The 288,358-nt window shown below is 38.5% G+C and overlaps 1 protein-coding gene across 1 annotated transcript; it reads left to right on the forward strand.

Annotated features, from left to right (window-relative positions):
- Positions 1-5,076: 5,076 nt before the first annotated feature.
- On the forward strand, positions 5,077-223,922 carry ST6GALNAC3 (ST6 N-acetylgalactosaminide alpha-2,6-sialyltransferase 3; the record flags this gene model as incomplete). The annotated part of the gene is made up of 3 exons (XM_079728490.1): positions 5,077-5,435; positions 222,565-222,672; positions 223,736-223,922. 3 exons carry the CDS (start codon positions 5,077-5,079, stop codon positions 223,920-223,922), a joined length of 654 nt encoding a protein of 217 aa, XP_079584616.1.
- Between the last annotated feature and the right edge of the window lie 64,436 nt (positions 223,923-288,358).

The raw sequence follows: 288,358 nt of genomic DNA on the forward strand, positions 1-288,358 counted from the left end.
AAAAACATTAATTTATAATTTAATATAAATAATTTTAATATGATACTGGGTGAGATTTGAGGTGTTTGCCTATATGTATATTAGGAATAGTGCAAATTAATAGTAAATATTTCTTTAATATCCCCCACTTCTTAATAGTGCTGTGAGTGCGTTTCATGAAAGATAATATGTGCTCTCTTTTTAACCTGAAGGACATCTAGTACCCACTGGACATCATGTTTGTCTCAATTTCCTCAACTCAATCATGGGAAATAAAAACTAACTTTTGAAGAATTTATTATGAGAACTGAATGGAATAATGTAATAAAGTGCTGGGCAGGATGACTGGCCCATAGTATGTATTCAATCATGTTAATATCAATAAATATAATACACCATACTTATATATCTCCCTCACACTGCTTCTTCCCTCTCTCATCCTCTCCCTGCATCCCAGACAGGAATCAAGTCCTTTTTCTTATAAGGAGGCAAATGTCAAGATTTGTTTTAGCAGAGAAAGGACTTGTTTTTCAAGGCAATCCCTTAGACCTTTAAAATAGTATATGAATTGACCCTAGTTGATCATAAAACTTCCCCACCTACTTCAAGGCTGTGTACTGAGGTTAAAGCTCACACTGATTAGAATTCTAAAATTATTTCACCCTTAACAGAGCCTTGCACAGAATAGGTACTAGGTAAAAATTACTTGATTGTTTACTAGATGTCACCAAATACTTAACTTTCCCCAAGCTGACTGTTCCCCAAGCTGATTTCCAGATATGCAGGTATAGAGCCAGTATTATTTTGCAGAGGGAGAAAATACCCAAATCAAATAAGGCAAACCTTGGAGATATTGCAGGTTCAGTACCAGACCACTGCAATAAAGTGAATATTGCAGTAAAGTCACACAAATTTTTTGGTTTCCCAGGGCATGTAAAAGTTATGTTTACACTATACTATAGTCTATTAAGTGTGCAATAGCCTTATGTCTAAACAAGTACATGCCTTAATTTAAAAAATACTTTATTGCTAAAATACTCTAACCATCATATGGCAGCGTGGGTTGCTGCACACCTTCAATTTGTAAAACAATGCAATATCTATGAAGCGCAATAAAACGAAGCACAGTAAAACAAGGTATGCCTATATAATGATGTTACCACTAAAAAAAAAATCAGTGTCTTAGATATCAAATAAAAGAAAGCATTTGACATTTGTGAGCTTTCTCTTAACAGTGACACAGTTGCCTAGACAGGGTCGGCTGTATATTTGTGGTGATCTCAGTTTATAGACACAGCCCAAGCCCAAGCAAAGCGTTTGGCTTGATGTTTTGAGTGTACAAGAAGAAAAGACAAAGAGGTCAAGTTTGTTTTTAATAAAGAAAAACAAAAAATAGGGACAAGTCAACTGAAAAGGAGAATTGAAAGTTAAGATGAGACTTGATAAAGTGGAGCCAGATAAATCTTTCCAAAGGTCTCGGAAAATCCAGGGCCTCAATCTACAAAGAAACTGCTTACTGAGGCAGAACTGAGCGAGTGGACACATATGGAATAAATTTTCAAGCAAGGGCCTCAAATCAAATAACATAAATGAGCTCAAGAAACAGCAGGATGTTTTAACAAAGAAAGTTGAGATCACAAGATACAGGGATAAAGCTAATAAAAGGAACTGAGATAACCAGATAAGAGCAGCTCTTGGGTCAAACCATCCATTCATGCCCAGGTGCGTCTTTCTTTTTATCATGGCTTACTGTAGTTTGAAGATGCCTTCAAACATATAAATGAGTCCCTTGCGCTTTAACAAGCTCTTGCTGTTACCTGAAGCTTCTGATTATGATTAGGATTGTTTCATTCATCTAGCCCTGCACTCCTATCATACTGTAAAGATGGTTCCTGCAACCAAGTGGTAAATAGAACAGTCACTCCATGCAGCCATGTCTCCTGGCACCTCATTCAGGAAATCAGACAGCTAGGCAGGTCTGAGAACAAGAAGTATATGTCATGCAGAAGTTTCTTACCACTCTGGCCGTGGTGACAATATGGCCAAGCGAATAGTATAAAAGAAAGGGACACTTTAAAGATCACCACCTATCCCCAAAGTCATTACATTCGTAGCACCCTGCCCAATTACATGTTTGTCACATAGACAAGAGGCTGTTATTCCCAGTGTTTGCCCTCAAGTTGTTAGTCAGCTGCTGACCTCATAAACTGCACAGCTGCAGCATCCTGATATGTTGTCATGAAACAGATTGTGATGTCTTAATTGATCACTCTCAGAGGTCACAACTGTCAAGTGAAACCAGTACACTGATTTTTATTAGTTAAATTAAGCTTTGTTACAGCAGAACCAGCTGATTCACTTTAACGACTTGGAAATCCAATGCAGATTGCTACATGTTGTAGATTAGAACACATCCAAGGCTTTTTCTTTATATCTTTCTTTTTTCTTTTTGATTCTTTTTTAATGTGTGGAGGCCCTATCCTCAAAATGTTTTTATTATATAGTGAAGCAACTTCTTGGAACAATAAATGGAACCTAACCCCCCTGCACCATATGCATCTTGGTGATAAGTTGGAATGTGCCATGTGACCCACACAATTTAAATCAGGCATTGATTTGTGTGACTCTAAGTGAGTTTGGAGGACTCAGCTAAGTGTAATGGATGTCAGGCCCCGCTGCAAATCGCCTGGCAGGAAGAACATCATGTTCTTCCTTATCATCCCCAAAGACTGTGGGCTCCTAGGTGCATGAGGAAGGGGCTTAGATCAATGCCTGATTCTCAGAGGCATCCCCTTGTGCCTCCATTTGCCCACTGGTGAAGTTTTCACTATGGCACCAACCTAGAGAACCCCATTTCCAAGTGCTCTAATATACTCACCCACTTTGAGCAGACCTATTCTAACCTGGTGCCTGGATCACCTGCTGCCCACCTTAGTTCAGAAATCTTACTGTAGCAGGAGTGATGGACAGTCCCTTTCATAGCAGAGTTTTAAGGCACTTCACAAATGGACCTTTGTGGGCTGCATAAGTAAAGTTATTTTGAAATTCTTAATTTGACATCTCAAATAAATGCCCTTGATTCTAGTGTATTTTACAGTGTACCATAAAAACGAAATCAAAGAAGTAAAGTTAAATTAATGTAATAACTGTTGGCATCCAGAACACAATGGGAAGCATAAGGATGCTCATGAAAGCAATTTTTTGTGATTAAAAAAATCAGATAATAGCTAATGCCCAGAAAGAGGCAGATAGGTACATTATGGTACATCCATACAATGGAATATTATGCAGGCATTAAAAATATCTCTAAGGACTATTTACTAACATGGGAAAGTTTAATGATGTGAAATTAATTGAAAAATCAAGGCAGCCAAATTGTATAAATGGTATTGTAGCAGCTGTTGAGTGGTGGAAATATGGAGAGTTTTAATTCTTTTTATATTTTTCAAGTTTTCCACAACAAGCCCATATTACTTTAATAATCAGGAAGATAAATAAAAGCTGCTTGAGTAGGTTTGTTATAACATTTGCTGCAGGAGTTTGTGTTCAAGTCACCTTAAATCTAACAGGTCTGGAAATGAGCTCCTGCTTCCTCCCTCGGTCTGTTTCTCCTGAAGCCTTCTCCTTCTCAGTTAAAGGCAGCTCCAGGCTTCCAATTTCTTAGGCTAAAATTCTGAAGTTATCCTCGACTCCTTTCTCTCTCTCAGATCTCACCTTCCATCTACTGGTCAACCCAGCAAGCTCTACCTTCAGAAAATAATCCAGCATGTGACCAGCTTCTTACCACCTCCTCTGCTGCCCAACCTGGTCCAAGCCATCATCCTCTCTTGCTGGGATTATGGCAGCATCCTGTTCTCACAGTTTCTACCCCTGCCTTCCTTGTGTCAGTTTTCCACACAGCAGCCAAAGCTGTTACAATGTGAGTTGGATCAGTCATTCCCCTGCCCAGAGCCCTCAGTGGCTCTTAAGTAAAAGGCCCTAAGTGATGGCTCCCCTGCCACCTCTCTTGCCCCAGTGTTCACTTGCTATTCTCAATGCTCTGCCAGACCACATTGCCCTCCCTATTGTTCCTCTCCTACCCTGGGGTATTTGCAGTGACTTTTGCTTTTGCTTTGCAGGAATGCATTTTTTTTTTTTTTTTTTGCAAAATCCCATGGTCAGCCCTTTTACTTCATTCAAGTCTTTCCTCAAATATAATTTTTTCCTGAGGCCTTTTCTGGTCACTCCACCAACACACACACATACATTCTCATAGATACATCGTTACCTCCTTCCTTGCTTTAATTTTCCCTATTTAACACTTACCTCCATCTAACATATACTGTGCAGATTTGTCTGTTGCCTTTCTTCCCTCACTTGAGTGTAAGCTCTGTGAGGGCAGGGATATTTGTTTAAAGTTTTCACTGCTGAATCCCCAACCCCTAGAACATAGTACATAGTAGTTAATAGTTAGTCAAATAACTACTTTGAGTCCCTACCATTGACAGTTGTGTCATAATTATCCTGGTGACTTTTCTGAGTCTCTTTGCTACTCAATTTGCCCACCTAGATTGAACCTGTTGGTATGTTGATATGTTTCTTCTGGATTGCTTTTCTCTTTTCAACTAAATCAGTAATTCTAGATGAATCAGAAAAGTCCATTTCTTCCCTAATATTAAGTTCAGGGTCCTAATAAATTATCTTTATTAATAAAATTATCTTAATTATCTAAATTAAATTGCTTTCATTTCCTGACTTAACCGCTATATATTGAGCTACTATAGTATTCCAGGGACTTCTGGGGAGTGGGGTTAAAATGAAGAAGACAGACATTGATTCTGCTGTTACTGAGTTTACCGTCTAGTAGACAGGCATAATTAAATAATAAATTAAAGTGCAACACAGCTACTGTTGGTTTGGTATAAATATATTTCAGAGGTATTCCCACACTCAGCAGTTATGACAATATCTGGATTTTCTGTTTTCCCAGAGGAATTTGTTTGGATAGATGGAACTTACTAATTTATACATTTCTTCCCCCACCCTGTTTCTCTTTTTGTTTTTCAGCCTTTGCAACTGGACTGTAACCTTTGTGCCATAGTGTCAAACTCAGGTCAGATGGTTGGCCAGAAGGTGGGGAACGAGATAGATCAGTCTTCCTGCATTTGGAGAATGAACAATGCCCCCACCAAGGGCTATGAAGAAGATGTTGGCCGCATGACAATGATTCGAGTTGTATCCCATACCAGCGTTCCTCTTTTGCTGAAAAACCCTGATTATTTTTTCAAGGAAGCAAATGCTACTATTTATGTTATTTGGGGCCCCTTCCGCAATATGAGGAAAGACGGCAATGGCATTGTTTACAACATGTTGAAAAAGACTGTTGACATCTATCCCAATGCCCAGATTTACGTGACCACAGAGAAGCGCATGAGTTACTGTGATGGAGTGTTTAAGAAGGAAACTGGGAAAGACAGGTGAGTCCTCTGAGAAGCAGCCTTATTGTCTTTTATGCTAAATCTTTGCTGAGTTCTTTTGCCAGCTATCAAATGAACAGAGTAACTTTTCAAACTGATTGTTATATGTTTTTGACTATTATGATTACTTGATGAGCCAGCAGCTAGGCCCCATTTATTCCACCTACCCCACCTTCTGTTCTCTCCCTTTTGATTGGCTTGAGGCTCCAAAAAAACGCTGGCTGCTTCCCCAAGATATCTTTAGATTTCTTCTTATTTAGCTCAATTTGCTATTGAATAAATTGGATTTTAGCCGAAAGAAGTCTACACATTTCTGTTTTAAAATAGAAATGTGAGAGAACTTTAGGACCTAAACTCCTTTGGAAGCTGTGGCAAAAATTTACTGAGAGCACAAAACAGAACAAGCTATTGATTCTCTAATAAGGTTGCATAGCTTCTTGCCTGCAAATAGGTCCTATGATCGTGAACACCATAACTTAGCATTTAACATGTTAAGCAGAATACCATGTTGAAATTATGCATTCCTTAAAATCATTAACAGTGGATTCTTGAAGAGAAATGAGATATACATACCGTTCACTCAATGATCTAAAAACCAATTTGCATTTTTTTCATTACATCCCGTTTTCTGCAGCATTCTGTAAACCACCTTTCCCTAGGCCTTCCTGTCTTATTCTTCTCCTACTCCTTACTTTTCCTGCTTCCTCCCCCGCTTCCTCTTCCTCCTCCTCTTCTCCCGTGTAACTATTGCTCACCACTTTTTCTTCCTCTTTAGAAAGGTAACCAGTATGTGAGAGAGAAGTAGAATTATAAATCAGTTTACCTTAGTTCATATATCTAGTTCTAATCAAGAACTGCTGAAGGAAAATATTGAAACTGATTGCTGAAAGTTTGAATTACTGTGAATTTTGCTTTTTTGTGTAATACTATGGATAAATTGAGCATTGACTATAATTCCAATATTAACATTCTGATTTCCTCAAAATATCTGTCTTTTATTCTTCCTTATTATCAAATTTAAACTTTCAACTATATTGCAGTGTGTGCTTGAGAAGGGGAGTTTCTGATGTCTCTGGTTATAATTTAAATGCTGATAACTATTTCAAAATCTTATCTGGCTCAACTCTCCTACTGATAATGTAGGTGGAATTTAGTGTTTTCTACTTCTGAGAACCAAAAATGCATAGCTTCTAATGAAATGCAAGACAAATAGCCATGATAGTGACCCCTTCCACTTTAGTGTTAGCAAGAAGAATCCCAGTGTTAAGATTTGAATCAGTATAGCATAAACAGTCCAAAGAGACAGGCACTAGGGGTTAAAGGAGTAGGTATGTGCTTCAAAGAAATACTCTCACATGTAGCACCATTCTATATAAATACGACCATTCTCAAGTGGCTTTGGAAATTTCTGGTCTCTCACTAGCCCAGAGCAGTGCAGTTAATTAGGTATATTTGGTTTCTCATTAGTAACACTTAGCCCTCGGGGTATGCCCTAGTCATAACTATAAGCCCTAGAATAATTCTGTGGTATCAGAGAAGAGCTCAGCATGCTGTCTGTCCCCATGTGTTTATATCATGCTGGCTTTGCTGTGAGCTTTCAGTGAGACAGCACTGTCACAGATGTGTGGATTGTACAACAAGCACCGGAAGAGAATAGCTTTGGGAGATTCATTTTCCTACTGGCTGTGATGAGTAAAGCTGTTTGTATAGTGGGAAAAAGCACACTTGGTAAAATTAATTTGCAGGTATCATTCAATTGGTAGAGTTACCAAAATAAAAGTAGAAAAAACAAGTCAAGATGATTTTATGATGCTTTCTTGCTGTTTTCTTCCCCAAGTCTAATCCCGTCTGGTGCTTCACTGAATACTACAACCAGACCAAAGAAGACAACTATGCTAGAAATGAAGAGAACAGATGGTTTTGGTAAAATCTGGTTGGTTGACAAAAGATCAACCAAAACGACCTCAAGGGTAGCAATCTCCACAATGATTTAAATATGTACCCTAAATTTAGCTGTGTGGATTTTATTGTTAAAGATTTCCCATAGTGACCTGATGTTCATTGCCAGATTTCAAAGAAGGATATTTTTTAGCTTTTTATGAAGGAAAATGTCAGACTTATAGGGAGACTAATGCTGTAATGAACTGTTGTATACCACAGCTCAGATTGAATAATTATTAACTCATAGGCAATCTTGTTCTATCTATACCCCTGTACACTTTCTCCCTCCCCAAGGATTATTTTGAAGCAAATGCCAGACATCATATTATTTTATTCATAAATATTTCAGCATGTATCTCTAAAAGATAAAGATTCTTAAAAATAAACACAATGCCATTGTCCTACAGAAAAATCAGCATACTTTGTTAATAACAATATATATTTAGTTTGTTTTCAAATTTCTCCAATGATCTCATTAAAATTTTTAACAGTTAATTGAATCGGGATTAGTGTTAAGGTCTGTGCATGTTCAAATCAAGATTAGCATAAGGGCTTTACAAATAATTGATATGTCTCCTATATTTCTCTTAACACATGGCTTCTTCGTTCCCACTCTCTCCCTTTATATTGAAAAAAACCTAGTCATTTGTCCACAATCCAGATTGTGCTGATTACACCCCCATGATACTTCTACTTTGGTATCTCTATATTGAGGATTTATTGGATTTGGGTCTAATTTTTAAAAAAAAAAATTATCAAGACTATTAGGTGATACTTCTATCAGCATGAAGACCATCTAGTTTTCTGTCTCTTTATGTTAGCATTCATTAATGATCATTGTCTAGATCGAATAGTTCATTAGAGATTACAGAATGGTGATATTTCATCATTTCTTTTTCATTTATTAACTGATATACCTTATAAAGAGAAACTTGGTCTCATTAACCGTTTGGTGACCATGAGGTAGAAGATAGTACCAATTCTTTCTCTTTATTAGTTTTTTTTTCTTGAAATTTATTTAATTTATTTTTTTATACAGCAGGTTCTTATTAGTCATCCATTTTATACACTTCAGTGTATATATGTCAATCCCAACCTCCCAATTCATCACACCACCCCCACCCCCTGCCGCTTTCCCCCCTTTGTGTCCATATGTTTGTCCTCTACATCTGTGTCTCAATTTCTGCTCTGCAAACCGGTTCGTCTTTACCATTTTTCTAGATTCTACATACATGCGTTAATATACGACATTTGCTTTTCTCTTTCCGACTTACTTTACTCTGTATGACAGTCTCTAGATGCATCCACGTCTCTACAAATGACCCAACTTCATTCTTTTTTATGGCTGAGTAATATTCCATTGTATATATGTACCACATCTTCTTTATTCATTTATCTGTCGATGGGCATGTAGGTTGCTTCCATGACCTGGCTATTGTAAATACTGCTGCAATGAATATTGGGGTGCATGTGTCTTTTCGAATTATTGTTTACTCTGGGTATATGCCCAGTAGTGGGATTGCTGGGTCATAGGGTAGTTCTATTTTTAGTTTTTTAAGGAGCCTCCATACTGTTCTGCATAGTGGCTGTATCAATTTACATTCCCACCAATAGTGCAAGAGGGTTCCCTTTTCTCCACACCCTCTCCAGCATTTGTTGTTTGTAGATTTTCTGATGATGCCCATTCTGACTAGTGTGAGGTGATACCTCATGGTAGTTTTGATTTGCATTTCTCTAATAATTAGTGATGTTGAGAAGCTTTCAATGTGCTGCCTTCTTTGGAGAAATGTCTATTTAGGGCTTCTGCCCATTTTTGGATTGGGTTGTTTGTTTTTTTAATACTGAGCTGCATGAGCTGTTTATATATTTTGGAGATTAATCCTTTGTCCATTGATTTGTGTGCAAATATTTTCTCCCATTTTGAGGGTTCTCTTTTCATCTTGTTTATGGTTTCCTTTGCTGTGCAAAAGCTTTTCAGTTTCATTAGGTCCCATTTGTTTATTTTTGTTTTTATTTCCATTACTCTAGGAGGTGGATCAAAAAAGACCTTGCTGTGATTTATGTCAAAGAGTGTTCTTCCTATGGTTTCCTCTAAGAGATTTATAGTGTCTGGTCTTACATTTAGGTCTCTAATCCATTTTGAGTTTATTTTTGTGTCTGGTGTTAGGGAGTGTTCTAATTTCATTCTTTTACGTGTAGCTGTCCAGTTTTCCCAGCACCACTTATTGAAGAGACTGTCTTTTTTGCATTGTATATCCTTGCCTCCTTAGTCATAGATTAGTTGACCATAGGCGCATGGGTTTATCTCTGGGCTTTCTATCTTGTTTCATTGATCTATATTTCTGTTTTTGTGCCAGTACCATACTGTCTTGATTACTGTAGCTTTGTAGTATAGTCTGAAGTCAGGGAGTCTGATTCCTCCAGGTCCGTTTTTTCCCCTCCAGACTGCTTTGGCTACTTGGGGTCTTTTGTGTCTCCATACAAATTTTAAGATTTTTTGTTCTAGTTCTGTAGAAAATGCCAGTGGTAGTTTGATAGTGATTGCATTGAATCTGTAGATTGCTTTGGGTAGTATAGTCATTTTCACAATGTTGATTCTTCCAATCCAAGAACATGGTATATCTCTCCATCTGTTGGTATCATCTTTAATTTCTTTCATCAGTGTCTTATAGTTTTCTTCATACAGGTCTTTTGTCTCCCCAGGTAGGTTTATTCCTAGGTATTTTCTTCTTTTTGTTGCCGTGGTAAATGGGTGTGTTTCCTTAATTTCACTTTCAGAGTTTTCATCATTAGTGTATAGGAATGCAAGAGATTTCTGTGCATTAATTTTGTATCCTGCAACTTTACCAAATTCATTGATTAGTTCTAGTAGTTTTCTGGTGGCATCTTTAGGATTCAATATGTATAGTATCATGTCATCTGCAAACAGTGACAGTTTTACTTCTTCTTTTCCAATTTATATTACTTTTATTTCTTTTTCTTCTGTTGCTGTGGCTAGGACTTCCAAACTACATTGAATAATAGTGGTGAGAGTGGACATCCTTGTCTTTTTCCTGATCTTAGAGGAAATGCTTTCAGTTTTTCACCATTGAGAATGATGTTTGCTGTGGGTTTGTTTTATATAGCCTTTATTATGTTGAGGTAGGTTCCCTCTATGCCCATTTTCTGGAGAGTTTTTATCATAAATGCGTGTTGAATTTTGTCAAAAGCTTTTTCTGCATCTATTGATATAATCATATGGTTTTTCTTCTTCAATTTGTTAATATGGTGTATCACATTGATTGATTTGCATATATTGAAGAATCCTTGCATCCTTGGGATAAATCCCACTTGATCACGGTGTATGATCCTTTTAATGTGCTGTTGGATTCTGTTTGCTAGTATTTTGTTGAGGATTTTTGCATCTATAATCCTCAGTGATATTAGTCTGTAATTTTCTTTTCTTTATAGTATCTTTGTCTGGTTTTGTTATCAGGGTGATGGTGGCCTCATAGAATGAGTTTGGGGTGTTAGCTCTTCTCTAAATGTTTGATAGAATTCACCTGTGAAGCCATCTGGGCCTGGACTTTTGTTTGTTGGAAGACTTTTAATCACAGTTCCAATTTTGTTACTTGTGATTGGTCTGTTCATATTTTCTATTTCTATTTACTGAGCCTTAATTTGTGACCCTTGATTTGTGACCCTAGTGTTGGAGGAGACCCTCCAACACTAGCAGGTATATTTGGTTCAGTCTCTATGGGGTCACTGCTCCTTCCCCTGGGTCCCGATGTGCACACTGCTTTGTGTGTGCCCTCCAAGAGTGGAGTCTGTTTCCCCCAGTTCTGTCAAAGCCCTACAATCAAATCCCACTAGCCTTCAAAGTCTGATTCGCTAGGAATTCCTTCTCCTATTGCTGGACCCACATGTTCAGAGACCTGACATGGGGCTCAGAACCTTCACTCCAGTAGGTGGACTTCTGTGGTATAAGTGTTCTCCAGTTTGTGAGTCACCCACCCAGCAGTTATGGGATTTGATTTTATTGTGATTGTGTGCCTTCTACCTTCTCATTGTGGCCTCTCCTTTGTCTTTGGATGTGGGGTATCTTTTTTGGTGAGTTCCAGTGTCTTCCTGTTGATGATTGTTCAGCAGTTAGTTGTGATTTCAGTGTTCTCGCAAGAGGGAGTGAGAGCATGTCCTTCTACTCTGCCATCTTGAACCAATCCCCTCTTTTTTAGTTTTAAGGCATTCATGCCCTATCATTCTCCAAAAGTCACAAGTAGATTTATTATTTTCAGTATTTACATATTGACTTATGTACTTAAACATATTTGAAATATTTTAATTCATTCCAGTTATGTTCTTATGCTTAACTGTCCTATTTTGAGCTGTGGGAACCTCGTCAGACTGGATTTTGAGTCCTTTTGACATGTCTTTAGTAGTCTTGTAAAACAAAGTCTTTTAAATCTCCTTTGCTTCCTGGTATTATAGGATGTTTCAGGCTCTTCTTGTGCATATCCTGATGCAAACGTGGATTCAGACTTTTTTTTCCAAAGAACTTTCGTCTTTTTTAGTATTGAAGAGAGCATAATCTTGGCACTACACATGCTCATTACTACCGGATTGGTCTTTGTTTCGTGGTCTTTTCATTGGACAGAGCTAGTATATAAACAACATATGCTGTATATATTGTTTAAAGATAAAATTGTTTTGAGTTCAAACTGAAACTTCCAATACAAACTCAGGTCTACCAGGTTTTTGTCTTACCTCATCTATCTTACATCTGTTCTTCTTTCTGCCATGCTGACAATCACAGGTCCTAGAGACACCAATGTAAATACTCATCTGCTTTATCCCACAGCATACACACAATGCTTTTAGAATAAAAATAACAGCACAACCAAAATATGATTACTGTAAACATTTTAAGATTATTTTGCATCAAAGAAAATGTTTTATGCAAGCATTCGTGTAGGTACATGCTCACAAAGTGTGTGTTGGTTATATCCTAATAAATGTTTTAAATATTTTTCTCCTAAGTAAATAGGAGGAAGTTAAGTGGTATACATCACTGCAGGCATGAAGGGGTGAGGAAAAAGCGTTGTCCATATAATTTGACTTTTGTGTAAACTATTTTGGTTGATTTGCCTGCAGTTCCTGGATGCAAGTGCTAATTTTCGTCATCAGGTTTTTTTTTTTTTTAACATCTTTATTGGAGTATAATTGCTTTACAATGGTGTGCTAGTTTCTGCTTTATAACAAAGTGAATCAGATATACATATACATATGTCCCCATATCTCTTCTCTCTTGTGTCTCCCTCCCTCCCACCCTCCCTATCCCACACCTCTAGGTGGTGACAAAGCACCAAGCTGATCTCCCTGTGCTATGCGGCTGCTTCCCACTAGCTATCTACTGTATGTTTGGTAGTGTATATATGTCCATGCCACTCTCTCACTTTGTCCCAGCTTCCCCTTCCCCCTCCCTGTATCCTCAAGTCCATTCTCTAGTAGGTCTGCATCTTTATTCCCATCTTGCCCCTAGGTTCTTCATGACCTTTTTTTTTTTTTTTAGATTCCATATATATGTGTTAGCATACAGTATTTGTTTTTCTCTTTCTGACTTGTTCACTCTGTATGACAGACTCTAGGTCCATCCACCTCACTATGAATAACTCAGTTTCTTTCCTTTTTATGGCTGGGTAATATTCCATTGTATATATGTGCCACATCTTCTTTATCCATTCATCTGTTGACGTCATCAGGTTTTTAATGGAGAAGTTATGTCACCATTATGATGTATAATTTATAAAATTAAAAAAATATTTTTCCAGGCTTCCCTGGTGGCGCAGTGGTTGAGAGTCTGCCTGCCGATGTAGGGGACGTAGGTTCGTGCCCCAGTCCGGGAGGATCCCACGTGCCGCAGAGTGGCTGGGCCCGTGGGCCGTGGCCGCTGGGCCTGCACGTGCGGAGCCTGTGCTCTGCAGCGGGAGAAGCCACAATAATGAGGCCCGCGTACTGAAAAAAAAAAATATATATATATATATATTGTTCCTAGTAGTTAGAGTGATTCATGATAGGAAAGTAATTAAATTAAGTTCTTCAAAGAAAAATTTGCTTCTCAACTTGATTCTTCAAATTGTCAAAATCATTTTTAAAAAATACTAGCCCCTCCTCCATTCAAGGCGGGCATCTTTTCATTTTTCCAGTGGTTTTATTTTTATCGTAAGGGATTCCTTATTGAGAAAACATGAAGTAATAAAAGAACATGTACCCTGTTAAATTTCTTAGAATGAGTTTAGATCAACTCATATGCATATTGGAATACTTTTTCAAACCAAATGAAATTTAATTTGCTTTCTTATTAGTTACTGACTAAAATTATTTGGCATGTCAGTTAGAAACGGTGACCTTCTGGGAAAGGCTGAGAGAACAGAGAGAGAGACTGCTTGCCCTTTCTCTGTTCATCTTCTGGGCCTTAGTTTTCTTTGGAATTCTAGGTCATTTGGGGAGTGGTCCCCTTTATATTTTTACTTACCAAATATTTTTCTGGGAAACAGCTAGCTTCAACAAACCAGAAACCTTTGTAATTAAAGGTCTTGTAGTCAAAATAATCTGGACCAAAATGGATCTCTTTTCCCCCTTTGAATGATTGGTGTGCATACATAATACTAGCTTGCTGACATTTCCACATTTGCATTAATACATTTTAAGACTGAAATACCCTAGAGGTGCTGTAGGGCTGACAGTGGCACATGGTACTGCATTCAACATTTGCAGAATGTGATTATGTGCCTGGCCATGTACAGATGTAAAACGGATGTTACTCTCTTGGAGAAGCAACAAAGCCTGTGTGAGGTGTTCTGCTTACCTATGGGTGTGTAGGCAGTTGCAGCTTGCATCCCACTTTAGAAATACATTGGCAAATGCAGGCACATTATTTAATTAAGTGATAATCCCATTAAAACTGCAAAGCTAATTCAGGGCTGATAAAGGGCCCTGAGCTCCCCTAAATAGGTCTTCATTAGCGGGCACAAATGTGGCTCTGCCTTCAGGGATGGATGAAATTAATGAAAGCTAGCAGCAAATTGATCAATATTTCAAGTTACTGCTTCAGGTGCAGAGGATGTGAAGGGAAAGAGTTACTTTTAAGGATCATTTAGGAAACAGGGTACACAAAAGTCAGTTTCAGAAGACACTGTCAAAATGGGAAACTGATTGGTAAATATCAAGATGGCTACATAGCTAATCATTGCCTGCATGCTCCATCCATTCCCACTCAGTCCTACGGAGAGAAAAAGAAATCAGTGATGTGTTGTTTCTCACAGCCTTGTGTTGGAGTCGGTTTTGTCATCTGGTGTGGGTTTTAAGTGCAGCCCAGATTTCGCTGTTTTAGCTTTGGCCATTTTGAAAGTTTCTTGTGCTGCTGTGTGATCGATTTTAGGGATTAAATTGTCTCACATCCCTTAGGTTTACAAACCCTTAGTATTTCCTAGAGTGGAAAGAGGAAAGCCTCCCCCCTGAGAATTTAGAAACTCTCTGAGAGTCCCCTCTGTTGGGACACAAGGCAGGCAAACTGCCTCAACAAATGCAGTGCGGCGAGAGGGAGGGGCAAAAGCAAAAACTGGAAGATGTGCTAGCCTGAGTGCCAGCCGAGAGGCACAAACACGTGCCTAGTTCACCCAAAGAAATCCTGTTACTCTACCTGGACTCTGAAAACAAAGATGTCTAGTTATTTCTAACTTGGAATAAATAGGTACTAACCTTAGGAAAACCTGGACCAAGGGAAAATAGGCAAAGTAGAAAAATTCTTGGATTGAGAGACAGAACCCAGTATTAAAAACAGTATTTTCTTTTTTTTTCTTTTTGAAGACAGTCTTTGCAAATATAGCATCTCAGCACTTTTTTCAGGAGCAACGTTGACTCATCTCTGTTAAAATGAATTAATGTTCCCACCCCAGCTGATGTATTTGGCAGAAACAATGAGTTCACACAGCAGTCACGGGCAGACCCATAGGACTTCGGAGTCAAAAGCATAATAAGGCATCCAGGGCTGTGTTTTCATGCTAACAAGCATTGGGAAATAGTTGACTTCCTTTTTCCCATTATTCATGATGGCATGTAGTGACCTACATTAGGCCTCCTCTGTAATACACACAGGCTGGAAACTAAAAATTCACTAAAAAAAGGGAAGAACCTATTTTAATAATGGGAACTTGGAAAGGATGTTTTTAATTTATCAATATATCAGTACTAACCTCTCTTTTGTTTAAAATTACACACATTCGTGCAAGGGCATGTGCACGCACGCACTGGGTAAAACTAATTTGACAAAACAGCTTAGTTTAGGAGTAAAACGAGAAACATCTTTAATTCAGTGACTATATTTTTAAAAGGAAGACTGATATTCAGACTACTGGTAGTTGTAGAAATCAAGACTTGCAACCAGTCTACTTCAGAAAATGATGTTCTCCTGAGCCTTAGGATATGACTTGACAGAATGGCTAGATACATAGCCAGATTATGCTGTTTAGAAAGAAGTCCCAATAGACATTTATGCTAAACAGTCCCTCAATATAAAGGCTTTTGAACACTACAAAGGGTGTGAACCTCAAAGACAAATAGACCTTAAATCGAAAGCTTCGTTAGAGTGTATCTACACTTTAAACTTTATAAGGGCTTTAAGGGTCTTTTTTTCTTTTCTTTTCCTTTCCTCTTTGTTTGTTTATTTATTTATTTATTTATTTATTTATTTAACGTCATGGGATTTTTATTTATTTAAGTCATGAGGTTTATCTCTTCGGTTGATTTGCTTCCCTACTATAATTTGGATTTCTCCTCTCCTTTGATTTTTTTTTTCATCTCCCAAGTTTAGATCAAAATCAAGGAAATTAAGAATGGTTATATACTGTTCATGAAAAATATGAAGCAGGGGCAATCTCTTTCTTTTTTCCTCAATTCTTGTATTCCTTGACTCTTAAGACAGAGTTGGTTTCTTTGAGACTTTTCAACCTATACAGTATCCATCTATACTACTAGATTTTTACTTGCTTGGACAACATTTCAAAATATCTTGCTGAGATGCTGTAGGAGCTCTACAAATGTTTGTTGAATTGAATTTTTGCTTCTTTGAAAACAAAAATAAGAGACTATTTATTAGATATAGTAATGTTGACCTTCTAAATGGACTTCCCTCCTTAGCTTTTTTTTTTTTTTACTAAAGAATGAGTCCTCTAGATCAGCACAGTATTTTCTTTCTTTCCTTCTCCCTTCCTTGCTTCCTTCCTCCCTCTGTCTCCCTCCCTCTCTCTCTTTCTGTTTAATACAGTACTTTTCAAACTTGAATGTGCATGCAGTCACCTGCTGATTCAGGTGATTTGGAGTGGAGCCTGAGAATTTGCATTTTGAACAAGCTCCCAAGCCAGGCCAGTACTTTTAATCTGCTGATGACACTTAGAACTGCGCTATGTTAAATTGCTTTGAATGAAGAGACAGGACAACATTTCATTTTTCCTTGAGTCAGAGAAATACATAAGGGAAGAATAACTGTGTCTCAAATAGCCTTGGTAATCTACTTGTAGTTGGATGCCAGTTTTGTAACTATGACCTGTTCCTGGCCATTTAAGCATGATGGCACCCTGAAGTCCTTAAGAATTCAATGAAGGTCTTATTTATCTCATCTTACTATGTTTATTTGTCCACTTCTCTCATTAGACAACACACTTCTTAAGAACAGGGACTTTGCTTATCTCCATTTTATTTTCAGACCTAGCACAGTGGTGGTTTACCATCAAAAGAGCAAACAAATATGTTGTTTTCACTCTACTTCTCTCAGCTAAATGGCCCACAGATATTTCAGGTTTCCTTGAAATGACCTCAGCAGTAGCTCATTTTCTTTCTTCTATCGTTACCACTACTGCTGCTCTAGTTGAGGCCTTCTTTTCCTCTCATATGGGTGACTATGAATATAGCCTTGCCTCTATGCCTTTGCAGAGATTGCTCCCTCCCATTACCATGCACACAATGCATCATTTATGACCAAATTAAATGTTACCTCTTCCATGAAGACTTTGGTAATATCTCTAATTAGAACTCATATTTCCTCCTCTGAAAATCCATAGCATTTGGACTTTTTTTTAAAATAAAAATCATCACTCTCTACCATGCATTATTATTTATGTCTAATCCTCCAGGTAGTCCATAAACTCTTTAAGGGAATATCAGCTCTTATATATTTGTTTCCCCACCACCTGATACAGTGTTTGACTCTAATAGGTATTTGGTAAACATTTGATAGATGAATGAATAAATGAGTTAAGGAGTGAAAGAAATAATACCCAATAGTTTTTTTTTTTTAAGTTTCCAAGTCCCTTTGCCACTTGTTGAAATACTTGTGAATTTCCAAACACTTTTCTTCAGTATATAGGGGTCACAGTAATACCAAATGAGGCAAGTTATAGGATTGGATTTTGATAGAAAAGTTTCCACAGTTCTACTCAGACAGACCACCCCTTGCTCTATCTTACCCAAAGGCTGGCAAGTCTATTACCTTTGCCAGATATTTTGTGACTGGGCACTAGGTTTTTAATAAGTCACTGACAGAGCCACTCCTCAAATACAGGTTTGCATTTTACTTTCTCTTCAGTGGCAAAGCAGGTTCCAAGACTTCACTCACAATTCTGTTAGCTGTCAGTTGCCTGGTGAAAAAACAATTCCTAGCACCTAAGGTTGTACTCTTGGACCTTAGGCAGAAAGGCCACAGAAGGCAGGAAACCAAAGACCCAAGTAAAGGAGAACTGATCACTATCCAACTTTATCTTCTAATTGTCTTCTAGACAATATTTTCTTCACTGATAACAAAGAAAGTGAATTGCCTTAGTGAAAATAGTTTTAAATAACTTTATGAAGAACATAAAGAAAAGGAAAAAAATAGTAGCAGTGTCTTTTAACCTGCTACATAAATGGTTGATGAAACTGTACACAGACTTAGAGGAAAATTAGTGAGTATTTTGGCATAATTCAGATCATGTCACTCTTCTGCTCAGAACCCTGAGGTAGTCCCCTATTTCCCTTAGAGTAAAAGCACAAGTTTTTTTGTTTTTTGTTTTTAAACATCGTTATTGGAGTATAATTGCTTTACAGTGGTGTGTTAGTTTCTGCTGTATAACAAAGTGAATCAGCTATACATATACATATATCCCCATATCTCCTCCCTCTTGCGTCTCCCTCCCACCCTCCCTATCCCACCCCTCTAGGTGGTAAAGCACAAGTTTTTACAATGACTTACAATGCCTTCCAGGGTGACCTGGACCCTTGTTTCCTCTCTGGCCTCTATTTATTAAACTTCCTTCATGCTCATTCTGCTCTAGCCATACAGTCTTCCAAGCTGCATCTCAAACACACCAGGCATGCTCCCTCCTGCAGGCCTTTATTTCAGCCCTTTGCTGGATCACCCTTTCTCTTCATGTATTACATGATCAACTCCATCATCTTCAAGCTTTTGCTCACGTCTCCCACTCAGTGAATCTACCATGATACTACTTAACATTGAAATCCCCACTCCCAATAAGCAGCATTCCCAATTCTCCTTACTTGGTTTAACTTTTCCTTTCTTTCCCCAATAGCATTGTTTACCTTCTAATATTTTATGTACTTATGAATTTTATCATTTATTGTTTTTGTCGTTCTCCCCTACTAGGATGTAAGTTCCTTAAGGACAAGGATCATTGTCTGTTTTTGTTACTTATATATCTCAGCACCTAGAATAGTGCATGGCATATAGTAGATACTTAATACTTGCTGAATGAATGACCAAGGGATGGAAAACCAATTAAGTAAATAAAGGATTCAGTCAAACTTGCAAAACTTATCTCATGGGGTCTACCAAAGCAACTTAAAAGGAAGAAAATACATGTGTTCAGAAACTATACAGTTAAGGTGCAGGTTTTTTTTAAATTAATTTTTTTATTGGAGTATAGTTGATTTACAATGTTGTGTTAGTTTCTGCTGTACAGCAAAGTGAGTCAGTTATACATATACATATATCCACTCTTTTTTAGATTCTATTCCTGTATAGGTCATTACAGAGTATTGAATAGAGTTCCCTGTGCTTTACTGTATGTAGGTTCTTACTAGTTATCTATTTTATGTATAGTGGTGTGTATTTCTCAATCCCAATCTCCCAGTTTATCCCCCCCACATTCCCCCTTGGTAACCGTAAGTTTGTTTTCTACATCAAGGTACAGATTTAAGGTAATTTGTTCTGCTGTTATTCTATAAAATAATACTAGGATGACAGTTCTCTTATTTGAAGAGATCATCATGTCACTCAAGGAACTGGTCTGACTGATTTTTATTCTTCAGCACATGGACCAGTTGTTTAAACAGAATAGACCAAATTAGCTAATTTCTTTGGTATCTACAAAAACAGCAAAAATCTCTGACTCTTATTTGGGTTGGTAGAGAAGTAGTTCCCAAGCATGAGCCTATATCTGAATCGCCTGGAGGACTGGTTAACACACAGATTGCTAGGGCTACCCTGAGAGTTTCTGAGTTGGTGGTTCTGGTACAAGGACCTAGAGTTTGCAGTTCTCACAACTTCCCAGGTAATTCTGTCATTGCTGGTCCTGGGACCACACTTTGAGAACCTTTGTGGTACAGAAAGATTCTAAGATATCAGGAGTTATATTCAATTGTTTTGAATACATTTGGTCCTATAATCTTTATACTGTTGGCGTAGTGTTCTGTGACCATCTAAAGTTACTTTTATTATGATTATTTTTATGGTGAGGAATTTTTTAACTTCCTGTGAAAATCCTACTGCAGCTTTGTCATTCTATTCTTCACTTTCTTACGATCTTGCTCCTCTGTAATCATGCCAGATGGTGCTGCTCATTAGCTTATGAAGAAGTGATGCTTTATCATTCTAGACAGACAAATCATTCTGTTCTCTGACTCTGAGTCAAGAATCAACATTTGGGTGTATGTTCAACCTACTGTTTGCTTTACAATTTTGCTCATTAGGTATTTATTACCCTGAAAATATATGAGCTAGTCATTATCCCTCTGTCATGTATTTCTCTCAAATTATATTCATTTAAAGTTCATATTGGCACCGTTTGACAACTGCCATCATCACAGCATTACCTCCACTAACATGTAATTTCTCTTTTGCCTGAATATCCATAAAATTAAGATGCTGGATAATATTCCATTCTCTGACTCACCATGTTCCAAAGGGATAACTGGGGCAATTGGTATTGCTGATTTGTGAAAAACAATAAAACTTAAGGACAATAAGTAGTATTATGATCAATGTCATCACATTCTTTTTAATTCATTGTATGTTTTCCTTATGAAGAAATCAGAATGAAGAGCCTATATGATTTAATGAGAAGTATAAAGAAACAAAACAAAACTAGAAACACTTAGTAAGACACTGGAAAGGTGGATGAGGAAACTTTTCCCATGTGAAGTGGAGAACTAGTTAAAACTCAAGACCTGGAAAAAAAATAACATACTTGTGCTATTCAGTTATTGGAGCAAAACCATATTTTTAAAAGTTCATAATTTTCTCTAAAAGGGTAATTAAAGTTAGTGCTAGATAATTCATGCCCAGGCACCATTACAGGCATACATGTAGCAGTCTCTTGATGTGAATAGGTCATTTATTCTCCCCAAGTATGCTTCTCTACACAGTTGCAATATTGAAAATGTCAAGTTTTCTTGAACTTTTGCTGATTGGAGTGTAGGATAAAGAGAAGGGTGTATAGTTGGAGGCTTCTGGGAGAGGTTGTCAGTTTGTCTTAATTCTTCTAGTTGAGAGTAGATCTTTGACTATTAAATCTTTACCAACTAAGATGTTCATATTACACAGCATAGTTGTATCATTGTGGAGGTGCAGAAGCACTGAAGGTAAATGCAAACAAAGAATGGTTGCTTTTTCAAGGTAACTTTTCTACTATGCATTCTGTATTTCTAATATGTTATGCAGTCCTAATCTGTCAGTCCATAACAAACACAGTTGGGTTTACTTAATTGTGTATTAAATTTTCTTCCATCAGTGGAGCAAAGTTCACTTATTCTTCATGGCGACCATAGTTAATTTGTTCTTTATCATCTACTTCACTCATAACTTATAGCTAACCATCCCACCTTAATGAGGAGACAGGACCCTTCCAAAGAGTGAATCATTGGCAACTCTGCCACCTGGATAGTGTTACATAAAATATGTTAAAAACAGAAATGACTGCATAACTGGTTCATCATATTTTCCTTAGCAGGTGGATTCTTAGTGGGCCGAGAGTGTGTTTCTGGTGTTTTGGCTGCCAAGCACATTGTGGGTGTTCAATAAATATTAAATAATAAGAAGAATTTCCTAATTAAGATGAACATTTTTCTATATTAAGCAGATGGTGCTCAGTAGGAGTAGCCCATTATTTACAAGTATGACGCAAGGTGCTGGCAATTGTCTAGGAAATATGGCTCCCACTTTGTATGCTGGTATATGTTAAAGCAAACTTTTGTGGCAAACAGCTTGATCAATATTAGTTAATGTTTGTGATAAAAACTGTGATTAGGGATGGACTTTGTGTATATATGCCTGTAATTCTGCTGTTTTGATTGTTAATATTGGCTTCGACTATAAAAATGTTTCTTGCTGTTTGCTGCAAAGCAAGTTTTGGCAAATCAGTGTCTGATTTTATCCCATAGGTTCACCATTTGATTTGAATCCTCATTATTGTCTGATTTCTAAAGAGATTTTTCTTTCAAGTCCTTTGAGTATCTCTTTGGGTTACTAAAACTAGATGTGAACACCTCCGTGATATTTGCAATGCTTATATTAGTAGCTAAAACCTCAGTGGAACTAACTAGAGTTAATTAGGCATTCCCAAAATACACATCATTCTATGATTTTGCAGATCACCGCAATGAAAATAACAGTCTAATTTCGTCAAGTCATGTATATTATAGGGAGAGGGATGATGAGACAAGGCAATTCTCAATTCTTTGGAGGAGTTAATTTTGTTGTCAGCACATCCACATTTCCAGAAATCACAAACCACAGGCAGAACTTTCTAGCAAAAGTGATCACATACTGTTTCCATTTCTAACTTCTGCCTTCTATATAGTGCCTATGCAAATAGGGGCTTTCAAGGATGTAAAACTAGCATCTTCGTCTATTAGGAGCTCAGCGAGCAGCTGCCATGCTTTCTCATAAAGGATAGAAAACATCCTGTTTACTAACATACTCCCACATACACTCACACCAAGCTATTCTATTTAAGCAGAGCTTTTATTTTGGCTTGAGATAGGTAGCATGGAAGTAGAGCGTTATTCAAGTCTCTTGCAAACATTTCATTCATTCTTTAAGCACATATTCCCTGGGTGCTAACTAGGTACCAGACATTGTCCTAGATGTGGAGAATCCACTGGTGTTTGAAACATGTTCTCTAGTTTTACCGGGAACTCATCAGAGGTTCTGGCATGTGTTGACAGGTTCTTTGCACCGGGTCTCACCCCCTTATTTTTAATATTTATAAATCATGCTCATCAGGCTGTCAGTAGGTAGGAAATGAAAGCAGCTGAGAAACCCTGCCAAGACAGAACAAATCCCAGAGTGAACTAAAAAATATGTTGACCACCGGGATGTGTGGCAAACCAAGATGTGTTCTTGAAGTGGAAAAAAATAAGTATGGTACAAAAGTCCAGGCTTACCTCACTGTCAGATAATCAGTGGGCTAGAGATTTCACCTGTGCCCTCTACAATCCCTGTTAAGGAGTCATGATCATGTGCTTTTCTGTAAGCCTGGAGTCTGTCCAAAACATGAGCTTATAAATATGTTAGCTTAAATCAGGCTTATGATAATATAAAAGATGAATTATCTTCCTGTTTTGAAAAGTATGTATTCTATAACTCAATATGTCTGGAGTCCTCCCAGAGACCTGTATGATTTTTTACCTTCAATTCCTTTAGATCTTTTTTTTTTAATTTATTTATTTTATTTTATTTATTTTTGGTTGCGTTGGATCTTTGTTGCTCTGCCTGGGCTTTCTCTATCTGCGGCGAGCAGGGGCTGCTCTTCATTGCAGTGCGCGGGCTTCTCCTTGCAGTGGCTTCTCTTGTTGCGGAGCACGGGCTCTAGGTGCGGGGGCTTCAGTAGATGTGGTACGTGGGCTCAGTAGTTGTGGCTCACGGGCCCTACAGCGCTGGCTCAGTAGTTGTGGCGCACAGGCTTAGATGCCCCGTGGCATGTGGTATCTTCCCGGACCAGGGCTTGAACCCGTGTCCCCTGCATTGGCAGGCAGATTCTCAACCACTGTGCCACCAGGGAAGCCCCAACTCCTTTAGGTCTTGATTCAAATGTTGCCTTATCAGAGAGCCCTTCTTTGACGACACCCTCCATCTGACGCCCCACTACAACCTGCCTACCAGACTCTATTGTCCTTTATGTCACACTTATCATGGCCTGAGACATTTTCTTTTGGCTCTTGTTCTTCTACCCCCGCCCCACACTAGACCTGTAAGCACCATGAGAGTAGGACTGTGTTTTACTCAGTGCTGTACCTCTGCCCCCTCGAATAGCACCTGGCACATAGGAGATGCTCATGACACAGTTATTGAGTGGATAAAGTGAGTCTGTTTGGAATTGTTAGGTCCTTAATTTAAGAAGCAACATTAGTCAAGAACTCCTAGTGTTGGACTGGAACTTAGAAATGTCTATCCCACTGCATCCCAACATTTATGCAATTTTACCCCTGTGGGCTTTATGCTTTGAAAGATGTGATCTACAAAAAGGACACAGATCAGTAGTATTTATTTCTCCATTTTTATAAATCTGAGACAAATACCACTGCCATTAAAAATTCTGATAAGCAGAGGTGATATAGTTTCAGCTGAAAAGCAAAAAAGTGGATGTGTCAATAAGACTTTGTGTTGGACAAATAAATGACTCCTACATGACCTTTTGAAATTTTATACATAACTCAAGAATTTCTATTGCCAACTTCATGGTACCCTTGTCCAGAGATTTCAGTAAGGAAACTCCAAAATGAGCCCAACACACACATCTCATGGGTGAGGAAACCTGAGACCAGGATAGTTTTAGTGACTTTCTCAAGGTTGCACCTTTTACTGTAGTGAAGCTTTGATCACAGGGTCTTCTGAATCTTAGACCAGTGCCATGTTTACTGGTTCACATATATACTCTATGGAGCACCTGTTTCAGAATCTTCTGGAGAGGGTTGACAAAAACATAGCCTGTTAGCCCTGTAGATTCATAATCTCTGGGAATAGAACCTGGGGCTCTGCATTTTAATCAGTTCCCCAGGTGTGTCTTATGCATAGAAATGTTTAAGAACCAGGGACCTATTATGTGCCAGGATTCTTGATTCTCCTCCATTTGAATGGAAAAAATAAACCAATCAAATCTTATCACCAAACTATACGGATACATGTTTATTGAACACTTTAACCAACAGCTTTACTCAGGGAGGGACACAGGGCCATGTTAAAATCTGTTTAGTTTTACCATCAAGTAGATTATATAAGCTATGAGGTACTTTGAAATGTGGGGCTTAAGCCTAACTAGTTCATTAATTTCTTCCACAAACCTTGTAGAGTCCAAGATACCAGGGAGTCACAGATAATTGGGACAGCCCCAGTGTAGTTGGGGGAGACATATGGTTTCACAGGGCTACAGGGAAGCCCTGAAGAGCTTGATGCTTCCATACAAGGCCTCAAGAACAAGTCACACACCAGCTAAGGCCAGGTGGTTAGCAGACTACATTTTTAAATCTCTTTGCAAACTGCTAGGTATCTCTCCAAGTCCCCCAGATAGTCTCAATCTTCACAAAAAGAATAATGAGTGAGTTCTCAAGAGGTAGGGGTTAGAAGCAAAAAGTTTATTAGATGCTCTTATTATTGTTGTTATTATTACTAGTTTTCAGGACCCACAATTACTGTTGCCATAATCACTGCCCAATCACATTGCCCTTGGCCTTTGTTCTAGTAAATGTCCCCCACTCTTCATCATCTTTGGGGGTGGATCAAACAGTGCATCAGCATTTTACTTCTTGACGTACAACCCCGAGATTGAACAATTCAAAAAATTTCTCAAAATGGCTTTGTGGGCTATTAATTTAATTCGCTGAATGGTGAAAACTGTTTAAGACATTTTTCAGAGATTAGGCTATTGAATATTTCATACCATGGAAACTGTCTTAGGAGAGAGTTGGAGAATTAAGGCACCAATAATTGAAGGAAATATACTTGAGAACACCTTATGAACTAGAACTTCTTATAAGAATATTTATATATTATTTTTCTCCATCTTGAAATTTCCTCAGGTGTGTATTGAATGAGCTGACTTCATGGCTGTAGTTTTGTTGTTCTTTCTATGTTACTTTGCAGTCCACCCTGTGGCCATCATATTGATTTCAACACTGTGGTCTTCACTATAGGAAAATGAAGGCATTAATAACTTGGTCTCTATGGACAGATTGTAATAGAAAACCTTATAAATAATTGCCCACTAATGGGAAAATTGAAAATATGCACTGTACTATAGTTGTCATAATGTAATCATTAAAATTATAATTATGTGACAATGAAATAACTCATTATGCATTAGTTTATCTTTACATAATGTTAATAGCTAATGAAAGTGTGACAATTACATCTAATTTAGTTTAACAACATTTATGTACTTCTTGTAAATGGACTACATTTTGCTTGAAACCGTGTATGTGGAGGCATTAGTGAAACCAAGGTCCATCTCTATTATGAGTTTTGAAATGCAACCATCAGTCCAAGCAGAAACTGTAACTTAATGCTTTTTTGTTAAATGAACTGCAAATGTGAGCTCTTACTAAGGGTAGCTTTATAAAAAAAGTTTCTTGGATTATGTCATTGATATAGTTAAAATACCCATTAGCCCTTCCCCTCCCACAAATGTGTGTGTGTGTCTGTATGTGTTTGACTCATCTGTTTTGTCTATAACTATAGACTAATTTTACTAGATTTTCACGTTAGAAGAGGTTCGCCCAGATTTGGGTTATAATGATGAATGGGGGTAGATGTTCGTTCTTTGCTATAGATTATAGCACACGACTGTCCCCAACATCCTACCCACGTGACTTAGGCCACGAGTAAACTCTCTGTGCTTCAGTTTTCCCACGTGTAAAGCAAGGTTGGAATAATAATATCTGCTCTCTGTACTTTTGTTAGAATCAAACTAAATAATATTTATAAATGTCATAGCTAGAGCCTGGTACATGGTAAGCATTAGTAAATATTTGTTATTATTATGAAATATTTTACATCCATGTTATAAAATCAAGAGAATAATTCCAAGCTAATATCACATTTCCTTCACTGACATTTTATTACATATAAAGGAATCTTTCAGACTTTGATTTTTCCCTCCTTTAAAAAAAGTTCTTACATGTATCATATTGAAAACAGCATAGGGGCCCTCGATATGTAATCAGCATGTTCTCCAGAATGGAGTTTTGAGACCCTTGAGCTCTGGAAGGCATTGGCCAAGTCACCAGGGTTTTCAGCTACTCAGGTTTCACTTTCAGAGTGATGGACTGTGGGATTCTTTCCAGACCCCTGGCCACTGTCATCATTCTTGGGTCATCAGGAAGCATCAGGAAGCAGAGGCTGTTCAAGGGAATCCAGGTGGAAGTTGGCAGACTTGGTCAGTTGCTACTGTACTTCCAAGAAGCTGTGACACTGGTCTTTTTCTTCTGTTCCCTTGATACGTTAAGCATAAATGAAACATTCCCTCCCCGAGAGAACTCATTCAGTCCCATAGCGTCAACCATCACGGTTACATGTTATCTCCACCTCTGACATCACTTCTAAACATTAGTCTCTTAAACTAGGTATGCAATTTCCACAGGCAAATTAATCTGTCTAAAACTTGGCTCATCTTTCCAACCAAACTCTGATTGCATTACCAAGTCCACCATCTCTTACTTTGTAATATTGATTACATGCTTTATTTCTATTTCAAGGTTCCCATCATCTCATGTTGAAACTACTAAAATTTTCTCCATCTATTTTCTCCTTCCCATCTTTTGCCCTTCAATCCACATTTTATACTTCTAACACGTTAGTCATCTTAAATCACCTTTGCATTTCATTCACCTACCTACAAATTTTTTTTTTTTTTTTTTTTTTTTTTTTTTTTTTTTTTTTTGCGGCACGTGAGCCTCTCACTGTGTGGCCTCTCCCGTTGCGGAGCACAGGCTCCAGACGCGCAGGCTCAGCGGCCATGGCTCACGGGCCCAGCCGCTCCGCGGCATGTGGGATCTTCCCTGACCGGGGCATGAACCCGTGTCCCCTTCATCGGCAGGTGGACTCTCAACCACTGCGCCACCAAGGAAGCCCTACCCACAAATTTTTGATGATTCCTCATGCCAATAGTATCTTTCATCTGGATTCTTGTCCTAAGAATTTTGCCCTACCTTCTCTCCAAGTTTGTCACCAGCTAGTCCTTACAAATATTCTCTAGCCCAAGCAAATGAATCTGGTCATTATCCTCCAACATTCTCTGAGCTTTGTATCTTTGCTGGTACTGTTCCCCCAACTGAAATGCCCTTCCTTCTGTATCCTTGTCATATAAATCCATTCAGGCACACCCAAAGAGTCAACTCTTTCATGCAGCTGTTTCTAACAGCCCTATTTGTCTCTCCCTCCTCTGAATTTCTCAGCCATTTATTTTTCCTGTCCTGAATCTTACTTTGTTCAGACTGTTTTGGCTTTTCCTTATCCTTTACATATGATTCTGGCTGGCCAATGAGATTGGCAAGATTGGAAGCCCCTCAAGACTGTCTTACGTCTCTCTGTGCAGAGTACTAGGTATATATTAGGTCTTCAACAAATATTTGTTGATGCGAATGTCAATTTTGTAAACACTTGAAGACAATACTCAAAAGCCTTCTTGCAACTACTGGAATCTGCCTGGAGCTGATTTCACACTTAGAAGGATTGTTTTCTGAGCCTCCTTCTCATAGGAGTCTTGTGAAACCTCTTGGCAGAATTAAGCACAATCCCCTCTGCCCTGGATTCAAAGACCTGTTCCTTATGGAAGTATCCTTTTAGCTAAGAGTTTATGGGAAAGGACAGACACACACAGATCAGCATCACAGCCCTGGTAGCCCCTCTCCTGCTAAGGGCAGCTTTCTCAATCTCCCATCTTAGTAGGGCCCTTAACTTACCTCATTTCTGAAAGAACAGGTGCTGGATCACCTGTAGCTGATGCCACTTAGCGAACCTCAGAAACAAAAGCAGGTGAACGCTGAGTATGCTTGCCTCAACTCACTAGCTAACTGGGTAAACTTGGACAAGTCACTTCCCATAGTCTCCAGGCTTTATTTCCTCCACTCTAAAATGGATGAAGAGCTCAAACATCAAAATTTGCTGACTTTTGTTTTTTTAATCAGAAGCTAGATGGATCCAAATAAAATGAAAATCACATTTTGGTAAAAAAAATAAAATTCAAGGCAAATCCACCTGATTTTTTGTAGCTCTTCATTTCATAGAGGGAAATCTATCTCAAATTCTGTCTTCTCTCTGTCTCTTTGTCTCTCTCTCTGTCTTTGTCTCTCTCTCTCTCACACACACACACCCACAATTCTCTACCAAGTCAGTTTTTTCTCAGGTATCTCTTGCACACTTAGTTCTCCTCTATGTGGAAAGAGCTGCCAATGAAATAAGATATGGAAACGTGATAAGAAGGTGACCTTCTTTTAGAATGTCTTATTTCTTACACTGAAAAAGTTCCAGCTAAAATGTGTAGCTAAGTTACCTTCATTAGTTTTCTTTTTTTCTCTCTTTTGTAGTACTGAGTGATTTTTTTTGAGTTAGAAATAGTGAATATAACTGGAAGTCTTTTTCTTTCATTTGTACCATCTAAAAATATTTCTATTGTTTAACAAAAATAAAACAAAAGAATCGGGCAGATCACAAACTTACACAGGTGGTCTTCGAGGGTGAGATGTGGCAGGTGGGCATCTTTAGTCTTATGTTGCTTTTCTTCTTGTGGTGACGCCCTTTTGCCATCCCTGCTGCCTTCTGACTCTTGTGCTCATCTGTCCTCTCTCCTTCCGGTACCTGCTCACACTGTTCCCTCTGTGTCTCTCTTTGTTCTTCCTCAGAGCTCTTGACTCTGCTACTTAATGCTTTTCAGTGCCATGGTTCTTTGGCACAAGCTGATTTGATCACTGTCTTTTTTTTTCCCCTCCCTTTGAAAACTTTGTCTTGTGTATCTTCTAGATTTCTGGTAATGCTTGTCATTCTTGTTAGGTTTTGTTCTTGTTTTGCTTTGATTTTTCGTTAAGTTTTTTTTTAACTCTATGAGAGAAAAAGAAAGAGATTTTATCCCCCCTCTTATTCTAGGTTTTCCCTTCTGCTGCATTTTGTACTTTGGGTATGCATTATGCCTTAAAGTCCGAAGAAATAGTCAGCAGAGCCGGTGGTGGGGTTATGGATGATTTCTACTTTCTTCATTATAGTATTCTATATTTTCTGAAATTGTTTCATGGTACCTGTGTACAAATATTTCTAGTTAGAAAGAAAAAGCAATGAAATGAGTTGCATTTTGGCAAGGAAAAATATCTTAACGAGTGCCTGACTTTGGATCTTGCTTCTAGCCCTCCATCAAACCTCCTTTTCCCTGTCTGTCTTCACCACCAGCTGTGACTACAATGGCTGGCTGAGCTGGAGACAGACAGCAGTCCACGGGATTGTGGAAGTGAAACTATGGTTAGCAGGCGCCTACAAAGCTGCAAGTCATGGGTCACTTCTGTTGAATTCCCTAAGGCTAGGCGCTTGCTGCAAATTGTTCCTGATGGGAGGAAATGCAGAGAAATAGCACTGACTACCTTATGAAATCCAGCACCCTTGGTTTAACATGACAATTATTTTTGAAAACTGCTGGTGATAGCAGATAGAGGTGAGATGTGATGAGACTTATTTATTATGATAGTATCACATTGTGATTACAGAGGTTTTTTAAAAAAATCTTTTATCTATTTATTCATTCATTTATTTATTTTAGTCTTCTTATTGATTGCTCTTATTGATTACTGGGTACTCATTTAAGTTGCATGACCAATGCTGCTGCTTGCTCACTCCTCACAGATGACAACCTCAAAAAGCAAACCATGGGGCTTCCCTGGTGGCGCAGTGGTTGAGAGTCTGCCTGCCGATGCAGGGGACACAGGTTCGTGCCCCGGTCTGGGAAGATCCCACATGCCACGGAGCGGCTGGGCCCGTGAGCCATGGCCGCTGAGCCTGCGCGTCCGGAGCCTGTGCTCCGCAACGGGAGAGGCCACAGCAGTGAGAGGCCCGCGTACCGCAAGAAAAAAAAGAAAAAGCAAACCATGGCAGGCCCCCCCAGGAACTAAGGTGGCAGGGCTCTGAGTAAAGCCCAGGCTCCCAGATTTCCTTCCAAATGATGTGATCATTAACATGGGTTAAAACCTGTCTTAGGTGGCAAGAATCAGAGACAGAGATAAGAATCTTTGGCCAGAGAGCAAGCCCATTTTTACATGCCGCTAAAATTGCCACCTCTCATTGTATACATGTGAACATAAACATGGTATTTCATGACTAGAAACTGTCATGGTCTAAGCGCTTTGGTCTATCAGGTTGTTAACCGAACATATAAGCTTCTATCCTAAGAAATCAGCTCACATAGTAGACAAATCAGCATTTCATCTATTTACATCACAAGATTTATTAAACATCTCCTACGGACTAAAAACCCCGCAACAATGAAGAACATTGGCATTTCCTTAAAGCACTTCTTCCAGTGAGGGATGCAGACATTTTAACAAATAAATGCAAAGAAAGATTATAAAAAAGTATTTTAGAAGAGGTAGCTATTTACAGGATACACTAGTGAGAGAAGTTAACGTTCTGGTAAACATTTTTTATTGTCATGTAAACAAATATGTCTTTGTATGGAATTCACTGCAATTCGCTGATGTATGTGTACAACTGCACACTATGAACTGTCACTGGAAGGTGACTTTTTATTGCCATTTTATATTTTGGTAATTCATATTTAGTACTCATAGTCACTTAGCTTCTCAGTATCTCATTTTCCTTATGAGTAAAGTTGAGGTAATATTTCATGTATTTGATATTTAATAGGTTAAGGATATTAAAAATATATATCAAAGGTTGATTGAAAATATCAAGCAAGACTCTGAATCTAAAAGCATATATATATAAGATGAAAGATACTGTAACTGTTATTAGTATTAGCTTATATATGGGGAAAATAAATGATTAAATAAACATATACATATTTATGGAAGACAAATTTATGAAAAATGTGACTGTAGCAAATGGTGAGAAAAATCTAGTATCTCCTTTTTCAGAAATAACAAACATTCTTATTCAGTTGCTAAAGGTTAAAGGAATTCTAAGAGGTTTGACATTCCCATGTTTGAATGTTAGATCATAGATAATGATTGTCCTGGATGCTGGGTAAATAATTGACTAAATCTAAAAATGTGAAAAGCACTGCACTGAGGTCCTGGTAATACTTTCCCTGAATAATGTTATTTAACCAAAGCTAAAAAGACTTAACTATAAATCTCCTAAAATTAATGTTTTTTCCTTCCTGAAAAAGTAGTTTCCATAGGACTCTGGTCAGTATTTCAGTATAACTTCAAAATAATATCAGTTTTGTTGTGTTCATGGTTGTACTGGCAAATTATTTTCCATTGATGATTAAACATCGATGAATCATCATAGAGAATATCAAATGACAACAGACCTATTGCCTTATGCTTCAACCTTTTCTAAAATTCCTCAAATTGGAGTGAAAACCCAAATCTCTTTCTTTGTTTTTAAAACTCCTTTGAATGAAATTTGTAATCCAATCTCTTTTGCATTAAAGCATTTGACTGCAAAAAGTATAAATTTTCTCTGGGTCAATATGCAATTTTCTAAACTCACTTAAGCTCAGACTGCTAATAATCAAATGAAACTGAGTTCTAAGCTAGATTAAAGGACAGATGATTGAGGATGGCAGTAATTCCCCAAGGACCTGGAAGTCCATCAGCATATCACATTTGGGAAACTGTTGGTCATTAAGGCTATGGGTGGTAAATTTAAGCCTAAAGGGAAGTTGCTTTCTTTTAAAATTGAATCGATCAGTGTTACTATTGAGCTATCCTGAGTCACAGTTTTTTTCATTTAATGAGGACTGTGTAACTCTTAAGAAATCAGGGTCAACATTTCTGTTTTACCTGTTTGTGGTGCTTCAGCCATTATTTAATACATTAAATATTGGAAATAATCTCTTAACCAAACATACAGTGGGTATATAAATGTTAGGGCTTTATTCTTAATTTATTTAACAAATCCTTAGCTTTGTATTGGGCACTGTGCCAATTATTACATTACCTCATTTAATCCTTACAATAATTTTATGAGGAAAAATATTCCTCCCCCTCCATACACACACACAAACACATACACAGATAAGGGAATTGAAACATAAAGACCTTACGTATAATCCAAATTTATTTTCATCTAAGATGATTTACAACATATCTGAGGATTTTTTAATTTTAAAAATTGTCCGTATTTTGAAAACTGACACAACTATTGATTATGGATCACCAATTTTAGGAATTGAACCATTGCATAGTCTAGGGATTTTATCTCCAATCCCCAATCCAGGTGGCATGATGTTAAAGTGGTCTCTTGCTCTGACCAGAGGTTCAGTGTGAGTGAGCTTTGCTGTGCATTCAACTGACCTATTCTTTCTATTGTCAACACAGGGTTTTGAAAGCTACTTTTTGCCAGTAATCCCTTGCAACCTTGTGTACCCATACCAATAGAAAATGCAATACTACAAAAACGAGGAAGACATTTCCTAATCTTGTGTTAGGTTTCATATCATTGTCTCTCGGCAACCCTGTTCAATAAGATTTGCTATTGCCTGATTATTTTCACAGGTGTGCTTTCTTGATTTCCAAGGTGAATTTGTTCTCTGATAAATATATCATTTGTTTACTCTCAGTGTTCAGTGAAGTCTTTTTCTTTTTTTTAACTTGCTGAATTCCTTATTATAGAGAGGCTACATATAATTTTACATTAATAATAAGGTTAATTATTTCATTTCATTTGGAACTTTTTTCATTTTTGTATTTTCTTAATTTCTTAAAATCAGTTCTAAGAATGTCCTTGGTTAATAATAGGTTCTCAAGCAGCATTATTTTTTAAATTAATGTCCAAATATAAAGAACTGAATATTCTAAGTGTGATCTAGGCTTAATATAAACTTATTTTTGCCTAAGATAATTCATCTTCTAAAGTTTTGAACCAAACCTGGATACTAATTTTTCAAATACTGATGACTTGTGGACCATTTAGGAAGGCCTTATGGTTTTCCTTAAAAAAATGAATCATCATTGTATGATATGCTATCAAACAACATATTCTGACTTTGTAATAAATCATTTAATTGTATTTAATTCCTACAGACCTCTGACATCTTCCTTCTTAATATTCACACATAAGATTCATAGCTATAGCCTCTGCCTTCCTTATATGAAGTAGGAAAATCTTATTATTATTCTCTCTCTTCCCCTCTCTCTCCTCCTTTTATGTCATTAAACACCCCATGCTCCAACAAAACAATATTTTAAGCTTCTCTTCTTGCCTTTATGTTTGTAAATGCCTTTCATTCCACCTGTAATTGTGGTCCCCACTTTGCCTCCTCCAAACCAACTCACCAGGCCAAATCTGGTGCTTCTTTGAGGCTCAGAAGTGGCACCTCTTCCATGAACCCTCCCTGCTCTGCCCACATGTAGGCAGAGTGATTCCTTCTTTCCTCGGGCTCTCATATTTCTTGAGTATGGGCCAGATTGTAGAACGGAGTAGCTATTTGAGTAGATGTCTTCCTGACCAGCTAGAAGTGAGCTTTCTTGAGAGCAAAGGGCAGTTTTATGCTTTTTTGTATCTGTGACACTGTGCTCGGTAAACATTAACTTGGAAATCAGAAACGCAGTGATATCATGAGCTAAATGTCCCATGATTTAGTTTTTCTTCTTTGAAATAAGGACACAGTTGCTCATTGCCACACACCTTTCTTAAAGGCTGAATGGATACTGAGATGTCTTTGGAAATGTCTGAAGGATTTCTATAATAGTATAGTAACTTTTTCATAGTAATTCTCCCGTAGTAACACTTCACCTAAACTTTGGTCAACATATATTCAATGGAATATTACTCAGCCATAAAAAGGAACAAAATTGGGCCATTTGTGGAGACATGGGCAGACCTAGAGACTGTCATACAGAGTGAAGTAAGTCAGAAAGAGAAAAACAAATAACGTATATTAACGCATATATGTGGAATCTAAAAAAAATGATATAGATGATCTTATTTCCAAAGCAGAAATAGAGACACTGACATAGACAACAAATGTATGGATACCAAGGGGGAAAGGGGAGGTGGGATGAATTGGGAGATGGGGATTGACATATATACACTGCTGATACTATGTATAAAATAGATAACTAATGAGAACCCACTGTATAGCACAGGGAATGCTACTACTTAGTGCTCTGTGGTGACCTAAACAGGAAGAAAATTTTAAAAAGTGGGATATATGTATACGTATAGCTGATTCACTTTGCTGTACAGCAGAAACTAACACAACATTGTAAAGCAACTATACTCCAATAAAAATTAAAAAGAAAAAACTTTGGTCAAGATAAATGATGTCCATGGAGGGCATGAAATATACATTATCTGTTTTCTTGTGACACCTAACGGGAGAAGTGAGTCCTGGAGAAATGGGGTAGTACAAAGTTTTTGCAAAATAGTTACTGTCAAAACTAAACGAAGCTGTTTTAAGAGGCTCTTAACTCTCCCTAATATGTATAGCTTAAAATAAAACCTAATGTATAGAAATGAAAAAAGGACTTTTTTAAAAAAAGGTTTGGGCTTTAAAAAGCTATGCTTTATGTTTTCAATTTCTCCTTGTATGCTTCAGAAACTCTTAAGGATTTAGGAGTGTGTAAGGCATTGGGTTATTGCTTAGGTTGAAGCATCTATTTTTACAAAAGTATACCATCTCTGAAACTTTTTATTTCCTCTCATCTACCCACGCTTATTTCTATCAGTTGCCACTATATCCATTTTTGCAACCAATTAAAGATGTAATAGCATACATGATGTTAGGGAAATCTGTTGAGAGCATAACTACACTTTTCTTTCTTGGATTCATGTAGTTGGTAACCCCTAGATAAGCACTAGTGACTACATGTAAGGTACAGTGCTAGACACTGAGAATCCAAAGGTAAACAAGAAAAGGAGCTTATAACACATCAGACTGTAACCAACACCAAAATGGCAGTATAAACAAGATCCTATACTAGAAAAGAGGACAGAATTAAATCTAACTGATCAGAAATAGCTCCTACTTACCATTAGTGTGACTGTGGACGTATTACTTAACCTCTATGTTCCTCGCTTTTCTCTTCTGTAAATAGAGATGATAATAGTACCACCTCATCGGATTTAGTGGAGATTGAATTAATGTTTATGTTGTAAGTGCTTAGAACAGTCCCTAACACCCAGTATGTACTCAATAGAATATAAATATGAATGGTTTCATGAAGGTTATTCTGAATTTTTTAGGAGGGAAGATGAGAAAGGACTTCCCAGGCAGAGGTAATAGCTTGAGGAAAAACACAGTGTCAGGAAGGTATGAAGTGTGCTGGAGAGAAGTTCGGTGTTGGTAGAACTTTCTTTTAATGGAAAATATTGAGGAGATATCCTGGGAGTGAAGTTAGGCACTAGTTGAGAAAGAGCCTTGTATGCCAGATCAAGAATTTCTGACCCTGATGTTTATATTTTCAAAAAGTGAGCCTTGGGCTTCCCTGGTGGCGCAGTGGTTGGGAGTCCGCCTGCCGATGCAGGGAACACGGGTTCGTGCCCCAGTCCGGAAAGATCCCACATGCCGCGGAGCGGCTGGGCCCGTAAGCCATGGCCGCTGGGCCTGCGCGTCCGGGGCCTGTGCTCCGCAAACGGGAGGGGCCGCAGCGGTGAGAGGCCCGTGTACTGAAAAAAAGAAAAAAAAAAGTGAGCTTTGTGGCAGAAAATGATGTTTTATGAAAGGGTACCAAGGAGCCCAGTTAGGGTCATAGGTGGTTATTACAACAGCCCATATTAGAGATGATGGGGCCAGGATGGGGCCAGGCTGTCCCTGGAAGGGCAGCAAGAACACGGATTAGAAAGCAGAGACTATACCAAGGGCAAAATACCCACTACAGGTATATCCTTTCACGTTCCCAGAAAGTAGAACTGTATTTGATAAAATCTTATTGTTCCTCATCAAATTATGTTTCCGATTTTTACCTTCAGACCACCCAGGAACATTATAGCCTCATGTACTATAATTGATTAATTTTATGACTCACTGTTTAAAGTAAATGGAAATTTTAAACTTGTTTTTTATCGTGAGAGTCCTTGTCTGGCAGTAACTAGGCAGAGAAAACAAGATAAAAGACGTACTTTTTTTTCACGAGCTACTGAGTAGAAAGAGAAGCAAAAAGCAACGTGGACACCAAATCTTAAGGAAATATGAGAGAATGTGGGTTTGCTCAATCCTGAAGGTTGAACAAAGGTGTGTGGACCTATGATTATTATTTTAATGATAATAAATATTTGTTGAACACTTAACTATATTGCAGGCCCTGGGCTGTGTATTTCGTACATCATCTCATTTGATAGTCTCAATAACCCTATGAGGCGGGTACAATTATTAGCTTTATTTTACAGGTAAGGAAAGTGAGCCTCGGGAAGATTATGTTACTTGTCTAAGCCAGCAGGGGGAGGAACCATAGAGAAGAAAATGTGTTCAAGGTGGGATTCCAACACAGATTTAATCCTAGAGCTTGCACATGTAGCTGTCCTATTTACTAAGAGCACCCAAAAAACATTGCAGGAAACACCATGTGAAGAGCTAAACAATTTTAAATTGAGACAAATGCCAGTATCCTTCATCAAATAGGTTCTTTCTCTGGCCATGATCTCTGAGGACACACTTTGGCAGGGTAAGCTTCCCTTTGATGCCCATCTCAGTCTTCAAGCATTTTAATTTCACTAAACAGCCCTTTGATGGTGTCTCACTCATCAGTTTATTAGAACTTTTTGTCATCTCATTTATGTTCTTCCAGTGCACTCTAAGTACTAATGTGCAGATGCATGGAGCAGGTAAGTGGTACTGAGTGGAAAGGACCTCAGGGTCAGAGGTAAGGGACTTCTAATGGAGTGACCTGGGTCAGGTGAAGAAACATCAGCTGCAGTTTCCCCTTGCAGATGAGTTGATGTCCATTCCCCTTTATAATGGAATGATTAGTCAGCTCTAAATTTGCCACCTGGAATTTATCTACAGAAAAGTTCCATTCTAAACTGATTTATTCCTCCTACCTCAGTTGTCTCCTCTGCCAGTTGATGTGTACTTAGAGGCTACACATTAATATTCACATTTCTGCAAGTAAAACACAAGCACAAAGGTAAACCCGATGCCTGTCAAATAATACAGTATATTTTATAAACCCAAATAAGGGACTTTCTGATTTTGCACTCTTTTGGATTATCCACATCACTGTCTGCTTTCATTAGCATGACATAGTTCAAAGTTGACTAGATTGGTTTTACTCCATACATGTCCAAGAGGCAATCTATCTGTGTTGTGAAATAACTCACCTCAGTATTTATTGAGCAATGATGTAGACTAGGGAAAAAAGTATGAGGTGCTTTTTTTTTTTTTTTCTAAATAAACCAAGAACAATTCCTATCTTTTTTTTTCATCTGTTTCCAGAAGCAGATCTGTTATCTGATGGGAACCTCCAATTTGTACTCAGCTTGGCATTATTCTAATACCACCCAACAAGGGACCCGACTCTGGGCTTTTTGACACTACCCCTTTTAGGATCCCTCTTTTGACTTTCACCAACAGAATGTGACTGCCAATCCAAAAATGTACTTCTTTCATGGAATTTAAGACTCAAAAATTTGAGTGGAAACAACTTGGCTCTTCCTCTTTCATCAGCCTCCTGGGGAATGCAACCCTCATTTTTTCACACATAGGACTGATAAGGAAAGTCAAAATGGTCTCCTACTGTGTTTTAGATTGTTCCTTTTTCTTCTTTTCTCTTTAAATAACTGGCTTTCTATAGCTTCCTTCTGTGATTTCTGACATCGATAGTATCACAGTTATGATTACTCAAGATTTCTCTTCCTTGAAGTCTCAATTTCTGAAGTCTTTAGAGCACCAACTTGGTTTTATTCCAGCACACTTACTGGTATACTTTTGAATTATAAGATCCAAGTGTCTTGGCCAGACCAAGATAAAGCCAAGCAAAGCCAAAAACAGAGCTATCATTGTTAATTCAAACAGTTTCTGGGACAGGTTAAGGCAATGTTATCCAACTTGGCCTTAAAGAGTGATGGCTCTATCAGTTCATTCAGCCTGGAATTGGGAGGGCTCTGCCTTCTGTCTGCAAGAACGTGTTGCAGAGTACAAGGCAGGACTTCTTAGAAGTCCTGACCATGGCCAGAAACCCAGGGCCCTCTGTAGTTCCTAAGCATCTCTCCCCTTCCCTAACCTACCCCCATCAAGAAGCCCTAAACCAAAAAGGATCTTACTTTCTGTTTTCAATAGCTTTGGCTGAAGTGTGAAGGGGACTGTGGTTTAGATTTCTTGGCCTTGTCAAGTTTTTAAAGCACAGCCTGATGCTCCATAAAAATTATTTTATGAAGATTGAAGGAAAATGATTTGAGTTAGATAAAGGGATATTAGAAGATGTTTTTTCAATCTATACATTTTTATGAGTCTGGATGCTCTAAATGTATTCTTCAGTTCTCTCATACAGCTTCTACAACATTGCTTACCCACTTATTTAACAATTTTTACTCAGTACCAATTCAAGGCCATGCTCTGTGCTAGGCACACAGTCCAGTGAGAAGCAGGCAAGTTCATGAAACACTGTGGTGAAACTGGAGAAGTTTTCAGAAATCAGCTCATGAAGAGCTTCATATGCCATTCTAATCTTGAAAATAATGTTGAAAATTCCTGGCAGATAAAATTGGCAATAATGTCATAATACATTTGCATAGGACCTTTATTTTCTAAACTATTTTCTTGTTTTTGAAGTCATTGGATTTCGATGCCTACCCTGTGAAGCAAGGAAAGGGGATCTTTCTGTCTCCTGATTACAGATAAGGAAAAGGAGGCTTATCCAAGATCACTCAGCTAGTGAGAGACAGGGCAGCCATGAGGAACCAGGCTGTGGATTCTTAAATCAAAGACATTTCATCAGTCAGCCTCTGCTTATGCACTTTGAGTTCAGGGAGTGGTATTTCCACTAATGACATGTTTGCTCATGGACATGTGCTATGTTATCTGGAAGATGACTCGGTCATCTCTCTATCCTTGGCAATGCTCACCACAGTGCCTTCAACCTAGTCTGTGCTCAGTAAATGACTTTCTGTGTGATGTATTATATACTGTGAATTTCAAATCATATGTCTCCTTTATTTTCGTCCTTAGGAAAAAAAAATAAAACGTGAAAAAATCAGTGAGGAGAAACTAGCTGACCAACATGTGAGCAGAGGTTGCTTTTTTTGATGCATTCTTCCCATTCTAAACACCTAGGGATGTCCTTACCATTGCAGGGACTATCAAGGGCATAAGATAGTGTCTGGGCTCTGGTAGGAAGTCACTAATGTTGGTCCTTCTCCACTTTCCACTGTTCCCTCTGCTCTGGAGAAATGAACAGAGGAACAACATCTGACAGGGAGCAGAGTCACAGCAAGGAGTAGTCCTGACTCTCTCTTAACCAGCTGGCGAGTCTTGTGTCCTCTGTTTATTAGACTGAAACAGGACCCAAACACACTTGGGTCCCTCCCAGTCATCCCTAGCTCAGAAGATTTTGGTTATCAAACTACAATTCTTAAGTAATAATTCTTTCGTTTCTCCATTTTGGTAATTAAAGACATAGAAAAATGCCAAGCAGAGCTGCTGATTTGTCTGAAATAACCAGTATTGACTAGAGAATTGTGTTCCAAAGCAGGGAAACATGATGCTGGTAGTTAGTATGTACAGTCTTGTCATTGGTAAATCTGGAATTTCTGGTAAGCTTTGTGAGCAGTTGAAAATGGTTTTCCAACTTGGTGAGAACTTCGGAGACCATTTAAGAACCATTTAAGATGCAACTTGGGAGCATCTTCTCCAGGAAGCCTTTGACACCTTTGCTGGTCCAAGCATGTCAGAGAACCCTACACATAAAAGTATCAGTGGTGTTAGAAGTGTGGTCCCAGGCCAGTAGCATCAGCATCTCCTGGGACTGTGTTAGAAAAACAAATTCTTAGGCCCTGCCCCAGACATGTTAATCAGACTCTGGGTGGAACCCTGAAATCTTTGTTGAAACAAGCCCTCCAGGTAATTCTGATGCATGCTCAAGTTTGAGAATCCCTGCATGCTATTGACAAACATATCATATCAAAACTGTCAGCTTATATGTGTGCCTCCATTACTGGACTAGAAGTTGAGGGTAGAGACTATTCATTTTTGTATCTACAGCATATACCCACTGTGTGTGTGTCTATATGTGTCCGTGTTTTACAAAAATGGGACTATACAAAATCTACTGCTCTAGCCTACTTTTATTTTCCCCTCAACAATATATCATGAACATTCTTTCTTTTGGATACAGATGTTTTGTGATATGGATGGCTGATAACAAATCTTATATTGGTTATATCAAAATTTTTAATCCTTTGTTATTATAGGACAACATGGAGTTATTTTTTATGAAAAGAATACATGTGTATACTTAAAAGTCTGTTTAAAAATAGCAGCTCATCCACCACTCCTCATTCTTACCTCTAGTGGCAATCACTTCTCATCTTCTGATGACACTCTCTACATCCATGTTTTTAAATAACATACATATATTTCTCTGGTGTCTCAACTTTAGACATCTCCTATGAAATTCCTGGGATGGCAGTTGAGAATTTTTCTCTCTCATGTCCCCACACACATTCTTCCCCCATTCTCCCAGTATAGCTTTGTCATAATTTTTAGTTAAAGCAAAAGTTCAGCGTTTAAAACTGTATAAATAATGTTTATTGCAAAGGCAAGAAATAGGCTATGCTTATGTTTCTTTTCTTGAAAAACTTTTTCCGATTCCGGTATTTTTACTTGCATCGTTTTCTAAACAGTCCATCAGCACTGCCACGTGCACATCAGTATCTTTCCCTGAGTATTCAAACATATGTTCTCCAGGCCTCTCGCATATTTGACATTATAGGATCCCCACATCACATTTGTTGTTGCACCTCTGGTTCTCAGATCCTTGTCTTCCTCTTTCTTGGTAAATCCCTCATTTTGCTCTAGGACATCTTCCAGGAGCTCCCTAAGAAAGGGTGAATAAGAAAGATGAGTTGTTTTGCATTTTTTTCTGAACAAGTCTTTATTCTACCCTCCTGCTGGACCAATAGTTTGTTAAGAATGGAATTTAGCTGAGAAATCCTTTCCCTAAGAATTTTGGAGGAATTATGCCATCATTTTCTAGTTGGGAGGTCTGATACTATCTTGATTAGTTTCAGACCTTTTGCTCCTTTGTGCCTGGCCTGATTTTTTATCATTAGAAATTTTAAGCAGTTTTCATCATCTCTGGAGTCATGATATTTCAATGTAATATGCTTAAGTGTGGGTCCTTTTAAATGAATTATGCTAGGCTTCAGTAAGCAGTTTGAATATGCAGATTCTGGTTTGTTCTTACACTCTGGGAAATTTTCTTCAATTATTTCTTTGATAATTTCATCTATCTATTTTTTTCAGTTCTCTTTCTGAAACTTCTGTTAATCTTATATTAGATATGGCTTTGTTCTCTGGTTTTCTCTCCTTTTCTTTTCTCTTTGCTTTTTTATTCTGCTTTTGAGCAGATTTACTTAAATGTATACTCTAATGATTAGGTTTTTGATATTCAGCTATTAAATTTTTCCTTTTCAAGAGTTCTTTTGCATTCTCAGTTTATTTCTGTTCCATAACAACCTGTTCTTTTTTTATGGATACAGTATCTTTTTTATTTATATCATGTCATTACATTTTTTATGTTTTCTGCACATATTATATGTGCATATTATTTTTTACCATTTCCTCTTTTTCTGTTTGTTTTGATTTTTGGCTTTCATTTTGGAAGTTTTCCTCAATTTATGGCAATCTTCTGCTGCTGATTTATATTTAAGAATAAAGCAGAGAATGAAAGCTGACTGAAAGTTGTGTGTTGGGTGGAGGGTTTTGTGTTCACTGTAGCTTGGTCTGGCTGATCCAGCTTTTTTGAGGACTCTTAATTTTGTATATGTAGGTTTTACTCTAGGGAGACATACAATTTCTTTAGGAAACACCCCACTCTCCTGGAGATATAACCTTGGTTGCTAGGATGCTGAGGATCTTGCCATTCTGTGTGCATATTTGTGAGTTTTAGCTACCAGGTTTTACCCCCACTTTCCATGGTGCCACTGCTCTCTTTATTTCAGTTGCTCTAGATGAGAACTCTGCCTCCCCTCTGAGGGATGAGTAGTTCTCTAACTACTGACTTTGGAGAAATACTCCATCTCTCTTTCAGCCCAGCATTTTGCTTCGCCTTTTAGGGTATTTTGGATTCTTAGTCTAACTGTTACTATCCCTACAAATGAAAGTTGCTTAAATTTTCAGAGCTTCCTTACCACTCTCCATGAAATGCCAACCTCGCAAGGGCATTGTAAGGATTGAATGAATTATATATGTACAAACACTTTGTGAACTAACTGCAATACATTTCTTTCTTTTTTTTAACATCTTTATTGGAGTATAATTGCTTTACAATGGTGTGTTAGTTTCTGCTTTATAATAAAGTGAATCAGGTATACATATACATATATCCCCATATCTCCTCCCTCTTGCGTCTCCCTCCCTCTCACCCTCCCTATCCCACAAAGCACCGAGCTGATCTCCCTGTGCTATGCAGCTGCTTCCCACTAGCTATCGGTTTTACATTAGGTAGTGTATATATGTCCATGCCACTCTCTCACTTTGTCCCAGCTTCCCCTTCCCTCTCCCCATGTCCTCAAGTCCATTCTCTATGTCTGAGTCTTTATTCCTGTCCTGTCCCTATGTTCTTCAGAACCTTTTTTTTTTTTTTAGATTCCATATATATGTGTTAGCATACGGTATTTGTTTTTCTCTTTCTGACTTACTTCACTCTGTATGACAGTCTCTAGGTCCATCCACCTCATTACAAATAACTCAATTTCATTTCCTTTTATGGCTGAGTAATATTCCATTGTATATATATGCCACATCTTCTTTATCCATTCATCTGTCGATGGACACTTAGGTTGCTTCCATGTCCTGGCTATTGTAAATAGAACTGCAGTGAACATTGTGGTACATGACTCTTTTTGAATTATGGTTTTCTCAAGGTATATGCCCAGTAGTGGGATTGCTGGGTTGTATGGTAGTTCTATTTTTAGTTTTTTAAGGAGCCTCCATACTGTTCTCCATAGAGGCTGTATCAATTTACATTCCCACCAACAGTGCAAGAGGGTTCCCTTTTCTCCACACCCTTCCCAGCATTTATTATTTGTAGACTTTTGGATGATGGCCATTCTGACCAGTGTGAGTTCATACCTCATTGTGGTTTTGATTTGTATTTCTCTATTAATTAGTGGTGTTGAGCATCTTTTTGTGTGCCTATTGGCCATCTGTATTTCTTCTTTGGAGAAATGTCTATTTAGGTCTTCTGCCCATTTTTTTGATTGGGTTGGGTTTTTGTTTTTGTTTTTCCTTTGATATTGAGTTGTATGAGCTGTTCGTGTATTTTGGAAATTAAGCCCTTGTTGGTTGCATCGTTTGCAGATATTTTTTCCTGTTTTGTAGGTTGTCTTTTCATTTTGTTGATGGTTTCCTTTGCCTTGCAAAAGCTTTTAAGTTTGGTTAGGTCCCGTTTGTTTATTTTTAGCAAACACAGATTTGATGCAGAGCCTCTAGATCTTTTCAAACGTGTTGATGCCCTTAAGCACTTCCCTCAATTCTATATAGAACTTCTGGAGCTGCCATTGTGTGCTTGTGTGTCTATTAAAATACACATAATATAAAAGTTACCATTTTAACCATTTAAAGTGTATAATTCAGTGATGTTTAGTACATTTACAATGTGCAGCCATCACTACTATCTAGTGTCAGATCGTTTGCATCCCACAAAAGGAAAAGCTATACCAATTAAGCAGTTACTCCCTATTAGCCCCTGACATTCACTCATTAATCTGCTTTCTGTCTCTATGAATTTGCTTATTCTGGATATTTTCTATAAATGGAATCATACAATATGTGGTCTTCTGTATTTGACTTCTTTCACTTAGCATGGTATGTTCAAGGTTTGTCCATGTTTTAGCATGTGTCAGTACTTTATTCCTTTATATGGTGGAATAATATTCCATTGTCTGGATATACCACATTTTATTAATCCATTCATCAGTTGATGAACATTTGAATTGTTTCTACCTTTTGGTTATTGTGAATAGTGATGCTGTGAATATTCTTGTACAAGTCTTTGTTTGAACAATAGTTTTCAGTTCTTTTAAGTATATACCTTAGAGTGGAATTGTTGCATCTTATGATGATTCTATGTTTAACTTATTGAGGAATTGCCAAATGGTTTTATACCATAACTGCACTATTTTACATTTCTTCTAGCAGTATATGAGGGTTTCAATTTCTCTATATCCATGCCAATACTTGTTATTTTTTTCTTTCTTTTTTTTAATAGCTATCATAATCCATGTGAGTTGGCATCTTGTTGTGGTTTTGGTTTGCATTCCCATAATGACTAGTGAGATTGAGCATATTTTCATGTGCTTCTTGGCCATTTACATATCTTCTTTGGAGACATGTCAAATCTTTTGCCCATTTTAAAAATTAGGTTGCCTTTGTGCCGTGAAGTTGGAAGCATAAAACTTGAGACAAAATGGAAGCTACTTGTGGTTATTTTATTAGAAATTATACCACTTGGAAAAGTCTCAAGGATAAATTTTGCTAAGTTCTTTGTCCACTATTCAGTAAGAAGTCCCTTTCTTATTTCTTTCCCTTTGATCATTGGTCCCCTGGCTCCATCTGTCAAAAAATAAGGCAATCTTTGATTCCAGCAAATAAATGACGCACTGCAAAACCAAGTCCCACTATTGCACCTGAAGTTTCATCCCTGTGGGTTTCCAGGAGTCGGCATTGCCTTCAAAGACAATTGTTAAATGGCCCTGGCTTCATTCTTCTTCATTTGCATTAGCAACTGCTATAAGCAGTAACAAGATAATAACCCAAACCAGCATCCTGTTATCGTTCATTTATTTGATTTAATACATAGAGATGTAGTCTTTTAAAGAGCATTTACTTTTCTTCTTCACATCATCAAAATCATTCTCAATGGAAACATTTAGCCTGATAATGGGGATGAATTCCTTTTTAGATCCAGTGAATAGGCTGGGGACTCAGAATTTCTAATTTTGTTTAAGCATTTTGGGTAAATGGATAGGAGAAGGAATGGTAGTAGATTCTACCATGGTTTTGTTAGGCTTCTGTAGTCAGGTGAGGAGGAGTAATGTTTGTGACCATTTTATTTGAATATCTTATTTATTAAAGTAAGATCAGAACATAAAAAAATATAACTTAGGAAAGATGGAAGTGGAAATTGAATCTTTGCCATCAAGATTGGTCATTGTCTTATTTAATCTGTCTCTGTTTTTTTCTTCTTGTCTATAAAATTGTTCTTCACCCCATATCTGCTGGTAGTTCATATTCTCCATAGACGCCTCTAACTATGCAAGACACGTAGTGATCAACGATCAGTTATCATTTGAATCTTAGTTCAATTTAATGAGCTGTGCTTTATACTTAAGTTGTCTCTCCCCTGGTGGTTGCCCATGGCAGACTTTGGAGTTTGATAGCTCTTCACTCCTTACTTTACATTTCATCTCTAAGTAATTATACCCTGTGCTCTTAAGCCTCAAAAGCATCAAAATGTTTAAAATTACCAATTAAACTCTTCAGATAACAGTATTAAAACTTTAGGTAAAGATACTCGGGACCAATGATGCTTCATGCTGGAGCCTTTATTCTACATCTTTCTTCTCTAAAGACTTCAGGCCATGGTCTCCCTCTCAGCATGAACAACTGCCATGCTTGTACAAGTTCAGGGGACCCAGCCTCAAAAAGTACAGTCATTCAGGATATCATTTTGCAAGGGAGCTCTTGCCACCAGTTTTGAGGGAGAAAGCAGAATGATGATCTTGATGTTGACAGTGGTAGTGATAGTAGCAGCGAGCATGCGTTGGCCTTCTGGTACAGTGCTAAGCTCCCTATTCTACATCATCCTACTTAATCCTTATCACAACTTCACTAGGTGGGTATCATTACCTTTTCATTTTACAGATGGAAAGACTGAGTCTCAGAAGGCTGTTCAAGGTCACTCAAGTAGTAAAAGGCAGAATAAGTATTGAGACGTTGGTTATTTTCATTTTACAGGTGGAAAGACTGAGGCTCAGAAGGCTGTTCAAGGTCACTCAAGTAGTAAAAGGCAGAATAAGTATTGAGACGTTGGTTACCCTGACTGAAGCCCTGAAAAGGCAAGCTGGGGAGGTTCTTGAAGGTACCTAGCATGTCTTTAGCATGGCCTCCTGTGGGCAGTGTACCTGACTCTCCCAGTCCAGCTGATCACAGGGCCTCCTGTTTCCTCAGCATCCTGTACAACTAAAGCAGCTGATGTCATCCGTGTAATAATTATTCCCACACTTGTCTCCATCTTCCCAGATTGTGAACTGCTGGAGAGCATAGGTGCTGTGTTTTTTTATCTCTCTATATTTAGGACACAACACAGAGAAGGAACTCAAAATCTGTGGAATGAGTGGTTGAATTAATGGAAAAAAAATGTGTGTGTGAGTGAACTAATAAGTTATAGGTTATTTCCTGGTCTTTCTCCCAACTCTGCATATAAAATGGGCCCAGCCATCGCCATAGGTCCCTGGATAAATGATCCTGTTGTTTTTCTCTTTAGTTTCTCCAGTCCCCGTTATTTCTTTTTTAGGCTGCACAATTGGCAGTTATGTATAAGCTAAGCCAAATCAAACCTTTTAGAATTGTTAATCTCTATCCATTAGTGGGTCTTGAAATTAATTTAGTGGGTAGTAGTCAGCATTTTTTAAAGAAATAAACAGACCAGAAAGGAATACAACTTATCAGCATGCATGGCACATAGAAAGACACAGTATTTGTTTCAGATGGATGGATAAATAGAAGAGTCACGTGTATCAATAGCACTTTTTAAATATCATACATTAAGGCATGTTTTAAGTAGAGTAAATGCCACACTGGCATTTAGGAAAGTATATTTCAAAATGTTTGACCACTATCTACACTAAGAAAAACATTTTATGTTGTTATTTAGTATATATCTGAGTGTGTGCTAGATTGCTATGTGAAGTATATTGCTTACTGTTTGAAATACACCATCCTAAATGACATCCCAATGTGTGACCTGTGACCCAACGTCCCTTGTCCTGCTTAAACAGTTCCTAAAGTTTTACATTTAGTCAGCTTTTGTAAAAATTATGGCCAAGATTTAGGAATTTTTCTCCTAGTACAATTATTTTAACATTTTCTGATCAAAAATAAAAATACCACAGAGAATTTTCATAGGAAAAACATAGAAAGTTTTTAAAAATTTAATAGCGGAAGCTTAACTTTAAAATTCACAGGATTATTTCATTTTTGTACTCTTCTTTAAACTTGCTCCTCCAAATGTTAACCTAAAAGCACTGCTACTTTAGGTAAATTGTGGGGCTCCATTTGTATCAGTCAGTAGCATTAATATAGGATTTAAACTTCAACTTGCTGTGAGGGAGCCAAACTTTGCTGTGGAATGCATTCATGTACAGAGCTGCCTTGCACAGCTCGTTGGAGATAAGACAGTTTTGACTTCACATGCCAAACTTTTGTCACTTTGTCTTTTCATATTTCTCTATGACTCTGCAGAGACAAGCTTTTGATCAGTTTAGTAGAAAACTGAAAATGTTCTTTAAAAAATCCAATACTGAAGAATACCCAAGCAATACTGCTCTTTCTAAAACAAACATTTGTTGGGTGCTTACTCTGAGTGAGGTAATTATTGGACAATAGGATTATAAAGTGAGCAAGATACCATTCCTGCTCTAAAGGATCACCTGGTCTATGAGCTTTCCCACTTTAAGATTTGGTTCCATCTTGCCTGGGTCTATGGGTAGACGGAAGGTCCTCCCTCTGCCCTCCAGGCCCACTCTATGATCTTCACCTAGTTCTCTGCCCTGGGAGGTCGGCCCATATGGATTGCAGCCAAGGACTCTTTTGCTCTCTGCCCTCTGGTTGGGTTTAGCCAGTGGGTGGCCTGGCAGGAGATCAGAAGGAGGGAGGAGAGTGAGGTAGGAGTATTTATTCTCCCAGTTCCCTCCTTGCAAAGTCATGCCAGGCAGGCTCTGTTGCTATACCGAAAATCAGAGCTCCTTTCAGGCACTCTCTCCACAGAGTTGTTTCTCTCTCTGTGTTCCAGTGACCACTGCCCCTCCTCTTGTTTCTCCAGTGCCCCACTGTTGCCAGGCCTGGGGTACAGCATATCACCATGGTTTGTCTACCCTGCCCGCTTCTTTCTAGATCATCCCTTCAGCATTGTGTGCCTTGACGGAGCACCACTTTCACTCTAATGTCTTCCTTTAAAATCTTCCAGTTCTCCTGACTTATGCCTTAGCTAATTTTCTGACAGACACAGTTGAAACAATTTCAGAAGACTTATTTATTTTTATATATGTTTCCAGGAAGCCATCTGATTAATCAATATGGAAAGGTATTTAAAACCACAACCGCTGGTTCCTACAAATATATTTTATCTCTAACACATACTTGAAATGCTCAATAAATATTTGTCATTGTGGGTGATGTTGATCACAACCCATGAAGTGGTCACAGCCTTAGTCGTTAATTACCCAGTTCACTAGGCTTTGTGGCAGGTATCCTGGGAGGAAGACTCCTGTGGAAGAATGAGGGAACTGTCTTGCTAACAAATTTGCCACCAGCCCCCAATTTGCGAGTCCTAGTTGGGTGTTGTCATCTGTTCTCAGGGAAGAATGAAAGAGTATGGGGTGATAACCTAAACCCTGGCAACAGCAATAACAGAGCCAGTGGCCGTTTATTCATTGCCTGTTGTATGCCACACTTTGTACTGGACAGGCATCATACTAAGATCTTTACATTATCATCTTATTTAGTCATTGCAATTGCTCTACAAGGTAGCTCTTTTTTTTAAAACAATATTATTATTTTTTAATAAATTTATTTATTTATTTATGGCTGTGTTGGGTCTTCATTGCTGCACGCGGGCTTTCTTTAGTTGCGGTGAATGGGGGCTGTTCTTCGCTGTGGTGCGCCGGCTTCTCGTTGTGGTGGCTTCTCTTGTTGCAGAGCACGGGCTCTAGGTGTGCGGACTTCAGTAGTTGTGGCATACGGGCTCAGGAGTTGTGACTTGCGGGCTCTAGAGCACAGGCTCAGTAGTTGTGGCGCACGAGCTTAGTTGCTCCGCAGCATGTGGGATCTTCCCGGACCAGGGATCGAACCCGTGTCCTCTGCATTGGCAGGTTGATTCTTAACCACTATGCCACCAGGGAAGTCCCTACAAGGTAGCTCTTAATTCCATTTTATAGATGGAGAAGCTGAGAGTTGAAGAGGATAAGTGACTTGTGCAGGATTACACAGCTAGCTTCAGAACTAAGATTTGAACTTAGCCTCATCTAAGTCAGAAACATTCTTCCCACTATTCCATCTCCCAAAAGCCTCTTTGTTTTTGCCATCAACTTTGCCAAAAGTCTCATTTGCCATCATGTTTGATCTTATCAAAGCTTCAAACATGTTTTAAAAAGCAGGCATTCTATAAATTGCGGGGAAAAAAATCTGATTGGAATCCATTTCTTCCCTTCGAGTGGTAAAAGATTAAAGAGAATGGAATTTGAAGGAGAAGGAGGAGGAATAAATGAACTATATATTAGCAAAGGACTTTGGAAACCCTCAAGTAAATAACAATCAAGCATTGAATTTCCTGCATTTTAGATATTGAGTCATTTGCCCTACACCCAGTGAGGCTTTCTCCTGAACTTGTGTCCTTGGAGAATAAAAGGCTTTACCACTGACCAACTGATTTACTTCTATGTGCTTTTACAAGAACCCTACCTACCCTTTATTCCCTTGGAAGCAAGAATTTCCCAGAGTATCTATGCTAAGATGAGGGAATGGGGCTAAAAGAAAAGAGAAAGCCAAGAAGTCTATCTGAAACCTGTCAGCATCATCTCAATGGGAGTTGATGTTTTGACTTCAATGAAAGAGCAAAAGCAAGCAAGCCAGCTGGTTATAAATTTAATTTATGAAAATACTACCTGAGGCCTAAAACATTCAACAGTACAGCCGTTGATTTCTTCTTTCTAGTTAGTTCACTGGGGAGTCGTTTCTGTATTTGATATGGTGAACTTCAAATTGTCTTACTTTATCATTTAAATGTTGTATCAGCGGTACCCTGAAAGCAGCTGAGGAGTTGTATACTTACTGGGAAAAGACAAGAGAGTGTTTTTCACTTCTTTTAGGAACAAATATTCCTTGGTTGACAGGTTTTCCCTGTTAGTGAGGATTGCTATTGTTTCCTATTCTTTTCCAATCCTCCTTTATTTTCACCCAGTGTTGCATATCCTCAGTTCTGTGTGAGGCACTGGGAGAGGGTAAATCATGATGTTCCAGGTCTATGTTCTTTCTGGTCTTTCTTAACCTCTGGGATTATTCTCTTTAATGTAGTTGTTGGAAAGTCAGCTGTTACCTGCCAGGAAATAAAACAACCAATTTTTCATTCCAAGTTAAATAAACATTGAAAAATCAGCATTCTACAGGGACCATTAGCTTATGTATCACTGTAATATGTTTTATGACTCTTGGTATAAAGAAAGCTCATATAGAAATAAATTGTGTCATAACAAACATTTCTCCCTGTGGTGGTTTGTAATAACCTTAATATCAAATAAATCTAGATTGAATATTGTTAGTCTCCAGAAAAACTGACCTTCAATTTCAGATAGTTGTTTTAAATCATCGTGATGATGACACTGACTCAGATATAAGGAGATACAAACTTGTATCAACTCCCTAGATCATCTTTTATTTAGACGAGGAGAGATGTCTCAATGAGGTGAAATTGCTCTGGAGTGACCCATTTTATTTACATATCTGCTTGTTCTGACTACCACTTCACCAAATGAGAATCCAACACATAGCTCCCCGGGGTTCTTGAGAGAGCAAGTCATAGAAAGACACAGATTAAAACCCATGAGCAGTTATCATTTTACATCTGTAGATTAGAAATTCTCTTAAAAGTATAATAGTCACTGCTGGTACAATATTGGTGAAGCTGCTGAACTCATATCCTATTGGTAGCAATACAGTTGCTTTAAAAAGCATTTTGGCAATACATAGAAGTGTCTATATCCTTTAATCCTATATTTACACTTCTGGGAATTTAGCCTAAGGAAATCACTTAGAAGAATAAAAAAAGCTAAGATGTTCATTGCAGAATTTTTTATATTAGTGAACAGTTAGAGACAACTCAGCAAACTGAGAGTCAGTCAATTTTTTTAATCTATGTGGATTTAGATACATGAAGTCTAATTGGTGACATATAAAATTTTATGATATAGGGCTCAGTGAAAAAATATGATTATGAGGATATGAAGTTATTGTGAGTATATGAAGAAACAGAATTTGGTAAAATGTGTTCAGATTTAGCTTTTAAATTTAATTTTAGTTTTACAATGTTGTTTTGTGTTCAGCAATAATTAGGATCTAAAAACTACCTAACTCTAAAGATTAATATCAATGAGAAAGATTTTATATTTTTTATTGGAACTTTGCTAAGATATTGTAGCTGTTCAAATGTAAACCTTTGGGCCTGAGAGTGTCAAGGATTTGGAAAATTGACATTTAACTGATCAAATTTAAGCAAAAGAGAAACCAAATAGGTAATCAGAAGAGTTAGACATCTTTCCATAATAATGAAATCTTCCATTCTTGTTCTTTTCGGGTTTTTTTAATTATGCGCGTGCCTCGAGTGAGAATCTCTCATCAGATAATTTAGACAGACGTCATTTTCCTTAACATGTTGCATCAGTGTAGTTTGTGGGGCATGAACTGAAAAATCCTTATATGAGTGGGGTAAATAGACTTTGTGGGAAGGCTCTATCCCAAAGAACCACAGGACAGAAAGGGAATATGAAAATATCCCTGCCAGGCTTGAATCAGACCTAAAAGTATCCATGGAAAAAGACCTGTTGGAAATAACCTAAATACCCAACAATAAAGATTGGTTAAATAAAGCATGTTCTAGTCATACTATGGACAATTAAATGAGCATTGAAAGTAAAGCAGAAAAATATGTTAATCAAGTAAATGTCTATAGTAAAGTTATGTGAAAAAAAGTGAGATAGAAAATTATGAATAGGACATGACTCCAATTTTTACACTCTCATTCATAAGAAAAAGAAATTAAAGAGATGTAAACTTGTCAATAGTGGTCACCTGACTAGTGGGATAGCAGGCAATTAATTCTATATTCATCCCATATTCTCCAATTTTTTTATCCCTTAATTAAGAGAAAGTTGTTTGTAAAAATTGTTTCTTGAATTTAATACAGGTACTTAAATACATAGTGATTGAACTGATTGATGCCTGAAACAATTTTAGAAAGAGGTAATATATAAATTAAAATAAAATGAAATAAAATAAAATGCAATTTTGATTGCATCAATTGACTGAAAATCCACAGCAGTGTTCAGATAAGGTTATTTGCTTTTTATGTAATTCCACCAGTGAATAACTTGCGTTGAAATGCCAAATATTGGTATTTATGCAAGCTCTTGCTGACACTCTCATGTTTTCTTTTTTTTTGAAAATCTTTTTTGCTAAAATTATGGTATTATATATACCAGAATCAATCATTCTTCCTCCCTGCCTTCCTCCCTTGCCTCCTTCCACCCTCCTTCCTTTCAGTTCTACAACAGTAAGCAGAGTGAGTGAGGATGGGTTTAGTTCCATTTGCCCATTTCTGAAAAGTCTTGGGTTCATAAAATCTTGAGAAAATGAAAGTAACAGAGAGCAAAGACCCTCACCTAAGTACTGGCTAGCAACTAGATAAAGCCTTTACTTCCAACTTGTTTAGTGCCTATGACTTAAATGGCTATTCGGGTCACATTGATGAAGAGCCTGATGTTAGCCTTCTAGATTCATACAGTAAGAAGCAAAAAATCCTTTAGCCTTGAATTGTACTAAATAGAACACCCTGCAAAAAGACAATGTTGTATGTATTTCTTGGTTGTAAGTATATTGAGGGAGATCTGCCCCCAAATTTGTCAGCTTCTCATCACTCAATATACCAGCCCTGCAGTAAATGAAATGATGTAAACTCTCAACGCTACTACCTTCACCCACACCACTAAAAGGACTGATAAATGGGGAGTTTAGTCATAGTTTTGTTCCTGTTCTTTACTCATTTTTTACCAAAATATTATGTCTTTTCTTGTTATACTTGAGAATCTAGACACCTATCATTTGAGATTGAGGGACTATGGAATTCCAGGTTCAGAATATGAAGGGCCAGTGCAGTTAATTAGAAGGGGTTTCTAATCAATAGCAAAAACTATGGAAATTTCTCCTAAACCTTTTAGTGGTTTTGAGTAAATATTTATGAAGTAAAGAAACGAAGGAGGCAAGAAAAGAAGGACGGAATCAAGAGAGGCAAGGAGGAAGGAAGGGAGATACTCTGGCATCACCCACGAAAAAATAATAGTCTTTCTCACTGTATTTGCAGATGGGGAATCATTGCTTTTTCTGCCTCAGTAGTATAAAAGAAAAAGTGACACGAAGGATAACTTATTGATTATTACAATATTATTAGCTAAGTAGTAAAATAATATTATTTATGCAGGAGACAATTATTGTATCTATTTCTTTTAAATTCCTCTGGTTATGTGTTGCAATGATTTAGCCTGGGAGTTAGCCAAAATTGTTGGGAGTTTTTTCCCTAACAAAAGACTATTGTTGAAAGACTTCTTTTTCCCTGTTTATTGCTACCCTAACACAACACACCTCCTCCTGTTTCTTCCTTCATGTCCTTCTCATTTACATTTTTGCTACTTTATTATGGATTTGAAGGATATCTAATAGCACAAAACATCAGATTGCCCCAGGATCCAGCACATTGTCTTGCATAGTGTAGGCGCTCAGTAAATATTGAATAAATTCAATTCAGAACATTGAGGGGGAAAAGTCACAAATTTATCAAATAATTCACAAAGAGACAGATACCTGGCAGCTATTCCAGTTAACTGTATTAAGGAAAGCTGAATCCAGAACATGTTTCAAATCATTTCTCTTCTTACAAAAGTTTTGTTTAGTGGCTAGAACACTTGTATCTCAGTATGTTGATCAAATGTGACTTGAGCCAGGGAGATTCACGATAAATAACACCAGGAGGCTTATGAATGATGTATAAAGCCCACCGATTTAATGACAGGTGAGGCAGAGGAGAGCAGTTACTTCATTTCAGAACAGTCAAAGCCTTGGCAGTGGAATATCACCATGGGAATACTGAGTGGCTGTGACTGGTGTGTAGTAAGCTCCTAGAATGAAAAAAGTTTGAAATGTTCTGATGGGTATTTGATTTTATTATTTTTTTTTTCTGTATTAATGGAGCCATTGCTTCTGATAAGCACAAACGAAAATGGCCCCTTTTGCTTCTCTAGCATTTGCGCAGTGGAGATTATTTGGTCCAGCTGAGCGGCATTTCCGGTATTAACCTCTTTTCACTTGCAGCGAAAGTATAGTTTTTTTTTGGAAACAGGATCCTTCATGACTTGTTTTCTCTCTAAAGCTTAGGTTCTGCCACACATCAATCAAAGGATTGATTGCATTGCTACTGTGTGCCTAGTACTGTGATTCTCTGTGATTGACTTAATAGAAACATATCATAATACTTTTGGGTGGAAATGAATCATAGCTCATGGTGAAAGAGATTCTAAGTCAAACTAATTGACTGCCAGCATCTAGGAATGGGGCATGATATGGTAGATAGTCTAACAAAAGACTGGCCTCCTCTCCCACTAGGTCTATCCTATTTCTGCATATAAAACCAATCACCCATTTTTATGTTTATTCCTCAAATAAAGCTCTTATTGTATCAGCCAGGATCCTTTTTGTTTCCAAGTTAGATGAAAGCTCCAGCTAAAAATGGCTTAAGCAACTTAGGAAGTTATTATATCACAAGCATAAAATACATTTTCTCCTGTGTTGTCTCTATTTTCAAACAGGTTTTTCCCTCATATGTACCCAAATCCAAGAGGAAGAAAAATCAAGGGCTTTCTTCCCCAAGAATTTGGACAAAAACTAAAGTTCTGATTACTTTAGTCCACGTTAGGCCACATCTCAAGAACCCATCACTGAGGCCAAGGTTTTGCCTGGGTGAACTGTTCTCCCCTGGAGCTAGGATCAGCTCCAACTAGGCTGAGCATGGGACAAGGATGATTTTGCTCAGGTGCTTTTACCAGAAGCAGGAACTGGATGCTGTAAGCAGATGGCAGATGTCTATTCTACTGACTGATAGCCAGGCCTTGTGCTGGTTGTTGACAGAAAGACAAGCATGACTTGGTTTCTTCTTTCCCTCTCAGTCTCACCCCTCCTGTCTATGTTAACACCCCGTTGCCAATTCACCTTCTTAAGTCAAAGTTCTAATCCTTTCCTACTACTCCTCAATAATGTTGCTGGTTCCTTATTATCTATTGATTAAAATACTAACTTCTTGGTTAACCTCCCAATCCAGGCAAAAGTAACTGGTCACATATCCTTTGGGTTTTCCTGCCTCTGTGGCTTTGCCCTGGAACATTTTTCTCCATGCTTATCAATGGTAGTCTGAATCTCTTTCAGGTCCAGTTCAAATATATCTTCACTGATACACTGAAACACCCACTGAGTTCCTTATTCTAGTGTTTGTAGCACTTAACATGAACTTATGTTATAGCACTGACTGTTTATTTAACAAATATTTATCGAATGCTTACTATATGCTTATAGCTGTTCCAAGTGTTTAAAAGTATTTTTCCTACTTTGTATTATTGTTCATGGTATTCTTGTCTTTTTTATCCAGTGATTTATAAGCTCCTCAAAAGTAGGATCCTTAAAGGCAGTGACACACCTACTCATTGTGGGCAATCAGCATATGCCTCATGGATGAACAAATGTTCACCAGTTTGCACATATAGTGAGCACTAGCATTTAAAGCTGAAAAGTGTAGGGCCTGTTTTTTTCTCAAATCTCTCTCTGCACAGAGTATGGCAACATGCATATACTTAGCATTCAATAAATATTTGTTGACTAAATGAGATAGAAATGAAAAATATTCAAATATCTAAGAATGAACTATTTGCCCTTTGTTTTACATTCTTCAGTCTTTTGGCATAATTTGTGAAACTTCTTGTTGTCATTGTATTTTTCCAAACAGCTTTCACAAGAATGTCTAAGTTCTGTTTTCGAACTTGAAACAGGATGAAGGTTATTTTTTTAACAATGGGGACTTTTTTCAATAGTTGCACATTTCGACACAATTGACCAATTTTTATAAGACTGAGTTTTATGAAGTTCTTCTAACAGCCATAGCGCTTTGCAGGCCCATGTTCTGTGCAGGTGTTAGTGAGTAAGGGTATTCAACAGCCCTTGCAAAATTGGTGTATAAGGAGGTAAACACTCGATTTGTGTAGTGACTCACAAGCACAATGAACACTTACCTTTATTTGTGAGTTTGTGATTTGAATTAACTAACATTTCAGATGTTTCCATGCAGAAATTTGTTCTAAAATACATAAGCCATGAATGGGCGGGAGAAAAGATCCATTTTCTTGATCTCAGCCATGCTGGACAAGGACCAAATTTCCCATACTTTGCCTTCCCAACCTGAACAGGAGATGGAAAGGCTCTGCCCTCTTTCTTCTCTTTTCAGTTTCATTGTTCCTCATCCCTCTTCACAAATAATTTGTCAGCCACCTTAGATGAGGACCAACAGGTGTCAAATGAAATTGGCAACTAGCATAGCCTTGGTGATTTTGTGAGAGCAGGTTCAGGGAAGCAGTAAAGGCAGAAGCCAGACTGCAGTGGACTGAACAGCATGAATAGTTGAGTCGCTGAAGTCTGATGAATGAGTCCACAGACTCTGGAGGTGGCCATCCAAGTTCAAACCCAAACTCTGTCAATCACTAGCTGTTGACTGTGGGCAGGTTACTAAATATCTGTCTGCCTCAGTCTCCTCTTCTACCAGCTGAGAATAAAAATAGAACCATCCCAAGGCTGTTATGAGGAGTAAATGAGATCAAGTGGGTAAAATGCTTAGAACAGTTCTGGTTTCCTTACAAGTCCTCAGTAAATATTAGCTGTGGTTTTTGATGAGATTGCAAAGACAAGCTGAGATTACTTTTGAAGCTTGGCTGTGAGAACTTGAAAGAAAATGAGGTCATAGTTTGCTAGGGGGTAGAGATTAGGAAGTTTATTCCATATAAGTGAAATATGAATATTTTATAAGCTGGAGGAAAAGAAATGGTTCTCAGAGAGTGATGGGTTGAAGATGTAGAAAAGTTAGGGCTTAATTGATGGAATAGTATTACTGAGAAGATGAGGGAGGGTGGAACTTAGAGAAGGGATGGATGGATGGATAACCCTTGGATAGAAGGGGTTTCTTGTTTCCTAAGTCTGGGGCTAGAGTGGGGCCAGTAAAGAGGGGCAAAGCTAAGGACACATATGGAGCAGAAAGTTGAAAGCATTCAAGACTAATAGCTGGCTGCCTTTGTGAAACAGGAACAAGCTCATCTGGTGGGAGAAAAGAAGTGTCAGGAGCGAGAAATGGAGTAGGACTGATAAACAAAGTAGTTATGCAGCAGTAACTTCCGGAGACAAGATGACACTAGCCAAAATGTATAGTCTGACAAAGGAGTGAGAATTCTGGTTTGATGAGAAACTGTGCTCACAAAGTGAGACACTGGTGTTTGCTTCCACAGGTGATAAGTCTAAGGTAAACATCTGAAAATCATTGTGGTCTACAATGTGAAGTTAGAATTTACAAGCATTCTCCACCAAAAAAAAAAAAAAAAAAAAATTCTTCACCACAAATAAATGATTGACATATGTCCATACTTTTCTTGATTTATTGAGTCATCTTTCTCCTTGCAAATTTGCAATGCTATTGGAAAGGTAGATTGTAGAGTTGGATTTGATGCTGCCCCTATACCACCCAATCAGTCCTTGAATATACTTATAGATGGGAAATTAACTTTTTATAGGGCTGACCATTCTATTTTTGAGTAGACTGGAATCCATTAAGGTAGGAACATAAGTGCTAGAATATGGATTTTATTTTATTGTGGATGGTCACACAAAAAGCCTTCCCATCCTACGTGCCCTTGTGCAATGTTATTTTGTCACTTTTCCCATCAAGAGGTGGAGTTTATCCCCTCCCCTTGAATCTGGGCTAGACTTGTGAATTGAATGAAATAAAAGTGACACAGTGCAACTTCTGTGCCTAGGCCCTAGGAGACATTGCCATTTCCATGTTGGCCCTCCAGGAATCCTGAGCTACCATGTAAAGAAGTCCAACTTCTCTGGCCTGCTGGAGAGAGAAGCCAGGTAGATAGAGGCCCTGGGGATGAAAGATCATGGGAAGAGATAGTCCCAGGCAGCCCCAGCTGGCTCAGCCACCCAACAGTGTCACCAGATGTGTCAGTATTGCCAGCTTGATTCCTGCAGCCTCAAGTCAAGTTGCTCCCACCAACACATGTGGAGCAGAGACAAGCCATTGCCACTGAACTCTGCCGACATTGCAGAAACGTGAGCAGATAAGTGGCGGTTACTACTTTAAGCCTCCGAATTTTGAGAGCTTTATTATGCTGCAGTGGGGTGTGAAGGGGAAGAGTCTCAAGACAGGGGGTCAAATTAAAAGCCCTCAGACATAGTGCAGGTGTCAGGTGATGAGCTGGCAAGTACAGAAAGAGAAGTAGGTGAAAATGTGGGAGAGCAGTAGGCGGCCAGGTTCAGTATGACCTGGTGATTGGATGGGGGGCAAAGGAGAATGAAACTCTAAGTCTGGGAAATAATGTTGTTGTGGACAGCAATATATCTAGATAAGGAACTGGATTCTTAAGGAAGGTAAGTCCAGTTTACAGTTGTTACTTTTGATGTGACAGCACAACTTCCCTGTAAAACTACTCCCAGAACAGCTAGAGACACAGGCCGGTAACTGAGGGCCTAGTCAGGGCTGGAGCTGTTAGACGTTTCAAACAAAAAGATGCAACCAGCTCTCTTTCCCTTTTGTTCCAGCCTGAAGGGTATTTTCTAATTCCTTTCTCCTGTATTTAGTAGCAAAAGCGGAGACATCAAGCAGAAGGGAGAAAGAAAGGAGAGGGAGAGACACATGTGAGAGAACACAAGCAACGTAGTGCCCTGTGGGATTGCACCTTATTTTAGTAACACCTCTTGGAAGGCTGCACTGCTTAAGTAAAAATAAGAAACACAACACTCAACTAAAATGATTGTCATTTACAGCTTCTCCCTTTAAATAGCCTCAAATGAAGATAAGAAACCCTAACCTCAGCTTTTTAAATCACAATGAAAAGGAAAAGAGATGCTTTCCTTTTATGGATTCTTAAACTTTCAGAAAGGGTGCATTTGTGTCTTGAGCAGGATGGCTGTGTGTGTGCGCGTGTATGCGCGTGCCTGTGTGTGCACATGTGCATGCATTGCACGCGTAGGGAGGAGGCTGAGATCCCAAGGTGTGAGGCTTCACCTAGCAGGCAATGTCAGGACTTCCCATTGGCCAGGTTGTGCTGTATTTGTGAAAAAAGTGAAAAATAAAGTATACTGCATCTCTTCTAAGGGAGACATTATTGTGTTGAGATTGTATAGTGCAAAGATTACTTCCCCGTGCTCTGCGATCAGCTAGAACGGAGTCCAGATCCTTGTCCCATTGCTTACTAACCACGAGGCTTGGACATGCTGTTAACCCCTCTGAGCCTCAGTCACTTCAGCTGTAAAATGAGGAGAAGGCTGTCTACCTCATGGGTTTGTTTTGAACAGCCAATGAAATATTGTATGTGAAGCACTTAATCTGGTAAGGGCACAATAAGTGGTACCTATAGTCATAAGAATTTGTGCTAATTTGGGGCTTTGTCATTTTTGGCCTATCACTGAGATGATTTTTCAGAAATGTTTACAGAATAAGGAAATGAGGTCTGAGTGATTTTAGTCAATGATTTAAATGTAACAATTGTTTAATATAATACTATTTCATAACAGGTCACTTTATAATTTATGTGTCTTTATGATTTCTCTCTTAGGGGACGGATTCCGTTGTTTCACAGAATCTTTGTAAATCTTTAGGCAAACCAAAACTGACATGTTGGTTCCTCCTTATTTCATTGTCCATAATTCTGGATGTAAGAAAATAAACAATGTTCTAATGCAGGATTCAGCAAACTTTTTCTGTGAAAGACCAGATAGTAAATATTTTTGTCTTGCAGGTCACTGATGATCTCTGTCTCATATTCCTCTTTGTTATTTTTTACAACCCTTTAAAAATGTACAAACGATTCTTAGCTCATATGAAAACCGGTTACTCGTTGAATTTAACCTATGGGCTATAGTTCACAGACTCCTGCTCTAGTGTAAATTTGTATTGTTTATTACGAGGATACTAGTAGTTAACTAGTACCCTAGTTATAATAAATAAATACTGAAAAGCGAGTGAGAAAATACATTAAGTAAATAACATGTAAGCGATTCTGATTCTGATTCACACACAGGCCAGCTTCAAAAAGACCGTTGATTGCTTTCCTTAATGGAAGAGGGCCATTTTCATGGAGAAGCAATGAGCTTAGGTACGATTTTCAGGACTGGAGACCATTCAGCACATTAGTTCTGAACAATATCCTTGTGCTTTGCACAAATTTCTTTCCCCTCCTCAGAGGAGCAGTTTGGATACAGGGTTTTATGGCATCAGGCACAAGCTGCCATTAAAACCCTAAACTGAAAGTCGTGTTGCCCTTTACGAAAATGAACAGCTGGTTAGCCCGGACCATTGGCTGCCGTCACATCTATTTGTGTTGTTTACAAGTAGCTTGAATATCCCTTCACGTTGAGGGGCTTTTAAGACATGTTTCAATCACCCAGTGGGAGGGAAATCCTCGTCAGTGATTAGTGTGTCTTTCAGCCCCTGCACCTGCCTTGGCTCCTGCCTCTCTGGACCCAGGAGAAAAATATTCTCATGGATGCCATGATCTAGGATTGTCTTGATCTTTTCTTTTCTGACTTTTGTTCCAACATGCTTCCTTGGAAATACCAGTAATGTCTTCTTCCCCGGCTCTTTGCCCTATTGTCGTGCCTATCTTTCTACTTTCCATTGACTACAAAGAGAAAAAGGAGAAATATTTTTAAAACCTATAAAGTACCCCAAAATATTTATCCCTGGATATGCTGAGAGCAGACCATATTCCTGTGTTTTAATCAAGCATGTTTTTGGTGAGTCCTATATTTTATGTTAAAAGAGGCAAATGGAATCATGACCCACTATCTGAGTAGCACCTTAGCTGAGGTCCTGGTACTCTGTGAGCCAAGCTGGACCATCAGAGATCCTTTTGGGTGGCTTGGTCTTAGTATAACATAGAGTCTGGAGCAAATTAGGGCAAGGAGCTTCCTGTCTTCCTTTTACCCTAAGCCTACACTGGAGCCTGGCCTTTGGCATCTCACCCATCTAATAAGGAATGAAGGCTGGCTCTGGAAGAGCACATTTGTCAGAGAAGAGAAGCAGCTCAAGATAGAGAGAGCCTGAGCATGTTTGTCCTAGTTGTCCAGGACAGAGCTGGCCTGTGCTTCCTCTCCCAGCTTTCTTGGGGCCCTTTGCTCCAGACGTTCTCGGGGCAAGGGTTGCACCAAGAGAAAGAGCGCCCTCCAGCCTCCACTCACTGCTTCATTCAGTCATTCATCCACCCAGCACAGATTTATTGAGTAGTTATCACGTGCCAGACACTCTTCTAAGTCCTGGTGACAAAGCAGTGAACATGAAAGGCAAGGTATCTCATCATTTTACTCCATACCTTGTTCCAAAGATACCACTTTTCCTCAGGCTCTGTCTTTGATCACTTACCTTCAGCATTGTTACACCTGTGGGCCAGTGACCAAGGAAAATATCTTTGAACCAGACCAATCCATAGCATAGTACTTCTTGGAAGGGTTGATAGGAGGGATGAAAAGGGAGCTGTGAGTTTCTTCTGCCTACTGGCCCCGTTTCTTACTGTGGATGACAATCTCTCACTCTAACCCCCCTCTAGTTTGCGAGAATAGAGGCAGTCCTGTTTGTTTTCATCTCCTAACCTCATCTGATCCTATTCTGTTTGCCTGGTCTGGGCTAATTTCCCTTTAACTGCTTTATGGTCTTTAAATGAAGTCTCAGCCTATTGTAGGCCCACCTTGCAGGTGCCATCTCTATCATGTCACTCACCTTGCAGGTGCCATCTCTATCATGTCATGCGGTCAAAGGTTGTTTTGTTTGGGGTAGGGAAGTTTCTTCTTCACCGGATGTAGACCACCTATCCTGAGCTTTTGCAAACATGTCCTTTTCTGTTTTGTGGAGGCCCTGTTGGTTTACTTTCTGAGGAAATTTTGTTGAATCCCAGATTGAACCAATGCTTGTCCTATGTTTGATGTATCCAGGCTTTTCTGTTCTGGTTGATCTACTATAGGTAATTTTAGAGAGACTTCAGTTCCTCAGTGAAGTCAGATTCCTTGCCATCAGGCCCAGTATCTCTAACTCCCATTCAGATGGGAACGGGCTTTTAATACCCATAAGACAAAATAATGTTTTTTTTCTGTTCTAAAATCAAAATATTCCCAGTACTATTATTTTTTACAGTCATGTGGCTGTAGATTTTTTTTCTCTGGTTGACCTTCTTCTTCTCATGTTCAGATTTGTGGCTGTAGCTCTTCCTCTTGTTCAATAATTCATAATACCTTCCTCAGCACAGTATCAACATGCTTAAAGTGGTATTCTGGAGACATACAGCAGAACTGAAATACTATCCACTCCACAAACATCTTCACATCATTAGAAGAGGCTACTCCAGGAAGTGATTTGGGAGGGGCTGGTCACTGGAATGTATAGAAAAACAAAGTCAACATTCTTCTTTTTTCCCCAAACCTCACATAACATCATACAATCAAACAAGATCCTGATGTATGGCCTGTAAGGACTCCCCTGAGTATGTGAGTGTCAAACCCTTATTATCCAAATTTTTTAGCCCTTTACTGGTCAATCCACCTGTTAAAAAAAAAGTCACATTTTTTTATATAACATACTGACCTGAAAGTAGTGAAGTTGTCTATAGTTTTTGGTTAATAAATGCAACAAAATTGACAACTCCCACGTCTATAATTAAATGTGTGAAACTAACAAATGGAAGTAATAGAGGAAGATTTTTTTATTTCTTTACTGGTCATGTTGTGACATCAATTTGTATTTAATAATGAGAGTGAGAACTTAGAGGATTTGCTTTTCATTATGGTGCAAATTAACATTCAACTACTGATCCGAAATAGATTTGCATAAGAGTTACCACTATCAATAATCATTTAGACTTCATTTTACCCCGATAAGTTAGAATCTCCAGTGATAACAAGCAAGACTTTTCCTCTGTATTGCTGAAAAAAGATTAAAATAATAGCTTTTCCCTATAACTGGATCTTGCGATTGGACACAAGCCTTGTATATGTGGCTTTCTATATCTGTTCTTAAGTTTAAGTGTAAACATGAATTAATGCTTCATGAAACTAAGAAAATAAGATGGAGTTCAAAGATGATGTTGGATAGACAAAGGTCAGGAAATCATAGCTAGAAAGATACCAAAATATCACCTAGTCCATTCCCCTGCATGGGATGCATAGTACCTCCAGCTGCTATCGTACGTAATTGATCTCTGAGGAACAAAGAGGAAAAAGATCCTGCTGTAATCTGTTTAAGAATCCCTTCACTCCTGCCCCAAATACTAGTCCTTCAAACCCTCTTTATAGCAGTAAATTCTTATGTATGTATATAGCTTAAAGTAACATTTGTTAGAGATGATAGAGGTAATGACAAGAGGTAATCACTATCCTTTATTACCCTGCAAATATGGTATATAACCGTAATATCAACCACAGTCAAAACACCATAGAGTGGGTGTTTCAATAGGCTAGACACTTTTCTGAGTCTTTTTTAAAGCATCATTCCAATACTATCCATTGCTATTCTCTACAAAGAAATAGAGACCGAGAGAAGATAAGTAATTTGCCCATTTCCACCGTTTGTAAGGGACAGAGCTCGAACTTAGATCATCTACTCCAAACCCTCCCTTTTAACCATTCGGGTCCTGCATCATTATAGGGCAAATGTGAATCTATTGAAAAACTCTGATTGGGTCCCCTCTGGTGAGTTTTCTCCTCTCTGAATTAACTGTATCCAGTTTCTAACAGTTTGTCAGAGTGTCATGTTCTACCATTAGTCGCTAACAGAAATGTATGGTGTATTGTTATTTTAAATCCATACACATCAAGAAAATAGGCCTAATTGGAGGAAATTAAGGTAGTTGAAGCTTCCTGATGATTAAGCACAAAAATCTGTTGCTTGAGGAAGTTGTAGAATTTTCTCTTCTGAAAATCTGAAAGCAAAACACAGATAAGGTTTTAACAAACTCTGATTTCGGCAAATGGACGGTTCAGAGTAGGTGATCTCCCTTGGGTCTCCCCAGTCCTAACATCCCACAAGTCTGTAACTTCTGATAGGGACTGGATGTTTTAACCTTGCAAGGTCCCTATTAGACTTCTGTTTTTATGCTTGAGTGATTCTTGGCTCTCTTTGGTTCAGCTCCACATTCTAGCGTCTCTTTCAAATGGAGATCTCATAAGAGTTATTATTTAACAGGTTCCCAATGCACAATGTACAGAATTATATACAACTGTGCATTTAGGACTTCAGCAGTCATAGTTCATCAGCACTCTCTGTTCATTCTCCTATTTGATTAAGGTTAAACTACAAGACAATATTTCCTCACTGGGTAACATTTTAAAGTGCACTGTGTATGTGACAGATGGGATCTTATAAATGCATTAAGCATGCTTATTTTAATATCTAATCATATGCAAAAATTCTAGAAATATTTTACATGCAAATGTCTGGGGCTCTGCAAAGGCCTGTAATAGAAATCCATACTCTGACTTCAAAGCCTTAGTCTCAACAACTAACCACTTGGCTATTTCCAAATCAAATTTCTTCAAACAAATCAAAGGCATTTGTCCTTCCCAAGAACCAAGTTCTGTGGCAAATTTGACATTTTAAAATCAAGCTGCTTATTGAGATATTAATGCACTGAAAAAAGCACCCAGAATTTCTTTCAAGGGATGAGAAACACCTTTTTTCATGCTCCAATGACTCAGAAATTTGTCAAAGAGAATTTTATCAAATTTTCTTCACACACACACACACACACACACACACACCTCGCCTTTGCAGTAAGAGCCAGCATTTGGAATTTCAGCCCAAGAGAGCTTCCATTTTCTGAAAGGTTATGAGCCCCTGAGATTTCAATCCTTTTGGAGTCATGATCACTGTGTTGCTTCTGAGTTGTTAACAATAACACTGATTAAGAGGAAAAAAGAGAAAAGATCCCACATACCAATATTAAGTGCTTCACAAAGTAGGAATATTTTAAACACCGCAGCATTTGTAGTGAGTAGAATAAAGTGCCCAATTTCCCAGGGAACAGAGCAGAAAAGAAACAAAGAGAACGATCATGGTAAATAACTAACCTTTATCCAGGGCTTCCTGTGTGGAAGGAAGTGTGCCAATGCCTTCATGTGCATTGTTTCATTTAATCCACCCAACAACTCTCCAAGGAGGTACTTCTACTGTAGCATTTTTAACTCATGAGGAAACTGAGGTTCAGTGAAATTAAATGACTTGACTGGAGGCACCTAGACAAAATTCAGATAGGGTTTATTCCAAGCCCCTGTTCTTAATTGCTTGACTATGTACTGTCTTCTCTAAGAAAGGAATGGAACAAGAAGCCCTGGCAAGAAGAGGTATCAGGAAGGAACAGGAACAGGAAGATCAGGTGGGCTTCCAATGGACAGTTCTCCAGCGCCCACATCCCAGAGCATACAGGCTGCCTCAGAACCAACACTTAATAAATATTTATTGAATGAAAGACTACATGAATGAATGCAAAACAACGTAAGACAATTTCCAGGCATTCTGGCCTTCAACCCCCATTACTTCCCCAGCCATCCATTCTAGCTCATTCTAACATCTGTCATTTGTCCATGATTGTGTAACAACCTGGCTTCCACTTCCAGAACCAGTGCTGCACGAATTTGTGAAGAGAGCAAAATGCTTCTGGTTCTTTGCTGGTACCATTATATCCCCAGCCCATGCTGTCCTTTATGCTGGCTGCTGGCTGTTCAGAACTCAGCAAGCCCAGGGCAAATACCACTCATGGACTTTTTGTGATCATCTTTCTTCTCCTTTCTCTTCCTCCCTGGTCAAAATTTCAAGATTTCTGGAACCAACTGTTTGTTTGCTTATCCGTCTTCCCCCTTTGAACAGTGAGATCTGTAAAGACAGGAGCGGCATCATCATTATATTGCACTGCCCATCATGGTACTTGGAATAGAGAAGTTGTTTAGTCAACATTAGTCATCTCAATTAGTGAATGAATAGATGAATGCTTTCCACTACAAACCTTATTTATCAAGATCGCAGGGAATTGGGTACTACCACCATTAATAATTGTCAGAACAATGTACTTATTTAGAGGTATTACTGTAGGAAGCTTTATAGTTTCCAGAGTTACAGGTGTATGTGTGTGTTCACGCATATATATGTAAATACAATATTTATTGAATACGTACTATGTGCCAGGGCTGTTCTAGCATTGGGGTATACTGTCAACTACTATACAATCAAAATGCAACTTTTGTTTTCTACCGTCCCTTTACATTTGTTTTTTTGGAGAGGGATTCTCTTTCCCTGCTCCTGGACGAAAATTCTAGTAGGCTCCATTATTCCTCTGCTCACTCAAGGGTAAAATGGTCCTAAAATGCCTTGAAGGCACAAATACAGTCTCAATTCAGTAACTGTGATTTCCAGTTCTAAGGAATAATCAAAACTCTGAACCTGAGTTAGCATTCAGTCTTCTCCCCTTCCCCAGGTGGAGCTCTGCAGTCTGAGAGGGGACCATGGGCTGAGGCCCTTTCTCTACTCTCCTTTGCTCATCTCTTTTCTCATCTTATAGCTGCTCTTTAAGGTCACTTCAGCTCTGGGTTGAACAAGAGGTGGGAGGAAGGTTAAAGGGGATAGTACCACACTATCCTTACTTGGATAGTTTTTACGTGGCTGATAGTTCTCTGAGCCTGACAGATGGTTCAAGGTGATCTGCCTGGTTGAGGAAGGTTTCATGGCTCCTTCAGAGGTTCCCCGCTGGGCCCCTTCTTCTGAGGACCCTCATCCTAAGCATGTTCCTAAGCATAGTCTAGTCTAGATGGTCTCCTGCGGCTCTTTTCTCAGCCCTTAGGAGCTAGAGGGTACATATGCTGGGTGTGAGCCTTCTAGGCAGACATCATCTAGGGATGATGCAAGAAAATCCTACACTTGCTCTCTCTCCTATATGACCCACCTCTGCTCCATGGGAAACATTCATATCCCTCCCCAGAATGACTCTGGGAGGGGAGGCCTGTTAATCAGCAGTTAGTGAGGCATCAGTCTTTTCTAGCTCCTGACCAGGAAACACAGCCCATAGATCTCCCAGTGATCTTCTTCCTTTCCCCTCATCAGACTTGGGGTAGAAGTGGGGAGGTGGAGATTTAGGAAAGCAAGAGCCTTCTGATGAAATCCCTTCATTCTTTCTCTTCCTTACACCAGACTCTAGACCCTCTTGGATTCTCAAAGTGGGGATTAAGTTCTAGGATCCAGGAACAGTTTTTTGAAAATCTGCACATGATGGGTTGACCTTGGAAATTCCCATCTATTTTACATTGCAGTCTCTGTAGACACTTCAATTTTTAGCATAATATTTTATATAACATTTTATACTGTTATATATATATATATATATAGATATAGATATATATATAGTGTGTGTGTGTGTGTGTGTGTGTGTGTATATATATATCTCTCTCAAATACTTTGAAAGCTAACAACTTGTGGAATGTAATGATAAAATTATTTTTTCACCTCTCTCTTTATTTTCAGTTTTTCCTCTGCTGCCAGATGAAACCTCAACTTGGATATATACCCATGGGTTTTCTGATACCTTTTAAGAACTAAAAATATTCTGGTCACTTTAAGCAACAAAATACTGTCACAATTTGGTACTTGAGATGTCCAGTCCCCTGTAACAGTCAAACCTAATTTCATTCAAAATTATAGCTATTCTTTCTCTTCCCAGTGGGCCCACAGCCTGGAAATGTGATGCATTTGGTTCCTTTTTCCTCTCTTGCTTCTCTCTGCACTAGCTAGCTGCTACTTATAGACCATTTGGAAATGGAGCAAGAGGTAACGAGGAGAGGCAAGCTCTTGCATGGCCAGTTCTGCTGTTGGCTGGCCTCATGCTCTCTGGGCCTGGCCTATATTAAGACACTTTTTCTCATTGAACACTTTCATGGCTTCTTTGGAATCCCACTTCTACCCTCAGTGCCGGGAATTTCCCAACTGCATAGTTCTCTTGATATAGGCGATGATTCATTTTCCTCTGACTAGTTCCTTACTCCTTCCATAGTCCCAAGGAATTGGAGGGTGTTGGATAAGAGGCCCACCCCCAGCTTCTATTTGATGAGTTTTCCCATCTCAAAGGGACGGAATGGAGCTAACACAACCTCAATCTGGTTCCGTTGCTTACATGGCCTATGTTTAATCTAAGGCACACACTCACACAACTTTTGTCCCAAGAAACTCTGGGAGACACTTTTCAACTCATTATTCCCACTGAATGTTAGATGCCAGTTCCACTACATCTCCTCTGCTGCAGAGGACAGATACCAAATTTCCAAGAGGTCCTGTGAAAGTCCCTTTCACTTGATTGGCTGTGAAGGGGTGAACACCCGTTTGGGGAAGGGACCTCACAGCATAGCTCATGCTGAAGTTCCCACTCATTCTTTCCTGTCTTAAGCCTCTTATATTCTGTGTAGTTGACCTGCTTAAGATCATGTAATTGGTTTTAGTTGTCTCCTTTTCAAATCCTGCAGACTGGTCTGTCTCATAAATCACTTTGACATCTATTATCTATGAAAGCAGAGTGTTCAGCCAAAACTTCCAATTTTACTTCCTGATATGAATATACAATTTAATATACACTATCCCATGGCGTTTGCAGCATATATTATTATTCCTGTTTGACAGATGAGTAAACTAAGGTTCACAGAAGTTAGTAACCTACACGGTGGCTAGTTAGGTTTTCTCACTTCATGATCTTTGCTCTTTCCCTGACAATGAGTTAACCTGTTGCCCTTCTAAGAATGGACTGGAGGCCCAGTGAGTTAATGAACAGGAATAATTTTATTGGTGTTCTTTAGGGCAACAAAATTACCAAGAGAACCTTACACTGGATAAATAAAACACATAATGAGAAGTAAAATAAAGTAGTAGATTTAATGATGCTTTAGAATAAGTAGGCTTGAGTGAGAAAAATAGGCTTACATCAAAAAGAAACAAAAAAGGGGCTTCCCTGGTGGCACAGTGGTTGAGAGTCCGCCTGCCGATGCAGGGGACACGGGTTCATGCCCCGGTCCGGGAAGATCCCACATGCTGCGGAGTGGCTGGGCCCGTGAGCCATGGCCACTGAGCCTGTGCATCCGGAGCCTGTGCTCTGCAACGGGAGAGGCCACAGCAGTGAGAGGCCCGCGAACCACAAAAAAAAAAAAAACAGACCAAAAAATACGAGCTTAGTAAAAATTAAAAAGAAAAAACATTATCTTTATTGCAAATCAGGCATCTGGTTATTTGATGATAAAAACTTAATGTGGTTTGAAAGAAAACTCATCAGCAGTAGTTTATCACCAACACTGAACCCCACCCATGCCATACAAAATGTCTTAGGAAACCAAGCTACCCTTCATGTTAGAACACCACGGTAACACAAGGAAGTAGTATGCAAACCTAACTTGGGCATGGAAGTAGGCTATGATATAGCACTACTTAGCGTACAGTATAAGCCACCCTGAGGGAAGTACTGAGCAGGAATCTAGATGGACTCAAAATAAGAGAATGAATAAAGGGGAAATGTGAAGGTTAAATAAATACGTAAGACTAATAAGCACATGGGTTTGGAAGTTTGGGGTACTGCAGATCTGTTGCAGGGTAATGTCATTCATAAGTCATGTTTCATCACCTGTTCTATCAACTAGCTGATTCTCCTGCAAGGAGAGGTCATCTCCTGGGGCCCTGAGATTGTCTGAATTGCCTCTAACCCTACCCTCTTACTTCACTCTAAGTTCTGGGCCTGCAAAGGGATGAGTGAGGGATACAGAACAGAGACTTGACATCTTACGTTTGCTGACTTATTTTTAAAGTACCACTAGACCTACCTTTATATATCATTTTACTCCCTGTTAAGTTCAATTTTAGATTCTTTTTTTTTACAGTTGCTTATACCATTCAGTAACCTTTCAAAACTGAATGCTGTCTTTGGAAGTAAAGAATAAACGATTTGTACTGGAAGTATTTCAAGTGCCTGGAGAGGTAGATGCTGCCATGTAGAGTGGGCAAAGTCCAAAAGACGTGGCCTCGGGGCACACCTAGAGAAACCTAGAAAAACTGATGAGGGGACAACACTAAAAATAGCCTTTGGAGTGGGACTTGTATGACAAGGGAATTTAGGGGATACCAGAAGTAGAAAGGTGATCTTGGCTTGAAAGAAAGACACAAAAACTACCACTGTCATCTCTTCAGCTCTGGTGTCTCTGCTCAAGCGTATCCTTTGCTCCTGATTTTATGTTAAGATCTCAATGTACTGATTCCTGATTTTGATTATTTCTCAAATGTGCCCTGTTAGTTTGACAGCTTCTAGTTTTCTAAAATGTAAGCCTTCTTGGACTGTCTGAAAGGAATGCCTGTCTTCCTGCGTTAAATGAGATAACATATATAGGTGTGTTTTCAGCTCTTCAGAATAAAAGACAGTGAAGACATTGGTATGATTTCTGTCTTTTTATTATACAGTTTATTCTGATTTCAAAACATGTTTAACATGTATTGATTTATTTATTTGGTCCACATTGTCCTTTCAACATATGCATTAAAGAAGAAAAGGTATTGAATTTGGTCATTCAGAACTTTTTCAAATTGATATCAACAAACTTATCAAGAATCTCCACAATCTGAAAATGTTACATATGTGCAGGGCCATTTCCTCGGAGGATATGAGCAATTTCATGTATATGTCGCACACCTCCAGATTTGTTCCCCTTTCTCATCAGAGCTCCTTTTTCATCTCTGCTCAGGCTCTTAGTAGGGTCTATGCTCATATCTCTGTAAATCTCTGCAACTCTATGACATTTTTCAAATAGTAGAATATCTGTCAAAATGTCTTGGTGTTTATCACAACCTTGACTCAATCTTGGTAGTAGGATTTCTGAATGTGTTTCTTCTTCCATTTTCCTAATACATTTCCTATCCATTTTGAGACCTAAATGATATCTTAACCACATCCTATGCTTTCTAGAATCCATACCACCTTAAATATCTAGAAATCTCATTTCTGACATTCTAATGGAGAATCCTATTTTTAAGTAAAGTTGCTTTTTTTCTTGGAAGAAATTTTGGTATTATCAAGTCTCTTGAATTAAGTTTTCTAATCCATTTGTTCATTTACAAACATTCATTGTGTGTGTATTAGAGTTCTTCAGAGAAACAGAACCAAAAGGATAGAATAGGTATATACATATATAAATATATACATATATGATTTATTTTAAGGAATTGGCTTTTCTGGCATGGAGGCTAAGTTCCAAGATCTGCAGTTGGAAACTGGAGACCCAGGGGAACTAATGATGTAGTTCCAGTCCAAGGGCCTACAGGCCCAAGGCCCAAGAAGAGCCAATGTTGAGTCCACAGGCAGGAAAAAAAACCAATGTCCCAGCTCAAAGCAGTCAGGCAGGGAGAGTTTCTTCTTACTCAGGGGAAGATCAGTCTTTTATTTCTATCCTGGCCTCCAACTGATAGGGTAGGGCCCACCCACATTACAGTGGGCAATCTGCTTTACCCAGTCTATCGATTCATGTGCAACCAAATGTTTGGGCACCCTGTGACCCAGTCAAGGTGACATTTAAGATTAACCTTCACAGAGTGCACACTGTGTACGTGTGCCAGGTACTTACTTAATACACATTTTTACTGGTATTAGAAAAGGGAGAGAATAATAGAAAGGCTGAATTTTACTATTATTAGAGAAGAGTGATAAAAATTACAGTATCCTTGTCATAATTTTGTTGCATATGAATTAGGTGCTTAAGGGGGGAATTTCTTGCTCTTGCTGGAATGTATACTATGGCTGCCAATGGTGTGAAAAATTTCATTTATTTGTCAGGATAAGTAATGCTATGTCCTATAACAATCAACCCTTGTATTATGGTAGCTTAAGAAAAGAAGTTATTTCTCACTTTTGTCACAGTCTGATAAAGGTCAGGAGGCTATCCTAGGTAACTCACATCCAAGTTGTAATATCTAGTTGTAGAACCCTTCCATATGTTTAAATATGGATTTTTAAATCAACATGTGTCTCACTGGACTTTGAAAAGGAAAGAGATATAAAATCAACTCCAAGCATATATATTTAATTGATTGCTGGCTTAGAAGCTGCATAATCTTAGACAAATGATTTTTCTCCATTGATGATCTCTGTGGAACCCAGTGGGAAAATACTACAAGTTGAGATAGTAAGTTAAACTTTCAACAGGTTTTGTTATTTGAGAGTCTTCCTTTGCAGGGAATTTTGGAAATAGGGACTTGCTGTTAGGATGTAGCAGAGGGAGCCCTCCAATTGAGCTTTAGATTCAAGTACTAAACTCTTCACATCAAGCTGGGTAACCTAGGCAAATAAGTTAACTACTCTGTGCCTTAGTTTCCTATTTTGAAACTTTGGATGTTGGCCACACTGGTATGTCTAAGATCACTTCCAAATCAAAATTTCAACTCTTCTAATTGGACAGTCCTCCCTTTAGGTTTAAGAATGAATTCTACTTGGAAGTGAGGGGAGGAAGTGGAAAGATGTGAAACAGTTCCTCTATCCATATGCAACAATCCATCTGAGATGTAGACAGGTGCTATTCAACTCTTTAAGTCAATGGAGCATCAACTGTGGTCCAAAGAGTGCTTTGTACCAGCAACACTGAGTCCGCAAGTCTCACTTACACACAGTATTAGCTGCTTGTTAGTCACAATGTGCCAGAGACTTAGCTGGAAAAGCTGAAGCAGAAGGCAGCTCTGTAACGCTGTCACTATCACAGAGGGACATGGAGAACCCACACCAGGCATTCTGGCTTCTGGTTTGATTTCATTTCTGGATTAGACATCCTTATTTTAATCTTTATGCATTGTTTCAATTTGTTAGCATTGTTATATCTGAGCTTCACACAGAATGCAGATTTGCTCAAATGAATTCCCAAAACTTGTAGCAGGAGCACTTAGAACAACCCTGGGCAGACCCCAGCTGTGCCTTACACAGGCACACCACTCTCAAGGAGTCATAAAGACACTGCCACTGAGCCACCCCACTCCCGACCACATTGCTACAACCCCAAGAGAAACCACCTGTTTCGAGAGCTTTCCTTTCCTGTGAAGCAAGAGGTATAATTAAATTGTGTCCCAACAGTGAAGGTTCCTTAATGATGATGAGCCAAAACTAATTGTATTGATTTGTTTATTACTGGCTTAGGAGGCCCATCAAACAAATGGACTGAGACTATTTCCATATTCTTATCTGTTGGGTAAATGAGAAACAAATGACCTCTCCATATGTCTGCATCCTGAAGTCACTGCCCTTGAAAGCTGACTGCTCTGTGGCCTCAGGTGGGAGCTTTCTCCAATGCTGGGCCCATTCTGCCATCTGCCTTCTTCACGTGTGTGAAGAAACAGAAAAGTTTGGTACTAGTTCTTTATTTTTAATTTAGTTGGGGGATTCGTTTTTAACAATTACAATTTGGAACCTTACCAAAGGTGCCAGATGGTCTGCTTTCTTCAGGGGACCTAGTCAGGAGTATTAATAACCCTAATTCAGGATTCTCTGAGGAAGGGGGAGATATAATATTGGAATGGCAGGAAATGAGCAGTCATTGACACCACAGAAATTCAAAGAAAGGGACTCTCCAGTTCCTGGAGGTGAATGAGGTATAACTGTGGGCAGCTTTTGAGGGGGAGGGTGGACAGAGGAAGAAAGTCTGTTGAACCTGAGTCTGTTGGATCTTCTTGGTCTTTGGGAGCAGAGCCATCGTCCAGTCTGTTGCTCCATAAATTAAGAGAAATGAAGCAGAATAGAGGAGAGTTCTGAAGAAGGCCATGGTAATGTACAAGACTGGAAAATTTGGGCCCAGGTGGAAAAAGATAAAAGAAATGGCATAGTTTAGCCTCAAAAGCATGAAGCCAAACCATGGATGGGAGGTTAATCAGTGACTGTTTGCCTTCACTGAGGTGAAGCAACAAAACTAAGCCTGATCCTTGTAAAAGATTTAGGTGATACAAAAAGAAAACTAACATTTATTGAGTTCACATTCTGCTCCAGTTACTCTGCTAATAGCCTTACATGTGTTGTCTCTTGAATTCTACCCCCTACCCCAGCAGGTAGGCATTCATGTCCCATTTTAGAGAGGAGGCAGCTAGGGGTCAGAGAATTTAAGTAACTTGCCTAATGGTACCCAGCTAGGGTCAGTAGATTCAAAGCCAAGATCGTCCACATCAAAGTCCATAATCTTAGGGGATGAATACTGATCTCTGTCTCTCCTTCTTCATGTTTCCAATAGAAGACAAGGGAGTTCCTATCAGCACCTCTTCAACGTGGGCAATATTTTAAAAAAATAACCCGTCTTTCCTCTCTCTGTGTCCTCACTCTCCCCAAGGGAGGGCCTTATCTGAAAGGGGAGAATGCAGAAAGCCTGAGTGTCTTTGACCAGGCTGGTCAAGGGCAAGATGACAACACAGACCCTTTGGCTGAGCTATCTCATGCCCTGTGCACCAGTCTGTCCCCCTCTGAGGGCTTTGCCCCTGTGATTCCATGCAGCAAACAGGCCACACAAGAGCTGCTTCTGGCATCCCAACCAGGGTGCTGCCCTCGTGTTCTCTGCATTTCTGCTTGTACCTGGTGTCCAAGTCAGAGCAGTGAGGTCCCAAGAGAAGGTGGTAAGAAGTCCTTCCACATTCTCCAATGCTTTTTATCACCCATAAAGCTGATGCTCTACTGTAATCACCAAATGGCTTGTTCTTTCTGTTCTCAATTGGTTAGAACCCCTATGATATGAAGAGTAAGTGGTTAGTGGGTTAGTGTCTTAAGTGTCCATCAACAGATGAATGGGTAAAGAAGATGTGGCGTGTACACACACACACACACACACACACACAATGGAATACTCTCAGCCATAAAAATGAATGGAATAATGCCATTTGCAGCAACATGGATGGACTTGGAGAGCATTAGGCTAATTGAAATGTCAGAGAAAGACAAATACTGTATGATATCACTTATGTGTGGAATCTAAAAAATAGAACAAACTAGTGAATATAACAAAAAAGAAGCAAACTCACAGATACAGAGAACAAACTAGTGGTTACCAGTGGAGGGGGTTGGTTACAATATAGGGGTGGGAGAGTGGGAGGCACAAATTGTTGGATGTAAGATAGGTCCAAGGATATATTGTACAAAATGGGGAAGATAGCCAGTATTTTGTAATAACTGTAAATGGAAAGTAACCTTTAAAATTATATTAAAAATTTAAATTTTTAAAAATAAATTTAAAAAAAAGAGTAAGTGGTTAGGTTTTTTCCTAACCACCAGTCTCCATGACTGACAAGACACTTGAAGGAACTTTCTGAATATGAGGGTCATTAAGATGATCTGATAGCTTACAGTATCTGGGATGGTTTGGTGGAGCTTTGATCAACAAGAGAAAGAAGCTTTCATAAAATCCTCTCTTTGCCTTGCTTGAAATTTATATAGTTGATCCCACAAATTTGAATTACTTTTTCCTAGTTCAAGTGTTTATTTTTGAGGAATTCAGTTTCTAAAACTCCGTCACATTTCGTCCTTCATTTGCAGATCTAAACTACTTTACCGTTCATGGACACTGTGTATGGTGGAGGGCCTTTGATAAACTTTGCCTCATTCACTTCTCAGGACAGCAGAGAAAAACAGAGGGAGACAGATGATAAAGTTTCCTCTCTGTAGAGGTAGAAAATTACTGAAGTTTATGTGACTTGTCCAAAATTGCTTTGCTGGTAAGTGTCTAGAATGGGATTCTGACTGCTTTTCTGTGTTCTGATACATTAACCAGCTGGCATTAAAATATAACAGCACTTCACAACAGAATCTGTAAGAAAAACAATTGATAAATTTGATTACTTAAGAATATAAATCTTCTGGATAGCAATATTAATTAATTAAACAACATAAAACTCTAAGTAACAGATGGAGTAATTTGCCCCACTTAACAGATAAAGGATTAATTTCCTTAATATGCAACAAGCTCTTTACATATCAATAAGAAAAATATAAACAACAGGAGTCAAAAAAAATAGGCAAAGAAGAAGACATAGAATTGGTCAATGATCAAGAAAAGATGGTTAAACATATATAAAGAAGTACCACTGAGATATGTTTCACTAATTCACAATAATTTAAAAGTTTGATGATAGAAAACACTGATGAGGGTATAGGGAAAAACTTTAAGTGGGGGAGGAATTTGAAACAGCTTTTCTGGAGGGCATTTTGGCAATATTTATGATCACCTCTTAGTAATGTTCATAATATCTGGTAGAGTGTGATGGTAGAGTCCCATTACTGGAAATAAAATGTACATAAAACCCAGAGAATATGTTTTCTAGCTTCTCAGCTCCCTTATCAGACTACACAGAGTTCAGCTCAGATGAAAACCAGGGAGCCTCTGCTCTAATCTCCTTTTCTATGTCCTCTCTTACCTCCTCTTTCCATGGTTTTTCCCTCATCAGATGGTCTTTTTATCTTTTGAGTCATTCTCCAGATTTGCAGCTCCCAGAGTCTCAGTTCTGTTAGGTCCTCCCCTAGTGAGATCCTGCTGTGTGCTGGGCTTAATGGAGGGGAAGGGGCCCTATGGACTTCAGAGTGAAAAAATATAAGATAATAAAACATTTCCCTTGCTGATTTTGACCGCCACATACAGTGTAACACAAATGCACTATACTAATAGAACTCGTCCTTGTGAGGAAGAAAGAAAATAAAGGAGGAATAGAAAATTCTATTCAACTATAATATAAATTGACCCAGAAAATACACTTGGAGGAATTTATTCCATAGACATATTTGCAAGAGTGCATGAAGACGCATTTGAGGAAACTGATTGCAATCTTGTTTGTAATTGCAGAACATAAAATATAAATGGCCATCATAGACAACTGGCAAAATAAACCATGGGGTACCTCTGTTATAGAATACCAGGCAGCCCTCAAGAATGGAGTAGATCTTCCATTATGCTCTCATAGAAAGTTGCCTAGAATAGAAAGCAGTCTCATATTCTTCAATGTGAGGATTCTTTTTTAAAGGCTTTGGTTACTTAAAATGTATATGCTTTTAGTGTTATAAATGGAATAGTCAAATGTCTACTTATATTTAATTTATTAATCTAATTACACATTCACATTTAAGATCACATAATTGCTTTGGAAATGTTTCCACTTTCTGCATTTCTTGTATCAGTATTATTTAAATTATTTAAATATCAAACAAACTGGATTTCCTTTCTGTGCTATCTAACATATAATTTTCAGAGTACGTTTCACTTATTTCCATCTGTTACTTGAGATGCAACATTTGTTGGACCACATATGATGCTCTCACTAGAAATTTTATCCTAAACCACAAGTCCCCGTTCACATAACATCAGGAAAATTGTTTTGCTATCACTCATTCTGTAAGGGTATATGTGGGGTTTCACAGCGCAACTACTTATTCTGTTGTTTATTAAGAGATCTTTGAAAGGCTTGTTTACACAATATCAAGCTTGAAATTTTGAGTTCTTACACTCAGGAATAAAAACTAATCTGATCAATTGATCAATTTCTTTACCTCCCTTTTAAGCAATTCCGTCAGGAAACCTCAATAAGCATTCAGAATTACGGTTGAATGAGGTTGTTGCAGGCTGATGCATCTTTCCCAAAAAACAATCTTTTGTTCAAAATTAAGTAATGAGAAAACAAACTTATGGTTACCAAAGGGGAAATGTGGGGGGGGAGGGATAAACGAGGAGCTTGGGATTAACATATACACACTACTATATATAAAATTGATAATAAACATGGATCTACTGTATAACACAGGAAAGTCTACTCAATATTCTGCAATAACCTGTATGGGAAAAAAATCTGAAAAAGAATGATTATATGTATATGTATAACTGAATCACTTTGCTGTACACCTGAAAGTAACACAACATTGTAAATCAGCTCTACTCCAATATAAAATAAAAATTAAATTAAAAAATTAAGTAATGAGGAAAGCTCTCCGTGATCTGAGAGGCATTGTAAGAACTCCAAAATAATTATCGTTCTTTCCTGAAGGATAATTTTGGGAAAGTAATTTCATCTTTTACCCAGGCATCTTTTACTCATCTTTTATGGAATGTATATAGATGTGGGAAAATATCCAAGAAATATTTTGAAGTAAAGGAACAGGTTGCAGAATAGTATTTACAGTGAACCCATTTATACAAAATAAAAAGGCAATACTAGTAAACATTATCTCTAATTATACATGGCACGCATTCATAAACCTTTCCTGGAATAATACTCAGTGATTACTACTAGGGTAGCGGGGGGAGGACCCCAGGAGGAGGAGGAAGACACATATTTTTCTCTTTTTCCCTTGTTCTAGTGTTGGCAGTAATGTATTAAATGGAAATTAGTTTAAAATGCACTCCTTTTCTTTGCCTCCCTGCCTCCTCATCCAAGCCATTTCTCATTTGGATTTCTGCTTGCTATTACCTTGGGCCAAATTAAACTACTGACCTCCTGGTAGAAAAGGCCAGAGCCTGTTCGATGATTCCAGCCACTTTCCTATCCATTCTCTACTGCAGGCAGTCCCAAAGCCCTGGGCATGCTCCATCTAAAATTTGTAAATCCCCAGATGTATACATGATGCTTTATAAGGCAAATCTTTCAAAAGGCAAAGTCCTTATCCCAAGAGATTATGCTCTAAGTCACACAAACACCAGGGAGACTAAATCATTTTGTTGAGCTGAAACAGAAGGAGAATCAGTTTAGGGAAAATTGACTGAAGGAAGCAAATTTTATGAGGTGAGTAAAGGAAAAGAAAAGATCAAAATATGCTTATTAACAAGCTAAATACAATTTTTCCAAATTAATGAAACCAAAGATTGAGAAGCAGGATATCCAGGTACCCTAAATGAGTAAACCTCAAGATGCAGAACGGGGAACAAAGCTACGGAGGCTTTGACAGGAGAACAAAGGGGAAAGGCAGCCCACATTTAATGAGTGCATACTATGAAATAGCAGCCCTGTTGCTTCAGTTTGAGAATCCCTGGCTCAGATGCCCAAACAGTAGAAGTTTCTTTTCCTCATATAACAAGCAGACTGAATATAGGGAGCTGCTGAAGTTGATTCAGCCAATCAATGAAATCAGAGCTCCTGATCATTTCAGCATCTCTCTGATACTTTTGCCCTCCCCAGCATTCCTACATTCTGAAATGTCAGTGTTAAGCATCACATCCTCCCACGATCCACTTCCAAGCCTTGAGACAAGGGTGACAAAGGGCAGTGTTTCTCCACCCGTGACTCTCTTATCCAGGAACAGTATCGTTCTCAGAACCCCTCCCCCAGCAGTTTCCCCTCACATCTCCTTAACTATAGCTGCGTCACATGCTCACCCTATTCCAAGGATTGCATCCACATTTCTGAGATCAAAGGATCTCTTCCTGATACCTAAAGAAAAATCAGAGTTCTGTTAGCAAGTAAGAAAAGATGATGGTCTTTGGGGAAGTGACCAGCAATGTCTGACACATTAATCTTCTCAAATAACCTTTTGAGGTAAGTATTATTATTGCCATTAGTATTAGTTTTCTAGGGCTATCATACCAAATTACCACAAAGTGGGTGGCTTAAACAACAGAAATTTCTTGTTTCATAGTTCTGGAGGCTACAAGTCCAAAATTAGGGTGTTGGAGGACTTCGAAGGAAGGATCTCTTCCAGCTCTTTCTCTTTGGCTTGTAGATGGCTTTTTTTTTTTCCCTATGTGTCTTCACATCGTCTACCTTCTATGCTTACCTCTGTGTCCACATTTCCCCTTTTTATAAGGGTACCAGTTACATTGTACTAGGGCCCACCTAAATGGGCCCTAGTAAATCATTTTAACTTGATTACCCCTGTAAAGATTTTATTTCCAAATAAGTTCACATTCTGAGGTAGTGGAGGTTAGGACTTCAACATATGAATTTTAGGAGGGCACAATTCAATCTATAACACCATTTTACAGAAGAAACTGAGGCCAGTAAAGATTAGATAACTTGCCCAACACCACAATAGCTCCAAACCTAGCTCTTTTTTTTTTTTAACAATAAACTTGTGTTCTTCCCACCATAACACAAGCAAGCAAAAGTTAATGAATGAAAAATGGTGAGTGAATAATATTGTGATATTTCTAATGTATAGGACAGAATGTAGGAATATTATATGGTTATGTTAAAAAAAGTACACATTCTCAGCTAAAACATTTGAATGTGTATCTGAGCATAGACAAAATTTAAATTACACTTACAGGCCTGATAACATGAAACAGACATGAAGTTAAGTATGCTTTAAGCTCTATACACTAAAATAAAGGAAGCCAGCAGAAGAATTCAAGGAAGTGGGGCAGAAAGAATAACTGGCCCATCAAAGACTATCGGCAAGCAGGAGTTGCCAGTGGAGAAGCCATTCAATGGTGCCTTAATTACATTTGCAAAGATCCTTATTTTATATAAGGTCACACTCTTAGGTTCCAGGTGGACATAATTTTGTAGGGTCACAATTCAACCCACTACAGTATTGACTGAATGTCTGGGGGAATAAATGAATTAATATTCAGTGTGGCTTCACTATTTAGTGTGAGCATTTATACATTTATACTACAAGAAAGTAACCTGTTTATTGAATTATACAGAAATGTAAATGCAGATCAAACATGCAGGTAGCATAGGAAACCCAGAAATGGATGTTTAAGGAACATTTAGATGTTTGTGTTCGAGGGTAACACCATGATATCTTGGGCCTTCATTTTGTGGAGTCTTAGAGTTGACAGAACCTAACATAACTGTGGTCAGTGGCATAATAGATCATATTACAGTGAGCTTTTACTGTTGCTGGAGTTATATTCACAACTTGAGTGTCTCTAAACTATTAAGTAGTACTATTAATATTGATATTTTTAAAAGATTTAGACTGTAGAAATGTATTCTGATGTAGAAAGCCTTTTTTATTTTAATGTTTATTTTTTTTCTTATTAGTCATCTTTTTTTTTTTTAAAGATACTTTTTTTTTTTTTTTTTTTTGCGGTATGCGGGCCTCTCACTGTTGTGGCCTCTCCCATTGCAGAGCACAGGCTCTGGACGTGCAGGCTCAGCGGCCATGGCTCATGGACCCAGCCGCTCCGCAGCATGTGGGATCTTCCCGGACCGGGGTACGAACCCGTGTCCCCTTCATCAGCAGGGGGGCTCTCAACCACTACGCCACCAAGGAAGCCCTGGAAAGCCTTTTAATAGGATCATGCCATGATCATTTTTTTCTAGCATATTTCAGGTGTGGCCTGTTCAGTGATAGATCAGAAGCTTCTAGTACTTCTCTCTTATCTTGTAATTTCACATTTGAGACCCAACATGACCAGCAAGGAGGTGGTATCATTACACCATAGTCCTACTAAACAGAAAACAATTCTCTATCAGTTAATGGGGCTAAATATTTTCTGGTACCTAGTAGAAGCATTATTATTTTAGGTAGTGATGTGCTAATTAGCATACTTAGGCAAAAAAATGGACAGCCAAAACTATTATTGCAAAACTCAGGATAATATTTAGACATGTAATCAAACTAGAGCTGTCTTATATCATCAATTATTGACACCACAGGGTGGTCATTCTTCAATTTATAAATAGATCCACATACAACCTAAACTGGCAAGACTCAGTCAGCCTAATTTGAGAATTTCATTTCCAAAGAGGCAAAGACTTCAAGAAGTTTAGATGTAGAATCACCTCTACATCCCCCGAGAAGCAGAGCTAGTCCCTCTGTCTGTACATTGCTTGAAATGCAGCACCGTATATTAAAAACACTGAAAATAGAGCTCGGAATGGAGGGCTTTAGACTGCACAATCATGAATATTTCACCTTTGATGATCTTAACAATCAGAAATAATTAAAAAATGGACATATGGAGCAGCTTGTGCATGGGGAGAAGAGGTGCCACTTAATTTCAGAGCCAGGCACCGTGTTGATTTTGACTGTTTGTTCTTGTCAATAACCGCTGAGGGCAACCCTCTTTATTTAACATCAGAGGAAAAAATGAAACGCGTTCAGCTCCTACTTTGAGACGTAATCATTATTTAATAATGTGCTGTATATGAGACGTGAGTTTTATTTGACACCTTATATGCCAATAAACTTCAGAATGTTGCTGAGGCCCTTGGAAATGGAGCCCTTGAGATGAGAATGGTCTTCTGCTTTCATTAGGTAGTCTCCTGCACCCTATTGAATCTTGGGGCTCTTGCAAATCTTTATTAGCCAATGTATACCCAAGGGGAGAGGGAGGCTAATTTTACTATCACTGAAATATGACAGAAGTTCAATAGTAGTAGAGTAATATTGCATTAAGATGGAATAAAGAAAGAAGACTCTTGTCCCAGGGAAAAAAGGAGTCTGGGCCCATCCCAGGCAAAAGTGTAAATTAAGTGAAAGATCTCTTACACTAAAACTTCCTCTTTCCATTAATGGTCCTTTTCTCTCTTTCAGTGACCCACATAAACAGATGTTCATTGCCCTGAGGCTTTCCCTGGCTCTGTGCATCTTCCCACTGCTGAGGTTATCGACATAGCAAACCCTTCCTAGACTGTGCTGCTTGCCCCAGACCTTCCCAGCCCATTCTTGAAAAACATTATTGAGCAACTGTTGTGTTTGACTCTGTATTGGGAAAAATATACGCAGGTATATAATTATGCTTTCCTTTCCAAGGCACATTTATAGTTCAAGCAGGACTTCTGTGCCTTATCCCAAAGGAGAGGCTAATAATGGGGGTTTCAGGTCCAAGACAGGAGGATTAGCTAGTGAAAAGGGGAGGCTGGAGACAATTTGACTAAGGAGGCTTAGCTCAGACAACACTCAGATAATGTCATAAAAGCAATCAGCTGTCACCTCTCTGTGCAGGGCAGGCCCTGGAGAAATGAGTAGAAATCAATAGAAGTAAATATGCATGAATGTTGAGGTAGTGGAGTGAAGCCTTAGAGCATACGTGGAAGGTAACAGAAATAAATATTTAAGGTGAACATCTCCTTGGAAATAATGAAAAATGATATGCAGCTGGGCTCTGGCAGGACTTCTCAGGAAGAAGCCAGCAGGATTAAGCAAATGCCCCCTGCCATTCATTATTTCACAAACAAAACATACAAAATTCTGGCCAGCTCGGTACTGTGTCTCTTAGGAGCTGCTGCTGGTTTTGATTCTGTTGGTCCTAAGTAAAGAGGAGGTGGAGCCAGAGGGGGAGCTGGTGGAGGAGGTGGTATGGGTTATGCAACCAGTGATGCAACTCAGGATGTAATATGGTGGGAAATATTCATTTGTTCCACTTCTTTTTTATAAAACAGGTTTGTTAAGATATAATTGACGTGCTGTATAATTCACTCATTTAAAGTGTACAATGCAGTGGCTTTTAGTACATTGGGAGCTGTACAGCCATCACCATAATTAATTTTAGCGTATTTTCATCACCCCAAAATGAAACCCCATACCCCTTAAGTGTCATCCCTCAGGTCCTCAGCCCCTTCTAGCCCTAGGAAACCACTAATCCACTTTCTGTCTCTATGAATTTGCTTATTTTGGATATTCCACATAAATGGAATCATACAATATGTGGTCCCTTGTGACTGGCTTCTTTTAGCATGTTTTCTAGATTCATCCATGCTGTCACATGTATCAGTACTTCATTCCTTTTCATGGCTGAATAATATTCCATTATATGGATATACCACATTGTATTTATTCATTCATCAGTGAATAGACATTTGGGTTGTTTTGACTTTGGGGCTATTATGAATAATGCTGCTATGAACATTCATACAGAAGTTTTTGCATGGACATAAGTTTTCATTTCTCTTGGCCATGTACCTAGGAGGGGAACTGCTGGGTCATGTGACAACTCTATGTGTAAACTTTTGAGGAAGTGCCAGACTGTTGTTAAAGCAGTTGCATCATTTTACTTTCTAGCCAGCAGCTTATGGAGGTCCAATTTCTTCACGTCCTTGCCAATTACTTGTTACCCTCTATTTTTTAAATTATAGCTCTCCTAGTGGGTGGAAAATGGTATGTCATTGTGGTTTTGATTTGGATTTTCCTAATGATGTTGATCACCTTTTCATGTCCTTATTAACTCCTTTCACTTTGTTTTGACTAGTAAACTTGCCTTAGATGGATTTGTTATGCAGAAGAGTTTCACCTCTGATGTCTGTGGACAAAACAGTCCCTAGAGTGTCTGCAGAAAGACTCAGGAAGGCTGCATCCTGTTTGAAGTCTGTCACTTGAGCCCCAATATTGCTGAAGCATGATATCCAGAAGTCAGCCACTAGAGCACATGTTGCTGAGAAAGGCATATAAGGGAGGCTCTAGAAAGGGAGGAAGGGAGGAAGGGAGGGAGGGAAGGAGGAGGGCCTCATGGAAGGCACCAGACAGGGGCTGAGCTGGACCCCAGGCTCCTAGGTGAACATCAGGTAGCACATATCCCATGGCCTCCTTTCATTCTCATTTTATACTCTAAAATTTTACAGGTTTTGGAGCACAGTGTCACTTTTAAGTTAATGAGAAGTTGACAATTGATGATGATGTCTGAGACACTGAGCGTATTTCTCACCTAAGAACCAATAAGAAAGATTTTTATTGGCATATAAAGATATACCGAAACTGCCAGGAAAAAACAGATCATGAGTGTAGAGCGTCAATTTAGTGAGGACAATTTACATTTAGAATAAATATCTTACCAAGTAAGACAGAATTTTCTAGATCTGAGAAGCTTCTAATATAAAAGTCTATGAGTTGAACAGCTTGTCACTTTTAAGCTCATCAAGAAATGGGAATGGCATTATTTAGAAAGACCAACAGAGTTATTCTTCAACTGTTGATACAAAAAGTGTGAAATGATTTGAATGCTGGTGGTCTAAGGAAGTATCTTTTATCACTCAGTGCAGTCTAAGGAGAAAAAAAAAACAGGTAAACAAATAAGTGAACAGAAAATGGAAGCTAAAGAAAAGGGGGAGGGGTGAGGATTATAGCTGCTATCGAATTTGCATTCAAAGAATTGTTCCAAGAATATTGGCAAAAATTCAGAGTACTGGCTTGGGTCAAATTGACTTAACGTATTAAGAATAGATGGAAATTTATAATATTGGGTTTGTTTGGGCTGATGCTACAGCAATATCTTGGTTAGAATCATAAAAAGAATGAAGAGGCATGCTTACTCTGACACTATGAAATGTAAGAGCAGTTCTTGAGATATTGGAACTACATCAAAGGGAACAAATAAACTGGATATTTTTTGTACCAATGAGATTTGAGTTAGGGGAGTGTATTAGCTTCCCACTGTTGCTGCTGTAACAAATTACCACAGACTTACTGGTTTAAAACAACACAAATTACTTTTCTTACAGTTCAGGAATGAGAAGTTGAAAATGGGCTGGCAAGGTCCTTTGTGACTGGTCCTTCTGGAAGCTTTAAGAGAGAATCTTGTTTTCTTGCCTTTTCCAGCAAGATGTGTGCAAGGCTGTCCACATTCCTTGGCTCATGACCCCACATCACTCTGAACTCTGCTTCTATTCTCACATCTCCTTTCTTCCTCTCCTGCCTCCTTTTTTTCTTTTCTTTTTTTTTTAAGGTGTTTTTTTTTTTTTAATTAATTTATTTATTTATTTATTTATTTATGGCTGTGTTGGGTCTTCGTTTCTGTATGAGGGCTTTCTCTAGTTGCGGCGAGCTGGGGCCGCTCTTCATCGCGGTGCGCGGGCCTCTCACTGTCGTTGCCTCTCTTGTTGCGGAGCACAGGCTCCAGACACGCAGGCTCAGTAGTTGTGGCGCACGGGCCTAGTCACTCCGCGGCATGTGGGATCTTCCCAGACCAGGGCTCAAACCCGTGTCCCCTGCATTGGCAGGCAGATTCTCAACCACTGCGCCACCAGGGAAGCCCTTTTTTCTTTTTATAAAACCCCTTGTAATTACATTGGGACTGAATAATCCATGATAATCTCTCCATCGCAAGATCCTCAATTACAATTTCAAAGTCTCTTTGCCCTGTAAAGTAATACATTCACAGGTTTCAGGGATTAGGATGTAGACATCTTTAGGGGGCCATTCTAACTACCTCAGGGAAAATGGAATTTCTCAGCTCTTTGAATAGTAGCCTGAAAGTGGTGGAGAGTGTGTTTGTTTTGTGAGGGCTGAGCCACACTCTCCAGGGCACAAGTTAAAACATGGTGGGCTGTTCTGAAGTGTCACCTGCTGATGATGAAATCAAAGGCTTGGATGACATAGATTTTCCACCTTAGAATAAGAGATCACAGCACCAACACATAGGACATGATTTAACCCACAACATACTAAGAGCTGTGGACAGGAACTTGAAAATGGGTGTCCACACTAAATTTATTACCTAAAAAGCATGTTTTTGAGCTAAAAATAGTACTGTAAGATATTATGGGCTTTGGTTCCTACCCTTCACCAAAAATGTCTTGAATACCCTGAGTAAGGTAGTATGCTGGGTGCTGGGGAAGACAATACAGGTGAGACACAGACATGTAGTCTAGCAGCTCACAGCCAGAGAGAGTATATACACCATCCAAATGTGTCATGATAGAAACAGTAGAGTGAGGGAGGGACACCAGAGGAAAGATGGTCCAAGAAGTCAGAGCAGAAAGTACTAAGGAGCAGAGAGAACGTAGTGGATCCAAGAATAATAATACCAAATAGTTCACCATATGCCATTCACTGGTCTCAGACCCTTATTTTTATTTTTTTTTTTTTTGCGGTACACGGGCCTCTCACTGTTGTGGCCTCTCCCGTTGCGGAGCACAGGCTCCGGATGCGCAGGCTCAGCGGCCATGGCTCACAGGCCCAGCCACTCCGTGGCATGTGGGATCTTCCCGGACCGGGGCACAAACCCGTGTCCCCTGCATCGGCAGGCGGACTCTCAACCAGTGCACCACCAGGGAAGCCCTCAGACCCTTTACTATATAAATTCATTTAATCCTCACAAGTCAAGTCTAGTAAATTTACTATCTAGGCAGAGTTTCTCAGACCCATGTCTACTTCCCCTACCTGCTGTTACCACTTTAGTTCGGGACATCAGGATCTTTTGCCAGTGTTTCCTAACTGGTGTCTCTGCTCCCTTCTCTTATCCTACACCAGAGAGATCCATTTATAAGATAAATCTAACTCTGCGATTTAAAACCCTTCAAATCCCGCCAAGTATAAAATGTAAATTCTCTAACTCTCCATTCAAAGCCCTGGGGAGTCTGACCTCTTTGACCTCACCTCCACCCATCTCTTTCCCCATTCGCTCTTACTATTTACAATCCAGACACAGTGGATTCCGTCTCTCCATAGGCAGCTGCGTGTCTCACACCCGTGGACCTGCCCTCCACACCTCCTTCCCCCAAGTAAATCCTGCTGTTGTTCTCCCCTTAAATGGCTGCTCCTCCTCAGAATTCTTTGCCAGTCCCCTCCTTCCCCCGCTGAGTGAGTGCAGTGCTGCTCGCTCCCCTTCCTCCCACAAGGCCCTGAACACAGGCCCAGCATGTTCCTCTGCCCTCCCTATAGATCTCAAGTGTCTTCACATCAAGACATGGAATTTTCGTCTTCCCCTCTCCAGCCCTTGCACAGTACTTGGCACACAAATGTTACAGTCAACTAAACTGAGCAAAAACACCCTCTCCCTGTACTCTGACTATGCTTTATTACATTCAGAGAGTGGTAGTAGAATCGTGGGTGATTCGAGGAAAGTTCAAACCGCAAAGGGCTCCACACTGAAGGCCTCTTGAATGTAGTGAAAATGAATATCAAAATCAATATGCTGCTCAGTTTAGGGATATGAATAAATGATTTCAAATGAATTGAATTTTCCTCTCAACATTAAGTGGTGGAAAAACGTGAATTATTAGGTAACGTATTTGAAGTAATAGCTCTCTCCTGAATTCTCCTACAATTTGGTTTCACTTCTCTTACAGACCTCTATACTTGTGTCATGGCCACCTGAGAAATATTTATCCCCCTTAACGTCCCAAAGGGCAGGGACTGTATCTTAGGCTCCAGATTCGGAATTATTTCCTGGTGTTAGTTTCTTCTTCTTCTGTGCTACCATAACATCATTTCTTCCTTAAATGATTCTTCTTACATGAAAAAAACCTCATATTTGAATATTATGATTTTTGTAGGGGAAGAATTTAATAATATGTAAACTACAATTTAAAAATGTGAAAGACTGCCTCCATTTTTCCTTCAAAGTAACCTCTAGTAAGAGTCTAGCCCTTTTTCTATGCATAGACACACACCCGCACACACCCTGCACTTACATGGTGTTTGTTCTTTCTGCTGCTTCCTATTAGTAGATGCAGTTATACTAGCATTATTCTGCCACTTGAGTTGTTTTTCATTTTTTAATTTTTTTGAATTTTTGCATTTTATTTAATTAATTTTTTTATACAGCAGGTTCTTATTAGTTATCCATTTTATACATATTAGTGTATACATGTCAATCCCAATCTCCCAATTCATCACACCCCACCCCCCCATCCCCACCGCTTTCCCCCCTTGGTGTCCATACGTTTGTTTTCTACATCTGTGTCTCAATTTCTGCCCTGCAAACCAGCGCATCTGTAGCATTTTTTCTAGGTTCCACATATATGCGTTAATATACGATATTTGTTTTTCTGTTTCTGACTTACTTCACTCTGTATGACAGTCGCTAGATTCATCCACGTCTCTACAAATGACCCAATTTTGTTCCTTTTCATGGCTGAGTAATATTCCATTGTATATGTGTACCACATCTTCTTTATCCATTTGTCTGTCGATGGGCATTTAGTTTGCTTCCATGACCGGGCTATTGTAAATAGTGCTACAATGAACATTGGAATGCGTGTTTCTTTTTGAATTATGGTTTTCTCTGGGCATATGTGCAGTAGTGGGATTGCTGGATAATATGGTAAGTCTATTTTTAGTTTTTTAAGGAACCTCCATACTGCTCTGCATACTGGCTGTATCAATTTACATTCCCACCAACAGTACAAGAGGGTGCCCTTTTCTCCACACCCTCTCCAGCATTTGTTGTTTGTAGATTTTCTGATGATGACCATTCTAACTGGTGTGAGGTGATACCTCATTGTAGTTTTGATTTGCATTTCTCTAATAATTAGTGATGTTGAGCAGCTTTTCATGTGCTTCTTGGCCATCTGTATGTCTTTTTGGGAAAATTTCTATTTAGGTCTTCTGCCCGTTTTTGGATTGGGTTGTTTGTTTTTTTAATATTGAGCTGCATGAGCTGTTTATATATTTTGGAGATTAATCCTTTGTCCGTTGGTTCATTTGCAAATATTTTCTCCCATTCTGAGGGTTGTCTTTTCATCTTGTTTATGGTTTCCCCTGCTATGCAAAAGCTTTTAAGTTTCGTTAGGTCCCATTTGTTTATTTTTGTTTTTATTTCCATCTCACTAGGAGGTGGGTCAAAAAGGATTTTGCTGTGATTTATGTCATACAGTGTTCTGCCTATGTTTTTCTCTAAGAGTTTGATGGTGTCTAGCCTTACATTTAGGTCTTTAATCCATTTTGAGTTTATTTTTGTGTATGGTGTTAGGGAGTGTTCTAATTTCATTGTTTTACATGTAGCTGTCCAGTTTTCCCAGCACCACTTATTGAAGAGACTGTCTTTTCTACATTGTATATCCTTGCCTCCTTTGTCATAGACTAGTTGACCATAGGTACGTGGCTTTATCTGTGGGCTTTCTATCCTGTTCCATTGATCCATATTTCTGTTTTTGTGCCAGTACCATATTACCTTTTTTTTTAACATCTTTATTAGAGTATAATTGCTTTACAATGGTGTGTCAGTTTCTGCTTTATAACAAAGTGAATCAGTTATACATATACATATGTCCCCATATCTCTTCCCTCTTGTGTCTCCCTCCCTCCCACCCTCCCTATCCCACCCCTCTAGGTGGTCACAAAGCACCGAGCTGATCTCCCTGTGATATGTGGCTGCTTCCCACTAGCTGTCTATTTTATGTTTGGTAGTGTATATGTCCATGCCTCTCTCTCACTTTGTCCCAGCTTACCCTTCCCTTCCCGCTCCCCGTATCCTCAAGTCCATTCCCTAGTAGGTCTGCATCTTTACTCCCGTCTTGCCCCTATGTTCTTCTGACCATTTTCTCTTCTTTTTTTTTTTTTAGATTCCATATATATGTGTAAGCATACTGTATTTGTTTTTCTCTTTCTGACTTACTTCATTCTGTATTACAGTCTCTAGGTCCATCCACCTCACTACAAATAATTCAGTTTCATTCCTTTTTATGCCTGAGTTATATTCCATTGTATATATACGCCACATCTTCTTTATCCATTCATCTGTCGATGGACACTTAGGTTGTTTCCACGTCCTGACTATTGTAAATAGAGCTGCAATGAACATTTTGGTACATGACTCTTTTTGAATTATGGTTTTCTGAGGGTATATGCCCAGTAGTGGGATTGCTGGGTTGTATCGTAGTTCTATTTTTAGTTTTCTAAGGAACCTCCATACTGTTCTCCGTAGTGGCTGTATCAATTTACATTCCCACCAACAGTGCAAGAGGGTACCCTTTTCTCCACACCCTCTACAGCATTTATTGTTTGTAGATTTTTTGGTGATGGCCATTCTGACCGGTGTGAGATGATACCTCATTGTAGTTTTGATTTGCATTTCTCTAATGATTAGTGATGTTGAGCATCTTTTCTTTTGTTCGTTGGCAATCTGTATATCTTCTTTGGAGAAATGTCTATTTAGGTCTTCTGCCCATTTTTGGATTGGGTTGTTTGTTTTTTTGATATTGAGCTGCATGAGTTGCTTGTATGTTTTGGAGATTAATCCTTAGTCAGTTGCTTCATTTGCAAATATTTTATCCCATTCTGAGGGTTATCTTTTGGTCTTGTTTATGGTTTCCTTGGCTGTGCAAAAGCTTTGAAGTTTCATTAGGTCCCATTTGTTTATTTTTGTTTTTATTTCCATTTCTGTAGGAGATGTGTCAAAAAGGATCTTGCTGTTATTTATGTCATAGAGTGTTCTGCCTACATTTTCCTCTAAGAGTTTGATGGTGTCTAGCCTAACATTTAGGTCTTTAATCCATTTTGAGTTTATTTTTGTGGATGGTGTTAGGAAGTGTTCTAATTTCATTGTTTTACATGTAGCTGTCCAGTTTTCCTAGCACCACTTATTGAAGAGGCTGTCTTTTCTCCACTGTATATTCTTGCCTCCTTTATCAAAGATAAGGTGACCATATGTGCGTGGGTTTATCTCTGGGCTGTCGATCCTGTTCCATTGATCTATATTTCTGTTTTTGTGCCAGTACCATATTGTCTTGATTACGGTAGCTTTGTAGTATAGTCTGAAGTCAGGGAGTCTGATTCCTCCAGCTCCGTTTTTTTCCCTCAAGACTGCTTTGGCTATTGGGGTCTTTTGTGTCTCCATACAAATTTTAATATTTTTTGTTCTAGTTCTGTAAAAAATGTCATTGGTAATTTGGTAGGGATTGCATTAAATCTGTAGATTGCTTTGGGTAATATAGTATATCATTTTCACAATATTGATTCTTCCAATCCAAGAACATTGTATATCTCTCCATCTGTTTGTATCATCTTTAATTTCTTTCATCAGTGTCATAGTTTTCTGCATAGGTAGGTTTATTCCTATGTATTTTATTCTTTTTACTGCAATGGTAAATGGGAGTGTTTCCTTAATTTCTCTTTCAGATTTTTCACCATTCGTGTATAGGAATGCAAGAGATTTCTGTGCATTTTGTATCCTGCAACTTTACGAAGCTCATAGACTAGCTCTAGTAGTTTTCTGGTGGCATCTTTAGCATTCTCTATATATAGTATCATGTCATCTGTAAACAGTGACAGATTTACTTTTTCTTTTCAGATTTGGATTCCTTTTATTTCTTTTTCTTCTCTGATTGCCGTGGCTAGGACTTCCAAAACTATGTTGAATGATAGTGGTGAGAGTGGACATCCTTTTCTTGTTCCTGATCTTAGAGGAAATGGTTTCAGTTTTTCACCATTAAGAATGATGTTTGCTGTGGGTTTGTCATATATGGCCTTTATTGTGTTGAGGTAGGTTCCCTCTATACCCATTTTCTGGAGAGTTTTTATCATAAATCGGTGTTGAATTTTGTCAAAAGCTTTTTCTGCATCTATTGAGATGATCTTATGGTTTTTCTTCTTCAATTTGTTAATATGGTTTATCACATTGATTGATTTGCAGATATTGAAGAATCCTTGCATCCCTGGGATAAATCCCACTTGATGATAGTGTATGATCCTTTTAATGTGTTGTTGGATTCTGTTTGCTAGTATTTTGTTGAGGATTTCTGCATCTATATTCACCAGTGGTATTGGTCTGTAATTTCATTTCTTCGTAGTATCCTTGGTTTTGTTATCAGGGTGATGGTAGCCTCATAGAATGAGTTTGGGAGTGTTCTTTCATCTGCTATGTTTTGGAAGAGTTTGACAAAGATAGGTGTTAGCTCTTCTCTAAATGTTTGATAGAATTTGCCTGTGAAGCCATCTGGTCCTTGGCTTTTGTTTGTTGGAAGAGTTTTAATCACAGTCTCAATTTCAGTGCTTGTGATTGGTCTGTTCATATTTTCTATTTCTTCCTGGTTCAGTCTTGGAACGTTACCTTTCTAAGAATTTGTCCATTTCTTCCAGGTTGTCCATTTTATTGGCATAGAGTTGCTTGTAGTAGTCTCTTAGGATGCTTTGTATTTTTGCGGTGTCGTAACTTCTCCTTTTTCATTTCTAATTTTATTGATTTGAGTCCTCTCTCTCTTTTTCTTGATGAGTCTGGCTAATGGTTTATCAATTTTGTTTATTTTCTCAAAAAAACAGCTTTTAGATTTAGTGATCTTTGCTATTGTTTTCTTTGTTTCTATTTCATTGATTTCTTCTCTGATATTTATGATTTCTTTCCTTTTGCTAACTTTGGGTTATGTTTGTTCTTCTTTCTCTAGTTCCTTTAGGTGTAATGTTAGATTGTTTATTTGAGATCTTTCTTGTTTCTTGTCGTAGGCTTGTATTGCTATAAACTTCCTGCTTAGAACTGCTTTTGCTGCATCCCATAGGTTTTGGATCATTGTGTTTTCATTGTCATTTGTCTCTAGGTATTTTTTGATTTCTTCTATGGTTTCTTCAGTGATCTCTTGGTTATTTAGTAACGTATTGTTTAGCCTCCATGTCTTTGTGTTTTTTAAGGTTTTTTTCCCTCTAATTGATTTCTAATCTCATAACATTGTAGTCCAAAAAGATGTGTGATATGATTTCAGTTTTCTTCAATTTACTGAGGCTTGATTTGTGACCCAAGATGTGATCTATCCTGGAGGATATTCCGTGGGCACTTGAGAAGAAAGTGTATTCTGCTGTTTTTGGATGGAATGTCCTATAAATATCAATTAAATCTATGTGGTCTATTGTGTCATTTAAAGCTTGTGTCGCCTTATTAATTTTCTGTTTGGATGATCTGTCCATTGGTGTAAGGGAGGTGTTAAAGTCCCCCACTATTATTGGGTTACTGTCAATTTCCTCTTTTATAGCTGTTAGCAGTTGCCTTATGTATTGAGGTGCTCATATGTTGGGTGCATATATATTTATACTTTTTATATCTTCTACTTGGATTGTTCCCTTGATCATTCTGTAGTGTCCTTCCTTGTCTCTTGTAACATTCTTTATTTTAAAATCTATGTTATATTATATGAGTATTGTTACTCCAGGTTTCTTTCGATTTCCATTTACAATGAATATCTTTTTCTATCCCCTCACTTTCAGTCTGTATGTGTCCCTAGGTCTGACGTGGGTCTCTTGTAGACAACATATATATGGGTCTTGTTTTTGTTTCCATTCAACCAGCCTGTGTCTTTTGGTTGAAGAATTTAATCCATTCATGTATAAGGTGATTATCGATATGTATGTTCCTATGACCATTTTCTGAATTGCTTTGGGATTGTTTTTGTAGGTCCTTTTCTTCTCTTGTATTTCCCACTTCGACAAGTTCCTTTAGCATTTGTTGTAGAGCTGGTTTGGTGGTGCTGAATTCTCTTAGCTTCTGCTTGTCTGTGAAGCTTTTGATTTCTTGATCAAATCTGAATGAGATCCTTGACGGGTAGAGTAATGATGGTTGTAGTTTCTTCCCTTTCATCACTTTAAATATGTCAGGCCACTCCCTCTGGCTTGTAGAGTTTCTGCTGAGAAATCAGCTGTTAACCTTATGGGAGTTCCCTTGTATGTTATTGGTCCTTTTTCCCTTGCTGCTTTCAATAATTTTTCTTTGTCTTTAATTTTTGCCAATTTGATTACTATGTGTCTTAGTGTGTTTCTCCTTGGGTTTATCCTGTATGGGACTCACTGCGCTTCCTGGACTTGGGTGGCTATTTCCTTTCCCATGCTAGAGAAGTTTTTGACGATAATCTCTTCAAATATTTTCTCGGTTCCTTTCTTTCTCTCTTCTCCTTCTGGGACCCCGATAATGTGAATGTTGTTGCGTTTAATATTGTCCCAGAGGTCTCTTAGGCTGTCTTCATTTCTTTTCATTCTTTTTTCTTTATTCTGTTCCGCAGCAGTGAATTCCACCATTTTGTCTTCCAGGTCACTTGTCCGTTCTTCTGCCTCAGTTATTTTGCTATTGATTCTTTCTAGTGTATTTTTCATTTCAGTTATTGTATTGTTCATCTCTGTTTGTTTATTCTTTAATTCTTCTAGGTCTTTGTTAAACATTTCTTGCATCTTCTCGATCTTTGCCTCCATTCTTTTTTCAAGGTCCTGGATCATCTTCACTATCATTATTCTGAATTCTTTTTCTAGAAGGTTGCCTCTCTCTACTTCATTTAGTTGTTTTTCTGGGGCTTTATTTTGTTCCTTCATTTGGTACATAGCCCTCTGCTTTTTCATCTTGTCTATTCTTTCTGTGAATGTGGTTTTTGTTCCACAGGCTGCAGGATTGTAGTTCTTCTTGCTTCTGTTGTCTGCTCTGTGGTGGATGAGGCTATCTAAGAGGCTTGTGCAAGCTTCCTTATCGGAGGGACTGGTGGTGGGTAGAGCTGGTTGCTGCTCTGGTGGGCAGAGCTCAGTAAAACTTTAATCTGCTTGTCTGCTGATGGGTGGAGCTGGGTTCCCTCCCTGTTGGTTGTTTGGCCTGAGGCGACTCAACACTGGACCTTACCTGGACTCTTTGGTGGGGCTAATGGCGGACTCTGGGAGGTTTCACGCCAAGGAATACTTCCCAGAACTTCTGCTGCCAGTGTTCTTGTCCTCACAGTGAGATGCAGCCACACCCCATCTCTGCAGGAGACCCTCCAACACTACCAGGTGGCTCTGGTTCAGTCTCCTGTGCGGTCACTGCTCCTTCCCCTAGTTCCCAATGTGCACACTACTTTGTGTGTGCTCTCCAAGAGTGGAGTCTTTGTTTCCCCCAGTCCTGTCGTAGTCCTGTAATCAAATCCCGTTAGCCTTCAAAGTCTGATTCTCTAGGAATTCCTCTTCCTGTTGTCAGACTCCCAAGTTGGGAAGCCTGACGTGTGGCTCAGAACCTTCACTCCAGTGGGTGGACTTCTGTGGTATAAGTGTTCTCCAGTTTGTGAGTCACCCACCCAGCAGTTATGGGATTTGATTTTATTGTGATTGCACCCTTCCTACAGTCTCATTGTGGCTTCTTCTTTGTCTTTGCATGTGGCTTATCTTTTTTGGTGAGTTCCAGTGTCTTCCTGTAGATGATTGTTCAGCAGTTAGTTTTGATTCCAGTGCTCTTGCAAGAGGGAGTGAGAGCACATCCTTCTACTCTGCCATCTTGAGTTGTTTTTTACATGTTCTCTAACAATATGTCTTGAGAATATCTATATATAGATATATGTACATATACATATAAATAGATGTATACATATATGTATCTATAAATAATCATATACATACATATATGTATGTGTGTATGTATTTATATACATATATATAAATTTTCTTCTTTTTCCTGTTGTTTTCTTTTAATGGATATATGGTTTTTCCTTTTTTTGTTGTTAATGTTTTGCTTAAACTAATTGAGTTGGGCTTCTATAAATGGCAACTGAAAAAATCCTCTCTGCTCTTTTTTTTTTGCTATTACTCAGTATATATTACTTTTGTATAAGTGCAAGATTTTTGATAGGAGAGATTCCCAGAAGTGAGGTTTCTAGGTCCGGGAGTATATGCATTTTATATTTTGAGAGCTACACACTGACAGATTGCTTCAAAAAGAGTATATGTCTGGATAGTATATGAACTTGCTGTTTTCACCACATTTTCAAAAATACTATCAATATTTTCAACATTCTAAATCTAATATATAATATCTTCTTATTTTAATACTTATTCTCCTATACTAGTGAGATTGATGAATTGTGCCTAAATTTCTTAACCACATGTATTTCTTTTCTTGTGAATGATCCTTTTTGATATTTCTAATATCTTGTCTTCATAATTTTTTCAAAGAACTCTGTATAAAATTAATAATAAACCATTGTATATTATGCATGTTATTGGTATTTTCTCCTAGTTACCTTATAACTCTGCTTACTGTAACTTTTTCAATATAGAAGTTTAAAATACATTTTTAATAAAAGCTTTCAGCCATTTCCTTTATTTTTCTAAGTCCATTTATCATTTTATTTATAAATTTGATAACTGGTCAGACAGATCCCAATGAATTATGCTTTAATTTCAAAAGTTTTCTTTGATATCCTTGAACATTTTATTATTCTGTATAAACTAAATAATTCTCTGTTTAAATCTATAAGTAACCATGGATTGTGATTGAAATTTTATTAACTTTGTAGATTTATATTGAGAGAATCAACTTTTAAAATATGAACTCTTCTCACCCTGAAATATGATATATTGCTTCATTTATTCAAGGCTCCTTTTATGTCTTATAGTAAAATTTCATCATTTTCTTCATATAGGTCTTGCACATTTTGCAGAGATTTATGTCCTTGTGCTTTATACTTTTATTGTTCTAGTGAGTATGACTTTTTAAGTATGCTCTTAATGTTTTATTTTTAACATATAAAAAAGTTAATTATTTTTACCTAACTTATCTCATATAGTTTTTCATTAGACTTGTCAATTTTTTGTAGATCTTCTTTACTTTTGCAAAGAATCAGCTTTTGCTGTGATTAATCAATCTTATCTTTTTAAAGTTTACCTTTAATTATTGCTATGGTGTCTACTTTCTACTTTTATTAATTCCTTCCTTTAACATTCTTTTGTTTGCTTTGTTGTTTATAACATTATTAAGTTGATTTTTTATTTTCTATATGTTTTTGTTTTGAACTGGTACGTTTAAGGCCCCCCCCCTTTTTTTAACATCTTTATTGGAGTATAACTGCTTTACAATGGTGTGTTACTTTCTGCTTTATAACAAAGTGAATCAGCTATACATATACATATATCCCTTTATCTGCTCCCTCTTGTGTCTCCCTTCCACCCTCCCCATCCCACCCCTTTAGGTGGTCACAACACACCGAGCTGATCTCCCTGTGCTCCACAGCTGCTTCCCACTAGCTATCTAGTTTGCATTTGGTAGTGTATATATGTCCATGCCACTCTCTCACTTCATCCCAGCTTACCGTTCACCCTCTCTGTGTCCTCAAGTCCATTCTCTACGTCTGCATCTTTATTCCTGTCCTGCCCCTAGGTTCTTCAGAAGCTTTTTTTTTTTTTAAGATTCCATATATATGTGTAAGAATACAGTATTATTTTTCTCTTTCTGACTTACTTCACTCTGTATGACAGACTCTAGGTCCATCCACCTCACTACAAATAACTCAATTTCATTTCTTTTTATGGCTGAGTAATATTCCATTGTATACGTGCCACATCTTCTTTATCCATTCATCTGTCGATGGACACTTAGGTTGCTTCCATGTCCTGGTTATTGTAAATAGAGCTGCAGTGAATATTGTGGTAACTGACTCTTTTTGAATTATGGTTTTCTCAGGGTATATGCCCAGTAGTGGCTGGGTCATATGGTAGTTCTATTTTTAGTTTTTAAGGAACCTCTACACTATTCTCCATAGTGGATGTATCAATCTACATTCCTACCAACAGTGCAACAGGGTTCCCTTTTCTCCACACCCTCTCCAGCATTTATTGTTTGTAGATTTTTTGATGATGGACATTCTAACTGGTGTGAGGTGATAGCTCATTGCAGTTTTGATTTGCATTTCTCTAATAATTGTGATGTTGAGCATCCTTTCATGTGTTTGTTGGCAATCTGTATATCTTCTTTGGAGAAATGTCTATTTAGGTCTTCTGCCCATTTTTGCATTGGGTTCTTTCTTTTTTGATATTGAGCTGCATGAGCTGCTTGTAAATTTTGGAGATTAATCCTTGGTCAGTTGCTTCATTTGCAAACATTTTCTCCCATTCTGAGGGTTGTCTTTTCAACTTGTTTATGTTTTAAAAGGATCATACACCATGATCAAGTGGGGTTTATCCCAGGAATGCAAGGATTCTTCAATATACGCAAATCAATCAGTGTGATAAACCATATTAATGAACTGAAGGAAAAAAACCATAGGATCATCTAAATAGATGCAGAAAACGCTTTTGACAAATTTCAACACCCATTTATGATAAAAACCCTCCAGAAAGTAGGCATAGAGGGAACTTACCTCAACATAATAAAGGCTATGTATGACAAACCCACAGCCAACATCGTTCTCAATGGTGAAAAACTCAACCATTTCCTCTAAGATCAGGAACAAGACAAGGTTGTCCACTCTCACCACTATTATTCAACATAGTTTTGGAAGTTTTATCCACAGCAATCAGAAAAGAAAAAGAAATAAAAGGAATCCAAATCTGAAAAGAAAAAGTAAATCTGTCACTGTTTGCAGATGACATGATACTATACATAGAGAATCCTAATGATGCTACCAGATAACTACTAGAGCTAATCAATGAATTTGGTAAAGTAGCAGGATACAAAATTAATGCACAGAAATCTCTTGCATTCCTATACAAGAATGATGAAAAATCTGAAAGAGAAATTAAGGAAACACTCCCATTTACCATTGCAACAAAAAGAATAAAATACCTAGGAATAAACCTACCCTAGGAGGCAAAAGAACTGTATGCAGAAAACTATAAGACACTGATGAAAGAAATTAAAGATGATACAAACAGATGGAGAGATATACCATGTTCTTGGATTGGAAGAATCAACATTGTGAAAATGACTCTATTACCCAAAGCAATCTACAGATTCAGTGCAATCCTTATCCATCTACCAATGGCATTTTCCACAGAATTAGAACAAAAGTTTTTAGAATTTGTATGGAGACACAAAAGACCCTGAATAGCCAAAGCAATCTTGAGAAAGAAAAACGGAGCTGGAGGAATCAGGCTCCCAGACTTCAGACTCTACTACAAAGTTACAGTCACCAAGACAGTATGGTACTGGCACAAAAACAGAAAAATATATCAATGGAACAGGATCGAAAGCCCAGAGATAAACCCACGCACCTATGGTCAACTAATCTGTTACAAAGGAGGCAAGGATATACAATGGAGAAAAGACAGTCTCTTCAATACATGCTGCTGGGAAAACTGGACAGCTACATGTAAAAGAATGAAATTAGAACAGTCCCTAATACCATACACAAAAATGAACTCAAAATGGATTAAATACCTAAATGTAAGGCCAGACACTGTAAAACTCTTAGAGGAAAATGTAGGCAGAACACTCTATGACATTCATCCATTTTTAGATTCTTTTGTTTTTTTCTGGAGCATATCCTCAAGTGCTCCCTTCAAAAAGAACTATGGGATAGTACATCCTGAGAACTTGTGTCTAAAAATATCAAATTCATTTTTACAGTTGTAAAATAATTTAAGTGTGAAATTCTAGGTTGAAAATAATGTTTACTAGAACTTTGAAGACTTGGTTGGTTCTACAAGCTCTGTGCATCCAAATTTTCTGAAGAAGAGGCTGACATCAGTCATTTCCTTGTTTCTTTGTAAATAATCTTTATTCACTGTATTGTCCAAAATAGTAGCCGCCCACATCACAGGTGGTATTGAGCCTTTGAAATATGGCTAGTAGATTTTTTAAATGAATTTATAATTTTATCACAGTTTAATTAATTTAAATGTAAATTTAAATAGCCATGTGTAGCTAGTGACTATTGTACTAATGCAGCTTTATGATCATGCAGATATAGCTAGTTGTTTCATTAACCTTTATTAATACTCAGGATGGGCTTCCATTCTGCATGAGTCATTCTTTCTTTCATACTCTTCAACTCTTTCATTTGTACTTTTTGTAGGAGAATCCCTCAATTTGACTTCTAGTTCATTGTTCATTTTTCAACCATTCTGCTGATTTATGTTTATCGTAATTCTGTTTTTAATTTCAAGAACTCTGCTCCTTTATTTTTCATAGCAGCCAGTTGCTTTTATCATAGATAATATATTTTTAAAATATGTATGAGATTAAAAAATATGTGTGTCTTTTTTTTTCTTGTTTTCTCTGTTAACATACTTTTTCCCCCTTGTTTCCTCTGTTAACTTCTGTCTTCTTGGTGGTTACTTCCTCTGTTTGTTGAGTCAGCGACTCTTTTCATGCTGTAGCTTCCCTCAAATGCTTAGTGATTCATGCATGTTTGCTCATATTTGTATCTAAGGATCTTGATTGAAAAGTATTGATAGTGACATTTATTTACTCAGTACAAATGAGAATCTCTATTGACCTAGCAGCAAATACAGGCTCTGATAACAGGAGCCTTTGTTCCCGGGACTAAAGAAGGGAAGAGAGACATATAACTAGACAGGCCACTCTTTAGAGATAGTTCATAGCCTCTTATCTTGGTACAGAAGACCATAAATTACCAGAGGTACTTCTCAGAATTCTCACTTTATATAGCTATACTTAGAGCTTAATCCTAGAGGCAAACATAGGAGTTGGCTGCTGTAAGAACCAGGGGTTGGTATAGTAAACACACACACACACACACACACACACACTCACACATACACACACAAAATTATCTGACCAATCACCCACATTCTATTATTTCTAGCCTTCATTACTACTTCTGATCTTGTGGTTAGTTAGGGTTCTCCTGGAAATTTTCACTTATTCTGGGGGCTCTCACTTTTATCTGTATGGCTTAGAGATTCCAGAGATGTGCTAAGTTTGTTTTTTTAATATCGGATACATAAATGATTTAGAATTATTATATCTCCCTGGGGGACTGGCACCTTATTATAATATGACCTTGTTCAGCCCTAGTGATCCTTTTAGACTTTTAGTTTTTTGAGCTGGTATTAGTATAGCTATACCAGTTTTCTTTGGTTAGTATTTACCTGGTACATAGTACCTCCTTATTGTTGTAAACACATGTAAGTTTTTAAAACCTAGCCTGAAAATATTAATCTTTTACTTGAACTACTTTGTCCATTTATAGCTAATGTACTTATATATTTGGGTTTACAACAACCCTCTTATTATTTGTTTATTATTTGGCCCATCTGAGGGTTTTGTTAAAAGTGATTTTTAGTATTTTGCCTTCCTTGGGATTAATCAAGAGGTTTTTGTCATTCAATTTTTTCTATCTGATATTTTCTCAGCTTTACATTTTAAATAATTCTCTTAATGGTTAAGAGATCAAAATATTCATCCGTGACTTATTACAGACTAATACAAATGTTTAGTTTTACCTCTTCCATAATAAAAATAGAACTTATCCCTTTTGTGTTATTGTCATCACACATTTTAATTCTGCATATATTTAAAATTCCTTAAACGTAACCATTGTTTTTGTGCCATCTATATTCAGTTATATTTATCCACATATTTATCTTTGTGTTGCTCCTAATTTCTTCCTCGATTTCCATATTTTCCTCTATGATCATAACCCTTTGGCCTGAAAACTTTGTTTGATATTTCCCTTAGTACAATCCTACTGACAATGAATTGTTTTAATTTTTCTTTTTCTAGTAATGTTTTTTCTTTTCTTTATTTTTGAGGTACATTTTCACTGGGTGTAGAATGCCACATTAACAGTTATTTTTTAGCACCTCTAAGGTATTATTCCATTGCCTTCTGGCTTACCTCATTTCTATTGAGAAGGCAGCTGTTTTCTTATTGATGTTCCTTTGAAGATAGTGTCTTTTTCTTCCACTGGCTGCATTTAAGATTTATTTTATTTATCTCTCTTTTTTTTTTTTTTTTTTTTTTTTTTTTTGCGGTACACGGGCCTCTCACTGCTGTGGCCGCTCCCGTTGCGGAGCACAGGCTCCGGACACGCAGGCTCAGCGGCCATGGCTCACGGACCTAGCTGCTCCACGGCATATGGGATCTTCCCGGACTGGGGCATGAACCCATGTCCCCTGCATTGGCAGGCGAACTCTCAACCACTGCATCACCAAGGAAGCCCCTATTTATCTCTTTTTTTAACTCAGTTTTTTATTGATGTACCTTAATTCTTTTTAACAGTATTTATTTTGCTTTTAGTTTGCTGAGAATTTTGAATTTGTGAATTGATGTTTTTCTTCAGTTTGGAAAATTTTGTGCCATTATCTCTTCAAATACTATTTCTTTTCAATTCTCTCTTCTCCTTGTGCTAAACCAATTACATATATGTCATAATATTTCTCTTTTGCTCTGTTCTCTCCCCCTACTGGTTCTTTGGTCTCTCTCTCTGTGCTTCCATTTGGATCTTTCCCACTGTCTTCAAATTCATTATTTTTTTCTCTCAACTCTGTCCAATTTGGTGTTCTATGCATTAATTTAGTTCTTATTGTAAGATAGGACACTTTTTACTTCTGCAACTCCCATCTAATTATTTTTATAGATTCTTTGGTGGCTTTTTGTATGTGTCAATTAAGCTAGGCTGAACTACATTTCCAAGAATTCTCTTGCTTACATGTTTTGAGTTCAGGTGGGCCACAGTGGGATTTGGAAGGTAGAATTGATGTAGTAGCCATATAGATTTTACACTTAGAAGGTCATGCAGTGACATCAAATGCCATTGCATCTCACACATGTTGTCACTGATCTGTTTGTTCACCTCATTGGGGTTGGGCAGCAGTCAAGTGTTCAGCTACTACTCCTCTTTCAGCTTCTCTGAACCCTCAGCCAAATGTGTGTTCAAGTGGGTGATGAAGGGTAAGAGCTTCTTGTGCATGACAATTGCCATTAAAGTTAGAGGCAGTGAGAGACTGGTATGGGTGTTAGTCCATCCCTATCCAGCTCATTCTTTTGGATTCCAGTTTATTCTCACTGTCTGGAACTTTATGTCCGTCTTTATTTCCCAAATACCTAAACGTTAGATGCAAAGCTCCAGTATAAGACACAAAGACATCCACTGTATAGTGATTTTAACTAACTGTCACAGTTGTGTAGGGTTAAATCCCTATAAAAAATTAGAAAATCACATGTGAGTATATATATATATATATATATATATATATATGTATGTGTGTATATATATATACACACACACACATATATAATGTATGTGAATAAAAATAAATAATGTAACATGACTGATTCAGATTCTTATTACCTGGGAAAATTCTCCAACATTTATCTTTTTTCTCTATCATTTTTCTTTTTTCTTCATATTAATCAGTTATTTTATATCCCTTATAGCACCGATGTCTGTATCACCTATGAATCTGTTTCTGTTGCCTGTTTTTTTCTCCCTTGGTTTTTGGACATATGGTCCTGTCTCTTGCCCTATCTAGGATGATTTTAATAAATGAAGAACACTGGGTATAAATATTGAAGAAGTCCCAGATTTGTCATCTAGCATCAGAAAAGGATTATTTTTTCTCCTGCTAGGTAGAGTGAGGGGCTATCTTAAATCATTCAAGAATGAGCCAGTTTGGGGGCTCTATTGAAGTTTTTATTAAACTAAACTAAAACTCAGGCTATTGCTGGTTTTTCCTGCCTCTCCTCCAGAGACCTCATTGCTTTCAATTAAGAGCCTGCTGTATTCACTAGGCCCACTACACACCTATCTTCTCAGCATCAGGAGACTACACATTTTTCCACTTTACTTCTCAGAGTTTGTGGTTTATCTCTTTAGTCTTCTGTCTTGTATACTTTCACAGTTTGGTGTATATTTTGAGGGAAGAATCACTTCTGGCTTGAAGCTCCTCAAGTATCCAATTTTGTGAGTCCATCTCATTTAAATGCCAAAGTATCTGCTGGTTTCTCTGTCTTTAGCAGTGGTCCTCTACCCAGTGAAAGCCCCGGTTCCCAGCCTCACCTTGCAAGAATCAGCATGTTTCCAGGTAAAATGCCACTGAAGATTATTATTACACCCTTTCAAGTGTCTCCTCTTTCCATGATTTTAGCCTCTCTAGTCCTTATTATTTCTGTAGCTGTATATATCTTTAAACAGAGAATTTTTGTGTTTATTTTGCGTTAAAAAAAAATTCTTAGCAGGTGAATTGGTCTACCAAAAACTACCTTAATCTACAAGGGACAGAAAAACCTGTCAATCTGTTCTTATTTATGTCATCCCAAATTCCTGTCAGTATACTGCTCTACTGTTAGGATGCCCAGTTTTCCAGTCTTACCATGCTTTTATAATGGTTTGCTATAAGGTCACATCAGAAGTAATTTAAGAAGAAAGGCAGTACCTGCAGTAAGCCATTTGAACTAGAAATCTCATAACATTTTGAACCTTCTGCATATTATTGTTCTATGATTATATCTGTCTCTACTACTATATTATACATTTCTTAAAGGTAAGAACTATACTGTATTCATGTTCTTGCTTGCTATAATACTTGCCATATGTAATCACATGTAGGAGGTGCTTACCATTTACTTGTTAACTAAATTATGAAATAAATGAATAAATGACCTCAAGATGTTCATGGTCAATGACTTTATTGTTATCTTCCCCATTTTGAATAGTATTGCTTTTAAAAATCTAACATTTTATATGAAATATTAGAGAAATAGAGACAAATATTTTGTTTCTTTAAAGAATGTAGTATAGTCTATGCCCTTAAACAAAACTTAAACAATTTGTCTCTAGCTTCTAGGATTTCTCAAAGAAAATTCTTTAAAAATGAAAGACTTTAATCATCTGGTCCCTTTAGATTTTATAGTAGTTCAAAATATATAGGAAAAAATCCTGATATATATTTCACTTCTCTCCTAACACTTATATTTCCCTTTAGAAAAGAAAAAAAAATCACATGAAAAAGAAAATTGAAAAGAAATGTTACCTAACACATAAAAAGTCATACTTTTCAAAGATTATATTTCCATTTCTACATAATATACTCTCATTATGAAATCATCAGTGCATTTTTTTAGTCATAAACAAGGCACTGAAAAGAAAATGAATAGCAATGTAAATGACTTTCTGGAAAGTGACATCAATTCCAATCTCAGAAAAAATTAACTTTCTGAAATATTAATTGATCATAGTGAGGAGGCCAAACTAGATAAACAGAGGAGCCAGGGAGTACTTCCCATGGGCTTGCAGCTTGTTGTGAAGACACCTATGAACACTGGCTTTGAATTTAAATTTAAAGTAAATAAAAACAGATCAATGTATCAGACTGTCAACTTGAAGACTTCAACTGTGAATGCCATGCTTCTGTTCCTTTGCTATTCAAACACAGAGTAGGAAGAAACATAATTGTACTAGAAAAGAAAATTTCCAGGATTCCTGGCCATTAGATAGGAATTCCAAAAAGATCAGCCTCTGTTCCTTTCTTCCCTAACTTAGAAATAAGCTACGGCTGTAGGTCATCCCATGAGCCAGTGAACAAACGTCCAGTTGTTTTGGCAATATTCAAACCCAATAGAGAGAACATTAACATCTTTCTCATAACTGGTACAGGAGGCAGCACCACTAGCTACGAACTTCCCAACCCCTTGTACTCATCACATTCTGGACTTCCCCTTTTACTTTACACTTGCATATTTCATTTTCCATGAGACTGCTATTTATACAACTTGTTTGCAAGGAATAAGACAACTCATTCAACACAGTTCCTTCAAATGCCAAACTTTTATTACCAGAGGCTTCAAATGAACACCTCTCTGCAGTGGGCCTAATGTGTGATGGAGTTAAAGATGAAAGCAAACTGTCCAGATTCAAGCTCAAGGACAAATGCCAAAAACAATGACAAATGCAGAAGCTGTGCAGTACTGCAAAGCATTCAGAAAGTGATGCCTGACCTTTCTTCATCTTTCCATTTTGTTCTGAATTTGCTACCACTGTATTTTGGAATAGCATAAACTTAGAGGAATGAAGGCTCATCTTCCCTCCTCTTTTGCGTGTCTTTCCATGAAGCTAGAGCTTTGCTTTCTCTCCAGCATTCACCCTGTCCCTGTAGTTTACAATATTCCAGCTCTTCTCAATAGCTTAGTGGGCACACAACTTCTGTTTCCAGCCCTGTTTATCAAGCAGTGAACTACAGAACCAAAAGGAGGCAATTTTTTTTTTAGAATCTGGTCTCAGAAACCTAAAACCCTGTGATTACAACTTCAGATAGTTTTATGCCCAGAGATCGAGCTGTAGCCCTTTCCAAATATTCATGCATGAAGCTCATTAATTTTCTTCTCTCAGTAACTGAAGATGAATCCTTTAATTTGAAGTGGCCATAACACTAAAGAGTCATGTCATTACTCTGGAATCCTTTAAGTTGATTTTTTTTTCCTCATTGACTCAGTGAGGTAAAAATTAAGGATAGCTCCTATTAGCTCTATATATGTCCTGAAGCATCTGCTCATGGTTGCAAATTGATCCATCCTAAATATTTATTTGTCTGTAAATGCCATGGAGTCAACGCTTCACTTTAGATTTCTTTCTTTTTTTTCCCCAACACAAAATTTCATGTAAAAGTTCTGTCAATAACACCATTTGCAATTTAAATGCTTTAAAAATATGATCCTTCCTGCTGTGTTTTTTAATACTTCCTTCATATTTAATTGCTGTAGACACTTTAGTTCCTAATTAAACTTTATGTTTATAATGTTGCAGTCATTAATAGACATGATAGGGGGAGAAAAAACCTGGTTCTAGCCCTTTTTCTGACTGCTAATTCTAGTCTTAATACTTTTCATAGCCATGATGAATTCATGGAGCGCAAAGAAGGATGGGTAGAAAGTGAGACAAAAGCAAGTGTACAGTTCATGGTTTTGAGGATTTACTAGACATTCTGGAAAACAAACTTGAATTGGACTTGAATTGAATTGGACTTCTTGATTTGTAGGGGAAATTACCTTAGAAATAGCATCTCAAACTCTTGCAAGATGAACATCCTCATTTCTCAAGGCTCCTTTCTCTATCATATCCCCAGGTTTTGTGCTGGTGACAGAGAGGAGGATATATTGCACACACAAAACTTACCTCATCGTCGGAGTCTTAAAAGACTTTTATTGTGAGAGAATGGAGACACTTGATGAATCTAATGGGTTTTGGTCATAGAAAGATTTGCTATGAACCACTGCACCAAGGGTGAAATGCCCAAGAGGCTGACAAGCTTATTGCCCTTTTCAGAGATTAAATAGTTTCGGAAAAATTTTCTCTCCTGGCAGTTGTAATTGTGTCTGTGAAATAAGTGTTCACTCTGCTTGAGCACCGTGGTTTAAATGCTTCCTTCTATATATTCCCCCAGTGGATTGATTCTAAAAAGATCTGCTCAGATTTTCCTGTACCAATGCAAATTAAACCATGAACTTGATAACACCTCCCCTCAACCTTCAACATCCTTGCCATGTCCCATGCTAATGGGTAATCAGAGGTACCATCAAGTGCCTTTATTATGGATTATCTTTGTAGCTGTTTGAAGGAAGGGAAAGGAGCTGAAAAATCTTCCAGGTTAATAATGTGGTGACAGGGAATCGACAAAGGCTACCATCAGTAACCTTGAGAGTCTTAAGCTGCCAGAGTAGCACTCATGAGTAGGTAAAGATGTCATTTAGTTGTTGGAACTTCCAAGGCATCTGGGAGGGCCTCAAGTGCTCCAAATAAAATAGGGTGAGGGTAACATCTCAAGAAGAGGGAAGAGGGTGCAAGCAGGAAAACACAAGCTCATCACAGACATATCATCTATTCCCTGACTTTGCCCACTGTCAACATCACATGTTAGTCTGCTAACAGCTGGCAAGTATCTGACCTTTTGGGTGATTTAGAGCATTTCTGTTTCTAGCCTGTATATTCCTCTTCCACGGCAGTCATTATCTGGAATTCCTGGGTTTATCATTTTAAAGCAGCCTCAATATCATACCTCAAAATTGAATGTGAGAATATCAAAGAATTCTGGAGACAGTTAATAATCTTTATTTCTGAGTATTCAGTATATCCTTGGCACTGAGCTGAGCTGTGAGTGAATTATCTTACTTAATCCCTTAACAGTTCTACCAGGTAGGTTCTGGTATTATCCTGTGGTAACTGATACTCCGAGAGATTGAGCAACTTGCCTAAGATCACACGGTTAGTAATTAGTTTAATCAATTTGAAGCCAGGTCTTCCTGATCCTAGAACTTGAGCTCATAACTATTTTCTTGTACTGCCTTCCCTTTAATCCTCAGTACCTTGAGAAAGCAGAATGACCTGATGTTAGAAATAAGATGATTGTTTATAACCAGGATTGTATGCTCACCTGCATTCGGTCTGATTTTTATGCCATTCTATTAATGGGATTGCCTTCACAATAATTTTTAAAGTATTGTTTGTGGCTCCAAAGCCTCCTAGGATGGTGTTTAGCCCTATTACCTTGTTCAGGTACCTTTCTCTATCCACCTTTTTGGGTTGTCAGTGGTGATTAACGTCCATGCCTGAGGAGAAACAGGGGCAGTCACAGTATATGAATGAAAAAGCAGTGGCCAAGAATATCTTTGTTCAGGTGACTGGTGGGACCACCTCAGCATCTCCTGCTATCTAGAAGCAACTGTTAGCCAGATGACAAGAGAACATGAAGGAATTGATACTGAACATAGCCAAAACCATACCAGATGTTAACATCAGTCAGATCCTTTTTGAGAAAAGTAGAATTGGGGTGGGAAACAGAATGTGGAATATACATATAAAAATACTATGAAAATTTAAGGAGAAAGTCTTAATCAATGGAAATGACCACCGATAAGGTTAAGTGATTGGTGTACGGGCATTTGAAGTGGATTGATTGCTGTTTTCTTACATTTATAACCAATCAGAAGTGAATAATAATTATTCTATGGATATTGTATGTTTAAAGTTTACATGTCAAGGGCAAACCTCTAAGTCAGAGGATATTCCTTTTGCATTCACTGCCCGCGTGTCTCTGTCACTCTTGGTGGCATGCGTTTTTTTCCTTACTTGGTTTATCTGATTTTTTTCTTCCTTCCTTCATCCACCAAGTATTTAGATACCAGCTTGTTGGGAGATGGGAGGCAGGTTCAGGAACCTTCCCTGAAGGTTCCATCCTTACATGGATGTTGTAAGGATTAATGAACTAACATATTCTAGAATAATTTTAAAAGGTGAAGTGCTATGTAAGTGTCAAGCATGATTAACTAGCAGCCAAGTTATTAGGCACCTGAATATTCTGCATCTTTTCTGAATTTCAGAAAAATGAATGTGCATATTCATTTTCAAAAGCAATATTATTTGAATGATAGTCAGGCACTCAAATAAAAGTCTAACCCAATCCTAATTATCTCTACTCTTCTCATACCAGTCATACAGACCTTAAGAGTGACATATTTATGCAACTGTGAGTAGAATAGACATAATTACCAACCTCATGGAGTTTTCAGTGCATCAGGAAAAGGCACAGTGCAAAATACTAGTTGCTTTTCAACCTACATCCCATTATCCTAGTACAAGAAATATTGAGGCCTGGTGGTTGGGAGTCTGAACTCTGGCCCAGACTTCCTGGGGCCAAACCCTCACCCCACTGCTGGTTAAGTATTGATAACTTTGGGCAAGTTGCTTTATCTCTCCTTGCATTAGTTTATTTATATAAAAACTGGGGACAGTGTTAGTATCTATCTCATACCTGATATATATAAGTTGCTCAGAAAAGCAATTCCTAACTTGCAGTAATTGCTCCTTAAATATTAACTATTATCATTATAATCGTCGTTAATACTGGCCTCTACAGCTTCCACCCTCAAAGAAAGAAATAATAAATAGAATTGGTAGTTAATTTGCTAGGACTCAGGTATGACGTCTGGCAGCTTACAAAGCCCATTTAAGTATAATATTAACCTATGGTTGCTCAGCACTTGCCATGTGCCTGGGTGCTAACAACAACCTGGTGAGATGGGTTAGGACAGGGGCAGTTTTAGTTTTGCTTTATTTGCTCAGTAAGGTTTTGATCCCCCTTCTTCTGGTAATTCACTCTGGCCACATCCTTTCACCGTAGGTGCAGGGGCGGGCACAATGCCATGCCCGTCAATCAGACTTCTCACCCTAAGGTTAACATGTGAACCTGTGGGGCCAATCTCAGGCCTCCCCTGACATACTAGAGAAGGATTCGATTTGAAAGTGAAAAATAAACAGTTTTGCCACTGTGTTCATTATGCTAAACGACTGTGAAATTAGTGTTAAAAGTGACCAAGTTCATTCCAAGTTGAAGAGGTATGGCTGCAGAAGGAAAGTGAAGCCAAGCAGAGCTGAGCTGAGCTGAGAGATGGAGGAGGGAGTGCGTTCTGGTGGCTTTGAGTCCTGATCCTAGCATTTGAGGCCCAGGCTCCCATCCGTTGATTGGGTCAGATAGCCCAATATCCCTCCCAGCCCTGTGAGCCACTAGACTTATTCTTTGTGTTTCTCTTAAAGTAGTTTGAATTAAGTTTCTGTCTCTTGCAACTTAAAGAATGCTTACAAGACAAATGCTGTAATTCACCCATTTTATGGATAAGGGAATTGAGGCTCTGAGAAGTTAAGTGATTTGTTCATGAAGATCACATTACCAGTGATTTTCAGAACTTCATGCCCTATTTAATAAACCCAAATGTTATATTCCAGGGAAGAGAGCAAAGCTGAGGAATTGGAGATGGAGCTGATTATTAATGAAAGGGGCAGGGAAGCTTTGGGTCACCCCGGGTCACAGCTATTCACATAGCTAATTCATTCACTGGTTCATTAAATATTTGTTCAGTCACTAAGAAACAATCTAAAGCGAGTTGTTTGGCAAGAGGAAGTGAGTGGTCAACAGGTGCCCTCAGCTCTGCTGGCTGGCTGGCTGCTCTCAGCTGCTGTTGGCATAGGAAAGGGTGAGAAGCCACAGAGCCAGGCCTCCTGTGTTTTTCGAGCTGCTATTCCAGTGAATGCCATGTATGCAGAAGGTGTCAAACCTTGGGGTCTCTCAGAAAATTGATTATGGAGCTTGCCTCTTCCTTAAGAAGCAAGCTTTTGTTTTTATTAGCATGCGTAAATACGGAATAATTTCTGAATGTAAATATGGATGATATTTTATTTTCCTGACATGTTTGGAAGCAGCCTGGGGCAGGGTGGCAGTGAATCAGTAAATATCATGGGTACTACGCTGGGAATTCATCAACTGTGCACACAGTTCATGGACTTACGCCGTATGTTCCGTAATAGCATGTTTGTTAACGTGGGATTGGGCTGCCTAGTTGTATGACAAAGCTGCCACGTCAGTTTCTTGATGTATAGAAACAGGCTCTGCTAGCCAGATGTAGAAATCTAGCAAGGTCATTTTAGGAGTAATTTCCATTTTGTGTGCTTTTTTTCCCCCTCATTGACTGTAGGAGAATGTGGTTTGCCTCATTACAATGTGATGCCAGGTGCACAACACAATAATGACCTTTATGCCAAAGTCTGAAGTTCACATAATTGATTAGATAGACTCCCATTCAGCAATGTTGGAAACCATTAGCTAGAGGCAGGGACCGTGATAACTTCTTGACATAGGAGGTCACAGGGTCAAGGTGAAAGCCCAAGTCTGGACTCAGATGAAAGGAAAACAGTGCTGCCTGGCAGCACTGGGGTTTGAAGCCTTCCCTCTGAGAGTCAGAGATGTCCTGGAGCATGTGGAAAGCTAAGGGAAGGCCTGGGGAACCAAGGTGGGAACTGATAAAAGGGCAGCAGATCCCAACTCCACAGCGATGGGCTTGAGTGATGGGCCTCTCCAAGCAGGGGTGCTGTGGTAACCATCACTTCTGTTCTCTTTTCAGGTCCTTACTGCTAACATTTCCTTTGCCTCTGACCCTAAAGTATGCCATCTATACAAAAGCGTTACATCTTTTTTTTTAACTGATATATAGTTGACTTACAATATTGTGTTAGTTTCTGGTGTACAGCAAAGTGACTCAGTTATACATACATATATATATACCTATTCTTTTTCATATTCTTTTCCATTATAGTTTATCACAGGATATTGAATATAGTTCCCTGTGCTATACAGTAGGATCTTGTTGTTGATCTAGTCTATATATAATAGTTTGCATCTGCTAACCCCAAACTCCCCCTCTATCCCTCCCCCACCCTTGGCAATCACAAATCAGTTCTTTATGTCTGTGAGTCTGTTTCTGTCTCATAAATAATTTCTTTTGTGTCATATTTTAGATTCCGCATATAAGTGATATCATATGATATTTGTCTTTCACTGTCTGGCTTACTTCACTTAGTATGATAATCTCTAGGTCCATTCATGTTGCTGCACATGGCATTATCTCATTCATTTTTATGGCTGAGTAGTATTCCATTGGGTATATATACCACATCTTCTTTATCCATTTATCTACCGATGGACATTTAGGTTGCTTCCATCTTTTTATTCTCTTGGATTCTGGATTGTTGGTGTTTACATGGGAAATCAAGGATTTCTTATGGAGTCTTTACAATAACTTGGGAAATTTGAGGATTCTGTTTTCACCCACCCAGGGATGGGTTTCCTGCCAAAACCATGCCTGACTTCTGTCTTTTATTGAAAATGGCCAAACAAATTAAGTCCTTTCCTTGGTGATTATGGCAGTGTTGACTGCCATTTTATTAAACACACATTTACAAATGGCACCTGAATATCCAACAATGCTCCAGACCTCAGGACCCTTCCTAGTGCAGCTGTGTAGGAGTTACTGACAGCCAGCTCTTGCCCTTCTTTCTCTTTCTTCCATTTTCACTCTGACTGAGAATGCAGTGTTTCATATCTCCTACAAACTACAAGAACCCGAATGTAAAAAATAGACAATGAAAAGGGAAAGTAAAAAGTCACATGTTATCTGCAACCTGAAGCTTGTAAATAAAGAAAGAAGTAATAACCAGATGAGAATGCATTTGGTCAGAAGGAAAAAGAATGGGAGCTTGAGGATGTTAAGCAGAGGAGACACAATGCTTAAAATGATAAATCAAATGGCTTGTTTGTTTATTTGTTTACATCCTTGGAGTTATAAGTATCTTTGTCTGACCATGGGTTAATAGTTTTTCAGTAGGAGCCTATTGTGTGTTTTTATCAGTGTTTGATTTCCAGAGCTTCTGGCTCAGCCTGGGACAAAGGCTGTCTTTCACTAATGCTCATAGACGAATAATGTCTTTTTAAAATATTGCCAATTCTGCTGTCATTTCAGGACCCCAGAGACTCTGCTTATTAGGATGGCAGGCAAGCAAAGAAATGAGTTGGACATAGAGGTGGCAGGGGTTAATTTCATATTTGTCACGAGATCTTGCATGATTTCCCTAAAAGATATTTAATTTCCACTGGGCATAATAACTTGCAGCTGCTGGAATATGCTGTATACTAGTGGTGAGTTCTTGTCTTCAGAGATTTATGCAAGTCGTTATTTAAAAATAGAGATCCGGGAGTTACAGCTGGCTAATTAATCTACCACTAGGGAAAGCTAAGCAAGTGACCCACTTAACTGTTTTCAGGAACCACGGCTACATTGAAGCAAACTTTCAAAAACTGTCCTGCACAAAGAACCAAACTAATACATCCCTGTGGCATTTTTGTGGTCTTCTCACAGTGTACATGTCCCTTCTTCATCTCCCTTTCTTCCCCATGGACACCACTAATTCAGCCCTCATCCACGCACATCTGAATGTTCCACAATTTGAATTCCTAGATGCTTCACCATCTGGATCCTTCTTCCCAAGGACGCTGGCAGGCTCCCCTTCCTTAGTCTCCTCTTTCACTGCATCACTCCCCTGCTCATGTTTTCTATCACCTCTGAGGCCTCTGCCTGACTTCTGAGGGTTCCCCTAAGAGACCCAAGCCATATAGCTGCCCATATTTCCTCTACTCCCTCCACATGCACCTTCCCCTCTGGGCATAATGGTCTCTCCCCTCTCATACTGTCCCCTCACCTAGATCACTTTTTCCATTCCTCTCTCAGCCTGAACATGGTCTGTACAGCTTACAAAGCTCCACTGTGTCTATTCCAGTCCACCTTGATTTTTTTTCCCTGGACTTGATGTCAGAGAGTTGACTTAATCAGGTCATGACACAATTTCATCAACATTGGTCTGTGAGGGCCCTGATCTTATCTTTAAATTAATCTATCAATTAATGTTTTTATTATATTTATTCCTATCTCCTTACTTCTCTGCATAGGCAGGCATTCTATTATGTTTTATGTGCATTATTTTTTATTGTATACACCTTTACCAAATAATTATTACTATTGTATGTACAATTATTTTGCTTAACACACATATTAAATTTCATGTGTCTCCTACTATTTTCACTCAGGCTTATACCGTTAAAGTCCATCCATGTCTCTAAATCTGGCTGCTGCATACTGCATCGTAGGCAACCATCACCTTCAACTCTCAGCTTTCTCCATGATGTACACGCCCACATCCCTCCCACTCTCTGGATCTCCCCTGCTCTGAAATCGCTCGGTATTCATTTACCCTACACTGGGCTCTTAATTGTACTGTATTTTCCTATGGTGTTTCATGTTTTTCCCTTGTCTTTTGTGTAACTCCTTGGAAATCAGGGACTATTTCTCATAGTACTCCCTCTCCCACTCCACCTCTTCCCATCCCCACCTCTGCAGACCGTCTCTGGAGCTCGGTGCATAATCAGGGGTCAGTAAATCCTTGTTTACTTAGTGAATTGAATAGCGTGAGGGTAGGCATTTTCTCTATTCTTAACCATATTTACAATGTCTGGCAAATGGTGCCTGGTATGTTGTAGGTGATCAGGAAATATGACACAAACGAGTGTCTCACTTTTCACAGAAGAAAAAGGATATGGAATAGTAGAATATACAGGGGTCAGAATACTATGTTCTAGTTTCTAATCTGCCACCAACTAGGTGTTCAACACTTAGCACATCATTTAGGTCTTGGTTAAACTGAATGATTTCTTGAGTCCTTGTTCACTCTAACTTGCAAAGGTTCTATAACTTCACTAAAGTTTTTCAACAGGAGGAGAGTCTTTAATATGAAATCATCTCTGTGGAATACAGCAATCATATGGAAGGCTCTATTGGGTTGAGGTGTTGGGTATAGGTGAGAGTCTGTCCTATGGCTTCTGATCTTAGGCTCCCAGAATGATAGGAAGGACAAAATGATTACTACCTGTAAAGTGCTTAGAAGCGTGTCTGACACATAATAAGTGAAGTATAAGTATTTACTCTTATTTTTATAAATTTAAGAAAATCTACTAACATTTGCAGCAATCTCTTGTCTGGCATATGGAAGTCTGGTCTTCAAGCTTATGTGTCCCAAAAAAGGCCCCAGGAATTCTAGTATCACTGCTGAAATTAACAGCTCTCTTTTATAGGACAATAATCATCAGACAACAGTCTGATTTCTTTTAGGCCCAATCTGTTGTCTTTCTGATAATGGACAGGTTCTTTTTTGAAGTAAAGCAAAAGAATATTGTCCTTCAGGCTCATGCAGCAGCTAATAAAGATGTTGAGACAAGAATCTTGAGTTCTATATTTGTTATCTATCAGAAACAAGTGTTTCCTCTATAGAGTAGTCAGTTAGAAATGGAACAGAATATGAATATATTAATATTTTATGCAGATGATATTTTTCCCTTTAGTAGGGAAGCAGTAACTAAATAATCTAATTGGCTTTCTCTTATCTTTAAAGAAGTGAATTCAAGTATTGAACAAACCATTCTTAAAATTCTGAACAGCATTTAAATCATGAGCTTCTTTGTTGCTAGATGGCTTCTTTTTCTCTAGGTCAGAGGTAAAGCTATTTGTCTTAAAGAAAAAAACACTAAATGGTGTTGGTAATGGGCTACAGGTATTATAAGCTAACTATATTTGCTTCATGAGCAAAAGTAGCATTTGATAACTCTTTTATTCTACTGTTCTATTGGGCAAATGAAGTCTTAAACAGCATTTCAGTTTAATGCTTTTACATACAAAATCCAATCTGTGAATTTTAAAAGTTAAAAAAAAATCAGGTAAAAATACAAAATGAGAACTGGGGACTACATAAGGGCTAGAAATTTTTGGACCAAAAAAGAAGTACAACCTCTAATTAAAAGGTTGGAGAAATAAGTAGGTAAAATGTTCAATTACCAACAACAGCACAGGAAAATGACTTTGAATCATTTGTTTTAGAGATCAGAAACACTGGAGTACACTGTAAGATTTACATGGGAATGGGGAATGGGGATTTTAAAAAAACACCTTGTGGTTTTGCGTCTGTTTCTGTTTTTCTTTTCTTTTACTCATGAACTTTATTTGGAGGAGTACCATAGCTTCCTAGTAAAATAAAGATGGACTGTGTTCTAATAACATTGTTCTGTGTTGTGTTTCTCAGGTAGTTCTCAGCTACAGCTGCCATTTATTTCCATATGGAATAAACTGAAGTAAAATATACACTTTGAATAGCCAAGAAGGATTGCCATGTAAATTCAGTGAGATATAATATGTTGGAAGATGCTCTGAAAAATCTAAAGTCCTATACACATATTTGTTTCTGTTATTGCTGCATTAAGTGAAAATCAGAAGAGTGCGTACCATGTACCAGGAACTGCTTTAGGCACTGAGGATTCAGAGAAATAATAACACTGATTTTGCCTTAAGGATTTATAATTAGGTTGGAGAAACAGAGAATGTCAGTGTATTGTGGAAATGATGGATATGTGCCAGGTGCTTGGGAGCATAGAAAGGGATAGTAAGGGATCCCTGACTAAGCTTTTAGAGTCAGAAAGACAGAGGAAGTTAGGGAGAGGAGAGGAAGGGAGTCCCAGGAGGAGGAGAGGACATGAATATAGCCTTGGGGTAAAAATTAGTGCAGTATATTCTGAGTCAGTAAGGGGATCAATATGACTAGAGCTTAAAATATCAAGCAGAGAATAGCAAAACGTGTCTTTGAAAGGTCAGATTACAGCAGGCCTGTATGCTGTGTTAGAGGTTCAGATTTTACCCCATTGTTGACAGAAACCCAATGAAGCCACAGCACAACATGGTCACTCTGGGAGAGGATGGCAGGCGGATTTGAGGGTCAGGGAGAGCAGTGAGGAGGATATTACTGTAGTTCAGGTGAAAGACGGTGAGAGCAGGAACTTAAGCTCTCCGATAGAACAAGGAGGGCAAATCTGAAAAATAGTGAAGAAAGGCAACATATGGTGATTAATTTTGTGAGAGTTGGTGAGGATGACCCTCAAGCTTATAGTCTGACAGACTGGGTGATTTGTAGTACGGTTTACATACGGAATACTGAAGGAGAGTCAGGTATAGGGCATAAGATATATGTTCATTTTTTGTCACGTTTATCTCAAGGTTGCTATAAGACATTTGAGTGAAGGTGTCCAGGAGGCAATTGGATATATGGCCCTGAATTGTGAACTGCAGATCTGAGTAGGCAATTCAGGTTTGTAAGTTATGAGCATTTAAGTGGTGATTAAAACCCTCAGAGAAGAGAAGCGAGGGCAGAAACCTGGGAAGGCCAGTGTTTAAAGAGTGGGCCAAAGTGAAAGCCAAGAAACCCTAGAGGGGACAGTGAGATGGTGCGAAGGCACCTCATACAGTGTCATAGCACAGAAACCAGAGGGACAGAGGATCAGGAACGTGGTGCGATCCAAAGGGAAACCAAAGCAATAAAAGCCAGTATAAAGCCTTAAAAAGAATCCTTTAAATTTAGGAAACTGTGACTTTAGGTGACTGTATCAAAGCAGTCTCACTGCAGGGGTGGCAATCAACTACAGTCAATTGCGGAATAAATGTGGGGAGAGTGAGCACAGGTCTTTCTCTGCAGAGAATTTTGGGTGGGAGGGTGGAGAGGGCTAGGATGGCTGTGAGAGGAAATGCAGGGGCAGGAGCAGGTTATTTTAGGAGCGTAGAAGTTTAAGTTAAGGTCGGAGGCTGAAGAGAAGGAACCGATAACGGGAAAGGTAGAAATATATAAGAAAACAGGAAAAAATGGTGTAGCATGTTCCCAAAGGAAGTGGGAGGTGTGGAGGGGATGGGATCCACAGGAAAGGTTGTCTCTATGCCAGAAGGACTTAAACTCTTAAACCTCCAAGGCTGGAAGGATGGGTAGAAGGAAGAGAGTGGGCGATGGGGGAGTGGAGGAGGGAGGTCAGTCGTGCTTCCTGGCTTCAGGACAAGGTCATTAGTATTTACTCATTCTCCTAAGGCCCAAACACTGATTTAGCAAGTGAAATCATCTTTGGAAGTCCTTCATCATCCTTTTCAGGGTTGCTCTCCCAGCAGCCATTAAAGCTTTCCCCCTGAGCAGCTTCAGTTCTCTTGTGGCTCCTCTCCCACCTCCATGCACAAGTTCTCCAGCAGTGCTGGATTATCCCCCAGCCACTCCCCGCCACCCCACACTGGCTTCCCCTTAAAATATCCATTGAGAGCTTCCCTGGTGGCGCAGTGATTGAGAGTCCGCCTGCCGATGCAGGGGACACGGGTTCGTGCCCCGGTCCGGGAAGAACCCACATGCCGCGGAGTGGCTGGGCCTGTGAGCCATGGCCGCTGAGCCTGCGCGTCCAGAGGCTGTGCTCCACAACGGGAGAGGCCACAACAGTGAGAGGCCCGCGTACCGCAAAAAAAAAAAAAAAAAAAAAAAATCCATTGATTATCAGCATTTAAGTATATTACAAACTACCTCCTTCAAGGAAGTAAATATCTGATACCCAGTCAACTGTACCAGCTTTCCCAGAAGCATCTGCCCTATAGATGGGCACTCGGGCTTTCAGGGGCCCTGCCCTATTAGACCCACCCTCTCAACCTTTCTTCTCACACTCCATCAATATGCGCCCTCTGTTCTAGTCACACATAAGTCTTCACTTTTTCAGAAAGTGAAGCACGTGGTATGAAGTTCACGTGGTTGGAATGATAGTTAGGACAGTGAAGATTTCTTGAGGTGTCCCCATTGTCAGGTATGCCACAGGCAGCTCTGTAAGGAAAGGTTGCTGCTACTTCTGATATGGCATATTCCAATATAAGTTACCTCCATTCATTAGTTTTTTTTTTGTTTTGTTTTGTTTTTTGTTTTTTGTGGTACGTGGGCCTCTCACTGTTGTGGCCTCTCCCGTTGCGGAGCACAGGCTCCGGACGCACAGGCTCAGCGGCCATGGCTCATGGGCCTAGCCGCTCCGCGGCATGTGGGATCCTCCTGGACCGGGGCACGAACCCATGTCCCCTGCATCGGCAGGCGGACTCTCAACCACTGCGCCACCAGGGAAGCCCCATTCATTAGTTTTAAGCTACAGATTAGGAGTACTGCTTACCCCTTCTGTCTTAATAAAAAGTTAGGAAATTTTGAATCGGTGCTACTGTGTGTGTGTGTGTGTGTGTGTGTGTGTGTGTGTGGTATGCGGGCCTCTCACTGTTGTGGCCTCTCCCATTGCGCAGCACAGGCTCCGGACACGCAGGCTCAGCGGCCATGGCTCACGGGCCCAGCCGCTCCGTGGCATGTGGGATCTTCCCGGACCGGGGCACGAACCTGTTCCCCTGCATCAGCAGGCAGACTCTCAACCACTGCGCCACCAGGGAAGCCCCAGTGCTACTTTTTAAAAATCAGGCTTTACTGCTGTTTGCTGGTTAGTGTTACAATCACAAAAGCAAAAGCTAAGCCTTTTTCTTCTTTAAAAAAAATAGTGTTTTCCATTATGTCCAAATGACTAGAAGGAAAAAATACCCACAGCAGCTCCTTGGGCTCAGAGTCATACCTAGATACCTTAATCCCAGATGTACTGGCTAAGCCCAGGCTGATAGGATGGCTGGGCTAATAATAAAAACACCCCAGAGGCTCTGATCTCTGTGGAGCCTATATCTAAAATGTACAACTTTATGGCTAGGGGTACTGGTTTTAGAGTCAAACTGCTTTGCTTCCTGATTACCACTTACAACCTACGACACACCTCTCATAGAGTTGTGGAGACTAAGTATGATCATGAACTTAAAGGGCTTCGCCTCATTGCCAGTACACAGTAAGTTCTCAATAAGTGGAGACTGCTATTGAATTATTACCATTAATAATTCATGCTTTGATTTAAGAAACTGCCTGGTCTAACTATCTCCAGGCAAAGGCTGCTTTCTCATCCAAGTCTCTACTATATGGCTATAAAATGGTGAGTTTCCTTTTCAGATGTGCACACATACTTGCTTTGCTCTCATCACTGATGCCTACTCTCTGTAGTCAATTAACATGATCGACCACTTTGGGTAATCATTTCCTAAGAACCAGATGTGCTTACATTCAGTGGCACCCACTGTAATGCAATTAATTTTTCCAATAATATTCATCTAGTAGATAGGCACAGTAGAAATGAGAGCTGTGATGATAAGCTACCTCCTGTTTGCTCATTTTAAAGAGAGATTCATTAGGGACAGTGGTCCTCAATGCTAATGAAATGACACAATCTAATTAGAGAATTGCAGTTATATACACTAGTGCTAGAAAGAGAGGAATTGCTACCTGACAGGTAATGTCACTGTCTGCATCTTGCTTCTGCCCTCCTTTAGGATGCTTCCACCTTGGTCCAGATCTCATCCTTTCCTTGGGCCTATTCAGCCATCTTATGAATGCTGGGAAAAGCCTAAGCTATAAATAGCTTGCTTTTTGATAAGATGATTCATGCCTGAAAAAGTTGATAATGATTTCGGAATTTCTTGTAATTGAGTTTTTAATTACAACACAGATAGCCAATATCTCACTCATATGTAATTTTAACAGAGATGACAAGCAATTTTATATTCTTTGGAGATCATTTGACAAGTGTGGGGAGCCTATAGTTAAGTACCAATGGCCTTGTTTTTGGACAGGAGTACCTGACAACCACTCACTCAGGGAAGATTGGAAACTGGAACATCTGGATCTCAATAAATTATTTGATAGAACAAGCCAAGTGCTATAACACGAGCTGCCACTGGGAATATAAACCTGATCGGTTGGCTTAGAATCTTGCTTTTCTAATTTATAGTCCACATATTATGATTTGAGATACTGTAGAGCCAATTGGTATATGGACAAGGTTCTACCGTAAATAAATTTTTCTATCTTTAGACTTTATCAGCACATCAGATAAAATTGGCAAATAATTTTTTCTAATATATGCAGAGCTTATCCTTGGGATGGGTACCATATTTTCTTTACTCCTTTACTCCTTTAGCATTTACTTAAGTGTTCTAGAGGCCATGCCCAGAGTTCTAGAGCTAGAATTAGACCAAAGAAATTGCTCCATCCAAAAGAGCAGAGAACCAGCCCAGCACTGGCTGGTCCCTACTAGTACCTCCCACAAGCTTTCAAAACCCATTCGCATAGACTGTTACATCGAGAGGCGCAAACTGATTTATCTTTTTCAACCACAGAGCAGTATTTCTCAGATCTTTGAATTTCAGAGACCAGGAAAAAAAATTATTCTTAATTAGAGTCCTATGAAGGGTGGTAACTTTTTAATTTTACCAAGTAAAGATGTTTACATTTTTTCTTCCTTTCCACTCATTCGTGAGCATTTATTGAGCACATACTATCTGCAGCTACTAGAGTATGTCCTGGGAATGCAACAAAAAGCAAAGCTAGACATAATCTATGCCCTCAAGTATCATATAGTCTGGTGGGAGAGATAGTTTTTAATCACTTACACTAATGTATATAAAATTCACAGTGATAAAGATGCTCTTAAGGAAATAAACGTGGTTTTCTGACAGCATGTAACACATTAATTTTATATGGACAGTGAGGGTCAGGGAACTCTTCCTCTTTAAAACTGATGCTTGGACTTAACAGGTCTCAGACTATGTAGGCCATGATACGAAATTTGAACTTTATGCTAAGAGTAATAGAAAACAATTAAAGATTTTGAAGCAGGATTTATGTTCTTAAAAGATGCCTCTGGATGCTATTGGAGAATGGATTGGAGGGGAACACGAGTGGAAGGAGTGAGATCAGTTGGGACGAAATTTCAGTGGCACAGATGTAACTAGTGTGATGGCTGTGGTGATGGTGAGTAGTTGGATTTGAAGAATATTTTGAAACTAGAATTGCTGAGACATACTGATAGATGAGGGGGTGGTGGGAGGAGGAGAGAGGTATCAAGGATTTCTCTTATATTCTTGTTTGAGCAACTTGCCATTTAACGTACTGTTTACTGAGGTAGAAAGACCAAGAGAGGAAGAGGTTGAGGCAGGAAGGGAGACTTGAGCATCCCTTTTTGGGCTCGTCAGTTTAGGGTGCCTGTGAGATATCCAGTGCAGGCAGATACATGAGTCAGAAGCTTGGAGGAGTATTCTGCTACTAGATATACATTTAGGAGATATCAGCTTATCGATGGTATTAAAGTCATGGGACTAGATAAGGTTTCACAGAAATAAGTGTTATGGAACGTTGAGCATTTCGAGGCCCAATACAGGAGGGGAAGTCTTCAGAGCATCTTTCCTCCTATGAAAGGGATGACTTTTTAACACCCACAAAACAGAAAGAACACAATATCAGTCCTTTAAATTATGGACATTTAGTTGCATGAACTCCTCTCACCATTGTTGCTATTCTCATTTTGCTGCAGATCAGTGAGAACTTCGTCATGAAGCAGCAGTTGCAAATCACTGCCCTAGAGTTTCTGCAACTGCCTTAGCAGGAATGACCTCATTTTGGTAGCAGAAGGTCTTATCCACAGCCAGCTTCACCTGACCTCTTAGTCTCTCCACCCTTAGAAACACATCTGGGGTTTCTGGTTCAGAGTAATACAGGATTGCAAGTCACAGGATGACACAAGATCCTATGATATGATGTCAATTTCTCCCTACCCTGAAATGCAAAGTCAGTTCCCTCCTATGCACTTTGTGGCATTCCTAAGTCCGAGGACTACATTGCAAACGTAGTATAGTTATTTGTGTGCATCAGCATCATTTAACACTTGCATGGCTTTCTCCCGCTTCTGCACATCATAGTATTGGCATCCATCACAGTATTCTTTTCTAGTGGACCTAGTAAATGTTTCTGAATGATCCTATCACAATGTTCCAGACAGCTTGATCAATCAGATTGAATGTGGGATAATAGTAGTACTACTACTAACAATAATACCCACTTTATTATTATACTTGCAACTGATATTATCAATACTAACATTCTAAAGACTTTGTGTAATGCATCATACTAAGGGTTGTCCCTACTTCATATTATGCAAACCCTAACTACAACTTAGAAGAATGGTGCCATTGCATAGATGAAGAAACCAAGGCTGAGAGAATGACATCCCAGGAGTACATTTCATTATCGTTTTTGCATTGGATTATAATTATATGCCATTATCTGTTACAATGGAAACTCACTGAGACTCTATACTTTTCCTGTTTGAAACCTCAGCACGTAATAATGCTTGGCACGCTTAAGGGGCTTATTAAAATCTGATGAATGTATATAAAAGCATACTCATTGTGCTTCCCTTTATTACATTTTTTTTATAAATTGAAGTTTTGTGGCAACCCGGCATCAAGCAAATCTATCAGCACCATTTTTCCAAAAGCCCTATGCTCACTTCCTGTCTCTGTGTCACATTTTGGTAATTCTCACAATATTTCAAACTTTCGTTATTATATTTGTTACGGTGATCTGTGATCAGTGATCTTTGATGTTACTACTGTAACTGTTTGAGGGACACACCCATAATAGAAGGCGAACTTAATCAACGCTGAAATGACAACAAAGGATTTAGACTATTACATAAGCTTAGTTGATAAAGTAGAGTTTGAGAGGATTGACTCCAATTTTGAAAGTTCTCCTGTGGGTAAAGTGCTATCAAATAGCATCGCATGCTACAAAGAAATCGTTTGTGAAAGGAAGAGTCAGGGGCTTCCCCGGTGGCGCAGTGGTTGAGAGTCCACCTGCCGATGCGGAAGACGGGTTCATGCCCGAGTCTGGGAGGATCCCACATGCCGCGGAGCGGCTGGGCCCGTGAGCCATGGCTGCTGAGTCTGCGTGTCCGGAGCCTGTGCTCCGCAACAGCAGAGGCCATAACAGTGAGAGGCCCGCGTACCGCAAATTAAAAAAAAAAAAAAAAAAAGGAAGAGTCAGGCGACGCAGCAAACTTCTTTGTTGTCTTATCTTAAGAAACTGCCACGGCCACCCCACCCTCAGCAATTACCACCCTGATCAGTCAGCCGCCATCACCATGGAGGCAAGACCCTCCAGTAGCACAAAGATTACAGCTCACTGAACGCTCAGATGATGGTTAGTGTTTTTTTAGCAATAAAGTATGTTTTAACCAAAGTATTATGTACATTGTTTTTTAGACATCATGCTATTGCACACTTAATTAATTACAGCATGGTATAAACATAACTTTTATATGCACTGAGATACTAAAATAATCTGTGTGACTCGCTATGTTGTGCTATTCACTTTGTTGCAGGGGTCTGGAAGTAAACCCGCAACATCTCCAAGGTATACCAGTACTCTGTGAATCTAGAAGCCTCTTGAAGAGCAATAATTGTGTCTTAACATGATTGGAATCTCTCACAGCACCTAGCATAATTCCCAATAAATGTTTGGAAGTTTGAGTGTGTGGGTTTAAAACTGGCTGAACAACTACTGTAAACCGAGAAGGCTCTGAGTGCTGCTGGCGGAGGTGGGGTCCCTACTGAAGGAGGATGAAGAAGATGTGCCGCCAGCTCTGCTATTGGCACAACTGTGGGTCCGAGTCTTATTTAAGCGTTCTTATTCATTACCTGGATGGAAAGAGGGAAGAAGCTGCTTGCTTTTGGAATTCACTAATGGTTCCAATTTGGAAAGTATAGCGAGCAGCTCAGGCCACAGAAATAAAATGCAAACGACCTTTGAGACTTGAGGTATGTAGGCTGGGGATAATAACTTTGTGAGCATTTGAAAAAGGCAAAGCAGTGAATACACCTGGGGGAGGAGAATCCAAACACAGAGCTGTTCTCCGGAAGCAGCCGCCGGAACGCAGTAATGCCAAAGTAGGCCCAGGGGGTACAGTGGTCTGCAAATTAAATTCAGGTCAACCAGGCCGTCCGGCAGGATAAAAGGGAAGTCCAGGTTGAGGCTGCCTGTGCAGAAGGGCGTGGAGTAACAGTTCCTCTGTGGCCAGTTCTAGCTGAGCAGTACCTGGCCCCTCGTGCTGTGTTCCCACTGCCTCGTTCCTAGGGAAGCTCAGGCAATTTGGAAGAAGTGCAGAGAATAGCAACCAGGTGAATGAATTCAGGAGCCTGAGGAGAGGACGCAGATGAAAGAGTAAAAGGATGAGAGAGCTAGAGTTTAGCTGCAGAAAGCTGAGGGAGAGACCCAGAAACTAATAATAAATATCCAGGTCTATTCGAAAATAGCCGAGTGGAAATTCGCAGAATACCCATCAGATTAAGGCTTTTCAGATGAAAATAGACATTTTTCTTCCAAGCCATGGGCTTCTTGCCTGGACTGGCACTCTGCCTACTCAGGTGATCAGTGAATACTATCTTATAAAATAACCTTCATTTGCCATAAAATTATACGATCCAGGAAATAGGCCCATAGGAAGCACATTAGAAAATAAGCCAGCCCTTTCCATAATGCCCAGTGAGGACAGGATTAAAGCAACTAGGTTTTTATTGTGCTGTTCAAATCAGACTGTCTTCAACAATGAAGTTGCCTCTTCCCATTCAGATAAATACAGAACAAAACAGAAACCTTTGTAGCATGGGGAATGCCTAAGACACTGTTGGCTAGACTCTGGTTAAGTCCTATCATTGCAATTTACTTCATGTCAAGGGGGCTGGTGAGGTGCTGATTTTTTTTTTTCCCTCCTAGGCAGTGGAGGGGCGGGTAGAGGAAGCTGAATCTCTGGATTTAGGTGGACTAGGTGGACTTCATTTTTAAAAATTCAAACACAAAAACCCAAGTAGATTGATTAGGGATTAATTCTTTTTTTTATAGAGAGGAGTCTCTAAAAATAGCAACTACCTGAGTACTATTGAATTCACCTTTGTTTACAGATCGACTATACTGTTCTCAGCTTGGAGCCTGAGAGAGTCAAGTATTCAGATTCCCAGCCAGTTGCAAACTGGTTCCTTTATCAAGCTCCAGCGTCGGAGGGCTTCCCTGAGTTTGTCAAACGAGCTGTCCCCTCCTCTGCTGGCCTTGTCTACCCTCCCCTTCGCCTGCCCCATCCTGCTTTCTGCAGGGTTCGCTTCCCCCCACTCCCCTCCTCTCAGCTTCAATGTCACATCTTCTCGAAGGTAGCTGTTTAGAATGATTTGGGCTGCAAAAGGAAATCTTATTAAAAGCGGCCCAAGCCAACAGATCTTTATAACCTGCTAAAAAGAAGTTCGGAGTAAACAGTCCACGGCTGGTACCATGGCTCAGCCCTGTCATCAAGGGCCCAGGAGCCTGTCCCTCTTGCTCTATCCCCAGAATATATGACTTCCATATTCATTCATCTCAAGATGTCTGTTCCACGCCCGACATCACATCCTGCTGCAGGCATGGAGGAGCTAAGGGGTCAGAAAGGCTTTCTTCCTGTGAGGCTTAGCTTTTTTATTCAGGAAAGGCCCCTGTCCCCAGAAGCTCCTAACTATATCTAATTGGTTAGAACTGTGCCAGATGCAAGGGAGTCTGGAAAATCATGATTAGCTTCCCAACCTCTATCGCAGAGGAAGGCAAGGGAGGCGGGGGGATGTGAATAGCTTCTAGGCAGCCAAACCTGCCACAGTATGTGCCTGCCCCAGTTATTCAGTCATAGTTCCCTGCTCTTCTCTTCATGGCATTGATCATGGTTTGCAGTTGTACATTTGTAATCCCACTGGAATATATATATATACATATATACATATATATATGTATATATATACACACATATATACATATATATGTGTATATATATATATACACACATATATACATATATATATATGTGTGTATATATATATATATATATATTTTTTTTTTTCCCTAGCTGGGTCTCTCACCACTGCATTGCCAGAACCTTGCTCTGTGCCTCATGAATGGCAGGTACTTAATAAATATTGCTTCAGTCGCAGGCTGCTTGGCTTCTAAAAGAAGAGAGAAGAGAAGCTACCTCTGAAATTATCATGGAATCACAACCTCCTGGGAAAATATGATGCTGGTTATAAAATTTGATTTCCACATAGCTCCTTTTTATTTATTAAAAATATTTCAATTATAAAGAGAGGTAAAATATAAATGAAATAGAATACTGAACATTCAAATACCCACTACCCAGCTCTATCTGATTTGCAGATTTTGCCATAGGCCTTTGTGGTCAGTGGAGACTATTGTGGTTTTTTTTGTTTTGTTTTTGCGGTATGCGGGCTTCTCACTGTTGTGGCCTCCCCCCTTGCGGAGCACAGGCTCCGGACGCACAGGCTCAGCGGCCATGGCTCACGGGGCCCAGCCACTCCATGGCATGTGGGATCTTCCCGGCCCGGGGCATGAACCCACATCCCCTGCATCGGCAGGCAGACTCTCAGCCACTGCGCCACCAGGGAAGCCCTGAGGCTATTGTGTTTTGACAAACAAAACCTTTCCAATACAGCTGAAGTCCCTATGTCCCTTCCCCTGGCTCCAAGCTCCTGCTGCTACTCCTGCCTTTCTCTCACTGGAGGTAAGCAGTATCCTGAATTTGGGTTTACCAGGCTATGCTCTTATACTATGACTGTATACATATCCATAAGCAATATAAAACTATAGGGTATTATTGTACATGTTTCCCAGCTGTATATAAATATTCTACTTTGTATAAACACTATAATGAATTACATGAGTATTAAAACTATTATTCTCCAATATTTTTGAACTATCAAGTTATTGATATTTAACCCTATTTTTGTAGGTAGCTCAGTACTGTTTCATTGTCTAAATATACCACAACTTAATTGTCCTTTTTTCTCTCGGTATTTTGATTGACTGTTTACAGTCCTTTCCTATTACAAATAATGCTACCCATGATTAACTTTCTTCTACATATTTCTTTGTCACACGTGTGAAAGTTTCTTGTTCTAAGGTACTTATCCAGAAATAAAGTTACAGGGTGAAGGAGGTATATTTCTTCAATTTTCTTTGATTTTGCCAAAAGTCTGTAGTGGATGAGAGAAACTGCTTCTGTACTCAACATTTGGTATCAGATTCTGATTTTTGATGTGAAATGGTATCTCATTGTTTTATTGTGTATTTCCCTGACAATGGGGAAGGTTGAGGACCTTTTAATAGGTGTGTCAGCCAATCAAGTTTCCTTTTATGAAAATTGCCTATTCACATCCATTGCCCTTTTTAGGGGAACAGGGAGTTGTTTTTTTTCTTACCGATCTGTAAAGTTCTTTATATATTCTGGATAGCAATCCTTTGTGTTAACACACAGTACAAATATCTTTTCCAGACTGTTGCTTGACTACTCATGTTGTTTACAGTGTTGCTTTGTGAATAGAAGTATTAAACTTTACTACAGTAAAATATACCAACTTATGAGTTTGTGGTTTGGGCTTTTTATGTCTTATGCAAAAAATCCTTTTCTTTACCTCCAAAATCTTAAAGATATCATCCCATATTCTCTTTTAAAAAAGTTCAAGTTTTTGCTTCCCACAGTTAGTCCAGGTGGAATTAATTTTTTGTAACATAAAGGGATCTAGTTTTCTTTTATTTTTTCCACATGGATAACTAGCAATCTCAGCAGCATTATTGAATGCTTCCTTTTTGATCATTGATTGATATCAAGTTTCCATTTTTGCCTGGGTCACTTTCTGGGTTCAGTATTATATTTCAGTGGCTGTTTTTCTATCCCTGTGTCAATAAGACACCGTGTGTATCACCATAGCTTTAGAGACATTATTGCTTAGGGTTAGGTGCAGGGGCTCAGGACCTGCTTGGGTTTAAATCCTAACTCTGCCATTGCTTAGCCTTGGTACCTTGAGAGAGCTCCTTAATCTCTTTGTGCCCTCATTTCTTTCTTAACTGTAAAATGGTGACAATAATTGTACCAAACTCATAACACATGAAAGGTTTTGCCTGGCATTTAATAAATACTCAGTAAAAGTCAGCTGCTATTATTTTTAGCTGTAGTATCACTATTATTATTACTAATTGTGATATCTGATAGGTTGGGCCATGTCTGCCCTTTTCTTCTTCAAAATGGTCTTAACTATTATTGACCTTTTGTGCTCTTTCAAATGGATTTCAAGATTGGCTTATAATGTCTCATGAAAAAGGCTGTTGAAAATTTGAATGTCATTGCATTTATACATAGATTAATTTGAGTCTTCTTATCCATAAACTTGGTATACCTCTGTCTATTTAGTTCTTTGATGTCAATTGGAAAGTAATTTTATAATTTATTCCACAAAGATCAACACATATTTGTTATATTTTTTCTTAGCTATGTTCTAGTTTGTTGTTATTGTAAATGAGGTACTTTTTAATATTATTGTTCTTGAATGAGTTATTACTGCTGTGTAGAAATCCTATTATTATCTTTAGTTTGATCCTGTATCTAGCCACCTTGCTGAACAATGACTAATTCTAATGGTCTGTAGATTCTCGTGGATTATTTACGCAAACACACTGATCTTTTACACAAAAATACAGTTTTGTTTCTGTCTTTCCATTATGTACCCCATTTTATTTTTCTTTTCTTACTGTGTTGACTGAGACCTCCTAACAGCATTAAAAAGAAGTAGTGATAGCAGGCATCCTTGTCTTATTCTACCTCTAATGGAGACATTGTTAAGTTTCATTGTTAAGTTTGATCCTGGCTATAGATTTTTGATAGATGATAATTATCAAGCTTGGGAAGTTCCCTTTTATTCTAATTTACTAAGAGTTAAACACAAATGAATGTTAAATTTTATTAAATACTTTTTTGGCATCTATTGAGTTTATCATGGATTGTTTATTCTTTACTTTGTTAATATTATATAATGCATTAATAGATTTTCTAATGTTGAAACATCTTTTACTTCTTCAAATAATGCACATTGGTGTTCAAGAGTATTTCATAGAGACACCTGGGTCATTTCCTAAAGGACAAGAAACCTTAAGGTTTTTAAGCAATTATTATTTTTATTTTACTTTACATAAGTTTCTTTTTAGATCTTTGTGTGTTTAGTTCATAATTTCTTTATTTCTTTCACTTTTTTGCATTTCTACATTTTTAAAATGAAATATGTAAAACGTGTAATAGCAAAAGGTATGAACAGTGAGAGATGAAGAGGGTGGAAGTATTAGCTCTGCTTATTCTGGACCATGAAATAAGGGGGTAGAAGAACTTCCTATCAGCCAAGGATTTCTGAGGTAACTTGATCCCGTGCCATAATGACCCTAATTGCGGAGTAGGTGAATCATGCTGGCCCTTGGCTAGAAACTTGGTGAGGCCTATATTAAGAGTTATTTAGGAAACAGACCCTTAACTGCTCCAGGTAACTGGGTCCAGCTTGTGAACTGGGAGGGCTTGTCCTAGAAGCTGTCTTGTGTAGCACTGATGGTGGTGAAGAATGAATCTGCTCTTATTCCCTTAGCTCCACTTTTGTTTTTTCCTCTGTTTTTATTCATCTTGGGTAATTGCATCATTTTTGAGACTCATATACATGTAAAACCTTTTGTAGTTCTGATGCTCAGCAAAGAAACTATATTCTGTTCAATAATTAGAGCTTCCATATTACAAAATTATTTCAGTGTAATTGCTCTTGGTGGTAAAATATCAGGTCAGGGTAGAAATATCATTTTGATGGTTGTTGAGCAATTCTGTTTCTGAATATCTATCCTAATTATATGCACATATTCATACAATTACTGAGAAGTTACTGTACCAAAAGAACTGTACACAAATACTAACAATAATGTGATGTCCTGGTCTGTTGGCTTTAAAAAAGATTTCAGAAATTGATTAAAACATTTAATGTTAGTTTTTCATTCCAGGTTTTGTGAACCAAGTACCTTATTCCAGTTGGAAATGCGTTACAAAGAGAATATTCTTTTCTCCTTCCTGCCTCATCATACAGAACATAGGGAGAACGATACCAAACTCCTGGGAGTTATCTCTTTGATTAACTGTGAAGTAATAAACACAGGAAAGCAGCAACAATTCATGCAGTTGGGTACTAAATCTCCACCTTTGTGGTCTGCATTTGCCAACTGTCCCCATATTTGACAGATAAGGTGCATCTGTGAATTTAAAGTTTCTCAGATTACAGTTAAGATATATAATGACTTTTCAAGATACACGCCTTCCCCCAAAACTTCTGCTACAGGAGGGAAAACCCAATTAAGCCAGCTTTACTCAGCTTCAAAACAAAACTTCAATGTGAAAATTGGCAGAAGAACTTAACTAATGAGGACACCCCTGCCCACCCTTGGAGAATGCTAGTGCTTGATGGAGCCAGTGCTCTCTGGGGACACAGGCTCTTCCTCTCTGGAGGTTTACTTGGTTAATAAAGCCAGTTCCTTTAGACATATGGATTGATGCAGGGACTGGTGGAAATTAGTATTTGGAACATTTGTTGCATATAGTTTTATCAGCACTTATACTTATTGGATGAAAGTTATCTGAGGAACTTTATTAACTCAAGCAGGCCCATGAAGAGCACTTTCAATGCTCTGAAGCAAAAATAAATTCCAGCTATGTAAAAATCTTTGGGTTGGTAAGGACTGATTCCAGACTAGAAATACTTCCAATAACCATAATGACTATGATGATAAAAGTAACAAATATTGCCTGAGCGGATACCACAGTTAAGCACTCCCTAAACATTAAAGAGCATTAACTTGTACTCACGAAAAACATACATAATTGGTATTCTGTCATTTTACAGTTAGAAACTGAGGTTCAGACAAGTTGAGTAATTTACCCAAGGTTACCTAAATGTCCCCTTTGGCAGGTTAAATTCTTTGTCTTCGGTGTAATGGGAACAGAGTGGTTGATTATTGCCTTTTATAAAATAGCCTTAATGCCCTTAAATGTAAAAGTTTCCTTGAATAATATAAGAAGGGAATTCAGGAAGACACTAGAAATGTCAGCTCATTAGGGTAAACATATATTTTATTGTTAACGGGCACAGGAAATTCACGCAACATGAAGTTACTGTATATCTTCAAGAGGATTGTAATGTAATCAGGCAGACAAATACATGAGGAATTGCTTGAGATAATTTTTAAAAATATCAACAAAGGCAAAGTAGGCAAATGCTTGGAATTGAATTTTGTTTCCTCTGGACCCCATTTGTATCAGCTTTTACAGCTTTTACACGAAAATGATGGGGGTAGGGTGGACAACTACTTCCCTTAAAACTTTCTTCCCACTTGCAAACCTATGTTGGTGATTCTAACGAGTGCATGTGAACAAATCAATGTGGAGAACACCGCAAAGCAGAGTGGGGCTGGTCATTCAAGGTCTCCTGGAGATGACATTTGAATCAGATCCAAAGAAGGTGAGTTATGTTGATTAGTTCTGATTTGGGGATAGGGCAGAGTGAGGACCTTGAACAACTGGAGAAAGAGTGAGAAAATAGCAGGTGTAAAGAAGGGAGCGCGAGTGGCAGATTGAATGAATTTTTCTAAAGTAGATGGGTCAAGAACACTAAAGGAAGAAGTTGATAAAGAGCACATTAGAATTACCAGGAACCTATATTTTTTTAAGGCCAGGGTGCCAGAATAACTGAATCAGAAACTCTGGGAGTAGGGCATTTTTATAGGTTTATTGAGATATATAATTCACACACCACATAATTCATCCATTTAAAGTGTACAGTTCAGTGCTTTCAGTATAGAGCTGTGTAACCATCACCACAATCAATTTTAGAACATTTTTATCACCCCCAAAGAGAAACTGTACCCTTAGCAGTCACTCCCAGTATCCCTAATCCCTCTCAGTTCTAGGCAACCACTAATCTATTCTGTTTGTATAGATTTGCTTATTCTGTGTAATTCATATCAGTGGAATCACACAGGCCTTTTGTGACTGGCTTCTTTCTTTAGCATTATGTGTTCAAGGTTTATCCACGCTGCAGTATGTATCAGCACTTTATTTTTTGTGGCAGAAAAATATTCCATTATATGGGTATATACCTATACATTTTATTTATTCATTTATCAGTTAATAGACATTTGGATTGTTTTTACTATTTTGGCTTTTATGAATAATGCTGCTATGAGCGTTCATGTACAAGTCTTTGTGTGACATATGTTTTTGATTCTTTTGATATATACCTAGAACTGGAATTGCTGGGTCACGTGCTAACTCTATGTTTAACATTTTGAGAAACTATCAGATTGTTTTTTGGAGCAGCTGCACCATTTTACATCCCCAGCAACAACATGTGAGGGTTCCAGTTTCTACGACTTCGTCAACTCTCATTATCATCTATCTTTTGGTAATAGTCACCCAAGTGGTTATGAAGTGCTATCTCATTCTGGATTTGCTTTGTACTTCCTTGATGCCTAATGATGTTGGGCAACTTTTCATATGCTTTTTGGCCATTTGTATATCTTCTTTGAAGACATATCTTTTCAAATCTTTTGCCCATTTGTTATTGGTCTTTTTGTTATTGAGTTGTAATAATTCTCTATATATTCTAGATAGAAGTTCCTTATCAGATATATAATTTAGAAATATTTTCTCTCATTCTTTGGGAGTCTTTCTACTTTTTGAGCACAAAAGTTTTTAATTTTGATGAAGTCCAACTTACCTATTTTTTTTTTGTCATTTGTGCTTTTGGTATCATATCTAAGAAGGCTTAGCCTAAGTCAAGGTTAGGAATATTTACTCCTGTACTGTCTTTTAAGAGTTTTATAGTTTCAGCTCTTACACTTAGGTCTCTGATCAATTTTTAGTTAATTTTTGTGTATGGTGTGAAGAACTTTATTTTTTTCCTTTAGGTATGTAGTTGTCCCAGTACTATTTGTGAAAAAAATCTGTTTTTCCTCTATTGAATTATCTTGGCATTCATGCAAAAAATCAGTTGAATATAGCTGTATGGAGCAAATTTTGAAATCAAAAAGTATGAGTTCTCCAACCTTGTTTCCTCTTTTTCAAGAGAATTCCCTTGAATTTTCATACGAATGTTAGGATTAGCTTGTCGATGGGATATGGGTTTTTTCAAATTCCCCAGGTGATTCTATGTGTAGTCAGGGTTGCAAACCACTAATATAGAACTGAGAGGAAGGCAAATAACATTTACTGATCAATTACTATGCATCTAGCTTTTGCACTGGGTAACTTACATTTTTTAAATCATTTGATCCTCACAGTAACCCTGTGGGACAGACACGATTATCTCCAATTACAGGTAATAAATCTGAATCTAAGAAATGTTGTCTCATCAATAGTTAGTAGTGATACTGAGATTTAACTAGGTTTTTGCATTAATTATGCTAACTCCCTTCCCAGGAAATGTAGATTAGATAAGCTGGAAACTAACTCTTGCACTCCTATGGCCTTTGTATCACTATTATACCATTCATAATATGTTAGAGTTTATATGTATGCTTCTTCCATTTGGAGAATGGGATTGGGTGGGGACATTCCCAGCCAGAAGCAAAGAAGATAAGAAACTAAGTCCTGTTTTTTCAGTATGGCTGAAATGAAATGAAGCTTCTTAGGCAGGAGGAGTCATGACGTTTCACAAATTACAGACTGTGATAAATATTTCCACCAGTACACAGGAACATGAAAAAAAGAAGGGCAATCTGCTGAGTTTTTAATAAAGCTAAATTTACTTAAAATATTTGACTTCTGAGATTATTTTCTTTCCTGGTGTGTACATCCATGTAAAATATATTTTTGTTAAATTATGTAGAGAGAGTATAAACACTATTTGCTTTACTTATTGCTCTCCCAAATAATAACAAAAAGTTTGCAAACTTACCTAAGTCTTCCAAAATTATTTTGCTTTTCTGGTTCATGGAGTCCAAGTCTAGAAATCACACTATACTCAATAGGGAACTACTAAAGAATTTTGAGTGTGAAATCAAATGAAACCATATCTTTATGTGTAGTAAAGAGCACCCTTTCAACAAACGCTGTTAGGACAACTGTGTATCCACATACAGAAGAATGGAGTTAGACTCTACCTCATACAATACACAAAAAGTAACAAAGTGGACTACTGACTTAAATGGAGTAAACAGAACTATAAAACTCCTAGAAAAAAACACAGGAGCAAATTTTTGTGACCTTGGATTAGGCAATAGTTTCTTACACCTGACACCAGAAGCATAAGCAACAACAGCAAAACAGATAAACTGGATTTCATCAAAATTAAAAACTTATGTGCTTGAAAGGAGACTGACAAGAAAATGAAAAGACAGTCCACAGAATTGGATAACATATTTGCAAGTTATTTATCTGATAAGGGACTTGTATCTAGAATATGTAAAGAATTATTACAACTCAATAACAAAAAGACAAATAACCCAATTTAAACATGGGCAAAAGATTTGAAGAGACATTTCTCCAAAAAAATATATGAATGGACAATAACACATGAAAAGATATTCAACATCATTAGACATCAGAGAAATGCAAATCAAACCCACAATGATATACCACTTTCTAACCACTTGGGTAACTATTATCAAAAGATAGATAATGAGAGTTGGCAAAGATAGAGAAACTGGAGCCCTCATACGTTGCTGCTGGGATGTGAAATGGTGCAGCTGCTCTGAAAAACAATCTGATAGTTTCTCAAAATGTTAAACTTACAGTTGTACACGTTCTAGTTACTTCACTCTAAGATAATGAAAACTTATATTCACACATAAACTTGTATGTGAATATTCACAGCAGCAATGTTCATAATGGCCAAAAAGTGGAAACAACCCAAATGCCTGTCAAGTAATGAATGGATTAAAAAAATGTGGTATATACATACAATAGAATATTATTAAGCGATAAAAAATACAGATAAATGCTACAACATGGGTGAATATTGTAAACATTATGCTAAATAAGTCAGTCAAAAAAAGCCACGTATTGTATAGTTCCACTAATATGAAATATTCAGAATAGGCAAATCTATAGAGACAGAAAGGAGATTGATTAGTGTCTCCTAGGGCTGGGGCAGGTATGAGGAATGACTGCTAATGGGTGCAGGGTTTCTTTGGGGGCTGATAAAAGTGTTCTAAATTAGGTCAGAATTGATACAAAACTTAAAGCATGTACTAAAACTCACCAAACTGTGTACTTTAAATGAATGAATAATATGATATGTGAGTTATAGCACAACAAAGTTGTTACAAAGAAAAAATGACAGGTTATTAAGTGTGAATGTGGAAGACAGGGTGTCAGAAACTGAAACTGTACATAAGGAAACAAGCTCAAGAATGTAGATACAGTCCTAAGATGTGATAAGTAGGGCTTGAACTAACATAGTGGTAACGGGGATGGTACAGCGAGAACAAATGCAGGATTATAAGGAGGTCACTGGGCAGGCTCTCCCAGCATCATCCCTGATGGGTGGTGAAACATCACTTTATTTTAAAACAGCCAGAGCTGAAGCCTCTGTCCGTCACTTCTTATCCTCCCACTGGTCTAGTTGGAGAATCATTTTAATTCATTTTATTGTTTCCGAAGCAAAATTTACTTGTCTGCAACATCTATCCATTGTCTTTAATTCTGCCTTGTAAAAACAGATATGTTGCTGTGATAACTTTGGAAAACTTTGTTTAGTCAACAATCAGGATCTGTTGTGGATTATAGAATGTATACATGTTTTACAATAAAGGTCAGAGAGATTAATTCTCTAATTAGAATTCTATTTTTGAAAAACTAAACTGTTAATCAGATGTGCAGATGAAGGGATCAAAACCCCGTGTGGTGTTGACCCAGCTCTCTCACCATGAATACATCTGGACTGTGCCTAAAAGGCCAAGCAGCCCCAATGCCATGTGGGGCTTTACTGATGGCATCTCTCTGGAATACTGAGAAGGTACTATTGAGACTCCTGACATTCAGCTTAATCAAGAGGTGACCCTTTCAGGCAATCTAACAATATGCTTACATTACACAGACAGAATTTTTCTCTTAAGAGTCCATTAAATACTTAACTAACACCACTAAAGAAAAATACAACCAACAACATAGCTGTATCAAAATGGGAAATCAATCAGTTTTCAATCTTGTCTGGCAACACTCTCATCAAACCAGGCAGGCAGGAGACGTGTGGAAAGGGAGGGAGGGATATTAGGCCTTGAGCCAGAGATGAAATTAAATCTTGTCGGCCCATCTATTTTAAAATCTGCATCACTTTCCATGTCCTGCAAAGGGAAAGACTGAGAGAGGCAGATGCCTGACGTCTCTTTTGTCTGGAGAATCCAGAGGTATCTCAGAAGTCATGCTGATGGTTTCCAGCACTTTCTTTAAAATGTTGCTCTTCTTACCTCTACAGTTTTCTCCAGGATTCCCCAAAGGAAGATAGTACTTAGGATTTCAGAGTCTCAGCATCACCCTGATGAAAAGGTTAGGCATATTTAGTAATCAATTTAATTTTCACACCCCAAAGGAGTAGAAATAACAACAGTAAAGACAATAAAAAAAAATATTTTACATTGATTTAGCAGGGTACAATTACAAAGTACTTTGCATGTATTGCCTTATTTAATTTACACAGTGGAGAAAACTGTACTGGTTTGACGGTTCAATATATGTTTTGTTTGATTTTACTGTGAGAAAACGTGAAGCAAAAATTTTTCCTCCACAGAAAACTAAAGGCAATAGAAGGGATCTTAGCACAGCTTCCATGAGAGCACTCAGTAATTTTCTTTCTTCCTCCTGCCCCTGCAAAGAGACTTTGGCTAAGAGTCAATGTTCCTAATACCTTCAGCAGGACTAGACAGTAGTAATGATTTCTTCCATTTTGTGCAGGAAGGATCCATTAAGCATCTCATGTCCAGGGAGAAGTAGAAGAGGCATGGGAGTGAGCATATTACGACCACGTTCCCCTTTCTCTAACAAGGCCCTTCGTAGAAAGGAAGTACGCTATCCTCTCCTGGTCTGCTATTTTGCCTCTAAGTAGACTGTAGACTTAATGTGACAGCATAAGTTCTTATAGAAAACAGGGTAACATACTGGATTGGAATAAACTGAGGACCAAAGATTTAACATGGAGCTAAGGAAGCTTGGACATCAGGGCCCCTTGCTTGCATGGAGTAAAGAAAAGCAACTAAATCTCCATGTCTTCAATGATTTGTTATGATTTATTTGGTCCTTCTAAATATTTCCTTTCATACCTAATTTGTATTTATAATTTCATTTTTTTTCTTAAAGACCTTCATGGCCCCCAATCATATAGACTTTAGGCTTCATATCACCTGGATCCATTCTTGCCGAGAATTTAATTCAAAATAATTATTCAGAAACCACAGCAAATGACTGTAACCTTCACAGCAAGGCCAGATTTGGATTAAATGCCAAATTAGTGGTAGATCCACTGGTGATACCAAACTGGTGAGATCCAAAGGTAAAATGGCAGATTCAAATATGCAAAGTAAACATGGCATCTTTATTTTTCTGAAATTGATCTAAACTTCATGAGTTTTCACCTTCCTCCTGGGTAGGAGAGAAACTTCACCTTGACAGTTCTGTTTCTTCTTTTTATTTCTATTTACAATACTCCTTTCTGGGAATTCCCTGGTGGTCCACTGGTTAGGACTTGGCACTTTCACTGCTGGGGCCCAGGGTTGGATCCCCAGTTGGGGAAGTAAGATCCCCTAAGCCTCGCAGCGCAGCCACACACAAAAAATACTCCTTTCTAGGAAAATGCTTGAATTCTTCCCCTCCCCCTTTCTGTTCCCAAAGATGGTGTCTGGGTATATGGGGGTGGGGAGGAGGGTCCCTTGGTCCTGGTTTGGGGTGGGAGGGAGGACTCCTCTGATCTCATTCATGATGCCCATGGTTTATTCTGGGCTCTCATTGGGTAAGTTCACAGGGACTTGCCATGCTGGGAACAAAATGACTCCAACTGAAAGTATGCCTGCTTCAAAGCTTACCACGCATGCTCCTTCTGCTGTCTTCCAGAGCATAGGAGGAAGCTTCTGGATAGCCTCTATACCACACATGAGTTGAGAAAGATTCTGGAGTGCTAAACACAGGCCATTTCTCTTTGGTGAGGCCACCACTGAAGTCTCTTCCCAGAGCACAACTGTCCCCCCTTTCCCCAGGAGACATCAAGGCACATGTCTTCCTGTTGGTTCCCCTACCACTCTCTTCCTCTTTCTTCCCACAGAGAAATTCCTCAGAGAAAGGGGAGGCCCTTCCATTTTCTTTTCTCCTCTTGAATGAGCTTCCTGTAAGTCCTACCTTTTCTTTCTGGAACAATTAGCCTCCCAGCTCAGCTGAAGTGTCAGAAAGTGTGTCCTCTCTACTTATAGAAAAAGCACAAGCATACCTGATTTGTGCTTCAGGCCTGGTTCTTCGTGTGTTAATTGAAGCTAACAGATTTTAGAAAATCCTTTTCATGTTCAACAGAGCCAGTTGTTAAAAACTATTGTCTTGCCACCTGTGCCAAAGATCTGAATAGCCAAAGCTGCATCTCAACTCTCCCTTGACCTTTGCAATCCTGCCCTAACAATCCTAATCCTCCCTGGGGCAGATGGATGCCTCTGGAACAATATAGGGGTGTGCACAAAGGAAGGAAGAGGAAAAGAGCACATTAATTCAAAATTGTTATCTCTACCATTTAGACTACTAAAAGTCCTTTTTAAAAAGATTTTCTTCTGAAAGTGTTTCTATTTTGAGTAGTGTTGTATTTTTATTTTATTTCAGTTATTGTTCTAAGTGAGAATTTGGTATTGTGATATACTTAGAAACTAGTCAGGTAAGTACATATTTATATTTGGTTAATAAACAATTTTGTTTTTAAAGAAAAGATGACTTCTTCGGATAGTAGGTATGAGGTAATAGTAAATGGCAGGTGCCATCAGGATCCCTAGAGGCTAAATTCCAAACAGCAAGTAGCTCCCAGATTCTGAACCAAAATAGTGACATGCTATATCTATGTATCTGTCTATTCAACCATGCATCCTTGCATCCATCCATGCATGCATCCATCCATCTATCTATCTATCTATCTATCTCAGACTGTCTTGATATTTAAAGCAGCTTTCAAAGGGGTGTGGCTTAATACCTGGAAGGTAAAGAGCAATTCATACTCAAAACATCCCCAAAATAGAGGGATTATGGCAAGAACTTCCTAACTAGTCTTCCTGCTTCTACCCTTTTTCCCTATAGTTTATTTTCTATACAGAAACCAGAACCTTTCTTATAAACTTGAATACCCCATCCAGTGGCTTCTAAACCAGACTCAGAGTAAAAGCTCACCTTCTTTACGATGTCCCATCAGGTCCCCCACCTCCTACTTCCTGCTTCCTCTCACTCCATTCCAGCCACACTGGTCTCCTTGCTGTTCCTCCCACCCTTCCACACACTCCTGCCCCAGGGCCTTTCCCATTACTGGGATACCCTTCCCTGAGATACTATGCAGTCTTCCCTCATTTCCTTCCACCCTGTTGAAATGTCACCTAACCAGAAAGTTTTTGCTAAACCACCCTAAATAAAATGAGTCCTCTCCTTGTCTTACCCATCATTCTTTCTCTTATCCTGTTTCATTTTTCTTCCTAACACTTTCTAGCTTTGTCAGAATTAATTTTTGGTCTCTTCATTGGAAAATATACAGCATGAGATGGGATCTGCTTTATTTATTACCAAAGGCCCAGCACCTGGAGTAGTACCTGAACAAAGCAGACCAGGAACTACTCTAGGTCAATTAACTGACCAACTCATTCAGTTTGCTTGGAAATTTCTCAGGCTTATCAGTGAAAATTTCACATCTTTGGAACCCATTCTGTCTCAGGAAATCCCGGAGAGTTGGTCACCTTACTCTCAATAAATTGTTGTTGAATGAAAGAAAGAAAAAAAAGAAAAGGGGGCTTCCCTGGTGGCAGAGTGGTTGAGAGTCCGCCTGCCGATGCAGGGGACATGGGTTCGTGCCCCGGTCCGGGAGGATCCCACATGCCGCGGAGCGGCTGGGCCCGTGAGCCATGGCCGCTGAGCCTGCACGTCCGGAGCCTGTGCTCCGCAATGGGAGAGGCCACAACAGTGAGAGGCCCGCGTACCTCAAAAAAAAAAAAAAAAAAAAAAAAAAAAGAATGAAGACAGGGAAGGAGGGAGGGAGCTAGGAAGGAATGGAGAGGGGGAGAGAGAGAAAAAGAGTCAGGGAAAGGATTAATATCTCCTGATTATTTATGTGGAAAGTAGAAGAGGTATTTTTGTACTGTTTTTAGTGGTCTGGATCAAATTAAATATGTTCTTAAAGCCTTGAGACCCTTTTTTTCTGGGTTTTGATGCTTCACAGTACTACAATGCATCTGATTGGAATTTCAATTCCAGGTTTAATATACTGTGCAAGTTGGTGTAGGCCCTATAATTACACATATTCATGGGAGCAATCATGACCTTACTTTTGATGTGACTGGCAAAGTAAGATACCAACAAGAGAACAGTAATCAAAGAAACAGGGGAGGTACCAATTGTTATTTACCTATGACATTTTACTAGAAAAACTCAAGCAAAATGAAAGACTGTTTCCAATGATGTACTAACAAAACAATATTATAAAATGCCATTTTTTCTTTCCGTTTACACAATAAAGCATTTTAAAGCTGCACAACTTGGCAGTCACACCACCAGATATAATAATATCCTAATGTGAAGGTACTTAATAATATTGCAGCTTTAATTCCTTTGATATTTCAAAGATATCCTTTGAACAGCCCAAATCAAATCAAACTTGTGCTTATGGGAAATAGGTACTTCTTATGAATCCTTATATTGTGGTCCCAAGAACCTACTATGTCTCTTCTAGGTGCTTTTCAGTTATTTACCTCAATAATTTTTCAGTCTGTCTCAGGTGGGTGTGTAAATTTGTCATCAGTTTGTGGAATGTGATGAGGGAGGACCTGCCTTCCTAAGCTTGGAACTGTCAATTGGGTGTCAGGACCGCCCGTTCTCTATTGAGTATCTGTTTTATTTGACTTAAGCAAATATTTATATACCTCTGTGCCTCAGCAGCTGCGTCTGTTTGGTAAAAATAAGATGATTGCCTCTTGAGGTCTTATGACAAAGGGAGAAGGGCTTTAGATAATAAAGAAAGGAAGAAAACACTTGAAACTCAAGACAGGAATCACATATTATTTTGTATCCCCAGTGCCGTCAGAATGCCTGGATAACTCGCAGTGGGCATTAGGAGGTTGCTTACCTATTATGTCATCCTATCCTGTAAGCCCTCCTGTGAAGCTCAGAGAGATTCAGCGCTTGCCCAGAGCTCAGAAGGGAAGTATAAGTTAGAGGCATGATTTGAACCCTGCCTTCCAACCATAGTCTGGTACTCATTCCAGGACGCCTATGCATTTTCTCCAGCAATTGAATTGATTTATATGCTAAGCATTTCACCTTGTTTTAACACACTAAAGCTCATGTACAAAAATGTTATGGAAGGTTTATGCCCAAGCCCGCTTCCGTATCATGTGTGTACTTTCTTCCTGGCACTCTCTCAGACCATCTCTATCCCAGTGTGAGTGTTGTCTATAAACCCTGTGTGATCGCATTGTAATTTGGAATCTTTACAGGAGCCCGACATCATTGAACCAATGCATGGGTTAACACCTACTTTGACACACACAACCATTCCCCACCTATACTGGCAGTTTCTACCCAGCCAAACCATAGCAGACTGAGGTTCTACATATGGAGAGGGGGCAATGGAAAGGCACAGTGGAGACACCAACACGCTGCACGTTACTTAGCATGCAGGCGCATTAATGAGCACTTGCTTCAAATCCCAGGTTTGCCAAGAGTGTCTCTGTTCGCATATCAAAGCAGTCATCTCGGGTGTGAGTGGAAATGTTAGTAGTATTCATTCCTGCCTAAATATTTCCTGGAACCCATTACAAAAGATTCATTTTCCAAATGGATTTTGTTAATTTAATTTATTGTGTGCTTGTTGCAGCTAGAAACCTAGAGGTAAATTGAGAAGAATAAATGGGTTAAACTGCCCCAGGGGACGGCTTGTCTGTGGAAACATCCCAGGCGTACAGAATGGACCTTAATGAGTACTGCTTGTCTAAGGATCTGATATGCATTTTGCAGAATAAAATAACTCTTTTTTCAGCAGTTGATAAACCATTCTTTAGGGAAATGAATGAAGGGCATATACTACTCTCTCGGCTGCCCAAATATACTCTTGTTTGAAGTGAAGGCAGCAAAAACAATACAATAAAAAAATGATAAAATATGGGTTTCTCTATTTTCAGGTTACCTTTTCCTTCCAAGACATATTGTATTGTATTGGTACAAAACAAAGTTCAGTATATGCAAGGAGGAGAAAGTACTCCAGCCTGAAAACGGATTTCAGCCTGGCAAAAATGAATTAATAGAAACATGGCAAGTCAATTATTTAACCCAGTCCAGGGACTGTCAAATTAACCTTGTGTGAGCTGAGACAACTAAAGAAAATTCGGTTTGTTCTGCTGCAAAATTAGCCCAGGCAAATCAAAACAAGACTCCTAAGCAAATCAAAATGACACTTTCAAAATAAAATCATGTTAATATGGATTGCAAATGCAACTTTATTAGCAAGTCAACTTTAGAAGTGCAGTCTGAATGTGAAAACCTGACTGCTTGAAAAAAAAAACAAGTAATAACTGGCCTAATAAGACTACAATTTAGATCATGTAGGACAGCATCTAGGGAGCTTCTTCCTGCTTATTCTCACCGTGTATATTATTTATGGCTGCAGGTTACATTATATCCCTAAATATCATATTTCTCACCAGAAAGAGCACTGAGTAATTGGATGCTGCATGGCTTAATGTTCAATACTGACTCATTTTGATTAGACCCATATTTTATCGCTTGTGCTATTAGCATCAGATTTTTTTTTTAAGCCATGAAACTTCTGTGTTCTTCGATTTGATGTTCATAAAATTAGGGAAATCAGTTCCTAAAAACTACTTTTCAAGAATCAAGTGACTTAGTATCTCAGCCATGTCTAGGTGGCCCAAATCACTGATCATTTTTGGTCTGAGGCTAGATGTGAACCCAATCCATTTTCTGTAATGAAGCAGCAAAGTTAAAGAAGGGCTGAGCCATGCTCTGAACTATGGAAGTAATGGATCTAATAGTTAATTCAGTCATTTCTGAATAGTGTGCACTCATATTGGTTGAGTTAATAATGTCCATCTTAAATCAATATGAAATTTAAACCTTTATAGAATATCTTTATGAAAATATTTTTATAAAATATAAACCTTTATGAAATATCATTAAAATGTATATATAGTAATGGGCAATTCTTCACCTGTGCTTTGGATCCTCTGCCCTCAGACCAAGGGTCCTTATTTTGCCTCCCTCCTTCTCTTCCTCCTTCCCTCATTCCCTCCCTCTTTCCCTCCTTTCCTCCTTCCCTCCTTCCCTCCTTCCATCCTTCCCTCCCTCGTTCCCTCCTTCCCTCCCTCCTGCCCTCCTTCCCTCCCTTCCCTCCCTCCCTCCATTCCTTCCTTCCTTCTTTCTCCACCTTCAATTATTTCTCTGTACTGTTGATTTTTCTCCATATAGCCTATGAAGTTGCATAATTCCATCCATTTTTTTCTTATTTTTTATCTTCTCAATCCCATGTTCTCCTGTGTTTACTGTGGTAAAACTCCTCAATACCTCATAGTAAAGTACTTCAAAGAGGTGTGCACTTTCCATGTTTCTCTCCCTAAGTTTTCATTTACTCTGTAACCCATATGGCTGTTTTTTCTTACTACCACACCAATAAACTTACCAATGACATTCTATGTTGCCAAAGTACATAGACATTTTCTGTTTTTTGAACTTCTCTTTCTGGGACATTTGACATATTTCCATTTATCAAAATGTTCTCTTCTTTTGCCTTAGAGGAGACCACTCTTTTTCATCTCCTTTGTTCTTTTTTCATCTCCTTCTATGGATTTTCTTCTTCTTAATCCAGAAATATTCTCCCTAGGACTTTTTTTTTTTCCCAAGGTTCTCTTTTTCTCATTTTATTTGTAGTCCTTAGGTGATTCCACCCATGCTCATGGCTTCAGGTACCACTTAGATATTTGTATTCTTGGCCTATGCCTGCTGAGATCCAGACCCAAATATCAGTTATCTGCTAGATGTCTCTACTTCAGTACCCTTCAACAAAGCTAAAACTCAAACTGCCTGAAACTGAACATATTCTCCTTTCTCCCAAAAGTGTTCTTAGCTTATTTTTCCTAAAGAGCAAAGATGATGCACATCCTTGGTGATGAACAAGGCTCCTTCCTATTCAGGCCTAAAGCCAGAATCTCAGTTATTTAAGATTCTTCTTCCTTGTTTATCACATTCAATTTTACGCCAAATCTTATCTATCCTACTTCATATCTATACACTTCTCCCCATTTCCACCACTTTTTAATTCTCTCTCCACTGAATTATTAAAATATTTTCTGGGGCTTCCCTGTTGGCGCAGTGGTTGAGAGTCTGCCTGCCGATGCAGGGGACACGGGTTCGTGCCCTGGTCCGGGAGGATCCCACATGCCGCGCAGCGGCTGGGCCTGTGAGCCATGGCTGCTGAGCCTGCGCGTCCAGAGCCTGTGCTCCGCAACGAGAGAGGCCACAACAGTGAAAGGCCCGTGTACTGCAAAAAAATATATATATATACATATTTTCTGGAATATTATCTCTGTTTCTGATATGGCCTCCTACTAAATGCAAACCCAATCACATCACACCCCTGATAAAAATCTCTCAGTGGCTCCCACCTGTATTAGTCAGGGTTCTACAGAGAATATCTATCTACCTATTTATCTATATCTATCTATCTATCTATCTATCTATCTATCTATATCTATTTGTCATAAGATACTGGCTCGCACAGTTATGGAGGCTGAAAAGCTGAAGACTCAGGAAAGCTGGTAGTGTATTTCAAAGACCTGAGAGCTGGAGAGCCAATGGTGTAGATTCCAATCTGAGTCTGAAGGCCTAAGTACCAGGAGTGCTGAGCAAAGGAGACAGATGTCCCAGCTCAGTCAGGCAGAAAGTGAATTTAACCATCCTATGCCTTTTTGTTCTATTCACACCCTTGGTGGATTGGGTAATGCCCGTCCACATTAAGGAAAGTCATCTGCCTTACTCCAATTCAAATACTAATCTCTACCAGAAGAAGAAGCATGCCTTCCTGTTCAAGTTTTTGGAATAGTGTGAGAAGGATAAGTAGTTATTCTTCTTTAAATGTTTGATAGAATTTTCCTGTGAAGCTGTCTGGTCCTGGATTTTTGTTTGTTGGGAATTTTTTTTTTTTTTTTTTTTTTTTGCGGTACGCGGACCTCTCACCGCTGTGGCCTCTCCCGTTGTGGAGCACAGGCTCCGGACGCGCAGGCCCAGCGGCCATGGCTCACAGGCCCAGCTGCTCCGCAGCATGTGGGATCCTCCCGGACCAGGACACGAACCCGTGTCCCCTGCATTGGCAGGCAGACTCTCAACCATTGCGTCACCAGGGAAGCCCTGTTGGGAATTTTTTGATTACCGATTCAATTTCATTACTGGTAATTTCAGATTTTCTATTTCTTCCTGACTCAGTCTTAGAAGGTTATATATTTCTAGGAATTTATCCGTTTCTTCTAGGCTGTCCCTTTCTTTTTTTTTTTTATTAGTTTCTGCTTTATAACAAAGTGAATCAGTCATACATATACATCTGTTCCCACATCCCTTCCCTCATGCATCTCCTTCCCTCCCACCCTCCCCATGCCACCCCTCCAGGCGGTCACAAAGCACCGAGCTGATCTCCCTGTGCTCTGCGGCTGCTTCCCACTATCTATCTACCTTACGTTTGGTAGTGTATATATGTCCATGCCTCTCTTTCGCTTTGTCACAGCTTACCCTTCCCCCTCCCCATATCCTCAGGTCCATTCTCAAGTAGGTCTGTGTCTTTATTCCCGTTTTACCCCTAGGTTCTTCATGACATTTTTTTTTAAATTCCATATATATGTGTTAGCATACGGTATTTGTCTTTCTCTTTCTGACTTACTTCACTCTGTATGACAGACTCTAGGTCTATCCACCTCATTACAAATAGCTCAGTTTCATTTCTTTTTATGGCTGAGTAATATTCCATTGTATATATGTGCCACATCTTCTTTATCCATTCGTCCGATGATGGACACTTAGGTTGTTTCCAGCTCCAGGCTATTGTGAATAGAGCTGCAATGAACATTTTGGTACATGTCTCTTTTTGAGTTATGGTTTTCTCAGGGTATATGCCTAGTAGTGGGATTGCTGGGTCATATGGTAGTTCTATTTTTAGTTTTTTAAGGAACCTCCATACTGTTCTCCATAGTGGCTGTACCAATTCACATTCCCACCAGCAGTGCAAGAGTGTTCCCTTTTCTCCACACCCTCTCCAGCATTTATTGTTTCTAGATTTCTTGATGATGGCCATTCTGACTGGTGTGAGATGATATCTCATTGTAGTTTTGATTTGCATTTCTCTAATGATTAATGATGTTGAGCATTCTTTCATGTGTTTGTTGGCAGTCTGTATATCTTCTTTGGAGAAATGCCTATTTAAGTCTTCTGCCCATTTTTGGATTGGGTTGTTTGTTTTTTTGCTATTGAGCTGCATGAGCTGTTTATAAATTTTGGAGATTAATCCTTTGTCAGTTGCTTCATTTGCAAATATTTTCTCCCATTCTGAGGGTTGTCTTTTGGTCTTCTTTATGGTTTCCTTTGCTGTGCAAAAGCTTTGAAGTTTCATTAGGTCCCATTTGTTTATCTTTGTTTTTATTTCCATTTCTCTAGGAGGTGGGTCCAAAAGGATCTTGCTGTGATTTATATCATAGAGTGTTCCTCCTATGTTTTCCTCTAAGAGTTTGATAGTTTCTGGCCTTACATTTAGGTCTTTAATCCATTTTGAGCTTATTTTTGTGTATGGTGTTAGGGAATGATCTAATCTCAAACTTTTACATGTCCCTGTCCAGTTTTCCCAGCACCACTTATTGAAGAGGCTGTCCTTTCTCCACTGTACATTCCTGCCTCCTTTATCAAAGATAAGTTGGCCATATGTGCGTGGGTTTATCTCTGGGCTTTCTATCCTGATCCACTGATCTATCTTTCTGTTTTTATGCCAGTACCATACTGTCTTAATTACTGTAGCTTTGTAGTATAGTCTAAAGTCAGGGAGCCTGATTCCTCCAGCTCCGTTTTTCGTTCTCAAGATTGCTTTGGCTATTCGGGGTCTTTTGTTTTTCCAAACAAATTTTGAAATTTTTTGTTCTAGTTCTGTGAAAAATGCCAGTGGTAGTTTGATAGGGATTGCATTGAATCTGTAGATTGCTTTGGGTAGTAGAGTCATTTTCACAATATTGATTCTTCCAATCCAGGAGCATGGTATATCTCTCCATCTATTTGTATCCTCTTTAATTTCTTTCATCAGTGTCTTATAATTTTCTGCATACAGGTCTTTTGTCTCCTTAGGTAGGTTTATTCCTAGATATTTTATTCTTTTTGTTGCAATGGTAAATGGGAGTGTTTTCTTGATTTCATTTTCAGATTTTTCATCATTAGTGTACAGGAATGCCAGAGATTTCTGTACATTAATTTTGTATCCTGCTACTTTACCAAATTCATTGATTAGCTCTAGTAGTTTTTCGGTAGCATCTTTAGGATTCTCTATGTATAGTATCATGTCATCTGCAAACAGTGACAGCTTTACTTCTTCTTTTCCGATTTGGATTCCTTTTATTTCCTTTTCTTCTCTGATTGCTGTGGCTAAAACTTCCAAAACTAGGTTGAATAAGAGTGGTGAGAGTGGGCAGCCTTGTCTTGTTCCTGATCTTAGTGGAAATGGTTTCAGTTTTTCACCATTGAGGACAATGTTGGCTGTGGGTTTGTCATATATGGCCTTTATTATGTTGAGGAAAGTTCCCTGTATGCCTACTTTCTGCAGGGTTTTTATCGTAAATGGGTGTTGAATTTTGTCGAAAGCTTTCTCTGCATCTATTGAGATGATCATATGGTTTTTCTCCTTCAACTTGTTAATATGGTGTATCACATTGTAGGCTGTCCCTTTCTTCTTTGTGTCCAGAAGCATGCTCACAGACACACCCAGAAATCATGTTTAACCAATTATCTGAGCATCCCTTAGCCTAGTCAAATTGACACATAAAATTAACCATCACACCCACTATTTCTATTATAGAACTTCTGTAGACATTTTCTTAGTGCTTACCATGGGGTTTATGTAAAATATCTTGTAACAATCTATTTTAAGCTGATAACAACTTAACTTCACTTACATACAAAAACTACAGATTTACCTCTTCCCACACATTATATGTTACTGATACCACATTTTACATCTATTTTTATTGTATATTCATTAACATAATTTTATTTATAGTTATTTTTGATACTTTTATCTTTTTCTTCTTATACTAGAATTAAAAGAGATTTATCCACCATCCTTTCAGTAGTACAGTATTCTGTATTTGTTTATATATTTACCTTTACCAATGAGTTTCATACTTTCTTATGCTATCACGTTGCTGTTTAGTGTCCTTTTGCTTCAACCTGCAGAACACCCTTTAGCATTTCTTGTCAGGCAAGTCTAGTATTCGTCTGAGAAAATCTTTATCATCTCTCCTTTATTTTTGAATCACAATTTTGCCAGGTATAATTCTTGTTCAGCAGGTGTTTTTTCCTTTGAGTACTTTGAATATATCATCTTGCACCCTTCTAGCATGCAAGCTTTCTGCTGAAAAATCTGCTGATAGTCCCATAGGTGTTCCTTTGTATATGACAAGTCAATCTTATCTTGCTACTTTAAAATTATCTCTTCATTTCTGACTTTTGACAATTTGATTATACTGTGTCTTGGTGTGGATTTGGGGAGGTTCATCTTTTTTTTTTTTTGGATCTTTTGAGACTCCTGGATCTGAATGTCTATTTCCTTCCCCAAATTTGGGAAGTTTTCAGCCAATATTCTTTTGAATGATTTCTTCCCCTTTCTCTCTCTTCTCCTAAATAATATATACATTATACTCCCATAATGTGTATAGAGGTTGGCTTATGTTGTCCCATAAGTCCCTTAAGCCATTTTTACTTTTTCACTCTTTTTCCTTGTTGTGCACCCACTATTTCTAGATCCTAGTTTAGCAGATGAAACTTTTCTTTAACCTGTCCTGAACTTGTCTCCTACATGCATGGCTTCCTCCTGTGTCTACTGATACAACAAACTACTTTTACTCTCACAAGTACATTATGTTTTTGTTTTGTTTGCTTGTTTTTTTACCAGTCTGTGCCTTCCCTTTGCCCTGGGGAAACTTCCTATATCCCAACCTCCTTCTTCTTATAGCTATCTCCTGCTTATTCTTCAAACCTTAGATCCATCATCCCCTCCACTGGGAACTCTGGTTTACATCCCCTCTCCAGTTCACATATCCTTCTCTTAGCACTTACTAAACTTTACTGTGATAAAGTTTACTGTAATGTTCTATTTGCCTTCATATGCCTTGAACTTCTCATGCTACCTAGCTAGTTCTTGTGAGATGTTCAGTAAATGTTTTTAGAATAAATGAACAAAAAAAAGGTGAATAAATGACTGAGTCCCTCTTGATTCCTTGGACCAAAACATGTGGGCTACTTCTGTATCCATCTACTTTTAAAAGAGGTAACATCTACATTTATAAAGCCTAGTATCCTCATACCAGTTTAAGGGTCTTCACAGCCATGATTTTACCAAGGTTGTAGAACTGAATCCTCTTTCTTTAAAAAAAAAAAATCATGTTTTGTTAGGGGACTGTGTTTAATTCTTCACTTCTGTTAACCTCTGTTTTAAATCTTCAGAGCGCTAGAAGTGTTTACTATATTAGAAATGCAAAGGATTCATTTTCCTGGATAAAAGAATAGAAAAGGATAGCTAGAATTGTATATAGGAAAGAAAGGTCCACTGTGCATGAGTGAGTTGGTGCTTTTTATTTACCATATAGAAAGAGCGACTGAATTCATTATCATCCTGTTATGTATGTGTTAATTCAAAACCATTGTGGCACTCACTATATAGTTAGTGCTGTTTGGTTCTGGTGGTTTGTAATGTAATGATTTATGTAAATTCCACATGACTTTCTTAATTCTCTTATTAAGAAAAAAGAAAGAACATTTCTATGTTCTCTTGTAGTAACTCTCTTAGAAGAAATTCTGCCCCTTTTAATCAAAATACATAATAATAGCATCACTTTGTATCTTCTATTGTTATCGTATGTTAGGCATTTTTTTTTTTACCAAGCAAGCTATATTTTTCTCATGGAAAAGTGATACTTTTCAACAAAAAATCAACCAGAATTTTTACTGTAATTCTTTTTTTCTTTTTATTTATTTTTTTATTGAGGTATAGTTGACATACAATATTATATTAGTTTCAGGTGTACAACATAGTGATTCTACATTTATATACAGTACAAACTGATCACCACAGTAAGTCTAGTAACCATCTGTCACCATGCAAAGTTATTACAATATTGTTGGCTACATTCTTATGCTGTACATTATGTCCTCTGACTTATTTATTTTATAACATGAAGTTTGTACCTCTTAATCCCCTTCACCTACTTCATCCAGCCTCCTCAACCCCCTCACAACTGGTGACCACCAGTTTGTTCTCTGTATCCATTTATATGTTCGTTTATTTGTTTTGTTTGTTAGATTCCACATATAAATGAAATCATATGGTATTTGTCTTTCTCTGTCTGACGTATTTCACTTAGCATAATGCCCTCTGACTTATTTCACTTAGCATAATACCCTCTAAGTCCATCCATGCTGTCACATATGACATATTTCATTCTTTATTACAGCCAAGTAATACTCCATTGAATATAAATATATATATACTATATCATCTTTATCCATCCCTCTATCAATGGATACTTAGGTTGCTTCTATACCTTGACTATTGTAAATAATGTTGCAACAAATGCAGGGGTGCATATGTTTGTTTTTCTTTGTAATTTTATTTTATTTTTTATTTTATATTGGAGTGTAGTTGATTAACAATGTTGTATTAGTTTCAGGTGTACAGCAAAGTGATTCAGTTATCCATATACATGTATCTATTTTTTTTCAAATTCTTTTCCCATTTAGGTTATTACAGAATATTGAGCAGAGTTCCCTGTGCTATGCAGTAGGTCCTTGTTGGTTATCTGTTTTAAATATAGCATTGTGTACATGTCAATCCCAAACTCCCAATCTATTCCTCCCCCCACCATCCTTCCCCCTTGGTAACCCTAAGTTCGTTCTCTGTGAGTCTGTTTCACATGAAAAGATGCTCAACATTGCTAATTATTAGAGAAATGCAAATCAAAACTACAATGAGATATCACCTCACACCAGTCAGAATGGCCATCATCAAAAAGTCTACAAACAATAAATGCTGGAGGGCTTCCCTGGTGGTGCAGTGGTTGAGAGTCCGCCTGCCAATGCAGGGGACACGGGTTCATGCCCTGGGCCGGGAAGATCCCACATGCCGCGAAGTGGCTGGGCCCATGAGCCATGGCTACTGAGCCTGCACGTCCGGAGCCTGTGCTTCACAATGGGAGAGGCCACAACAGTGAGAGGCCCGCATACCGAAAAAAAAAAAAAAAAATGCTGGAGAGGGTGTGGAGAAAAGGAAACCCTCCTACACCGTTTGTGGGAATGGAAATTGGTACAGCCACTATGGAGAACAGTATGGAGGTTCCTTAAGGAACTAAAAGTAGAGCTATGATATGATCCTACATATGTCTTTTTAAAATTGTGCTCTCTTTTTCTTTGGATAAATACCCAGAAATGGAGTACCTGGATTGTATGGTAGCTCTATTTTAATTTTTTTGAGGAACCTTAATACTGTTTTCTATAGTGGCTGCACCAATGTATATTCCCACCAATAGTGCACCAGGGTTCACTTTTCTCCACATCCTCACCAACATTTGTTATTTGTTGTCTTTTGATGATAGCCACCAGGTATGAGGTGCTATTTTATTGTGGTTTTGATTTCCATTTCCCTGATGATTAGTGATGTTGAACATCTTTTCATGTGTCTGTTGGCCATCTGTATGTCTTCTTTGGTAAAATGTCTATTCACATCCTCTGCCAATTTTTTATTCATGTTGATTATTTTTTGATGTTAAGTTCTGTGAGTTCTTTGTACATTTTGGATATTAACTCCTTATTGGATATATAATTTGCAAATATCTTCTCTCTTACAGTAGGTAGCCTTTTTGTTTTATTGATAGTTTCCTTTGCTGTGCAAAAGCTTTTTATTTGATAAAGCCCCATTGTTTTTTTTTTTTGCCTTTGTTTCCCTTGCCTGAGGAGACATATCCAAAAAAATATTGCTAAGAATGATGTCAAAAAGCATACTACCTATGCTTTCTTCTAGCAGCTTTATGGTTTCAAGTCTTACATTTAGGTCTTCAGTCCATTTTGAGTTTATTTTTATATATGGTATAAGAAAGTAGTCCCATTTGATTCTTTGCATATAGCTGTCCAGTTTTCCCAACATCATTTGTTGAAGAGGCTATCTTTTCCCCATTGTATATTCTTGCCTCCTTTTTCATAGATTAATTGACCATATAAATATAGGTTCATTTCTGGGCTCTCTTCTATTGGTCTGTCTGTTTCTGTGCCACTGTGCTACAGCTTTGATTACTATAGCTTTGTAGTATAGTTTAAGACCAGGGAGTATGATACCTCTAGCTTTGTTCTTCTGCTTTAAGATTTCTTTGACTCTTAGTCTTTTGTGGTTCCATACAAACTTTAGGATCATTTGTTTCAGTTTTGTGAAAAGTGTCATTGGTATTTTGATAAGGATTGCATTGATCTGTAGATTGCTTTGCCTAGTATGGATATTTGAATAATAATCAGTCTGTCAATTCATGATCACAGTGTCCATCTTTTCATTTTTCTGTGTTGTCTTTAATTTCTTTCATGAATGTCTTATAGTTTTCAGAGTATATGTTATTCACCTCCTTGACTAAATTTATTCCTAGGTATTTTATTTTTTTTGATGCTATTGTAAATGGGATTTATTTCTTAATTATCTCTCTCTGATAGTTCATTGTTAGTGTATAGAAACACAACAGATTTCTGTATATTGATTTTGTATCCTGCAACTTTACTGGATTCATTTATTAATTTAAATCATTTATTTGATGGAGTCTTCAGTGTTTTCAACATATAGTATAATGTCATTTGCAAATAATGACAGTTTTACTTCTCCCTTCCAATTTTGATGCCTTTCATCTCTTTCTTATCTGATTGCTGCAGCAAGGACTTCCATTACTATGTTGAATAAAAGTGGCAAGAGTGGGCATCCTTGTCTTGTTCCTGAATTTAGAGGAAAAGTTGCAGTTTTTCACTGTTGAGTATGATGCTAGTGGGTTTGTCATATATTACCTTTATTATGTTGAGGTATGTTCCCTCTATACCCACTTTGTTGAGGTGGGTTTTATTGAATGCTTTTTCTGAATCTATTGAGATGATTGTATGATTTTTATCTCTTTTTGTTAATGTGTATCACATTGATGATTTGTGGATATTGACCACTCTTGCATCCCTGGAGTATAAATTTCACTTAATTATGTCATATGATCTTTTTAATGTATTGTTAAATTTAGTTTGTTGATAATTTGTTGAGAATTTTTACATCTATGTTCACCAGTATTATTGGCCTGTAATTTTCCTTTCTTTCTTTCTTTTTTTTTTTGTCTTGTCTTTATCTGGTTTTGGTCTCAGGGTAATGCTGGACTCACAGAATGAGTTTGGAAGCATTTTGTACTCTTCATATTTTTTGGAATAATTTGAGAAGGACGGGTATTTACACTTCTTTAAATGTTTTGTAGAATTTACCTGTGAAGCTGTCTGCTCCTAGATCTATTTATCATTATGTAATACTCTTTTGTCCCTTACTACAGTCTTTGTTTTAAAGTTTATTTTATCTGAGATAAGTATTGCTACCCCAGCTTTCTTTTTGTTCTCATTCACATGGATATCTTTTTCCATCCCTTCACTTTCAGGCTGTGTGTGCCTTTTGATCTGAAGTGAGCCTCTTGTAGGCAGCATATACATGGTCTTGGGTTTTTTTATCCATTCAGACATCTTATATCTTTTTATTGGCATATTTAGCCACTTACACTTAAAGTAATTATTGCCATTTTGTTAATTGTTTTCTGGTTGTTTTTATAATTCTTCTCTGTTCCTTTCTTCTCTTTTCATGTTATTTGATGACTTTCTTTAATGCTCTTTGTGTATTCATTTCTCTTTATTTATTGTATATCTGTAATGGATTTTTGGTTTGTGGTTACAATGAGGTTTCTATATAACAACCTATGTGTAGAGCAGTCTATTTTTAAGTTATGGTCACTTAAGTTCAAGCACATTCTAAAAGCACTACATTTTTACTCCCCCCCATTACATTTTATGTTTTTGATGTCATACACATATGTATGTAAAAATGTAAATTTTGATGTCATACTTTACATCTTTTTATTTTGTGTATTGCCTAACAAATTATTTTTGATATAGATTATTTTACTACTTTTGTCCTTTAACCTTTATACTATCTTTATAAGTGGTTGATATACTACCTTTATTATATGTTTGTCTTTACTGGTGAGATATTTTCTTTCATAATTTTCTTGTTTCTCATTATGCCCTTTTCTTTTCAATTTAAAGAAGTCCCTTTAACATTTCTTATAAGGCCAGTTTAGTGGTGATGAGCTCCTTTTCTTTTGCTTGTCTGGGAAACTATGTCTCCTTAGATTCTGAGTGATAGCCTTACCAGGCAGAGTAGTCTGGTTGCAAGTTTTTTTTCTTTCAGCACTTTGAATATATCATGCCAGTCCCTTCTGACCTGTAAAGTTTCTGCTGAAAAATAAGGTGATTGTCTTATAGGAGTTCTTTGCACATAGCTAGTTAGTTGTTTTTCTTGCTGCTTTTAATATTTTCTCTTTAATTTTTGAAATTTTAATTACAATGTATCTTGGTATGTATCTCTTTTGGTTCATCTTGTTTGATCCTCTCTTTGCTTCCTGGATTTGGATGTCTGTTTCCTTCACCACGTTAGGAAAGTTTTCAGCCATTATTTGTTCAAGTAGGTTTTCTGTCTCTTTCTCTCTCCCTTGTCGTCTGGACCCCTATAATGTGAATGTTAGTACCCTTGATGTTGTCTCAGAATTCCCTTAAACTATCCTAATTTTTTAAATTCTTCTTTCTTTTTGCAGTTCTGATTGGCTGATTTTCACTACCCTGTCTTCCAGGTCACTGATATGTTCTTCTGCATCCTCTAATCTGCTATTGATTCTCTCTAGTGTACTTTTCATTTGAGTTATTGTATTCTTCAGTTCTGATTCCTTCTGTATTATATTTTCTATCTCTTTTTGAACTTCTCACTGAGTTGCCCGAATTCAGTGATGAACTTTATGGCTATTATTTTGCATTTTTTATCTGGTAAATCGCTTAGCTCTCTTTTGTTTAGTTCTTTTTCCTGAGGTTACTTTGTTTCCTCATTTTGCCTAACTCTCTATGCTTGTTTCCACGTATTATGTATATCACCTATGCCCCACAGTCTTGAAAGAGTAGCCTTATGTAGAAAGTGTTCTGTGGGGCCCAGTGGCACAATCCCTCCTGGTCTCCAGAGTTTGGTGCTCCAGGGGTATCCCCTGTGTGAGTTCTTCTGTTGTGGTTGGGCCACAGTTGCTGTGAGCATGCTGGTGCATAGGGTTGTCCCCCAGGTCAGCTGGCGGCAAGACCCAGCTGCAACTGCTATGGGCATGCTGTGACCAGGCTGGCCCCCCAAGAGTGGGAGCTGCTTTGGAGAGGTGCCAGTGCTGGTAAGGCCACTTGTTGGGCAGGCTGGGGCTAGCCTTCTGGAGGAGGAATTGCTTTGGAGGGGCACCAGTGCTGGCTAGGGCTGTCTGTCAGATCGGGTGGATGGGTGGAAGCTTCTTTGGAGGGGCTGGGAGGGTTCTCAGAGGAATGCCAGGACAGGGTGAATGATGTTAGCTAAGTTAATGGAGAGTAACATAAATGGCACCTACAAGCTCCAGGCCAGCTAGGTGGAAGGAGAGGAAAAAAATGGTGCCCACCAGTGCTCCTGTCCCCAGAGAAAGTTCCACCAGATCCCTGCACCTCCAGCATATGCCATAACATTAGTCAATGAATCTCCTTCTCATATGACCTAGGTGCTTTGCAAGTCATTGTCTTTGCACTGGGACTTGGAGAGAGTGAGTTTGTGAATGAGCCCTTCAAGAACAGAATCTTGGTTTCCCACAGCCCTCTGGCTCTCCCTGACATAAGCCCTGCTGGTTTTCAAAGCCAGATGTTTTGGTGGCTCATCTTTCCAATGTAGGTCCTCCAGGATGGGAAGCCCAGTGTGGGACTCAGACCCTCACTGCTCAAGGAGGACCTCTGCCTGCAGTTGTAATATCCCTCCCACTTGTGAGTTGCTGCACTGGGGATGTGGGTTCTGGCTAGACTGCATCTCTGCTCCTCCTATCTGTCTTGAAGTGGCCTTTTATTTATGTTGTTAGTTGTAAAAAATCTGTTCTGTTAGTCTTCAGGTCATTCCCAGAGATAGTTGTTCTATATGTATTTGTAGTTTCAGTGTGTCCATGGATGGAGGTGAGTACAAGAGCTTTCTATTCTGCCATCTTGATCCAGATTCCCTCTTTTTTTTTTTTAATTTTGTGTCCAAACAACTGGTGGATTGATTAGCTTTATAATGTTTTTACATGAACTAATTTTTTCTAACCTATTCCAGTAATATCTCAATATCTAATTTATACTTTAAATAAGATAATGATATTTTCTTAACCACACAACATATCTTTTCTTCTTTAAAAAAAAAAAAGGAAAATAGGAGACTTTGAGGTGACTTAAACAGTGCCTCACACATAGTAAGTGCTCCAGAAATGTTACATGAATGAAAGAACTCAAATCCAGGTAAACATAAGAATAAAGAAAAAATAAGAGTGAGGCTGTGATTAGTTCCTTTGTTTGTTTGTTTTCATATCCATCACTTCTTGGTAGTTTCCCAAGAATAGTTAATTGTCCATGTGACAAGAACTTTATATCCTTATGTCACCTGCCTCCATTCCCTCCCCCCACCAGGTTTTGAAATAATGTTACCAGACCACCTGATGCACACTCTTAGCTACTGAAGAATCTCTTGTCTGTCTCTTTAGCTTCTCCATAAATACACACATTTCTTCATTTGTTTTTAAGGCAGTGCTGTATGTGTAATCATGTGTGAATCTTTATTGAACACTTATGGAACGAGCCACCTGTTCTTACAAATTAGCCGAGTTCTCAAGAAGGCCCAGATTAACGAATTAGTTGATGAAGGAAATTTGTTGCAGACAGCAAGCAGCAGCTAAAGAATTTTTCAGCTTGTTAAAAGTATTGTTAGTCTCATAGCTTGGTAAAGAGACAAGAATATACAACACTGAACAATTCTAGGTAGTGACTTAGTACCTTAAGCTCACCAGAGAAGAAAATAAAATTGCTTGTCTTATCAGCTAAGAGAAGCTTTGCTGATCTCAGACCATAGCCCAGAAAGTTAACTAAGTTTTGTAGAAGTGGATAGTCTTTTCTCAGTGATCGATGTGGCTAGATTAGAAGTACGTTACCAGGGGAGTCATGGGGAAATAGGTTTCATTGTTTTAGCTGTACTTCTGGCTGAAGGCAAAGCTGAAAAAAACCTTAGAAGTCACTTGGCCAGGTCTCATCCACAGAGCATGCAAGGCACCTGATGATTTCTACAGGCACTTTTTAAAAGTAATTACCAGTCCTTGTGAGTGAAACTGTCTTTCAGTCCCCTCACAAGCATCCAGTTACTTGTTGAAGCATCAAAGGTAATATGAACCCTCTGACAGGTCATTGTGTCACCGGCCTCCTCCTTTCACATTACAAATCCTGTTGTTGACTGGCAGGCAGCAGCATCCATCACATATATTTTAAACACCCAAAGGCAGTGTTCTTATTTTCAAGGAAGCAGGGCTCTGCATGTGAATTGCACAGGAGGGGGCAACTCTAGATTGGACCCTGCCCTGATCCAACTGGGGAGCCCTACTGTTCAGCTTGTCTCTGCCCAGATCTTTGTGTGACTATGTGAATTAGGTCACATTGCTTGTGCTTCATCTATATAGAGAAAAAGGGCAAACATCCTCTTGATGCTATGTTTATAAAGATGTTGCTCAGATTTGTACGAAGCTATGGCCAAGGTGAGATCTTTTTCCCATTCCACTTTCTTTTAATTTTGTGTCATACTATTAATAAAAGTCCATTTAAGAAAAACTATTAAAAAATGAAAAAGCGTAAAGAAAAAATAAACACATTCATAATATAAATACTGCTAACATTTTGTATTTATCCTCTGGTCTTGTACTTCTAGGAAATAATGAGTGGTCTGGTCGTATTTAAATACTGAGAGCGTATTTAAATTATGGATAGAAGTGAGTGGCTGGCAGGAGAAGTGGAGAGGGATACAAGGAAAATATCTGCTGTAGACAGATGGCTTTATCTTTTTGTCTGGATAAGAAAATGTTCATTGTTCAATAAATGATAATTGAATATCTACTATGCACCAAGCACTGTTTTAGATACTAAAAATACTGCAGGGATTAATGCAAAAATGCCTTTGTAGAAGTTATAATCCATGGAAAGTAGCCAGGAAAGGGTAAAAACACCCAGTGCCAAACTTGAAAATCCAATAAATAATTTGCAAGCAAACTGTTCTAAATAGGGACTTACAGGACCTGGTATCTGGCAGGTTTTGAGTGATGATGTATTAAATTTATGATCAGGAATTTTTATCCAATTTGTGTGTCTAAAATAGTGGATTACATAAAAATGAGATAGTCATATCAGTCTTATTTCTAGATGGTATTTTACAGTTTTTGGACAATTATTTAAGCCTGCATATAGAACTTCTCATAACTTGAGTCAAATCTATTAGGCTCATAGAATCTCAAAGATGGAAGAGACTTGAATGTTATATATGGTCTGCCCTCTCTGTTCTTACCTGCTCTACACCCCTAGTCCCCATGGCTGAATCCTCTCCCCAGCATATTAAATAGTAATTATCCACCTCTCATTGAAATCTTCAAGCACAGGAAGCTCTCTACTTCCTGGGGCAACCCATTCCACCAGCCAGTAACTCCAGTTTTAAAAATGATCTTCCTTCTATGAAGCTGAAATCCACGACCTATAGTTTCTTCTGTTGAAAGCAATGTGCAAGTCTCAGGAACCATCTCAGGCAGTGGAGTTGAGGCATGAGCAGATCTCTTTCCCAGGCATGAAAGGTCATGCAGCCAGGAAGAGCCCTGAAAGTGTCTAAGGTGCTAAACTCTCTTCCATAAAACCAGCGAGGGGGCTTCCCTGGTGACGCAGTGGTTGAGAGTCCGCCTGCCGATGCAGGGGACACGGGTTCGTGCCCCGGTCTGGGAAGATCCCACATGCCGCGGAGCGGCTAGGCCCGTGAGCCATGGCTGCTGGGCCTGCACGTCCAGAGCCTGTGCTCCGCAACGGGAGAGGCCACAGCAGTGAGAAGCCCACGTAATGCAAAAAAAAAAAAAAAAAAAAAACAGTGAGGAAGATAATGGAGTGGATAAGGAAACACCAGTGAGGCATGGAAGGATGAGGGGGAAGTAATCTGGCTTTGACATCTGTCACTCCCTTGTCTGCAGGGCTGATTTTATCTGATTACTAGTTAGAAAAGTGTCACCTTCCTCCCTTGCTGGTCTATATGTGGCCTGCCTCAAACTGTAAAGCAAAAGAGATGAGCTTCTAAGCTCTATCTGGACTCCTCTTTGGTCAAAGATATCTGAATAGCTGAGTTATTTTAATAGAAACTCTGAATGTGGAATTGCAGTTTAAAGCAGCCCAAATACCTATTTTCATAGCTGAGGAGAGATTCTAACATGCAGAGTACGTCATGGAGAAACCAGTGATGAAATGTCTTCGTTCGTGCCTTAACAAATGTTCATTTGATGTGCAGAGGAAATGAAATCCACTATAATTATCAATGGAAAGATAATCATTCTTAAGTTCCTTTCCAACATCCATCACAAACACTCTGTTTCATTGTAAAAATAAAACAATTGCGTTTTTTCTCTCCATCTTGTGATTTCCAATAGCACCTTAAAACTACTGTCATATTCACTTATGTCCTTTGTGGCCAATCAGGAGGCAGAAAGACTATTCATTAATTGCATCATTGATTCATTTACCAAACATATTGAGAACCTAGGCTGTGTCAGACACTATTATTGTGCTGAGGATTCACAGACCAATCAGACAGAGCATCCTCCCATCCCCCAGAGGAACTCAAGGAGACAGACAAATAAACAAGTTATTTTAGAGAAAAGCACAAGGATATGAAGACATCTACGAGGCATGTTCCAGAGGACAAATCAGAGCTACTTAGAAAAAGAAGGGGTAGGACATTCTGGGCATCGTTGGAAAAAGGCTTGTGCATCATCTGATGGTATTGGAGAGCTACTGAAGGGCTTGCAGGAAGGGAATAATAATAGAAGATTTGCATTTCAGAGCAATCATTCCGACTACAGTGTGCAGAAACAAGTAAACGGGAATAAGGTTAAAACAAGGAGGACAGGGGCCACTAAGAGTGGATTGCCATCTACTTGCTCTAATCCCAGTGAGAAATCATAAGAGCCTAAAATGAAGTAGTAGAGTGTGGGTGGATTGGAGTGGACTAAGTTAGAAGGTATCAAGGAGAGAAGTTTGATGATAACTAAATATGGGAGTGGGGAAGGCATCAAGGGTAACTCTCAGGTTTCTGGCTCAGGGAGTTAAGGGGATGGTGGTGCTCCCACAGACATAGGTAAGGGATCATGAAGGAGCAGCATACTGATGAAGATCTACAGGAAAAAGGAGTGAGTAATGGCGTGTTCACCAATGATGGTGATCATGCACCAGGATCTGGGAACTTTTCTTTAGGTAGGAAGCCCGGACTTGGTGGTGTGGTGGACTACGTGATAAAGAACAGGCATCTTTTCTTTGAAACATTGGCTTTCCATTTTAAAATAAGAGCTCCTGGTTAAAGCTGTATGTCGACCCCATATGGGAACTCTAAGATCTAATTTTACTTAAGAGGCTAGCCAAGATTCTGAGAAGATATCAAATAAAAATCTTGGAACCTATAGAAAGCAATTTTCATAATTAGGAGGAACAGAACCCCATATATCATCATTAGTCTGAGACAAGGAACAGAAGGTTGGAGGAGGGAGGATGGTTTCTCTAAACAGGGAACAGGTGGCCAGTGTAGTTGGGGCCAGCTAGGGAAACCTTAGGCAACTCTGCTCAAAGAATTTCTCTGCTCCCCTAGAGACTATCAGATGCAGTGGAGAACAGGATTATTAGCTATTTGGCAAAGGATGTTTCTCTTCATGATGGTGCTTTTATTCTTACAGCAACACAGGGAAAGTCCAAGGGATAGAACTTAATGGAACCCATAGACACTATGGAAGATGAAGTGTTTCTGTATCTCTTGATAAACCAAAGTTTTTATATCACAGAATGTCCAAAAAGAAATTTGGCTCTCATTTGAATTGCTTCCTGCAAAGTTAATTGTTTACTCCCAATCCATAATTGATGATAGCTTTTCCCTTGCTGCAGTTAGACCAAGGAATCTTGGCAGTCTAGTGCTGTGGAAGCCAGGCACAAACAGGTAATAACACCCCAGGAAGAGCTGAAATATTAGTCTACTGAGACACAGGCCCTGCAAATTTCTCTGACTTACAAAAGAGACATCAGTCACAACTTAGAGCCCGTCTTGTAGACTTAGTTTCATAAAAGTTGCATAATAACTCTGGAATATACAGATGACATGTTAGACGAAACGCCAGAAGGATGAGCTCTGAGGAGCCTGATTAACCCTTTCCACAGTAGTCATGGAAACGAGAGTGTTCTGATAACTGAAGGACTAGATTTGCATGCGTAACGAATTCCTTTCAGTCTCTCAGAGAGACTGAAAGATAGATAGATAGATATAGAGATATACCTATACAAAAATGTACTTCTCTCTATATATATTATACATACCTATATCTATAATGTGTATTTTTCTGAAACTGCCATACTCATTCATTATCTGGAGGCCAGAAACTCCATTACTGATCTAGCTGGATCTCTTGCCTGGAAGGAGTGTCCCTTCCCACTGTAGCCATCAAACTTCTATCCTCTTCCATGTCCCATTCAAGCCCTAACTCCTCATCTCTTCTTTATGGAGTCGCTTCGTGTTCACTGTGAATGTCCTTGATTTCCTTTCTCCATGAACTATTCAGAGTCTGAGACATAAGGCAATGTCATCATCCATTTTGCCAAACTGTGCTGCAGTGGTTACTCTCCCCTCCTCCCTAGACTGAGACCAAAACAAGTTCTGAAATTAATTCTCCACTCCCACGATGGCTAGTACAGAGGTGCCCATGCAGTGTCGCCTGATTGAACAGTAGCTGCCACCACCGGCAGTAGGAAGGAAGGAAAGAAGGAAAAAAGACAAAAAGAAAGAAAAACAAAACACATTTCTGTTTCTATGGTTCAAAGGTTAAAACTGCATCTACACAGGGCTCTTCTTTTCCTTTGTTGACTAGTTGCATAATTATTCAGCTAAGATGGCGATTTTTTTAAACAGGAGGGAAAATTGTGCTATGTAACTATTTTTTCATAAGAAGGTTTTCTTTCTTTTGTGATGTTTTGTTTTATTTAATTTGTCCTCATTGAATCTTATTCCAGCAAAACTTGTTCATCTTCCCATTACTCTGATTTTGATGACAAGACTATAGAATGGAGCTCTTTTTTTTCTTTTTTTTTTTTTTTTTTGCGGTACGCGGGCCTCCCACTGTTGTGGCCTCTCCCGTTGCGGAGCACAGGCTCCGGACGCGCAGGCTCAGCAGCCATGGCTCACGGACCCAGCCGCTCCACGGCATGTGGGATCCTCCCGGACCAGGGCACAGACCCGTGTCCCCTGCATCGGCAGGCGGATTCTCAACCATTGCGCCACCAGGGAAACCCTGGAGTTCCTTTTGATTCCTTCAAGTGAATTGTTTTGTAGAAAGGCCACACTAGGTTTCCATCACCACCGCATCCTTCTGCTGGGAAGGTAACCTTTAGCAAGAGCTATGGCCTCTTAATCTTTTAGTGGAAACTGCTCTTGTGATAACAGGGCCTGATGGTACCTTGGCTCACTAATTCATGCCATGTGGGCCAAAATTAAAGCATTAAAATTTCATAGATATAATATCATTTATAAATCATGTCATAAAAGCATCCATTTCCCATAGACCTTGAAAACTGAGCATGTCTTCCTCCAGCTGTTGCTTAGAGTTCATTACAAACACACCAGTAACTGTCAAAAATAAAGCTGCGGGGAAGTGGGGGAATATTTAGTATTGACACCCGCAAAGCATCAAGACGCTGTCCTCTTCCCCCTGCAAACGCTGCCCGCATCAGTGGTGATTTAACCTGCAAGGCTGCCTCAGCGCGGTGATGGAACCCTGCAGAATTGTATACATAGGCCAAGCAGCTCCGCGAGGGCAGCTTTCTCATTTTTTGTGACCGTATTCCGTTCAGATGGAGAAAGAGACTATTTGTTACTTTCCCTAAGTTTCTCTTCTATAAAATTTCAATATGTTTAGTAAGTGAGCACAGTAGACTGATTAAGTAGATGGTCAACATTTGCCACATTTCAAAAAATGACAGACGTTTCTTTTTGCTGTAGCAGATGGGGAGTTAATAATCGTTTAAGTTACAAAAATAATTTGCCCTAGTTTACTACTCGGTTTTTAAAAAATTATTTTTGGCTACACCTGGATAAAATCCCTTTGTTCTTTTGAAATGGTGGAAATTAGGATATACACACTGAGGTGTTTCCGGGAGGTATATGGCACATGTTTGTTTGACTTGCAGATGCTAATGGATATATAATCACATTTGCCAACCATAAAACCCCTGTTGGTAAATCACTTTCATCTGCAATAATCCACTACTTTCTTGAAACATGCTAATTTTCTCTAATAATGCAGGGGCCCTTGAGGGTTTCTATGTTGTCTAAACAACTAGTTGTGGTAAGCAATCAGACACAAGAGGCCATTATATAATAAACTGGCCTTTGTTAGTTTTCAGGAGTTTGGGGAGGGGGGTTGTTTGCTTGCTTGTGTTTCCTTTTAAGAATTTTATTGTGTTAACATTTCGTAGGGCAGTTTTAAGATGGATGCTTTGACCTGTGATATGAAAAGTAGGTGATCCATCTTTTTATTGCTTGACTTGTTGGAAGAGTCCTTATGTATTCAGTTTTAAAGATTAACCCCAGGAAACTTGGAGCTGCTTTGCAGTGTGAATTCCTGGATCTAGTGCATTTTCTCCAGGCTGAAATCTACCTAGACGCAGATATTTGGTTGTGTAGAATTCCCTTAATCATTGAGGTCCAGTGTCTGCATTCACATGGACACACTTTATATATGCTACCTACCCATGCCTCATTTGTCTGGTATATAATCTGAAATGTGGTTTTGTGCTAATTGAAATATTGTTTTATTTGCTTTCAGCCTGATCTCAGCCTTCCCCAACAAGACTAAAAACAGTGTCAAGCAGAATAGATAAAAAAGATGCATCTCGGGATATATCTATGTATACACACATTTGTGTGTATGTGGACACACATATATTATATATTCTACACAAATGCACCTTTGAGAGAGAGTTCCTATTTTCCTTCTATCATGTTTACATATATTCATATGCTTCGTGTGGGTATAGCTTTGGCCCTGAGAAAAATCAGACCAGTAGATGTATGTTAACGTGACTGAAAAACCTGGAACAGCTTCAATTAGCCAGTTTCTGCTGGTCTTTTGGGTATATGCGTTTATATGTTGACTAAATTTTTTCTTTTTCTTTTTATTGTGGAGATTTCCAAACATACACAAACATGAACAGACTAGTGTAATGAACCTCCGCATATCTATCACCAGCCCCAACAAACATCAATTCATCAATCTACCCTGACCAGTCTTCACCACTAGCCACATGTGCCCAATCCCACTTTGTATTATTTTGAGGCAAATCTAAGATCATATGCTTTTCATCATTTCATTTCTAAATATTTCAGTATGGACTTCTAAAAGATAAAAACTCAGTTTTTATATATGATCAGAATACTAATATCACACTAAAAAACTTAACCTTACTTGTTTGTATCATCAAATATCCAGTGTTTACATCTCCAGTTATTTCATAAGTGTCATAAATACTTATACCTTTAAAAAAAAATCAGGATCCAAATAAAGTTTATATATTACATTGATTGATAGGTCTTTAAGACTCTTAGAAATATATAGGTACTCTCCTCCTTCTTTTTTTTCCCTTGCAGTTCATTTGTTAAAGATACTTGGTTGTTTGTCCTGTACCTTCTCACAGTCTAGCTTTTGCTGATTGCATCTTCACGGTATAGTTTAAAATGTTCTTTGGTCCTCTTATTTCTATAGTTAGTAGTGGGATCTAGAAATTTGATCATATTCAGATTTGATTTTTTTTTGATAAGACAGCTACATATCTGATATTGTCTACTTAGTAGAAAGCACATACAGTAATGTCTAGTTGTTTCTTTTGGAGATGTTAGCCATTAGGGTTCAATGCCCAGATCCACTAATTCATTAGAGATTGATTACAAACCGGTAAGTTTCTTATTTTCTCATGCATTCTTCATTTATTAGGTGTAATATTTCTACAATCAAAAAATTCCCCTTAATTACTCTTGGGTTAACAGTGGTACAGTTAGTGTAGAAAAGGGAGGATAAATTTTTTATTCTTTTATAGTTTTCAGAATAATGCTTAGGACTTAGGTCCCTGGCATTCTTTTTTCTTTTTTTTTTTCTTTTTTTTTTTTTTTTTGCGGTACGCAGGCCCTCACTGTTGTGGCCTCTCCCGTTGCGGAGCACAGGCTCCGGGCGCGCAGGCTCAGCGGCCATGGCTCACGGGCCCAGCCGCTCCACGGCATGTGGGGTCTTCCCGGACCGGGGCACGAACCCGTGTCCCCTGCATCTGCAGGCGGACTCTCAACCACTGCGCCACCAGGGGAGCTCCCTGGCATTCTTAATTAGTACCCAATATTATTTTTTTTTTTCCGGTACGCGGGCTTCCCACTGCTGCGGCCTCTCCCACTGCAGAACACAGGCTCCGGACGCGCAGGCTCAGCGACCATGGCTCACGGCCCCAGCCACTCCGCGGCATGTGGGATCTTCCCGGACCGGGGCATGAATCCATGTCCCCCGCATCGGCAGGCGAACTCCCAACCACTGCGCCACCAGGCAAGCCCCAATATTTTTTTTAACACCATGAAGAACACAGGAATTTAAAATTTATTGAAGTATTTCTATCCATTATAGTTATTATCCTTACTGATGCTCAAATTCTCCCATTTTTGCCCGGTAGGAGCCCCTTAAAGTTGGCTAAGTTCTTGTGACACATTTCTGTCCACTCTCCACTCTTTTGCAGTTTTGTATCTCAGAGACTTTGGAAATGGACTCCTCCTTCTCCACTGCATTCGGCCTAACCTACCTCATTTTCAGCTCACTCCAGGGGTTCTGTCACATGATTTCAACTCTGGGATAACTTCTCAAGGAGCTAGTTTTTAAATGTAAATGACTGAGAGACACAAAAGTGCCAGAACACATTAGTTTTCAACCACGTCTTATTCTTCTCACATTTTCATGTTATCTTAGGGAACCAAATTGACCTGGTGTTTGGAATTCTGATGTGTTTTTGGTGGTCTCTTAGTCCCAGACTGCAAATTGCTATGCTCTGTGTCTCCTTCATCACTGCCTGGCACCTGGTAGCCACTGGAATATTTGTTGAATGAATCCATGATGGAAAACAACAAATGAAAAAAACACCCATGACCTCCTTTGACTTCCAGGAGTAAATTCAGTTTTAGATACTGTGCTGTGAAACTGAGCACAATATTAGCCAATGGGAAAGAGTTGATATTGCATGAGGAGGATGAGGGTGGATTTCCTGAGCCATTTGGAAGGAGGGCTTCAACAGGAAATTATCCCTTGTGCTGAGAAGCATTCCCTATGCAGTCTCTCAGACGCTAATTTTGACAAGCACCAAAGCAAGACACATGCTTTGGAGTGTTACGGGATTTTGTGTCAAGAGGTTAAATATTTCAGTGAATCTGAAGGAGATGGAGGTAGCTTAGAAGTATGGTTGCTTTATCTATTTCTTATCTGTTTAGGTGATTTATCTATTTTGATTTCCCTGAAATGTTTAGCGCCAAGATTTCATGGAAATAGGTGTTCTTAAAGCCACTAAATATTGTTTTTTAATTACCTCATGGCCTCAAAGGAAAAAGTAATCCTCATCTTCTTGCACTAAAATTCTCTATAACCACCAGCTCCCATAAAGATCATTCTTTTTAAAGCCTTGTTTCTTCCTAAGGAATGTTGATTTTCTACATAGATCACTGCAGAATGGAGTCAGGCAAAGAATAATCATTGTCATTCAAGTCAGTGCTTCACAATATATCTGGGTGCTAAGAAGCCACTCTAACTGGAAGGGGTCCATGTGTTGTAATAAAATTATTTATCCCCCAGACAAAGAAAGCAATAATTTTGTAACTTGTCATGTGTCAGTGCTTGCGTAGACACAAGAGATACATACAGTTGGGGACCAGTGGTAAACAGTTTCCTGTGTACACTAAATCCATGCTGATCATACATCTTATTCCTTAAATCAGTAGTCTACAGACAATTTTTTATTGCCCTCACTCTAAAGGTAAGTGATTTTTGAACATTTAATCTCAATAAATTAGGTTAAACCATCTATATGAAATGGACATTTTATGGGTAAAAAATATTTGAATATTGACAATTTCCTATTTTTTAACCTTCTATTTCTATTTATTATTTACAAATATGCACGTAGATGCTATGATCACTAATATATCAAAGCACAACTCTTTAAGGCAAGGGTCAATAATATAATGGGTATAAATCTGTATTTTATATGCTCCTAGATAGTTTCTGAATTGTTTAGTTACTTCTGTTCAGATCGTCACAGCTTTTATTCTGGCACTGTGCCTAGCAAGAAGCTTGACTTTGGAGGGGGAAGTGTCAGCTCTGCCCGGTTTCTGCTGTGTGCCTGTGTTTGCATTGGTAGTATTTTTTGTCAGTCTGTGGTTTCTTTGCAGGAATATATTTAAGGCTCTCATGCACTTTGAAAGGGCTAATTAATAAGTCAAAGTTAAATAAAATAATAAATGTATAACCCAATTTGACTAAACCTCCTAAATCAGAGTGTCTCACAATATGCTGAAAAGAATGTTAATATGTTGACTCTCTGATATATGGATGAGTGACGCTGCCATTGTCATGTAGAATATTAAATGTTAGTAGAAGTTTATTTCTAATTTTTCAAATAGAAAATAGATATAAATGAAAGTTTAAATGTAATAGGAATTTTTCTTCCCACATGTGATCTTTCCACATGACTGGGATTTCTCACAGCATGGTGGCTGGGTTCTGAGAGAGAGCCTCTCAAAAGCGAGCATTCCAAGAACACAAGGCAGACACTGTGTAGCTATGACCTAGTTTTGGAAGTGACATAGTGTCACTTCTACCATCCTTTATTAATTAAAGCAATTACAAGCCTACCCAGATTCTAGGAGAGGGTACATAGACCTTACCTCTCTATGGAAGGAACGTCAATTTGTCAAATTGTCAATTTGTGGCCATTGTTTATAAACCACCACACTACCCAATTAATGAGTCCCATATATTGTGTCTCTAATGGTCATCCAGGTTTACTACCTCTAGTAATAAGGAGCTCATTATTGCAGAAGACAAACTATTCCTTTTTTGGACAGTATAAAATATTAGAAAAACTTTTCTCAACTTAAACAAAAATATGCTTCTTCATAATTTTTAGTTTTGGGTCCTCCTTCCGCCCTCTGGAACTAGACAGAGCATGTCAGCTTCACTTTTCAAGTAAACCTTTTTCTTTTGGATGTTCGTATTCCTATAGGTGCTCTAACCAACTTTCCCATATCTCTCATGACCTGGTTATCCTCTAAGCAAACAGTTTATTCTTACCCCTCTGAAAATGCTGCTGAATTTGAACACATGTTCCATTTAATACTGCCCCTTGCTGTCTGGGTAGCTACAATACTATTTGTATATGAAATAGTTTCCCAAAAGAAAACACATGCATTTATAGAACAATTTATTAAAGCACATTGTTAATATATAATTTTTCGGATGCTTGGAGTGTCGGCGTACTCTGAGCCAGCGAGAGCTGGTGTGGTAGACTGTTCTATATGCTTCCAGGCAGCAAACATTCGTGCCCCACATGGCAAATATTCTCATCCAGTGAACACTCCACTGCACCGTAGTGAGTTGAAAGTGTTCAGCAATGTGTGTTATATACCCCTCAGGAGCCTCTCTTTTTGCCATATATTTTTGTGTTCTGGTGAACGGCTTTAAACCATAATGGCAGACAAAATGTATGCAAGTCTAGTGCTGAGAATGAGGCAAGGAAACACAGGAAGAGTATCATACTGGGTGTTAACATGCAGGGTTTCCAGCAGCTTGAGGAGCTTTTGATGAAAAGGTCAAGGTAGCAGATGGTAAAGATCAGCAAGAAATCAGGGATTGGTGTAAGTCCTTTTGACATTCTGAAGGGCCTTGTAAAGCATCCCTGTAGGATTGACCAACGGTTGTCTGAAAAATTCCTAGAAGAAACTAAAGCTAGAGCATGTCATGATTCCTAATGTTTAACAAAAATGGTAGACTGCTTGCTAGCATATAATGCCAAGGACTCATCTTTATAGAGGCTATGTTCTTAGGACCCTGTGTGATGCAGATACAGAAATACACACCTCACACCAAAAAGCATATTTCAATATTCTAGGTGAGTTTTGATCAGGGGAGACTGAAGGAGAATTAACTTTGCTAAAATATGACATTTTCCATCTATTATTTCAGTTGGATTTAGCCTTTAAAATAGCTACTTTACGCTGTTGACCCATCATAAATTTCTTCAATGAAGACCTCCAGATCCTTTTTAAATGAAATTCTACAAAGCCAGATTCTCTTCCTCACCCCCATTCCAACATTAAATGTGGTCATGGTGATGATGAGGCCCAGGACTAATGTTTATTGGACACTTGCTATGCTCCAGACACAATTAAGTGCTTTCACTATCTCAGGAAATCTTCGCAACAAAAGTATGAGGAAGTTACGTATATTCTCTCCACCTTGGTATGGAGAAAATTATAGAAGCTAGGTAGGTCTTATAGTCAGTAAATGGTAGATCTGGGATCAGTGTATCACTTGGGGTGATATCAGATATTGAATATGCCATTTATAAAGTCAGCTATCCCTACCAGTTTAGGTTGTATTTGTAAACTCCATGAGGACACGACTTTATGTGGGACAGTGCTTGCTTGGTTCACAGAAATGCTGAACAAATGAATGAATGAATATGTTATGGGCCAATCAATTCATGAATCCACTAATAAGCATCTATGATACACAGTCCAATTCTTCTTGATGCAAATCAGGTCTGTCACTCTTAATGTATACTGAAAATATTTCTTTTAATCTATGATTCCATAATTATAGAATTCCAAAAAACATCCTTCTGGGAGATTCAGCAGCACTGAGGCAGAGCAATCCTTTTGTTCAGGACATGTTATGTGTTTGTGTTTTCCAAATATTTTAAAAGCTAGCAGCAGCCTCAGGCATGAAATTATTTAATGGGCAATCCTAATAGAAAAAACAAGCTCTAAAAGAAGAACATACAAGAAATCCTACTTCTGACTCTCAGTGGAGATTGACATGGGTCATGCCAACTTTAGAGAAATATGGTACCCACCATTGACATTATGTGTCAAAAGAAACAAAGCAAGATCATACTGTTGAGCTTTCTCAAAGGTGGAGTGAGGAAGGGAACCTTATCAATTAGCTAATTGTAGTAGATTGTTGAAAATATTGCCACTTCTCCTTATGGGCCCCTTCCTATGGGGCACCTCCCTGTGGAAAGATGATATGCCCTCCCCCCACTTCTTTGATATCCAACTTGGACAGTTGACTTTTTGGGGCCAATGGCATGTGAGCAGAAGTGATGTGTGCCACTCCCAGCAGAAAGTTTTCAGAACCATTATGGAGTATACTGCCACATGGCCTTTTTTTCTGTGACAAGGCCAGCAATGTCCCAAATATGAGGATTCCATTAGCTTGGGTCCCGGAGTGAAGAAGACATATAGGAAACCCATTATGGTCATGTAAAACTAGCAAGAAATAAGTTGTTATAAGCACTGAGGACTTGTGGTTATTTGTTACCACAGCATGCTTAGCCTAAGCTGACTGATACACTAGTGGCTACGCTAAGGAAATCTGAACTAATCCTGGAGAAACATGTTAGGCATAAAAGGAAGAGCAGCACCTTGCTGTCCCAGCCACTTTCAGCAAAGGGAGAGCCCCATTACAGACACCATTTCTGAGAGTAGAGTTGGACAGACTAGGGATAGAGGCATACACAGAGTGGATGTACAGCTCATGCTGAGACCAAGTCCACAGATGAGGGTGTGAGAATAATATGAAAGAAGATGGCATTTTCCTGAAGAGTGGCAGAAAGTAAATAACATTTACTTTTTCTAATCTTATTCTTCTTCCCTATCATAATCAACCGATTCCATAATCCCTTCCTTTGAAATACATAGCGCTCTACCATCTGTGAGTACCTTAAAATCACTACAGTACCTTAAAAACAAACAAATACCAAATGGATTTTTGTTTTACTTACTTATGGGTTGAAATAGGAATTTTAGGTTGTGCATCTCAGAATCTACTGTGGCATTAAGCAGTCAAGGGTCTGGAGCACCCTGCCCCCCTCATAAATCAACTGACCTACTCCACTTCAATCCATTTCAAATATTTGGCTTCTAATTAGATTTCATTTGTACAAAGGGTTCTGTGACCAAAAATGTTTAGAAAACCACTGCCTCAGATAAGGCCATGAGATCATTTCCACTATGTGAAATGATTATCATCAAATTCTGCGGACTCTCTTCTGGTCTGTCCTAATCTCAACCCTTCTTTTCTGAGCGTGTGGCAGCAGAATCATCGCTGCCGAGATAAATATTCATGTGCATTGCATTTTGCTCACAGGCACTGTATAAACTATATTTAGAACTCTGAATGTTGAGATGTACTGTGTCAACATTGAAATTTAATTACTGTGATGGACTTTAAATCCATGTACCTTCTTACACCATGGAGTAAATATTACCTCCTATGTTTGTTCATTCTCCTTTACACTCCTGGAGGAAAGGGTTACATTCTGTTTAACAAGAACACCCACCTGCCCTTCTCTTCCAAGTGAATGAAATGAGCTCTCAGTTTTACGACTCTTTTATCTTTGTATTGTGAAAAAGAAATATTGTCTTGCTAAACTCTTGGGACACTTCCTAATATGTGATATCTCCCTGCTACTCCTATTATCACTCTTTCTGGTAATAAATGATAATGTTCATTGCTAGGATTTGTAAAGCTCTGTCAAGTTAGCCTGTTATTTTCAGCTCAGGTTAAGGTAAGGAATTTAGATTTATATGAGCCTGGCACAGTTTCATTAAGAACAAAAAGCATTTTAACTTTTCTCTCTCTTTCTGCAATGGACTTTATATATCTTAATGTTACACAAATCAGTGTTTTAATATTTCTTTGAAATGTATCTACTCTTTGTATGCTTTGTCAAAGTCAATAGCAAGAATAAAAAGTATCTACATGATAACTCAGAAACTACTGCCTTCTTGGCCCTTAAATAATAGCTAAGTGGATGCTTTTAAAAATGAATCTATCCCTGGTACTTTTCCTATTTCTGTATAGGATTTTAGTTTTATTTAAAATGAATAGCATAAACCCCAGGTCCTAAAACTAATAGAATTTTTGCATTTACCTGCTGACCCATAACATTGAGGTTAGAATGTGTGCCAGTTTTCAGTCATTCAGTTAGATGAAGCGATGCTTTACAACTGAAATGAGAAGATTTCTGTTAGACTCCATCAGGCACCAGATATGATGGCCAGTTTGGGTGGATTATTGTTAGAATAACTTTATATTAGTATTGATAAGTGGTACAAAATAAGCTGTAGGAAGTAGATACAGGCCCCTAAATGAGAAGAGACAAGGAAAGAAATGTGTTTGATTACCTGACACCGATTCACCCGGTGAGATGGAAGGCTGATTAGAAGCCCAGGCACTGGGAGAGGATATTGTGTGAATCCTGGTCAGTACACCATGGGCGTGTACATGTCACTGGCCAGCTGGGTGTCCATGAAGGCTTTACTGTCCATCCAGTTCTCCTCAGCTCCTGTGTGTGTGTGCAGAGCTGTGACTGGGTTTGAGATGCCTGGTTAAATGACCAAGTTCTTTAGATGCTGACACCTGGTATAAGTGAGGAGTAGCCTGCAGTACTGCTGCTCTGTACTGGCCCCGGGCTGTCTGAGATGGTATAATGGAATACATGCTTGGACACAGAAGTTGGTTCAAATCACACTTCTATGACTTACTGGTTGGGCAACCCTGGGCAAACTACTTAATCTCTGAATCTGTCTCTTCATATCCAAACTGAGAGTTCCCATGAGGATTAAATGAAAGAATACAGGCAAAGTATCTAGTCCAATTCCAGGCACATAATGGGCTCTTGATAAAGAGAAGTCATGAAGATAGCCCTACCCTCAGGAGGTGAGATTCAGGCCTAATGAGTATCAGTGGCACAAGAGAAATGACATGTGGGCAGTAAAGCCTGGAGGCTGGGATTGTCTAGAGGCAGGCTCATGGCACGGAAAGGTGCAGAAGATCCCACTGCTGTTTATGGCAGTACTAGCTCCCCAAGAGCATCTACCATGGAGGGTCTACCTGAGCCTCCAGGAACATGAAGAAGTTACCAGGAGTGCTATGCTCCAGGAAGCCTGGGGAATGCCAGATGGGGATGGAAATGGGAAGCAGAGATGATAGATGCATAGAACACACTTTGCCCTTTTTTTTACCCATAGCCATTCTGCTCCTTGCTGGAACAGATCACAACCTAGAGCTCACTTCTGTTCTTACTCTGTGTACCACTAAACCCATCCTAAAAATGAATCATGGGAGTCATTCTGGTCTTTTGAGCTGCCTGTGCTCCTTACTTGGCCTTGCAATAAACACTGCAGTATCCTTCACCACAACCTGGTGTCAGTGGGCTGGCTTTACTGTGTGTAGGAGACCCTTGAATACTCCTAGACCAAAGGCTAAGTCCAGAAAATTATCAGAGCTTTTCTTGCAGACTCAGCTACAGCTCAGTGAGAAGTTGCAGGTGGCACAACTAGTGGGAATAAGAGCTGATAAAAACAAAATGAGAAGGCAGAAGATGGAAATGCTTAAAATTATGCAGATAACTATACTTCACAGAAAATATTATTTCAACTAAACTCAAGAAACATTGAAAAAGAAACTTGTCTTCTGTTCCTAACATAATTGTAATGTGAAGAAATACAACTTGTCGTCTTTGAGAATGAAAAGTCCTTTGTGACACCAACACCAGGAGTATTTTTAAGAGTTATAAAAATGTAGTACCTTTAAAGCTACTGTCCAAAAATAAAGTATGGCGAAATAAAATTTCGGAAGTCCAAAAAAAAAAAAAAAAAGAAAAAAGAATGATGGACTCAGTAAATGATCACTAGTCATGAGTACTTTCTTTAAATGTAGACTCTGTCAAAAGAAACAAATTTAAATAGTGAAAATAAAACATTCCACCCAGATTCTTTTTTAATGAAGCTATAATCGAATAAAGTGTACAATGCTTTCCCACTGTTCTCCGCCTTTGGTACATTCCTCCTGATCTCTGCTTTTCTATCACAACAAACTTCAGCATCTATGTGTTACCCAGGACACAAGGGATAGGTCAATAACAGTCAGTAGAAATATAAGGAAAAGAAAAAGTTAACTGAATTGCAAAGCTTATAGCACAGAAGGAATGCACTTGATATTTGCCATGGATGGGAAGCTACAGGGCAGCACACATGAGCTTGTTGACCATTTGCCTGTTTGTCCTTAGGTCCATTTCCCTCCCTTCCCCTGCTCTACTGTCAATCACAAGAAACACCATTTTTCAGATTCCCTTGACAACCAACTTCCGGGTAGTTTTCGCCAGCAGAGGATACTGGCAGAAGACTGGAGGATGGGAAGAGGGAGAAGTCAAGGTATTTCTCCCTGTGCCTTTGGAGGGTATTTCCAGCAGAAGCTGTTTCTCCTTTAGCTCCACTCCCACTGGACATCCCTTCCCTCCACGGCCCCAGCTTCTGCTAGGCAGCCTCCACAGTGGTACATGTTTCAGCCTGAGTGTACTGATTTCCAGAAATACCACTTCCTGGGAGAATTGGATTCCTGGCTGCTGCCTATATTTGGGATGCTTCATCTTCCCTTCATTGGCTTTTCATGTCTTTCTGTGTAACCAATTCCAGTATTAAATTTTCTCTATTTGAAGTACTTAGAGCGGTTTCTGTTTCGTTTCTAGACCCTGATATGTTACACATGGTGATAGGAACCTACTCTGTCCAATGACTCAGTTAGAATGGAAAAGTTAATGTATTTAAGCAGATGTGTGTCTACACAGCTCTGAATAAAAACAAAATTGCGTGAATAATGCACCAAGACATTCCATCCCAGCAAAGTATTGCTTTAGTCTCTAATATTTCATGCCATTTGCAACTATCTCCCTGTTTGTTATTCTGAGGATTTTTCATTAGGGCTAAACTATTTCATATGTCAGTCAAACACTTCTACAGTAGTTTGCAAGAATTCTGTATTTTTCCAGCTGAGAAAAACAGCTCTGAACTCAGTTTTCCCTTCACCCTGTACTTTCTAACATATAGTTCATTCCTACTCACCAGAAAGCCTGCCCATTGCCCTGGTGTAAAGAAATTTGCCTGGTTAGCAGGACAAATGTGCCCTGACTTGCTTTCCACTATCCCCTTCTGAATGAGAAAACCAGGAGAGAGATTTTATTAAGTGGTTAGAGAACAAAACTTGCTAATTTTTGTAAGAATTCAGACAGTAGCTTATAAAACGGGCCATTAAAAGAATTCATGTCAGGGCTTCCCTGGTGGTGCAGTGGTTGAGAGTCCGCCTGCCGATGCAGGGGACACGGGTTTGTGCCCCGATCCGGGAAGATCCCACATGCTGCGGAGCGGCTAGGCCCGTGAGCCATGGCCGCTGAGCCTACGCGTCCGGAGCCTGTGCTCCGCAACGGGAGAACGGGAGAGGCCACAACAGTGAGAGGCCCGCGTACCGCAAAAAAAAAAAAAAAAAAAAAAAAAAGAATTCATGTCTGAAATTCAGTATTAATATGAGACAAAATGTCAGGTGGAGAACTGACTCCTCAGAGTTTTGGTCCTAACTGCACGGCTGCTTGAATAATATTCAGAGAACCCATCTGAAACCAGGGGCACTAAAAAACTGGCTTGTTTTAAGGGTAGCTGAAATTGGCATCAAAAATAGCAAAATTCAATTAGAAACCAATGAACTGGGCATTCAGGTATTTAATGAGTTAGAAACCAATTCTTCCTTGACAACCAGCACTCCTTCATGCATAGAGCTTTTCGTCCACACCAGACTTGGAAAGGAGGGGGCAACGATACTCCTTAATTTCTCTCTGAGGGGTAGCAGGTGGGTTCAGCTTCTATTCTTGTAATCCATTTTGTATTGTGTCACCTGCCTTTTCACTTGGCTAAGTACCCTGCAAACTGGGCATGTATTTTGGTCATCTCTGGCTGAGTCCAATGACAGCTAAGAGCGAAATCAGCAAGGGGCCTTGGAAAATGTGTTCAGTGTGGCTAAGTTGTACCCATGTTGTACGTCTGTACTCAAGATGTGCCTCTATTTCTACTCCCTATTCACTGGGGTCCATAAAACCCTGTGCAATCAAGATCCACCCTTTACTGAGGTTGTGAACAACTGCTTAATGTGTCCACATTTAATCTGCCATTACGTTTCAGTGTCTTTTCATAGGAAAGAACCTATCTATGCTGTAAGAGAAATAGGATTAGGATTTTAGGAAGGCTATAAAATAAACCAACAATAAATTTTCCAATACCCAGTTGTCAGGTATGTTTCACTACATTGCAAATATCAGATTACATTTTTAATCATTTCAAACTCACACTGGGAATTATATAAGAACCATACATTAGAGGAGAAAATAAGCTTACCTTTTCTATTGTCAGACTCCTGACACCCACATGGATTTTCGTGGTGGAGACTTCAGGAGCACTCTTAATACTGACTTATTTCCAATCAGAGCTGAGACATCAAAAAAGATGAACCCTCTGTGCATCCACTCAGTTTTTTTTAAAACTCATGTTTAAAATTAATAATTTTCTTGGGCATTCAAGAGTGAATAATAAAGCTGAGCTCATTCATTTAAAGTTTTTAAAAAGCTCTAGATTAGTTCTCTGTGATACAGGAAGCCAGTATGCAGAAACCCAGTAACTGTCCCAGGGTTTCATCCTTGACTGTATGACCTTGGGCAGTATTTAATTGTTCTCAGTGTCTGCTTTCCCTAGAAAATGCAGATGATAATGGTGTTTACCTTGGATAATTATTATGAGGATTAAATTAGATCATTCATTTGTTTGTCATTCAACAAATACACTTTGAGCATCTCCTATGTAACAGACATGGAGCCTGTCCTTGTCAAGCTTATGGCTTGGAAGGGGAAATAGATATTGGTCGAATGATTACACAAATAAATATAATTACAGGTGGATAAAGGCTACAAAAAGAAGATATTTGATGCTACAAGAATACATGACAGGGGGACTTCACTTAATCTGGGGAGAGGGAGGATTAGAGAAGGTTTTCTGAAAAAATGCACATGAGTGAACATATGAAGGATTATTGAGTTAACTAGGCAGGGAGTGTGCATGTATGTGTGTGTAGGGTGTGGGGTGGACATTCAGGCCTGTGCTCAGGTTCCCTCTGGAAGCCCACCACCCTGAGAAAACTATTATTAACTTTCCTGCCAGTTTTGTTTATTTTTATTCTTCAACAAAATGAGTTGTATTTTTTGATCTGGAAATTTGGGGGATTACTTTGACAGTAGGTATATATGTGGGTCCTCTGGTGATGTGTCTGTACTTTGTAGAGCACAGGGCCAATGTGCATGAAGTCCATGTCTCCTGGACACGTATGATGGACAATATTTGTCATTCATTCAGAAAACATTTACCAGCCATCTACTCCTGCCAGGCACTACCCCATACACTGAGGATACAGAGATGAAGGAGGCACAGCCCCTGTCTTCAAAGACTTCAATCCTAGAATTTAGTGAGGAAAAGAGATACCAAAGCACATATTTATAATATGCCATATCAGAGCTGTGTATGTTTGGTCAATAAATTCTGGTGGCACAGAAATGGCCTGGCTGCCTCTTCCTGGGAGAGTCAGTAAAGACTCCCCAGGACGGGCACTCCAGAACAGCCTGTGCAAAGACATCATGTCTATATCCTCAGGACCTAGCAAAGTGCCTGGCACCTTATATCTAAATAATAAGTATCTGTTTAATTTACAAATGACACAGTATGGAGTTCTATAAGTTATTCTAAGTGGTTCAAATAAACCATGCAAGAGTCAACTTATAGATATGAGGCCAGAAATGTAAACAGCGGTAAAATGGTGAAGATTTTTTAATACAAGGTAAAGAATCCTAGCCTTGGTTCTCTCATCTCTATGGTGGAAAGCAATAGAAGTATTGTAGGCAAAGGGAATGATGTAATCAGCTTTGCTTTATAGAAAAATCACTGCGGCAGCAGTTTAGGAGATGGGTACATTAGAGAAAAGGCTGAAAGTAGAGAGACCAGTCAAGAAGCGATTATAGTTTTTTGGAACAGGGAGGATTCGGTTCTAAGTGAAGGAAGATGAAGGGGATGAATTTGAGAAACATTATGAAGAAAAATCCAGCAATAACACGTGGAGTTAAGGGAAAACAAAGAGATGGAAATGATGAAGAAATGTTTCTGGCTACGTGACTGCTGACACCCTTAACCAAGACGAGGATACAGAAATGGGAGAACAGTTGAGAAAACACACAAAGATCAGTTTGGGACATGTTACTGATGAGGAACACTGTACACACAGAGGGAACTTGTCCAGATGGAGAAAGCTCTGGGCCTCTTGTTACATATTTGAAGATCATAAACTTACATACTTATTTACGCCCTCACTCAGGGAAGAGAAGGCATAAAAGAGAACCTTGGAGCCCCTGATTCTCACCCCATCACCCTCTACTCATCTTCCTCTCAGACCTCCTGGTCCCTCCTCTGAGTCACTGAAGACCTTGTAAACTGGCTCACATCTCCCCTCCGCCCAAATTCCTGCTATTGCCCAGCCATTGTCTTCAAGACAAATTAGCTATTATGTGTTAACTTCTTCAGGACAAGAAAACCAGGATAAATGCTACCTGACATCTTGCCCCTCCTGGCCATCCATCTGGGGATATAAAGGAGAGGGAGATGCACCTCACGTAACTTAGAATGGTGGGGCTTGAACTATTATACAAAGAACGTTTTATAGAACAGATATACTCTTAAAAGAACGACTCATTTCCACACACGCAAAGAATACAAATTTTGTGCGTACGTGTTTTGCCTTCTTTTTTGTTTTTAAATGGGTGTCCACTCAAAGTTGCTAAGTTGCTAAGAATTAAAACTGTCAACGTGATTTCTTCTAAATAGCACCATGGGAAAGCACTTAAAGCCTCCATTATCCAAATGTAACTTAAGGACAAGAATGGAATAATTATTTTTGAAAGAAAATAATCAATGAATCATTTATCAGTTTTCCTTCCCCTTGTATAACAAATTGTAATTAGTATGATGTCTGTGTTGGCAAGTGATTATCAGACAAAATGCAGTATAGAAGCAAAGGAAGATTCTGTAAAGAACTGTGTTGTTTTGCAGAGCTAATTGTGATGCTGTCGCTGGAATTTTGTGTGATTGCATTGTTAATTTTTAATTTGATATCTTTACTAGCAACAAGGATATTAGCTCCTACCTTGAGTTCTTGGTGCCCACATTAGATAACGAAATCTTGGCATGGTGAGCATTTGGAAATGACTATTCATCTAAAATAGAAAAGAGATCCGGAGACTCTGCTAGCCTTGAACAAGGCACAATTTTAAGAAATTGAACTTGGCAGAATAGATACTTTATAAACCATCTTTCTAAATATTTTCTCTCTTTGGTAAAGAATGTAACAACACGGTCCAGAGTTTCAAAATCACCTACCGGACTCTATCTGAGACTCTTTGCTCTACTTCCCCCAAAGTTTATTTTCATTCCAAAAATTAATCATTGAATGCCTACTAGTTGTGATACTTGTTGGAGAATCAAAGATGAATGGGACCCAGCCTCTGCTCTCAAGGTGCTCACACTGGAGTCTAATGGGAAACACAGCCGGCAAGCAAATGGTTTCAGTATAACGGAATAAACATGCTAATGTCATAGGTCATAGGTAGGTACCATGACGGTAAAGCAGGGAGATTTACTCATTTGGAATCTGCAACCCACTCACCTGCAGAAATCTCTAAGAATTGTCCCAGTTCACACAAAGCCCATCACAATCAGCATAAGAAAGAACCTGGAGTGGAAGGCACCCTTGTGCTACCTCTTCTCCCTGCATTTCATCCATAAGGAGCTCCTGGATTGGCTTAGGACAGGACTCTGAACATGGGTTAGGGGATAACTTTCAGTGACTGCTGAAATCCAGTTATATGGCCATGGGATTTTAGTTGTGATTCTTGGAAATAAATATATTTTTCTGACAAATGTAGAGAATGAAAGAGTACTAACATAAAAATGAAGATATTAAAAAAAGAAGCTGTTTCGACAGATCTAGAACTGATTTTGTTTTTAAGTAGAGAGCTAGCAGTCCCATCAGTCAGTATTACAAATATGATATCCCATGATTTCCATTTGCAATACTACTTAGGGGTAAGCAGAAAAGAAGAAAAACATACCGTATCTACCCAATTCTTTAAATGTTTTGTCCTCCTCTTAGAAAAAAATATACTTGTCTCAGAATTTTTCTTGACTTTTGGGACCTTCAAACATATCAAAGATCTGTAATACCCTCTTGTTACATTTAGCATTTCAGAAGACCTGAGTTACCAATTTATACTTCATAATAAATTGTTTTTAACTATATCCTGATATTGTCCTCTCAGGAAGGAAAACCTCAATAACAATAGGTAAATAGATAGATGAATGGATGTATGGATGTATGGATGGGTGGATGGGTGGATGGATGGATGCACAGAAAGGGAGAGAGAGAGAGAGAGAGAGAGAGGGAGAGAGAGGTGTGACCCTTTGGGCCCTTTACCTTTTTTCTTTGATCATCTTTGAATTAACTATGATTGCACAGAATTTGCCTGAACAATTACCTATACTACCACTGATCTTTGAATTGATTTATGCAACTACTCAGTAGATGTATGAAAGTATGTCTGGGTGTATGAACGAAAATATAATACCATTTCTCATCTGTCTACAGCTTCTCTGAGGAGGTAATGATATAGGTAGTCAATAGCCACCAGGCAGTGTTCCCCTAATAGGCTCACAGGTCTCCCATAGGCTATGCTTGGCAATTTAGTTGCTCAGAAAACTTTAGGACAAGAAATACAGCCCGCCAGCAGGGCAGCATCAGGCTCTCCTCTTGGCGGACATCTTGCAGAATCCATACAACTATCCAGAAGCTATTCTCTTGGCATCCAGGTGACCGCTGAAGTGTAAGGAAATGGGCTTCATGCCAGGCAGGTGTGAGAGCTACCTTGGTCTAAAAGCCTCATGTCTGACAGAGCCACTATCTCCTACAGCACCATAGGTATAGCTTCCAAGGCCCCCGCAAGGGTCATGCCAATTAGGAGGAGCCTCCACACTCAAGTAAGCCTAAAGCTATGGCTTCCTATCAGGTGTTTATAGTTCTTCCAGCACAGATGCAGTTTATCAACGAGGTGACATTTTTATCATAAGCAGTGTTGGCCTAGTAACATAGATGATATTCTACCTTATTAGGTTACAGGGGAAGAGAGCTAGAAAGTTAACTGAAGTTAAAATTCTCATGCAGGGGGCTTCCCTGGTGGCGCAGTGGTTGAGAGTCTGCCTGCCGATGCTGGGGACATGGGTTTGTGTGCAGGTCCGGGAAGATCCCACATGCCGTGGAGCGGCTGGGCCCGTGAGCAATGGCCGCTGAGCCTGCGCGTCCGGAGCCTGTGCTCCGCAACGGGAGAGGCCCCAACAGTGAGAGGCCCACGTACTGAAAAATAATAATAATAATAAATAAATAAATAAATAAATAAATAATTCTCATGCAGAAAGAGAAAGGTAGCACTGACTGATGTATATAAGCTTTAAAAACAAAATGGAGAGACGTTTTTAAAAGAAAGTTAAATTTTTGAACAGTTTTACATTTACAATATATTTCAAAGATTGTAGTACAGAGTTTCCATATACCTCACATCCAGCATCTTACATTAATATTTTTCATTTGCCATAATTAATAAGCCAATATGTACAGATCATATTAGTATTAACTAAGATCCATGTTTTATTCAGATTACCTCCATTTTTCAAAAGACAGGAGACTTCTGTTTGGTGCTATATTCTATATTTAATCCATTGCATACTTAAAATGTTCAGAAACCACTCAGGATAGTTTAAATGAGACAGGAATCATTTCAAGTACTTATAACCCCACAGTACTTAGTGTGTAAGAATCTTCAGGTCCACATACTGATTTATAATTCTCAAGGCCCAGTAACCCCACAGTACTTAGTGTGTAAGAATCTTCAGGTCCACATACTGATTTATAATTCTCAAGGCCCAGTAACTATCAATAAACATCATTTATGTTTATTAGGCCACTTCGGACCTGGTTTTTACATTGAGTGAAGTTAAGTATATAAAAGTGAAGGTGTGGATTTTAAACCTTTGGCTTTTCTTATATTTTCTTTTCTATATATATTTCTAGTCCATCTATTACCCTCCTCCCAAAATAATGGTCCCCTTGGCTTAAGGCAAGAAGGTGTCCTCTAGTTGCTTACTATGGAAAAATAGTTCTCAGGCCTAGAGATAATCTGAATCACTTGGGGAAATTTTTGTGTGGGACCAGTGACTGACCTCACTCCAAAGACTCTGAATTAATTGATCTTTGTAGTCTCCTCCTCCCCATTTTCTGAGCTCTCCCCAGGTGATTCTAATGCACAACCAAGGCTGAGAACCACTGCATTGGAAAATGGAGACTTTACCTTTTTAATTCAGATAAACACATGAAATGTGGGAGTTGTTTATTAACATGAGGCCTGGAGGACTCCTGGAAAACTCTTCAAGGATCTCCTGCTTTAGCTTTTGTTTCCCCTTTGCCTCCCCAAACATAATTAATTATTCCCTCCTTAATAATTTATGAACGCCTCTTTTATTTTGTTTGTTACTTGAAGTTATCATAATTTTTTAATGCTTATCTCTCCAGTCAGTCTCTGAGGTAGAGACCATCTCCTGTCTATGTGAGATAGTCTCAGCTTTTAACACAGTTCCTGGCCAATAATAGTTGCTCAATAAGGGCTTTAGGAAGGAAAGGTCGTTGTAAATCTGCAAAAAAACAAAAAGACAAAGTATTCTTTAGTATTAACTGAAAAAGGTCTTCTTGGACAACACTGACTTCAAATTCCAAGAAATTCAGTAGAGACAAATCTGCACTTGTATTGTTACTGATAATTATAATATATATAGCACATATCAAGTTTTTATTTAAATAATTTAGCCTAGCATCTCAGTTTAGAAAACAAAGAAACATATAGTAAAATAGGGATTGCTAACAAGTATGACTAGTTCCATTAAGCCACAACAAAATTGAAATAACATCAGTCCAGGACGTTCCCCCCATATTTCACATCAGAACATTTGTTATGACTGTTGCTGTCAATGAATTGTACACTTGGCCAGCCACAGTCTGTATCTCCACACACCGAGATGTCTGGGATGCTATTAGTCAGTCTCTTTAGAACTGAATTCAGGGACTTCCCTGGTGGTCCATTGGTAAAGAATCCACCTTGCAATGCAGGGGACGCCAGTGCGATCGCTGGTCGGGGAACTGAGATCCCATATGCCACGGGGCAACTAAGCCCGCGTGTCACAACTACTGAGCCCACGTGCCACAACTACTGAGCCTGTGTGCCTCAACTAGAGAGCCTGCGTGCCACAAACTACAGAGCCCATGCACCCTGGAGCCTGTGCACCACAACTAGAGAATAGAAAAACCGCACTCCACAACTAGAGAGGAGCCCGTGCACCACAACAAAGAGCCCACATGCCTCAAGGAAGATCCTGTGTGCTGCAAAGAAGACCCGACACAGCCAAAAATAAATTAATAAATAAATCTTAAATAAATAAATAAATAAATAAAATATTTGAAAAAAGAACTGAATTCAATTTTGATTGAACATGTTTATACCTGTGAGCTTATAATTATCCTTGAGTTCATTTTAAGAGATGGTTTAAAAGGTTTTTGTTTTTTCCTTCTTGCTAACTACTGCTGTGTTTTCAGAGAGATTTACTAGTCTAAAAGATTTCTGGGGACATTAATAAAAGAAAGAAAATCCATAGTTTAGTCTGAGTCTGTAAGCATAAAGCAAAGAGATGGTAGGCAGTTTTCTACTGATTAGTTTTCCCAGTTGATGTGTGTAGGAGGCCTGCCAAAGACACTCCTACCCAGAACGTTCAGGGAGTGGCGAGAAGCTCTAATGAAGCAAAGAACCTAGGTACTCCAGTTTGACTAATTATTCATTTCTGGTCATCTTCTCTTCATTTATTCAATAAATGTAAGTTGCTTGCTTACCATGTGTGGGGTCCTGGTGATGACAGTGGTGAGTTTCCTTCCCTTTCTAGTGGGAACCTATAGTCACACACAGACCATGCACACACACACACACACACACACACACACGTATCACTTGACTTCACTTTTTCCATATAAAGCTGAATGGAAGCTCTAAATACCAATTAAGTTATATGTCTTATACATCTGATTTTGTGTCCTGATATTCAGACCCACTCTCCGTTAACTCAAGAGTGGTCAAGCATGATTTGAGAAGCATGGGGAAATTGCTGATAAAACTACTCACCTGTGCTGAGAATGGTCCCATACACTCATAGACTGTTCAGCTCTGCACCATGTGAAGAAGTGGGGTAGGCACTGAGTGCAGATGCTGGAGCTGGCAGTTCTCCATCTAACTATTGTGGGCATCATTTCTTGTGGGAGGGCAGCAGGGAGACTATTTACTGTTCTCTCCAGATTTGCAATGGGTAAAAGAATTCTGTTTTTTAAAAAGGTACCCACCCCCATAATATACCAATAATGAGAAGAGAAAATTTATTCCTTGTTTTAAACTTTGAAGGACCAGATTAGACTGCTATTTTGAAAGAAATTTAAAAATTGGTTACTTTGGGCTTAACAAGCAAATGGACCTCTGAACAGCTGTTGATAATCTAAACTATTAGTAAGTAGAGGGCTTCTGTACTTTTACTGTCACTTTACTAATGAAGAAACTGAGACTTGAAGAGTTTGAGTGATGGGCTCAAATTCACACTAATAAGTATCAGACCTGGGATTGGGAGCCCTGGGGTGTGTCTGTGCTCTCTCTAAAATAATGTATTGCTCACACTCTTTGCTCTGTCTGGCATGGCTCTTGTTCACCAGGCCCTGATTTTAATCATCCAGGCTCAGTTTAAGAGCACATAACCAGATGCCTTCACAACCAAGATGGCAGACTCTTCATGAGAGGGGTGCCAATCAGACTCCAGAAGGGCAGGGATCCCATGCACTCTTGCATTTCTGCCCACCCCAGAGTATCCAGGGCTTTCAGAAGGAGAGGCTGCCCCAGGGGACCAAAGGAACGACTGGAGTCGAGCTGACAAGTAGAAATGTTTTGCAAAATGTTGCTTACAGATTCAGAATTTAAACTGATGTTGAGGCCTTGGGAAAGAAATATAAATTCTAATCCTATTTCAATCTTTCTGGATCAAAACTTTTTGTATATACTCCACTGTATTCAATGATGGAAAAAAGTAAAATACCTTTTCAAACCTCCATTAATCCTTCTACTGATCTCTCCTATACCCATGATTCAGGTGTGCTTTATAGACAAGCACATAGCTTCACTGCCCATTCCTGCCATAAATACTTCAAAAATTGAAAAATAAACAGGAAATCTCTGTCAGACCAAAAGGAAGGATTCTTTTTACTAAGTGAGGAGTAATTAGGGCATTTCTTCAATAATACCAGCATCTACCATATACTTCCTAATATACTTATAAAAAATAAATTTCTGGCAAAAATATGTGAAATCTAAGTATATCTAGTTCTCATTGCATTTCTGTGTTTTTCATGGAAACTAAAAACACTTTATGAAACTGAGTATTGAAATATTTATTTTTCAAAAATAATCTACCTTTATTAGTATTATTTGATTTTTTTTCATGGTTGTAGGTTCATTGCATTGCTTTTTTTCTTACAGATATTTTAGGATTGCAGATTTCCATAAATCTGATAGAAGAAATACCATTAATACTTCTCATTTATTTTTCATTAGCTATTCACATTAAAATAAATCATCTTTTATCATTCTCTTGTGCATAAGATAATTGAAATGTTTATGTAAGAGTTCATGATTGTTTTCACTTTTAGAGTATTAGCTTATTGTAAAAGAGCAATTGTAGAGTGAACATTGTGAAAAGGAGCTGAATGCTATGTCTACCTATGAATATCCAAGAAATTATCATAAAATTCATTATTTGCTTATTTTATTACCCTTTCCAATTTTTAGCTCAGTGTGTGTGTGTGTGTGTGTGTGTGCATGTGTGTGTGTGTGTGTGTGTGTGTGTGTGAGTGATGGGAAGAGTGTTAAGAGTGTTGCTTAAAAAATACTTCTGAGGGCTTCCCTGGTGGCACAGTGGTTGAGAGTCCACCTGCCGATGCAGGGGACACGGGTTCGTGCCCCGGTCCAGGAAGATCCCACATGCCACGGAGCGGCTGGGCCCGTGAGCCATGGCCACTGAGCCTGCGCGTCCGGAGCCTGTGCTCCGCAATGGGAGAGGCCACAACAGTGAGAGGCCCGCATACCGCAAAAACAAAAACAAAAACAAAAACCACTTCTGGTCTCTATCATATTTTATTATTTTTGGTAATGCATATCAATGAAATTATGATCACTAATACACAGTTTTCAGGACACACAATTTGATAGCCTATGTGCTGTGTTTATCCTCTACATCTGGAAAACTGATCTAGTGGGAAGAGAGAAATAGGTAGGAATTTAAAAATCTATTTTTTATCAAAGGTTATTTTAAAGGTATACTAATCTGGAAATGGGATGACCTTCACCTCTCTCAAATGAAGAGTCTTATTTCAACCCTACTCTCATTATTCAGTCCAACCTTCTCTGAGTACCCTCTCTGACTACATACATTCTTCAGGGAGCTAGGGATATAACGACCAATAAGACAGGACCCCTGCTCATTTTTCTGTGTCCCCTTCCCCTCCAAAAATTCCTGGATCTGAGTGTATGCCTCATCCAGTATATAAATCTACCTTATCCAGTATATAATCTCACCCAGTATATAAATCTCTTCCACCTCTGTGGCTGTTGCACTGTGCTGAGACTGCTGTACTGTGTCTTGAAGATGTCTGCTTGGTATGTTTTAAAACATGTCAGGGTTATTCTCAAATAAATGCAACAAAGTAACATTTTTTTGGCCAGCTTTCAACTTATGAATATGGATTAGTTTTAATAATTAGATTAGAACACTACTTCAGAAGCCATTTATCTAATGTATTTTTCCCAATCCCATTTCACTAAAAATTTTCCTGGAAATGGTCATCTATAAAATAGACAAAACATATTGAGGTCACCTTCAGGTTTTTTCAGGAAAACAGCATATTAAAGTTCACTAATTTCAGTTCTTTTTACTTTTTATTTTCTAATATTCACTGAAATATAACCAAATAATTAATAAAAATAAAATGAAATGAGTAAGGTAGTTTGAGGGAAATGTATAATTATTTTTAATAAATAAAGGAATTAGGACATTGGGTCTTGGTTAAAAGAGATAATTACGGGGTAAAAGAATTTTAATCATTAGCTCAAGACGCAATAGAAATTTATTTTTCAATGTTAAAACAGGAGATTAAAGAAAAGGCAACAAAATTAAAAGATAAAGAAAGCGAATTTACACACATAGAACTCCTATCATGTGCTGGCACGAAGTTCAATTTCAAAGACTGTTTTATTTAATCCTCACAACAACCCAATGATGTAGGGATAATTACTCCCATTTACAAGGACACTGTGGCTGAGGAAAATTCCTTATCTTTCTTCCCAAGCTTGGATGTCCGTGGCCAAGCCAGGATTAAAACCAAGGTCTCCTAAGAAAAATCATTTGGAGTCCATGGCCTAGAGACTGAATGGGAGAAGCCAGTTTGCACTGGAATGAGGAAGAAATGGGTTGGGAATAAAGAGATTATTAGCACAGAGAGTGCTGAAAGTGACCAGTTGAGGGAGAGAGCAGAGTGCTATCATATACCGAGCAAAAGTCAGGAAAGGAGAGACTTTTTTGAAGGAGTACAAAGAAGTCTAACTAGAAGTTGGCAGGGGCAGGATCCAAACACTGGGTCCTGGATGGAGTGGGAGCTATCCCTCTCCACCCAAATAAATGAAAACAGATGGCAAATGAAGAAAAGTTCAGAGGGGGTGGGGAAGATGGGGAGGAAGAAATATTCAGAGACTTAATCGGCTCTAATTGCTTTGCAAAGAGGTGAGAGACAGAGAATGTTAATAAGGCTTCTAGGAAGAGAAAAAACGCTGTAAATGTACACTTGACAGCTGGAAAAAAACATAACATGGGAGTTAAAATGGGTCAAAATTTAGCAAATAAAGTATTGTTTGGACATGGGAGTTATCATGAGGCTGTGTTGAAGTGACAACTATACTGAGTAGCCACTGAAATGGATTTGTTCAGCCATTTGCATTAGTGAGCATTTAAATGCAACAAATATAATTTCGGGTGACTTAACGTGAATTAATAAAAGTCAGTCCTCTTGGATTAAAAAAGAGAGAGAAAGAGAATAAAGGACTGAAGAAAAATGAATGGCAGCCCTAACTACTTACAGCTTGGTTAAGGATTGCGCATAGCAAGCACAGATAGAAAGAAGCGATAAGTGTGAAAGTCTGTTGCTGGCAGTGCACCCGGGACCACTTCAGTGGTGCGGCAGAAGCGGAGATGAGGGTAGGGAGAGAAAGATGTGCAGGTGCACCATTTGTGTGTGTGTGTGTGTGCACACGTGTGCATCCACATGGGAAATGATGAGTGAACAGAGACAAGGAAGGGGGCCAACAGGAGAGACACAAATGTACCCTTGAGGCTTCCTAAACCCTTTTGTTTGTAAGTTGTTAGTATAATAAATCGAAGTATAATAACAGGTTTGTGATTTTTAAGTGTAAGGCAAGCAAAGGAAATGTGCTTTTTAAAGAATCTTAAATTTGACATCCGATTAAGAATGGATTTCTTAAAAATAGCTCCCAAAGCACAAACTGTAAAGGAAAAGATTGATATATTTGATTACTCTTATTAATTATGTTAGTTAATAAATTAATATATTAATTTTTATTTTTAAAGTTTTCATCAGTTTAACTGATTGATTAATTTTAAGTTTAAAAATTTCAAAAAAAGTAAAAAGTAAAAGCCACAGAGGCAGAAGATACTTATACACATAACAGACTGGAGGATCATAAAGGATTACTGAAAAAATCACTAAGAAAAAGACAAACCCACTGGAAAAAGTAAGCAATAACCTGGACAGTTTCACAGAAGAAGAAACATGTATAGCTGATAAACATGTGAAAATATTCTTCACCTCATTAGTAACCAGGGCAATGCAAATTCAAACCAAAATTAAATACCATTATACACCCACCAGATTGGCAAAATTTTTAAGTCTTAAAATATATAGTATTACTGAGGATGTACAAACAGCAGGAGCTATTATATGCTATTGATAGACATAGAAATTGGCCCCAGCCTTTAGAAAACAATTTGGAATTACCTTATAGTTAAACATTTGCTTACCTTTCTACCTAACAATTCTACTCCGAGATATTTCCCTAGAGAAACACTAGTACAGGTGTGAATGTTCATAGTAGTAATGTTTGCAAGAGGAAAAAGAAAACTGGAAACATCTTAGATATCCATTGACAAAATAATGGATAAATAAATTGTTATGTATTTAATGGATTTTACTATGGTGGTAAAAAAAAATGAAGGAACTATAGCCACAAGCATTAACAGAGATGAATCTCACAAACAAAATATTGAATGAAAAAGACAAGTCACAGGAATACATAAAAAATGATGCCATGTATATAAAGTTGAAAAACTCACAAAATCAAATAATATCTTGTTTATGGACTCATAAATGTGGAGTAAAGCTATACTAAATATAATATATAACTATACTAAACTAAATCCAAAAACTAAAGTAATGAATACTCCCACTAGGGAGACAAGGGATTGGAATACAAGGGTCTGAATTGATAATGCTGTGTTTTTCAAGCTTGGTAATTTATTATTCTGTGGACTGATGAACACATTACCTCTAGTCCTTTGTCTGTATGAAATATTTCATAATAGTGAATGTAGATTTGGGCCCAAATTAAATTTGAAATGAAAAATCAAGTATATAGAAAAAATTTGGTATTAGTCTATAAGCATACATATCTGGTTTAAATGTATAAATCTTTGTGACTTTCACCCTGAACAACATAAAAATTGGTTGGCCCTTGCAAAGTCATAGTTCTTTGAAAAAATGGTTGACTATTTGAATTATAACAGATCAATTTAGTGTTTCATTTTTAATAGGTAAGAAGTACTTTATTATAATGAATCTGTCAATTTAACTTCTGTACATAAGACAAGATTACTAAAAATATATAGTATAATTTTTTCCAGAATATGTTCCATGAAACATCAGAGCTTAATTGTTCTTTAATCAGATGTGTTCAGGAAATGCCGGATACTATACCCACTCTTAGAAATTCATAAGTAAACACCTAATCTGGCTGCTATATTGTTTTTTTCTATTAAAAACATTAATGAAAAGAAGAGTATGCACAATTTAAATACTCTTTATGAGAGATGGAGAGAGAATATAAACTCTAGCAAGGTCTAAAAGGATCATGCATCAAATGACCTCTAACACTGTCTCCTCCATCTCTTTCTTTGACCCCTTACCCTCTACAGACCCATCAAATGTTGGAGTTCCTTAAAGATCCATTGTTGTTCCTCTTCTCTCCTTAAATCTCCCTCCCTCCCCTAATCCATAATCTGGTTATGTCAAGACCTCTCTATCTAGACCTGACTTGTCCGAAATCATATTCTAAATTTGATTTGGAACTTCCCAAGCTGAGGTCGCAGAGGCATCTCAAATTTCACACATCTGTACCAAACTCTGTTATCTTACAGCCTAAAATATTGTGGTCTCTGGATTTTCCATTTCCATTACGGTGTCACTATCCCACCTAGTCTTCAAATTAGAAATACCTTCAGTTGGCTCTTTGCTGCATCATCTTGCATTCATTTTGCTATTCTTCTGGAATGTTCCTTAGTTCTAGTCTCTCTTCTCTTTAATCCTTTGTCATACCTTAGTCTCCATCTTCATTATGTCTTAACTGGGCTTCCTGTCTTGTCATTTTATCACTAATACTTCCCAAATGCAGTTCATAATTCACATAGGCTTATTATCATAAAAATCAAATCATGTTATTTCCTAACAAACATGTGTGAGATCTCTGTGGGTTAAAAGGTACAATAAAACACATAAACATAGTGAAGAAGACTCTTTTACAGTCCAGATTTTAAAATCTACCTCTTTCACCTAATTTCCTGCCTTTCCCTCATGTATACTCTATGGTGTGGTGATAGTAAACTTCTTATCATCCACTGAATGTGCCACAGTTTAACTTCTTTGTCTTTCATCATATACAGTTTGTCCATCAGGAATGCTCTCTCCTTCTTCATCCAACAAGCAAACTCCTATTCATACTTTAATACCCAGAAATATCACTTTCTATAGAATACCTTCTTCAACATTCCCAATTTGGACATCCATTGTAGCACCTAACACATTGTACTATCTCCTCACCTAACTCCATCCTCCTTGTATTTTCCGTAACCTATTGGCACTTGGAAGAATCTCACTAAATGTGTGGATTCATGAAAAGAAGGATAGATGGAACTTCTGTTTTAAACATTTATCAATTTTACTGAACTTAATTTTGGGTGTAAACTTATTCAGAGTCTTTTTTAAGGTCATGTTTCCAGGACTGTGCTCACTTTGGTCCCCTTGTTTTTATTTTTATTTCTTTATTTTTTAGTCAATGACTTAATATTGTAAAAAGCTAAGCAGGTTTTGTAATCAGATTTTATAAAGGAATGCCATGGACAGGAAGGGGCTTTAGATCTCTTATTTGGCCTCAGGCTTTGGAGTAACAAACTGTGGAACAGGTTCTTAGAACCTATTCAATTAAGTCCCTTTGTTTTAAAAAAAAATTTTTTTTTAGTTAAGCTTATTGGGATTTATTAAAACAAGGCATTTTGCTCCCCTGACTGCTAATTAGTAGAAACTCTTCCCAGGACCTTTTTTTTTTTCTTTTTTTTGGCAACAAATGTTCTATCTGTGGAATCTCTGATGATTTCCTTTTTTCTCTGCCTTCTGAACTAGACCTTAATTTACTAAGAAAAGTCTCCAGTATGGTCAGGCCCAATGCTATCATATCTCTTCATAACAGAAGAGAAAGGTGTCCCGTCTAGGTGAGGGATTACTGAAAGGCATCCCTTTCCCTGGGCTTATGCAGCCAGAACCAAAGCATAAGTCTTGGCAAGCAGAATAAAGGCTGATTTCAGGCCCCACATGCCCCCAGCCTCCTTCCTGGCCCTGTGCCCTTGTTTAGGGGACAAGCTGTACAGCCGTGACCTACAGCTCTGGTGCAGACTCAGCAATGCTGTATCTTATATGGTCCCATGACTTACCCAACCAAGCATAACATTTGCCTAATTATCCCTGACAGCCAGCCTGCTGCTAGGTAACAATGCCTCTTAAACTACCTGGCTTATAGGAATCTTCTGATACACTTAGATGAGCCAATCAGTCAACACAGATGGGAATTTTCATAGGCCTGTGATGGATTTCGATTAAACTGTGGTTTGTACCTAAAGCTTCAGTGTCCTACTTCATATAAAGTACAGTTTCATTGTAAAAGAGCCAGTCTAGCCTAAGCCAATGAGGTAGCCCTAAGTACATGAACCTAAGGCATGAACATACTGATATAAATGAAAAAGAAAGTTACATATAAAATAAATGAGTCAAAACATCCAGTGAATTTAGGAAATACTTAAGTAAATAGAAGAGACTAAATGGTATTTATTCACTCAATCAACAAATTCTTATTGAGCCCCTACTATATGACAGGTATTACTCTAGATCCTGGGAAAAACAGAAATTAACCAAATAAGTGACACTCATGTAATTTACAGTCAAATGGGAGGAGAAAGAGTAAACAAATCTCTACTGGTATTTATCAGGTGGTGATAAGTGCTGTGGAGGAAAATGAAGCTGGGTGAGGGGACTAGGGGTGAAGAGTGGTCAATTTGCTGTTGATACAGGGTGGTCAGAGGAGAGCTCACCAAGAAGGAACATTTGTCAGACAGAAGACCAAAGTTCGTGAGCTAGAAAGGTGTGACTGTATGCACCTGTGCCCATTTTATTCAGTGTTTGCCTTTTTAAAAAGCAATTTTTTTCAACATCTTTATTGGAGTATAATTGCTTTACATTGTGTGTTAGTTTCTGCTGTATAACAAAGTGAATCAGCTATACATATACATATATCCCCATATCCCCTCCCTCTTGTGTCTCTCTCTCACCCTCCCTATCCCACACCTCTAGGTGGTCACAAAGCACTGAGCTGATCTCCCTGTGCTATGTGGCTGCTTCCCACTAGCTATTTTACATTTGGTAGTGTATATATGTCCATGCCACTCTCTCACTTCATCCCAGCTTACCCTTCCCCCTCCCCATGTCCTCAAGTCCATTCTCTACATCTGCGTCTTTATTCCTGTCCTGCCCCTAGGTTCTTCAGAACCTTTTTTTTTTTTTTTTTTTTTTAGATTCCATATATATGTGTTAGCCTATGGTATTTGTTTTTCTCTTTCTTACTTCACTCGGTATGACAGACCCTAGGTCCATCCACCTCACTACAAATAACTCAAGTTCGTTTCTTTTTATGGCTGAGTAATATTCCATTGTATATATGTGCCACATCTTCTTTATCCATTCATCTGTTGAGGGACACTTAGGTTGCTTCCATGTCCTGGCTGTTGTAAATAGAGCTGCAATGAACATTTTGGTACATGACTCTTTTTGAATTATGGTTTTCTCAGGGTATATGCCCAGTAGTGGCATTGCTGGGTCATATGGCAGTTCTATTTTTAGTTTTTGAAGGAACCTCCATAATGTTCTCCATAGTGGCTATAACAATTTACATTCCCACCAGCAGTGCAAGGGGGTTCCCTTTTCTCCACACCCCCTTCAGCATTTATTGTTTGTAGATTTTTTGATGATGGCCAGTCTGACCGGTGTGAGGTGATACCTCATTGTAGTTTTGATTTGCATTTCTCTAATGATTAGTGATGTTGAGCATCCTTTCATGTGTTTGTTGGCAATCTGTATATCTTCTTTGGAGAAATGTCTATTTAGGTCTTCTGCCCATTTTTGGATTGGGTTGTTTGTTTTTTTTTGATATTGAGCTGTATAAGCTGCTTGTATGTTTTGGAGATTAATCCTTTGTCAGTTGCTCCATTTGCAAATATTTTCTCTGATTCTGAGGGTTGTCTTTTCGTCTTGTTTATGGTTTCCATTGCTGTGCAAAAGCTTTTAAGTTTCATTAGGTCCCATTTGTTTATTTTTGTTTTTATTTCCATTTCTCCAGGAGGTGGGTCAAAAAGGATCTTGCTGTGATTTATGTCATAGAGTGTTCTGCCTATGTTTTCCTCTAAGAGTTTTATAGTGTCTGGCCTTACATTTAGGTCTTTAATCCATTTTGAGTTTATTTTTGTGTATGGTGTTAGGGAGTGTTCTAATTTCATTCTTTTACATGTAGCTGTCCAGTTTTCACAGCTCCACTTATTGAAGAGGCTGTCTTTTCTCCATTGTATATTCTTGACTCCTTTATCAAAGATAAGGTAATCATATGTGTGTGGGTTTACCTCTGGGCTTTCTATTCTGTTCCATTGATCTATATTCTGTTTTTGTACTAGTACCATACTGTCTTGATTACTGTAGCTTTGTAGTATAGTCTGAAGTCAGGTAGCCTGATTCCTCCAGGTCCATTTTTCTCTCTCAAGATTTCTTTGGCTATAAAAAGCAATTTTTTTTTTTTTGTGGTACGTGGGCCTCTCACTGTTGTGGACTCTCCCGTTGCGGAGCACAGGCTCCGGACGCGCAGGCTCAGCAGCCATGGCTCACGGGCCCAGCCGCTCCGCGGCATGTGGGATCCTCCCGGACCGGGGCACGAACCCGTGTCCCCTGCATCGGCAGGCAGACTCTCAACCACTGCGCCACCAGGGAAGCCCTAAAAAGCAATTTTTATATTAAAACATTAACCCTTTGCATTCCATGTGTGTCACCAATGTTTTTCCCCCGCTCTGTCAATGTATTTTACTTCTGTGATTATTTTTGCCCCAGTGGAATTTTTTTTAATTGAATATGTTGATTTATAATGTTGTGTTAATTTCTGCTGTACAGCAATGTGATTCCATTATACATATACATACATTCTTTTTTTATATTCTTGTCCATTATGGTTTATCACAGTATATTGAATATAGTTCCCCTGTGCTATATATACTGTAGGACCTTGTTTTTTATCCATCCTACATATAACAGTTTGCATCTGCTAACCCCAAACTCCAATCCATCCCTCCCCCAACCCCCACCTTGGCAACCACAAGTCTGTTCTCTATGTCTGTGAGTCTGTTTCTGCTTCATAGATAGGTTCATTTGTGTCATATTTTAAATTCTACATATAAGTGATATCATATGGTATTTGTCTTTCTCTTTCTGACTTACTTCATTTAATATGATAATCGCTAATTGCATCCATGTTGCTGCAAATGGCATTATTTCATTTTTTTATGGCTGAGTAATATTCCATTGTGTGTGTGTGTGTGTGTGTGTGTGTGTGCGTGTGTGTGTGTATACCACATCTCCTTTATCCATTCATCTATCTATGGACATCTAGGTTGTTTCCATGTCTTGGTCATTGTGAATAGTGCTGTTATGAACATAGGGTGCACCAGTAGAATTTTGGTCAGAATTGCATTCAAACTCATTAATTTGGGCAGAATAGACATATTTTCAGCCTTCAGTCTTCCCAGTGAGTGAAACTGGTAATCCAGTCCTGAAAGCCCCACAAATTTTTATTAAGATTATTCTTTAGTATTTTAAAAAATATTTTTGCTGTTATGAATTTTAGGAATATTTCAGTACATTATATTTTCTACCTATTAGTTCTGGTTATAAGAGAAAACTATTCATTTTCAAATATATATATTTTATATTTGACCATTTTATCAAGCTCTCTTATTCTAATAGTTTTGAGCTTCCTTCTACAATTTTTTTAATTTTTTATTTTCTTTATTGAAGTATAGTTAATTTACAATGTTGTGTTAGTGTACAGCAAATTGATTCAGGGGTACAGGAAATTGATTCAGTTATATATATATTCTTTTTCAGATTCTTTTCCCTTATAGGTTATTATAAAATATTGAGTATAATTCCTTGTGCTATACAGTAGGTCCTTTCCTTCTATAATTTTTAAACAATTATTTCATGTAGGTATAAGAGTTCTGTTTCTTCTCATCATTAACATTTCATGTCTTATTCCATTATCTAAAATTTCCAGAACAATGTTAAAGAAAAAAAATAATAACAGCATACACATTTTTCTTATTCCTGACCTTAATGACACATACCTTCTAGTATTTTACCATTACTTATGATGCTGGCACTTAGTCTAAGAGATGGATTCTTTATTACATTAAGCAGATATCCCTTTGGTTGTAGATTAAAACAATTTTATTTGGATTGAATATTGGATTGTATCAAATTCTTTCTGGCATTTCCTGAAGAAATCATATGGTGTTGCCTTCAATGACTGATACAACGCATTAAATTAATATAGGCTCCACCAAAAATATTTCCCCGAGAACACTTTTTCCTCAGGCTGGTCCATCAAAAAAAGTTGAGTGGGGGAGGAAATTGTCATCTAGTCAAATAGCTTAGGGAAATGCTGCCTCACATATTCACTTCTTAGAGATATATTAGCTCTTATCATATGAAGATGCTGAGAAGTCCAGCAGTCAAGAAATTGAGTTAAAAAAATATAGACACCATAATGCCATATGGTGAGTAATTCTGTATTTGAAGGTTGCTAAGAGAGTAGATCCTAAAAGTTCTTATCACAAAAAAACCTCACATGTTTTTTGTAACTACATGAGATGATGGATGTTAACTGAACTTATTATGGCAATTGTGTCAAAATGTATGTAAGTCAAATCATTACGCTGAACATCTTAAACACATACAGTGCTGTATGTCAGTTATATTTCAGTTAAATTTGTTAAACCCACCATTCCCAAACATTACCTGTTCCTCTTTCCCTTGTATAATATTGTTTAGTATCCCACTGATTTAGGGTCCAACCTAACACACTTGAGAAGTGACATAGTAACAGCTTTACTTATATTAAATTATCCTTGCCCTCCTGGAATAGAACTTGTTTGACCGTAGAGTATGGCTATTTAATTTAGTGCTGTGGTCAGTTGGTTGGGGTTTTTTTTGTTGTTTTTTTTTTTTTTTTTTTTTTGTACGCGGGCCTCTCACTGCTGTGGCCTCTTCCGTTGTGGAGCACAGGCTCTGGGCGCGCAGGCTCAGCGGCCATGGCTCACGGGCCCAGCCGCTCCACGGCATGTGGGATCTTCCCGGACCGGGGCACGAACCCGCTTCTCCTGCATCGGCAGGCGGACTCTCAACCACTGCGCCACCAGGGAAGCCCCAGTTGGTTGGGTTTTAATTGAAGATTTTTGAGTCTGTAATTATAAATGGGATTGTACTGTCATATTTCATCCCTACCTGCTTTTGGCTCTTTCTTGGGTTTCAGTATCAGAGTGATGCCAGATTGGTTATATTAACTGGGAAATGGTCCATATTTTAGGGGACTCTGGAACAATTTATGCAGCATAGGAATTATCATAGGATTTTTTTAACATCTTTATTAGAGTATAACAGCTTTACAATGGTGTGTCAGTTTCTGCTTTATAACAAAGTGAATCAGTTATACATATACATATGTCCCTATATCTCTTCCCTCTTTCATCTCCCTTCCTCCCACCCTCCCTATCCCACACCTCTAGGTGGTCACAAAACACCGAGCTGATCTCCCTGTGCTAAGTGGCTGCTTCCCACTAGCTATCTATTTTACATTTGGTAGTGTATATATGTCCATGCCACTCTCTCACTTTGTCCCAGCTTACTGTTCCCCCTCCCCGTACCCTCAAGTCCATTGTCTAGTAGGTCTGTGTCTTTATTCCCGTCTTGCCCCTAGGTTCTTCTGGCCATTTTCTTTTTCTTTTTCTTTTTTTTAAGATTCCATATATATGTGTTAACATACGGTATTTGTTTTTCTCTTTCTGACTTACTTCACTCTGTATGACAGTCTCTAGGTCCATCCACCTCACTACAAATAACTCAGTTTCTTTCCTTTTTATGGCTGAGTAATATTCCATTGTATATATGTACCACATCTTCTTTATCCATTCATCTGTAGATGGACACTTAGGTTGCTTCCATGTCCTGGCTATTGTAAATAGAGCTGCAATGAACATTTTGGTACATGACTCTTTTTGAATTATGGTTTTCTCAGGGTATATGCCCAGTAGTGGGATTGCTGGGTTGTATGGTAGTTCTAGTTTTAGTTTTTTAAGGAACCTCCATACTGTTCCCCATAGTGGCTGTATCAATTTACATTCCCACCAACAGTGCAAGGGGGTTCCCTTTTCTCCACACCCACTCCAACATTTATTGTTTGTAGATTTTTTGATGATGGCCATTCTGACCAGTGTGAGGTGATACCTCATTGTAGTTTTGATTTGCATTTCTTTAATGATTAATGATGTTGAGCATTCTTTCATGTGTTTGTTGGCAATCTGTATATCTTCTTTGGAGAAATGTCTATTTAGGTCTTCTGCCCATTTTTGGATTGGGTTGTTTATTTTATTGATATTGAGCTGCATGAGTTGCTTGTATATTTTGGAGATTAATCCTTTGTCAGTTGCTTCATTTGCAAATGTTTTCTCCCATTCTGAGGGTTGTCTTTTCGTCTTGTTTATGGTTTCCTTTGCTGTGTAAAAGCTTTTAAGTTTCATTAGGTCTCATTTGTTTATCATAGGATTTTATTTTCTTAATTTGAAATATTTTCTATAAAATAGCCAAAAGAGAGATGAACCAAACACAGCACCAACTGGTTGTCAGTGAGCTTGTAGAATCCCCCTGTTAGCTCTGTTTTCTTTACTGATGAGGCTTCAAGTGTCTCCATGTTTCCTCACTGTGAGTAAACATGATTGCTCTTTGCTCCGGAGGGATAATCGTTCAGATAGAGCCCTCTGCTTAGAAGCAATAACTCCTTGTCTTGTCACTCCAGTTCACCACAGAACAGGGGGTCATCAAAGGTAGGTCAGGGAAGCAGGAAATGATAGAATCCCGGACAAGGGAGTCAAACTTCTCCATGAGCACGTTGTCCCTGATACTGGGAACAAAGTGAGGAGACAAGGACAAAGGCCGGAGGGAGAGAGGAAACAGAGCAGGGTGAATTGTGAGGGTCTAGGATCCCAAGAAGAGGGTCGAAAATTATCGATCTGATTTTTAAAAATACTTCCTTTGAAGCACTGTTGGGACAATTTTGGACATTCTGTAAGGGAAGAAATGGGGTTTTAGGGCCACTTTTGAGACCAGTTCCTCCCGAAGCCATAGAACTCTTTATTCAGAGCAATGCCATATTATTATAGACAAAATACTTCATGGCTCTTCTAAGCGCTTGGGCATAAAAACACCACAAAGATGTTTATGTGTTTTCCTTTTTGATACAAGAATTACTCAACATCAAAAAGCAAAGTACCTTAGTGGTGCAGGGCCAGGCTCATGGCAGGCACCTTGCTGTGCTTGGTGTTTGTTGAGTAGCTGCACAGTGCTCGTTAAATAAATGCACACGTGTTGTCTTCCCCTGTTTTTATGCGACCGATGTGCTCCTGAAACAATGTGGGGCATAAATTAAATTGAGAGAAATGAATCCTTTTTCCCAGGTTTATATATATATATATATATATATGTATATGTAATAAATAACTCCTTAGGTGCTAAATATATATTGTTTTTTACTCCTTCATTAGTTAGTGTATTTCTTAGCACTGAATCTTTAAACTTCAGTTTTCTTTCCCTCAGTAATTTCAAGGTACAATAATCATTTCAGATATTTCAGCATATTCAAGAGGACTTAATATTCAAAATGATTCTTTCTAAATAAGCTAGTAAGTTACCAATTTTTTCTCCTTCTATTTTCACATGCCAGGTAGCCTAAAAATAAAAATAACGTACCTTTGTCTAAAACACAAATTGCACAAGATGTAAGTCTTGAACCAAATCCTGGATGTATTTTTTTTAAGACAAAAAGAAACTGCTAAGATCACGTATCCCTGAGTTATCCTTCGTAATGTCATGCATGTCAAGAAAGGAAATATGTGTGTTAGGAGAAAATAATGGTTATCAATAGAAAAGTGGTTCCTTCCCCTCCATGCTCCATCCCGCTCTTTACAGAAGCACATTTGTAGGTGACTTGTTGGGAGAAACTAATTCATCCATTCATTCACTCAAAGATCCTTCCACTTAATAGTGCTAGGCCTATGTTTAACATGCTTATTAAATACTGTTACTTTTGTATTGGTGTACAAAGGAAAAAATGATAATAGTCGAAAGAAGTTTTGGGTGGTATGTTGCAATATGAAATCAGGACTTGAATGGCTATAATATTTTAACCAACACTGAGTTCTCTGAAATTCCTTGATTATCACAAAGCTAGACATCATTCCTTACCCTTGATTAGAGAAAAATCTGATTTTCCTTTGCATTGCCTTCTTGAAAGAGATGATGGGGGAAAGTGCCACAGTGAAGAGCTGAAACTGAATCAAAGAATATTGACTCTGTGTCTAGCCCAGCTTGTGCTTTTCCAGTTTCAACACCTCACCAGGAAATACAGAGAGGCTGTTTCCACAATAAAGTCACCTGTGACTAGAAAATTATTGGGTAGGGAGATCGGAAAACATACCTTTCTTCATAGCAGTGCTGAAGTGTTTCCCTTTTTAAAAATTTTACCACAGTCCCCGCTTCCTATTTTTTTGTGATTTTAAAGAAAATGCCAAGATTGTGAAGGGACATCTTGGGTGTTGGTGGTGGCTCCCTGAGACTGGGCTCATATCCACTGTTGCCTCCAGCCCAGCCACCGCGTCATTCCCTTCTGTTAAATCTGTACACAGGTTTCATAGATGTACCACAATGGGTGACTGTCCTAATCTGAAGCCTACACCCAAGCCACCTTGTTACCCAGGGTTTTAAAGTACTAGAGGGATAGAAAGAAACAGATGTGAGAGGTAACGTGAAGAGTTAACACAACCCAGTAACTAACGGGACACAAAGGATGAGGAAGAGGGTGGAGTCGAGGGTGATGCACATATCCTGGAGAATCATGAAGCCATCATCCAAACAAATAAATTTAACAAGATAATTTGGCAGCTGGAGCCATCTACTATCTGACATCTTTCTTGGCTGCGTTAATATCACCATTAATTCTCAAGCTATGAATGGAAGGAAACAGTACTCACAGCACCACAGTTCCGAGCACTTAGGTTTTCTTCTCTTGCAATGTGCAAATCAGCAGCTGCCAGCTTGTTTTAGAAAGGCTTCTCAATAAGGCTGGGCACTGTCTCTCATGCATTAATCCTGTTAGCAGCATACTAGTTATGGATGATTGCTAGCTACAAGCACAGCCTGAGGTGAATGGCAAATGCTCTTACAGTTAGGGTTGCTCAAGGAAGTGGCAGGTCCAGAGCCATTTAAAAACTGGAAAGTGGCCTTCTGATAAATAAAACGGCACTTCTGAGGCCAAACATAATTGAATGAGCTTTGTGCTGACAGGAAGACTGAGGAAGCTTTCCTACGGGGCCAGTATGCAAATGTCACTTTCTGGACTTTGTTGATTGCAAAACTGGAGGCAACAGTGACAAGAGGGGTGCATGATGGCAGCCAAAAGCAGGGAGGAAAGAGACTTCCCTGTGCCTGTAGAATGACATAAGACATTAATTGCCACAAGATTCCATTAAGCATGTGCTTTATAACTTCAGGAAGGTACAAATGACAATTTTCTGAGAGTTTGCTTTGCAGTGAAAAATTCAAAAGACTGAAATTAACTTAGGTAAATTGATATTTTACCTCACGATTTCAGGAATTTAACAGTGAATACACCTCTTGATGTTGATATGTCTACTGTGGGTCCAATAAATTACAAAAACACATCTTCCCACCTTTTGGAGCCCCATCTTTGTTTATTCTCCTTTCTTTGGCATGCCATATATGGCCACCGCTGTGCTATGATTTGTTATTTATAAAAAATACAGAGCACATTTCAATCCTGATAGATGAAATCAGAATTTTGGCTGAACTGTGGGTCAACTGACTAAAAAAAGGATTTTAAAATTTGATTCTATCTCAACTATAAGATTAAGAGCTGGGATTCTAATGCACAACATGGTGACTATAACTAACAATACCATATTATATACCTGAAAAATTTTGAGAGAATAAGTCTTAAATGTTATCAAAACACACACGCATACGTGTGCACACACACACAAATTGTAATAGCCTGAAGGGATGGAAATGTTAGCTAACCATATTGTGGTCATCGTTTTGCAGTGTGTACATGTACCTAATCATTACATTGTACACCTTAAACTTTCATATGTTATGTGTCATTGATATCTCAGTAAAGCTGGGGGAAAACCTGATTCTGGAGGTAAATGGATACAAGGGGTACATGTGAGGTTTACCAAATTTTGCATGGTGATTTGGGTTGTATCTCTGACATGTGGTATATCCTTAGATATATCAGTAACTACCTCTGTTACATCATCAATGAGAAAACACTGGTAAACTGTTTAAACTTCCTTGGGGGGAAAATGTTACCAATTTCTACTTAGGAACAGACTGCATTCTAAAAATTATTCAACTAAGTTGGACAAATTGAGTGCCTAATGTGTGCCAGACATAGTTATTAAGGTGGGATACATTTATATACACACAATGGAATATTATTCAACCCATAAAAAAGAATGAAATTTTGCCGTTTGCAACAACATGGATAGACCTGGAGGGTATTAAGCTTAGTGAAGTAACTCAGACACAGAAAGACAAATACTGTATGTTATCATTTATATGTGGAATCTAAAAAATAAAACAAATGAGTGTATCTAAAAAAATAGAAGGAAACTTACAGATATGGAAAACAAATTAGTGGTTACCAGTGGGGAAAGGGAAGAAGGGAGGGGCAAGACAGGGGTATGAGATTAAGAGATACAAACTACTGGGCTTCCCTGGTGGTGCAGTGGTTGAGAGTCCGCCTGCTGATACAGGGGGCACGGGTTCATGCCCCGGTCTGGGAAGATCCCACGTGCCGCGGAGCAGCTGGGCCTGTGAGCCATGGTCACTGAGCCTGCACGTCCGGACCCTGTGCTCCACAGCGGGAGAGGCCACAACAGTGAGAGGCCCGTGTAGAACAACAACAAAAAAAAAGATAAAAAAAAGAAATACAAACTACTGTGTATTAAATAGATAAGCAACAAGGATGTATTGTACAGCACAGGGAAATATAGCCATCATTTTGTAATAAGTTTAAATGGAGTATAATCTATAAAATATTGAATCATTATGCTGTATACCTGAAATTAATGTAATATTGTAAATCAACTATACTAGTCAATTATACTTTAATTAAATAAATAAACTTTTCAAAAAAAGTCAGGATACCTTTGCTTACCAGCATTCCTTCACTGGCAAGTTTCCAGTCAGTTTGCAAGTCAGCTATTTATAAATTGGGACATATTTTCCTAAAGAAACAAATTTTAAAACAGTGGTTAGATTCTCAGGCCAATCCTCAAAAGCTAATTTAATTCATAATAAAGTGGAACTCATCTTCTAATAGAATCCTCAAACCTAACAAGCATTTATAGCAGTGATTTTCAACCCTGGCTACACATATCGCATTATAGTCACCCAGGAAATTTTTTTTTTTTTTTTTTTTTTTACGGTATGCGGGCCTCTCACTGTTGTGGCCTATCCCATTGCGGAGCACAGGCTCTGGACGCGCAGGCTCAGCGGCCATGGCTCACAGGCTCAGCGGCCATGGCTCACGGGCCCAGCCTTTCCGCAGCATGTGGGATCTTCCCGGACCAGGGCACGAACCCGTGCCCCCTGCATCGGCAGATGGACTCTCAACCACTGCGCCACCAGGGAAGCCCCCTTTTTAAAAATTTTTATTAAGTACAAATACCCAGACTATACTCCCAGGACAATAGAATCAGAATCCATTATCAGTAGCAGTGGTGGTAAATGGAGCTTGGGAAAAGGTGCAGAGGATGGAAACAATGCCTCTAGGGAGAGTGGGATCAGGGCTATGGCTGGGAAGTGGAGCCAGGGCTCTGGGTGTAAAGAGTGGGATCCCAGTACTGCATAGGAAGAAAGATGCCTCTGGGAGAAGGAATAGGATTGTGGAATCACAATCATCACATCAGAGATTTGGGCCTCTGATGACAGTAAAGAGTTTTTCCAGGGTGGAAAAATGGTGGAAGGGTCTAGAATATTCAGCCTAGGAGCACAAGGATTGTGGCTGCAAAGATGGGGAGGGAGCTGGTTGGCATCACTCACCAGTTCCCTTTAACTGGTTCATAAGGAAGGAAGGCAGCTTCCTTCAACCTACTTTCTTATTTTGGGGTGAAGCTTTCACAAAATTTCATGCCTCATATTTCCCCTCTACAAAAAACAACGATGTATTTCTTTTCATCCTCTTGGCATGATTATGGACACTTAAGACTAAGCAGAGGTAAGGGGAAGAGAGGAGGAATGAAGAAAATCCAATCCAAGGGCTCCAAAAATAGGAGCAATTCTGTTCATTTGCTGTTGCTGTTCAACAGGCTTCAGAGTTCAGTAAATCTTCTCGTCACTTCTTTGCAGCCCCTTTAGTCAGAGACATGGGCATAAACTGTTATCACCAGCTGGTGAAAGCAAAGATGCAAGGCAGAGGATCTTCTCAACTGTTTTCCTGTGTCCTTCTCATTTTTATAGCTAGGCGTGGAGATTTCTGCCATTTTGTGACTGTTGCAATGTAGGAAAATCTGGGGAGAGAACAACATTCTCACATTTCAGTCAGATGCTCTCAAATAAGAGGAATTTTCTAAGTTCTATTCTGCATTTCTCCTGGCATCTTCTAAGATATATTGCTTTTGCTCTGTGTTCTAGTTCCCACTTTATGAAATTTTGTCTACTCTGGATCAACAATATTACTGGGCTTAATGTATATACAAAACAGAAACTGACTCACAGACATAGAAAACAAATTTTTAATTACCAAAGAGGAGAGGGAAGGGGGGAGGGGCAAATTAGGGGTAAGGGATTAACAGATACAAACTACTGTATATCAAATAAATAAGCAACAATGATATACTCTATTGCACAGGGGATTATACCCATTATCTTGTAATCACCTTGTAATAGTCATTGTATAATGGAATATATATAATTTGCAAAAAACTGAATCACTATGCTGTACACCTGAAACTAACACAATATTGCATATCAACTATACTTCAATAAGAAAAGTAATTACTGGGCTAGAAGAATTCCAGAGTCACATGAAAGTTATCTCTTCTGATTGGAAGAATGGAATTATTGCCATTCCTTATCTCTGATCAGAAATATCGTCCTTAGATAAAAGGACCTAGTACAGGAGAAGTTTTGGTATGGGGAGGGTGTGCACAGAAGGACTTCACAGGTACAGATTTACTGTAAGCAACAAACACACAGGTCCTTTCCCCAGATTGCCAGCCAACCTGTGTATCAACGCTATGGGAAGACATACATCCATGAAAGAAATTCTTTGCTTCACTAGGCAAGGAATCTAGCTCAACTGGAAAATCTGGATAGCTTTCAAACCCTATCCCATCTCAAGAATAGAGAGAACTATGGATTTCTTAGGACTAAAATTCCTGGGCAGAATTAAATTGGAATAACATTCTACCTTAGTGGACAATCAGCTTGTTTAATAGGTGAGACTCCATTAGCTTTGACTGTTTCAAGCAAGATTCAATCACTAAGTCACCTGAATTCGGGTGTTCTTCTGGCACAGACAGATGCCCCTCTTAGGAATCAGCTGGTACTGGAGTAGAAGAACTAGATAAGTGTCTGTTTGACACATTGATGATAGCCTATAATTTGGCAAAAGTATTGTGTATAAGGTAGTCAATGAATCTCAGCCTATTGGAAAAATGACAAATAAAACCTCCTTCTCTAAGTTGGAGACTAAAATTCTCAGTCCCTGAAGACCCATATGTCAGTTGTTACTTCTGACCTTTTCTAATTGAATTATCCTTCTGATTGAATTATCTTTAGTGAGCCAAATAAAAACAACTTTAATAGATGGGGATGATGGGGGTACAGCTTAGCTTTTCCTATTGAAAATAAATATTCCCCTCAAAATAAATTATTTCAGGATTTATTGAGCCATGTAACTCAGAATAGCGATAATAGATTCAGATAGGCAGGAAGTGGCAGCAAAATTGGTCTTTCTTAATCAGAAGAAGGTCAGTGCTGCTTTGTATTTTTTAAATTTCAGTTTTATGTATAGCTGGCTGCTTGGCTCTGGACGAAGCTGGTTTAATGATGATCCCAGTGATACTGGAGACCTTAGCATCAAGCATGGATACCCAATTCTCCTTCAATGGGGTGAAACCACCTCAAGTCTCTGTCTTAAATCCTTGTTAAATCCTGTCTTAATCCTTTTCAGTTGTTAAGTTTGTGATAAAGCAAAAAATAAAAAAAATAAAAAAAAAATAAAAAAAAAAAAAAATAAATAAAAATTATTTTTTAAATTCTGAAACTATGTGTGGTGACGAATGATAACTAGACTTATTGTGGTGATCATTTCGAAATATATACATACAAACGTCAAGCATTATGTTGTACACCTGAAACTAATATAATGCTGTATGTCAACAAGGGCTCATTTTTGTCAGAAGCAAGTTTGAGTCTGATTCTGTGCTAGAACTATTTCTAAAGGAAAAGCTTGGTTTAACTCAATTTCCAGTTAAGTCAAAAAGCTAAGGGAGGGCTTCCCTGGTGGCGCAGTGGTTGAGAGTCCGCCTGACGATACAGGGTACATGGGTTCGAGCCCCGGTCCAGGAAGATCCCACATGCCACGGAGCAGCTAGGCCGGTGAGCCATGGCCACTGAGCCTGCGCGTCTGGAGCCTGTGTTCCGCAACGGGAGAGACCACAACAGTGAGAGGCCCAAGTACCACAAAAAAAAAAAAAAAAAAGCTAAGGGAGAGTGAGTCCTTTCTTTTCTCTTCTAAAAACTTAAAGTAGCAGGAAAAAGTCTTTTTTCTATTTAGATATTCTCCTACCTGATTACAATCTTTCCTTTTTTTTTTTCTCCTTAGTCTTAAGGGAATTATATGCAGAGGGAATTGCTGATAAGAGAACTAGGAGAGAAAGCCAAAACCTTCCTTTATTTACCTTTATCAGGTTAGCAGGGAACAGGCACCTATGCCTTAGGTAGAGACAGGTGATTAGCATTCAGAATACTGAAGACCACATCAATTTAGGAAGGGCATGATTTCAAGATAAGTTGAAGGGTAAGTTAGAAAGAAGTAACTTATTTAAGCCTAAGTATAGAACTTGGATCAGATCAGATAGTGATTGTTAATAAGAATTAAGGATTCAGTAGAAGCAAAGCCCCTAATTATACCTAGAGTATTAAATAGACATTATGTTAGAAAGGATCTTGGAGGTCAACCAATCCAACTTCAAATCTTTGGTTGCAAGGAACAGATGCCTCCTTCAGCTGACACAAGCCGAAGAGGAGAATTTATTAAAAGGTTGCAGAACCTAAGGGCTGAAAGGAAGCCATGCCTGGGGAATGAAGTAAATCTAGGAACTTGATCTTTATTTTCAGGACTTACCCCTTCCTCCCTCCCTCCTTCCCTTCAACCTTTCCTCCTTTCTTTCGTTTCTTTTTTTTTTTTAATTAGAGTATAGTTGCTTTACAATGTTGTGTTAGTTTCTGTTGTACAGCAAAGTGAATCAGCCACACGTATACGTATATCCCCTCTTCCTTGGATTTCCTTCTCATTTAGGTCACCACAGTACATTAAGTAGAGTTTCCTGTGCTGAACAGTGTGTTCTCATTAGCTATCTATTTTATACATAGTAGTGTATATATAGAAACTGTCATACAGAGAGAAGTCAGAAAGAGAAAAACAAATATCGTATATTAACACGTATATGTGGAATCTAGAAAATGGTATAGATGAACTTATTTGCAAAGCAGAAATAGAGACACAGACGTAGAGTACAAACGTGTGGATATCAAGGGGGGAAAGGGGGGTGGGATGGATTGGGATATTGGGATTGACATACATACCCTTTATTTCTTTTTAAAGTTGATGTACATATCTACATCAGTGGCCTAAAGCTATTGTTTGAACATGACCATGGCTGAAATTCTAAAAAGTGTTTTGAATGGTAAGGCTATAAACACAAATCTATAAAGTGGTGATAATAACTCTGTGCCAAAAATACAGCTAGACATTTATAATCTCTCTAACATGGATTATGTTACTATAACTACAATTATAGAACTTTAGTGATGAAAGACCTTAAGCCTACCTAGGCCAATCCTCTTATTCTGCCACCAAAAAGAAAAAAGAAAATGTGGCCCTAGAAGAAGCAACATGTTCAAGACTGCCTAGAGAGTTAACAATAGAACCAGAAGCATTGAGGTCTTTTGATGACTGCTCTATCAGACATGTGATACCTCCTCAGGCAATACTGAGAATGATGGTAACCAAGAAAGAACTTAGTTAAGAACCTGAGTTCTCTGATATGACTGTCTTTGGGCAAGTATGTTATATCTCCCCAAACCTTCATTTGTATAGTGGGGATATTAATACTCCCTATAGGAAGGGGTTGTTGTGAGAATTAAATACAATGACCTATGTACAGCTCTTGGTACAATGCCTAGTACATATAAATGCTCCATAAATAATAGCAGTTATTATTTGTCAAAAAAAGTTTACTTAGCTTTTTGCTGCGTATCAAATAACCCTAAAACTCAGTGGCTTACAAGAACATTTATTTACTATTCACAGGTCTGTGATGAGCTATAGCTCTGCTAGGTTAGCTGAACTTGGCTCTAGTTTTGGGCTCATATCTGCGTCATGGGACCCAGGCTGAAGGAGCACCCTCTACCTGGGATGTGTTGTTCTCATGATGGAGGGAAGAAGTGTAAGAAATGGGAACCATGTGACACTTCTTAAAATCTCCACTGAGAACTGTCTCAATGTTCACTTCTACTTATGGTCCATGGGTCAAAGTAAGTCATTTGGCCAAGCCTAAAGTCGTAAGGCAGGAAAGTTACTGAGGCGTGAGCAAGCCATGTTCAAGGAGGGGACGATCAATACAATCTATCACAGGAAAGTTGACAGAAAATCTATTGTTGTTGAGACAAGGGCCTCTATGGCAGCTTGAATAGTCTGAAACTAGAACCCACACAGACTATCCATAATACCTCATGTCCTCAAAATTGTGGGCCATTTAGGAAAACCGGAGATCCAGGGAAGGCAACAGTTACTCAGAGTGGAGATTAGATGTTAGTGTACATAGTGTAATCCGTTGTCCCAGAAGCTTCACTGGGTAAAGGAGATGTTACTATGGAAGTCATGTAGCTCAGCATTTCTAGACCAGGAAGGTATTTCAAAGGGTTCATGTCCTTAAAGCAGCAGTGGTATCCATTTTCATTTCCAATTAAAAAAACAAAACAAAAAAAGCAAACTCAGTAATTTAAATGTTTTTGTAAAAACTGTTTCCCTTTTAAGTGGAACAGGTTGTGAGCCTTCAGGTGTGTACTGAGGAAGTCCACTTGGAGACTATGTGGAAATTAGATGAGTTTGCTTCTGCCTTGTAACTTAGTTTATAACACAGATGAACACCACTGGGTACCTCCAATAGCCTCACACATTTTTTAATTGTTTTTATTCTTAGTCATATATTGTTAACACTTTTCTCAGTTCTGAATTAATGAAGAATTTAACAAGGAAGAAAATATATAATTCTGCCAATTTTCCCCCAGATACTTTTCTCCAGATCCATAAATTTCCTTTAGCTGAAACAACTAGCTATACAGAACGTCAAGATATCTCTAATATTTCAAAATATAATGTAAGGAAAAAAAATAAGTCAGTGTTACCTATGCATTCGGTCTCTAACCGATAATTTATTATGGAAATTAAGCACTGATGATGCTTTGAGGTTTCTTCCAGATTAGAGGACGGATCAGAGCTACTCTGTATTCCCGTTAGTCTCATTCCTCAAGTGCAACTGCACAGCCCATTCCCTCTGCCTGAAAGGCTCTCCTTCTGCTCCTTTTTCTGCCTGGTGTGCTTCCATAGCCTGCAGCCTGAGCTGCAGCTCAGTTCTCAACTCCTACCTTCCCCAATTCCCTCCAGCAGCATCTGTTGCTCTTCCCCCAGTACTCTCATAGCACTCACAGGGGAATTACCCCCTTGATAACCCTATTTTTGAAAATAGTCATCGAGTCTGTCTCCCTGCCTTGACCCTGATTTGAGATCAGGGGCAACTTGGTCTTTCCAGTGCCTGGCGCAGTGCCTCACACCTACAGTGCACTCAACGAATCTTTCTTGAAAGGACGAGGGAATCAAAGCTTTATAAGATTAGAAACAGGAGAAGTCATGGGGAGAGCATTTCAGGAAGAAGGAACATGTACACAAGTCAAGGGAAAAAAAGACAGAGGCTGACACATACAAGATGTGCTAAGGAGTCATAAATAGACCCATGTGACTAGACATGGGAGTTCAGGAAGAGAAGTCCTGGAAAATACAGTGGGAGGTCAGGTTTGTCAGGGGAGGGCCCTGAGAAATACCCATTGCCTTAGTCTGCTTGGGCTGCTGGAACAAAATACCATACACTGGGTGGCTTAAACAACAGAAATTCATTTTCAGATAGTTTTGGAAGCTGGTGGTCCAAGATCAAGATGCCAACATGGTCAGTTTCTGGTGAGAACTCTCCTTCTGGCTTGTAGCCTTCTTGCTATGTCCTCATATAGCATGAAAGGACAGAGCTCTGGTGTCTCTTTCTCTTCACATAAGGGCAGTAATCCCATCAGTAGGGCCCTACCTTCATGACTAATTACCTCTCAAAGGCCCCATCTCGATACACCATCACAATGGGGGGTTAGGGCTTAAACATGAATTTGGAGGGGATACAATTCAGCCAATACTGAATGGTTATGGAACCAGTCCTGCCTTAATGAAGTTGCCCAAAGAGATCTCCACTATCCATCCTTGCCATTCCTGAGGTTCCATTGTTCATTTAAGAAATTGAATGAAACCCCAGAAATCAACTTTTCCAATTGAGAGGGCTTTAAAGCCCAAGGGTAAGAGCAAAATAACCTTTTAATTTCTGAGATGAATGAAAAAAGTAATTTTTGTGAGTGGTATCTGCTATTTCTACAGCAGTCATAAATCATATCTTTGGGAGCTATACCATTTTACTTTTAAATGTACATTTTGAAAAGAACACAGTCATTTCTTATTATGCTCATTTTGTACAATTTCATTGCATTCATCACTAGTCGTAGAGTCCTGTTGATTCTACAGCAAGAAAATTATTTGTTATATTTACAGTCCAAGAGCCTACTGATTAGCACAGGCATTTTGCATCAGCGGATTGGGATGGTAGTACAGTCCTCTAAGATTTATGGCTTTCTCCATTTACCCGTGGTCTATTTTTCATTATTTTCCAGGCCTAGATTCCTTTCATTTGGTGCATTCTCTTAGGAATCATCCACAGTATGATGTTTTTATCCATTTGAAAAGTTTATGTCCATTTGCAAATGATTCAAGCCAAGTTGGGGAGTTCTGCTGCCTGATTTGCAGAAAGTTGTTGCTGCCTAAAGATTTGCTGGGCATGTCCCATTGACAGATAGTACAAATATACAGTGTTAATACAATGGGCAAACTCCAGAGTATTACCATAGCTCCCGACTGTCGAATGACATACAAAAATATATGACTTGGGGACAGCTGAAATTGCTTCCACACTTTGAGCTCTGCTTTCATTAGACTGGTTCACAATATTAGATTGAATCCCAAGGTGCTACTGATAATCACCAGCTGTTTTTCTTGGCCAGTCTCTTTGTTTAAATGTATTCTTTCATTATCCATGTACTTTTGGAAAAAAATGGGGGAAGAATGTTTTTAATTGAATAATCTGTATTCTGTCAGGTATTCCGTCTCCCTAGGAAGGTATATGGAAACTTAATTTCTATTTTTATTTATCCTGCCAGTGTAGTATATTGATGAGAGAACTGAGATCCAGTAGTGTTAAAACAAGACATGAAGTGTTGATTAATTCTTTTATAAAACTTCCTTTTTGCTCCCGAGTATAGCAGATTTCAGAAACTGCTGCCAATATTGTGCTGTCCAATAAATCTCCATTGTTGGGAGGGTCTGGATCTTCTCTGGGCTTTAATAAATGATTATTATGTTTTTGAAATTTTTGCTTGGAATGCCCCAGGCCTTGTTTGCATTAGCTTATGGAAGAAATGAATTAGAAACAGTAGGACCAAAGGCCCCCAAAGGAACCATTCCATGAAGAAGAGGCAGGCACAGAGATGGAGGCAACTGGACTCCTCATCCTTGTTCCTTGACACTTGTTTCCCTTCCTCATTGTACGTTCCCCATTGCAGGCTACGACCTGCCCTTTGGGTTCAGGCCAAGTGAATTTGCTGATTCTTAGGGCTGTGTTGAAAGATAAGATAATAATTCAGTATTGAGCAAACCTGAATGGCTTCAGATAGACTTGTCAAGAAGGAGAAGGAAGTAAGATGCTTGGCTGGTGAGGAAAGCCAGTGGGACAGTGAGAAGCCAGAGAGGGAACTGTAGATAAGGAGAGCCTGGAGAGCCTGCATTTGGGGTCAGAGACATCCCCATGGCAAACCCCCCTGAGCCAAAGACTATACACCAGGGAGTCAAGAAGTCTACTGCCCTCTTTGGGCTCAGGGGAGCTTGGAACAGAGAGGAATCTGGTGAAATGTGAAAGAGAACTTATTACACAGGACATACCCCACAACAGAGAACTGTCTCATTTAAAATAGGCCGAGGGCTTCCCTGGTGGTGCAGTGGTTGAGAGTCCGCCTGCCGATGCAGGGGACACGGGATTGTGCCCCGGTCCGGGAAGATCCCACATGCTGCAGAGCGGCTGGGCCCGTGAGCCATGGCCACTGAGCCTGCGCGTCCAGAGCCTGTGCTCCGCAACAGGAGAAGCCACAGCAGTGAGATGCCTGCGTACCGCAAAAATAATAATAATAATAATAAATAAATAAAAATAAATAAAATAGGCCAAGATTAAAAAATCATAATATAGAGAAAGTGCTATTATTTTGCCCATCAAAGTATAAGCTTCTTGAGTTTAGAGCCCAAGTCATTGAGCTAATCGTGCTCAATAATTAGAGCATCCTGTGAATAGCTAATAAGTTCAATGTAATTCAGTTTTCTTTTGAAAAGTAACCATTTCTGTTTCCTCAGTTCCTCCCCTGAAATTATCCCACAGGGAAATGTCACTCACTAGAAAGTTTCAGCTTGCCAGGCAATAGGAAAGAAATGCTTCATAATATGTTTCCGGAAAGGAGAAGGTGAGGGAGCATGCTCAGAAGCAAGCGTGCAGGTGAATGAAGGATGCTGACAGCCACAAATATTAAGACTGATAAACATAAGGCCAGCATGACAGACAACGAATCCCTGTGGCCATGTGATGGCCTTTAGACATCAAAGAACAGGGGTAAACATCAAGGGGCATGGTAGCTTATATTTTATTGGTAATAAACTAGATGAAAGATCATATTTTAAATGATATGCCTTCAAGCATGTGCTACATCAAGATGTTGACAGCATCATTTTTCCAAGAGATGAGCAAGTAAATTTAAGTTGTTTCCAAGTGGTAACTATTTTGATTACCAAGGAGCAGTGGGATGCAAAGCTTGGCTGGTGGAAACAAATGATTGATAGCTTCCTTTTAACACTCCTGCCTTTATTTTCCCCTGCATAGCTCATTATTCTGCTGCAGTAATTTAAGCTTTCCTATTGCACTGAGTTAGGGGCTTAAATTCTCTTATCTTCCCTATGGGAATCTTGATTGTTTATTTGTAGATGACAATAACTGTTTTTATCGATCCCCAAATGTGGAAGGTATAAAAAGTGCCATGGCTGATGGCCAGCTGGTACATAGTGTTGCGTGCATGAGTGACAAATTACAAGACAATATTTGGTCCCAGAGGAGAACCTTTTAGAATTTTTTAAGGCATCTGATGGTTATCACTAGATCTCTCTAAGCTGAAAAGCATAAACAACTTCATGTACATCAGCTCAAGTCTTTTTGTTATTGTTTTTATTGAACCTGCAAAGGTCTACTAGGGTGTATAATTTATACTTCCTCCTTTCTAGTACACCCACACAGCAGGAGAGTTTAGAAATGGTGCAGCTACAAGAATTCCCAGATACAGTGCCATCCAAGCCAGTGAATTCCCTTAGGGACCCAGATCATCAGGGCATTTTTTCAGAAGAATTCCTGTATTAATCCAGCAGCTGCCATTATTCCACTGCAAGTATCGTTATATGGACATTAGCTCTGAGTATTTTGAGAAGAAACCACTTTCCTAGCCCCAGCAAGTATTATGGGTAGGAAACCTCACATGGTGCCACATCCCAAATATATCAGAGACACCAGGGAAAAAATGCAACTGTCTAATTAAGTGCTGTTTGTAGGACAGGGCACTTGGGCAGTATGAACCTCCCAGTCTGAATCAAATGCAACACAGTTTGCTTGAAGAGCTTTTGAGCTAATTATTATGATGTCTATCCAGAATAATCCAGAACAAAATAAATTAGGTTAGGCTTAAAAGTAATCAATATCAGAAATGTAAAAATGTCCTTATTAGGTGGTGAGATGGAAAGATCTTTGACCAGATGCCAAACCCTGAAATTCCTGACCCTCTTTTCCTGTGGTAAAGAGAAGATAAATATGTAGAGAAATCACTTTGACAGTTGTACCCTATGGGGTTCTGTTCTGAAAGCTTGGCAGTTGAACTCTCAGACATGAATATCTGGGCTGGATCAGAGTGAGCCAGGGGAGCTTATTTTGCAGAGGAGGGGTCCACATGTCACACAAGTGATCCCCCCTTTATTCCAGGGCTCTAATATTATTTTGATCCTTGACAGCAACTCCGTGGAGGGGCTGGCTCCTGGAAAAATGCATAAAAAGAAAAACAATTTGCCCTAATTTGGATTTTTTTCTCACTCAAATTAAGCTTTACCTTCAATGCTATGGCTGTGCCTTTGGTCTTAGCCATTCCAACACCTTCCATGAGCAATCATGTGAAAGAGGAAAACATGGACCTTTTCCCTCCAAAATTTAGTGACTGTAGCCACTACCATTGCCAGGTAAACTGTATACCCTTTCTATATACACCCCAGGCATTTAGTGGCATGCCCATCACACAAGTGTGCATTAAATGTGACCTGATCAATTAATATGCTTGTTAATTACCCATCCAACACACATGGAACATGGAACTGCCAAATGGCTAAAGAATAAAACAGATTGACCACTGAAGGTGATGATTGCAGAATCACTTGATTTTAAAGTTAGAAGAAACCTTAGATAGGACTAGTTGAACTATCTCACTTTAGAGACAAGGAAACAAAGATGACCCAAAGAGGCCAAATAAGTTGTCCAAAGCTTGACATTTGAGTAGGGGCACAGCTGGAATGGGAAACAAGACATCCTCACTTCTGTACTGCACTTGGTACTGACTCTGAAACTCCACTTTGTTACACTGATTGTGACTAATTGTGATAACATGTGTGCCTCCCTCCACTAGACCGTGTGCTCTTTAAGAAAATATCCCGGGCTTCCCTGGTGGCGCAGTGGTTGAGAGTCCGCCTGCCGATGCAGGGGACACAGGTTAGTGTCCCGGTCCGGGAAGATCCCACATGCCACGGAGCGGCTGGGCCCATGAGCCATGGCTGCTGAGCCTGCGTGTCCGGAGCCTGTGCTCCACAACGGGAGAGGCCACAACAGTGAGAGGCCCGTGTACTGCAAAAAAAAAAAAAAAAAAAAAAAAAAAAATCCCATATTCATCACCAGCTCCTAGCAGAGTCAGTGGCATATAATAGGATAACAATGAATGTTTCTTGAAAAAAATGAATAAATGGGTGAATATGTGAGACCTGTCTTTTCTCATCATGTGCAAATAGATGCTGTAATTTTTAGTGATCTCTACTAGTGCTTGGTCAGCCTAGTAATGAAGAAGGATAGAGAGGATTGGAAGGTAGAAAAAGTAGAAGGAAAAGGCAAGAAGAGGGGGAAAAATACAATTCAGCAGGAATAATAACGGGAAAGAATCAGTACATAGATAAAATTTCTAGTTTCGATTCGGGAGCTTTTAGTTAAGACTCTGTTCTTCTGATCTCTCCCAATTTTCAAATGACTTTTTAAGCAGATGGTGCTTTAAGCAGGTCCCTTCATCGCTGCTCCTCCTCGGACCCCAGAATGCAGGATTGACTGCAGGTTCCATTCTATTCTAAGCCAGCTTTTGCTCTTTTGTGTCTTCCCCTCCCTGTGCTGTGTCTTCCCACCCATTTGGCACCTGCTCCTAACCCATGCTGCTGCTAGTGTTCCTATCACAGAGGAGAGTGCATGTAACTTAGTGGGATCTTGCTTCTGGAATGTTTTCCATTTAGAAGACACACCAGGAGATACAAAGGAAGTCAATTTACATAGCGGCATTTCAGACTCAGTGACAAATAGGCAGAGGGGGTAGATATAAATGCTCTGGGTCTGTTTCTCCTTCCAAATCAACCAAGTCGATGAAAATAAAGGTTAAAAATCCAGTTATCAACCCCCACTGTGAGTCTGAAATGCTTGCCTGTTTTAAGTGATTTGATACCAAGTGGTGCCTGATTAAAAAAGAGGAATCAGGGCTTCCCTGGTGGCGCAGTGGTTGAGAATCTGCCTGCTAATTCAGGGGACACGGGTTCGAGCCCTGGTCTGGGAGGATCCCACATGCCGCGGAGCGGCTAGGCCCCTGAGCCACAACTACTGAGCCTGCGCGTCTGGAGCCTGTGCTCCGCAACAAGAGAGGCCGCGATAGTGAGAGGCCCGCGCACCGCAATGAAGACTGGCCCCCGCTTGCCACAACTAGAGAAAGCCCTCTCACAGAAGTGAAGACCCAACACAGCAAAAATAAATAAATTAATTAATAAACTCCTACCCCCAACATCTTCTTTAAAAAATATTTTAAAAAATTAAAAAAAGGAATCAAAGGATTCAGGGTCCTAATTGTAGCACACTGATGGCTTGGTCCTGGAGAACTGCAGCAAGGATATTGGACGTCAGTGGGAACACCTACTGGCTGGAGTTCTGTACCAGTGGTGAAGTGTTGGTTTGGAGGAGAAGAGCTGGCCATGTTCTAGTTTACCAAGACATCTAGATGGAAGATAGGAAACATAGACTTTTTAAGACAGTGGTGCTACTCAGTTGCCAAACAACCTGGGTGACCCAGATGCCCCTATGGGGAAAGTTTTCAGCAGATAGGCAGTCATCTGTTTTGGATGGATTGGGTTGTCTTGGCTAAAGACAAATATGAAGATCAAATAGTCCCTTGAACCATTTGGAACTTGACAGAATCCTCCAATCAGCACTTATCTAATTACTCTCCCCCTTCAGCTACTGTACTTCCCACCTCTTCCTTAAACATACCAAGCACACTCCTCATATTTGTGATATGGAACACTTCCTGGGACACTCTTCTCTCATACGGTCTGTTGAGCAAGGGGCATCTGTGTCTTATCACCAGGAGTAGAAGTCCAAACACTTCTGCCCACTGTATTTTGGTATTGGAGTCACAAAAGAAAACACAGCACAGTCAAGCACTGGATAGAAAAAATGCTATCCTCACACAGAGAAGAGATAGAGCAAGGTCAGCTCTAATAGTGGGCATCGGTCCCCCACAGCCAGCAGGTCCCTCCCAGCAGCTGACACAGGCTCTTGGCCTGCATGCAACCCTCTTGTGCCACAGAACAAAAGACCCCAACCCCTTTTTAAAGGAGATGGATATAGCAGTGAGGTTAGCCATGTGCCATATGACATTTAAGCAAACGCGTACAACTTGACTGTGAAACAGAGAAAGATACTCACACACAGGGTGATAAGTCCAGCACAGGCTGTGAGAACTCCTTGGTAAGGAAGTGTTCCGGGCCCAAGGCCCACTCTTATGTGACCAAGAGGGCGTTGAAAGGCTATCCACGTGAGGCTGCCTTTCCAGTATGGCTTACACGGTTTCTTCCCATTCACTCTCTCCCACCCCCTTTTTTCCCAGATCTTTGCTTCTGTTATCAAAAAGGCCTTCCCTGATCAACCTTTATAATATAGTCACCTCCAGATCCAATCCTCTGGCCTGCAGGAAGACAAAAGCCTTGGTTTTTGTGATAATTACTGCATCCACGGCACCTACAATGGTGAGGGGCACAGAGTAGATGTGGTGTTCAATAACAGTGTATTAAAGAGATTGGTACGATAGGTCTTACAAAGGAAAAGTCTTGTCTCACGATGCCTGGAAAACAGTGAAGGAAAACTTTTCAGATGCTTTCACAGACCAAGTCATTCACCTGCACTGCATCCAATTTTCACTTAGCAAGCCTCAGAGAAAGTGACATGTCCAGGTAAGTAATATAACACCATTATCACTCAGCTCCCATCAGGGCTCCAAGCAACTTTAGAAAACCTGTCCTCTGATATACAGTACTAATTTGTGTCTTATGGGAAATCAAATAAATTGTTTTTCACCTGAAGGGAGCAGGGTTATTTAATTCCAGATATTCACCATTTGGCTTCTCTTCCATACAACATAGCTTTTAGGCTTAAGGTACTAAGAGTGAGAGCATGCCTATAAATTATTCAGAGATAATTCGAAATAAGTGTTTATCTTTGACAGATTGTCAAGTTTCCTTATGCTTTTTCCTGATAACAAGGACTATGTTTTTGATAAAAATGTTGCCCGTTTCTCATCACACTTTGCTGTTGCTCTGTGTATGTCTTCTGTGTTGTTTTGTTTTGTTTGTCATTGTTTGTTTTTGTTCCGCCTACAGAGTCCAGTCTGGCTCTTATCTCAGCACGGGTTGGTTTACCTTCATTCTTGCCATGGATGCCTGTTATGGCATTCACGTCTACGGGATGATAAATGACACCTATTGCAAGTAAGATCACAGGAAATTATTTTTATGCATCTCCAATTCTGATATGTTGTCAAAATTTCACAATTCATTTTAATATCATAAATCTGAGAAACAGATAAAGCAACAATTATTTCCCAGCATTCTTTGCTGACATGACATTTTACTGTCAGTGCATCAAGTTGTGACTTTTAGGGATGATAAAAAAGAAAAATATTTACCACAGTCTAATGTCAAATGTCAGAAGGAACATTTTTCCCTTAGTCTGAGGCATATCAGGGACTTGTGGCTTGGAAATACAGAACAAGTTCAGTGGTTATTTAATTTACAAAGCAGGTTTGTCATTTCTGTTGCTCTAATGGTTGATAGATGGCTATCTACTCAATGGTTGTATTTGATCTTGAAGGACAAAATGTCCTGAAGCCTCAGAGAAGCTGATACCTTAATGAGAATTCCTGGAAATTATATTTCACTACTAAGTGAGTAATCTGCCAGATCCTTATTTAAAATGGGTATGTTTATCCACAGTATATTCCTGCTGGTGGGATCGTTTCTAAGTAGATAATAAAACAAACGTTCCATGCTTCATGAAGGTAATGAAATATATTTCCCTACCAACAATTGGCACAATATAATTCAGAGAGTGTTTTAATCATATTTTCAAAATGGTAACTAAGCCACAATCTTCATAATCAAATATTTCTACCCTAACTATAAGCATAATGGAGCACAGATGAACCAAATATCTTACTCTGAAAAATCACTAAGCTTCTTCAAGCTCTGCAAGAGCAATCAGGTTATCCAAAGTTTGTTTCCATTATACACCATTTCCTCCTTCAAAGGATAGCTGTATTTTTGCATGTAATTGGTGTGATATATAAGTTTTATTTGATTTATTAAAGCACTAAGGATCTGGTATGTCTTCCTAAAAGCTTTTATGTATAATAGCTTTTAACTGAGTTCATGGACAAGAATCATGCATGGGTTTGCAAGTAAATGCATTTACTGGGCACATAATGGAGTCTTGTAAATGAATACTTCATTCTTCATCTCAGTCTTTCTCTCCTTTTCTTTATTTCTTTTCTAGGACAGAAGGGTATAGAAAAGTCCCCTACCATTACTATGAACAAGGAAGAGACGAATGTGATGAATATTTTCTCCATGAACACGCCCCATATGGGGGGCATAGGTTTATCACTGAAAAGAAAGTGTTTGCTAAATGGGCCAAGAAACACAGGATAATATTTACACACCCAAACTGGACAGTGTCTTGATGTTGGCTTTTCTGACCTTGCCACACCACTTGACATGATCATGATACTGCAACTGTGATGCTAATGATGCTGATGCTGGTGATGATAAAGGCAACAACAATGATGATCAAGTTTCTGTACATTCTCAGATATGGACGGTGATTCTGCCAGTAATTTGAACTTGGGATTTCGTGGAGGGTAGTTGTGCTCATTACGTTCTTTCTGAAGGTTCAACATTTCATACTGCACTTTATAATCTAACTGGAATTGAAATAAAGGCCAGTAACATGACAAGAGTGACCTAAGAAATGGGAAGATTATCCTTCAGGATAGTTGCCCAGGATTCTTGGACAGTGAGTAACTTCCAAAAGCCCTGGGATTTGGTCTCATGAGGCAAGGTTATTGACTCTGCTGTCTGTTGAACCTGAGCATCTCCACCATCTTGAAGAATGGTTGATTGTCAAACACTGACCCAAGAAATGCTTTCTGGGTACAAGGGTCTTGCCACAGTAACTAGTTGGCCTGGGGGCAGGAAAGGAATCTCTTCCTGACTTACCATCATCCTACAGTACCTCCTACAGCTAAAGCCTCAGGCCATTTCCTAATTCACAAGGAAGATATGGACATCCTTCCCACCAGGATTACTTGACTATCTCAAACACTTCATTCAAAATGGGCTAACTAGCAAATCTTCTTGAATTTCTACTCTCATCACTCCATTTTTACTACCCCCCAAAATATAACTAAACATATTACTAGAATGATCTGTATTAATGTTTAGTTATTTTTGGTTGAGTGCTAAATATTTCAGAAAGCTATTCAACAAGTAAGATACCAACACTGTAGTAACATAGACTGTGAAAACATTCTTAAAACATAACCAAAAGGGTTTACTAACTCTGCTTCAACATCCAACAACACAAAATTTTATGCTTTTTAAAATCATGAAACAGGGAAAGCAAAGCATATTTTTACATCAATTTGTATCCTACCATACTTCATAATATATATTTGTATATTCAAGTTTCTATTTTATAGGCCCAAGATGTGTCTCTCCACACATTTCATTATCATTGCCAAGTGCCAACTGTTAGACATGGAGAGGAAATGATTCTTTGTATTTAATCTGACCAGAGCTTTTGCCTTCTTGGGGTTTATTTTCCCCAAACTGTATCAGTTACTATACCATAATAACAATAATAATAATGACCTTGATGTCCAAAGTGCTTTGTCATGTAGAGTCCTTTCACATATGCTGTCCCATGTGATGCCCGTGACCACTCCATCAGGCTATTGCCTATGCATTCTGACATATTAGCAGATGATCTCTAACTTGTTCATTGCTATGATATATTCCAGATTGCTCCCCTTGCTAATATTTGTATAGAATAGAGTTTATGTAGACTAGTAACCAATTGATTTCAGTGCCAGATACAATGTATTATATCAGGATTATGCAAAAAGTATCCCAAGGATGGCCCTGGCCATAAACTAGGAATCCTGTGAACAAAAGTACTTTTGATTTTTTTTTTTTGTGGCTCTATTTAGGTGGGGAAAAGATGAGGTAGCAGAGACAACAGGAAGAAATAAAAACAAAGAAATACCGTTTCTCATCCCCATCTTAAGATTACTTTGTTCTCCATATATTCATTGCTCATTAAATATTAGAGGGTTGATTTGCTGAGAGAGTAGCTAAGAGACCAAAAACATCCTTACCAATGATTCAAAAGACAAAAGCTGGGCTTAACTTACAGCCTGTTTTGGAGGCTGGAAGTGATGATGCATTTCACCTTGGGAGCCCTTTCCAGGTCTCTACCAGTGCTAAGTCCCATGATAGGCTACCTTTAAAATGGTCCATCTTGGACGAAAGCCTCTTTCCTGCTCTTTTCTACCATTTTAATACCTCAATATTTACATCCATAAAAATGACCAAGTGCCACTTACATTGTTGGAACTATTATTGTTGTTATTCTTTTGTTGCTTCCTTATGTGATTTTCAGTTCTACGTATGCTAGTTTTTGTGAGCTAATGATGGATAGAAATGCCCACTCAAAGAAAAATAAACAGATGAAAATGTCAAAATTGTAATACAGACTGTTTTTCCCCCCTGTTGTGATACAGAAGTTCCACTTTGAAATAAAAAGGAAGCTTGGTTATCAGAGTGTTTCAGGGAATGACATAATGTAATTTATTTAGTTTCCTGGTAAATGGAGGACCAACCCTATTTGTTTTAGCCCTTACTAATGAGAAACTTTGGAAAACATCCTTGCTCTCCTACTTCACTGTCGCGGTCTCTGATGGAGACTTTTGCAGAGCCCTGCCTCCCTCACTCTATGACAGTAGGTATGTGTAGAATAGGCAGTGTTTCCTTTGGAGTGGTAAGGGGGGGCCTCCCCTTTCCTCCCTTCCCTTTTTTTCCTTAACTAAACCCCAACTCTACACTTTTTATTGTTGTCTCTTATCTCTTTTTTTCTAAAATTGGGAAACAAAAACCAGATTATTCTTAACATGGAGACCTAATTGAATGACTCCCAGTGTCATCATCATTTTGATAGAATCACATGACTTATTTTTCTCTGCATTCTTAATGTTCTCTGCTTCCATTTCCTGTTCCTCTTTACCCTCAGCTTCCTAATGTGGAAACATAAAGTGGAAATTTAAAGTCTAATTTCTCCCATGTTGAGAAATTTTCCATCTAAGATTTAATGATAGAGAAGAGAATGGTAAAGCAGCAATTCAAGGAGAGACCTTTGTAGTGCAAATTTCTGGTCCATTTTCTAGCAACTGAAAGCGATTTCATCCAGCACCTAAACATTGGAAAATTTAACTCATTCATCACTGATATGTATACATCCCAGAAGTTAAGTAATACCTGTGAAAAATAAAAATATTTCAATAGCATCCAAGGCTCTAGGCAAATGGACTGTGGAAAATGGCCACAATTTTCTGAAATCAACATAAAAATATGCAAGCTAAAGATAATAAAGTAAACATTATTTTTAATTCTGCAGAATCCTTGATAAAAAGCAAGAAAATTTTAAAGGGTTTTTTTTTTTTTTTTTTTTGCGGTACGCGGGCCTCTCACTGTTGTGGCCTCTCCCATTGCGGAGCACAGGCTCCGGACGTGCAGGCTCAGTGGCCATGGCTCACGGGCCCAGACACTCCACGGCATGTGAGATCTTCCTGGACCGGGGCACGAACCCGTGTCCCCTGCATCTGCAGGCGGACTCTCAACCACTGCGCCACCAGGGAAGCCCTAAAGGGGTTTTAAAATGAATGTTGGAATCCTTTCTAAGTTAGCCTAGTGATAAGTACTAATTATTTATATTGTTATGATGGTAATGTGCATTAGAAACCTTTTAGAATATATGATTTTACATTGTTATCAAACCTATCAAAGAAAAAACAATTTGGGAGGACGTTTGTATGTATGCACATAGAGTCCCTGTGTGTGTGTGTGTGTGTGTTTGTGTGTGTGTGTATAAAGATATACATGCAATCCTATATTTCTCACTGATGTGTATAAATCACAGAAAATCTGTTTTAGACTTTATCTGAAATTTGTGGGGTTACATTTTGAATCCTGAATAAAAAAGAAAATCCAGATTAAATGTGCTGATTGCTAAGAGTACATAAAATCATATTCAGTGGCTGGCCAAAAGAATAAAGCTAGAGAAGCTGCTAAATCTAGAACTGAGGGCACAATTAGATGCCACAGTTGTCACAAATCAGACCTGGAAGTATAGCAATCTGTATCGTAGCCTCTGCTGATTGCAGCTCAGCTAAAGTCACATCGAAAAACAGCACATCAAGCTCCATTTGCACTGATGTGAATGAACATTGGTCCCCCTATTCAAATAAGCCTGTCTTTACTGTAAGCAAACTCAGATTTGCATGGTTTTTATTATATGGCTAGAGAACTGTGACCACTGTGGAAAAGAGAAAATTATATAAGGAGATTGCTCTTTGAGGATTTGGAGTGAATCAGCTGATGTGGGAGCAAGAGTCTGAATTGGGGACTTTGCTGGCCTTTCCAGAAGTATAAAGCCACTAGAAGAGAATCACTCATTACTTCCTCAGGAAAAAAACAACACTAAAGTACTTCAACTGGTGCTGTTAATTGAATGTTAATTATAAGCTCAGTTTAATTTCAATAAGTGAGAAAATATAATCAGATGGCTCACCTTTTTTTAAAACAACATACCCATCCAGGGTTTAATGTGGCATGTCAAATGCAAAGAACAAACTCTGTTGTCCAGTGTCAGTTGTTTGCATGTCTTAGCACAATAAATGATTTATAGTCCCAGGGCCAAGAGGGAAAAATGCTTTTCCCTTAACTGTAGTTTTAAGAGGCAAGACCTCATCATTTTAATAGTTTACATAGATCCCATGACTAAAGGGGCCAGTGCTAGCCTTTGTAAATTGTCTTGACTTGTAAAACTGCAAGGGGCTTTAGTGACTAAACAATCCAACTCCTGCATCTTGGAGTTCAGGAAATTGACTGGTAGAGGTGAAGTGGCTAGCTGGTGGCTATAAAACAGACTAGTGGAAGTACTGAGACTTAAATTCTTATCTCACATCTCCTTTTTTAATACTTTTTCCACTACGTTGTTCGTTTTAGCACAGAATAGTAGCTGGAAAATGCGTAAGTGACTCATTGGAAGAGTCTATCCCTGGAAACCAGTAGCTCCAATTAGTGTTGATTCTACTCACGATCTGAGAAATTTCTATACTAAAGTATATAAATATTTGCATAATTGAAGTAATATCTCAGTAATTGTTGATATGCTCTATCATCTATGTTGTTGCTTATACTGGGCCATGTTCGATTATCATAAGATTCTAGGATTAGTTTAAAGTATGTAAAAGTCAGATTCTTCTTTTGTTATTGAGTATGATGAAGCCACTGATAGTCCTAAGATCTGTTGAGTATGGAGGTTGCCTGGTGTAACTGGCAGGTCCTGTTGTTGAATTATCCCCAGAGCCTAACTGTCCTCATCGTGGAACCAATTCAGTTGCCTAGGTTACTGAAATAATTCATCTGTACTGGTAGGTGAAATGTTACCTTTGGTATCATGCTCATGTTTGTACTACACATGATTTTGAGCCCACCTACTCTCTGGAAGGTAAATCAAATGCCCCACAAGACTCAATCACCATGAAGATTGAAAGGGCTTTTTCTTTACAGCCCATTCACGTGATACTGTTAGAAGAGGAGAATTTTGAAATATATGCACTAGGTTCTGAAATGGCTCCTGTGGCTCAGAGATAGCATATTGTCCTGTTCCTTGTTTTTGCTGAATCTTATAGAAACCACTAGAGTAAAATTCCATGTAAATTGCTAAGGCATCAAATCAAAACTGTCCTTGGGCATTGTAACATTGCAGAAAACGTCATTTTTTTTACTTCTCTACTTTTTTTTTTTTTCTTTTCAGAAGAGGCACAATTTGTTTATGGAGTAAAAAGCTCTTCTTTCTCCACAGATATGTCTCCTTTTGTTCCTGCCTTGGAGACTTCAGGAAAATAGAAGTCCACTTTCATAAAAATGAAGAACATCTTGACAAAATAACCAACTGCTAAATTCATATATTTGCCTACATAGTGAGCAGCTTCTTCTAAGAAACTCCAAAGGGACCAAAAGCAGGGCATTTCATGGTTCCTTGTTACCTAACTTACAAAGCACTCATTTCCCTGTGTTTAACTTTGTTGTCATTGCTACTGAGTAAAACCCATTTCTATTACATGCACTATATTTTATGCTTCACTCATTTTTCCAAATTCACACAATTTTTGCTGTAGTCTTTCATTCACTTTAAAAACCTAGAATCTTCACCTATTTATAGAAGAAATTGTAAATGCACAGTTGTGAATTTGGTGAGGTTTTATTTTCCTCTGGCACCATATTGCTTTATTTATAGGCATCATGTCTTAGAATAAAGCTTACTAAGTGGCAATGGACTACTGGTATATTTCAGTTTGATTTACTTTTACAACAAGATAAATGAGGAGAGTGAACGAAGCCAGAGAGTATATGTCACTGAAGAGGAAAAAAAAAAGTTGGGCGGCAGTGGGGTGGGGAGAGAGAGAGATTCAATATATTCAATATCCAAGGCAGAAAGATGTCTAGGATACTATTGCAGACAATGGCAAGAGAAAATGTTGGTCAGCCTCCAGAATTTGCTTTGTCTACATTAACTATCTGATGCTGAAGTAGATTTCCTATCTTGCTATGTAAGACCTGTTAGCAAAGTTGGGTTAGTACATAAGCTGCTTAAAATAGAGAAGTCTTCCTTCTTTTCTCCCTCCCTCTTTCATTACTTCCTTCCTTTCCTCCTTTCACTCCTCCCATTCTCCCTTATTTTCTTCTAGAAAACTCAGCACACTTGCAGTTGAACATCATGCATGGATAGTTTCTCATTTTACAAATTAGCTTACAGTTCTTTACCAAACTCTGTAAGAGACCTTTATTTGGATATGATCTTAAAATGAGAGTGTTTCTGGTAATAAAGTAATAATAACCTATGCTTATATGTCAGGTTTATTAAAGGACTGTTATACCTCATTCAGTCACCTCAAATACTCTGTGAGGTATGTAATGTTACTATCACCATTTCACGTATGAGAAAACTGAATCACAGAGAATTTAAGTAACTTGTTCAAGCTTGGCCAGCTAGGGATAGAATGAGGTTTTGAACCCAGGCAGTTTGACCTAGAATCAATACCTGGTTGCAATAGGCTAATAGATGTAACCAAAACCCCCCACCCCCAAATTTCAGTGGCTTAACAAAATAAGGTTTGTTTCTCTCTAAAACATGAGTCCCCTATAGATGCTCCTCTCTAACCAGCTTGTCTCCAAGGATGACTCAGAGACACAGGCTCCTTCCATCATGTGGCTTTGTCCTCCACAGCATGCTTAGAGACCTCCTTATGTAGCCTGCTAATAGGGAAAGCATGGGGAACTTGTTTTTCAGGCAAGTCCAGAAGTGGTGTACACAATTCCACCCACATCCTACTGGCCAGGCTCAGTCATGTGACCTGGCAATGTTGTCTGTGTGCCCAAGAGGAAAACAAACAGGGCTTGATGAACATTTAGCAGTCTCTGCCATAATATTCTTAGTCATGATGATATATAGCCTTGTGCAGCTCTATGGATGACTCATTTATGTTCATAATCCTTATCAAGAACACAAGAAAAAAAAACTGCTTTACATGGATGTCAGTACCCACACCTCAACAAAATAAACTAGGGAGCAAAATGCTGTTTTAGATCTTATGCCAAGAGAGGATATGATTTCCTTTACCAGAGAATGTGAGATGAGAAACTAGTAAGTAAGAAATACTTCTAAGCATTTACCAACAGTAGACTTTGAATGTCTTAATGATCTGTGGTTAAAGTAATACAGACTGATCCTTGTCTCTGATCATCCCATCTTCTTTGGGTACCTATTTCCTTTGCAAAGATTAGCCTCCCTTTTCAATTTTCCTTTGGTCTTCAGGTCTATGCAGTGCTGCAATGATATTTTAAAATGAAAAAAAAATGAAACTGCTATTTCTCATATTTTAAAATGACAAATATCTCTTTCATACCCTCCTCCCTTTCTCTGTTCACACTGGCATATGAACTTGTTCAAGGAAAAAGGTCCAAATAGGCCATAAGTGTTGTCCATCACCAAAACAGCACAGGGTATATCCTCATGGAGAGAAGCCCTTCATACTCTCTCCTGACATTTCTCTTCCCTTCCCAATACTTTCTATTCTTTGATATTATTTTGTGTAAGATATCTAGAAATCCTTTACTCCTAACAGCAATTGTATTTCACATCCTAGATTTCTTTCTCATTTAATAGGAAACTGCTGTCTTGGGAAAAAATCCTTTGCATGTTAACATATAAATTTTCTTAGTCTGTCTATTGAGACAGATTAGTTGAGACTCTAAAAACAAAATAATTAGAGAAGAGAACCTGCCAGTGTTTATCTTCTTCCAGGTCAACGTGAAATTCCTTTTAAGGACAAGAAACTATAGCTCCTGGTTGGTAAATGACAAAGGTTTCAATTTCTAACAGTTGTAACTGGTGATAAGAATATCTTAAGTTGCTTTGCAAGGATAAAATGAGGTTCTTACTATCCCTCATCTTATGGCTAAAATTCTTGAATAATACAAGTATACAGTGTATACCAGTAACATCTTACACCATGCACTGTTAAGAGTTCTTGAATCTAACATTGGTAAAACTTTTCAAATATACTGTTTTCTATGCTTATGAAATCACTCAAAAATCTATATAATCTTCCAAAACTATTTTCCTCCAAATGCCTGAACTTCTCCAGAAGTAAAACACCTACAATGAAATTAACTTAGAATGGTCTTCCATCTTCAGTGGCAGTTTTGCTTCAAATTAAAATGGCTTGTCCAACATATCTTTTGGTGATGCTGGTTATAATGTGTTTCATCTCTAGTAGAAAGGGCATACGCTACAATCTTTGATGGATAAAAGGGCATTAATGTTGGATGAGGACATTATTACCATGCAAATGCATCTGTGGATCATGTAGAGCTATGGGTGGTTGTTCAATATGAAACAATAGAAGAAGCAAAAAGAAAAAGAAAGCATTCAACAGCCCAACGTATGCGTTCAATGAAACCAAATGAAATTTGACAGGAACAAATGTAAAGACAGGCACTTTGGTTCAAAAAAGACAGGAGCATGACTTAACTGCAGTACTTGTGAAAAATATTTGGAGGTTTTAGAGCAATCTAGTATGAGACGTAGCAATTTAAAAGATCACTATGACCTAAGATGCTAGGAGAGTCTAAGAACAAGTGGGGAGGTTCAGGATTAATCAGACCACTTCTGGGAGTATTTTTATAACTTGTTTTTACTTGATTTCTGATTGGACAAGTAGTACATTTTCACCATCAAAAAAATAGAGAAGACAGAAAGGTATGACACTCATTATCAAACTGCTTGGTATTTATCTGGTACTTTTCTATAGATAATAGTTACATTACATAAATATAAAATATGTTATTTTATAGCCTGCTTTGCTCCTTAATAAGAAAACACAGGCATTTTCCCAATGTCACTAAATTATCCTACAACATTTTCTGTTGCTACACTGTTCCATAATCTATTTATCCATTCCTCCACTGTCATTTTTTTCTATATGATAAACAAGTTTGTTCATGAATTTTTGAACACTTCTCTGATTTTTTCTTTTGTTGTTCCAACATACAGTGTGCTTGCTTCTCTGCATCCTTGCCAAAAATTGGTGGGTTTTTTTCATCTTTGCCAATTTTACATATGCAAGAAAGATTATCTTGCTTTAATTGCTTACCATGGAAGTTAAACATTTTTGCATATTTTTTGACACTTTATATTTTTTCTTTCATGAATTAGCTCTTCCAATATTTTGTCCATTTTTCTATCACAGTGGGAGTCACAACACTTTAAAGATACAGACAAATAAGAATCCATTCAAAAGAGAGGGACCAGGATCACTTGGGAACTGGAAGTCATATTATACCAGGAATTGAAGACATTTATCTAGCTTGATAGAATGTTTAAAGGAGAACTAAATTCAAACATTTAAAAGGCATTAATGGAGGTGTGAAATTAGTGTTAAACTCTGTGGCTCCATTGGACAGAGCTAGAGTCAATGAATGAAATTTCAGATTATATCTCAGGAGGACATTCAGAAGAGTCCAAAAGTAAAGTGTGGATTTTTAGACTGAATTTGTGTAAATATTCTCAGAGAGATCAGACCATCCCCTCGTTCAGTGTTTCACGCAATTAGATAGAAAGTTGGATGTACTAGCCTCACCCCCAGACTCCCTTCAAAGCACACGTTCTGTGAAATAGGATGCAACTCCATGTGGGAAGATTTCACACTGAAGCTCTGAAAAAATAAGCCTAAAATGGCTGAGCTTTGGGAGCCCTTTTCTTTACCAGCAGTGTATTCAGAAGCCATCTTTTAAAACAAGTTATTTTTGATGATGGCAAATTTCATGGAATTCATGTTCAGAGTTGGTTCCTGAATTCTGGGGACACATTCAATTGCTGGTAGGTACACATACACACACACCACCACCCCCAGCTTTACAACTGCCTACTACTCACTTCATTCTTGTAATGCTTCACAAGGAGCCCTAATTTCCTTTGCTTCAGTGGGGAAAATTTGTTCACATTTCATATATCCATATTTTTATATACTTGTTATTGTGCTATGTCTTTGAAATGTAATGACTCAAGAAAATTACATTTAGTATCATAGCATTCCTCATGCTTGTAATTTATGACAATGGATATCACTGTAGATTTAGGAGTTATTTATATTGTCCACATTTTCTTATTACTGCTAGATTAAATAAATTCTTCATATTGAGTTTAGCTACATTTTTCAGTTTTCTAGTCTGTACCACTCACTTTCAGTATATTCATAATCCTTTTATCTGATCTTTGTAGTTTCAAAATGTTGCCTTGGATATTTTAAGTTTTGAGCAATCAATGCCCTTTTCAAATTGCCTTCTTAAGATTTTTGTAAAATAATATTCTCCATAATACAACTTTAAATTACCTGCCTTTTCCTTTACTAGACTTAATCCAGGAAGGCTAATTGAACATTAAGCATTTTAATCATCCCACACTGTCAAACTTGTCTTCTCATTACTGAGACTTGGATAAGCCATAAGCTTAAGTGTGTTCCTGGCAATGTAACTAGAGTGAAAGTTTGATAATATAATTAGTATATAACTATAGAATTAGTCCTGGTCTTTATTAATATCTATACAAAAATATTATTTTAACAAATATACATTGAATATAACCAAATTCATGGTACTTCATTAGAGCTTTGGAAAATACAGAGATGGGTAGGCTGTAGTATTTATCTTTATGGAGTTTACTGAAGAGCTAGAAAGATAAAACAAAATTTCCAGTAACTACAAGATGGCTTAGAACAAGGTAATAAACAAAAGAATGATGCAAACAAAAAATATCATATGTTATACAGAAAAATAAGAAGTATAAGGAAATGATGATTCAGATATAAAAATTGTCATTACATTATATGTGCAAGTAATGTTCAAATATACCTATAAGGTGATTCAAGCTCTCCAGATGACACAGCACATGTTAGATGTCAGGAAGTTCATCTTGAACTTCTATTAGCAATGCCTTTTGGAAGTGGTTAATACAGGAGATAGCCACCAAGACATAAAGACACTTTCATCTAAAACAAGATGAGGCTTCCTGACAGCAGTATCTTGTAGAATAATGATGTTTATTTGAAAATGTAGAGTTTATTTTTGAAAAATGAAATAAAAGTGTCCATGATACAGTAAAATGCAAATATCTTCTCTGAAATCTGCTAGGGGAACCCCAGAGAAGGCTCTGGTACTATTTTTAAATGTATTCATTGAACAAATAGCACCTTTAAAGGACAGTTCAAAGTAAGCTGTGAATTTAAATAGCATAGGACGTGGAACAAATGTAGGTGTAAATATGGATCCATTTTATCCCTTTTATCCATGTAGATCAATTAGTCTTGTGTTATTATTCTCTATATGCATTCACTCTCAGCTTTAGGAGTGACTGTGAATGTGAATTACCCTGATTATGCTTTTTCTTATGATGGCTTTATCTATACGTATCTACTGAGCTTGAATGAAAATTTTCTAATGTCATGATACCTATATGCATCTACTTGGAGACTTAAGCAGGGCTAAGAAACAGACTGGGAAAACAAAAATCATAACATGCACCTGACCCGATTTTCACCTGTTGTCTACAACTTCCGAAGAAAATCTAATGAAGGAATTACACTTTTTCATGTGATTAAATAGATTTCACGACCTAAGTAACCTACTTATGTTTCTCTAGAAGTGACCTATTCCAGGAAAAATTACTCTCCTGTGTGGTAGGTGAGTTACCCGGACTGCGGAGAGGGGAGAGGTCGTTTCAAAGTCATAAATGAATAATTTTCCATGTCTCTTCTCAATCTCTGTGGAAATCTTACATTCTTTCCTAATGGTTCTTCTTCTCCATTATATATTCGGCTGGACGGGCTACCCAGTTCTCCTGAACTATGGTCACTGAGTCCACACTTACAAAAAAGATCCACATATTTTGGTCAATTGATTTTCTTAGAGATGTCAAAGTAATTTAATGGAAAAAGTATAATCTTTTCAACATATGGGGATGAAAAAATTGGATATCTACATGGAAAAAATGAATCTCATTTCTTACTTCACACCATGCAAAAAAATTAACCTGAAAAGGATAATTGGTCTAAGCATAGAAGATGAAAAAAAAAATTCTAGAAGAAAACAAAGTATAAAATATTCATGACTTTGGGTTATGTAAAGATACCTAGGATGCAAAAATCATAACAGAAAAAATATTAATAAATGAGATTAATCAAATTTATACCTTTTTTAAAAAGACACTATTAAGAAAATATAAGCCACAGAGAGGAGAAAATATTTACAGAGGACTCATATTCTGAATATATAAAGAATTCTTACAACTAAATAATAAAAAAATCTGAATTTAACATGGACAATTTGAACATATGCCTCACAAGGAAAGATATACGAATGGCCAATAAACACTTTAAGATGTGCTCAACATCACAGTGAACAGGAAATATCAATTAAAACTGAACACTCTACTAGGCACTAGGGACTCTTTGGTGAAAAAATTTGACATAGTTCTTGCCTTTATAGAGTTTATAGTGTAATGATAGAGACAAACAAGTTAAAAGGCTTTCACAAACAATTGGATAAGTGCTGGGACAGGAAGAATACAGGTGCTTTGGGGGTGATGACAGAGGGAATCCTAACACAAACAAGAGGTTAGACAAGGGAATTATCAAGGCAGGCTTTCTGATAAAAGTGAATTTAAGTTGAGATCAATAAGGTGAGTGGAAGCAAATTGAGTAAAAGGGGTATGAAGAAGATAAGCATGGACAAGGAACAGCATAATGCAGAAAGTCATAATGAAGAGAGAAAGCATGACAAGTTCAAGAATCTAAAAGAAGTTTACTATGACTGGTTGGAGAAAAACCACATGGGTGAGAGGTGGAAGGTGGTGGTAAGAAATAGATGAGCAGTTTAATCAGAGGTCAGACCACATAAGTCTTTACAGGTTGTCATAAGAAATTTTAACTTTATTATGAGAATAACACATGAAAAGCATAGAAAGATTTTAAGCACAGGAGTATATCTGACTTGTTGTTTAAAAGCATCACAGAGAAGGAAGAGAAATCAAGGACAATTCACAAGTTTTTGGCTTGAACAATTGGGCAGATGTTGATACTACTATCTATGCTAGGAAATATAGTAGAAGAAGCAATTGGAGATGAATTAAGTTTAATAGACATGGTTAGTTTGACATGTGTATAGGACATGGAAATGAAGTTCTATATATGAAGCTCAGGAGATAGATCTAATCTAAAGATATAAATTTGGGAGTCATCTGTATAATGAAGAATAAAATGTGATAAGTGCTATGACAGAAATATGTATAGAATATCACAAAAGCGCAAAGAACTTCTCTATTAGTTACCTATTGCTATGAGACAAACTACCACAAACTTAGTTGCTTATGACAACACACATTTATTATATCACAATTCCTGTGAGTCAGGAATTAAAGCATTGCTTATCTGGGTCCTATTCTTTAGGGTCTCTAACAAAGCTACAATCAAAGTGTCAACCAGGGCTGACATCTCGTCTGAAAGCTCAACTGGGGGAGGATCCACTTCCAAGTTCATGTAATTGTTGGCTAAATTTAGTTTCTTGATGGCTGCCAGCTGGAGACTGCTCTTAGTTCCTTGCCATGTGAGCCTCTCCACAGGGCAGCTCACAACATGACAGCTTGCTTCATCAAAGTCACCAATGGAAAGAGTCTGCTAGTAAGATTAAAGTTATAATCTAATCATGAGCATGATATCCTTTCAATGTTGAGATATTCCATTGGTTAGAAGCAAGTTCCTCAATGAAAGGAGATTGCAAAAACCTGTAAATAACTATAGGCAGGATTATTTTGGGCTACCTACCTCTCCATCTCTACCTAGAAGAAGTAAAAAAGCTTCCACATAAAAGCGACTCATGAATGCGAGAGAAGATATGTGAATTCCAAATAGTCAAAAGAAGAGGGCAGACTAGTGATGCCCCAGTTTTCCATCTTGATGTTGATTATCAAAACTTCCATATTTTCCTATGTCAGGACTGATCATGGACCAAATTGACCAAAATTTTAAAAGTTGTAATAAATCTAGTGTATAACATGAGAAAATGAATTCAGCTAGGAATAATCAAATGGAGTTGCTTTTTCAAGGAAAACCAAGATGAAAGGGATAAGAAAGACTATGAGAAGTTATCCTGTTTAAACTCTCAACAAAGTGGGTATAGAAAGGACATACTTCAACATAATAAATCCATACATGACAAACCTACAGCCAACATTATACTCAACAATGAAAAGCTGAAAGCATTTCCTCTAAGATCAGGAACACGACAAGGATCCCCACTCTCATGACTTTTACTCAACATAGTATTGAAAGTCATAGCCACAGCATTAGATAAGAAAAAAATAAAATAAAGAGAATCCAAATTGGAAAGACGAAGTAAAACTGTCACTGTTTGCAGATGACATGATACTATACATAGAAAATCCTAAAATTGTCACCAAAAAAAAAAAAAATTAGAACTAATAAATGAATTCAGCAAAGTTGCAGGATACAAAATTAATATACATATCTCTGTTTCATTTCTATACACTAACAACAAACTACTAGAAAGAGAAATTAAGAAAACAATCCCACTTACAATTACATCAAAAAGAATAAAATATATAGGAATAAATTTAACTAAGGAGGTAAAAGACCTATACTCAGAAAACCACAAGAAACTGATGAATTAACTTGAAGGTGACACAAACAGATGGAAAGATATACCATGCTTATGGATTGGAAGAATTAATATTATTGAAATGACCATACTACCCAAGGCAATCTACAGATTCAGTGCAATCCCTAGCAAAATGCCAATGGCATTTTTCACAGAATTAGAACAAATCATTCTAAAGTTTGTATGGAAACACAAAAACCATGAATAGCAAAAACAATCTGGAGAAAGAAGAACAAAGCTGGTGGTATCATGCTCCCTGATTTCAAACTATACTACAAAGCTATAGAAATCAAAACAATATGGTACTGGCATAAAAACAGACACACACAGATCAATGGAACAGAATAGAGAGCGCAGAAATGAACCTATATTTATATGGTCAATTAATCTATGACAAAGAAAGCAAGAATATACAATGAGGAAAAGACAACCTCTTCAATAAATGGTGTTGGGAAAACTAGACCACTATATGCAAAGAATAAAATGGGACTACTTTCTCACACTATATATAAAAATAAACTGAAAATGGATTAAAGACTTAAATGTAAGACCTGAAACCATAAAACCTTTGCAAGAAAGCATAGGGAGTACACTCTTTGATATCAGTCTTAGCAATATATATATATATTTTTGGATATGTCTCCTCAGACAAGGGAAACAAAAGCAAAAATAAACAAATGGGATTACATCAAATTAAAAAGCTTTTGCACAGCAAAGAAAATTACCAACAAAATGAAAAAGCCACCTACTGAATGGGAAAAGATATTCGTAAAAGATATATCTGATAAGGGGTTGATATCCAAATTATACAAAGAACCCATACAACTCAACATCAAAAAAACAAACAACCCAATTTAAAAATGGACAAAGGACCTGAATAGACATTTTTTCAAAGAAGACATACAGATGGCTAACAGACACATGAAAATACACTCAACATCACTAATTATCAGGGAAATGCAAATCAAAACCACAATGAGATATCACCTCATACCTGATGAAATGGTTATAATAAAAGGACAACAAATAACAAGTGTTGGCAAGGATGTGGAAAATTGGGAACTTTGGTGAACTGTTGGTGGGAATGTAAACTGGTGTTGCCACCATGGAAAACAGTATAGCAGCTCCTCAAATAATTGAAAATAGAACTACTGCAAAATCCAGCAATTTCACTGTTGAGTACATCTCCAAAGAAAACAAAAACACTAATTTGAAAAGATATATGGACCTCTATGTTCATTGCAGCATTATTTACAATAGCCAAGATATGGAAGCAACTAAGTGCCCATCAATAGATGTATGGATAAAGAAGATGCAGTAAATAGATATAATGGAATATTATTCAGCCATAAAAAAGAATGAAATCTTGCCATTTGTGACAACATGAATGGACCTGGAGGGTATTATACTAAGTGATGTCAGACAGAGAAAGATGAAAACCATATGATTTTACTTACATGTAGAATCTAACAAACAAAACAAATGAACAAACATAACAAAACAGAACCAGAATCATAGATACAGATAACAAACAGGTGATTGAGGGGAGATGGGTGGGGGCTGGAAAGAAAGAGGTGAGGGAGATTAAGAGGTACAAACTTACAGTTACAAAATAAATGAGTCACAGGTATGAAATGCACAGCATGGGGAATATAGTCAATAATTCTATAATATTTTTGTGTGATGACAGATGGTAAATAGACTTATTGTGGTGATCATTTCAAACTGTATAGAAATATCGAATCACTGTATTGCACACCAGTAAATAACATCGTGTTGTAGGTCAATTATACTTCAAACAAGTAAATAAACTCATAGAAAAAGAGATCAGATCTGTGGTTGCCAGAGGTGGGGGTGGAAGAGGGGGAAATGGTTAAAGTTGATTAAAGGTACAAACTTCCAGTTATAAAATAAATAAGCACTAGGGATATAATATACAATATGATTAATATCATTAACACTGCAGCATGTTATTTATGAAATTTATTAAGAGAGTAAATCCTAAGATTTCTTATCACAAGAAAAAATTATTGTTTTCCTTTTTCTTTTATTTTGTGTCTATATGAGATGATGGATGTTCCTTAAACATATTGTAATCATTTCATGATTTATGTAAGTCAAATCATTATGCTGTAAACCTTAAAATTATACAGTGCTGTATGCCAATTATATCTCAAAACTAGAAGAAAAAAACATATTTTTACAAATGTACAAATGACTGGGGGAAAGAATATTACATATTTAGAGTGGAGGTCATGGTGATATAAAGAAATATGGCAGAATGAGTAGGTATGAATGAAGGAGTATTAAATCAGTCATTAGCAAGGGAGTGAGATTTGTTTCTAAGCATGCATTTTTTGTTGTTTGGCTTCCTAAATAGGAACAAATACTTTGGGAACTGAGAATCCCAGACACCTTGACACTGGATAGGTTCTGAGATTATGGGAAAAGGACAAAACAGTGAGAAATGCATTCAAGTATTAAAAATTGAGGTGATGTCAGGAAAACTCCTTTCCAGAAATTCTGATATTACATTTTAAAGTTAGGGTGAAGCAGTGGTTCACCCTAACTTTGGAGCAGTGGTTAAGAATCTGCCTGCCAATGCAGGGGACATGGTTTGAGTCCTGGTCTGGGAAGATCCCACATGTAGTGGAACAACTAAGTCCATGTGCCACAACTACTGAGCCTGTGCTCTAGGGCCTGTGTGCCACAACTACTGAGTCCAAGTGCCACAGCTACTGAAGCCCGTGTGCCTCGAACCCATGCTCCACAGCAAGAGAAGTCACCACAATGAGAAGGCCACGCACTGCAATGAAGAGTAGCTCCCACTCGCCACAACCAGAGAAAGACCACATGCAGCAATGAAGAAACAACACAGCCTAAATTTAAAAAAAATTTTTAATAAATAAATTTAAAAAATTATAAATAAATAAAGTTAGGGTGATACATGCATCGTGAATGTTAAGTGCATAGAGGGAAAATTATAAGATCTCAAAAAAAGACAAAAATATCTTTGATATTGTGAATGAAAAATATTTATTATTCATTTAAAATGCATTTATTTAACAAATATTTACTAAGTAACAGTTGAAAGTTTAGAAGTGAGAGAGTGGAATGGACATATATACACTACCAAATGTAAAAAACATAGTTAGTGGGAAGCAGCTGCATAGCACAGGGAGATCAGCTCGGTGCTTTGTGACCACCTAGAGGGGTGGGATAGGGAGGGTGGGAGGGAGACACAAGAGGGAGGGGATATGGGGATATATGTATACGTATAGCTGATTCACTTTGTTATACAGCAGAAACTAACACAAAAATGTAAAGAAATTATACTCCAATAAAGATGTTAAAAAATAGTTTGGGACATTTTTTAAAGTAGGAAACTATAATATTTCAAATTAATATTCAAGCCTGGGACTAGGCTATCTATATCACAGCTGGAATGTGGCAAAGGGATAGAGAAAAACTAGTAAAGAGCTTTCAGATCTATACCACCTATGGCTAAAATAAAGTTGAGATTTCTTTTCTGGCTCTAATGATAGAATATATTCCTGACTTGGGGACACAAACTGACAGTTCAGAACTCCTGAGAGAAAGAAGACAGTTAAGTTTAGAATATATTACTATAAATAATAATTTCAGGAACTTCTCTGATTGTTATCCTTCTCAAATGAAAAACTTGATGGATGATATAGGTATGGAGTTGAAGAAAAAATAAGATACTCAACCAAAAAAAAAATAAGACAATTGTATCAGGTGTAATATTTTGTTCTCTTATTGCACTCCATATGAAGGTTAGATAGCTGTTATTTTTCTTTTCCCAGCACACATTCTTTCTTCTCCTGTATTCATCCAGTAACAAACCATGATCATACAGGTGGGCCTGTAATCCAGGATGGGCCAAACTTTGTACCATATCACCTTGGCCATGGTGATTGGTTTGGAATGGGTATCTACCCCAAGCAGGGACAATCAGATCCCTTTCCTGTGATTTACGTATAGACTCTGGGATAAAGGAAGTAACTCTTCCCAATGATGTTGCTACAAAAGTATGCTAACAGCCTATCTGGCCAATAGCTACAGTCCCTTCAAAGAGAAAAATACCCATGTTGCATAGAAGTGAAGAGATAAAAAGCTAGCTGATTGGTGATACTTTTGAACCCTCAAAAAATCATGAATGATGCCATTCCAGTATGTTTTTCCTGATCACATGAGCCAATAAATGCCCCTTTTCTCTTTTGTTTCAGAGAAACTATCAAAAAACAAAATTGTTTTTTAGCTATTTTTTTATTTGCTGTCAAAAGAATCTAGACTAATGAAATCTACCAACAACATGAAGGTCCCATTCTTTGAAAGATATTGTCTACTACGTTGCACCTATTAAGTAAAAAGTAATTTGTCTTACATTTTTAATAACTGAGAAATTTTACATCTATTCTAAACTAATAATCAGGATAAGAAAACTAAAATTACTAATTGAGTTGACAGAATTCCAACCAAAGAAAAAAAGTGTAATGCTTTGCTAACCTCTGGAAACCTAATTAAAGGTAAACATATCATTTCTGTGAAGTTTTTCAAAATATTACAAAGGTTTTGGGACCTACATGGCTACCCTCAAAGTGCTCCAGATTACAGAGACTCCAGTGTGGAAACTATGCTCACCAAGATAAATCTCTTTTAGCATTTACAATATAATAATGTAACACATGATTTGCATGCTTATGTTCCCTATTAGACCTTCAGATTTTTAGAAATAAGGAAAGTGGTGCAGAAATTGCTGGCTTTTTGCTAATATCTATTTTTCCATTCCTCCATAATGACAGAGCCTCTACTTTTTGGCTGGGCATATAGTCACATACCTTTGCAGATGGGTGTGGTCATATTAAATTCTGGTCAATGACATGTAAGCATGGATGTTGTGTAAGCCTGAGGTTGAAATTTTCTTAAAAAAATCTGACAGGTTTTTGATTCCATTTAAGGAGTGAGAACACTCCATACCATCTCTGACTGATTAGAGCTAAAATCCCTAGTCCAAAAATATAAAGGAATTATCTGAGAACTCTGAAAAGTAAATAATAGCAGTCAGACTGAGCATGAAAACAAAAATTTGAAGACCATCCCATATAGCAGTGAATTCCCTGGTGTTTTAGGTTTTTTTCCTCTCATATATCCTGGATTATACTCCAGGTATCCCAAATCCTAGAACAGTGCATCATGCATTGACAGAAATCTATCCTCCCAAAATTATCTCCCTCTTCAGCCAGAGGGCTAGAGAGATAGGTTCCTACAAGATGGAACTATGGTAATGAAGCTATGACACTACAGTAGTGGTGGCAGTAGCAGGAGTGTCTCTGAAGGCTCTTTTCTCTGAATTCTCTACTCCAAGGTGGACCCAACTGGAGGAAGTACAGGGCAACCAGGGAGGCTAAAGGCCTGGATTAATAGAGCACCAGAAAAGGGTGCTTCTGAGAGCCAGAGTATGTGGGAGAAATCACAGAGAGGAAGGAGGTGGAAAAAGGAATCCTTTAAAATTGTGTATGAAAAGTGGCATCTACAAAACCTGTGACCTAACATCACATTGAATGGTGAAAGGCTGAATGTTTTTCTACTATGTTTGGCAACAGGCAAGGTTTTCTGCTTTCTCAATTCCTATTCGTCATTATACTGGAAGTCCTGTCCAGTGTGATAAGGCAATAAATAAATAAAATAAATAAAAAGCGTAAAATGAGAATAAAATTCTCCCTATTCCTAGATAACAGGGTTGTTTGCATAGAAAATCCCTAAAAATCTACAAAAAAACTTCTAGCACTAATTAGGGATTTTAGCAATGTTGTAGGAAAGAAGGTCAATATATGAAAAAATAATTGTATTTTTATATATTGACAATGAGTGATTGCAAACGTTTCTTTAAAAAAAGACCATTTATAAATTTACAATAGCTAAAAAAAGAGAGAAAGAAATGCTTACATATAAGTTTGGGGGAGACAAGTTTTCATGGGCTTCTTACATTCCTACCTGTCTTGCAGTCAAGGCACTGCACTGGCTGCCCTTAGTTCCAAACTACTCTTTCAAGAATATTCATAGATTTAAAGAAACATAAATAAAAATCCCTGCAAGATTTTTTGTTGATGTAGACATGCTGATTCTAATATTTTATGGAAAGCAAAGAAAACTAAATTAACTAAAATGATTTTAAAAGAGAAGAACAAAGTTGGAGGGCTCACCCTACCCAATTTTAAGACTTACTATAAAGCTACAGTAATGACCACAGTGTGGTGAAAGGATAGAAGCATAGATCAATGGAACAGAATTGAGAGTAAAGAAATAAACCCATACAAATATGTTCAATTAAGTTTTGCCAAAGGTGCAAAGGCAATTTAATGAAGGATAATAAAGAAAGGATAGTCATTTCAACCAACGGTGCTAGAACAATTGGATATCACTATGCAAAACAAAACAGAACCTAGATCCATTTCTCAAACAAAACAAAATTTAATTCAAAATGGGTCATAGACTTAAAAAAAAACAGTAGGGGCTTCCCTGGTGGCGCAGTGGTTGAGAGCCCGCCTGCCAATGCAGGACACACGGGTTCGAGCCCTGGTCTGGGAAGATCCCACATGCCACGGAGCGGCTGGCCCCGTGAGCCACAATTACTGAGCCTGTGTGTCTGGAGCCTGTGCTCCGCAACAAGAGAGGCCGCGATAGTGAGAGGCCCGTGCACCGCGATGAGGAGTGGCCCCCACTTGCCACAACTAGAGAAAGCCCTTGCACAGAAACGAAGATCCAACACAGCCATAAATAAATAAATAAAAATTAAAATAAAGAGCTGGTGACACGTACGTGCGCCGAGACAGCGTGAATTGGAGGAAAAAAAAAAAAAAAAAACCCCTCAATAGGTTACCAGAGTAATTCAAGGTAAACTACAAATAAAGGATAATTGAGACAGCACCCAAATTAAAAAAAAAAAACAAAAACAGTAAAACTCAGGAGAAAATCTTCATGACCTTGGGTTGAGCAAACAGTTCTTATATATGACATTTAAAGTACAATCCACAAACACTCACACACAAAACTGAAAAGTTGAACTTCATAGAAATGGAAAATTTTTGCTATGAGAAAGACACTATGAGACACTATGAGAAAGATCATTAAAAAATAAGTCACAGCTTGGGGAAAATATTTGCATATCATTTATCTAACAAAGAATTTTTATACAGAAATGTTTTGGACTGCTATAACAAAATACCATAGACTCTTTGGCTTAAACAACAGACATTTATTTCTCAAAGTTCTGAAGTCTGGGAAGCCCAAGATCAAGGTGTCAGCCATTCGGTTCCTGATGAGGACCCTCTTCCTGGCTTGCAGAGGACTGCCTTCTTGCTATGGTCTCACACAGTGAAGGAAGAAAGAAAGAAAGAGAGAGAGAAAGTGCTCTCTGGTTTCTCCTAATAAGTGCACTAAGCACATCATGAAAACCCCACCCTCATGATATCATCTAAACCTAATTACCTCCCAAAGGCCCCATCTCCTAATCCATTACATTGGGTTAGAGATTCAACATATGAATTTTGGGACACAAACATTCAAGTCATAACAAAAATATACAAAGACTTCTCAATGCTCAATAATGAGAAACCAAACAACTCAATATAAAAATGGGCAAAAGAGTTGGACAGTGTATTAGTCAGAGTTCTGGGGGAGGTCAGTCCTTTTCCTTAAGGCCTTCAATTGACTGGATGAGGCCTGCCCACATTATGGAGGGTAATCTGCTTTACTCAGAGTCTATTGATTTAAATGTTAATCTCATCTGAAAAATATCTTTACAGCAACATACACATGTGTTTGACCAAATATATGGGTACCACCTAACCAAGTTGACATATAAAATTAACTATATACAGACATTTCTCTAATGAAAATATATGGATTGAAATAAGCACTTGTAATGATGGTCAACATCACTAGTCATTAAGAAAATGCACATTAAAACCACATTGAAATACTACATACATACCTATTAGAATGCCTTTAAAAATGTTAACAAACAGAAAAAAACACAAAAGCAAAGCAACAAAATCTCACAATATTAAGTGCTGTTGAGGATATACAGCAACCCATACACTCATATATTGTAGAGAGAACTGCAAAATGATACAGCTACACTGGAAACAGTTGGGCAGTTTCTAATAATTTTAAGCATATACTTACTCTATTACCTAGGCATTTAAAGAAAAAACTTATGTTCAGAACAAAAACGTGCATATGAGTGTTTATATCAATATTATTTATAATCACCTCAACTGGAAATAGCCAAAATATTCTTCAACAGGTGAAGGGATTAATTGTGGTACATCCTCACAATGGAATATTGCTCTGCAATAAAAAGAAATAAACTATCATTCATACAATATGATGAATTTCAATTGCATTATACTATATCAAAGAAGCCAAAACTAAAATATTGCACACTTTTATGACATATAATTCCATTTATATAACATTCTCTAAAAGGCAAAACTATAGAAATGGAGAACAGGTCAGCAGTTGCCAGGGGTTGGGTTTGTTGAGGAAGTTGACCCCAAAGAGGTAGAATGAAGGAATTTGGGGGCTGATGAAATTACTCTGTGTCCTATTTGTGGTGGTGAAACTGAGCAGGACCCTGTGGGGCTCCTGGACATGGAATCCTTTCAAACAGTTGCTAATCAAGGAAGGGAGGGGATACAGAGACAAGGGAGGAGCAGCCAAGAAACAATAGTGCAGCCTTGTGGCAGGGTCCTGGTTCCACCTCAAGGGATACACATAACAATATCTTTGAGCTCTTTACAGAACTAAAACCCTCACCTAATGGAAGATGTTAGCATTCTTCATTGCAAAGAAGCTCATCAAGATACCACCTGAGGCCAGATTAAAGGAACCAGAGAAGCTCATTAGGAGAACACCAAAACCAGTTTAAAGGAGTGCAGGCCCTGCACACACCCTGATCCTTATCAACAACTCTGCCCTTGAACCACTGCTATAAAACTCCTCACCAAATCCTCCCGATTGGTACACAAGTTTTGAGGGGCACGAGCCCACTGTGTCCCCCTTTGCCTGGCAAAGCAATAAAGCTATTATTTTCTACTTCACCCAAAACTCTGTCTCCAAGATTTGATTCAGCACTGGTGTACAGAGGCCAAGTTTTCGGCATCAGTGGTGGCTACACAAATCTATATATGTACTAAAACTCAAAATTGTATGAAAAAAGTTAATTTTTCAGTATGTAAACTAAAATAATAATAATTAAAAGTCTTTCAAAACTGGACAGCTGATACCCATTCTTTGTCCCATCTACTTTGTCCTGGGAACATGAATGCCAATTTGGACCATGACAAGGTGGATGGTGGCAATTACCTGGAAAAAGGCATATATTACCACTGTACTGCATATTATTTTGGGGTTTTCTGTTAGTAGCATTCAAAACTGTTGTAAATAATACAGTCAATATCTTTTATTTATGATCCCCCCAAATCTAATAATGTATGTACTCAGTAAATAACTACTGGACAAAGAAAGATTAATTTAATGAAATGTTACCAATTAATATCAAAATACTATATCCCCCAGTTAGGCAAGCTATAAAATATTATTAAAACCATTTCACTAACAAGTTGAAAGAGAAGAGTTTACCATCATATTCTTCCCTGGTAAAATGAAGGATTTGGTTGAGCCTATCCTGGATAAGTCAGGCATTTTTATCTATGGAACCACCATAACAAATAATCCATTCAACTGGTTTAAAACTATTTAAATAAAGTCATCAGACTCTCTCCTGGCTCAGGTTCCCAGGACTCTGACTGGAGTTACCCCTGCCCATATTTTCCTGGACTGTTCAACTTAGATTAAAACTCCTGTTTCAGAGACTCTGAGTTCCCAAACTCTCCTGTCTGCTGGAATCTTAGAAGCCTTTTTATATTAACAAAAATAGGCAATACTTCAGAGGTGCTTTTATTTTGAAATAACCTTTGCCAAATCCTGTGAACCTAATTTACCATCTTCCTGTCACCTAAGTTATAAGCACCTCACATCTAAGAACTTCCTGTAGCAATCAGAACCTACACTTCAACAACTTTCTTGAAATCCAGTTGTTCATTCAATAAACATGTATTTTCCACAGTAAGGATTCAATCTGGAATTTGGAAGATGGCTCTTATTTCATGCTGTCTAGGTTATCTACCGTCTTCATCATATATATCACCACACACACACACCCCACACACACAAGCACACCTGTCTCCCCTATTTTGGAAAAAAGTGTTCTTTTTAATACTTTCCATATCCCTGTCTGCATCTACCCAGCCCTAGTATTTGCATGGTATTTAGCCCATAGTAAACACTAAAATATTTCTTAGATAAATAACTATAACAAAAACCATAATTGAAAAGACTAGGAAAGGTGAAATAAATATTGTTATAGCAAGTAACTGAAGAAAGGAAAGAAGAAATTGGGCAGATTTTCAGCAACACATTTATCAGTTGTTTGCCCCTAGCTGGGCCTTTGGTCTATGTATTTATGGTTCCTCTGGTGCCATAGCTGCTGCTGGACTCTAGAGATTAGACCTCTTTTCTGCAATGGTTCAAAACCTGATTATGGCTTTGGATCAAAATAAGAGGAGCACTTTGAGGGCTTAAGGCTTCTGAATTCTGACAACACGAGGATGTTGGATCAAAGTGTCAGTAGCAGAACACCTATTTTGTGTAGGATGAATAAATCCTGGGGAGTTAAAGGTTTTCAGAATTTCTGTGTCTGACTTTTCTGACACTATTTTAAAACTTTGATGTAGTCTAGCTGGCTCACTTTTCTGAGTCTATATTCACCTATCACAATAACTCTTGAATAGAATCTTTATGAGAAATTTTAACTCTTGAAGAAAATGAGTTTAATATTATCTTTTTAATTGGGAGACATCCAATGAAAATTCATTAATTCAGTCAGTCAGTAATGTATGTACTATAGGTAGGGCAAAGTGTTATAAGTAAAACATCGACCTGTCTTCTAGGAGTTTACCACCTAGTAGTAAAGATAAAATATGTACATCAAAAATTACAATCTGAAAAGCATGATAAGAGGTTCTGATTCCAATGATGGCATACTAACTTATACAGGACTAACTTCTGTCAAGAACAACTGGGAAAGCAGGATAAAATATGAACCAAAAAAATCTGTTGGAAAACATTGGGGAGCCATCAAGGAAGCAAGATCCTTAAAGAAAGGAAGTACAAAGAGTTAAGTCTGACACTTGGCTCTTCTTTTCCCTTCAAAGGATTTGCTGATTTGCAGGCAGCCTCTGAGAGGTTGAGAAGCTAAGCAAAATTTTACACTAATAGGGCTTGGGAGTAAAAAAATCAAGTTCAAAGTCCCCAAAGAGAAGAGACTATGGCAAACATCTAAGGTTTCCAGTTGAGGTCTTTGAAAGGACTACTCACTAGAAAAAGGTTAACGAGAAATAGACCAGCCCGCCTGAAACCAGATTCTATTCAACTCTATCTCAAAGTGAATTAAAGTAATTTGCTCCCAGGCTAACTGGCTTCCAGAATGAAAATAAACCTTCTCTGAAAGAAAATAATATTACTCCAAATCAAATTATGTGTACATTTTTTCATATACAAGATCCAAAAAAATTTTAATAAAAATCTATTAGGTAAACCAATAGAAGAGACCAAGGAAAAAGTAGATAATGGAAATGAACTTATGGGAAATACAAATATTGGAGTTATCATATATAAAACAAAAACAACTGTGTCTAATATATTCAAGAAAAAATATGTCAAGATGAACAATTCAGCAGATAAATAAGAAATTAAATAGAAATTATACAACAAGAAAACTTCAAAAACTGAAAATGAAATTCAATAGACAGGTTCAATAGCAAACTGGACATAGCTGAAGAGAGGACTAGTGAACTGAAATATAGGTCAGCAGTAGAGACCCAGGCTTAAACACAGGAAAAGTTTAACATACATGTAATTGAAGTCTTAGAAGGAGAAAAGAGTGAGAATATTTGAAGATATGTGGCCAAACATTTTTCTAAAACAAGAAAGACAACAAGCCACAGGTTCAAGAAATACTTTAAACTCCAAGAAGGACAAATACAAAGAAAGCAACACTTAAGCAGTTCATAATACAACTGGGAAAAAATGAAGAGAAAGCCTTAAAAGAGGTCAAAGAGAAAAAAGACCCATTAATTTTGAAGGAGCAACAAGAATACTGACAGATGACTTCTCACTAGAAATAATGAAACCAGAAGATAATGTAATGCCATCTTCAAAATTACCAACCTTAAATTTTATAACCAGCGATAATATCCTATAAGTATGAAGTCAAAACAAAGACATTTTCATGCAAATGCATTTTTCACCAGTAAGCCGGGCTGAAATAAATATGAAAGGATTTCTTAATACAGAAGATAGAAATCTACCCTAAATGGAAACATAGAAATGTCGGAAGAAGTAAAAAGCAATAGAAAGATTGATATGTAAGTAAATACATATTGATAGCATATGATCAATTTATGGAATTTAAAATATGTTAAATAGAAATATATGACATGGGATTCCCTGGTGGTGCAGTGGTTAAGAATTTGCCTGCCAATGCAGGGGACACAGGTTCGAGTGCTCATCCAGGAAGATCCCACATGCCGTGGAGCAACTAAGCCCATGCGCCACAACTACTGGGCCTGCGCTCTAGAGCCAGGGAACTAAAACTACTAAGCCCGCATGCTGCAACTACCGAAGGCCGTGCGCCTAGAGCCCGTGCTCCGCAACAAGAGAAGCCACCACAATGAGAAGCCTGCACACCGCAACAAAGGGTAGCCTCTGCTTGCCGCAACTAGAGAAAGCCCGCACGCAGCAACGGAGACCCAACGCAGCCAAAAATAAATAAATAAAGAAATATATGACACAAAAATCAATAGGCATGAGAAGGATAAATAAAGTTTTCTTAATTCCTTATATCTTACAGGAAACGGTAAAAGTACAAATTTATGTTAGACTTTAATAAACCAAGGATGAATTGCAATCTTGAGATAACCACTAAAAAATAATAAAAGATTATATAACTAACATGATAATAGAAATAGAAAATATAATAAGAATACTTAATCTAAAGGCAGGCAGAAGAAAAAGTTTCCTTCTACCCTTCTAGTTTCTTTGGCTTGTCTAATAATCAAATTGACGTAAGACAGATTAACTGGAGAAAAACAAAGTTTAATAACCTGTATATCTCCTGTATACATGGGAGAGACCCAGGAAAACTGATTAACTTGCCAAATGGCTGAAGCCACCACCTTAAATACCATCTTCAGCTAAAGACAAAAGGAGATGTTGGGGATCCGTGACTCAGTTATGGGAGGTTACCAGTAAAAGCACAGTAAACAAGGGTAAGGTTGTGATACAAACTGTTACCTTCTCAATTGATCAGAGTAAATCCTCTGTATTTTTATAAAGGGTAACTTCTACAGGGTTTTCATAGCTTGTCCTGTGCCTGCTATTTCTTTCCTTCTTTTTTTATTTTTGACTGCATTGGGTCTTCGTTGCTGCACACAGGCTTTCTCTAGTTGTGGCGAGCGGGGGCTACTCTTCGTTGTGGTGTGCAGGCTTCTTATTGCATTGGCTTTTTTGTTGTGGAGCGTGGGCTCTAGATGTGCGGGCTTCAGTAGTTGTGGCACATGGGCCCAGTAGTTGTGGCTTTCAGGCTCTAGAGTGCAGGCTCAGTAGTTGTGGCTCATGGGCTTAGTTGCTCCACAGCGTGTGGGATCTTCCCAGACCAGGGCTCAAACCTGTGTCCCCTGTATTGGCAGGTGGATTCTTAACCACTGCACCACCAGGGAAGTCCCCATGTGCTATTTCTTAAAAATAACCAGCTTAAAATAATCCTTATTCCTGTCAACTTAAAGAAAGATGCACAACATAAGAGTTGTGAGTTTAAGTTGTATTCAGGGTCTTGCTGAGGACTGTAGCCCAGGACACAACTACGCAGTTAGCTCTGAGAAGACTGCTCTGAAGAGGTGGGAGAAGCCAGTTTATGTATGATTTTTGGCTGAGGAATACATACAGTCAAGCGTACAGCTCGGTTAAAAGTTCCTGCTAATCACAGAAAACAGATATCTTGAGGTAATGATTTTAGTCCTTTTCTACATATGGGAAGATGCAAGAATCTGGGGTCACTAAAATTCTTCCTGAGATATACATCTAACTATCTAAGGGGCGTGCTTGTCCAAAGCACAGAGTGCCACATCCTGTTATCATCTTAATTTCTTCTCAAATTGCACTGTTGTTCAGCAATTGCAGTGGGTTATGACTTAACCCTTGTAGAACTCGGTGGTGAGCAGCACTCTCTCTTACCAATCCTGATTTTTCTGCATCCATATGCCAAAGAGGCACATTTTGGGTTGGCAAATTCTACTCCCCTATAGCAGACTAGTACTGCATCTGATTATTTCATGCTTCCATTTTGACTGATATGCATAGGAATTTCTGATGGCATCCCGTACATTCCTCCTTGGTTGGCAAGTCATCTACATAGCAAACTATCTTGCCTTAGGTTTTGAGTAGGCAGGAAAATCTATGAGGCGCTCAGAAGAAGCCAGTTCCTCTGGAAACCATGGATCCCCTCTTCTATGATTCTATCTTGCCTTTCTTCCTTTCAACTTTCCTGTTGTCAGATCTTCCTGCCAGGGATTGAAGCCATGTCTCTAATCACATCAAAGCCTGTATGAAGTAGATTATAATACTTTTAAAATTACAGGCAGGAGAACAGTGGATAAAAGCTTAAGCTCTGGAATCAGAAGCATAGCTTTCAAATCCAGCCTCCAACTTATTAAAGTGTGTGGTCTTGAGCAAAACACTGATGATAATGAAGGTGGTGCTTATCTATCATGTGTTAGGTGCTTACTCTGTGCTAGGCACTGTAGGTAAGAATTTTTCACACAATACCTCATTTAGTGCTAATAACTCAAGGGAATCCAATAAATACCTACATTGTCAGATGAGGAATCTGAGGTTTTTCAGATTCACTACTCATAAAAGGTATGGCTTTGGGCAAGTTACTTAATCTCGCTAAACCTCATCCACAAACACTATCAGAGCTAATTTCTGTAGCTACTGACATGACTAAATGAGGATGCCTGTAAAGAACTTGGCCTACAGCGAGCCAAATAAGTATTATCTACTAATATTATTATTACCCTCCACTTTCCCATATGTGAATTCTTTATATATGATATGAAGAAACCAAAAAATTATGCAGCCAATTAGTTCCAAGAGACGCAGCCAAATTGAATTATTCTGACCAAAGTCTTCATTTTCATGATAGTTGACAATATCCACTTCATTTTGCATTATGAAAGCAGAATTCAAGATAGCAACATATGAGATTAGGTGTCAGGTTAAAGATAAGCAAATAATCTGGGATCACTTTAAAAATACCAGAAATGTCCCTGGATCACCTAGTGATAATGAGGCAGACAGACGTCCCTTCCCACCTGCTTCCTCACACCATCTCCACATTCACCTGTTTGAGGAAATTCAGGTGCCTCGGCCGTCCACCCACTTCATAGCCTATGCTATGTTATACCAAGCAACCCAAGCTCAGCTTCCCCACAAATGCTGCTGCTGCTCTTGCTTAATGCAGCCTTTTGTTTATCACTCTGGGCATCTATGGTCTCACAACTCCTGAGGGAAGAATCAATGCAGTCACTATTCATTTCCATCTATCATGACACCTCAAAGCAATGTCCTTCACAATGACACTATCTTATTCTAATGCTTTACACAGTGTATTCTTTTGTCTCATTAATAACTTGACTTACGATGATAAAAGATGCCTTGAAATTCATCTTGCCTGTCTGTGGTCCTGCTTTCTGCAAATTCCAATTATGTCCAGATGTTTTCCTGCCCTCTCTACTTCTAGACACTCACAAGGGAAAATAAAAGCATTCTTTATTTTACTTCTTATTGCTGATGGTGTGCTAGTTACAGAAAAGATGATTAGTTCCATGTTTTCATGTGATTTCTGGTTCTAAATTCTTAAATTTATCGTTAAAAAAATCAAATAGTATTGGCCAGCACACATGCCAAAAGTAGTTTTCCCTGATCAATAAATGACAGAAATAAATTCAAGCCTTCTGACTTTTCTTGTGATACATACATTAAAAAATATATTTTTTTAACAATTAAAGAAAAAATTTAAAGACTGCCTCTTCTGACCATGATAAGGAAGGCTGGATTTAGCTTTTTGCCGGAAACAACCAAAAAAGTAAACTAAATATATAAAACCTTGGTTTTCAAGATACTGAACACCAAGCAACAAAGGATAGTAATCTCTGAGAAATGGGAAACAAATGAGGTGAGTCTTATGATTGCCCCAGCTTACTACTTGAGAGTTTCCTGTCTCAGGGAGGGGGAACCCAAGAAAAATCTGGTGAATACTGTGAGTAGAGAATAAGAAGCTGGAATTCTAGAGAGGCCAAGGTGACCAGAGTTGGCAGGACAGAGTACAAGAAAGGAGAATGATACACAGAGAGAGAACTTCAGAGATTTGCAGAAGGCTCCCTAGAGTCTTCAGATGGTTATCAGCATACACCTTTGGGACCAGGGGATTAACTACCTGCAAGTATTATAAGGAACAATTGCCAGAGTTCACACAGCCATGAATAGTGCCCATTCCCATTAGCAAAACTGGAAAATCTCATTATTTATAGAGCACTGAGTACAGTACTCTGGAAAGTTCTTGATTGAGTGCTGGGGAATAATTAGGTCTATCCTTAATACCACTCTAGTCCCACCTAACAAATCTTAAGAGCAATATCTGAAAGGGTTAAACTGAATCCTAGTAACTTAACTGTGTCCCAAAACAAAGCTCAAGAATATTTCTAGAAATACAAAGATGTCCATTACCCAACAAAGTAAAATCTACAATATCTAGTATTCAATCAAAAGTTACTAAGAATGCAAAGAAACAGGAAAATATGAAGAAAAATTAATCAATTAAAACCAATCCAGAATTGACACGGATGTTAGAATTAGCAAAGATATTTTAAAAATTATTATAACTGTTTTCCCTATGTTCAAAAAATTAAGTAAAGACAAAGATATATAAAAGACTCATATCAAATTTCTGGACATGAAAACTGCAATGTATCAGATTAAAAATACACAGGATAAAATTAATTGAGAAAGGAAGATAACTGAGATAGGAAAAATAAGATAACAGAGAAAGGAAAAAGCTAGTGAACATGAAGACATAGCAATAGAAGCCATCCAAAGTGAAACACAGAGAGAAAAAATAAATAAAGGGGTGCTCAGGATGGATCTCACAGAGAAGGTGACTTTTAAACAAAAAATTTTACAGAGACAGGGACATAGCCACATGATATCCAAAGGAAGACAACCCCAGGTATTACTGAAATGATGGGTCTAGAAATAGTGATCATCACATATTTAACATAGTATTTAGCATTTAATAAGCACTCAAGAGATTAAAGTTATCATTGCTACTGTTGTTATTGTCCTTGTTAAACACTTAGAGTCTGGGAAGGGAACTCATATATACTCACGTATATAGGGGCTTCCTTTCGCTGGCACACATCTAGGCATTTCCATATATATTACCTCACATAATCCTCAAAATAACCCTGTAATATGGGTAACCCCATTTTATAAAGAAGAAAGCAGATATTTTGGGGAGTTGAGATATTTATGTAAGGTCACCAAGAGACTAAGATGAGACTTGATTTGACCTCAGAGTTCTCTGACTTCAAATCTTAGACATTTTCCATTCCTCCACATGGAATATGGGGACTTGGGGAAGTTAAATGCTCCAAGCTTTCACACACCTCTATTTTGCCCAGGAGACACAAACTCAAATGGAGCTACCATGATAAGTGATGTGGGGAGCCTCCACAAGGCAAGTCAGCAGCCACTATTCAGCCCTGAGTTAGTATAGACAAGAGAGAAGGTAGGCAAGTGTTGCTTGGGCTTCTTTGTAAGTTTTCCCAAGAGAAGTCAGAAATCTATGATATTTTCGGGCTTCCCTGGTGGCGCAGTGGTTGAGGGTCCGCCTGCTGATGCAGGGGACACGGGTTCGTGCCCCGGTCCGGGAGGATCCTGCATGCTGCAGAGCGGCTGGGCCCGTGAGCCATGGCCACTGGGCCTGCGCGTCCGGAGCCTGTGCTCCACAATGGGAGAGGCCACAACAGTGAGAGGCCCATGTACCACAAAAAAAAAAAAAAAAGAAAGAAAGAAAAAAGAAATCTATGATATTTTCTAATTTTTAAATTATTTATAACATGTCTTTACTTGAAAACTTTCTATGTGGGCCATTCAAAAGAGGATGATGATCCTAAGTACAGATTTGGAACCATTTATTTACCAACTCTGGTCTAAGTAATTAATTAATTAATTAATTAATTAACATGAATATAAACTTATTGTTTCCTTTGATTATAAAAATGATGCATATACGTGGTTAACTAGTTTTTGATGAAGGCACCAAGAATACCCAGTGGGAAAAGATAATCTCACCAATAAATGGAGCTGGGAAAACTGGATAACTGCATGGCAAAAAATGAAGTTGGAATGTTGTCTTACACCATACACAAAAAATCAACTCAAAATGGATAGAGAATTTAAACATAAGACCTGAAACTGTAAAACTCCTAGAAGAAAATGTAGGGAAAAACACCATGACATTGATCTTGGCAATGATATATTGGCAAACAAACAAAAATAATTAAAAAATGGGCAAAGGACCTGAAGAGAAATTTTTTCAAAGAAGATATGCAAAAGACAAACAGGTATATGAAGGGGTGCTCAGTATCACTTATGACAGGGATTTGCAAATTGGAACCACAAATGAGAAGTCACCCTGCACATATTAGGAGGGCTTTTAGCAAAAAGTCAAAAAATCACAGCTGTTGGTGAAGATGTGGAGAAGAGGGAATCCTTATGTATTGCTGGTGGGAATGTAAATTGTTATAGCCATTATAGGAAAGAGTATGAAGAGTCCTCAAAAATTTACAAGTAGACCTACCAGAACAGCAATCTGCTTCTGAGTGTAGAGCCAAAGGAAATAAAATCACTATCGTGAAGATATATCTGTACTCCCATGTTTATTGCACCATTATTCACAAGGTCAGGATACGGAGACAACCTAAATGTCCATCATCAGATAAATGGATAAAGAGAATGTGGTTTACAATGACATATTATCCAGCCTTAAAAAAGAAGGAAATCTTGCCATTTGCAACAACATAGATAAATGTATGTAAAGGATGTTATGTTGAGCGAAATAAGACAGACACAAAAAGATAAATACTGCATGATCTCACTTACATGTGGAATCTTAAAAGGTCAAACTCATAAGAACAGAGAGTAGAAGGGTGGTTATCAGGGGACAAAGATGGGGGAAAGGGGAGGATGTTGGCCAAAGGGTACAAATTTCAGTTATAAGATGAAGACATTCTGGAGACCTAATGCACAGCATAATGACTGTAGTTAATAATGTATTATATGCTGTACTTGAAATTTGCTAAGAAAGTAGATCTTAAGTATTCTTACTGCACACACAAAAATAACTATGTGAGTTGATGAATATGTTAATTAGCTTGTTTGTAGTAATCACAATGTATACATATATCAAAACATCAAGTTTTGATGTTTTGATACATCTTAAATATATATAATTTTTATTTGTCAATTATACCTCAATAGAGCTAGGGGAAAAAAAGGAATACATAGAGAATGGAAGAAATTTGTTGTGTTCTCACCACACACACACACAAAATGGTAACTATATGAGGTGATGATGTGTTATTACTTGATTGTGGTTATCTCACAATGTATAGGGATTTCAGACCATCACATTGTACTCCTTAAATACATACAATTTTTATTTGTCAATTATACCTTAATAACACTAGGAAAAAATTTAAAAAGTGAAAAGAACATAGTGAGTAAATGAAATCATTTCTCTCTCAGTATCTGTAAGCATCACACTCTCCAGTTAATTTACTCTGCAGCCCTCACATGTGCCCTCAAACTTCTCACACTCTTACTTCCACATTGACCCTGGGCTGATATCAAAGCCATCCTCTCCCCAAGATGCAACTCAAATGCCATCACCACCGTGAAGCCTTTCCTCATCCTCTCTTCTGTTTTGAAAATCACTGGTAGGCTTCTCTACTTTCTACTAGAATCATTTGCATATCTGACTCATCCTTCCTATAAAATTGTCCTTTACCTAAGAACAAAACAGCCTTGTTTTCTGTAGTTTTTCTTTTATCCAATACAACACATAGGACAATCTTCTAAAAAATATTTTATTATGAGAAATTTAAAATATACACAAAAGTAGAAGGAATTGTATAATGAACCTGCATTACCCATCACCCAACTTCAGCAATTCTCAACATATTGCCAAATTTGTTTTACTGTACCTCACACCCTCTACCTTTTGCTGATTATTTTTTACAGCTTTATTTAGATATTATACAATTTGTATACTGAAAAATTAACCAATTTTAAGTGTAGAGTTCAATGAGTTTTAGTAAATTAACAAGTCGTGCATCATCACAGTACAGTTTTTGAACTTTTCCATCAGCCTAACAAGGTTCTCCAGTGTCAGTTCAGAGACAATACCTGCTCTTACTCCCAGTCCCAGGCAACTACTGATCTATGTTCTGCCCTTATAGGGTTGCCTTTTCTGGATATTTCATATATATTGTCATACAATATGTATACTCTGTCAGTCTTAATTTACTTAGCATATATTTTGGGGGTTCCCTTATGCTGTATTATGTACCAATACTCTGTTCCTATCTATTATGAAGTAGGAGTGCTTTGGAAGCATGAACTGCATTTTGTTGTCCACAACCAGCTGATGGACGTTTAGATTTTTCCAGTGTAGGGCTGTGATGAGTGGTGGTGCTATGACCATTCACACATAACTCATTGTGTGGACATATGATTTCATTTTTCTTGGGTAAATTTCTAGGAGTGGAATTGTTGGGGAATCTAATGAATTTGTGTTTAACTATTTGAGGAACTGCCAAATGTTTTGCCGGTGGCTGCTTTATTTTCATTCTGATTAGAAATGCATGAGGGTTCTGGTTTTTCCTCATCGTCCCTGACACTTGATATTGCCTGTATTATTGATTATGGCCATTCTGGTGGGTGTGTGGTAGTATCTCATTGTGAATTTTGATTTGCCTTTCCCTGGTGAAGAGTGATGTTGATCATCTCTTTGTGTCTTTATTAACCATCATGTATTTTATTTGATGAAATGTCTATTCAAATATCTGGTGCATTTATAAAGTGTTGTTTATACACTTATGACTGAGTTGAGAAAGTTCTTTATATGTTCTAATGCAGGTCCATTGTTGGTTGTACGGTTTGCAAATGTTTTCTCCCACTCTGTGGTTTCTCTTTCTATTTTTTATGAATCATAGACCTAAACGTAAAAGCTAAAAGTATAATAAATGTAGAAAAAAATCCAAAACACAAAAACAAAGAATGCATAAGATTGTAAAAATATTCAAAAAGTACAAAAAAGAATAAAAGACAAAACAAAACTTACTGGAATTTCTACAAGTAAAAACTACTATGCCCTTTTAATGCATATTTTTCTGGTGCAAATATATCTTGTATTAATCAGCTGCATTTTTTTAAAGACTTGAATAGAAATTTCTCCAAAGAAGACATACAAAAGGCCAATAAGCACATGAAAAGATGCCCAACATCACTAGTTATTAGGGAAATGCGATAGGAAAAAGCAAATCAAAACTACAGTGAATAGCAATACAATCCCACCTTAAGAAACAGGAAACATCTCGAGTAAACAACCTGACCCTTCACCTAAAGCAATTAGAGAAAGAAGAACAAAAAACCCCCAAAGTTAGCAGAAGGAAAGAAATCATAAAGATCAGATCAGAAATAAATGAAAAAGAAATGAAGGAAACGATAGCAAAGATCAATAAAACTAAAAGCTGGTTCTTTGAGAAGATAAACAAAATTGACAAACCATTAGCCAGACTCATCAAGAAAAAAAGGGAGAAGACTCAAATCAAAGAATTAGAAATGAAAAAGGAGAAGTAACAACTGACACTGCAGAAATACAAAAGATCATGAGAGATTACTACAAGCAACTCTATGCCAATAAAATGGACAACCTGGAAGAAATGGACAAATTCTTAGAAATGCACAACCTGCCAAGACTGAATCAGGAAGAAATAGAAAATATGAATAGACCAATCAGAAGCACTGAAATTGAAACTGTGATGAAAAATCTTCCAACAAACAAAAGCCCAGGACCAGATGGCTTCACAGGCGAATTCTATCAAACATTTAGAGAAGAGCTAACACCCATCCTTCTCAAACTGTTCCAAACAATTTCAGAGGAAGGAACACTCCCAAACTCATTCTACGAGGCCACCATCACCTTGATACCAAAACCAGGCAAGGATGTCACAAAGAAAGAAAACTACAGGCCAATATCACTGATGAACATAGATGCAAAAATCCTCAACAAAATACTAGCAAACAGAATCCGACAGCACATTAAAAGGATCATACACCATGATCAAGTGGGGTTTATTCCAGGAATGCAAGGATTCTTCAATATGCACAAATCAATCAATGTGATACACCATATTAACAAGTTGAAGGAGAAAAACCATATGATCATCTCAATAGATGCAGAGAAAGCTTTCGACAAAATTCAATACCCATTTATGATAAAAACCCTGCAGAAAGTAGGCATACAGGGAACTTTCCTCAACATAATAAAGGCCATATATGACAAACCCACAGACAACATTGTCCTCAATGGTGAAAAACTGAAACCATTTCCACTAAGATCAGGAACAAGACAAGGGTGCCCACTCTCACCACTCTTATTCAACCTAGTTTTGGAAGTTTTAGCCACAGCAATCAGAGAAGAAAAGGAAATAAAAGGAATCCAAATTGGAAAAGAAGAAGTAAAGCTGTCACTGTTTGCAGATGACATGATACTATACATAGAGAATCCTAAAGATGCTACCAGAAAACTACTAGAGCTAATCAATGAATTTGGTAAAGTAGCAGGATACAAAATTAATGCACAGAAATCTCTGGCATTCCTGTACACTAATGATGAAAAATCTGAAAATGAAATCAAGAAAACACTCCCATTTACCATTGCAACAAAAAGAATAAAATATCTAGGAATAAACCTACCTAAGGAGACAAAAGACCTGTATGCAGAAAATTATAAGACACTGATGAAAGAAATTAAAGATGATACAAATAGATGGAGAGATATACCATGCTCCTGGATTGGAAGAATCAATATTGTGAAAATGACTCTACTACCAAAAGCAATCTACAGATTCAATGCAATCCCTATCAAACTACCACTGGCATTTTTCACAGAACTAGAACAAAAAATTTCAAAATTTGTTTGGAAAAACAAAAGACCCCGAATAGCCAAAGCAATCTTGAGAACGAAAAACGGAGCTGGAGGAATCAGGCTCCCTGCCTTCAGACTATACTACAAAGCTACAGTAATCAAGACAGTTTGGTACTGGCACAAAAACAGAAAGATAGATCAATGGAACAGGATAGAAAGCCCAGAGATAAACCCACGCACATATGGTCACCTTATCTTTGATAAAGGAGGCAGGAATGTACAGTGGAGAAAGGACAGCCTCTTCAATAAGCGGTGCTGGGAAAACTGGACAGAGACATGTAAAAGTATGAGATTAGATCATTCCCTAACACCATACACAAAAATAAGCTCAAAATGGATTAAAGACCTAAATGTAAGGCCAGAAACTATCAAACTCTTAGAGGAAAACATAGGCAGAACACTCTATGACATAAATCACAGCAAGATCCTTTTGGACCCACCTCCTAGAGTAATGGAAATAAAAACAAAGATAAACAAATGGGACCTAATGAAACTTCAAAGCTTTTGCACAGCAAAGGAAACCATAAAGAAGACCAAAAGACAACCCTCAGAATGGGAGAAAATATTTGCAAATGAAGCAACTGACAAAGGATTAATCTCCAAAATTTATAAACAGCTCATGCAGCTCAATAGCAAAAAAACAAACAACCCAATCCAAAAATGGGCAGAAGACTTAAATAGGCATTTCTCCAAAGAAGATATACAGACTGCCAACAAACACATGAAAGAATGCTCAACATCATTAATCATTAGAGAAATGCAAATCAAAACTCCAATGAGATATCATCTCACACCAGTCACAACGGCCATCCTCAAGAAATCTAGAAACAATAAATGCTGGAGAGGGTGTGGAGAAAAGGGAACACTCTTGCACTGCTGGTGGGAATGTGAATTGGTACAGCCACTATGGAGAACAGTATGGAGGTTCCTTAAAAAACTAAAAATAGAACGACCATATGACCCAGCAATCCCACTACTAGGCATATACCCTGAGAAAACCATAATTCAAAAAGACATGTACCAAAATGTTCATTGCAGCTCTATTCACAATAGCCCGGAGCTGGAAACAACCTAAGTGTCCATCATCGGATGAATGGATAAAGAAGATGTGGCACATATATACAATGGAATATTACTCAGCCATAAAAAGAAACGAAACTGAGCTCTTTGTAATGAGGTGGATAGACCTAGAGTCTGTCATACAGAGTGAAGTAAGTCAGAAAGAGAAAGACAAATACCGTATGCTAACACATATATATGGAATTAAAAAAAAATGTCATGAAGAACCTAGGGGTAAAACTGGACTAAAGACACAGACCTACTTGAGAATGGACTTGAGGATATGGGGAGGGGGAAGGGTAAGCTGTGACAAAGCGAAAGAGAGGCATGGACATATATACACTACCAAACGTAAGGTAGATAGATAGTGGGAAGCAGCCGCAGAGCACAGGGAGATCAGCTCGGTGCTTTGTGACCGCCTGGAGGGGTGGGATGGGGAGGGTGGGAGGGAGGGAGATGCATGAGGGAAGGGATGTGGGAACAGATGTATATGTATGACTGATTCACTTTGTTATAAAGCAGAAACTAAAAAAAAAAAAAAACAAACTACAGTGAGATACCACTTCACATTCAGTAAGATGGCTATTATGAAAAAGAGAAAAGAAAAAGTAAATAACAAGTGTTGGTGAGGATGTGGAAAAATTGGAACCCTTGTGTATTGATGATAGGAATGTAAAATGGTCCAGCAGCTGTAGAAATCAGTATGGAAATTCCTCAAAATATTAGTCATAGAATTACCATATGATCCAGCAATTCCACTTCTGGGTATATAACCAAAAGAAGTGAAAGTAAAGAATTGAGAACAAGAATCCAATTTACACCCAGACATAAAGATATACTTACATAGTTTACATAAAAGACATCATGCATATCTAATTCATTCTTGATAAGTCACAGAATTGGAAGAACCTGGTTCCTAGTTTTAAAACTTCCAAACACCACAAAGTTTATTAATAAACTTAGATATAAAAAAAGGAATACTTACAGCTGCTTGGACTTTTAGTGAAAATCTGAATTTTTTTTTTGTTTGCTACTTCGCACCTGTGAGTTTCCCCAGAGATCAACAGTAATACTCATGAATAAAAATAGTGATACAAGTAACCTAGAAAGTAAATAAGGAACACTATAACAAGTGTCTTTAACATTCCAGAACCTGCAAAGATATATTAGCCATTTAGGGAGAGAAATGATTTGCATACTCCATATAGCCCTAGATGACACAGACCATGTAGAGGAAAAGAGGTGTATTTTCAAGAGATTCTAAAACCAAGGTGCTCCATCCCAAATGAAAGGACTAATTGTTTTTCAAAAATGAAAGAGATTAGAAAAGGAGGTAGAAGCATGACATTTTCTGCTTAAGAAGGGGACTTTTATAAAATGTTTCCATTTGCCCAAGGTCAAAAACAAAGAGAATCTCAGATCTAGTATATTCCGGCCAAGCAAGAGCTTCTTCAAGCCTGAAATGTTTATTTCTCACCTAGATTATCAGACAACAGGAGGTGGAAAAATAAATCTTGTGTCATCAGATAGCCATGTTTCTATTAAAATGAAATGTAATGTATTTATAAAATGAAGTTCCAGATTGTGATCTGCTAGGTGCCTGACCTTTGCCCTGAGGGGTATTTTGGGGAATGATATCATTTTATAACAGTGGTGGTGCAACCCTTTATCTTCTCAGTGCTTTGGACACAAAGACCATGGGATTAATTATATACTGTGAGCAACAATTCATGAATATTTAACACACTCATCTATACTTAATGAATAAATTTGCATCTTGACGCTATTATTTAATGTGCTTTAAGGAAATACTGCTCATTACCTTTCAATTTTGTAGATTAGTTGAATGTAATCAGAATGATAAGGCAGGAGAGATATAGTATTATTTAAATAACATGGTTTTTTATGACTGCTTCTGCTTCCATCAGTTTCCCCCACTCTTTTCTTTTAAGTAACTAGGTTTATTTTATTGTATTCCGGCTGTTCTGTATTAATCATTTTGTCTCCCTGCTCCTTGCAGAAGGGAGTTTCTTTAGATTCATGGAAAAAGAATGCAAATTAAATAATCAGTGTTTTGCTTCCCTCTGTGTGTTCTGTAACAGGGCATTCTCTCACACAAAATGTCCCAATGCAATTGGCAGTAATTGCATCCTGGGCTGGCAGGCTCAGCGAGGTTGCAACAACCTGCACAGCAGGCAGAGGGAGCTGCATAACCAGTGGCAATGAGCAGACATCTCTTAACTTTCCTAAGAAAGATAGAATCCCAAGGAATCAGGGCTGAGAAAAGCCAGCTAACTGGCAAGGATACAGTCTGAGATGAGCTTCCCTGTTTGTTTGTTTGTTTGTTTGTTTGTCAGTCTTTGGCTCATTATGAGGAGCTTTTTCTCATAAGGATCCTTTGTTTGTGTGGTGGGCACCTAATCTACATATCCACTTTAGGGAGTTTGGGCTTGAGAACACGCCTCTAGGAATCTTATTCGCATGAAGGTTCCATAATCTTTCCAAAAGGAAGGAGACTTTGAGACAAAGAGTCAGGCTCTTAGAAATCAGAATTAATACTGCCCAACAAAGAAGAAGGACAAAAATTGGACAATAACAAGAGGAACAGAAAAATAAAATCTTAATGCCAGACACTGTGTTAAATGTTTATGTACATTTTCTCACTTAATCCTTCGCTTATGAGGTCTCTGTCGTCATCATTATCATCATCATCAACATCATCACTGCCGTTTTACAAATGCAGAAACTGAAGCTCAGATAGGTTAACACAGATGGTAAAAAATAGAGCTAGGATTTGAATCCAGGTCTGTTGGAACCTAAAGTTCATATGCTTTCAACAGTTCTCAGCTAATTGGGGCTTTAAAGGGCTTTGCTATCAAACATACTGGAGTTGAGTTAAAGTAGGTAAGCCTTCCTTGCCCCACAGTCCTTGGTCGGGTTCTATGTTGATTATGGTATATATGTATTATGTATATCGTTCCCCCCGCCCCCATACTTGACTGTAAACTCCAAGAGGGAGGGGACTCCTGTTTGCTCACCACTCCATCCCTGGGACCTAGCAGAGTACCTGGCACAACGTAGGTGTGTGTGTGTCTGTGTCTCAGTTTCTTTGTCTATAAAAAATGTGGTGAAAAGTACCTAACACATGGTGAGAATTAAATGAGATAATTTATGTAATGTGACTATCACAGAGCCTGGAAGATAGTGTGCTCAATAAATAGCAGTTTAAAAAAGTAAAGATGTGTAAGCTACTCTGAGCCCACAGGAAAGGGATGAGACCAGGTTTTGAGTTCTGATAACAAAACTGAGGGGCTCCAAGTCAAATACAGAAGCTCTTAATTATCCCCAAGACTAGTGTGACCCAGGAAACCAGTAAAGAGAACTATAAAGAATATAGGAATAGCAGATAGGAGAAGTAGTCTTACCCTCAGGGTAAGATGTAAACAGATCCCATAGCATAAAAGTAATAATGACCAGATTTGAACTCTCAGTCTTCATGGGGCCTGTGCAGCTGCTCACTGCCTCCTACAACCTGATTTCAGAAACACAGATGCAATGGAAATGGAAGAAAACATTTATACACAACCTCACAATCCCACTACCCTTTTTTCAGATGGCAGGATTCCAGCTTTCTGTGTCAGCTTAAGATATTTTAATAGCAGTTTGAAACTGAGACCCAGAAAAAAAAAAAAAACTATGAATGGGAATGCACAATCTAACCAAATGGCATTAAAGTGTCTTCAGAATTGTGACTCATTGCTAAAGTTCAGAACTCAATCAAGAATTGAGAGAAGTTAACTGAAATATGAGTGAAAATATGGGATTCATATTACCCAGATCACACGAAAGCATTGGGAACGATATGACCTTTGAGTCCCCTGATGACATAGAGAATAGTTTTTTAAAAGGACTAAACATATCCATATATTGTTCAGAAAGAATGACGTGGGTGAATTTAGTCCCTATATCTCCCCTGTAGTCTCAAAATCTTGACCAATAAGTATGACTATTTCTTTAGCCTGTCTAAGATGGTGACTGTAACATGAGTATGAATTACTGATCTAATGACCTTAGCTAACTAGAGATTAAATTGTCGCATAGCTAAGTCAGTATCTTTTCAACCCTGGGAAGGTTTGGAAATAAGTAAAGAATGAATAAGCAACTCAAACCTACAGTGTAAATTCTGTTGTGTCAAGTTTAAGCTAATCCATATTTCTTATTTAAAGTGATCATATATACAAATATTGAATCATTACATTGTACACCTGAAACTAATATAATACGTCAATTACACCTTGATAAAAATGGTTAAAAAAAGGAGTTTACTAGAAAAAAATAATAAAATGATTATAGTAGTTAAGATAACTTGGCATATCGAATCTGGAAGATTAGCCTTCTATTGCCAAAATTAAACCAGTAATTGATTTTAGATTTATAATTTAAATTGAAATCCCTAGAAAATTTTTTTTTTTTTTTTTTTTTTTTTGCGATACACGGGCCTCTCACTGTTGTGGCCTCTCCCATTGCAGAGCACAGGCTCCGGACGCGCAGGCTCAGTGGCCATGGCTCACGGGCCTAGCCACTCCATGGCATGTGGGATCTTCCCGGACCAGGGCACGAGCCCGTGTCCCCTGCATCGGCAGGCAGACTCTCAACCACTGCGCCACCAGGGAAGTCCTCTAGAAGAATTTGACTGTAAACAAATTGGAATGCTTATGTGAAGTTGAAATTTCCTATACTAGTTTAACTTATTACATTTATAAGGATTGCTTAAGTATTTGAGAAGATTTTGCTTGTTAGGATTTTCAAGTTTCCTTTTCAGACATTTTAAAGGTTTTAAGGAAAAGTAAATGTGTTTAGTACATATGTGAAGTTGAAAAGTCTAAGCATATTTAATAATTAAGTCTATAAAGGGGACTGCTGGTTTAAAGGGTATGTATCAGGCAGGGTCCAATCAAGAGACAGAAGTCATACAGAAATAGTTGCAGGGAAAGTTTAATATAAAGAGTTATTATCTATAATGGAGGATTGGAGTAATAAGGGATTGTCTAGTAAGAAGTAAAAAGCACTATAAAGAATAAAGGAATAGCAGGTATAAGAAGTAGTCTTACCCTTAGGGTGAGATAGAACACACAGGAAGAAGCCTACCCAGGATAGGAGTGAGATCCAGACCTTGCTGAAGGCTCATTGAATGGCAGAGAAGTAACTGTGGTGCTCTGCTGGTGGAACTTTCCAGAAATCCACTCTCTAAGATGCCAAGGAAAGCTGTTTATGGGAATGTCTTACGAGAGGGAATCCTGCTAGGAAACCTGATGAGGCTCTGGGAAGAGTTGCTTGCTTCCAGTTGTATACTGCAGGCAGCAGATGCTGGAGAAACCATCCACACTGCAGTAGCCTGGAGGTGGAAAAGCCATCATAACAGAAAACTCTAGACTTTGGAAAAGCCACTCACACCACAGTAGATGGGCATGTGGAGAGGCTGCATTTGTGCAGTATCCTTTCTAGAAGAAAAGCCCCTTCTTGCTGCAGTATCTCTCCAGCGCCCACTACTGACATCAGGCCCGCTGACAAAGGAAACCGTATTTCAAGGGCTCATAGGATTGATTTTTGAAAAGCAAGTAATGAAGGATGGAGTGGTCCAATTTGACAACAGTCACAGCGAACTTGGTCTGTTAACCTGAGTTAATGGACATTGATAAATTGTTTTTATTTTATGCCAAAATTACTAAGTTAATAAATAGAATAACAAGACTTGCTAGTTAAACTTAAAGGCTGAAAGAAAACCAGGCTTTAAAATTATGACTGATTTTAATCAACTAATATTAGTTTAAAACCCAAGTAAGTATAAATAAAACCAATTTCTGTCTATTCTCAAAAGCCACCCTTGGATATTAAAAATTTCATATTGACACTCAGGTCTCACTTATTCTAAAGGATCCTATAAGTAGGTAAAGAAAAAAAAACAACTAAGTCAATTTTTATATAAAGAAATGGGGGCAAGGAAGAGAAAACAAAAAAGCAATTAGGATAGTGGTGAGGAGATTCAGGCAAAGTTTTGAGCACAAGGCCCAGGAAACAACTGAGACTGTGAAAAAATTGGAGAGGAACAAACAGGATTTTTGAATAAGTGCTTCTGTGTTTTGAATTGAATCCTTTTCATTATCCTTATGGAGATGCATGTAAAAATTGGAACCAAAATACTTTAAGTTATTTTTTGTTGCTGGATTGTGTTTCTTTATGTGAGACATTATGGTGACACTGAGTTTTGTGAAACCTTGGAATTTATCTGGATAGAACTTAAAAAATTAAATCTGACTAATAATCCATTTGAAAAGCAAATGCACTGCAAAAGCCCTTCCCAAGTTGATGACATCTCCATCCAGAGCTAGGAGATGACTCCCACGGGAGAGCTGTGTCACTGGCCAAGTCAACCATCCAGGGTGTGGCATTTGCTCCCTCATTTGTGCACCACACTATACAGCATGGGATAATGGAGTGAGGAGAAACCTCCCAACACTCACCTGTAAGGATCTGAGAGGGTTTATTCTTAACATTACTCTCCCTTCTCCACCCAGGTTCAGAATCAATAAAGAGACCCAAGTTTAGAATCAATAAAAAGAGAGACCCAAAATTCAGGCAGATTATTGATGAAAGCTGATATTGGAGACTGATGATTTAGGTCTACTGGCCAAGTGGGTCTGGTCATACATTGCCCTGATTTAAACAGACTTACCCATCCATAATCATCGGAAGTGCTGAACAACAGTAGGCTTCCCCTGGAAGGGAGGAGTGAAGCAGAGCATAGTGTGTGCACTCAGTCAACTACTGCCTCCAAAGACAGCAGGGAGAGGAAGGAACTTAACATCGTGAACTCAGTGCCCCCAGTTGCATCAATTAATTGAGGTTTCATCATATGGAAACCTGAAGCTGGAGAAACTAGTTTCTCCCCAGATATTCCCTAACCTAAGGGTCGCTCAGGGCTGTGGTTATTCCATGGAAGAAAGAAATCACCCTTTACCAAGCACTAGCGGGAAGTTTAGATTTTGCCCCAGAAAACTTTGAAGTTGGTTAGAACAGTACAGGAGAGAACAGTACAAGTTCATTCTATACTCAAGGCTGAAAATTTGCTCTGCCATTTGGTTCCCCAACCTAAATCATGTCCATCACAATGTCTGATTTAGCTCATTACTGCTTCTGCAATGAGATTACATGACAACCTAAAGACTCTCCAGTAACAAAGACTGCCACATAATTGAACTAAGGCCATATTCCTTTGTGAAATTCCCAAGGAGAAATTGAACTTCGCAGATTAAAGTCCCAAGGAATAGTGGGCTGCACTGAACACTAAAAGCTCTTACCTCTCCCCTGCAAAACTACAAACACCAAACACGGAGGAACAGAGCAGACTGTACGCTTCCTGAGGGAAGCCAGCTCCCGAAGAGAGAGCGAGAGGAAGTGCTACGTCATGCCTCCCCTGCTCCTCCTAAACTCACGAAGCAGCGAGACTCTAGCAGAAGTCCCCAAGGAAGGAAGCAGTAGAAATACCTCCTCTCCCACCCACACTCACAACACGCACAGTAGACCAACCCCCCTTTCCAGAAGTGCTGCAGAAAGACTGCTATCTTATAAACAGGCAATAGAGAACACAAGTTCATGATACACATGGAATTTTGAATTTATCCACCTTTCATTTCTTGCTGACTCAGAAACTTTCTAGCCCACCTAGACCCACCCTACCTAATGTCAGCTCCCCTCTGCTTTCCTTGTACCTAGGAATCTCCTATTGGGGCTGCCTTTGCCATTCTTGTTCTGTGGCTGAATTTGGATGACAATCCATCACTCTCTTCCTTTTTTTTTTTTAATATATATTCCCAATCACTAACTCAAACATTTTATTTCTCCAGTACTAATAATGGATATATGCCCTCCTATCTACACTCTTTTCCCAACCATTCTTATGACAGGTTAAGGCAGCTTATTCCTGGGATTTTCCAGCGTTAGAATATTCTTAGACAATATATCCTTACTGACAATTCACACAACCATCACTCTCTTCTAATCTCTCAGTGTCATCTCCCCACTAACAGATCTCAACTTCTGTACAATGTCTGCAAAGATGCTAGTTACAACTAGATACTGTGAAGTATGCTAGATAGAGTTTCTAAAATTTTATCCCAAAACCAAAGTCTTTCAGTTATGGAGGAAACACCAAAACCTGCTTTGGCACAAAGCACTACATTTCCTATTTTTAAATCATTTTTAGTGTGACCTATAAATATGTTTATTTCTCTGTGAACAGACCTCCTTACTGAAAGAAAAAAATGAAAGTGTTGGTCACCACTGCCAAAAGGTGTCTTCATACTTTTACTGTCCCTCATTCTCTATGTCTCACCTCCTCTAGCAAACATTTCTTAGCTCCCCAGGCCAAGTTAGGGAACTGTTCTGTGCTCCCACAGTCCCCAGTGTACACCTCAATTATTGCTCTTTCTACTTGGCATTGAAATGCTCTGTTTATGTACCTAGTGGACATACTGCTTATGAGTCTTTTGGATGAAAAGTTCTTTGAGGACAAGAACTACCTCTGCCTCCCCAGCCCTGACATAATGTCTTGACACATAGAAAAATTAATTTGTGTTTGAGGTAATCAACTCAACTGCAGTTTCTTGAACAGCTTCCTATATAGAGCATTCTGCAGTGCAAGGCACTTGATGAAATCAGAAGAATGGTAACAATAACAACAGTACCTTATATGTGGATAGCTCTTGCTTGTTTTTATAAAACATTATCAAAGCTCTTACTTCACCTGGACTTTTCAACATCCTTTGAGAAAGTTAGGTAGAAGGGGTACTTTCAAGCCCATTTGACACTTGAGGAAAATTTGACCAATTGCATCTTGTTAGAAAGAGGCAGAACTATGTTGAGCCCTTGACTTAGAGCCTCTTCCTCAGAAACTGTGAGGGTCATTCCAGACCTTGCTGGGCTCTGATTGAAATGTTCGGTCTTCTATAGTGGAAACTCCATCCCTTTCCCCAGGAGAAACTCCTGTCCAAAATCACAGAGTTCTCTATCTGTTGCACAGACCCAGACACTCATTTTCAATTCACTACCATGGAAATACTACTTTTCATCAACATCTCTAAGTTTCTAATTTAAAAAATTATTTACAAAGTGATGAGTTCTCTTTCTAAATTTTCAATTTCCTTTCCAAACAAACTTCAAATAACAGTGAACAGCCCTAGACAATGTATCTCTATTTTTTTTTTTTTTTTTTTTTTTTTGGCCACACAGCATAGCTTGCAGGCTCTCAGTTCCCCAACCTGGGCCACAGCAGTGAAAGCCCGGAATCCTAAGCACTAGGCCACCAGGGAACTCCCAGTCTATCTCTATTTTTATTCTACTTGAAAAAGAAAGAAAACCACATCAGGTGATACATGACCTTTGATTCAGCCTAAATTGTCTTTGGTGTTCATGAAACTAATTTGGGGAGAAAAAAGTGCAATGTTATCTAAGTTTGTTCTACTATGTTGGAAAGCAAATGCTTCCAAGATCAGAGTAAAGGGAACTCAGGTGAAAGTAAGATAGATGGCCTTTTCTGTCCATTTTGCTGCTTCTGCTGGCAAGCAAAATTGTAGAATGTGAGACATTCCTACAGATATTATCCAGAATCCATTTTCCAACTTTCTAGATGTTGCAACGCCACTGCCACGGAGGTGGCCAAGGCAGAAGCAGCACCAACCGCAATGATTCCAGGTTTCAGAACCCTGGATCACATGTACAAGAGCATGTTCTTGAATTCTTACCTCCAGTGATGGATTCAGATGGTAGCTACCCTAGGGGTCAGTGAAGAATGGGTTTGTGAGCCTTCTAGAACCTCCTAGTACCCACTCCATCAGTCCTTCTGAGAATTTTGAAAGCAACCAATTCTCCATCTTAAATTCCTTCTTGCTTTAAGTATTTAGAATGATCTGTCTCCAGTATGAATCTCTAACTGACTCATTATTAGCTCTAAAGCCACATAGCTCACCCAGCTAACTCTCTCAGCTATAATTCAACCACTTATTCATTTCTTAGAATCTCACTTCTCTTCTATTTTTGGGCTCAGTGCTGAGCACTGTTTATCATCCAGTTTCATTCAGGGCCCTAGGTCAGTAATTTCACTGTGTGATATCCATTAGTTCATCTTGGTGGAACTAGGACAGGGTCAGAAGTGATTTTGCTGCCTTAATATTAAAGCAAGAATGTGGTTCCCACCATACTAAGCAGTCAAGATGGATCTGGAAATTCTTTTCCCCAGAAAAGATATTTTAAAATTGTCCCTTAAAGAAATAACCTTGCAAGGAAGAACTACTCATCAGCAAATGGCTATCATAAGTTTCTGGGGTTTTTTGGCTGTGTTGGGTCTTCGTTGCTGCGTGCAGACTTTCTCTAGTTGCAGCAAGTGGGGGCTACTCTTCGTTGCCGTGCGTGGGCTTCTCATTGAGGTGGCTTCTTTTGTTGTGGAGCACGGGCTCTAGGGTGCGCAGGCTCAGCAGTTGTGGCTCGCGGGCTTAGTTGCTCCGCAGCATGTGGGATCGTCCCAGACCAGGGCTCGAACCCGTGTCCCCTGCATTGGCAGGCAGATTCCTAACCACTGCACCACTAGGGAAGTCCCCTATCATAAGTTTTAAAAGTCTAGCTAATAGTGGAATTATTCACGAGAGCCAAGAGGTAGAAACTACCCGAGTGTTCACCACAGACGAATAGATGAATAGCATGTGGCATATACATGCAATGGAATATTATTTCATCATAAAAAGAATGAAGTTCTGATACATGCTACCATAATGATGAACCTTGAAAACATTACAGTTAGTGAAATAAGACAGACACAGAAGGACAGATGTATAGTTTCACTTCCATGAAGTATTTAGAATAAGCAAATTCATAGAGACAGAGAGTAGATTAGAGGTTAACAGAGACTGGGGTGAGAGGAAGGATGGTGAGTTATTGCTTAATGGTTACAGAGATTCTGTTTAGGGTGATGAAACATTTTAGAAATCAATGGTGGTGATGGTTACACAACACTGTGAATGCAATTAATACCACTGAATGGAATTGTACCTTAAGAATTATTAAAAAATCAAATTCTATATTATATATATTTTACCACCATCAAAACAATGAAAGGTTAAGTAAACGGCAATTATGTAAAAGCAGTGTTTAATTCTCTAAAGGTTTCTCGTAACAGTCTGGGGAGTAATGATGATGTAATGCAGTTTTCACCAATCACAGGAGCGGTACATCTGGAAACCACCCCTAACATAAGAATTCTCTTAGAGGTTTTTTTTCTTTTTTCTTGTATAAATGTTCTACTTCCTCATGCCTCCAGCCAGCCTTTGTTTAACTCTGTTGTTCTCCACTGTCTCCCTGGGTCTATGCTCTTTCTCTCTTGGTCTCCTTTATCCTGCTGGAGATTCACATTTGCTATACTTGGAAATGACCCTGAACACCGCCAATCTTCTTTCTGATCTCCTTTGTCTGATAGTGAGGGCCTGGGAAGAGCTGGAATGGGAGAGAAGAGGTGTCTCAAAGGACCTGGAGGAGTTCTCAGGGGATCCCATGTGGGTAGTAGAGGCATTGCCAGTTTTTATGTTCCTCCTTTAAGGGAGGGAGAAGAAGAGGAGGAATAAGCACCTAGAGATATTAACAGCCTAAAACTCCAAGTTACTGCGCCGCAAATAAGTAATTTCCAGCTACAACACCTTCCTTCACGGTCTCGATATTACACAAGCACTCTCCTGACACTGACTCTAAATGTGAGTTCTAACCTGGTTCAGCTATTCGGAGCAAGGCCTGAGAACCACTCACTCCCAGCTGGAAGCGGCATGCCTTTGTGTGTATCCCAGACAAGGCTTTTTTTTTAAAGTTTGTAAAACTTAAGCTGAAAGGCCATACACATGTGTCAGAAGCAAAAACCAAAGGGAAAAAGTTGGTTGCAGAAGTCAGTCTCATCAAAGAAAAACCATACCACTAAAAAGTTTCCCTAAACTTATAATCAGCACCCAAAATAGGCTTCAGAAGTGTAGGAGGAAGACAATTCATTCAAACAAAAGGAACTTAGAAGAATTCTTTGCCTTAGAAAACGTCTTTCAATCTCAGATCAAAATATGAAGCTCGATTTGCTTACCCGCCTACGTATATTTTTTGTTTTTAATCTTAATATCAGAATAACATAATAGCCCTCACATAAATCTGTCTCTGACAAAGCAGCTTTGTCATTATACATGCCAATGGTGGACCACACTGTAGCTCCTGTAATATCTGCATCTCAAGGTTAAGTAGCACGTTAGTCATAGAATTCTAAAAATAAGAATGATATTTCTTGAAATTCATAATGCTTTTTGTGCAGCGGAAGGTAATTTTCTCCAGATACATAAGGTTCTCTAGACTGGTATTCTCTTCACTGACCTTATGCCCCACAGGTAATCTCTGGGCTGCAGGATTGTTGTTTAAGCTATGCAGCTTGGCTCTAACCAAGATGATACTTTTTCCACACTACCTGCTGATGTGGGACATGGCTGAAATGAATCCCCTACAACCTGCAGGGTTAACAGGGGCACTTCTGCCTGGTTCCAGAGTGAATCTAGTTTTCACCTAGCCCCCAACTTCATTTACCAAAGGAGACTACCTGAACGTGGCTATATTTTATATAGCTACATTTTGAGGTCTATATTTTATAACATTTACTCAACTGCTAAAAAAGTGACAATCTTAAGAAATACATCCCTTGCCAGAAACATTTTTTTTGCTTAAATTAAGAATTTTTTATAACACTTCTCACTGTCTATCTCCCTTCACCCACTTCACAACCCCCCACATACAACCACAACCTAAACTAATTAAGGAATTATTCTCCATCGTATTCCTTTGAGAGAACTGTGTGATTTGTATGACAAAGACACTGTCCAAATGTGATATGTGACGATCCTTATTCCATTTTAAGTTGCTAAAACTTGTGGGTGGAGGGGGGCTTTAAGACAATAAATATATCCAAGGGAAAATCAGAGGTGCTGTGCTGGTGATAGACACTAGGTGAGCAGAATAATTAAGATCATACTTAGGGCTCAATAGGCTTTTTTTTTTTTTAACATCTTTATTGGAGTAAAATTGCTTTACATTGTTGTGTTATTTGCTGCTGTATAACAAAGTGAATCAGCTATATGTTTACATATATCCCCTCCTTCTTGCGTCTCCCTCCCACCTTCCTTATCCCACCCCTCTAGGTGGTCACAATGCACCGAGCTGATCTCCTTGTGCTATGTGGCTGCTTCTCACTAGCTATCTATTTTACATTTGGTAGTGTATATATGTCCATGCCACTCTCTCACTTCATCTCAGCTTACACATTCCCCTCCCTGTGTCCTCAAGTCCATTCTCTACGTCTGTGTCTTTATTCCTATCCTGCCCCTAGGCTCTTCAGAACCTTTTTTTTTTTTAGATTCCATATATATGTGTTAGCATACGGTATTTGTTTTTCTCTTTTTGACTTACTTCACTCTGTATGACAGACCCTAGGTCCATCCACCTCAATACAAATAACTCAATCTCGTTTCTTTTTATGGAGGAGTAATATTCCATTGTATATATGTGTCACATCTTCTTTATCCATTCTTCTGTCAAACAAAGCAACTGATGAAGGATTAATCTCCAAAATACACAAGCAACTCGTGCAGCTCAATATCAAAAAAACAAACAACCCAATCCAAAAATGGGCAGAAGACCTAAATAGGCATTTCTCCAAAGAAGATATACAGATCGCCAACAAACACATGAAAGGATGCTCAACATCACCAATCATTAGAGAAATGCAAATCAAAACTACAGTGAGGTATCACCTCACACCAGTCAGAATGGCCATCATCAAAAAATCTACAAACATACAGAGTGAAGTAAGTCAGAAAGAGAAAAACAAATACCATATGCTAACACATATATATGGAATCTAAGAAAAAAAAAAAGGTCATGAAAAACCTAGGGGCAAGATGGGAATAAAGACACAGACCTACTAGAGAATGGACTTGAGGATATGGGGAGGGGGACAGGTAAGCTGTGACAAAGTGAGAGAGTGGCATGGAGATATATACACTACCAAACGTAACATAGATAGCTAGTGGGAAGCAGCCGCATAGCACAGGCAGATCAACTCAGTGCTTTGTGACCACCTAGAGGGCTGGGATAGGGAGGGTGGGAGGGAGGGAGATGCAAGTGGGAAGAGATATGGGAACAAATGTATATGTATAACTGATTCACTTTGTTATAAAGCAGAAACTAACACACCATTGTAAAGCAATTATACTCCAATAAAGATGTTAAAAAAAATCAACAAACAATAAATGCTGGAGAGGGTGTGGAGAAAAGGGAACCCTCTTGCACTGTTGATGGGAATGTAAATTGATACCGTCAATAGGTTTTTGAAGAGCTAGAAAGATCTTGGAGATCATTTAACACTTGAGACCAATTTCTCCATTTTGAAGAAGAGGGTTTGTTAAGGCTCGAGAACCTGAAAATCTTCAAATTCCAGTCTGGACCAGACAACTGGCTCTCTGTGATGAGTGTCTTCATGGATACAGGTCTGCTGTGAATTGTGCTTCACTTGGTCCTGGCTCCCATCCATGTGTGCCTACTCTTGGTTATGTGATACCATAATGAAAGGAAGATGGAAGGAAACAGAAGTGGAACCAGAGTGAACCCTTCTCTCACTGTCAAGGATAAACAGATCACTTTAGAGCTGTGATGGCCTCTTGCATACCTACATGGTTTAATAAATCAGTTCTGGCCCAGGACGCAGAAACATAGATTCTGGCCATATCTCTGGCACCCTCCGCCTCTGCCCATTCATATGCCCTCCGTCAGAGTTCTCCCCATCTCAATTCCAAACATCCATAGGCAAGCTAGAAGACAAGCAGGCAGTAAGTGAAGCATTTTTTTACACTCATAAGAAACATAATTGAAATTTACTCTGTTGTTCAAGAGGATGATGAGAAGAGAGATTGCTGTTGGAGCAATCCAGGGGGAAGAAGTTATTTTATAAGCTTTAAATGACACAGTGACAGCATTTTTTGCACCAAGAGTTGCAGTGAGAGAGAGCTTCACTGACACAGTTGTAGTGGGTAAGAAATTTGGTGGAGTGAACATACATCACTGACCCAGTGAGCTCAAGAAAGGAAACAAGAGGAGGAGAGGAATAAAGGGTGGGAGGGGGAGAGAGTGAGAGTAAGATAGAGAAAGAGGGAGAGAGAGAGAAAAAGGGAGAGAGAGAGAATTCCTCAGACTTTAAAATCCAAAAGAGACCATAAAAAGCCAATTTCTCCCTGTTAAACTCTAAATAGAGTGCTCATCCAGTGCTACATCCACCCACACTATGGGCCCGCCTTACTAGTGGACAAGTTCTTTTATGCTACTTGATTAAGATAACATCCTTGGAGAGGTTACTTAACTTTATGCTAAACTCTAAGCTGTGGCAGGTTGCATTAGAGTGATATTCCACGGTGATAACTAGCCTTTAAAACATGAAGCAGTCCTGGATTAACTTACCTAATGAATCTCAGGAATGGTCCCACTCAGTTATGAGTCATTGTGTTTCCCCATCTGATCACACTGCACTTCTCAGCAGTGGAGACTGACACCTTTGTCCATATATCATATTCACGGCAACACAATCATTTCAAGTGGGATTCTTTTCTTTTAATATTTGTTGAAACTTATTTTACACTCGGTAGGTATTTCATTGCCAAACACAATGGAAATTCCAGGCCCACTGTGGCCTGCTGTTTACCCACGACAAGGAAGGGGGTCAGAATGCTTAAGTTCCTGCCATCTTCATACTAGCATGGCCCTGATGTGATTATTCAATATCAAAACATGACGTTTCTGTTTCAGAGATAACATGGAAAATTAAGAATGCCTTTTCTCTCGATGCTAATTAATGAAGGACTTTTAAGATGGAATCAGACACTGTCCACATGGAAATGACACTGACCTTGGAATGGAAAGTTGGGCTTGGAGTCTGTCTTTCATTCATTCAGTAACTATTTACAGACAGCCTACTGTTTTTCAGGCACTGTGCTAGAGGATCTGTCACTTTCCACTTCCATGACCTGGGCATGTTACTTAATACACCCCTGCTTCATTTAGGCCAGACCCCTTTTACAGTGCCCAACTGCCCAACTGTACATGGCAGCCCAGTCTCAGAACCTCCAAAGCCATCCTTCCTGCATAGATGTGTGCGTTCTTTTGCCATTGTTCCATGTCTGAAAAACAAACACAGGCACAGTCCTCAAGGGCATTTCCTGCTAGTGAATCTTCCAAAACCCCCAGTACATCCTGTAAACACATAGAGGTGGCTCAAGATGGAAAGAGGGTAGAATCCTTTTAGCCCCTAAATGTCTAACGTCCAGGTGAGTATTCCCCCCTTTATTTATTTTTTATTGAAGTATAGTTGATTTACAATAGTATATTAGTTTCCAGTGTACAGCATAGCGATTCAGTGTTTTCGTAGATTATATTCCATTGTAAGTTACTACAAGGTAATAGCTCTAGTTCCCTGTGCTATACAATATATCCTTGTTGCTTATCTATTTTATGTATTGTAGGTTGTATCTATTAATCCCACACACCTAATTTATCCATCTCTGCTTCCCTCTCCCCTTTAGTAACCACAAGTTTGTCTTCTATATCTGTGAGCTTGTTTCTGTTTAACATATACATTCATTTGTACTATTTTTTAGATTCCACATCTAAGTGATATCATACAGTATTTGTTTAATATTCCCCCTTTTAAAAGTTAGTCAGAAAAGCAATGGGGCTGGATAAATTGAGAGTGAACCAGTCTCTGCATATGTGAAACTCTTGATCATTTGCGTTTATCCTTAGTGGGAAACCTGTCTCTCTAGGACTGAGGCCATTTACCATATATGTGACCCTATCCAAGTCACTTAATGTCCCCAGGTATCCATGGGTCTTACTGATGTTATCTTCATTCTCATCCTCATCCTCATCTGGACATCTGGTCAGAAAAAACACGGTTGGGAAACTCTCCCTTCAGGCTCTCCGACACCCTTTGTGGGTAGTCAGACTGCCTGGGTGAGATGAGAAACGTTATCTCTCACCAATGATCTCTCAAACATGGAAAGGCTGTCTGCCCACTAGAAGTCTATCTGTGTGAATGTCTCTCACAACCAGTGCAGATATTTAGGAATGAGAGGGAATCATAGCAAACTTACACAATCAGCCTCATTAATCCAGCAGAGCCAGAGCTCCTCATTCTTCTTTTAATAAACACAACTGGGCTGGGCACTGGCTGTTGACAAAGAAATCCATAGGTACCTCCACTTCAAGACAGTCCTGAGAGCCTCAGTCCTCTGGCTGTAATGGTGAGGGGTGGGGGGCACTGTGCTTCAGATTCTGGGAGGAAGCCCACTCTCATTCTGAGAACCTCTCTCGGGAGGCCTTGTGATTGTCCAAGCCCTGGACCATCAGGGGTGCTGACCACACTCAGGCAGTGCTGGCAGCTCAGTGCTAAGAGGCAGAGCATTTTCAGTTCCCATCTCTATGCCGATGACATAAAAATTCATTTTTCCAGAAAGATGGTATCAGGGGCATTGATGGTCAGAGCAGGGAGCCCTGATCACCCCCATCTGGCCAATGAATCCTCTACTTTCAATATGGCAGGTGAAAAGGTTATAGCATTTCCTAGGTTATAGTGATCGCTTGCTTGGGTTTGCACAGCCCAAAGGATGTTCCTAGGAATATGAGGTCATGGTTTGAGGTCCAGTTCTCACCAGTAGGAACCAGGAAGAGCCTCTTGAAGAACTGAATCAGAGTTGGGGACATGGTCCCCAAAGGAGGGGTGTAGTGGAGTAAGATCCCAGGTTGTTCGATGCTGTGTGGGTTTATAGATTGGGCAGCCTAAGCCTACCTAGTAAAGTGTGTATCATGAAGCAGCTCTTACAACTTAATGGGACTTAGTGTCTAGGCCTCTTTTTGGCCCATTAGAAACTAGTTTGTTAGCCTCGAAAATGAATTAGGCTGACAAAAAATATTTTAGATTGATAGACAGGATGAAAAGAAAGATTCCAAGTGGAAGATTCAGTAACCTACTCAACCTGTCTCTCTGAGTAACAGCCTTCTACTCTTTGAATAAACAATGATTCTAAAAGAGACTCTGGGGCAGCCCACACACATAACATGCCCTCACCTGCACCAGGTACCGTTTAAAATGTCTGTGCCACCCAATCCCCTTCTGAGGGAATCTGCCCAAGCCCACACTCTCTGTCAATGGGCCCAGCCAAACTCTATACCACCTGACCTCACTCTGGCCACAGCTTCAGCCCAGGGTCAGCATCTCTCCCAAGGGGAGTCCACAGCAAAGACAGCAGTGACCCAAGATTTATATGGCCAGGATCAAAATGTTTAGGTGAGTTGAGCCAATGAGATTTCTCTGTAAATATTTGGAACTGGAAGGCTGAGAGGCTCTTTTAGTTATGTGGGCCACCACAAATAGAATGATATATGTTCAGGGCAACCCTAGTGGGACATGCATAGTCTGAGTAATGGGGCCAGAAATATGAGTAAGCAAAGGAAGGTGACAGTGGAAGAGGGGCCCAGAGCAGGCAAGAGAGGAAGAAAATGCTGTTGGGAGGGAGAGATCAAGTAGAAGGTAGCCCTGAGCTCTCTTCCTCCCTGCTGTTCCTGGCTTGCACGTCCTTTCAGGCAACTCCTCTCTTCTTCCCACTAGCTCACACAAATGCTGAATTTAAAACACCTCTCTGGTCACTCCAGGGACAAGCTGGCATTTGCCAGGTGGCACATCGGGGAGGTCCATGGAGGCACATTTCTCTTTCAATTTCCAGCTAGATGGGGTGTCCAGTCTCTTACACAACAGGACTTTGTTTTCCCTTCTTCACAGGCAGAAACTGCTTATGGTTGCACACTCTTGACATTAAATATATGGTAGCTGCATGCAGGTCAGTCGGTGGAAAGTAGTGGTCTTTACCCCAGGAACTGATTGTTTGATCACAGACTTATTAGAGCTGGAAACTATCACTTTTGAAATGATTCTTTACTGCAGTCTTGACAATAGTCTCATTTTTCTTCCTGAGGACACATTTTAAAGAGCCAGGTGGTGCATAAGCTGCAGCAGAACTCTCTGTGTTCTCTCCCCCACCCCCTCAGATTAGCTTCAAACACTTCTTTTTAATTCAGGGAAAATATTTATGCCCATTTGTTTAGCACTATCCCAAATATCTCATTTGGTCCTCAAGCAATGAGGTGATGGAAGTACATGAGGTATTATTTCTCACAAATATAAAATTAGGGACCTACAGCAAAGAGAGAGATAATGACTTACAGAAAGTCACACAGCACTGGCAAGTAGCAGAGCTAAGACTTGAATCCAAGCCTTCTGATGCATGTCCAGTGTCTTTTCTGCCACAACAGAGGACATCTCTAATTTTTTTTCTACCAGAGTTTTCCCATTAAATTAGTACTGTAAATGGTATAATTAGGTTGAATCAAAAGTCCTTGACCTTTGGACAGAATATCTTTAGGGCACACGTGTATGCTGAAAAGAAAAGTACACACTGGACTTCCTCTGCTCATCTGCAATGGCCGACAGAACTCAAAGCCATGACCCTCAACTGCCAATGTGTTAAAAAGCATTAAAGTGTTCCTAGTGTTCATTGTATTCTTCCAATTGTTCATTTATTTAAAATGTACTTAGTGAGTGCCTGCTATATGCCAGACATTACTTTACCAACTAGGGGTAAACATGAATAACGTGAGACAAAGTCCCTATCTTCACGAAACTTGCATTTTGGAGGGGAGGTAGACAGTAATAAGGCATTACATAGAGTCACGTAGCAATAAGTACTATGGAAAAAAAAAAGAGCATAGTAAAAAAACAGCGAGTGACAGAGAGATCATAAGGGAGTTAGACAAGGACTGAGGAAGTGACATTTGATGCGGAAGCAAGGCCTGCGAAAATGTGGGGAAGAGTTCCAGCAGAAGGAACAGCAGGTGCGAAGCCCTGTGTCAGGAGAATGCTTGGTGCATCTGAAGAAAAACAAGGAGGCTGGCGTAGCTGGAGCTATGTATCTGAGGGGATGAGCAGTAGGAAATGAAGGAAGCAGGTGAGCCAGGCAGGGTCAGACAAGTCATGGTAGAGCCTTTGGATTTTATCTAAAGTGTGATAGGAAGAGAGCATGACATTATTTGGTTTATGATTTAAGAGGACCACTAGCAGGGGTTTTTGGAGAAGAGACTGTAGGATGCAGACAGAAGAAAACAAGTGAGAAAGCCACTGCAGTGGTAGATGCAAGAGAGGATGGTGCTGTACGTTGCTCCCATTAGCACACAAATACATTGCTATTTCTTCCATTTCTCTTGACCCCCATGTCCCCTAAGAGCTACTGCCTGAGTTCTCTGCTCCTCTTTGCATCAAAGCTCCTCAAAACAGGAGCAGATTCACTGTTTCTACTTTCTCTGTTCTCATTCTCTCTTAATTTCTTAACATTCACATTTAAAAAAAAATCTTTATTGGAGTATAATTGTTTTACAATGGTGTGTTAGTTTCTGCTTTATAACAAAGTGAATCAGCTATACATATACATAATCCCCATATCTCCTCCCTCTTGCGTCTCCCTCCCATCATTCCTGGCCCACCCCTCTAGGCGGTCACAAAGCACCGAGCTGATCTCCCTGTGCTATGCAGCTGCTTCCCACTACTTATCTAGTTTACATTTGGTAGTGTATACATGCCCATGCCACTCTCTCACTTCTTCCCAGCTTACTGTTCCCCCTCCCCATGCCCTCAACTCCACTGTCTATGTCCGCATCTTTATTCCTGTCCTGCCCCTAGTTTCTTCAGAAGATTTTTTTTTTTTTTAGATTCCATATATATGTGTTAGCATACGGTATTTGTTTTTCTCTTTCTGACTTACATCACTCTATATGAGAGATGCTAGGTCCATCCACCTCAGTACAAATAACTCAGTTTTGTTTCTTTTTATGGCGGAGTAATATTCCATTGTATATATGTGCCACATCTTCTTTATCCATTCATCTGTCGATGGACACTTAGGTTGCTTCCATGCCCTGGTTATTGTAAATAGTGCTGCAATGAACATTGTGGCCCATGATTCTTTTTGAATTATGGTTTTCTCAGGGTATATGCCCAGTAGTGGGATTGCTGGGTCATATGGTAGTTCTATTTTTAGTTTTTTAAGGAAGCTCCATACTGTTCTCCATAGTGGCTGTATCAATGTACATTCCCACCAACAGTGCAAGAGGGTTCCCTTTTCTCTACATCCTCTCCAGCATTTATAGTTTGTACATTTTTTGATGATGGCCATTCTGACTGGTGTGAAATGATATCTCATTGTAGTTTTGATTTGCATTTCTCTAATGATTAATGATGTTGAGTATCCTTCCATGTGTTTGTTGGTGATCTGTATATCTTCTTTGGAGAAATATCTATTTAGGTCTTCTGCCCATTTTTGGATTGGGTTGTTTGTTTTTTTGATATTGAGCTGCATGAGCTGCTTGTATATTTTGGAGATTAATCTTTTGTCAGTTGCTTCATTTGTAAATATTTTCTCCCATTCTGAGGGTTCTCCTTTCATCTTGTTTATGGTTTCCTTTGCTGTGCAAAAGCTTTTAAGTTTCATTAGTCCCATATTTTTATTTTTGTTTTTATTTCCATTTCTCTAGGAGGTGGGTAAAAAAGGATTTTGCTGTGATTTATGTCATAGAGTGTTCTGCCTATGTTTTCCTCTAAGAATTTTATAGTGTCTGGCTTTACACTTAGGTTTTTAATCCATTTTGAGTTTATTTTTGGATACAGTGTTAAGGAGTGTTCTAATTTCATTCTTTTACATGTAGCTGTCCAGTTTTCCCAGCACCACTTATTGAAGAGGCTGTCTTTTCTCCCCTATATATTCTTGACTCCTTTATCAAAGAGGAGGTGACCATATGTGCATGGGTTTAATTCTGGACTTTCTATCCTGTTCCATTGATCGATATTTCTGTTTTTTGTTCCAGTACCATACTGTCTTGATTACTGTAGCTTTGTAGTATAGTCTGAAATCAGGGAGCCTGATTCCTCCAGCTCCATTTTTCTTTCTCAAGATGGCTTTGGCTATTCGGGGTCTTCTGTGTTTCCATACAAATTGTGAATTTTTTTTGTTCTAGTTCTGTGAAAAATACCAGTGGTAGCTTGATAGGGATTGCATTGAATCTGTAGATTGCTTTGGGTAGTATAGTCATTTTCACAATGTTGGTACTTCCAGTCCAAGAACATGGTATATCTTTCCATCTGTATCATCTTTAATTTCTTTCATTAGTGTCTTATAGTTTCCTGCATACAAGTCTTTTGTCTCCATAGGTAGGTTTATTCCTAGATATTTTATTCCTTTTGTTGCAATGGTACATGGGAATGTTTCCTTAATTTCTTTTTTTTTTTTTTTTTTTTTTTTGCGGTACGTGGGCCTCTCACTGTCGTGGCCTCTCCCTTTGCGGAGCACATGCTCCGGACGCGCAGGCTCAGCGGCCGTGGTTCACGGGCCCAGCCGCTCTGTGGCATGTGGGATCTTCCCGGACCGGGGCACGAACCCGTGTCCCCTGCATCGGCAGGCGGACTCTCAACCACTGCGCCACCAGGGAAGCCCTCCTTAATTTCTGTTTCAGATTTGTCATCATTAGTGTATAGGAATGCAAGAGATTTCTGTGCATTAATTTTGTATCCTGCTACTTTACCAAATTCATTGATTAGCTCTAGTAGCTTTCTGGTGGCATCTTTAGGATTCTCTATGTATAGTATCAGGTCACCTGAAAACAGTGACAGTTTTACTTCTTCTTTTCTGATTTGGATTCCTTTTATTTCTTTGCTGTCTCTGATTGCTGTGGCTAAAACTTCCAAAACTATGCTGAATAATAGTATTGAGAGTGGGCAACCTTGTCTTGTTCCTGACCTTAGTGGAAATGGTTTCAGTTTTTCACCATTGAGAATGAGATTGGCTGTGTGTTTGTCATATATGGACTTTATTATGTTGAGGTAAGTTCCCTCTATGGCTACTTTCTGGAGGGTTTTTATCATAAATGGGTGTTGAATTTTGTCAAAAGCTTTTTCTGCATCTATTGAAATGATCATATGGTTCTTATTCTTCAGTTTGTTAATATGGTGTATCATATTGGTTGATTTGCATATGTTGAAGAATCTTTGCATCCCTGGGATAAACCTCACTTGATCATAGTGTATGATCCTTTCAATGTCCTCTTGGATTCTGTTTGCTAGTATTTTGTTGAGGATTTTTGCAACTATGTTCATCAGTAATATTGGCCTGTAATGTTCTTTTTTTGTAACATCTTTGGTTTTGGTATCAGGGTGATGGTGGCCTCATAGAATGAGTTTGGGAGTGTTCCTCCCTCTGCTATATTTTGGAAGAGTTTGAGAAGGATAGGTGTTGGTTCTTCCCTAAATGTTTGATAGAATTCTCCTGTGAAGCCATCTGGTCCTGGGCTTTTGTTTGTTGGAAGATTTTTCATCACAGTTTCAATTTCAGTGCTTGCGATTGTTCTGTTTATATTTTCTATTTCTTCCTGGTTCAGTCTTGGAAGCTTGTGCTTTTCTAAGAATTTGTCCATTTCTTCCAGGTTGTCCATTTTATTGGCATAGAGTTGCTTGTAGTAATCTCTCATGATCCTTTGTATTTCTGCAGTGTCATTTGTTACTTCTCCTTTTTTCATTTCTAATTCTGCTGATGTGAATCTTCTCCCTTTTTTTCTTGATGAGCCTGGCTAATGGTTTATCAATTTTGTTTATCTTCTTAAAGATCCAGCTTTTAGTTTTATTGATCTTTGCTGTCATTTCCTTCATTTCTTTTTCATTTATTTCTCCTCTGATCTTTATGATGTCTTTCCTTCTGCTAACTTTGGGGTTTTTTTGTTTTTCTCTCTCTAACTTCTTTAGGAGTAAGTTTGTTTATTTGAGATGTTTCTTGTTTCTTCAGGTAGGATTGTATTGCTATAAACTTCCCTCTTAGAACTGCTTTTTTTGCATCCCATAGGTTTTGGGTCTTTGTGTTTTCATTGTCATTTGTTTCTAAGTATTTTTTTATTTCTTCAGTGATCTCTTGGTTATTATGTAGCATATTGTTTAGCCTCCATGTGTTTGTATTTTTTACAGTTTTTTTCCCTGTAATTGATACCTAATCTTGTAGCATTTTGGTCAGAAAAGATACGTGATAGCATTTCAATTTTCTTAAATTTACCAAGGCTTGATTTGTGACCCAAGATATGATCTATCCTGGAGAATGTTCCATGAGAACTTGAGAAGAAAGTGTATCCTGGTTTTTTTTGGATGGAATGTCCTATAAATATCAATTAAGTTCATCTTGTTTAATGCATCATTTAAAGCTTGTGTTTCCTTATTTATTTTCATTTTGGTTGACCTGTCCGTGGTGAAAGTGAGGTGTTAACGTCCCCTACTATTATTGTGTTACTGTTGATTTCCCCTTTTATGGCTGTTAGCATTAGCCTTATGTATTGCGGTGCACCTATGTTGGGTGCATAAATATTTACAATTGTTATATCTTCTTCTTGGATTGATCCCTTGATCATTATGTAGTGTCCTTCTTTGTCTCTTATAATAGTCTTTATTTTAAAGTCTATTTTTTTCTGACACGAGAATTGCTACTCCAGCTTTCTTTTGATTTACATTTGCTTGGAATGTCTTTTTCTGTCCCCTCACTTTCAGTCTGTGTATGTCCATAGGTCTGAAGTGGGCCTCTTGTATACAGCATATATATGGGTCTTGTTTCTGTATCCATTCAGCCATTCTATGTCTTTTCTTTAGAGCATTTAATCCACTTATGTTTAAGGTAATTATCGATATGTATGTTCCTATTACCATTTTCTTCATTGTTTTCAGTTTGTTATTGTAGGTCTTTTCCTTCTCTTGTGTTTCCTGCC

Source organism: Hyperoodon ampullatus (assembly GCF_949752795.1).
Source record: "Hyperoodon ampullatus genome assembly, chromosome: 2".
Taxonomy (NCBI): Eukaryota; Metazoa; Chordata; class Mammalia; order Artiodactyla; family Ziphiidae; genus Hyperoodon; species Hyperoodon ampullatus.